The sequence below is a fragment of the Tiliqua scincoides genome, chromosome 2 (assembly GCF_035046505.1).
Source record: "Tiliqua scincoides isolate rTilSci1 chromosome 2, rTilSci1.hap2, whole genome shotgun sequence".
NCBI classification, from domain to species: domain Eukaryota; kingdom Metazoa; phylum Chordata; class Lepidosauria; order Squamata; family Scincidae; genus Tiliqua; species Tiliqua scincoides.
In genome coordinates this window covers 257,508,643-257,723,001 of record NC_089822.1, presented here as the reverse complement: position 1 = coordinate 257,723,001, position 214,359 = coordinate 257,508,643, and the positions used below count along the sequence as shown (strand labels likewise).

Genomic DNA, 214,359 nt, shown 5'->3' with positions numbered 1-214,359 from the left:
TGACTAATTTAGGTGACATTGTTTTAAAAAGTCTGCAAAGTGGGGGGGGGGGGGATCCTTACCAGAATGACAGCATTAAACCAAGGCAGTTCTGACCTTAAAAACATAGTGGCATACCAATCATTTCTGTGCCTAGGACAGACTTTGAATTTTTTTTTTTTTTTTTTTGCTCCTTCCCCCTCCCCGGAACTGGCCCCAGCAAGGTAATAGCCCATTGAGGACCTTTCAGTGAATTACTGCAGCTGTCATTCTCCGTCTCTTAAGGCTCCAGCTCGGAAGCAACAAAAATTCCATCTTGCCGAAACATTTTCCGTGCGGTCCTGTCTGTAAAGGAACACTTGCCCCTCCATCAAGGCCTCTACCATGTATTGCAGAGGATTCTAGGTTATGATCGGTACAGTGCTACTATTCGTTACGGGCTCTCAGCCTAACCTACCTCAGTGGCGTCACTAGGGTTAGTGACACCCAGTGCGGGAAGCCAGTGCGTCACTCCTACAATGGACCTCCTCCCATGCAACGCCCTGAATAGTTGGTGTGGTTGGCAACCTTCAGTCTTGAAAGACTATGGTATAAGCCTACAGCACCCAGTGTTCCTAGACGGTCTCCCATCCAAGTACTAACCAGGCCTGACCCTGCTTAGCTTCCAAGATCAGATGAGATCAGGCATGTGCAGGGTAACAGTTGATGCACCATTGCCCTGCCCTGATGGTTTTTTGGCCATAACTTTTGATAGAATAGAGATATTTCATTGTGGTTTGTTTCATTGCATTTTGACTGAAATTACTCATCAGTTGATCTATAACATGATGATGTTATTTGAAAATACCAAGATCTTAATAATTGTGGCCAGTAGTGGTGTCGTCCCCTCCCCGCCTTGTCCGTCACCCCTAGTGATGCCAATGACCTACCTTACAGAGTTGCTTTGAAGCTAAAAAGGATAGGGGAGAGTACAATGCATACTGCCCAGAACACCTTGGAGGAAGGATGGAGATAAAGGTGATAAAAATATTTTGGGCTCTATACTGTGCTTGCAAGGAGCAATGGCTAGCCCTGTTGGACCTTTTTTGTCCCATTAGAACTGAAACTCTGCCCCAGAACACATACCCAGTGCTCTCCTACATTGCAGGGGAAGAACCCTGAGCAGTTATTTCTCTCTCTTACTCAAGAAGATTGCTGTGTAAAGAAAATGAGATAACCCTGGTGAGTGGACTACGGGCGCAATCCTAACCCCCGGGTTAGGCCAGCGCAAGTCACTTGCGCGGACTCAGGGGTGTTGTAAATGTGCTCTAAAGCACATTTTGCATTGACTTAAGAGTTGGGGAGGCCAGTGCAAGAATTTCACCGGATTTAGGCCCAGCAGTATAAGTTTGGGTGACGCAGGGGTCTGGGGGTGGCATGGGGGTGGCATGGGGGTGGCGGGGAGGAGGTGAGAGGGGCATGTTTTGGGGTGGGGAGGATGGGCGGCAGGCGTTCCCAGGGGCTGGCGGGCGGGGAGTGGGAGGCGAGACTAGGATCTGGTGGTTATGCCGGATACTAACCCCATTCCTGGGCAGTCCTGGGCTGCTTGGATTTGCGCTACCTCTTGAGGTAGCGCAAATCTGAGTAGCCCCTTTGGGGCTGCTGCAGCATTACCCGGGATAAGGGAAGTAATTCCCCTTGCCCTGGGCTGAGCTGCTTTCAGCCCCAATCCTGCCTTGGATGCAGATTAGGATTGGGCTGCACGTCCCATTACAGTCAATGGGGTTTACTCCCAGGTAAGTGTAGATAGAATTGCAACCTAAAAGTATAAGCCAGCCCAGCCCTCCCTTGATCCAAAATGCTGTCCTCATCAGTGAATCCTATCCTGGATATCTAGTACGGTAGGGTGACGATGATTTATTAATTAATCTCAAGGTGATGATGATTTATTAACTTAAAATTGTTATTAATTATTAAGTATGATGGCTGGATCCCAAAGGATCTATGGAGAACTCGTGCAAGGAAAGCGCCCTACAGGTAGACCACAGCTGCGCTACAAGGACATCTGCAAGAGGGATCTGAAGGCCTTAGGAGTGGACCTCAACAGGTGGGAAACCCTGGCCTCTGAGCGGCCCACTTGGAGGCAGGCTGTGCAGCATGGCCTTTCCTAGTTTGAAGAGACACTTTGCCAACAGTCTGAGGCTAAGAGGCAAAGAAGGAAGGCCCATAGCCAGGGAGACAGACCAGGGACAGACTGCACTTGCTCCCAGTGTGGAAGGGATTGTCACTCCCGAATTGGCCTTTTCAGCCACACTAGACGCTGTGCCAGAACCACCTTTCAGAGCGCGATACCATAGTCTTTCGAGACTGAAGGTTGCCAACACTCAATAATTAAGAACTATTTTAAATTAATAAATATCATCATGATTTATTATTAAGTTAATAATTATTATAAAAATTAAGTTAATAATTAAGGGCCCAATCCTATACAATATTCCAGCACTGATGCAGCTGCAATGCAGCCCCAAGGTAAGGGAACAAATGTTCCCATACCTTGAGGAGGCCTCTGACTGCATACCCCATTGGCACAGCAGCACCAGCACTGGAAAACTGGATAGGATTGGGCCCTAAGTTTTAAGCTATCAAAACTTATATTTAGTTACAAGTTAATGCATAATATTAAGTTTTTCTGTTTTTAATTAATATTATATTCTTATAATACTAAGTTTTAAAACTTATAATATTAAGTTTTAAGCTACTAAGACTACAAATAAGTAAGCTATTAAGTTAATAATTAGCATCATTTACTGCAGGATTATTATTATTATTATTATTATTATTATTATTATTATTATTATTATTATTAACAGTATTTATATACCACTTTTCAACAACTAAATGGCAAACAAACAACTAAAAGATGATGATGATTTATTAATTAATAATTAATATTATTGAGAATGATCATGAATTAGCCTTTACAATGCAATGGAGATCTGAGAGTTTTCTTCTCTTCAGGGTGCTGCACCAAAATTAGAGTTTGCGGCTGAAGGACCTACTGGGAGAATCTTGGCTCTTTCCGTCCCTAGAGACCTGGGTTCAAATCACAACCTGAAGAATTTGTATAGTGGCTAAGACAATGAATTGGAAAGTCCTCGAGTTCAAATATCACCTCTGCTGTGAGAGGTGGCCTTATACAAGCCACTGTCTCTCCGTCCCAGCCCCTCATTTACAGAGGGGGCTCATAATAGTACAGGAACAAAATACTGATCTGCATTATGAGGTTTTGTGGAGATTATTAACTTACAACACACTGTTGTTAAAGCCCTAGAACAGTGCAAACACTGCACTGCTGTTGCCAGGCCATTCTGAGTCACTACCAGAAATGCAAATTGGTGGCAGCAACATTGCTGATATCCTACGCTCCCTTCCCAACCTCGACATACCACCTTGGGGGTTCTCAGACTTGTGCTAGCCAAAGGGCTGGACTTCTGCACCTTTGAACATTAGCATGACAGGCCAGAAGTTGTCAGTGCAGTCTTTTTTTCCCCCTCTGGATGTGCAAATGGCAAAGCTCCACCTGTTGAATTTCTGCCTGTGGAGTTGCTCCTGAAAGTCCGGCACTGCTACCACACTAGAACCCACAATGGGCCTACTTGGATTGTGGGTTCTCGTTTAGTAGCAGTGCCGGACTTTCAGGAGCAACGCAACAGGCAGAAATTCAACAGGTGGAGCCTTACCCTCCCCACATCCAGAGGGAAAAAAAGACTGCACTGGTGACTTTTGGCCTGTCATGCTAATGTTCAAAGGTGCAGACGTCCTGGCACTTGGGGTGGGGGGGGCAGAGCAGGCAGCAATCAAACACCAACACAGTGTGCTTGCGAAATCCCCCCTCTGGCCCTCCCTCCCGCCCTCCCATTCATCTCTTTCTCCCAGCACTGCCCAGCCGCTTGGTGGGAGAGTTCCACTTCACAGCTGCTGCATCAAAAGGACCGGAGCCGGCAACATGCTGCCCCTTCTGCTGTTTGCCCTCATCCTCTTGCCAGGTAGCCAGCCAGCCAGCCAGTCCCTTGCTCCTGTGGGGAGGCGGGTGGGGCGTCTTTGGCAGTGGGGCACTGCTGCTCTGATTCAGACCCCATCTCCTTTCATTGTTGTCAGTCCATTCTTGAGTGTGGTTATAATACAAAATGTGTGTGTGTGTGTGTGTGTGTGTGTGTGTGTGTGTGTGTGTTTAAAGTTTTGATGTTCTTCCGTAGGCTCACTGCCTTTTATTTATTTATCTATTTTCCTCTTCTCCTTATTAATCTCTGATCACTTTTTAAAATCCTTTTTGTTCTTTGCTTCTTCCAGTTTTGCTTTCTATTCCTAACTGCCTTCTTCCCTTTGCAATAATTAACTTCAACCCCTGTCCGTTTTAGCTCTCTTTTCAAGCTTTCCACTTTCCCTTCTTTATTCTCATTCCCGTTGCCTCTTTTTAATTGCATCAGGCCCTTCATTTTTCTTTACCCAATTCCCTTCCACAAGTTATTCTTGTACCTGTATTTTTCTTGAAAGGCTCTCTCTCATTTTTCTTCTCATGTGGGTCTTTGGACTTCCTGGAGAGATGATGATGACGATGATGATGATGATGATGATGATGATGATGATGATGATGATGAACTAATAATAAGTTATTACAAATACTGTTACACTGCACATCCCTGATCTTGTCTGATCTTGGAAGCTAAGCAGGGTTAGGCCTGGTTAGTACTTGGATGGGAGACCTCTTGGGAATACCGGGTGCTGTAGGCTTATACCATAGTCTTTCGAGACTGAAGGTTGCCAACCGATGATGATGATGATGAAGATGAAGATGATGATAAAGTGTGAATCAGCCATAATACTTTTTGGCTAAAATATATTCCAGCCGAGGCACAGCCCAGTCCTGATCTCCTGGCGCCTGCTGGAGCAGTGAAGTTCAGGATCTGGCAGACCAAAGCTCCGTAGATCCCGCCTTCCTCCTGTCTTGGTTCCTACCCCCTCCCCACCCTCATTCCACCCTCCCTCCAGTGGCCACACCACAACCTGGCAGTGGAACCTACTTCCGGTGGCGGTGCATCCTGCCGGTGCTGGATCCTGACTGGTGTGGGCCCAGTACTGGCGCGCCTTGCTTGCTGGGTGCTGTAAACATGCTTTACGGCATATTTACAACTCCCAGTGCCAGTGCTAGGGTCGGTGCCAGTGGTGGCCAAGGTCAGGGTTGGGCCCTCAGTCAACCTCACCAATGGCCCAGCACTAAGGCCAGCTCTGTCATAAACTTCTGCTCAAATAGAATTTACTCTTTTACAGTTTTATATTTCATGCTTCCTCCAAATTGTCCAAGGTCATGTACATGTTTTCCACTCCCAATTTTATCCTCACAAAAACCCTGTGAGGTAGGCCAGGCTGAGATATGGTAACTGACCCAAGTTTCTAACTACTGTACTGTTACATGTTGGCCCAGCAACAGCTCTTCAGTCTTTTATTTTTCTTTTACAGAAATGAATGTCCTTCCTTTTTTAAAGAAGACGAAAATAGAAGGGCAGAGGTTAAGCTTTTAAAGTTACTATGTCATCTTCTTTTTTACAGGCAAATAGTTTCAGATCCGCATTTCTGGCTGCTGTGCAATTAGCAATATTAGCAATGAGCAATATAACTGTCTGGTTAGCAAATTAAAATATTTGGTGCTTTAAATAGTAAACCGTCGGAAACACAAACGTGAGATAGCTTAGTTTTTGAAGCTGTACTTGTGTTACTGTAAAATAAAAAGCTCCTTTCCTGGTGTTGACAACATCCAGAGAGATCTGGAAAGTGTGGTAAGTTACTATGTAGGAAGATAAGTGCCTATTAAAATCCCACTCCACTGTTGTAGAAAAAGGAAGCGCTTAGATTATGGGGGGAAAGGTAGAGGGGCTTTTAATGAAATTCCCAACTTCCACCTCAACTTCTTTCAAATTAATGTCCCCTATGCCCTTCTGAAAACAGTAGCTAAGGAATTGGTGCAAGAGGTAAGGAGTTTTGGCACTCTCTGGTCTTCTCCTGTAACTTAAGGTCTGGGAAAAGGCACTCTGCATATGTTCTTAGGTACTCTTACCTCCTATTACCACTTCATAGCCTGAAGTTCTGGGACGCTTCCAGGTGAAGTTTCCTCTGGGATTGTCACATTTTGTTCACCCCCTCCGGGGTTTGGATCCATATGACATATGGATGGCCCTATTAATAAATGATATTTAATTAATAAATTAATTCACCAAACTCCCATGGCACGCTTGTGGATCACTCGTGGCACACTGGTTGAAAATCCCTGCACTAAGGTAAGCACATGGTAAGCACTTAGGAAACCTAGACTTTCTTGAGAACAGCAGAACAGCAGTTCAGTGACTGCAGGTGTGGAGGGCCATTAGCTCTACTCTTCCATCTTTTTTGAGAGGCACTTGCCCAGATTAAAGAGATCATAAGGAAAATAGGAAGGGAGAGAGTGAACCCAAAACACGCTATAGATACTGCAGCGTGGAAGGTACAATGCCTGTGACTCTAGGCAGAAAAACAATGACTGGCTATTAGTGCATAAGGAGCCCGTCTAGAACCACAGCAATGTAAAAATCAGTAGCGATACCGAACCCAGGTTCCATCTGAATGCTGTGGAAAAGGCCTTCTTAACGAGAATTCTCATCCTAAGCTGGAGACACCTGCTTTGTTCCCCCTGCAGCTGTTGTCACACAGGAACCTGGGCTTGATGCAATCCCATCATGCCCCAAGGAGGTGTCCATCCAAGGTGGCGCTGTGTCCCTGTCTGATGGGTATCGCCCTGGAAGCATCCTGGCCTATTCCTGCCCAACGGGCTCCTATCCATTCCCAGCACGAAGTCGGATCTGCCAGTCAGATGGGAGGTGGACTCCCATGCGCTCTCGCACCGGACTCCGTATCAGCCAAGCACAATGCAGAGGTATGCCAGGGTTGCTAGCTACTCTGATGTTTGCTGGAAGGCTAATGGAGGAGTCAGATACAAGGTCTGTAGGAGGTTGGGAGAAGGCTGATGTTTGAAATAGGGGCTGTGTTTTACAGGCAGCTTCTCACAGTCACATGATTGATGTTCCCGCCTTTATGAAGCATAGAATATCTCTATTCTATCAAATGTTATAGCCAAAAAACCCGAGGGGGAGGGGCCGTAGTGCATCCCCACACCCACCGCCGGGATGTTGCCCCACCCACTGCATGGGAGGAGGTCCATCATGGGAGTGACATGCTGGCCTACTGTACAGGGCGGATGAACCCTAGTGACGCCACTGCATTTAGGCCAGTAGTGGACGTGCAGAAAAGCACGCCTGTACTGCACCAACATCCGGCATCTGAATGGTGAAGTCTAGCTAGCAAGCTGGCCGAATGGAATGTGAGGGTTCCCCCCTCTTTTAGTTTGCATATTGCTAATTTCAGACTATCCTTCCTTCTTCTTCGCAGATTCCTCTTCTAGAAGGCAGCAAGCATGTAGGACATCTCTCCCTCTCCCCTCCCCCCAGCCTAGTATAAAGTTCCCGGAAATAAAGTACTTCTTTTTGACCACATGCCTTGCAGTGATCCTCTTAACAGGAGACTCCCAAACCCTGCTGGTATAAACCAGCTATGCTAACACGGCCGTCCTTTTTGTCAAGCACGTCTCAGGTCCAGTAGGAGAGAGTACTGCTCCTATGTCAAACATCTGCATTTTGTCAACATACAACAAACCTTTATTAGGCATATAGTTTTACAACTAATATCTCCAAACAGTCATGTATGAAGGTATATATTAAAAGAGAGATAAGAAATAAGGGTTAAAACACAACAATTTGCTTACACAGTTACTCCAAGTTGCTTAGAACCAGCAGCTTAGCCCGCTTCGAGTTGCTCAAATGTAAAAAATTTAGCAACTGGAAGGGTCACGAATTCGAATTCACCCGCCAGCAAAAGTGGTAAAGAGGTGATCTCAGAGAGACTTTTTTTGTTTCCTGACAACGAGGGGAGATCTGCATTTTGTCTTTAGGACAGCAGTTCTCAAACATTAAGCACCAGGACCCACTTTTTAGGATGAGAATCTGTCCGGACCCACCAGAACTGATGTCATTAACCTGGGAGTGATGTCATGACCGGAAGTGACATCATCAAGCAGAAATTTTTTTAACAATCCTATGCTGCAATCCTGCCCACACTTTCCCAGGAGTAAGTCCCATTTTACTATCATTGTTAAAAGCACATACAGAGTAGCCTGTCAGATCTGTCACAGTTCCCCAGATGCAGTCACATACCATGGTAGCGTCAAGTCTAATATATTAAAAATAAAATAGGAATATATATATTAAAAATAAAAGGTTGAAATGAATGGGGGCCCACCTGAAATTGGCTCACGACCCACCAAGTGGGTCCTGACCCATAGTTTGAAAAACACTACTCTAGGCTTCTGAACCAGGCAGCTCTGCTGCATGGCACAGGCAGGCAGAGGTATGAGCCTGAATTGATAGGATATAGCCATGCCCACAGGCTCCCCACTTTCTGTCTGAGCATGCCAGAGATTCCTGCTTCCTGTGGCACTCGTGATACCTATTGCCAGTAGGTTAACCACACAACCTTGCGTTTGTTTCAAACCAAGGCTTAAACTTTGCCTGTTCTGGGCCTGTCTCTTCTCTTCTACAGACATACGCTGCCCTCCCCAGCTGGCGTTTGAAAATGGCTTTTTTACTCCCCGACGAAGCGGGCACCCTGTTGGTAGTATCCTGTCCTTTGAATGTTCTGATGGATACCAACTCCGTGGTTCAGCCCAGCGGTACTGCCAGCCTAATGGCCGCTGGAATGGAACCTCCCCAGTCTGTGATGATGGAGGTAAAACCCACCAGATCTTCATTACTCCCATTCCCAGTATCATTTTGCTGTCTTTGAAGAAAAAAAAAACTCATGCGTATGCTTTACTGAATTCTACATGAGCCAGATTCAGCTAAATCTGTGTAAATATTTCTCTTTGATCAATTTTTATATTTATATTTGCTTATTTTGCATAATTGGGCCAATCGAAGTAGGGCACTTGGTCTAAATCAGATGTTTGGGATTTTCTGCCTGTTTTTAATTTGTTACTTTGCTTGTAAGTTAAGACAAATGTGCAAAACTTGGTGTCCATGTTCATGACATAATTCTGTATTCCAAGTTTGAAATCTGGCCCAGTTCAATCGTACTTTGTAGAGGGAGGGCGATGATGGGGTGAGAGTGGATGGGCAATGATGGAGTGAGGGTGGGTAGATTTAGTCCCGGATCACAGACGAGTCACTGGCACACATTGAATCCTATCCCCCTTCCTGGGCCTGATCTGCCAACACAGATCGATGCAGACTTGCACCAGTTACAGCTGCTGGAGCTTACACTGTGGCAAGGGGACAAATGTCCCCTTGCTCTGAGGAGACCTCCAGCAACTGAAATTATTGTGGGATGCAGCGCAGTGATCTGGGAAGCTAAGCAGGGTCAGGCCTGGTTAGTACTTGGATGGGAGACCGCCTGGGAATACCGGGTGCTGTAGGCTTATACCATAGTCTTTCCAGACTGAAGGTTGCCAACCAGTTGTGACTAACTTTAGCTGAGGGGCCACAGAATCCGCCGGGGTTTAAAACTGGGAAGTGTCGCCCAGAAGCTTTGCCTTTTCATTGGATTTGAAGGGGTTTGTTGTCCCTCTTACCCCTGTGTTCTCTCCCAATTTGTGCACATGCTCTCTTGCTCTCTCTGCAGCGGGATACTGCCCAGCTCTTGCCATCCCGCCAGGGGCAATCGCTAGCGGGGGGCGAAACAATCTTGGTGATCGGGTCACATTCCGGTGTCAGAATGGTCTGGATTTGATTGGGTCATCTCAGCGTGTCTGCACTTCAGAGGGCGAATGGTCAGGGGCTGAGCCAAGTTGTAGGGGTAAGTATCCTGATGGCAAGTCTCTATCTTCCTTTAGCTGCCCTGCTCATTTTGTATTTACTATTCTTATACTGTACTTTTAAACCTCTGTTAATCTTCTACTTATGCTCTCTTCCCTAATTCTACTTTTATTCTTATTGCCATCATCACATTAGTTATAATAATCTTATCTCTTGTCTTTTCCTCTCTTTCCTGTACCCATCCCTTTTGTGGTACCATCTATAATGCCCTACCCCCCTCCCCAGATATTTACACTGCTTCACCTGCACTTGCATCTATCTGATGAAGGGGACTATTGTCCCTGAACACTTGGTTAATCTTTATGGTGCTACAATAGTTGCTTTCCAAAAACAATTAGGCTGCAATCCTATGTACACTTTCCTGAGAGTAAGCCCCACTGAAGTACATGGGAACATGGGACTTATTTCTGAGTAGACAAGCATAGGATTGTGCTCTTAAACTCACATTTCCTCATAAGAAGAGCCCTGCTGGATCAGATCATAGGCCCATTAGTTCAGCTTCCTGTATCTCATAGTGGCCCACCAAATGCCTCAGGGAGCACACAAGACAACCACAGACCTGCATCCTTGTGCTCTCCCTTGCATCTGACATAGCCCATTTCTAAAATCAGGAGGTTGCACATATCCATCATGGCTTGTAACCTGTGATGGACTTTTCCTCCAGAAATTTGTCCATTCCCCTTTTAAAGGCATCTAGGCCAGATGCCATCACCATATCCTGTGGCAAAGAGTTCCATAGACTAACTACAAGCTGGGTCAATAAATATCTTCTTTAGTCTGTCCTAACTCTCCCAACACTCAATTTTAATGGATGCCGCCTCCAATATTTCTTTTCAGTAATCTGTTCTCATTTCCTTCATCCAGCTTCATGCTTCATCTACTGTTTTCAATACATTTCCTCATGTGTCATGTCTATTTCAGGTTGTGCAAAATTTTGGGTAAAGACCATAATTGTCTGCTGTATGCATAGTCCCTAGCTACTGTGTGTTCTTGAGAAATCTTCTTAATTGTTATGCATCCAGACTTTTAATTAATGTACCCCTCTAAGCTTCCAGAAAACTCAGGAATCCTGGCTGCCACCCATTTTATGCACTCTGATATCAGCCCCTAGAGATTGAGGAGACCCTGACTTTTAAATTCTTAGTTCTCTAACTGATGAAGACCATCTCCTCCCTACTCTGTTCACCCAACTCTAACTCAGTAGACTCCATGTCCCTCTTGGAGAACCCCAGCCTTGATTCCTCTTCCATCTTGTTTTAAAACCTGCCCCCTCTCTCTCCCCCACACAGCCCCATACTCTTACGATCGGGCCGAAGATGTTGGAGCTGAATTCAGAGCCTCATTTACCAACGTGCTGAGTGAGGTGTCTTCTTCTCGACCTGACCCTTCTGAGACACTGCAAGGTCTGTTCCACCCATCTACCCATTCACTCTGTCCTGGGAATATAGTTACTGTACGTCATGGTGGGCTCCAGAACAGATGTTGGAACATAGTCTAATCAGAGGACTGTTTTATTGTCAGCCTGTGCTGGATCTGGAAGTTCACTAGATCTTTTTTTGCAGGCTTCAGGACTTAATTTGAGTTATGACGCCCGAGAGTTTAGCTACAGAATCTATTTCCAATGCTCAACTCAGCCTCGGATATGTGAAATAAAAACCATAAAGGGTATATCATTGACTACATGCAGAGCATCTTTCCTTCACTAGTAAACTATAACTAACTGCATACGTTTGGAATTGGGTTTAAAGCCCAACACCAGCATCTCCAGCACTGGAGATATATGATGCTTTGTGACATCTCTTTATTCACAAATGTGCAGGTTGAGCAAGTTTTCATTCCTTCTGTGCTGGTAGTTCAGTGGTTCCCAAACATTTTTGATTGGCAGCTCCCTTGAGCTGCTTGGGCCATTGAACACATCTCCCCATTAGGGCTACAATCCTATACATTGTATAGGGTGGCAGGTTTTTCAAGAGGATTCCATGGCTCCCCTAGCTGGTTTCTGTGGCTCCCCAGGGAGCCATGGCTGACAGTTTGGGAACCACTGTTGTAGTATAACATCTGCAGTGAGAGGAGACCAGCTAGGAGTTTTGAGATATTGGCTGATGGTCTTTTTCCCTCTCTGCATCAGGTCCGTCCTTGGGCCGAAGGCTTATACTTTCCAAAGACAGTTTTCTCTACATTTATTTGCTTGTGGATGCATCCCACAGCGTCACTGAAGCCAACTTCAATATCTTTAAAGAGTGTGTGGAGATCATCATTAACAGGGTAAGCTTGTCCAGACAGCAATTTGGTAAGAGAATCAATGGGTAAGTATGGACTGACAGATTTGCTAGGTAAAGTATTGGTGTCTAGTTACTTCCGGAGGTTTCCATGAAAAATTTATAGTCGTTTCAAACTGGCTTCTTGTAGTTCTCCTCAGAATCCACTGTTTGTCCATGGTAGGTCCTGGGCCTGTCACAACCAGGAAGCTGTGAGGCAATATGAGGCATGAACCAGAAGCTGCTTCCAGGTCTCGCCAGCCTGCCACCTGAGTCACTGGCTGTGTCACACTTCGTCACACCCCAGAATGCCTTGCAGGAAGCTTCTACAAGGCATTCTGGGGCATTGACGTGGCCAATGACATGGGTATTAGGCTGGCATGGTCCAGAAGTAGCTTCCTGATGTGGTGGGGCCCGTGATCCACCAAAAATTGGGTTGCAACCAACACTGAACTAGGGTGAGGAGAAGGGAACTCTGTCTGCTAACAAACAGTATGTGATCAACATTTTTGTTGACCTATACCAGTGATAGAGGAGCATTTGAAAAATAAACACACAAATGAGGTTGCCAACCGTCTCATTTCAGCAGGGCCCTTGTGCCCTGGCAGGTTGCACAGTAGACACTAAAGTAGTTGATGTCAGGGAGGTCTGGGTTCACCATTTATATCATTGCCTGCCTGTACAAGGCCCAGAACAGGTAGGTCAGCAACTCCATAAAGGAACACATGGAATTGCACTAGTCACTCCTGCCAAGAATGTTTTGGGCTTCTATAGCGGTCTGCATGGCTCACTATGTGGAAGAGTCTGTGTCCTGTTTCCCTGTTGGAAAGCTGCCTGCAAAGAGAAACAGAAAGAGCATGGCAAGAAATAACCAGCCCCATCAACCACACATGTTCTCTGGATCGAGATGCATATTCAGTGCTTGTGAGAGAGACAGTGGTGCTATTGAGCGCACGTGTGGTGATGCCTTCTTGGAGGTGAGAGCGCAATGCTTTCCCCTCCTCTCTTGGGGGTTGCACTGGAACTCTGTGAGAAACGATTGTTCTGCCTCCTTTGGTAATGCTGCACTCCTGGGGGAAAAATGGCTTTGGATGAGCATTTGGCCAGCAGTAGCAATGATTGGAGTCCTGGGCATTCACCAAGCGAGAACAACATTGACTGCTATTGCCTGTTGCAGAAGGAAGAGACACTTATACAATTCAGTGTTTGGCACAGAGGCTTTTGGCAATACTGGATGGGGTGGGGTGGGGTGGAGACACAGGTATGTAGCATCAGTCTGTGACAGCATGGAATTCCCTCTGCCCTTGCTTTCTTGCTTGAGGTGCATTGTCCTTGGTCCCTGCGTTGGTTACAGAGTGGACATTCCACTTGGGTGTTTTAACGTGGAGACCTCCTTTAGCCAAGTACTTGCTGAGAGGACAATTGTTGACAAAGCATCTTGCCATGAACATTGTGAGGACAGCAAGCTGTTCATGCAAAATATTCCCTTTGCTCGAAAGGTGGCCCTTCTCCATAATTCCCACAGTGCCCATGTATGCATGCTGAAAGTGTGCACCACCTGAGGCCAGAGTGGAATTACACACCCTGCCATTGGATGACTGGACTCCCTTGCAGGGGCTTGCTACTGAGGTTGGTGTGCAGTGATTGGTTGCAAAATGTAAGTGGGTGGAGCAAAGAAGGTAAAGGAGGCAGAAATTCTTAGGTGTTTTCCCCTCCCCTTTGTTGTGTGCCAGCTCTAGTGTTGACATTCCCCCAATGTTTGGGGTGTAATCTAGAGGGGATTTAGGATATGGCTGCCATCTCCCTCCACATCATGTCCCCATCCCTTCCATGTCCCACCCACTTCCGTTTGGGGGCTTACATTGGTTGGAGCTGAACCTATGGCAAGTGTACAGCAGCATAGCATTGCACCAGCATCTGGACACATCCACCATGCACCAGCAGGGCTTTATCACTGCTGGCACAACTGTAGTTGTGTCATAATCTAAGCTCCAAGGATATATGCCATATCCTACAGCACTCAAACTAGTGGTTCTGCAGTATAGGGTTGAACTGCCCATTCACTAATTTAAATACACGATCTCAGTCCACTTTCTTGATTTTCTTTTTCTTTCTCCCATTGCCCTTTTTCTTTCTTTTTTCTTTTTTTACTCCCAGATTGCAAGCTTTGATGTTCCTGTCAGGTTCTCCATCATCTCTTATGCCAGCCGACCCAAGACCATTGTTGACATTGACGAGGATATGGCTGAAGATGCAGATGTGGTTCTTGACAAAATGGAGAGCGAAATGAACTACAAAGGTGCAGTTCATCTTCTCTGATCAACTCATTGTTTTTCGTTAATATTAAATCTGGCATAAGCCATTGCTTAAATTCCTGCTTTGTGACCCAACTGTGGTTTGAATAAGCCATAGTTTCCTTACAGCACAATCCTATGCATGTTTACTCAGAAGTAAGTCCCAGTGTGTTTAATGATGCTTACCCTCAGGAAAGTGTGCGTAGGATTGCAGTCTTCATTTCCTTAATAGGAAACTGTGGTTTATTCAAAACTGAAGGTGGAAGCTCTCAGTTTCCTTTCCTCGTGCATAAAGAGAGACGAAGAGTGTGTGAGCCTAAGCCTTGTCAGAGCTCATTCACAATGAGTAGATAGTTTTCTGAATCTGGCCAGCCTTGGAGGCACTGTATAGTGCAAATGTCCTTGTAGTCAGCGGCATCACTAGAGGGGTGTAGGCCACTCCGGGTGATGCGCACTGGGGGGATGGCACCACAATTGGCCAAAAATTTTTAAATATTGATATTTTTGAATAATGCCATCATGTTATATATCATTCGATGTGTAACTTCATGCAGAATCAAATGAAACAAACCATGTTGAAATATCTCTATTCTATCGAAAGCTATAGCCCAAAAACCATCAGGGTTTTTTGCATCATTGCATCATTGCATCATTTCTGCATGAGTGGAGGTCCATCGCGGGGAGGGGGGATGAACTGGCCTCCCACACCTGGTGACACAAACCCTAGTGAAACCACTGCTTGTAGTTTCATCTTTTTTTTAAAATTCTGTTGGAATTTTATTTTATATGTTTATTCCCCACCCCCTGCCCCCGTCGATTTTGTAAACCACCCCAAGGTTTGGGAAAGGTGGGATCTAAATGCACAAAGCTCAGTGCCAGTTTGAACCTTCTTGCAGACCACGGCAATGCAACGGGGACCAACATTAAAGCAGCACTGAGTGCCGTGTACGAGATGATGGTCAACCACGAAGCGTTTACGAAGGATCGGTGGGACAAAATTCGCCACGCCATCATTCTGCTCACAGATGGTGAGGGGAAACGGGGAGATTGTAAATGTTTGGGAGAACATCGCGTACAAGTCAGAGAGCCCCCATATCCACCCCCCAGAGAGCCACCTACTGCTTCCTGAGTAGGTGATTAGGGCTGTTGTAGCTGACAGTACCAGCCAGCTGACTCCAAGATTTGGGGGTTCCCTGGAGAAGAGGCCATCAGTGAGCCCCTTTAGAAGAAATTTTCAGGTGCACAGAGTCCTTGTACCCAGATGATGTGAAGTCCAACAGTGAAGCCATTTTTTTAAAAGTTTCATTAAAAACACCATTTTGCAATGTATTGAAAGGCCGTTTCCACCATTCTCCACATCCACACCATCCAGGAGCAGTGTGTGCTCCTCCACACAATGTCCTGTGAAGGACTACCTACTCCTGTGGAGGAGTTTCAGCATCTGGAGTCCTCCTCGGGAGAAGGGAAGAATTCCATAGGGTAAGCCCCCCCACTGCCCCCATATCACTGGCACAAGTCTGTGTGGACCTTTGAAGGTGGATCAGGCCCAGGAAGGTGGTAAATGTTCAGAGGGTGCTGCTACCAAAGGCATAGCTAGAGGGGGTGCAAAGCACTAGAGGGGGTGCAAAGACTGCAAGGGCCCCCCCTTCACTTCCTTTTTGCTCCCTCCTCCTGGAATGGCTGCAAAGGGGAGTGGGAGGGTCCCCTTCACACTTAGTGCTTTGCACCCCCTCTAGCTACACCACTGTCAGCTGCCACCGGATCTGCCCCCTTCCATGACCTGGTCTGGCCTCCTCCCTGCCCCGTCATGTCCCCATTCCATCCACCCCCGCTCCGTTTCATCTCTTCCCTGCCACCTTCACACCCCCTATGTGGCCTTACTTGAGGCTTGAGCAAACATGTCCCCAGTCCATTGTTGCATAGAGGTAGCCACTCACTGCTTCCGGCAGTAGCCAGGCTGTGCTCTCTGGTTAGTACTTGGATGGGAGACCGCTTGGGAATACCGGGTGCTGTAGGCTTATACCATAGTCTTTCCAGACTGAAGGTTGCCAACCAACCAGCTTGGTAATTACCCTCCAGCTGGCTAAATGGTGTTGTTATTGTCCTAGGAAAGTCCAACATGGGAGGTTCTCCCAAAATTGCAGTGGGACGGATTGAAGAGTTCCTGAATGTGAGAGCAAACCGACAAGACTATCTAGGTGAGTTGAATTGAGCTGCAGGACCTTTTCAGTGGTTGCTCCCTGGCTCTGGAACTCCCGATTGTCTCCTCTCTGTTGGTCTTCAGCAGTCAGGCAAAGATAGTTCCTTGTGGAAAGGCTCTGCCTTGTTTGGAAAATGATTTTATTGGACTAGACTGTCCATCTGCCGTGCCAGGGGTGGTGTGACCGTGTCCACCACCCAACGTTACCTCTGTATCCACCATTGCCACCTCTCTGTGTCTCCCCTGCCATCTGCAGGTGATGCAAGCTGTATCCAGTCGCTTTGTGGCTGGCCCAGCCTGATGTGGTGTCTCACCTTACTTTTATTTTATTATCTTTATTATTCTGTTTTGTTGGAAGTCACCCCGAGCGTTGTTAATTAAATTGTTTTAATTTTGAAAGCAAAGACACAAATAATAAACCTTTCTGAGTGGTAGCTATGAGAGGGTCCAATTTACCTTAGAGATCGCTCTTCCTCATATGAGCCCGGGTGCCCATTTTGATTGGTAGGGTGAGGTCTTGTCTGGATACCAAACCCAATGGAAATCTTGTGGTTAGGAGCCAGGCTTTCCCTATAATTCTATGGCTTCCAAACCTTCTGCTTTGCAGCATCGCTTTCTACATTGGATTGTTTGTCAAGGAACCCCAGATCATCTGCTGTAGAAACCCCTTCCATTGAAGCGAATTAGGGGAATATTTTAGGCAGGGCCTGAAGGCCTTTTGTGAGTGTACCTAAAACACTCCCCCAATGCTGCACATTGCATGGGAAGCTCAATAGTGGTGAGCAAGCCAGGTCCAATGAAACTTCGGTTTCTATGGAACAGGAAGAGAACTTGAGAAGCACTGCAGAATGGACCCTATTCTACACAATTCCTCCCTCATGGAAATGAGATGCTTCTGCCCAAGTTTATTGGCATTTAGAAGCCAGCAGAAGCGTGTCTGTTTCAGAAGGCATTATCTCGTCTGATCTCGGAAGCTAAGCAGGGTCAGGCCTGGCTAGTACTTGGATGGGAGACCGCCTGGGAATACCGGGTGCTGTAGGCTTATACCATAGTCTTTCGAGACTGAAGGCTGCCAACCAACCATGCATTAGGTTGTATGCCTCATGGTGGGTTGTGACATTGCTTGGTGGCAGGGCATGCAGTAGATCTTCTCCTTGGCATCTTGATTTGAGGCTGGAAAAGACTGAAACCCTGGAGAGCTGCTTCTGCAGGAGGGGGATGTTCTTTTCCCTCTCACACAGCACCAGAATCAAGGGACATCCACTAAAATTGAGTGTTGGGAGAGTTAGGACAGACAAACAAAAATATTTCTTGACCCAGTGTGCAATTTGTCTGTGGAACTCCTTGCCACAGATTGTGGTGATGGCATCTGGACTAGATGCCTTGAAAAGGGGACTAGACAGATTTCTAGAGGAAAAGTCCATCACGGGTTACAAGCTATGATGGGTTTGTGCCACCTTTTGATTTTAGAAGTAGGCTCCCTCAGAAGGCCATATGCAAGGGAGGGCACCAGGATGTAGGTCTCTTGAGTACTCCCTGAGGCATCTGTTGGGCAACAATGAGATACAGGAAGTTGGACTTGATGGGCCTCCAGTGGGGCTCTTCTTATGCTATTAAGCATAGCCAATATCTGAGCTAGGTGGACCTGAGGTTTGGCTAGTATAAGGTTGCTTGATGTGTTCACATATGGATGGAGGCTATTGAGTCTTAACTCCAGATGATGGGGTTGTGGAGCACCCCAGGTTGATTTTTGAATCATCCAATGTGTCATTATTCATTTCACTTCATCTAGATATCTATGCCTTTGGCGTTGGAGGCCTGGAAGTGGACTGGAATGCAATGAATGAAATCGCATCCAAGAAACCAGACGAGAGGCACGTTTTCATCCTGGAAACACCTCAGGAACTCAAGCAAGCTTTTGAAGATGTTCTGGGTGTGTGTGAGCTCTCTTGTGCATGACAGAGATGGCAATACTGCAAGAGGAGGACAGAGGCAAGGCAGTGTGTGGAACATATAGGACCAAGGGCCCAATCCTATCCAGTTTTCCAGTGCTAGAGCAGCTGTGCCAATGGGGTATGCGCTGCATCTTGTGGTGGGGCAGCAGACATAGAGGCTCCCTTAAGGTATGGGAACATTTGTTCCCTTACATTGGGGCTGCATTGCGACTGTACCAGTGCTGGAAAATTGGATAGCATTGGGCCTTAAGTGTCTGTGGATCCAACTCCTTCATGCCATCAGGTACTGAACAGATGGGTGCTGCAGAAGACAGATTTGGGAGAGGGGGACCCAAATAACAGTCATGACTGAGCTGACAAAGTAGGCCTCACTGTCTCACCTCTCTCTCTCTTCTTCAGCCAGAAGGAATGACTGAGAATGAAGGCAGTTTTATTTATTTATTTTTCACACTTTTATGGTTGGCAACCTTCAGTCTCGAAAGACTATGGTATAAGCCTACAGCACCCGGTATTCCTAGGCAGTCTCCCATCCAAGTACTAACCAGACCTGACCCTGCTTAGCTTCCGAGATCAGACGAGATCGGGCATGTGCAGGGTAACATAAGACAAAAGACTGCTGGTTCCAACCAAGTTGGTAGAATGGGTCCTGCTGCCTCACATCTCTCTCATAATACATGTGAAGCATTTTATACTCTCAAAATGTGCTATGCAAACACCAGCAATAACTATTGGCTGTGCACTCCTTTAATTTCCCACATGCAAACAATAAACATAGTCCCACCTTCTCTCTCTCTCTCCCCCCCCCCCCAATTTTCTTTCCACCCCTGTCAGATCCTAGAGATCTGGACGATATATGTGGTTTGGGAAACAATTCTGATAGTGCAACTCCAGCTCAGAAGAACCCATGGCATGTGGCCCTCCAAGAAAATGTGAGTAGAGCCTGCTGGTGTCTGATCTGATTTCCCTCCCCCTCCTGGTTTTCCAAAAGCCTAGAACAGCGATTTTCAAGCACTGTGCTGCAAATGGTCCACAGGTCAGCCATGGGAGTTTGGAGAAGGGTCCTATATTAATAGGCCCATTGGGAGATGTGAGCCCTCTGCCAGCAGTTCAGTGTACCTTGTCCGAAAGGTGTACCTTGAGAATTTTAGCACCTTGTCACTGCACCGTGAGATGAAAGAGGTTGAAAATTGTTGACCTGGAGAGGCTGTACCGCACAATTCCCAGCAGACATCCCACTAATGTATTCTTTTTTGTCACAGTCACAGCGAGAATCTTCTTGTCGGGGTGCCTTGATTTCAAAGACCTGGGTTCTGACAGCCGCTCACTGCTTCAACAGCTTGAACAATACTTCTGGCTGGAAAGTTGTTCTGGGTAAGCTACAATAGGAGAATGGGGGATTCTGTTGCTGTGGTGTCTATGGGTCAAGCCAGAGATGCACCTCTTCCACCTTTGGTGGCTTTTTTTGCTAAAAGCAGCCATGGGGGAGGGGGGTGTTTGGATCAGGGCTGCAGAATGGGGGGGGGGCGAGGAGTTAGCAGCCCAATCCTAGGAGGCTGCATGGGGAATTATTTAATAAATGTTTCCCTTAAGAAGAATATAGGATGGTTAGTCCTGTCTCTTCCAAGGAAAAAGTAGCTAAGGCAAAATAAATCAGCTCCCTGATAAAGGATGCTGAATCCACCAACCAGCTGCTTGGTTTGGCTGCCTAAGTTGGCCTCATAGATGGGCCACCCCTGAGTCTTCCATAGGGGGCTGTGGGGAAGTATGAGTTGGGCTCCCAGAATCCTCTATCCTTCTGCCCTCTTGCAGGCTCTCATTAAACAGGAAGGTTAGTAGCCAAGATTTCTGGATTCCCCATGAGAACCATGGGACGTTGCGCAAGAAGATGTATTCTGAGGCGGTTTCCATCTCTTCTTAACAGGAGGAGGGAAGAGATTGCCAATAAAGAGACGGATTGACCACGAACTGTACAATGTTCGAGCGAAGGTGGCTCAGGGCATCCAGGAATTCTATGACTATGACATCTCCCTGATTGAGTTGGCAGAACCTGTGCAGTTTGGTGGGAGAGTCAGGTAATGTGCCCCATAGGTGGACACAGTGCTTTTTTTTGGTTAAAAAAAAAAAAAAGTGCAGGAACTCACAACTTGTTAATCTTTTATTTATTTATTTATTTATTTATTTATTTATTTATTTATTTATTTATTTATAAACGTAACTTTGAGGAGTTTTGCAGCCTCAACTGGCCCCCCCCTTTTGGCAACTGGCAACCAACCTTTATATTTTGCAGCCATGGAGCACCTCCCCTCCTAAAAAAAAAATTCTTCCTCATAGGGATTTGAACCCCTAGCCTCTGGCTCCACAGACCAGCACTTCAACAATTGAGCCATAGGAACTCTTAGACTCCAAGTGTTTGGAACTAATGCTTGAGGCGCTGATGACCACCAGCTGGGCTCAAGACCTTATATATTAGTTCTGAACACTTTAACAATAGGCTTTCCTATAGCCCAATGGAGAGAGTGCTGGGCTGTGGAGCACGAGATCAGAGGTTCAAATCCCTAACCCGCAATTTTAAAAAAAAGGTGGAGTACAAGGTCAGAGCCGGGGGTGCCCAAAAAAAAAAAAAAAGGTGGAGCACGAGGTCAGAGGTTCGAATCCCTCCCTCAGTGAAAGGGGAAAAAAAGGTGCCGGAACTCTACACACACAGTCGGGGAAAGGGACTCATTCTTTGTGTGGAAGTATGGGGGGATGTTATCTGCCATTGTGGGGGTGGAGCCCTCAGCCAGTACATCCTCCCTCTTTGATGGTGTGGAAGAAAGTGAGAGAGAATGTGTGAGAAAGGGAGGAAGGAAATACATTGACCATCATCATATGGTCCGTCATTAAGTGGACAGTTGTTAAGCAATGCATGCCTATAGTGTTAAGGACCACACCTCCCGCAAGGATCCCAGAGGGCAGGTAGATGGTCTCAGGTGACTGAGTATTACACCTCTAGAAGCCTGCAGGTGGTGTTACACCCAAATTCCAACAGAAGCTAGTGAAGAAGGGTCAAGGGGAAAGAAAGATCAAGGGACTAAGGCTGAGAGGGAAGATGAGGTTGGATCCAGTGGAAGAGAGTCAGCTCCTGCCAGGTTCCAGATGGTCCTTTGGCCAAGGCTATAAAATTGTGGCGATCCTGTTCCCTGAAGGAGAGCTTAGCTACTTTCAGGCTTTCACAGCCCTGAGACGAGTTTTGGAAGTGTCCCCAACTCTGGGTAGGGAGGTGCAGAAGGGCCCCAAGGCAAGCAGGGGCATGTGCACTGTCCCACTTTACATGGTCCACCTATTCGAAGTGCCACCAGAAGCAGCTAGCGATGACGTCGTCGCCAGTTACTTCTGGGTCGGGAGGCCAGATGTGATGTGACAAACACCAGTGAGAGGCTCAAGGTGAATGGGAGGGCTTTTTCGAGTATGGAAAAGCATATTTAGGAATTCTGCCCACTGAGCCTCCTACCGCTGTTTGTTGCAATGTGTTCCTGGTCTCGCTGCCTGGTGGCAGGCTGCAGAGGTCCTGCAAGTACCTACACAGGTACCTCAAGTACCAGTACCACTGGTTGAGAAACACACTGCTCTAGAGGGCAGTGCAGGGAACCAAGAGGAGGGGCAGGGTGGGGTCCAAAGAAGTATTCAAGAGCCCCAAAGTGACTGTAGAGGTGAAGAACATAGAATAAAGGCAACTGAAGGTACAAAAAGGTGTAAGTTTGCTGTTTGCTTCCCCCATCATGTCCTACCCAACCCTCTATGATGTCAACCTGCCCCCCTGAGAGGAGACAGAACAAGGGAGGTAGTCACATGATGCACCTGCCTGCTCCATGCCAGCAGCCCACAGTATTTCTTCCTTGCAGGCCAATCTGTCTTCCCTGCACTGAAGGTGCTAATAAAGCCCTGAAGAAACCAAGCACTGCAACATGCAAAGATCATGGTGAGTGCGCTCAGCAGCCAGGTAACTTGGTGCCGCTTGAAATGAGCTTCATTAGTGTGTGCTACATTCTCTTCCCATTTGGTGGGCCGCTGTGAGATACAGGAAGCTGGACTAGATGGGCCTATGGCCTGATCCAGTGGGGCTGTTCTTATGTTTGTTAAACCCAGAAGATTCTGCAAAATGGGTCCAGGAAGAAAAACGTTGCTTTTTACCTCCTATGTGTCCTGCCTTTCTCCAAAATAATCACGTTGGCAGGTTGCAGTGGGGGAGGGGAGAAGCTCTGCAGTTTGCCAGGTCCTGATTCTGAGATGAAAAACATCCTTCCAAATGAGAATTTCACCAGGTTCATTGTAATGATGCAAAGTCTCCTTGCAGTTAACGGTTGGAGAATCTTCATTGCTTGTGGCCAGAGGTTGGGAAGGGAGGCAGGACATTGGTTCACCTGGCTGACTTTACCTCTCCACGGTCTAAGGCTAAAGGATCTTTCCCAGCTCTGCTCAGTGTATTCCTTGTAATTCAAGGATTTGACTTGCCAACTTCAGTATGCAAAGCAAGCGACCTGTGAAGGAAGCAGCTACTTGAGGTTAATCAGTGTCGTTCACGTTGACTGCCAGGTCCTGGTGACCGTAATGCACAGACCAACCCAGTCTTTCTAAATTAGCGTACGTTACATCCACTTTTTTAAAGAATCAGGAACAAACTGCACCAGAGTTGCTTCTTCTTGAGAACCGCTTCCCTTTCATTCCCTTTCCTATGCTGCAACCACATCTCTTGTGCTTCTCCTTTTCTAGCCCAGCAGCTACAGAAACCCGCAGAAGCTGCAGAATCCCACAGTTCCTTGCCCTCTGTTTCTGCCCTGCCATGTTGCTCCCCGGGGGCCCAATCTTATCCAATGTTTTAGTGCTGATGCAGCCCCAAGATAAGGGAATAAATACTCCCTTATCTTAAAGAGGCCTCCATGACTGCCCCACCACCGCAGGACGCAGCGCACACCCGTTGGCATAGCTGCATCAGTGCTGGAAAGTTGGACAGGACTGGGCCTTGGGTCATTGTTCTCAGCCTAAACTACCTTCACAGAGTTGTTGTGAGAGTTAAATGTGGTGTTTCTGTATATGCTGCCCCCCTGAGCTCTTTGGCATGTTGAAGTAGGGAGGGATGCAACAATGGTAATCACCCACATTCCCGTGTTCAGTTTCGTTGGACTGTACTGGCCAGAATCGCAGGAAACATGCTCATAGTTCTATGAGTCAAACAGGAGGTGGTCCCGGTGCCAGATGGCAACGTTTTTTGAAACAGGAATAGTTTCAAAAGTAGTTGATGCTCTCCAGAGGAAAGCAAAACATTTCCAGGACTGGTAGAAGGCCCTTCTGTGTATTTAGATCCAAGCCCATGTTTTCAATGGCCAAGGAATGGAAATGGGCAGGACCAGGTGGGGGTATGACTTTTTGACCACTTCCCATGGTCAAAAACTTCTTGCAAACAGGAAACCAGCACACCAGGGAGAAAAGGTCAAGTCCTACCCCTTTGCCAGTTGCATTCAGGGAGTTCATCAAATATATAGAAGCACTGAAAGTGCTCTGAAGTGACTCAATCCACTCTACCACCTTTTTCAGCTACATACGAAAGCTAGGTGTGAGAAGAAAGGCAGTCAAGTTTCAACTGACCTCAAATTTTGGGCCATGCTAACTTTAATCACATCATTATTACTGGTGTATTTGCTTCTTCTTATATAAATAGCATGCGTGCTGGGTCCCGATCCAGATTAGGACCACAGAAGGGGGTAGCATGTCCTCCCATCATGATCTCAACCTCATGAGAGGGCCCCCAAGTTGACTGTTTGCCCCGGGAGAAGAAAAAAAAAAGTTCCCATTAACTTCATTGGAAGCTTTTTCCAGGGTAAATAGCAAGGGGAGAATCAGGATGGGGACCGCAATATGGGGAGGACAAGGTTTTCAAACCCCCCTACTCTTCCTGCGATCATCCCAATGTGGATCAGGCCCTTCATGTATGCATAAGGAAAAGCAAACACACCAAGGTCAGTCACGTGATTAAAGTTTTATCTAGTTTGACTCTTTGAAAACGAAGATGCTCCTTTGATCCTGGGAATCATCTTGACTATTACAGTCAACCCCCTCCTAAATAGTTTAGTTCCTTTATCATTTTCACCTACTGCTATCATGTAGGTCAGTGTTTTTCAAACTGATGGGTCGGTGGGTCCCCATTCATTGCAATATTTTATTTTTAATGTATTAGACTTGTTGCTCCCATGGTATGTGACTGCATTTGGGGAAATGTGACAGACCTGCATTTTTAACAGGCTACTATGTATAATCTTTGAACAATGATAGTCAATGGAACTTACTCCTGGGTAAGTGTGGGTAGGATTGCAGCTTAGGATAGTTAAAAAATTTTCCTGCTTGATGATGTCACTTCCTGTCATGACATCACTTCCGTTGGGTCATGACAGATTCTCATTACCCAGCACCCTCCAATAAAGACACAGGCAAGGGCATATGGTACAAAGGGCCACTTTATTAACTATTTAAATATACTTCAGATTGCAACAGGGCCTAACAAATAAGTCATGCGGGTTCTACATGGGGGAAACGGAGCTGCCCGTCTACTTTCCCCTATAGTGATTTGGGCGACCACACCAGACTCTGGGCAGCGTCAGTACAAGCCTGCTGCCCCCTTCATTGTCACCCCGAAGGGGCAGGGTGGCAGGCTAGCTCAGGCCACCCGAGCAAACCCGCAGTGTGCCTTTACCACCAGGCCGAGGTTCATCCAGCCTGCGTCAACCAGCCGGGAATGCTAGCATGATCAAGCGTGGAGTCCACCCTGCCCTTGCCACCCTGCGGTATACACCGATATGACCTTACCTACCCAAAAGCCACACGACACCTGCCTAAAGTGACCAACAAGACCTGTGGAAAACCCCCATTCTGCCCCTAACTCCACAGTCCGGGGTAGGCAAAAAACCACCAACCGATGCGCCAATTAGGCTGATGGCAAAAATTCCTACCCGGCCCCAGAAGGCGACCAGCTAGTCTCAGACTGCCAAAGAGTGGGCGGGTGGGTGACCACTGCCTGGTCCCGGCTGCGCGGGCTTCTCTGAGCAGTCTGCACGCGGCCCCAGACCAATTAGCCCCCAGCCAATCGGCCGCGAGGCTGGCCCCTCCTGTGCCTCGTGCGGGGGCAGGGTAAACGCCGGTGGCATGCTAATACACATGCCACCGGAATTCTACAAAGTGGGTCCTGGTGCTAAATGTGTAAGAACCACTGATAGATGTGGTTTGGTTCAACTCCCCCTTCAGAAGGCCTGAAATCCTGCTACTGCAGCACACCATCTCATGCCTTTTCGCCTTGCAGAGCTTGAGTTGCTGAGTTTCGAGAAGGTGCCGGCTGGGTTCATAGGCTTGGACAACGAGAGAAAGAAAGTACACATCAAGACCAAGAGTAGCGTGAGCATCTTATTTTCTGTTCATGGGATTCTGGGGAATCAGAAAAGATGTGAAGGTTGAGGTTGGGGAAATCCTAGGAAAAAGTGCTGCAGTTCTTTGGTTTGGGATTTTGTTTCTTCCCCAGGTCTGAAGTGGAAACATCTGAAGTTGTGGGGAATGAATGAAAAAAGAAATTCCTGCCAAAATGTTGACTGAGATGCTTTTTAAAGCAAGGTTTTAAAACGGTTGGCAACCTTCAGTCTCAAAAGACTATGGTATAAGCCTGCAGCACCCGGTATTCCCTGGCGGTCTCCCATCCAAGTACTAACCAGGCCTGACCCTGCTTAGCTTCCAAGTAGCTGCAGCAACTGTTACCCTGCACATGCCCATTCTCAAGGTTTTGAAATAATACTGTTAAAATTCAGCATGTTGGAAAGTAGGAATGATCAGTGGTGTAACTAGGGTGGAGCCTGACGGGCACCTGCCCCAGGCACTACACTTTGGGGAGCTGCAATGCACAAGGCAGTCACTTCTAGGTTCTCTTCGGAAGAGAAGGAGGCACTAGTGGCTTCATGCCCCCCCCATTCCTTCTCCTGTGAAGGCTCCCCAAGGGGAGAAGGAATAGGAAAGGAACGGGGGGGGGGCACAAAGCTATCAGCACCTCTACCTCTGGGAACAATCCAGAAGTGAACATCACGCTGTCATGTGACACCATGACGTCACTGCCCTGGGTGACGGGACTACTAGTCACGCTTCTGGGAAAGATGTTCATAGTTATAATATTGTCATTGCATCTTCCTGGCTTGCTAAAGAAGCAATGCTCTTGGGACTAGATGCTGGAAAAACACTTTAAGATATGATGAAATTGTTGTTGTTGTTGTTGTTGTTGTTAGATGTCTGTGTGGATGAGGATTTACCAGCTGATAAATGTTGTGTTTTTTGTGTGTATATGATCATTTGTGTGTATATTTGTGTGTATATGATCATTTGTGTGTATATGATCAAGAAATAGATGATGCACGCAAAACAGCTGTCATCGACATGGAGCTGAGCAGACTGCAGATGGACATCGTCGCCCTTCAAGAGACTAGGCTGCCAGATTCCGGATCTGTCAAGGAGAGAAATTTCTCATTTTTCTGGCAGGGAAAACCACCAAACGAAACCAGGGAACATGGCGTTGGCTTTGCGGTCAGAAATACCCTGCTGAAATCCATCATCCCACCTACTGTGGGAAGTGAAAGAATTTTGTCCCTGCAGCTCCAGTCATCAGCAGTACCTGTCACTCTCATCAGTGCTTATGCACCGACTCTGTCGTGTCCAGCAGAAGCCAAAGACAAATTCTATGATGACCTGGCCACCACTGTCAAGAAAATCCCTGTAAAAGAGCCATTGTTCATCCTCGGCGATTTCAATGCTAGAGTTGGTGCTGATAACAGTTCATGGCCCACTTGCTTAGGTCAGTTTGGCACTGGGAGGATGAACGAAAATGGCCAACGCCTGCTAGAGTTTTGCTGTCATCACGGACTCTGTGTCAGCAACACGTTCTTCAACACAAAGCCCCAACATAGAGTCTCGTGGAGACATCCAAGATCAAAGCACTGGCACCAGCTTGACCTGATTCTCACCAGACGCTCCAGCCTTCCCAGCATCAAGATCACACGCAGTTATCATGGTGCTGCCTGCGACACTGACCACTCCCTGGTGTGCAGCAGAGTGAAACTGCAAACAAAGCGACTGTATCACACGAAAAAGGAAGGAAGACCTCGCATTGATACCAGCAAGACCCGGGATCAGAGAAAAGTGGAGGAATTTGCACAAGCGCTTGAGGAATCTCTTCCAGGCCCGGCCGACACAAACGCATCCAACAGATGGGAACATTTCAAGAATACCGTTTACAACACCGCCTTGTCCATATTCGGCAAGAAGACCAACAAGGCGGCAGACTGGTTTGAAGCCCACTCTGAGGAGTTGACACCAGTCATTGAGGAAAAGAGGAGAGCTCAAGCAGCATACAAGGCCTGTCCCAGTGAGCGCAACCTGCAGGTCCTCCGAACTGCTCACAGCAAAGTCCAACAGACTGCCAGGAGATGTGCTAACGACTACTGGCTCCAGCTCTGTTCCGAGATACAGATAGCAGCTGACACGGGCAACATCAAGGGGATGTATGATGGTATCAAGCAGGCCCTAGGTCCAACACAGAGGAAAATTGCCCCTCTGAAGTCTGCCACAGGCGAGGTCATCCAGGATCGGGCGCAGCAGATGGAACGCTGGGTGCACCACTACTCTGAGCTATATTCCAGAGAAAATGTAGTCACCGAAGAAGCGCTGAACAACATTGAGTGCCTGCCTGTGCTGGAAGAGCTTGACAGTGAACCAACCCTAGAAGAACTTCACGTGGCCCTGGACTCCCTTGCCTTTGGCAAGGCACCTGGAAAAGACAGCATCCCTGCAGAAGTCCTAAAATGCTGCAAAGAGATCATCGTCACTGAGCTGCATGAAATCCTCTGTCTCTGCTGGAGAGAAGGTGGAGTACCTCAAGACATGAGGGATGCAAACATCATCACGCTATACAAGAACAAAGGTGACAGGGGTGACTGCAACAACTACCGTGGCATCTCTCTCCTTAGCGTTGTAGGAAAGCTGTTTGCCCGAGTTGTACTAAAGAGGCTCCAGGTACTTGCAGAGAGCGTTTAACCAGAATCACAGTGTGGATTCCGAGCCAACAGGTCCACCACTGATATGGTATTCTCCCTTAGACAACTGCAGGAGAAATGCAGGGAACAACGACAGCCACTCTTTATAGCCTTCATAGATCTCACAAAGGCTTTCGACCTGGTCAGCAGAGACGGCCTCTTCAAGATTCTCCCCAAGATCGGATGTCCACCCAGGCTCCTCAGCATCATCAGATCTTTCCACAAGGACATGAAGGGCACTGTTGTCTTCGATGGCTCCACATCAGACCCTTTTGACATCCGAAGCGGAGTGAAGCAGGGCTGTGTTCTTGCACCAACCTTGTTTGGGATTTTCTTCGCTGTCCTGCTGAAGCAGGCCTTTGGAACTGCAACAGAAGGCATCTATCTCCGGACCAGATCAGACGGAAAGCTCTTCAACCTCTCCAGACTGAGAGCAAAATCCAAAGTCCAGCTGAAATGTCTGCATGACTTCCTCTTTGCCGACGATGCAGCTGTCACTACCCACTCTGCCAAAGATCTCCAGCAGCTCATGGATCGTTTTAGCAAGGCCTGCCAAGATTTTGGACTGACAATCAGCCTGAAGAAAACACAGGTCATGGTTCAGGATGTGGACTCACCTCCCTGCATTACAATCTCTGAGCATGAACTGGAGGTTGTCCATGACTTTGTGTACCTTGGTTCAACGATCTCCGACACTCTTTCTCTCGATACCAAGCTAAACAAGCGCATCGGTAAAGCAGCTACCACGTTTTCCAGACTCACAAAGAGAGTCTGGTCCAACAAGAAGCTGACGGAACATACCAAGATCCAGGTCTACAGAGCTTGCGTCCTGAGTACACTTCTGTACTGCAGCGAGTCATGGACTCTTCACTCACAACAGGAGAGGAAACTGAGCGCTTTCCACATGCGCTGCCTCCGACGCATCCTCGGCATCACCTGGCAGGACAAAGTTCCAAACAACACAGTCCTGGAACATGCTGGAATCCCTAGCATGTATTCACTGCTGAAACAGAGACGCCTGCGTTGGCTTGGTCATGTCGTGAGAATGGATGATGGCCGGATCCCAAAGGATCTCCTCTATGGAGAACTCGTGCAAGGAAAGCGCCCTACAGGTAGACCACAGCTGCGATACAAGGACATCTGCAAGAGGGATCTGAAGGCCTTAGGGATGGACCTCAACAAGTGGGAAACCCTGGCCTCTGAGCGGCCCGCTTGGAGGCAGGCTGTGCAGCATGGCCTTTCCCAGTTTGAAGAGACACTTGGCCAACAGTCTGAGGCTAAGAGGCAAAGAAGGAAGGCCCATAGCCAGGGAGACAGACCAGGGACAGACTGCACTTGCTCCCGGTGTGGAAGGGATTGTCACTCCCGGATTGGCCTTTTCAGCCACACTAGACGCTGTGCCAGAACCACCTCTCAGAGCGCGTTACCAGAGTCTTTCGAGACTGAAGGTTGCCAGTACTGTATACTGTATGGTCATTATCAGCTGTGTTGTCATTTTGTTGTGAAGAAGAAGATGTGAAGATGATGATGATGATGATTTATATACCGCTTTTCAACAAAAAGTTCACAAAGCGGTTTACAGAGAAAAATCAAATAACTAATGGCTCCCTGTCCCCAAAGGGCTCCCAATCTAAAAGATGCAAAGTACCAACAGACAGTCACTTGAAAAGACACTCCTGGGGTGAGGAGGGCCAGTTACTCTCCCCCTGCTAAATACAAGAGGAGCACCCACTTGAAAAAGTGCCTCTTAACCTGTTGGCAGGGAAATGTAGCACATCTTGAAGTATTTGGTCAAGGAGTGCAGACTGGGCATCTGCCAAGCGTATTGTGCCTGCCGCATGGTGCCAGGGCCTTTGCACAACGGAACCTTTGTCTCCTCTTTTGCTCACTTGCGTCAGGACCAAACGACACATACCACTGAATTTTTCTTTAATTAAAGCAGTTGCACAGGGTTGGGGCCAGCCAGGACCACTGCATGGGGCCTTGACACTCTGCTTCCTGTTCTTTAAGTGGTTACGTCCCTAAAAGGACCTCTTGTTCCTGGAACAGCACGAGTAACGAGGGTAGGGAAAGTACCCAACAGATTTGCATCAGTTTTGGTTTTTTTTGCTACAAATATGATTCAGAGCCCAATCCTGTCCTTGGTGTCGTTCCTCCCCCCCCCCCCGGCAACTGATGTAGCTGCACAGAAAAAAAGAACACTGTATCCAGCAGAGGGGGGATTGGGGTGCTTCAATGGGGAAAAGAGACTTAAATCTCCTTACCCTTCTATGAGCCTCCAGCTCCTCGGAAAGATGACAGCTGTATAGTTGGTGCAAGTCTAAAGAGAGAAAGGTGACAGGGAAGCATAAAAAAGAGGGGATAGGATCCGGTGTGCACATTGCTGCCATATCCACCCCCTCTCTCAGCCTCCCTGCCCGCCAGTCCTTCCCTCTTCTCTCCCAGTTTTGCCCCCTTCCCACCCCTCCCCTCCTGGTTTTGCTCTCTCCCCACCACTGCCTTACCAGCTCTGGTGGCCCCAACAGGGTCCGGCGAGGTCCCACACTGCCACAAGAAGCAGCTGTGCTCCCCAAATGTCAGCAACTGTTACCCTACACATGCCTGATCTTGGAAGCTAAGCAGGGTCAGGCCTGGTTAGTACTTGGATGGGAGACTGCCTGGGAATACCAGGTGCTGTAGGCTTATACCATAGTCTTCAGGACCAAAGGTTGCCAACCAGCTCCCCAAATGGCTGCCAATGGAGCGCTCCACACTCTGTTGGCAGCCATTTTACAACAGCAGAAGACTCTTCCACTGTTGGAAATCCCTTCCCCCCCATAGCACCATGAAGACAAATTTGTCATTAAGGTGCTATAAGACTCTTCATTGGTGTTGCTGCACAAGACTAAGGCCCAAATCCTAACCCACTTTCCAGCACTGGCATAGCTGTGCCAGTGGGGCATGTCCTGTATCCTGCCGTTGGGTGGCTCTCACAGAGGCCTCCTCAAAGTAAGGGAACGTTTGTTCCCTTACCTCGAAGCTGCATTGCCCTTATGTCAGTGCTAGAAAGTGAGTTAGGATTGCTCCCTAACATGACTCCCCCTCTGGAAACTGTCATCTTGAAATGTAGGACCCCTGTGGTGGGTGTTAGAGGAAGAAAAGAGAAAGAGAGATGATGGGATCATATCCGAGTAATTCTTGTCCATGCATTTTCTGTGTGATGCTGCAGCAAACAAGGTTTATGCAATCCTTAAGTTTATAAGCAGGGAAGTGGTGTGAAGGGTTTTTTTTTTCTGTGCTCAGCAGATATTGCAGGAAAGCCACGTCCGGGTCAGAAGCTTGTACATTTACAAAGGAAGTTGAACAATTAAATAAGGACACAGGAACCACTTTGAGGAAGAGAAAGTATTGGCAGGCCTGACGGAATTTAAATGTGCTGTGTTGGACCGGAATGAAATCCCTAGCCTACAGCAGGGAAATACCAGGAGTTCTTTCATCTCCACAATCCAGATCCTAAAATGTATGGAATTATTTATGATCCAAACGAATGATGTTTATATCAATTTAATCTGGATACATTAATCCAGAGTACAGTGAGCCTTCCTTATCCACGGGCTTGACATCTACAAATTCCACCATCCTCAGATGCTTCCCCGCACCTCAGAAGTTCTCCAGGATCTGACCAGAAGCCACTTTACGCCCACAACTTCTGGTCATGTCCAGAAGGTGTTCTTGAGGCACAAGGAGGCCCGTGGCCCACTCCATTGGCCTTCCCCACCCTGAAAACAACTAGAAGTCATGGACATGAATTGGACTTGGCTTCCAGTCATGTCTGGGAGACCTTCTAAGGAGGTGGGGAGGCCCATGGAGTGCGCCATGGGCCTGTACAACCTCCAGAGGGCATGGCACAGGATCAAAGAAAGTGATTGCAGCACCAGGACCCTGCCTTATCCAGGATTCAAGCATTCACAGACTTTAGTACCTGCAGGTGTGTGTGTGTGGGGGGGGGGGGTGTCTTAGAATGAATTCCCTGTGGCTCACTCTACCTCTTGAGACAATTTATTGAATAGGACTGCCATTGGTAGGACAGGGGGAAATGATTCATGTCAATGCTTCATTTGATTGTATGCACGGTTTTGAAGCACTGAAGCTAAATTGCGGTATCCTGATCTGCCACCTGAGCTGTGAATCTGTTGCTTCCCATAGCGTCCCTCCTGTATTTCCGGAGCAGTCCAACCAAACATGCTGTATTCTGGAGTGTCGGATGTCTCTGAAGTAGTAACGGACAGATTCCTGTGCAGTGGGAAAGACAGTGCTGTAGAGGACGCCTCTTGCAAAGGTTGTTTGATCTACACAGGGTGGTTTAGCTTACCTCCAATGGGAGAGTGGGGAGAGAGAGTATTTAATCTTAGGGAATTTTCTTGCAGCAGGTTTGCTCCGTAACCAGCATCCTTCACGACTGCGAGATTTCCTTGCCAGCATAGACTTTAGTGTCTGACATTGTGACCGCTTTTACTGAATAAACCCTCACCATGTTTCTTGTCCTTGTTGCTCTGGGGGAAAAAATGCCAGGTAGTGCCTGTTAAATTTCAAAGAATCCAAACCCAGGCACAAGCATCATTTTTCTCCCCTGTGTCTCGGTTGACTACTGTAGTTGCCCACCTCATCAGACACATATCAGTTGCCAAAATTGTTATTTCAGATGCCAGCAAGGGTCAAACCAACCTGTAAAGAAACAGGCAGCTCCAGTTAAAATGAGAAATGGGCTGTGTCAGAAGGCCAGATGCAGGGGAGGATGCAAGTCTCTTGTTGTCTTGTGTGCTCCCTGGGGCATTTGATGGGCCACTGTGAGATACAGGAAGTTGGACTAGATGGGCCTGTGGCCTGATCCAGCAGGGCTGTTCTGATGTTCTTTTGTAAAATGGAACTTGGGGAGCAGGTAATGGGAAAGAGCAATTACCTGAGACATGAAGATCTGCTGTGTAAACAGTGCTGAGCTAGACAGACTAAGGGTCTGAGCTCTGTATACAGCAGCTTCATATGTTCTTGTTTATCTGAGCAGGGCACAGAAACAGTTTCCAAGTGACCCCTGCCATGTGCAACCCACATGAAACAGCCTTGATGGGGCAGCCATAGTCAGCCATACAAACTGACCTAGCTCTTGTGCCTTTCATCAGAACCTAAGAACAGCCCCACTGGATTAGGCCAAAGGCCCATCTAGTCCAGCTTCCTGTATCTCACAGCGGCCCACCAAATGCCCCAAGGAGCACACCAGATAACAGGAGACCTGCATCCTGGTGCCCTCCCTTGCATCTGACATAGCATAAGAACATAGAAGAGCTTTCAGAAGAGCCCGTGTGGTGTACTGGTTAGAATGTTGAGCTTGACTGGGGGAGATCTGGATTCAAATCCCGACTTATCCACAAAGCTTATTGGGTAACCTCATCACTCTCTGTCAAGCTAACTCTCCTTACTGGGTTGTTATGAAGATACATTATTTATGCAGCCCTGAACTGTTTGAAGGTGGGGGAGTGGGTTAAAAATTGAATAATAAATAAGGGCCTAATCCTATCCAATTTTCCAGTGCCAGCATACCCATGGGGCATGCACTGCATCCTGTGGTGGGGAGGCAGTCCTGTGGTGGGGAGGCCTTCTCAAGGTATGGGAACATTTGTTCCCTTACCTTGAGGCTGCATTGTGGCTGCACCTGGGCTGGAAAGTTGAATAGGATTGGGCCCTAAATCACCTGATGGGCATGTAATTCACAGGTGGCATTTTTCACTACCTGGGAATAAGGTGTGAAAGGTACATCCAGGTGCTGTGAAAGGCGTGGCACCTGTCTCAGAGCTGAAACAGGGGACCAGAAGTGATCTCAAGCTTGGTCAGGTGGAGCAGTAGCTGAGGGTCCAAGTCCATCAGAGCACCCAGCTGGCCAGGCTGACCATGAAACCCTCAGAGAACCTGAGAACAAAATGTGAGCGTTTTCCTCTCTGGGATGATGTGGAAGGGAGCAAGTGTGGAGGGGAAGGTAGTGGGGCTTGAGTTAGCCTCTCATTGTTTTTCTCCTCATAGGTGAATCTGGAGGGTCACTCTTTGTGGAGCAGCGGGAAAGATATGTTCAAGTAAGCAAGTCCTTTTGTTTTTTGTTTTCTGTTTTATTTTGGTTTTATAAGATACTTTTTTTTTTAGGATTTTATGTTTTTAATTGTATTTTAAAAGTTGTTCGGTTGTCTCCTGCTATGGAAATTCTATATAAATAGGAAAGTGGGCTACAAATGCCCAAAAATCAATCCATCAATCAAACAATGAATACAGTTAGCCAGCCACCTAAACTTCCCAGCACTATGCCAATATTACACAGATTTGGAGGCCTCAAAGTATCACAGTTAAAAGGCTAGAAGAACTCTTAATGGGAAAGAGAAAAACTCATAATGTACTGGACTTGGACCATTGTGTTCAAGGATATACAGCATTGGTTCCCAAACATTTTTGACTGGTGGCTCCCTTGACCCACTGGGCTATATATGACTCCGTATTAGGGCTACAATCCTATACATTGTGCTAGGACAGTGGGTTTTTCGCAAGTATTCCATGACTCCTCTGGCTGGTTTCTGCGGCTCCTGGGGCAGCTATGGCGCACAGTTTGAGAACCACTGATATACAGGCTTGGACTCCAAGATATCTTCAAATACATTTCTATGTTTAATAGCCGCTGAGAAAACCAGGTCTTGTCAGATAATTATTTTTCCCCCCTGCCCACACAGTAACTGTGCAGTCAGTGTGTCAGTGGTTGTAGGTTAGGTTGGCAACCTTCAGTCTCGAAAGACTATGGTATAAGCCTACAGCACCCGGTATTCCCAGGCGGTCTCCCATCCAAGTACTAACCAGGCCTGACCCTGCTTAGCTTCCGAGATCAGACAAGATCAGACATCTGCAGGGTAACGGTTGCTGCGGAATTCAGATCTATTTTCCCAAGATCAAAGTCTATCATCAAAGTCTATAGTCCCTCACTTTCTGTTAGGTGAGTTTCCCTCTGCGGTGCGTTTTTCCCCCCGATGCCAAGCAGTCTCCTAGGCAAAGAATTTTGTGCAAGATCTTGTTATGGTTACAGCCGTTACCTGTTTGACTTGTGGGTTGCCAGTTTAGCTCCTGATCCAACTTCTTGTCCTCTTTCTGCAGGTGGGTGTGATCAGCTGGGGCACATACGATCCTTGCCGACAAAAGAAGAAGCAAAAAAATTCTGAGGCAGGGGAAATAATACGAGAGCCCCCTCCTCGGGGTCATAAACCGCGAGATTTCTACATCAGCCTCTTTGGTGTGCAGGACTGGCTGCGTCGTCACCTGGCCGGCTCCCTGAGATTCATCCCCAAGCAATGAGCATAAATGAGCATAAATACATGCTCTCACCCAGTCTTCTCAGCAGTGTTTGCCACTAATGTGTCATTCCTCATTATGCTTAATTAAAAAAAACAATACTTTTGGTATAATATGGCTTTTCTCTGTTATATGTACTTCCAGTTGTAGACCCTTGATAATTCACATGCACTATGCAGTAGCGTAGTAATAGGGAGAGGCAGGAGGTGTGGTCTGCCTTGGGTACCAGCCAGGGTCCTAAAGGGGTGCCAGTGTTACTCCCTGACATGTTGCAGCCATTGTGGGCTTCTCCTTCCTCTGGCTGGGAGCGAACCTCAACATCCCAGAACACAGTGGGTGGTGCATATTGAAGGCACGTGTTGCTGGTGATGTCTTCAGGCCCCCATTCGGCCCTACTGGAATATGAGGGGGCCTAGGCACAAGGCTTTTAACTCAATCCCCCCCCCAGTAGTACCCCCAACCCTCCAAGAAAAAAATTGGTGGGATGCACCAACCTGCCTTCTCGTGCCATGTGGAGCCACAGGCAAACTTCTCATGGTGGGTCACATGGAATCAACCAGGAGCAGCCAGCCAGGTGTCATGTAAACAGGCTCCCACGCCAGCTGCGCCCAAAGGGAAAGAGGCAGGCATGCTCTCTTGCTCACCCTCCAGTGCTATGCATCTATGCAGGCCTGGCCACCCCCAAGCAGTGCAGCCTGATGCAAACAGAAGCATTCCCACCCCACCCGCCCCCGGGAGAAATAGCAACAATGAGGTGGTAAGGGTAGAGGGTGAACTGGATTGCCTCTACTGGCAGCTGCTGTTTACACTTGAAAAACACCAAACAGATGCATGAATCACACACTTCTTGTACTGTGTTGCTTGTCCTTGATGTGGATCATAAGAACATAAGAACAGCCCCACTGGATCAGGCCAAAGGCCCATCTAGTCCAGCTTCCTGTATCTCACAGCGGCCCACCAAATGCCCCAGGGAGCACACCAGATAACAAGAGACCTCATCCTGGTGCCCTCCCCTGCATCTGGCATTCTGACATAGCCCATTTCTAAAATCAGGAGGTTGCACCTACACATCATGGCTTGTAACCCATAATGGATTTTTCCTCCAGAAACTTGTCCAATCCCCTTTTAAAGGCGTCCAGGCCAGATGCCATCACTACTTCCTTTGGCAAGGAGTTCCACAGACCAATCACATGCTGAGTAAAGAAATATTTTCTTTTGTCTGTCCTAACTCTCCCAACACTCAATTTTAGTAGATGTCCCCTGGCATTTACTCCAGGTCTGAAATGTTTTACTTGCTGATTTCACCTGCTAATTTCTGCTTCTTCAACATCTGTTACAAGGCCTACAGCAGATCAAACTGGGTGTTTTTTTTTGTTTCCTGACCAGTTGCCAATCTTGATTGGGGCTGAGTAGTTATAAATTATCCTGATTCCTAAGAATTGAAAGTAAGTTGAATTGAAACCTCTTCCCCCACCGCATTCCTCTACCCTGACTTCTAATGTCTAGTGTTTATTGATCTTTGTAAAAAATTCCTTTGTGCCAAAAAATGAGGAAGTTCAGTTGTGTTAGCTGTGTCAATATCATCATGCCAATATCAATAGGCAAATACAGGGGGAGAAATCTGGTTGTGGTTGTGGGGAAAACCTTGGTGCTAGTGGCGCATATCCAATTCATTGCCTAGCAATGTGGAGGTCCTGCCCGACCCTCCGTAATCCAAAGAATTTCTGAAATATGAAACTCTCATATTGTCCGAAGTGGGAACTTCCCTGTTCCACTTTCTTCTCTTCCTGCCTTCAAGAAATCTGGGTTTCCCCCTAACTGCTCCTCCTGTCCACCTGCAGGCCACTCTATCCTTACTTTCACCGCACCCTCAAATTGCTTAATGGACTTTGCCATTTCCCAAAACTCAGCTGCTTTCTCTGGGTGGGGTTAGCCAACAACCAGCGTGTAGAGTGGAAGTCCAAAAATTTCACAAGCAGCTGAACTCATACAAAAACAGAAACAGGAGAGAGAGAGGGGGAAAGGCAACCCAAAGGAACATCAGAAATGCAGCTCCCGGAGCAGTTTTTCTACACCCTCCTGGTCCTGGGGGCATTTTGTGCAGGTAAGTGAACATACCATACAACCAGCTGCAGGGGAATCTGGGTGCCATGAGCTTCTCCACAACAGTGCCCTATCTCTGTGACGATGCCCTGAGGCCAAAATACCTTGAGCCTCATTCAGCTTTGGGACCATATCAGACAATTCATTCAGGATATTTGTTCTGATCAGGTACAGCTGCAAAGCATTTACTTTCAGAAATCCTTTCTGCTCTGGTGCTACTGTTGATATGGAATAATCTCCAGAGAGCTTCTGAAAAATTTTTTCTAAAAGGCTCTTATCCAGCCAATCTTGGGAAAATTCAAAGTGGACTACTGGTTTCCTCAGCATCTGCTTGGCATTTGGTACTTGTATTGAGATATTTGTTTTGGTTTTTGGCCATGTAAGATGTTTTATTTCACTTGGTATGTCTCATTAATTTGATATTTGACAGATGACATGCAATGGTATCTCAGGCCTGGAAGGATTTAATAGCTAACATAATGATAAGAACGTAAGAACAGCCCCACTGGATCAGGCCATAGGCCCATCTAGTCCAGCTTCTTGTATCTCACAGCGGCCCACCAAATGCCCCAGGGAGCACACCAGATAACAAGAAGACCTGCAAGGCCTCCTGGGAATTGTAGTTTAAGAACATAAGAACAGCCCCACTGGATCAGGCCATAGGCCCATCTAGTCCAGCTTCCTGTATCTCACAGCGGCCCACCAAATGATATGGAGAGGAGAGCGACGAGGATGATCGGGGGCTGGACGACAAGCCCTATGAGGAAACTTGGCATGTTCAGCCTGAATAAGAGAAGGCTGAGAGGGAATATGATAGCTCTCTTCAAATACCTAAAGGGCTGTCATATGGAAGAAGGGAATAATTTATTCTCAACTGCCTCTGAAAGCAGAACTAGAACAAATGGGTACAAACTGCAAGAGAGGAGATTTTGATTAGACATCAGGAAAAAATTCCTGATGGTCTGGGCAGTTCGGTAGTGGAACGGATTGCCGAGAGAGGTGGTGGACTCTCCTGCACTGGAGATATTCAAGCAGAGGCTCGACAAGCACCTGTTGGAGATGCTCTAAGAGGATTTCCTGCCTAAGGCAGGGGGTTGGACTAGATGATCTATTTGGCCCCTTTCAGCGCTATGATTCAGTGATTCAATTTGATAGATGATGATGATTAACAGTATTTATATGCTGCTTTTCAACAAAAAGTTCACAAAGCAGCTTACAGAGAAAATCCAATAACTAATGGCTCCCAGTCCCTAAAGGGCTCACAATCTAAAAAGATGCCAAAGAACACAAGCAGAGAGCCACTAGAAAAGACACTGATGGGGTGAGAAGGGCCAGTTATTCTCCCTCTGCTAAATAAATGAGGGACACCCTCTTGAAAAGTGCCTCTTACCCAGTTAGCAGGGATAGATGGTGAGCAATGGCATTTTTTTTGTCTTTGGCAGCACTTAAAAGCTGTCATGCAATGGGATCTAATAACTTATAACTTGGGGTCGCTGACCTGCAGTGGCAGCACTGCCTGGGATTTTGAATGGAATAAAATTTAATGTCCAAAAATAAATTTGAATTTTTAATTCCAAATGTCACACTTCAAATTTGAGTGGTGAAACTGGGAATCTAAACAATGTGCAAATGCTAATTTCAGCTCTGCTGCATCAGAGCACGTTAAATGTTATAACATTTCTATTTGAGCACTTATGTGTAGAAATTTAGCCAACTGGGACAACTATACACATGTGTTTATATGTGTACATGCGCTAGAGGGACTACACTTAATTGTGGTCTAATAAAGTTCCACTGTGTGGACATGCAACAGAACACATGTACAATTACCACTTACGCTTGGAGTCCCAGCAAATCCATGATTGTTCTAAAGCAAGACTGGACATTGAAATCTTCCTTCTTTCACACACAAAGAGGGGAGCATGTGAGCTCAAGTTTTGTGGTCATTAGTAGAAGCAAGCCATAATTAAACCATGTTTTTGCATCATGCGTGAGCCAAGCCATACTGAGTTGCAGGCTATTTCCTACATCACGGTGCCTGAAACTCTTCTAGCTGTTAACATTTTGTGATTCTAGGCATCAGAGGCCTAGTTCTCATTGAGATACTAAGGACGCAATCCTACCCAACTTTCAAGCACTGACATAGCTGTGCCAATGTGGTGTGCACTGCATCTTGCAGTGGGGAGGCAGTCAAGGGGGCCTCTCAAGGTAAGGGCATGTTTGTTACCTTACCTTGGGGGCTGCATTGTGGCTAAGTCAGTACTGGAAAGTTGTTTAGGATTGCACCCTAAATCTGCATCTCATCTCTCACTTCAGATTGCAAGGGCTTATGCATTTGAAAATGCTTCTGTACAAAATACTCCCTTTGAAAGTGGAATGTAAATGTCAAGGAGAAAGGCCATAACGTACCCATCTCCTTGACATGTTTATGGTTTTCCCATGCAACTAGAAAAGTAGCTCAGCACTGGATGTGATTTCAATTTGCGGGAATATGTGAGTGCAGGAAATTGTGCCATATAAACAGAAGGTGGATTAATCATTACACCCTAAGTGCATTGAACTACTAGGTCACTGACAATTGGAATCCATGCTCTAGTCTGGAAGTTTCCCAGTGTGAAGAATAAATCATATTGCGCCATGACTGTCAGAAGGGGGAGTGCAACAGAAAAAAGAGTGTGCAGTTCAGATTTGGGAGATACGAGTTCAAATCTCTCCTTAACTATGAGATTAGTTAGGTGGACTAGACAAAGTCCAGGGCTGGCTCTCATTCTATAGCTCCTCACACATAGGGATTCCAGGGCATGGTCTGGTAGCATATGGTACAGTTTCCCAGCTGATGCTAAGTGTGCACATAGGGCAGAAGCCTAACCAGGTCTACTCAGAAGTAAGTCCTATTTTGTTCAATATAAATATATAAATGTAATAATGTTACTCCTGCTAACTAGCTAAGAGGAATTTTTTCAAGTGGTACTTATCTGATACTCTGCAGGAGAGTAACTGACCCTCTTCAGCCCAGCACAGTGTCTCTTCTAGTGGCTGTTTGCCGGTGTTCTGTATCTTTTTAGAGTGTGAGCAGACAGGGAACCGTTTACTTAGTTGATTTTTCTCTGTAGACCACTTTGTGATGTTGAAAAGCGGTATATAAATATTTTTAAAAACAAAACACATGAATAAAAAGGGGCCGCCCAATCTCTGGGCATCCTGTCCGAGTCTGAAGGAAGTGTGGAATTGCAAAGGAGTAGAATTGTGGCCGTAAACATTTTAGCTCAGTGTTTCCCAAACTGTGGTGGGTCGTGACCCAATGTTCCCTGCCACACCACCAAGCATTCCTAGGAGCTGCTTCCAGGTTGCACCAGGTCTGTGACCCACTCCATTGGTGTCCACAGGCCTCAGAATGCCTTGAGAAATTGACTTCAGGTTTGTGTCTGCAACTTCTGGTTTACCTCCAGGTAAACCCAAGTAAACCCAGGTAAACTCTGGGCAGGCAGAGGCCAATTGAGTAGGTTACAGGCCTGGCACGACCTGGAAGCAGACTCTGGAGGCTACCAGGAACGCTTTGTGGTGTGGCAGGGGTCATCTTGTCACAACCCATCGTGGATGACGAGGTGGGTCGTAGCACTAAAAATTTTGGGAACTGCTGCTGTATAGCCCACCACACTACTCCTCCACACTTTCCCAACCTCTTGAAGTCCCACCCAGACCTAGCAACTCTAGCGCTTGAGGCAGCATAGCAAAGCACTGCCCTCATCCCTTGTGACTTGCAGAGCATACTGCATATTCCCCACCCACCCCCATGACATGTAAGGCCACGTTACAGTCTTTCAGAGCATTATGTACTACCTGGGCGGGAGCACCATAAAAAACTAGCTCTCAGTCTTTAATGGAGGCTGTCATGTCACCAGTTAAAATGCCAGTTTCCCCCCAAAATCCTAGATGGGGCAGAGCAACACTGCGGGTTGGGCAGTGCACTGACTGAGCCCGGTTCGGCTACACCCCCCTGTGGCAGACATTGAACACCCCCCTGTGGCAGACACTGAACAAGAGTAAAATCTGGCTACTCCTTCATGTATGTAAATCACAACCCAATCTTATCTGTACAATACGCTAGCAGATCTTGTGGTCCACTGTCATCTTCCATAGGAGCAGCTGCTCCAACTGTCTTTGAGCCACTTTCAATGGTGCAGCAGTGAGTAAACCCCATGCCATCAGCCATGGGCCACAGACTGGCCTTTGGTGCAGGTAGGTTGGTGGCGGGGGAGAACTGGGGTGGGGATCAGCCCAGACCAGGGGTGGGTTGGGGGCAGGTCGGTGGTGAATCTTAGCAGCAGTGACAACCACTGAAACCTATGACCCTGTTCTGGGTCTGACACATCCCTTTTGCCACACTGGCAAAATAGTAGGGGACCAGGGGAGTAGTGGAGGAGGAAAGTAAACATTTCTTTGACTTACCTCTCTGGTTGGCCTGGTACCCAGCCGGCCCACGGGTTGCGTCAACGTCCCTGCACTGTGCAGGCTGGCCCTGGATAGGACTGGGCCATAAGACTCCTCAAAGCAGTAACAAGAGTGCACACTCACTCTACCGCTTTAGAGAGCCACTTTAGATTGTGAGCTAGACGAATAAATTGTAGCCAGCCGTTTTCAGTCTGAACCTTTTTAAAAACTTCCCATGGTCCTCTTACTTACCACCCAGGTGTGACCGATGGAGCCTGCAACCCCCAAGATGCAGAGATTGTAGGGGGCAACTACACACTGCTGGAAAATGGTACTGCACTGAGATACGTGTGTCCAGAAGGGAAATATCCATATCCAACAGAGATGCGGAGTTGCCAATATGGCAGATTTTGGACCCCCATGCGGAATAAGCGTTCCAAGATCCTCAGCAAGGCAGAGTGCCGAGGTATGTGAACAGTCTTACGTCTCTCAAATCCCTCTTCAGAATCCACCCGAAATCTTTAGCCCGACCCCTGGGTATCCATACTATACTGTAACCAAGCTTAAATACGTATGCAGAAAATTGTTGTTCAGTCATCAAGTCGCGTCCAACTCTTTGTGACCCCCTGGACCACAGCACGCCAGGCCCCCCGTCTACCATGAACTTCTGGAGCATGTCCAAATTCGTGTTCGTTGCCTCCATGACACTATCTAACCATCTCATCCTCTGCCGTCCCCTTCTATTTTTGCCTTCAATTTTTATGCAGAAAATAATCTCCTAAAATTCCCACTTTATTCCTGCCTTTGCTCTTCCCCATCCTTTCCTCTGTTGTACCCCTTCCAGATTAAAATTGTGACCACAACAGAGAAAGCACCCTTCTTTTCCTCCTTTGTAAAGAGCTACGAGCATGGATGCACTATAAATAAATAATGTGTAAATATATTGATATATTCATCTCTAGGGTCATCACAGGGGCCTTTGAGGAAGCCAGGTAGTAGATGTGGAGGGTGGGAGAAGGCAGCCACAGCTTGAGGTGCATGGCTGAGTGACTCTGCTGCTGCCCAGTGGCATAGCTAGAGGGGGTGCAAAGCACTAAGTTTTGCGGAGAGTCTCACCATGGCATGCAAGTGGCCCCCCCTTCAGAGCCAAAACGAAGGCTCCGTTTTGCTCCCACCACCTGAAATGGCTCCAAAGGGGAGGGGCCGCTTGTACGTCCATCCACCCGCCATGTTAATTGGGTTCCCCTAGCACCAACCTCAGCTGCTCTCAGCTGCTGAGCTTTGAACTGGTGCCTCAGGAGAAGCAGAACTGCTGAAAGGACAGCACTGAGAGAACCCAATTTCCATGCAGGTTGCCCTTTCAGCAGCAGCATTTCTGCCGAGGCCTTGCAAGAGCACCTCTCAGCTGCTGAGCTGATATGACCAAGATTTACATATTTTCTCCTTTTGTCATTTGTAGCTATTGATTTCCTAGTGAGAAAAATCTGCTCACTCCTGGTCATCACCTTCTTAATGATGTCACTTTCTTCTTAATGACACCCCTTTTGACCCTCAGTAGGTGCCATGAGTCCTATTTAGCCTGCTGTATAAAATGAGTTTGACACCCCTGTTAGGAAAAGACACTCCCTACTTCCAGAATACTATCAGTTTGAATATAATGCCAAGAAGTCATTATTATTATACTTTATTTATCCCTTTATTTATCCCAGTGCCACTGAATTTTATCAGAATGTAGATATGATGCTACTTCAGTATTGTGATCAGTGTGATAATATTTGTTTCTGTATGTATGCTCTGGGTATTTTGTATGTTTATGTGTTTGTGATTAATATAAAAATGAATGTTAAAAAGAAAAAGATAAGAGTTGTTGCTGACAATATCTTGGGAACTTTTTGTTCCTGTTGGCAATTTTACCAAATCAAACTTTATCCACGGAATTCATATTGATATTTTGGACCTTTGGCAGCTCTTGGATCAGGGCAGAATTTACTGTGGCAGAATTTACTGTGAACGGCAATACTGGATGAGTGGATGTGGTGTGGGTTTGAAGGAACATGCAGACAATTTACTATGTCCTGTTGGATGACCTTTCCCATTCCTTTCAGATGTCCGCTGCTTTAGGCCTTTGGAGTTTGAAGGTGGCCAGTATGAGCCCCGGCAACCCTACTATAATGTCAGCCAGGAACTGAGATTTGAATGCTACGAGGGGTACAGGTTGGAAGGGTCCCAGAGCCGCACCTGCCTCCCCAATGGGAAATGGAGTGGAACCACCACTATATGTGAAGATGGAGGTGAGTTTGATGTTCAGAAACAGGCAAGTTCGGCCAACTTTCTTGTTTCTGAGGTAGGTTGTAAGGGCTGATCTCTTTCACCTTTTGAATATTGGTTGGTTGGCAACCTTCAGTCTCGAAAGACTATGGTATAAGCCTACAGCACCCAGTATTCCCAGGCAGTCTCCCATCCAAGTACTAACCAGGCCTGACCCTGCTTAGCTTTCAAGATCAGATGCGACTGGGCATGTGCAGGGTAACAGTTGCTGAATATTGTTTGCCATCTTTTATTTGGTCAGTCAACTAGGGCCATTGAGAGCTGGCATTAGGCCCGGGGCAAGATGCCTGATTGGGCCCACCCTTCTCCTAGCAGACTCATCCCCACCACCCTCTGACATCCTTTCATTGAGTAGTACTACTGTGTTTCTTTTCTTCTATCTCAGCAAAGTCCTCCTTATTTGCTTTTTCTTCTTCAAATAACGCAAGGGAATCCAAGTGCCTTTCACTCTCTTAATAATAATAATAATACAGGTATTTATATACCGCCTTTCTTGGTCTTTATTCAAGACTTTATTCAAGGCGGTTTACGTAGGCAGGCTGATTAAATCCCCGTAGGGATTTTTACAATGGAAAGAAGGTTCTATCTTTCAAGAACCACAACAGTCCAGGTGTTTCACTCTGATCTGGTTCCACATTCTGGCCTCCATCCTCCCACGCTCAGAGCAGATGGAATAGCTTGGCTTCAGCTTGTCAGCTGCTTCAAGGTCGCACGGTGCCGGTGGCCTCGAACTGGCAACCTTGTGGATGTTATCTTCAGGCAAATGGAGGCTCTACCCTCTAGACCAGACCTCCTGCCCATTACCATGTGATAATTTTGAAACAGAGTGCAGGTGAAATAAACTTGCCTCACCTTTTAAAACTTTTTTCCCTGTGTCCGGACTTATTTTTGTACGCCATACTGCTAATTTCACCTTCAAACATGCCAAAACGCATGTAGACTTGATCAAAGGGCATTGTTCTAGACAAGTGGTTCTCAAACTTTTTAGCACTGAGACCCACTTTTTGGAACGACAATCTGTCGGGACCCACCAGATGTGATGTCATTAACCTGGAAGTGATGTCATGGCTGGAAGTGACATCATCAAGCAAGAAAATTTTCAACAACCCCATGTGACAAAATTAAATAAATTAAGTAAATTATTACTTAATTATAATTAAGCATGCGGGAGTATGTGCTGTATCCTAACCGCCTTCCTGGGCCTGATCCCTTGACCCAGATCAACATGGACTTGTCCCAACAATTGAGCTGGCGCAGGTTGAAGTTGATCAGTTGTGGCAGCTGGGGCTTACCCCAGGGAAAAGGGACAAATGTCCCCTTACAACAAGGAGACCTCCAGAAGCCAAAATTCTCCCAAGGGATACAGTGTAGCTGCCACTGGTGCCACTGCATCTCCATATGGGAATTTAGTTAGGACTGGTCTGCCTGTTAGAATTGGGCTGTAACCTGCCTATCTGGGAGTTTTATTTTTAAAAAAAATTGGCACGTATTTCTTATTTATCCATACATCTCAGTTTTGCTGTTGTCAATCACAGTGTCAATCATTGCATCATCTCTTCTACCCAGGTGGCAACTGCCCCAACCCTGGTGTCCCAATTGGGGCCCGAAAAGATGGCACCCAGTATCGGATAGGAGACCGGATCGTCTACCGTTGTGACAACAGTCTCTCTCTCATGGGATCCAAAGAGCGAATTTGCCAAGAGTCTGGAGTTTGGAGTGGATCGGAACCAGAGTGTCGAAGTGAGCCAAAGGATAGGGTGGGTGGAGGGTGGGCACTTGGGTTAAAAGAAAGCTCCTGAATTGTTTATGGAAACAATGGATCACCTCTGCTCCAGAACTGGAAACTCAGAACTGTTGTTTCCAGTTCTGGTTGGGAGATCTATGGTTTGTGGTCAGTGGCATCACTATTGGGGTATAGGGGGTGTGGACTGCACCAGGTGACACTAGAAGAGGGCAGGTGGAAATTTCCTAGCCGGGCTGACCAAGAGACCAGGTCTGTCAGGCAGGTAGATCTGGGTGCTGCCTTGAGAAGTTGGTAGACCTGGAGTCAGGAGACTTTTCTGGCTGTTGCCGTCCTCCCCCTGCCCAGTTTTGCCCCCTGCCCACCCTATCACTGCCTTCCACCTGCCCCACACTGGGTAACACTACTCCTGGGTGATGCCACTGTTTATGGTAACTATGATTTGCCTGTTTGGGTAATCATGAAAGCTACAGGGTGGCCACAAAGTCCCTATGCATGAGATTGTGTGGATTAGGAATTGAAGCCATTTAAGACTGCGTAAGGATTTTGTGGTGTCCTGTACAGTTTGTTCAGATCAGGAAAAGAGAGAAGGCATTGGAACATGTGAGGAAGGCGAGAGAGGGAGGAGGGAACATGTGAACCAGGTGAAAGAGTCTATAGTCTCTGGCAAGATTAGAGGGTCTTGATCCACCTCTCTGTCATCCAAGGATCACATAAATTGTGGGATTATTACTTTGGATGAGTTGAGTTAACTCCATTGAGAAACAAGACCTGTGATTCACACAGCAAGTAAAGATACGTAGTTTGAAAAAACACAAACGCTGGAATCATTGGCCCATGAAAACAGGGGTTCTTATCTCAGGGTAGCAGTGAGGCAATATGACTGATTGTCATTCATATTGAAGCGCTGCAGAAATTTTTGAAGAATGCGGTAGAAAGGAGATGACAGCTCCTAGCACATTTACCTCAGTGGGCCCCACCTGAGGACATGTCATATTTTTTAAGATGACATTGTCAGTGGGGATAGGAAATGGGGAAAAAAAATGGTTGGCAACCTTCAGTCTCGAAAGACTATGGTATAAGCCTACAGCAGCCGGTATTCCCAAGCGGTCTCCCATCCAAGTACTTAACCAGGCCTGACCCTGCTTAGCTTCCAAGATCAGATAAGATCAGAGATGTGCAGGGTAGTCACATGTTTTTATTTTCTTGCTCAGTCTGCTCAGCTTCCATAGGAAAAGTTTATGCCAGTGGCACAGGTTATAAGGTATTGGAGTCTGATTTTTCAAGCTTCACTGGTGCCTTCCACAGTCAACCAGGGTTTGGATTTGGAGAGGGGATGATAGTTTCTCAAACTCTGGCTTCCCGCTTCTTCCCCAGATTCATATACCTACGACACCCCAGAAGAAGTTGCCACCAAGTTCATCTCATCCCTCACTGAAGTTGCAGAGTCTGCAGACCCCGACAAAGTTGTTGGTGAGTTTTCATGAACTGGGTGGGGCTGGATGAAGAAACTTCCACCTGGGAGCATTAGTGGGAGTGGTTAGATTGCTTCAGATCCTCCTCTCTTCTGAGCAGTGAGAAGATGTGACATTGGCCGTGTGGGATTTTTCCCCCCCTGTTAAACAGCAGTCGCTGGTAGGCAATCAGGATCAGGACCACAGTTGGGCATAGAGGGAGGCTCCGCCCCTCCGGTTGCAATCTGAATGAACAATGGTAGCTTCCGTTACGGGGCAAATAGCAGCTACAGGTGGGCTGGGGAAACAATCTGGTTTGGGACCACAGCAGAGGAAACAATGAACGCTTCCCTCCATGCCAGTCACATAGCAATGATGGGAAAACCCAGCTGAGATCAAGAGTGTGACTGGCACACTCTTGATCTCAACTGGGTTTTCCCATCAATGCTATTCAACAAAGAAAAATACATTTGGAGTCCTGCTCATTATAACAGAAAGATGGCTGGGAAGGAGAAGCTGTGGCTGCCTTGTGTCCTGCAGCACCAGGAAACTGAAATGGTTGGCAACCTTCAGTCTCGAAAGACTATGGTATAAGCCTACAGCACCTGGTATTCCCAGGTGGTCTCCCATCCAAGTACTAACCAGGCCTGACCCTGCTTAACTTTCAAGATCAGACGAGATCAGGCATGTGCAAGGTAACAGTTGTTGCATATATTGTCACAAATTTGGAATATAATGTTGTGAATGAGCCTTGCAGTAGGGTTTGACCTGAGACTCTGCTCAGCCAGTGTGTCTAGAATTGGACAAAAAAGGTAACAACAGGATGCATCATCCCTAATGGGGAAATCTCCCTGGAAGGGGAAAAATCATCTGGCTGGGGGAAAGCAGTCCTAATGCTCTCCTGGTTGTAACGCAAAATCCCTATTTATTTCATTTTGCATCATGACCCATCTCAGTTTTGCCCCTCAGAGCTGCTTCACTAGTACAAGGAAGGCATTTTCTGGTGTACTTGCAATGAGGCTGATTGTGGCTTCTTGAAAGAACAGAGAAAATTTTACCAGCTGAAATCTAGGTACAGCAGGCGCAAGGATGAATTCATGGAACAGTTATGGGGAGACGGTGGTGCCTCTGTAGGGATGGAGGGAGAAAGTCTAGAGGTTTAGAGGCATGGTAGGAAGGAGTCAAGACTTCCAGTTTCTTTAGGAATGAGGAGCTGGGCAGGGTGCAGAAGCTGGGTGGAGTTGGGAAATGCACCTCAGATCTTGGATTCTTTTTCCCCACAGCGGAAACAGAAAAGCGTAGGATCAAGATTGAAGTTGGTGGCAAAATGAACATCTACTTTGTCCTTGATGCCTCTCGAAGCATTGGTGGGGTGAATTTCAATGATGCCCAGAATGTCATCATCAACTTGATTGAGAAGGTACGTTATGTTCCTTGTGTGTCCCACCCCAGCCATGCCCCAGTAAGATTATGGAGCAGGATGGCCCATCCACTTCCAAGGCAATCCCCTGAGGGTTAATATTTTGGTACCTGGATGGAGACTTGCAGAGCCCTACAGGTAAACTCATAAACTCAGGCAGGCTGGTACTGCAGCCTCGATGATAACCTTGAATTACAATGCTTACAGCCTAAATCCTGTGTTGGACTGGGCTGTACTACAGAATGCTTTGGGACAGCAGAAGACACTTTTGCTGTTGCCAAATGGCTGCCTGATAGAGCTTGCAGTGCTCTGTTGGCAGCCACTTTGGAAGTGCTGCTGCAAGAGGCTGGACCTCATCACACCCACCATAGCAGGTCAGGCAGAGGAGGAAAAATAGGAGGCTGAAGGAGGTTGGATTCGGCAGAGATGCCATTCCCTGGATCCCATCCCCTCTGTCGGCATCCCCCTATCCCCTCTTTCTATCACTGGATTTGTGCCAGCTACAGATCTGGTGCAGATCCTAGAAGACCCATTGCCAAGTGGGAGGCTTATGGAGAGGTAAGGGGATTTATGGAGAGGTAAGGGGATTTAAATCTCCTTTCACCTCCAAAGCCTACTTATCCACCAGCATCACCCCTCCTGGATACTGCATGGTCCTTTTTGGCACAGCTGTACCAGCGGGAGGGGGGGATAGGATTGGGCGCCTTCCTTAGCGCCTAGGACTACAGTGGTGCCAGAATGGTGACCACTGTATCTTCGGGAGCCAGGGAAGCAGCACCTGGTCTCCTCCGGGTAAGGGAACCATTACCCTGTGTAACACCCAGGCGGCTCCAATGGGTCTCCTCGAATATGCACCTGCTATTGAGTGGGCACAGAAGCAAGGAGACCCATGTCGAGTTTCCCGGCCCAGGACAGGGGTTAGGATACGACGGCAGGCTCTTCGGCCATCTCCACTTCCCTCCCAGGCTTGCTGCTCCCCTCCCCCAACTTCCCCCCACCCAGTCCTGCCCCTTCTCATCCTGCCCTCCACCCTGTAAGGCACGTTGTTAGTGCCTTAAGGCTCATAGGAAGGGGCTCTTAGTCTGCCAGGCTTGTTGAGGTCACTGGTGGCACTGAGACACTGAGCCCCAGCTCAAGAACCCCAAGCTTTTACGGTCAGAGCTTAAGCTGGCCTAGTGTCAGAGCCCAGTAATTGGTGAGGAATTCAGATGTGGAAGACATATTGTGCTTAGGCAAGCTGTACAGCAACCAATGGTCAAAACCCCAAACTGAGGGGACCAATGGCAACCTGCGTGATCCCGTTCCTTCCCTCTCCTGATGCTCTGATCTCCCCTTTCAGATCTCCAGCTATGACATCTCCCCTAACTACGGCATCATCACCTTTGCCACTGAAGCCAAAGAGATTGTGAGTACAATCCACCCGCAGAGCAGCAATGCCGCCTGGGTAATTGACCGCCTGAGGAACATCACATATTCAGGTGAGGTGTGATCTTAGCTGGTGCCTCTAGGCATTTATTTAACACATTTTTATTACTGTGTCTTCAATGCATTCCTAGGGCCAGTGGCATAGCTGGAGGGGGGGCGTAGCTGGAGTGGCATAGAGTGGATGTAGCTCCAGTGGCATAGCTGGAGGGGGACTTGCTGGCAGCAAGGCGGGCAAGCGGCCCCTCCCTGTACTCATCTACAGCTCCTACCTAAAACCTTGGGGTTGAGGTCTTTCTTTACTAGCCTGGCTTCTGTGCTGGGTGAAGGCTTTTCCCATCTCTTTTCCTCCTCATGAAGAGAAGCTTTGTTTCCTTCAATTGCCCTCAGCAATGGCAAAGGACATTTTATTTCTGTGCAGCAGGCAGCCAACTGAAAGGGGCCCCTTTACGGAATAAGGAAATGAGGCCACAACTTAAGCGGACTGGTGCTTGTCAGGGTTAGAGGACTGGAGGCAAAAGAAGGGCAGAGCTCCACCTGTGCCTTAACAACAAGTTGCTCAGTGTGAGGAGGATCCTGGCTGCAATCAACAGCCAGGAAGGAATCTTAAAGGGCCCTTGAGTCTCTATTCAGCTGGCAGTTGCAGTACCGCTCTCTGACCATCCGCAGTGGCGGCGCTGAATTGCAGCAGAGATCAGGCAAACATATCCCCGCTCTGGCAAGCTACCATGGTGATGCAGAAGGAGAAACATCCTGATTCTTCTGCCTCCTGGTTCTGTGCCAACCCCACCAGGCTGTGGGTGAGGGTAGAGACACATGTATACATTTAGGTGTGGGGGTTTGGCGCACAGTGCAAACACTGCTTTGTCCCATCTGGCTCCTGTGCTGACTGAAGTGATTGCAAAGCGGACTGAAGTGATTGGAAGTTTGCTGGGGTTTTTTTTTGTTTGTTGGGATTTTTTTTAAGTGTTTTTCCCTCCCTATCTTGTGGTGGTGGTGGGGAGAAGTAGCATCTTCACTGGCAATAGGCCAGCCAGCTAACCCTGTGCTCAGCCCTGCCCTGAGAATAGGACAAGGAATGACACAAAGGACTCACAATATGGCTTGGTCACCCTTTTGCTTCCGTCTCCAGAACACAGGCATAAGCCTGGGACCAACATCTACAGAGGCATGAAAGCTGTCTATGACATGATGATAAATCAACAAGCAGACGAATTGAGGCAGAAATTGGAACCCCCTCCGATTGCCACCACCACACGCCATGTCATCATCCTCCTGTCCGATGGTAAGATCTTAAGGAAGGAAAGGCAGCATTTTTTTTTTCGTTTGTGGCCAAAACTTTCTGCAAACTTGTACCAATCAGTGTCATTTAACTGCAATTTGGCTGCCCAGAGCCATGGCTGCCTTTGGGCCTTGCTTGTCAATTTCCTAGAGGGCTTTCAGAAGCAGGATACATGACTCAGGTATTTGTTGAATCCAGCAGGGCTCTTCTTATGGAGGTCTTCTTCCTACCTACAAAGGCATGCTAGCTTCAGGTCCCCACCTCTTGTAACCAGTTTCCTCTCTTTCCAGGCAATCACAACATGGAAGGTACCCCAGTCCCTGTCATCAAGAGTATCAGGGATTTCCTCAATATCGGACGCAACCGCCTTGAACCTCGTGAAGACTATTTGGGTAAGATGTCATGAGTCATAATGTCATGATGTCATAAGATGTAAGATGTCATGACTGGAGTGGGGGGCGGGTAAATGGGAGAAAAATCCCAGCATTGATGGGAGCCAGCACCAGTCCCAGGTTCAGTGAGGCAGTTCCCACTGTGGCAGTTTGGAGCAGGGATTCCTAGTTCTTGAAACTATTTTTTTATTCATTTTATTTAATTTGGTGATAGTCTGATCCACTTCTGCTCATCTGAGAACCAGTCAATACACACTTAAGTAATGAAATAATTTACAGGACACTATAAAGCAGCCTGGAACAACAATTATGTGTTCCTGCCCAAGCCCTGAGGTCTTTCGGTGAGTGAGAGCAGTTACATGTGACAAGGCTTTTCAACAGTGCGGCCTCATTAACAAACCTTCCCACCTTGCAGGGGTGTAGTAATAAGTTTTAAAGTGCAGGAGCTTGTCATGACACCCCCATAGCCACGCTCCTTTAAGGCTATGACAACCAGAAATTTCTTCATTAGAGTGTTTGCTTCTCCTGACACGTATTTTTTTGAAACGTATTAAGGGCCTTCTAAGGGCCTCTAAACCATTTTGGGGCTGAAAATTGGAAGTGCTGTTTAAAGGCCCTCTGGAAGCCTCTAGAGGGGGAGGCTGCAGCCCAGAGTGGTGAAATGGGGTGGCATGGATGGCCACAGCACCCATGCAGGTGTGGCGCCCAGGGCATTTGCTGCCTTGCACCCCCCTAGGTACACCAGTGGTTCCTGGTGTTCCCGCAGTTCTTTGCTGTTGCAAAAGGAAGGGCTGGTGAGGCAACACAGGTTGCTGTTTTCAAATACCTAAAGGGCTGTCATACGGAAGAAGGGAATAATTTATTCTCAGCTGTCTCTGAAAGTAGAACTAGAACCAATGATACAAACTGCAAGAGAGGAGATTTCGATTAGGCATCAGGAAAAAATGCCTGACCGTCAGGGCGGTTCGGCAGTGGAACAGATTGCCAAGAGAGGTGGCGGACTCTTCCCTCACTAGAGATATTCAAGCAGAGGCTCGACAAGCTCCTGTTGGTGCTTGTCTAACTCTATGATTCTATGAATACAGTTAATAGCAGAGATGTATGTGACAATCCTGGATGGTCAGAACGGGGGGTAGAAGTATGAAAGGGAGATGCAACATCAATACATTGCAGCATGAGATTCCCTCCCCCCTTGGCTTACCTCTGTGGGGTACATTAACCTTCCCTGTTAGGGTGGTGAGATAGTGGTTCTAGTTAACAGAAAGATGTTAACATGTGTTGTCTCAGAGTTCTTGATGCAGGTACTCTGGCCCAGGAAGTCTCCACTCACAAACACTCATTTGTGAGTGGAGATCTCCTGGGGCAGAGTACCTGCATCAAGAATTCTGAGACAACATGTGTTATCATCTTTCTGGAGTACAGCATTCAAGATGTATTGGTGCTTTGTTTTCCACTTGGAACATTCTTGGTTCACGTGCCTTCCTCCACCTTTGCTCCTAGATATTTATGTCTTTGGTGTGGGGAGCGGAGTCAACACAGACAACATAAACGAACTGGCATCTAGAAAACACGGAGAGACACACAGCTTCAAACTCAAAAACAGCACTGAGTTGCAAGAGGCCTTTGAGAGCATGATTGGTAATATGATTGACATTTCAATGATTTCAGCACGTTGCACACTGCCAGTGAAATGCCACATTCTTTGTGTACCCTAAGTTTAGGAAATGACTTTTAAAACACAAAACATTTTGTTTTTCACCATGTTAATATTTCCGTATTGTTCGGTTCAAATACATTATGATGTATTTACATGACGTTGTAGCATGTCTTATATTTTTTGGTGAGACCTCCTGCTGTTTACATGTTTAGAGACAAATTCATGGGTCTTGTATTGGCCACCTTGGCTATATGGAACGTCCAGACTCAGAGGCAGGGTTCTCCAAATACCAGCAGCTGGGGAGCAATCGCAGGAGACAGTTATTACCTTCAGGCCCTCCTTGTGGGCTTCCCAGCATCATCTGGGTGGGCTGCCGGGTTGCTTGACTAGATGGATATTTGGCATGATCCAGCACAGTTATTGTCATATTTTCTTGCTACTCCACAACCAGTGTCCCAATTGGTTGGTTGGCAACCTTCAGTCTCGAAAGACTATGGTATAAGCCTACAGCACCCGGTATTCCCAGGTGGTCTCCCATCCAAGTACTAACCAGGCCTGACCCTGCTTAGCTTCCGAGATTATTCTCCCAGGAAAATACCCAAGGGTGGGGCTTTCAGGTGCCACTCATGTTCCTTCTCAGGAACCCAGGGGCTACGGCCCTTTGCCCCTTTTCCCCACTACGCCCTTTTCCAAGGGAATTCAGAATTTCAGAGACTCTGACACTAAGTCTTTCTATCTCCAGATGAGAGCGAAGTTCTGTCCATGTGTGGGTTGGCCAAGCACAGTTCCAAAGCAGAGGACCAAGAGAAGAATCCCTGGCATGCCAGCATCACCATCAGAGTAAGTTCAACAGTCGCTCTTACTCAGGCCTATTGAGTAGAATCAGGACTCGAAGAATATTGTACTTACTTTGGTAACAATTGTGAGGTGACCTGGGTTGGAGCCAGGGCTGCCTGGTTATTTGGACATATAGAAAGTGTTTGTGCCAGGCTGTAGGCTGGCTGGCAACCATGGCACCTAAGGCTGCAGCCACTGCGCTTATGGAAGTTGCCAAACTGGGAAAGGAGAAAGCATGTTGTGGTTGCCTAGTAACCGCAGGCCACTTTCTAGGACCCTAAGACCCTGGAAAGCACAGGTCCCTCAGATGCTATCTTCTTCTTGCTGATCACTGTTTGCAGTCCCTTTGGACCAAAAAAATTGATCTGGCTGGCTGAAGGACACCTGTCAGTCCTTCAATTTTTTGACACAGACAAGGGATCAGGGGAGGGTTACAAGTCTGAGCTGAGCCCAGGGAAATAGCACACAGGCACTGCTTCTCCTTTAACAATCCTCATTTTTCTCTCTCTTCCAAATCTAAGCGTGGTGGGAGTGGATTTGAGCACTGTAAAGGATCCCTTATTTCTGAATACTTTGTCTTGACGGCAGCCCACTGCTTCACCATAGATGATGCAGCTGAGCAGATATCTGTCAGGATAGGTAAGCCAAATTCTCTGAAGGTGGGAAGGGATAGAAGGAAGGAATACAATTACCCACTGGCCACAAAACACACACATACAGGGCCCAATCCTACCCAACTTTCCGGGGCCGATGCAGCTGCAATTCAGCCCTGAGAGTTGAAAACAAACATTCCCGAGAGTTGAAAACAAACTCACCTGGAGGAGACCCCAGTGACTGCCCCCCACCGCATGCCCTACTGGCTTGGCTGCATCAGCACTGGAAAGTTGGATAGGACTGGGCCCACAAGCTTGTATGTTCTTGTGCCTAACAGCAGTTGGACATGCAGAAATCAGCAGGTGATGTTGTCGTGACATGGAGACAAGCATCATTGCCTGCTAATATTTGCAGGTGTCTCCAGGAAGTCCACATTTTATCCTCATCTTCCCTAGGTAAGGAAAACTACAAAGTGGTTGCACTTCGATCCCACCCAGAGTACATCATTGGGAAGCTACGAGAAAAGGGAATCCCGGAATTCTATGATTATGATATTGCCCTGGTGAAACTTGACAAAAAAGTCACATTTTCTTCCTCTGCAAGGTAAGATAAAGGAGATGAAAAAGAAAAGGAAAAGAGGTTTGAATTTTGACTCCACCAAGAGTGGAGAATCTCACATGGGCTCCAGAGGGAAGGAGCATAAACATGTGATGTTACAGATAGCACAGGTGAGCTACTATAAGGTACAGTGAGGAGTGTTGTAGCTTAGTGGTAAGAACACCAGTTCTGCATCCAGAAGGCTGCAGGTTTGATCCCAGATTCCTCATGTTTTAAATTTTCTGGTCTTAATTATTTGTGAACTGCTTTGCAAGGCAGGATACAAACCAATAATGGAAATGAATGCCTAATATATTCAGACAGCTGCCAACTTAAATATTGTTGTTGTTGGCAACCTTCAGTCTCGAAAGACTATGGTATCGCGCTCTGAAAGGTGGTTCTGGCACAGCGTCTAGTGTGGCTGAAAAGGCCAATCCGGGAGTGACAATCCCTTCCACACCGGGAGCAAGTGCAGTCTGTCCCTGGTCTGTCTCCCTGGCTATGGGCCTTCCTTCTTTGCCTCTTAGCCTCAGACTGTTGGCCAAGTGTCTCTTCAAACTGAGATAGGCCATGCTGCACAGCCTGCCTCCAAGCGGGCCGCTCAGAGGCCAGGGTTTCCCACTTGTTGAGGTCCACGCGTAAGGCCTTCACATGCCCAATCTTGTCTGATCTTGGAAGCTAAGCAGGGTCAGTACTTGGTTAGTACTTGGATGGTTAGTACTTGGATGGGAGACCGCCTCAGAATATCAGGTGCTGTAGGCTTACACCATAGTCTTTCGAGACTGAAGGTTGCCAACCAACTTAAATATACAACTTGACAAAGCAGCTTGGAGGTTTGATTGCCAGTAATTCCTGTGCTGCTTTTATGGGCGCTCTTTGCAAAAATCAGCACAAGAAACTATCATAATGAGGTGGGGCGCAAGAAATGCAAGTGCTTCGCTTTTAAAAAAGAGATGGTGAGACTTAAGTTTGCCTGGCATGGAATCTTCCCTCCCATCCACAAATTCCTGGTATGTGGAGACGGTCTGTACATTGTTACTTCAAGGAAATGCTCTCTGCACCAGCTCAGGGCATTTTCATCCTTCTGAACATCTTGAGTTTCAGATCCCTTTTATTAGGCTAGGTATTTCATGCCAAGCTTGAGCTCTGGCACAGATTAGGCCTGGGATTTAAGGCTAGTGTTGTGGTCACATCCTGAGGTGGGAGGTGTGTATCAAGCATTTGGCTTCAAGGAAGTGAGAAGACGTTGGTTCTGACAGCGAATAGACAGATGGGAGATTGCTTTCACTTTGTTTGGGCAGCGTAACCATCATGATAAGGCAAGATGTGGGCCAGTTTGATGCCCTGCTCATTTCTCTTTGGTACTCCCTTTCCACAGACCAGTCTGCCTCCCATGCACAGCAGGAACCACCCGTGCTCTGAGGAAGCCCCATCCACAAACCACCTGTAGGGAGCACGGTAAGAGATAGTCTCCCTTGAGAGTGGTCCACTGGTCTTTGAGATGCTACAAGCAGCTCTGGTAGCAGATGTCCATGACTTGCTTAGAAAGTAGGAAGACCCATGTGCTTAGCTATGGTGCAAAATCAGGCCTACACACCTGCCTTCCTCCCCCACACTGCCTGACGTCTGAGGGCCCAATCCTATCCAACTTTCCAGCACCAGTGCAGCTGCAATACAGCCCAGAGGTAAGGGAACAAATGTTCCCTTACCTCTGAGCTGTATTGCAATGTTCCCTTACCTTGAGGTAAATGTTCCTTTACCTTGAGGAGGCCTCTGTGACTGCCACCCTACCACAGGGTGCAGTGCACACCCCATTGGCACAGCTGCACCTGCCCTGGAAAATTGGATAGGATTTGGCCCTGACTCAGTAGATTAGAAGCAAAACCATTCCAAGATCGCATCTTCACTAGCCCTTTCTCTGGAATTGGCAACCTTTTATGGAGGCCCACTTTAATGGAGGATCTAGATAATGGCACTGCCAAATTACTGTAGTCCAGCATTATGAGTTGCTTTCTTGTGTTTTTTCGTATTTGATTAGTTGTGGCTACCCCCCCCCCCAAAAAAAAGATGGCAGTACACGCCTGCAAACTGAAAATGGTGTTGTTGAGGCTTTTTAGGGGTTATTGTCCCTTTAAGCGCTTCATGGTTTGCAGTTTCTGCCCATTATATTGCTTCCCATTCAGCACAATTTGGGGTTTAGTGACAAGTTTCCTGTTAGTCAGCTCCTGATTCTGAAAAGGAAAGGACTGGTTGCTAGATTTGTTTCATTATTTTTTTTTCCTTTCTTTTATAGCAAAAATAGTGGTATTTTGCTATAAAAGAAAAAAAATAATGCAAAGAAATCAGTAATGAAAGCCTCTTTTCGGGGAATAGAAACTCAATCATTGGGGCAATTCAGGGACAATTCATCCCTGATTTTCTCACTGCTCTGGGAAAGGGGCAATAAAACAGTTAGAACCTGCAGGGATGAAACTTTTAATTAACATAAAGGGATCTTTACTGAATGAAGTTTGCTTGTGAGTAAACATTATTGCTTGATAACACAGGACTATATCGTTAGGTGGAATCACCTTTTTAATTCCACTTCCAACGAACGCAAAAAAGCAATGCTTGGGCAACACAGAAGGAGATAGGTGTGGAAGCATCCCAAGAGAGAGGAAACCATTTTATGTATCATAGATACTAGAGGAGTATTATCTCATACTCTGGACTGTACTTGTGCTACTCTTGTCAAAAGAGTTGACCACTTCTGTCCTCCTTGAATGACCCACCATGCTTTCTCTGCTCCTCCTGTCCTCTTATCAGTTACAGTACTCTTTATAGCCATGTGCGTGTGATGCACCCCAGGCACATCACATGTGGTGTTCTTTGCTTCCCTCAGAGCAAGAACTCCTGCCTCTCGGAAACATTCGTTCTTTCTTCGTCACCAGCTGTAAACATGAGGCTGCAGCAGAGTCTGGGCTGAGTCGGAGAACTGTGCGGATCAAGACAGGTGAAAAGGTGAGAGTGGCATCTAGGTACCATTTTGAACAAAGCAACTCGCTCAGCTTCAAAAAAATAAATAAGAGAGAGAAAAAATGAGAACTCCAAATAGCTCATGTTTATCCCCAAAAGGGCTCTGGAAGATTGTATAGTAAAATAATTAGGAGTGCCATCTGATTAAGAAATGTCAATGAATTAATCATATGAGAGTTGATCAACTGGATACATATGAGATACACCCTCTCAGACAGGCCTGGCACAACAGACTCAGGCAGATAGGCAGTTGCGCAGCTGGACAGCAGCTGGGCCCATAACCTGTTGCAGAGAGCTAGCAGCCCAACGCTCAGTGTGACTATCTCCCAAGGCCAGACCACAGCACTCCCGGGAATGAAAACGACACACGGCAGATGTCCTCCACCAAATGTCCTTTACTATGTACAGTATATACAGATCAAGGCAGACTTGATAAGCAAACAGTCCAGTAGCACACGAGTCACGAAACACACTGACGTAGCCTTCGGCACAAAATCCAGTCTGCATCTCCCACACAGGAGCTTGCCCTGGCTGGAGTATATACTCACTTCAGCCAATCAGAGTGAGCCATTTTCTGCTGATGTGCTGAGTCACTGTGGGGTGACATACCAGGTGACAGTCCCTGCTGCCTTGGTGTTGCATCAGCCACTCCCATGATGCTAGGCTCAGTCAGGCCAAGGCATCAGGGCCTGGTTCTATCCAGCCTGCAAATTACCAGCAGGCCTGGGGCTGATACCTTAACATGATCAGTTGATCAATTGGATACAGAAGTTCTAACAAACAAGGATGTTCTTGTTTTTTTAGACAATGTGTGGCAAAGGGTTTTAATTTGTTAATCTAACCCAGTGGTTTTCAAACTGTGTTTTGAGACTGGTGCAAATACCTCAGAAGCATGTCAGAAAGTCTGCAACACGGTCCGTAATGGTAGACAAGCTTCTCTAAAAGAGAGCTTACCCGACACTACCAATCTTCAACATGCAATGGGGAGGTGGTGTTTCAGGCACAGACTCCACTCGCCCAGAGTGACAGCAAGGCCTAACAGGTGAGTCTGCACTCTGTGAACTGACAGTCCACCCTAGAACATACCCAGATCCTCTGCAATGCTCAGTGCACTAGCACCAACTACTTTCCCAGTAGCCCAGGTGCCAAGTCCATATTTGACATTGAAACATAGGGTTGGAACCCTGCTGGGGAAAGACTGACTGAAGGTAGGTAAAATTCAAGCTGAAAGTACCCTTCTCTTGCCCACTGCTTATTCCTTGGCTAAGCCCTGCAGATGCCTAGGGTCGGAGCCTAGACCTCCTTTGAAGACTCCTGGAGGCAGGAGACAAGGGCTGTTCTTGTGGCAAACCCAGTGAAGTGAGGTGCCACACACACACAGATGCTACTGTTGTGGTTCCCTCAGCAACCAAGCATCTGGCCAACTCGAGGAGGTCAAGATAGTTTGGCCTTATTGTCACCTGCAGTCCAAAATATGAAACTCATTCTCTGAGAATGAGGCCCCAAAAAGAATGGATACTGGAACCTTAAAAAGTGTCAGTTGGGTACATCAGGATGCCTCAATAAACCTTCCTTTCCATCTCTCCCCTCAGAAATCGGCCTGTGAGGCACATGCCAAGAGAGCAAAACACTACGTAAATGTCACTGATGTCTCCCAAGTGGTGACTGAACGCTTCCTGTGCACGGGGGGTATTGATCCTGAAGTGGATCCCAACACTTGCAAAGGTGAGGAATAGCAGCTTCTTCATAAGGTAGCCTCTTCTTTGGGCACCCAGAAGTCAGTCACCCACTAGTCAGTCAAGCTAGGTGAGCTTTGTCCTCAGCACTAGGGCTGCATGCATAGGAAGACTGGCAGGGAAATAGTATTAAGTGCTTTTGGAGAGGTTGTTTAGGAAGTCATGCCTTATTCCTGTAGTTTTTCCTCACAATTTTTTTATAGCAGGCCTATAAAACGTTTGCTTCTCACAGAGGACCACATAACATTGAGAGCATATTCGATACTGGTGTGCTGGTTTCTTTTAAATCCATAGTAGCCATATTGGGCTCTCTGTGGATTGGGATAATGGGAACCCTCTAACCCAGTGGTTCCCAAACTGTGAGCCATAGCTCTCCAGGGAGCCATGGAAACCAGCCAAGGGAGCTGTGAAATCCTTGCAGAAAAAACCACCACCCTATTCAATGTATAGAAGCCCTAATGGGGAGCTGCGGCCAATGGCCCAGTAGATCAAGGGAGCCGCCTGTTGAAAAAGTTTGTGAACCATTGCTTTAACCCAGTGTTTCTCAAATTGTGGGTCGGGACCCACTTGAGCCAATTTCAGGTGGGTCCCCATTCATTTCAATATTACTTGATGCTCCCATGGTGTGTGACTGCATTTGGACAAATGTTACAGATCTGTACTTTGAACAGGCTACCTGTATATGCTTTTAACAATGATAGCCAATAGGACTTACTCCTGGGTAAGAATGGGTAGTATTGCAGCATAGGATTGTTAAAACTCTTCCTGCTTGAGATGTCACCTCCGGTCATGACATCACTTCCGGTGGCTCCTGACAGATTCTCATTCTAAAAAGTGGGTCCCAGTGCTAAACGTTTGAGGACCACTGATTTAACCCTTTGCCCCCTGATTCACATCTCCCCACTGCTAATGAAGGAGTCCTTCATTGCTCCTTTAGCCTATTCATGTCTGACCATCACTACACGATTGTAGTGATGATCTGCTCATCTTTTCATTCTGATGTGGGCCCAGTTGTTGCAGAAGTGGCATCTTGTCATGGAACCAACCAAGAGTCCTGACTCCCACCACCCTTCTCTATTCCAGACCCCCTCCCCTACCCGAGCACTAAAACTGATGCCATTTTTCCTTCTCCAGGTGATTCTGGCGGGCCCCTCATTATTGACAAAAGACTACGTTACGTCCAGGTGAGTGGGTACTTAGAGAAAAATGATGTGGGTTGCTTGCACACTAGGACAAGATAGAATCGCAGGTATGCAGCATTTGGCTGCATTGGTGTCTGGATTCTCTGTATGAAGTGAGTGACCAAAGGATAGCAAGTCCTCAAAGAACAGCTTGTGTGGAAGCAAGTTCATATTTCATGCTCTGACTATAATTGGCATTTCTATGTCTTATGCCTCTCATAACTGGAGCTGCATATCCCCTGATTCTATGACTGTGCCCTACAAGTGCAACTTTTTGCATATGGTGGAAAAATCCTCATGAAGAATCCCTCATTCAAAACCTGAATTTCAGTTTTTGTAAATGTTCAATTTGGTAGACAAAACTCTTGGTTCAATCCAAACTGCTTGATCTGCTTCACTGATGGTGCTAGACAGAGCCAACCTGCCTGTAGGGTGATCGCCTTAGGCAACGGATTGGCAGAGGCAGTGCTCCCAGTGTGCTTCCACCTCACCACATCATTGGCTAACCAGCTAGCTCCCATCCCACTTACTGGGCAGCACTATCATCATTATTGATGAGCATCTGTCTCTGCCTTTTCAATAGAGGGTGGGGAAAGAAGAGCAGAGTAGCATGGTGGTAGATTAGAGCAAAGACGCTCCAGGCCACCACTACTCTACTTCTCCACACTTTCATCTCTGCCCTCTACCTTTTAAAAAGTCTGAGCAGGAGGAGGAGAAATGGTACCACCCTCCTACCACCAGGTAAGGTGAGAGCAAGGCAGGGAGAAACATTGTGAGGATAGTACAGCTGGGAAGAAGTGGAAAGCAAAAGAAAAGATCTCAGGAAAATCAGGGATGGAGGAAGATCCACTGGACAGTAACACAGACGCATTATGCACTCTATATGTTAAGGTGGCACTGGGGGGATGTGAGCTAGGCCTGCTGGGGCTTTCTTCAGAGTGGGCCCTAGAAGGGACTTCTCATTTCTCATTCAACTCTTCTTATCCCTCTGCAGGTGGGTGTGATCAGCTGGGGAGTGGTTGATGTCTGTAAAAACAGGAAGATTCCTAAATGCAACAGAGACAAATATGTGGTGGACCGTGCCCCTGCGCATGCCCGGGATTTCCATATCAACCTCTTCAAAGTCTTGCCCTGGCTCAAGGTAGAGCTACAGGAGGAGGGGCTGGATTTCCTACCATGAGAGGAAAGAGGACTCCCTGCTCCACATTCTGCCAACTTGCACTTCTCTATCCTATGTGGGATGCGCTATATAAATAATTGTCTTCAAATCCTGTAAAGTGAATGAAATACTCACAATTGTGTATTAAATTGCATGATGTAGGAAAAACAGAGATGTGAGACCAACTTTCATTACTTCATTTCAGATTCAGTAATGGGGGGGGGATGTTCAGTGGCATAGGGATATTTTAATTAATAGAAGAGCAATATATATTTTGGGGGGGGGAATCAGCAGTGAGAGATGTGCATATTTCTCACAGCCACAAATGTGATATTTGGGACAGACTTTAAGGGAAGCATCCATGGGTCAGTGGCAGAGCTTTGCATCCATAAAGTCTTGGTGATTCATTGTCCCACGCTCAGGTCAAGCAACAACAAAAGGAATTAATGTAATATGCACACAGGAATTAATGTAATATGCACACAGATTTCACCAAACTGAAATAAGTTCTTTCCAATTTGGGCTACTATGATGTAAAAGCCTAGGGTTGCAGACCACAAACAGGGATTCTAGCAAAGAAGGCCACAGGTCAAAAGAATGGTCTGGGGGTGGAGTATCTGATGGTACAGAAAGGTTCTGAAGAGCACATAGTACTTAGGAATCAAGGGATAACCTTGATTACAATTGTGTGTTGGCAACCTTCAGTCTCGAAAGACTATGGTATCGCGCTCTGAATGGTGGTTCTGGCACAGCGTCTAGTGTGGCTGAAAAGGCCAATCCAGGAGTGACAATCCCTTCCACACCGGGAGCAAGTGCAGTCTGTCCCTGGTCTGTCTCCCTGGCTATGGGCCTTCCTTCTTTGCCTCTTTGCCTCAGTCTGTTGGCCAAGTGTCTCTTCAAACTGGGAAAGGCCATGCTGCACAGCCTGCCTCCAAGCGGGCCGCTCAGAGGCCAAGGTTTCCCACCTGTTGAGGTCCACTCCTAAGGCCTTCAGATCCCTCTTGCAGATGTCCTTGTATCACAGCTGTGGTCTACCTGTAGGGCGCTTTCCTTGCACGAGTTCTCCATAGAGGAGATCCTTTGGGATCCAGCCAATTTACAATTACATTACAATTATGTAAGTGAATAAACCTTTCTGAAGTGAAGAATGCTTTGGAGCATGTGCAAAGAACCCTTCCCTTGCTTCTAATTCTCGGTAAAGTTGAATTGAGGCAGGGATTGAAGGTCAGAGTACGACAATCAGCCAGATGAAATCTCCCTCCCTGCTCTGAATGTCTCATAATGTCTCACTAGTGAATGCAAGCCAGAATGTCAGAACACAGAGTACTACAAACCACAGGGTAGAACACATATTTTGAGACTGGAAAAGCCAGGCTGGCTGGTAGTGGCACAACCCAGGGCATGTGGCCCAAATTGGGCTACTTAGATCTGTGTCACCTGAAGAGATGCTGCAGATTCGAGCAGCCAGGCTGCCCAGGAGGGGGGTTTGAATCTGGCCTAAGTCCCAGATCCTGGCGCCACCCTCCTCCTGGGGCTGGTCTGCCTACATGCCAGAACACCCCTGCAACACCTCCTGCCCGCCCTCCCCAGACCACCATGCTGACAAATCTCTAGGCTGAAACCTGAGCAGACAGCCTTCAGGGTATTTTTTGTAGATTCTGTCAAGCCCGAGTTAGCACAACCCCAAAGATAAAACAAGCAAGATTTATTGATTAATAATTAAACAAAATCAGAGCTGGTCACATTCCATCCGTCAGACTGGGATTGCCACACAGGGCTCAGAACATATCCTCATTGTAGACCACCTGGGAACGCTTGTCTCGGTGAGAGCCTTTGACACTGTTCTTCACAGCTGAAAGGGGGAGCAGTAAGTCAGGAAGCAGTACATCAGCAAGAGAAAGATACTGCGCTCCCCCATTCACCTCCAGCTCTGTTCCCAAAGTCAATAAATACACAAACCCTGGGGGCTTTGGAGGTAGCCCACCAGATCCTTTTGCTTATTTATTTTAAAATATTTCTGGGTCGCTTTCAGTCAGGTTGACATGGGACAAGACCAAATCATAAGGATTGTGGTCCTAAACCCCATTAAGATAAAGAAATATTTTGGCATTTAAACTGTTTTTAATCCTTTTCATTCCAATAACTGGACCACATCACTGACTACATGAAACATAAGAACAGCCCCGCTGGATCAGGCCATAGGCCCATCTAGTCCAGCTTCCTGTATCTCACAGCGGCCCACCAAATGCCCCAGGGAGCACACCAGATAACAAGAGACCTCATCCTGGTGCCCTCCCTTGCATTGGCATTCTGACATAGCCCATTTCTAAAATCAGGAGATTGCACATACACATCATGGCTTAACTTGCCTTCTTGGCAGCCCATTTCTGTGTGATGTGAGGGACACCATTCAACACCAAGATATTGGGATGATATCTGATACACACACATGGTCAGGAACAAATTCTGTCCAGGTAGTCCCCTGCTTAAGGACATATGACTTACAGCTGTCCCACTGTAAGGACAGCTGCATCATGCTTCTACTCTGACTTTTTGCACAAGCACGATTGCTGGTTTGAAAGAGGTAGATGTGTTTTGGAGATGCAAAAATGGTAGGTAAAGGGAAACCAATACTGTACTTAATAAAATTATTCTTCTTAATTGAATTAGTTGAATTCAAGACTACCCCCCCCCCAAGACTTGATCTCCTCCATCCTTGTTTCAGCATCCCGGTTACTTACCCAAAGAACCCCAGACAGATTTGCCAGTGGCTGCATCCAACATGGGCTGCTTACGGGCAATGCTGACCTTCAACTGTACATCTTCCACAATAGCACCGTTGAGCTGGAGGGAGAGCAAGAAATCGCCATCAACATATATAGAAATTGCCAACCAGTTCATACAGAAATTTGTGCAGGTCCTGACAGTAATCACTAATTTATATTGTTGGCATCCTTCAGTCTCAGAAGACTATGGTGTCACGCTCTGAATGGTGGTTCTGGAACAGAGTGTCCTCTCCAGTGCGCGAAGCCTGGGTAAAGAAGGTATGGAGGATAGGCTGTTACCCATGCAGAAAATCCCTCCCCCACGTCGCTGAAATGGTCCAATGGAAAGGCAGAGGCCAATACGGTTGGTTCCAGCGGCGTCGCAGGAGTTGCCAGAACGTGACTGTGTTCAGCCATGAACTGCCTCAGGGACTCCGGCTCCAGATTTTGCCTCGAGGTTGATTCCTGAAGCCTTTTCCATAACTGGATGTAGCCACAAGGCAGTGGAGGTTTGGGATCAGAGTTTTCCTTCTCTCAGATGAGCTGCCTTCCCAGGCTGACGAGTCCCATCTACCTGGTGGCTGTTTAGTTGCCTCTTACGACAAGTACAGTCAAACCAAGGGCCTATTCTTACCCCCAGCGCCCAGGGGAATTTATATTCCCCAGGTAATTTATATTACCAATGGTATATATCAGGGGTGCCCAAATCCCAGCCCTAGGGCCACTTGCGGCCCTCAAAGACTCCCAATCAGGGAGCCCTCAGTCCTCAATGAGCCTCAGGCCCTCCGGAGACTTGCTGGAGCCTGCGCTGGCCTGATGCAACTGCTCTTGGCATGACGGCCAACTCTTCGACCTCTTGCATGAGCTGTGGGATGAGGGCTCCCTCCACTGCTTGCTGTTTCACATCTGTGATGCAGTAGCGGCAGCAAAGAAAAGGCCGGCCTTGCTTTGTGCAAGGCCTTTTATAGGCCTTGAGCGATTGCAAGACCTTCATTCATTCATATAAGTTCCATCTCTAATAAATTCATTTAAGTAAATTTATTCAAATTTGAAATTTAGATCATTTCTTTTTTTTCTGTTCCCAACACAGTGTCAGAGAGAGGATGTGGCCCTCCTGCCAAAAAGTTTGGACACCCCTGGTATATATCATAATATATTATATGAAAGCCAGGACATGTAGTGGTTCTGGAAATAGAGCTGGAAGATCCAGGTTCAATTTCCACTCAGAAATGAACCTGAGTGACCTTGGACCGGTCACTAAGCCTCACCTACCTCACAGGACTGTTGTGAGGAGAAAGGAGGGAAAGAACTATATAACCCATCCTGAGCTCCTTGGAGGAAAAGTGGTATAAAATGTGAAATAAAATATATTAAACGTCCAAATAATTACAACAGTGGCTGAAGGATCCCATCCCAGAGTGTGACCCCCGCCTTTTCTCAGACGTGCTACAAGCAGCAAGGACAGTACCTCAGCAATGGCTTGATCTGCTGACTCCATCTTCTCAAAAGTGACAAAAGCACAACTGTGGAGAGGAAAATAAATATTTATTTAAAGAATTTATACTCCCGCCGACAATCCAGGTGGCTTACAGAATTAAAAACAACAATGATAACACATTAAAAACAATTAAAACAATGAAGCAAGGCAAACCCCAACGGATCACATAAAACCGTGAAAATTATGTTTGATTAAAACGTCAGCCCATCTTGCCGGCTATCGAATGCAATCCTGAATAAAAAGGCCTTAAGGTTTCCAAGGAGGGAGCTATTCCTCATTCCCTCAGGAGGGAAATCCACAACTGGGGTGCCACCACTGAGAAGGCCCTGTTCCTTAGCCACTGGTGCCCCTGTTCCTCAGCACCTGCGGTCCCAGTCCTGCTTCTTGCCACTACTCACTTGCGGGGGTTGTCCATGGAAAGGTCAATGATGTTCCCGAAGGCAGAGAAAGCGGTGCGCAGCATGGTTTGGTTCATGTCTGCTCCGTACACGTACACGGTATTCCCTTTGCGTGGGGCTCGCCGGTCTGGGAAAGAATCTGACCCTGGGTTGGGAGAAGGATGGAAAGGCAGGTCAGAAACAGGCCTAGAAGCACAAAAACTGTCAAGAGTCTTGCAGAACCTTCAAGGCAAACTTATATTATGGAATATGGCCAATGGCCTCACACTCCTCTCATGCTGCCATCTCTCTGCCTTTGTATTACGATACATCCCTGCCTCTGATCTTTGCTCCTCTAGCCCCCCTACACCCACCTATCTAGTAGTCTCCTGCTTCTTTAAACAAATCCAACTGTCCTCCCTTACTCCCCAGCAGTAACAGCCTTAAAAGAGCAGGAGCCCTATCTCAAGGTTGCTTCCCTGCCTATTTCACTTCACGCCTTTCAAGCTAAGATGGCTCTTCTGTAGTCCTTTGGGGGCAAGTTGCGAGAGGAAGGGGCAGTGTGTCATCCCCAAGATGGACATCCTCCCATGCACTGGACGGGGCAACACCACAAATGATGGGAATGGTCATGCACCATCACCCCACACCCACTGGTTTGGGGGCTATAACATTTGACGGAATGTTTGACAGAATGAAAGAACATTTGACATTTCGCTGTGGTTTGTTTTATGGCATTACCCATGAAATCACACATCAAATGATATATAACGTGATGGTATTATTCAAAAATACCACAATTTTAAAAAATTTTGGCCAGTGGTGTCACCCTCCTGTGCACATCACCCGGTGAGGCCTGCACCCCCCCCTCCGCAACGCCACTGGGGAGAAGCCACTTAGCTGGGACATGCCTGATTGCACAGGGCAAATTAAAACTGCCTACAGGAAAACAAATGCCAGAGGAGAGAGAACAGCCATGTGGACATAGCAGTACTCTATGGGTGTTACTTAGAAAACATTAGGAGCTTTGGCACAGCCAGAAGATTTTTATATGGGATGTCATATGCATGGCTAAGGATGTCACCTGCGCAGCTAAAGCGAGGTCAGTTATTTTTGTTCCAGAGCCTTCCCAAACTTGTTGGACACCAAACCCTCTTGAGATCTTACCTACTCTCCCAGGCTCCCTGGTTCCCAACTGACCTCTGCTTGCTATCGGCTATAGGTGTGGCTTACCCAAAGAACCCTCCAACCTGATGCCAGGCTCTCTTCACAACATCATAATGCGCACCAAGAGGGCACTACACATGTACTCTAGCTCCAAGATGCCCCCTCTGGAAGACCCGAGAATTTCTTACGGCGAAAGCTGCCCTCTCTGTCGCGGTCACGCTCTCTGTCTCGGTCACGATCACGATCACGGTCTCTGTCGCGGTCCCTGTCTCGGTCTCGGTCTCTGTCTCGGTCCCTGCTGCGATCCCTGCTGCGATCCCGATCATAGTCCCACTCAAAGCCACGCAGGTTTTCACCCCGATCGGATTCCTTGTCCGTATCCCTGCTTGCTTCTGGATCTTTCTCTGGATCCCGCAGTCGATCGCTAGAACTCACAAAGCTGGAAAACAGCATGCAAGAAGGGGGCAAGATGGGCAGGTGTATCTTAATCATCATCATCATCATCATCCACCTTTATTGGCATATGAGGGCAGGCGTATCAACAACGTTACAACATTCGGAAAGGATGAGTTTTAAAACCCCTGTTCCCATCCTGTAGGTGGGTGGAACCTGGACAGCATGACAGTAGGAGACTGACGGCTCAGTCCTATGCAACTTTCCAGCACTGGTGCAGCCGCAATGCAGCCTTGAGGTAATGGAACAAATATTTCCATACCTTGAGGAGTCTTCTGTGACTGCCCCACCACCACAGGATGCAGTGCACGCCCCATTGGCATGGCTGCACCAGCACTGGAAAGTTGGATAGGACTGGGTCCTCGATGGGTTGCATGTAAAACACACCACCTGTAAGCCTTGTAGGACACAAGTGCTTGCAGCTCCATCACCAGGACTTCCCACCACTCTATGTTTCTCCGACATCTGACCAGATTATACCCCTCACAGAGGAGATTTTCTCACACCAAATTTCAAATGTGGCAATCGTCTTGATTTTATGACGCACTGAACTCGTATGAGCAGAACTAACCTTTCATAGAGAGACTTCCTCTGGGGGCGCCGTGACTAAAAGAAAACAAACAAAAAAAGTCAGGCATTTCACTGTAACAGAGTGTTGCAATCTGATGACTGGAACAACTTCATTTTCCTTCTAACCTTACCAAAGATCTGATGGACCCAGTTTTCTGCCTTCATTGTGTGTCTAAGAATATCATGTTGTAGATTCTAAGCACAGCAGCCAAACTCTGGCTCACAGGAAGTGTAAAAGCAATTTGTGGATAGCTCAAAACAGAGACATTGTTGCTCCTTAACATCTATTCCCTCGACTACTCCACACTGGAAGTTTGGTCTAAACTGCTTTCTTGGAGATCCATTGACTTCCTGCCGGAGTGGCATCCGGATGCACTTGGACCACAGTCAAACCACAAAGTTCTCCCTCTCTGTCTCCCACTACATAGGATGCAGCTTGCAACAACCCCAGGACCTTGGCAGCCTAACCCAAGATGCAACTGGGCTCACTCCACCATAGACAATTCTTAAAGACTTATTTCTGCACCTATGTCACAACACCTCTGGTTTGGAGAAACAGGAAAATCTCCATAAAAGAAACAAGATAGCCACCACAGCTGGGTACTGTGACCCAATGGCAAGGGAGAAGCAGAGCAGGATGGTCTCTCAAGCAAAGCAGGCCACACCGTTCTGCTCTAACCATTAGACTTCCCTCCCCTACCAGACAGGCCAAACTTCAGGTACCTCTTGGGAATCGTCATCCGCTGAGATACTGCGCTGAAACGGCTGGAAAGTCGGGGCTGGTCCTTTCTCTGGATCCTAAAAAACACACCAAGTTTAGGAGCATGTTGAACATGACCAGTTCCATCACACTGGTTCCATGACACCTCCTTGTTGATCCAGCTTACCTTTAGCTTTCCCTCCAGGGTGCGGGAACGCTTGAACCCAGAGTTCTTGTTCTCTGCTTTAATAGCGCTGATTGCCCCAGTCTTCACCAGCATCTTGGCCTGCTCTGTAGCAGTTGCTGTGTCCATTACTGGCTGGTCTGAGATGGCTGGGTGGGGGGGAGGAGAAAAAGAGAGAACCAGGGAATGCGTATTCTAGGTCCCAGCCGCCCCATTCCACCCCATCTCCTCCTCTCACAGAGGCCTGACTTACAGCGCTTAATTCCTCCCTGGCTGGCTTGACTGGTTGAACTCTGTTGCTTCTTCAAAGCCAGGAGAGCCTTTTTCTGGAGTGCAAAAAAAGTTGTTGAATAATAGGCATGTCCCATTCACTCTCCCTCCCTTTCTGTAAGGCATTACATGCATATGGGTGAAGTCAGGGTTCCCAGGCTTTGGTGACTGATCTTTGCCACAGGGGTGGTTTCTGCTGCAAGCCCAGCAAACCTTGCTCAGTGATTAGAGGATGTCATCTAGGCTGCAAGTGCAGCCTACCTGAGCACTCAGTCAGCTGATCTCCAGCAGCCAATCCCTAAACACCAAAGACTCAGATACGCTACCAAAACCGAGCAACTAGTTTGTGCGGCGATACAGCCTAAGTACATGCTCTGCTGGATCATGGGTTCCAGTGGATTTATGACTACAATCTGCTTCTGGCCTCTCTGATCCTTGTTAACTGCATTGAGACTAGGCCTGTTTGAGACCTATTTGAACTAACAGCCAGCTTCCCCAGGGTCTTGAATCCAATTTATGCAAGACAGACTCTTGCTAAGTCCAGCAATTTCCTGAAACTGTTAACAAAACTTTCTTATTCCCCTATCATGATGCATCCACTGAGCTGTAACTCATGGAAGGAGGCCTCAGGCCCCATCTCTGCTACTTCTAGCTCAGTGATGGTGAACCTACGACATGCATGTCAAAGGTGACATGCAACGTTGTGGCATGCAAAGACATGTTGTGGCATGTCACCTTTGACATGCATGTCACGCTGCCCAGGTTCCTAATTACACACACTCCATGTGCAGCCTCCCGTCCCCAGGCTTTTCTGCTGAAGTGAACAGAGCCGCACGTGCTTCTCAGTGCCCACAGCTCCTGTTTGTTTCAGAGAGAAGTAGTATAAAGAATTGCTTCTCTTTTGTTTGGGAGAGGAGGGTGACATACCAGCAAAGGCATTTTCCAAATTTATGACATGTCGAGCCCAAAATAATAATAATAATAATAATAATAATAATAATAATTTGTATTATATTTTTGTATTGGCAACCTTCAGTCTTGAAAGACTATGGTATTGCGCTCTGAAAGGTGGTTCTGGCACAGCGTCTAGTGTGGCTGAAAAGGCCAATCTGGGAGTGACAATCCCTTCCACACCGGGAAATAATAATAATAATAATAATAATAATAATAATAATAATAATAATAATAATAATAATAATAAACTTTATTCAAGGCGGTTTACATGGGCACGCTGTTCTAAATCCCCGTAGGGATTTTTACAATCGAAGAAAGGTTCTATCTTTCAAGAACCACAACATTTCAGGTGGATCTTTTATGATCTGGTATCACATTCTGGCCTCCGATTTCCTCCCACGCAAGCTGACAAGCAGCTCCTTCATCTCTCACATGGAGGGCAGCCAAGACGCGTCTTCGCTCAACCAAAGAGCAGGTGGAATAACTCGGCTCAGCTTGTCAGCTGCTTCAAGGTCTCACCATTCACAGTGCCGGTGGCCTCGAACTGGCGACCTGCGGATGTTATCTTCAGGCAAACGGAGGCTCTACCCTCTAGACCAGACCTCCTGCCCAAAATGTTCACCATCACTAGCTAACAATGATTTCATATAGCAGGGCTGGGGAGGACTGCTATATGTGAGAACTGCTTCCAAGCACAGCTGAGAACACTGGGCCAGGAAGACCAAGGGTCTGACTGAGGTTAACATAGGTTCATACGACTTCCCTACTGTTTTGCCTGGCCTGGCTTGCCTGAGATGGCACTTGCTCTCAGGGTTAACAAGAACTGACCTTCTTTTTCAGCTTGGCAAATTTTTTCTGCAGGGCTTCCTCTTCCTCTGTTAGCCCCGGTGGAAAGACAATCATGGTGTGGACTGGTGAGGACTGGTGAGGTCACTGCCTGGAATGGGAAGAAAATAAAACAGTCAAGTTAAGCACAGCTGTTGCTTTGGTGTGGCCAAACTGCAGTATGGCTGCTACGAAGGTGGAGAGAGCAGAGGCTTGGGACATAAGAACATAAGAATAGCCCCACTGGGTCAAGCCATAAGCCCATTTAGTCCAGCTTCCTGTATCTCACAGCGGCCCACCAAATGCCCCAGGGAGCACACCAGATAACAAGAGACCTGCATCATGGTGCCCTCCCTTGCATTGGAATTCTGACATAGCCCATTTCAAAAATCAGGAGGTTGCACATGTACATCATGGTTTGTAACCTGTAATGGATTTTTCTTCCAGAAACTTGTCCAATCCCCTTTTAAAGGCGTCCAGGCCAGATGCCATCACCACATCCTGCGGCAAGGAGTTCCACAGACCAACCACACGCTGAGTAAAGAAATATTTTCTCTTGTCTGTTCTAACTCTCCCAACACTCAATTTTAGTGGCTGTCCCCTGGTTCTGGTGTTATGTGAGAGTGTAAAGAGCATCTTTCTATCGACTCTGTCCATCCCCTGCATTATTTTGTATGTCTCAATCATGTCCCCCCTCAGGTGCCTCTTTTCTAGGCTGAAGAGGCCCAAACGTTGTAGCCTTTCCTCGTAAGGAAGGTGCCCCAGCCCCGTAATCATCTTAGTCGCTCTCTTTTGCACCTTTTCCATTTCCACTATGTCTTTTTTGAGATGCGGCAACCAGAACTGGACACAATACTCCTGGTGTGGCCTTACCATCGATTTGTACAACGGCATTATAATATTAGCCGTTTTGTTCTCAATACCTTTTCTAACGATCCCAAGCATAGAATTGGCCTTCTTCACTGCCGCCGCACACTGGGTCGACACTTTCATCAACCTGTCCACCACCACCCCAAGATCTCTCTCCTGATCTGTCACAGGCAGCTCAGAACCCATCAGCCTATATCTAAAGTTTTGATTTTTTGCCCCAATGTGCATGACTTTACACTTACTGACATTGAAGCGCATCTGCCATTTTGCTGCCCATTCTGCCAGTCTGGAGAGATCCTTCTGGACCTCCTCACAATCACTTCTGGTCTTCTCCACTCGGAAAAGTTTGGTGTCATCTGCAAACTTAGCCACCTCACTGCTCAACCCTGTCTCCAGGTCCTTTATGAAGAGGTTGAAAAGCACCGGTCCCAGGACAGATCCTTGAGGCACACCGCTTTTCACTTCTCTCCACTGTGAAAATTGCCCATTGACACCCACTCTCTGTTTCCTGGTCTTCAACCAGTTTTCAATCCAGGAGAGGACCCGTCCTCTAATTCCATGACTGTGGAGTTTTTTTAGTAGCCTTTGGTGAGGGACCATGTCAAATGCCTTCTGAAAGTCCAGATATATAATGTCTACAGGTTCTCCTGCATCCACTTTCAAAGAATTCTATAAGGTTCATGAGGCAAGACTTACCCTTACAGAAGCCATGCTGATTCTCCCTCAGCAAGGCCTGTTCATCTATGTGTTTTGAGATTCTATCTTTGATGAGGCATTCCACCATCTTACCCGGTATAGATGTTAGGCTGAACCGGCCTATAGTTTCCCGGGTCCCCCCTCTTTCCCATTTTAAAGATAGGCGTGACATTTGCTATCCTCCAATCTTCTGGCACCGTGGCCGTTTTGAGGGACAAGTTGCCTATTTTAGTCAAGAGATCTGCAACTTCATTCTTCAATTCCTTAATAATTCTTGGGTGGATGCCATCAGGGCCCGGTGACTTATTGATCTTTAATTTATCAATGAGGTCTGAAACATCTTCTCTTTTAACCTCTATCTGACTTAATTCCTTGGTCAGGAGGGGCTGTTCGGGCAGCGGTATCTGCCCGAGGTCTTCTGCCGTGAAGACAGATGCAAAGAACTCATTTAATTTCTCTGCCATCTCTAAGTCTCCTTTTATCTCCCCTTTCCCTCCCTCACCATCCAGAGGGCCAATCGCTTCTCTGGTGGGTTTCCTGCTTCTAACATATTTGAAGAAGCTTTCATTATTCCCCTTAATGTTGCTGGCCATGCGTTCCTCATAGTCTTGCTTGGCCTCCCGTATCACCTTCTTACATTTCTTTTGCCACAGTTTATGTTCCTTTTTATTCTCCTCATTAGGGCAAGACTTCTATTTATGGAAGGAAGCTTCCTTGCCCTTTACAGCCTCTCTAACTTGGCTTGTTAGCCATGCGGGCACCTCCTGGATTTGGTGGAACCCTTCTTTCTTTGTGGTATACACTTCCGCTGGGCCTCTGTTACTGTTGTTTTAAGCAGCCTCCATGCACTCTGGAGAGACTGGACTCTTTTTACCCTCCCTTTCAACCTCCTTCTAACCAGCCTTATCATTTGAGGGAAGTCCGCCCGTAGGAAGTCAAGGGTTTTTGTGAGAGACTTGCCCGGTATTCTTCCCCCAATGTGCATGTCGAAACAGATTGCAGCATGATCACTGTTCCCCAACGGCTCCGTAACATTGACATCTCTAACCAGGTCCTGAGTGCCGCACAATATTAAATCCAGAGTCACCTGTCCTCTAGTGAGCTCCATGACTAGCTACTCTGGCACAGTCATTTAGTATGTCAAGGAATCCAGTCTCCTTTTCGTGACCAGAACACAAATTGACCCAGACTATATGAGAATAATTGAAGAACCCCATGATTACAACCCTGTCCCTCCTTTCAGCTTTCTGTCCAGGTGCCTTAGGGATGACAAGAGACAGCAAGAGACCTGCATCCTGGTGCCACTCCCTTGCACCCGGCATTCTGAAAATCAGAATTCTAAAATCAGGAGGTTCTAAAATCAGGAGGTTGCATCTACTAAAATCAGGATGTTGCACTTCTGATTCTAAACTTCTGAAATCAGGAGGTTGCACCTACACATCATGACTTGTAATTTGCTATGGACTTTATCCTCCAGAAATCTGTCTAGTCCACCTTTGAAAGGCATCTAGGTCAGGTACCATCACCACATCCTGTGGCAAGGAGTTCCACAGACTAAGGGTGCCATCCTAACCCACTTTCCAGCAATGCAACTCTGAGGTAAGGGAACAAACACTGTCTAACCTTGAGGAGGCCTCCGTGACTGCCCCCCAACTGCAGGATGCAGCACATGCCCCCCTGGCACAGCTATGCCAGTGCTGGAAAGTGCGTTAGGATTGCGCTCTGAAAACATGCACGTATCCTGTGATGGACTTTTCCATCACAGAAATTTGCCCAATCCCCTTTTGAAGGCAAGCAGGCCAGATGACAACAGCACATCATGTGGCAAGGAGTTCCACAGGTTAACTGCACACTGGGGAAAGAACAATTTACCCAGCAAGTCCCATGTCCTCCAGAGTGCAGATCAACACAAGGGGTAGGTCTCCCAGACCCACAGTGCATCCAGTGTCAACACAGCCACCCCACGGATGAGACTCAGGCCAATCAACCCCCCCCCCACTCCACGGAGTTTGGTCAGCCAGTCCCATGATGCATCACTTCTGACGTCATCACTTATGCCCACTGTGCCTGCGCATCCCTCCACTCACCGCCTATTGCTTCTGTCTTCGGAGCTCGTGCCTCCTTTCTTCAGAGCCTTTCCTGGGCAACCATAGAGGAGGCGGGGCAAGCGACCCTAATTTGCATAACCTGCCCAGCAACGCGAAGCCTATTGGTTGATCAGAGGGAGACGGCTAGGGTTGATTTGCATAGCGGACGCTCATTGGTCGCATGGCATAACATGTCCCCGAGCATTCGAAGCACGTGACGTTCGGAGACCGGACACCTTCTCATTTGAATAGCAGGCTGTTCATTGGCTGGCGCGGAACGGATGAGCCAATCGTATTCCGCTTTACAGCGGCGAGCGAAGAGGTAGGAAAGCGCTAGAGTAACAGGTCAATATAGTACTTCCGCGGTCTCATTAGTGAACCTCCACCCAGGGGGGCAAGTGAGAGTGGCCCATAGAAATCAATGGAGAAACTCAAGATTTTAGCGTCGCAGTGACAGGACAAGCCAAAAAAATGTGATGATAAAGTACTATTTCTTTAAATGAAGAGGCAATAAAGGACATTACTTAATACAATAAAGGATTATTCTTTGATTAATGGCAGTGAATCCCCTCCTCCTTCCAGTTCAGGTCTGATTCACTGTGTTTAGAAGTGCTATTTTAATAGTAAAAAAAAAAAACTATAATTCTGCATTATTCCCGGAAGTTCCTGCTGAGCGTCACTCTAGATGTTTCCTAGATCTACGTTCACCCTGCCTGCGTTTGCTAGTGGCCCTCCTCGCCGGCCTTCTCTTTCTCCTCCGTCGACGTGGCTGAAGCTTCCGCCAGCAGCAGCATGTTGCCGCAGAGAGAGCGCTTCCGGGTGAAGGGGCGCCCTGCGGCTGCAGAGATGGAGCTGGAGAGGATGGGTGAGGCTGAGCCTGGTGGGGGCCGCAGCTGGAGGGCCTGCTCCTACTCCAGGAGGGGCCGGGGCCTGGCAGGGCAGCTGGCCCCTTTCTGCCCCTGCTGTGGCTGTCTCCTGTTGGGGCAGGCAGCCTCTCCTCTGCTGCAGCTGAGCTGCTCCAGTTGGCTTGCTGGGGGGGGGGGCTCTCTGGGTAGGCCCCCTGTACACACACACACACACACCCACCCCTGTGTCAACTTACTAACAACTTATGGCAGCAGTTCTCAAACTGTTAGCACTGGGACCCACTTTTCAGAATGACAATCTGTCCAGGACCCATTGGAAGTGATGCCATGGCCAGAAGTGACATCATCAAGCAAATTAAAATAAATAATTATAAATAATTGATTTAAAATAAAATAATTAAATAAGGGGGAGCCAGTCCTGCTCCACCAAGTGAATCTGCTCTGAAGTAAGTCCCATTGTGGTCAATGGGGCTTACTCTCAGGAAAGTGTGGGTAGGATTGCAGCCTGTGAGCAAAAGCCTATGCATGTCTACTCTGAAGTAAGTCCCATAGTGGTCAATGGAGCTTACTCTGTAGTCTACCTGCAATAACAACCCCCCAAAAAGAATCAGTGAGATTTCCAGCCCTCCCAGTGCCCAGTTTAAAGTTCTTCTATTTCAGGCATATCAAGATAAAGACCCTCCTGGCTTTGCAAGTGCAAAATAGAAAACTTTCCCCTTACCAGTTCAAGCCTCTTTTTTGTCCTTTTGGGGGGTGGGGGCTGCCTTCTGTTGCACTCCAGCTCCATCGGATCAGGACCCTTCTGGTGTCCTCACATTCCCCTTTGCCTGGCCTGATCACCAGCCAAGGCAGGTCTGCCTACTCACAAGTAAACATCACTGTGAGGCTGCTTTGCTTTCTATAGGGCTCCATAGACTGGGAGGGAGGCAGCTGGGAGGGAGGAACCTCCTTCTCCAGTGTTTTTGGGGGTTGCACTCATTGAATGAGGCCTATTCTGATGTCTTTGGAGCCTCTCAGTCTACCTCTCAGCCTGCTTTAACTAAGGCAAGTTTGCCTACTCACAAGTAAACGCAGCCACATGACTTCTTTTGGGCTCAGACTCGCAGCTGGGAGGGGGGAGCTTCTCGGGTGTTTTTGGGGGGCTGCATTCATTGGATCAGGACCATTGTGGTGTTGGATTCCTCTCAGCCTGCCCTTTCTGACGGACTATGGCAAGTACACCTACTTGCGAGTAAGCGCGCGATACAGCTCACTTTCCATAGGGCCCCATGCATTTTTTCCTTCCAATTTTTTGGCCATAACTTTTGAACGAAAGGAGCTATTTCAATTCTGTTCATTGCACTGCACATCGCTGGCCATTCCGCTTTCAAAAGTGTATGGCAAGACGGGGTAGCTCCTAACCCCGCGATGTTAGCGCAGCCTCCCCCCAGGGCGCGTCACCCCCCCGCTAGTTGCCTGATGTGGCCCGCCCGCACCCCCCTTAGCAATGCCAGTGATGTGAATATGTATATATATGCGTATGTATATTTATTTATGTATATTTATTTATATATGTATTATATATAAATAATAACATATAAATAATAACATATAAAGTGCATGTGTGTATGTAAAAGGGACCCACCCACAGAGTACCCACCCTATATAGAGAGAGAGTGGGGGGGCCTAAGCAAAGTGTAAAGGTGGGATATAAATTTATTTAAATATATACACAGGCACACATACATGCACACACAGATACTCACACACTGTTTGTGTGCATAAAATATAATAATAATAATATACCACCTGTCAACAAAAAGTTCCCAAAGTGGTTTACAGAAGAAAATCAGATAACTAATGGCTCCCAGTCCCAAAAGGGCTCACAGTCTAAAACAGTGATTTTCAACCTTTTTCATCTCACGGCACATTGACAAAGCACTAAAATGGTCAAGGCACACCACCAGGTTTTTGACAATTGTCAAGGCACACCATGCTGCCAGTGGGGGCTCACATCTCCCATTTGCCCTATTAATAAATGACCTTCCCCCAAATTCCTGTGGCACACCTGTGGACCACTAGTTGAAAATGGCTGATCCTAAAAGATGCAAAGCACCAGCAGACAGTCACTAGAAAAGACACTGCTGGGGGGGGGGGGAGAGCCAGTTACTCTCCCCCTGCTAAATAAAAGAGGAGCACCCACTTGAAAAAGAGCCTCTTACCCAGCTAACCAGGGTGGCAGGGGTAAATAGGCATTTATTGTGGCATCTTTTTGAGATAATTCTGATGAAGTGGACTTTGGTCAATGAAGAGTGTTCATAATCATAAAAATTTTATTTTATCTAGTTACTTAAAAGATTTATACCCTGCCTTTCCTCTGCCAGAGCAGATGCCCAAGGCAGCTTACAATCTTAGACTTCAACATAAAAAATAAAATAAACACCACAATATATACAACAATCGGTGGTGTCTCTAGGGTTTGTGAAACCCGGAGCAGGAGACAGTGCATCACCCCCATGCTGGACCTCCTCCCATCCAGTAGGTGGGGCAACACCCTGAGCTGTGGACATAATGATGTACCGTTACCCCACCCCTACTTGTCTTTTAGCTATAACTTTTGATAGAATAGAGATATTTAAAAGGGTTTGTTTCATTGCATTCTGCGTGAAATTATGCATCAAATGATATATAACATGATGGTATTATTGAAAAATACCAGGATTTAAAAAATTTTGGCCAGTAGTGGTGTCACCCCACCCCCACCCCCCACACATTACCTGGGGCAACCTGAACCCCCCATACTCCCCCAGTGACAACAATAAAAACAAAATAAGGACAGACAGATGACACTTCACACACTCACAGGACTAAACAAATGTTTTGAACCCTTGCCAAAAAGCCATGGGGGGTCATTTTTAGTTCCCCCAGTGGTTGGTTGGCAACCTTCAGTCTCGAAAGACTATGGTATAAGCCTACAGCACCAGGTATTCCCAAGCAATCTCCGATCCAAGTACTAACCAGGCCTGACCCTGCGTAGCTTCCAAGATCAGACAAGATCAGGCATGTGCAGGGAATTCCATAGTTGCAGTGCCACTTCAGACAAGGCACACCAGAATAATGTCGTTTTTATTTTCTGAACATCATGAGGATGTTAGAGGCAGTGGAGCCCTGCCAGAGGGTGTGGTTGTGTAGTTATTTCCACTATTAATAATGAAGTCTACTTGGACAAATGTGCGGTTGGTTGGAAACTGGCTGATCTAATATCTCGTTGTTGGAATTTGCAGTTTTCTTATTGCATGTTGTATTTTAAAAATTCTGGAATTGTGCAAGTGGGAGAGGCCATGTGCAAGTTTTGACCTTGGAACTGTGACTTAATGGACAAAATTTGTTTGAGGCAACATTTGTGATGAACTGAAAAATGAATGGGTCTAAGAGAATTCACATATACCCTCAGAGAGTCTTTCTTCTGTGTCACAATACCTTGGCAAGCTTGTATTTATGTGTTTCCTCTCTGTAAACCTTTTTTCAACAACAAAACCACTTTTTTGTTGTTGGAAGGCGGTATATAAATATTTCTAATAATGTTTTTCCCTGACTCCTTTTATCTTATGGTCCCCACAACTTGCTGTTAGTGCCACAGTCATGTTCTTTTTCTCAAAGCCCGCCTCTTGTTGAAAGGTGTGTTGGAGTAAAGAGATTGTGCATGTGTGTGAAGGAGGACTACAAGGGTGGTTATCTCTATTAAACAAAAAAGACATGTTTCTTTTCTGGGTTGCTGGTTACCTTCCTGCTAGAGACCTTCCATTAGCTGTATGATAGGGAGAAATTAAACAAATACATTTGTTACACAGCTGTTATGGGCATGGGAATCTCTGTTGGGAAAGGAGTTGATAAGTCTGCCATGTTTACTATGGAATGAAACTGAAGTCCAGTTGACTGTCCATTCCAATGGTAGGTTCCCCACCCTAAGGAACTTCCGGTTTTGTTTTGTTGTTGTTTTTTTTTGCATCAATCTTAGTAACAAAGTGGCAGTCAAAGTAAAAGCTGTGATTGACTTTCAGCTTGTCTTATTTTTTTCCCCCAAGTCTTGCCCCCCAGGGGGCCTCTGGAGCTACCTCTCTCGGTTCTGGAGGTTGGATGTGCTGGCCGTTTTGAGCTCATCACCCGAGAGGAAGGGCCCCATGGAGATGGATTTCCACTCACCACGGTAAGGGCCGTGGGTGCCCCCTTCCAACCTAGGAACAGCAAAGCAATGTATCACACAGTGCACAAAAAGGGTGATGCGCTTATAGAAAACAAATGAACTTCCTGGTGACCAGGAATTGTTTGAATTCTCAACTCCTGAAGTGAATCAGAGTTAAGTCTTACTTAAAAAATGTTTAAACACGTTTGCAAATTACTTTTTTATTTCATGTTATGTTCTAGTGTAATAGTCTAGTCTTTGAAAACCCAGGATCTATCTTTAACTCCCACATGTGACACAAGATCTCGTTCCCATTTTTGGATAAAAACGTACAAAACCTGATTGTTTCCCCTTGCCTTTCATCACCATCGCCTTATGAATTAAAACAGCAACCGCCACAAAACTAAACAACCTTCAAAACCAAAAAGGGTGTTGTTGCCACGAATACAGCCTACTTTAGATAAGGTGGCTTGTTTTTGCCCATAACTCTGTCACCTAGCTGCCTCAAACAATTTGATGATGGTGCCTAGAAATTAAAAATATTTTGCTCAGTCTTGTGCAGGACTGAGATACTTGAGAACCTGATGGTGGCTTGTGAAGAGGAAAAAATAGTCTCTGCTCTTAGGAACCGGAAATAGCTTTTTATGTGATTCATTATATACTAAATGATGCCTTCACTCCCACAGTTGCCCCATGGGTTGCCTCCTTATGCTGAGGATCTGGTGTCTGAATTAGAGCAGCGTTTTCTCAACACTCCTGATTGGCTTCCCATCCATCACTTTGAACGATCTCACAGGTGAGGTGTCTGCAGTTGCAGGCCGTGTGCAAGAAGGAAACATCAATTAGAGCTGTCTGTTGTATCCAGACAATCTCCTCTTGCAGGATGAGTCAAACCAGTCATGAATGCTAGTGATCTCTATGTTGTGGTGGGAGTTACATTGGCTTATTGTAGCTTTTAACTTCATTTACTTTCTGGAGGCAGGTTTTGGCCCCGCGAGAAAGACATCGAGTCACTTTTTGAGCTAGACGTAACCCCTGTGCATTCCACGCTTCAGGCTGAGCGCAACCCTACAACAGGAGAACTGCTGGGTTTCAAGGAGGTGAGAAATACTCTTTCCTTGTCTCTGAAGTAGCAGTTTGAGAAGCAGTTCATGGGGCTCACAGGTAGACCCACAGGTAGGCCAGTGTACATCAGAAGTTCAGGACTAGAGAATTATGCACGGAAAGAATAGAGTGGGCAGGAGGTCTGGTCTAGAGGGTAGAGCCTCCGTTAGCCCGAAGATAACATCAGAAGGTCGCCAGTTCGAGGACACCGGCAGCTCCCTGAATGGCTGAGAATGGCGAGACCTTGAAGCAGCTGACAAGCCGAGCTGAGTGATTCCACCTGCTCTTGGTGTGAGCAAGAAGCATCTTGGCTGCCCTCCATGTGAGAGATGGAGCTGCTTGCCAGCCTGCGTGGGAGAACTGGAGGCCAGAAGTGAGACCAAACCAGGAAGATCCATTCTGAAATGTTGGTTCTTGAAAAAGAGAACCTTTATGATTGTAAAAATCCCCTTGAGGGATTTAGAAATGCCTGCCTATGTAAACCGCCTTGAATAAAGTCAGAGGAGTAATCCGATGACCAGAAAGACGGTATATAAATACCTAGTTATTAGTTATAGAGAAATGCTCTTTTCCCTCTCACACAACACCAGAACCAGAGGACATCCACTAAAACTGAGTGTTGGGAGAGACAAAAGAAAATATTTCTTTACTCAGCATGTAGTTGGTCTGTGGAACTCTTTTCTACAGGATGTGGTGATAGCATCTGGCCTAGATGCCTTTAAAAGGGGATTGGACAAATTTCTGGAGGAAAATCCATCACAAGTTACAAGCCATGATGTGTATGTGCAACCTTCCTGATTTTAGAAATGGCCTCTGTCAGAGTGCCAGAAGCAAGGGAGGGCACCAGGATGCAGGTCTCTTGTTGTCTTGTGGGCTTCCTGAGACATCTGGTGGGTCACTGTGAGATACAGGAAGCTGGACTAGATGGGCCTATGGCCTGATCCAGCGGGACTCTTTCTAGATATCAGGTTGGGGGAAACTAAGGTCAAGTTGCTACTGTGTCCCTCAAGGAATTGGAGGGTTGGGGCAGAAGCAGGCAGGACCTTTTTTTATGGCAGATCCTACCTTCAGCCAGAACACAAAACACCTCTGGTTTACCAGGTTGCAGTGCAGATGCAGCTCTATTGCTTGATCTCAGAAAGAGTTGCACAGTTTTAGGGCTCTTCAGCAGTCTGCTCCTTTTTTTTTGCTAGATATGCTTTTGCCTAGAATATGAATGCAGTGTCTAAAAATTGGTAGGAGAGACTATCTGCCTGGCCAATGATAACTTGTGCCTGTGTCCTTATGCTTTTCCTGTCCTAACTTCCATCCCAGGCTCTAGTGGACAATACGGGCTTATCGGCCAAGAATTCACTGTCCTTCCAGAGAGCACCTGGTCCCCCAACTGAGGCTCTGAGAGGCAGTGCCACCAATTATCCCTTCTGGCCAGGTATGGGTCTTTTATTCACATCCCCTGGGCAGGAAGTCATCACTGTAGCTTTCCACACAGAGCCATGGGAAAGTATTTGACCACAGACTGGTTTGAAGACACTTCACGCCTCATTTGTGACAGAGGGGCCTGTTGAATTTGTACTGTGGGCTGCCTGTAACTTCTATATAAACACGTTTGCGCCCAATTGGTGCCCCTGGAGAAAATCCCTGCCGTTTTGCATAAGTTTTATGCAGGAACCGCCTCGTGGTTGCAGTTTAGATGTTCACAACCTGCTGTTTTGCCACATTCTCCCCAGGTGGGATGGATGAGCCGAGTTTGGAGCAGATCAAGACCCAAGATAACCTGGAAGAGGACATAGATTTTGAGAAAGGTGCTTGAATTTTTTTTGTGAGAATTCTGCTACTGTGTGAGAAAATCCTTGACTTCTGCACAGGCCACGGATCCTTCTTTCTTCAAATCAAGTCCTTCCTCCCATGCTTTTTCTTTCTCCCTCAGATTTGCTGACGGTGCCACCTGGCTGGAAGAAGGGGGTAGAATTCACCAGACAAGGTAACTCCCCCTTAGAGGCAGGGAGAAGATTAGGGGTGGGAGAAGACTGCACCTTTTTCTCAAGTATGTTTGTAAGATATTTGCCATGGCTCTTGTCATCACTTCATGCTTTCTGTGCCAGGCTTTGTGCTGCTCGTTCCTGAGCCTACCTGTGTGAACTAAAATGCAGGCTTGAGTCAGACTGATCTTCCCAAAACCTGCATGCTCCTCCCCTCCATCCCATAATCTTGCTTGTGTTCCTCTCTTCAGAGCTCAAGGCCTCCCCAGGCTTGCTGAACCTGACCAACCTCCTGGGGGCCCTAGACACTTTTGATCTGGGAGCCTTTAGTGATGAAGAAGGCAAGGAAAAGGCTGGGGAAGTGGAGAAAAGGAAGAAGAAAGGGAAGGGTAAAGGGGCAAAGGAAGAAGAGGTGCCCCCAGCAGCACCAGCGCCATTGCAGAGGGCAAACAGCCTGGAGGAGTTAGTGCTTAAGGTAGGAGTGTGTATGAGTGAGCGTGGGATGTGGTATGGAAGGGTCTTGCTTCATTTTCAGAAGAGCAAAGAGGGAGAGGCAGGAGCCAGCAAGACCTTTGGTTGTAGAGAAGACTACGAAGGCTGGAGCAGCTGCTGTGATTTGATGGAACTTGAAAATACAATGTTTCCTCAGAGCTGAAACTGTTGTGGCCAACTTAAGAACATAAGAACAGCCCCACTGGTTCAGGCCATAGGCCCATCTAGTCCAGCTTCCTGTATCTCACAGCGGCCCACCAAATGCCCCAGGGAGCACACAAGGCAGCAAGAGACCTGCATCCTGGTGCCTTCCCTTGCCTCTGGCATTCTGACATAGCCCATTTCCAAAATCAAGAGGTTGCACAAACTGTCACAGATATAGCAATTTTGCCAAATCTGTATCAGTTCAATGAGATGCAAATAGGGTTAGCTCCTTTCCTTGGCTCTGAAGTCTGGTTTCTGTGTTTTATTTAGAAAGTCCTTCTTGTTAAATGAGGAAAATGATGGGATACCTCTTGCCATTCTTGGCCTTTTTGACACTGTCTTTGTGCCTTGTTCTTAGGAGGTGACGCCTGCACCCAAATCAGCTCCCCAAGCTGCCCCAACTGCCCCTGCTGCTGAACCTCCTAGAGAGCAGTGGGCCATCCCAGTAGACATCACTTCTCCTGTGGACGACTTCTACAAGCGAATCCCTGACCCAGCTTTCAAGGTAAGAAGCTGGTTTCAAGAGAAAGAGAAGGTTTGAGGATTGGTGATGCGAAACTTTCTCTTCATGTGACTTTTAAATCTCCTCAGTGGCCTTTCGAGCCAGATGTCTTCCAAAAACAAGCAATTCTTCACTTGGAAAAGCACGATTCCGTATTTGTTGCTGCGCATACGTCGGCGGGCAAGACAGTGGTGGCTGAGTATGCCATTGCACTGTCCCAGAAGCACATGACACGGTAAGCAGTGTGTGTGTGTGTGTGTCCATCCCCTTTTCTTAGCCACCCTCTTGGTCTGAAGGTTTTCAAGGTGGTGTACAGTATTGAACTTGCTGTGTTGGCCTCCTGGGCCCTGGTCTGCAGTTGATGAAGAATTAAGAGAAGCAACTCTCTTGCCTCAAGCCGTAGGTCCATCAAGCCCAGTGTCCCATCTTCCCCATGGTCAAGCAGATGCCTTCAAAAAGTTCCTAACCAGGATATGTAGACAATAGCCCTCCCCTGCTATCTCCCCCTCCCGCAGTTCCATAACTAGTATTGAACAGCATATGGTCTCTAGGTTCCATATAGCAGTCATGGCTAGTTTTATTAGCCACGATTATCTCCCTTGAATCTGTCTAACCTCCTTTTCAAGCTGTCTAAACAGGTGATTGTGAGTTCTATCCATTAAATTTCCATTGTGTAAACAAGCATTTTCTGTCCTGAAACTGTCTCCAACCAGCTACACTGGACGCCCTTGAGTTCCAGCATAGGGGAAAGCGTCTCACTATCCACTTCTTCCAAACCATGCCTAATTTTATAAATCTCCATTTTTAAAATCTCATCTTAGTTGCTTTTTTACTTTTAAAAACTCCAGGTTTTCCTTGTAGAGAAAGTGTTACCCTCTGTTGGCGCCTTTCCCAATTCTGCATTATCTTTTTTGAGATTTGCTAACTCAGAAAAGTTGTGTTCCCCCTGAGTAATGGCTGCATCATAGGCTTAAACTGGAGTGGAGAATGAACCTTGAAAGGAAACTTCCTTCCACTTAATACTGCAGCAAAAGTCCCATACAGAGCCCTGCCCTCAGGAGCTGCATCTGTCTCAGTTTGTAGATGACACCAACCCTGTGTGGAAGAGCAGTTCAAAAACAGTGCCTCTCTCTTCTGTCCAGGCTAGCAAGCTGTCATCCAGTGGTCCTTACAGCATAGGAAAATGTCGTCTGTCTGGGCTTCTAACTTTTCCTGCCTCCTTTTCCAGCACCATTTATACCTCCCCAATCAAGGCTCTGTCCAACCAGAAATTCCGGGATTTCAAGAACACATTTGGGGATGTGGGGTTATTGACAGGAGACGTACAGCTGCATCCGGATGCCTCCTGCCTCATTATGACAACAGAGATCCTACGGTGAGGATGGGGTTATGCAGAAGGGCTGTAGCTCAGACAGGAAGGTCATTGACCAACCTGGGTTAATGGGTGTGAGTGAATGGCAAACCAGACTCTTGAGTGCTTCACAATTTATTGCCATTTCTGGCATCCTCTGCATGTTTCTAGGTCGAGTGCTCTGTGTGTATTCTACATATTTGATACTAGAGTAACAGAGCTCAGCATCCTGAACGTTTCGGCTAGCATCCTTCTGTGATTTTAAAAAAGTAACACGTTTCTGGTCCCTGTGGTTCGGGAGAAAGGCTTGAGAATATGCGGTCAGGGCTAAACCATCCATGAGCCTGACTGAGGTAGTCAACTCAGGCAGTGATTGGCAGTAATGCCCACCTCCATCTGCCTACTTACTGTTGCTACTGCAAGTCCTCCTCCCACACTCTGGACTGGAAAAGGAAAGAAGAAGGCAGAGTTGGTGGCCGCAGAGGGAGGAGCACTGGCCCATCGCTTCCTCTTCCTTTGCTAGTCCTCTTCATACAAACAAAATATGTTATGTAGAATCAGTAAATTGATAATAAAATAGCTGTATTAAAATAATCAGTGCACCTGGTGCTTCAGAGTTTCATAAGAGGCGGAGCTTGCTTTGTCTCTGAAACAAGACATGGGAAAGAGACATAAGAAGGGTACCAAGGAATGAAGGGGAGCGAATGCAATTAAATGCATTTAAAGCTCAGTTTGGCTGGAGTGGCAGTGGGCATCTAACACACCATTGTAAGCTACCTTCCAGCAAATGTTTTGTTAATTTGCTGCCCTTCAATGACACCCAAACCCTAACGGGGTTCCGCCATGGGTTAGAATAAGAGCTCTGCAATGTGTGTATCTTTCTCTTTTTTTCATTCCTTGTTTCGTTCATTCTATCAGGTCTATGCTATATAATGGATCAGATGTTCTCAGAGACTTGGAATGGGTGATCTTTGATGAGGTGCATTACATTAACGACTCAGAGGTGAGAAGAGAGCCGGAAAATAAGAATAGGGAAGGAGGTGCAGAAACCAGCGTAGTCTGGTCTGTGGGGTGTTTAAGCTTAGTTCTGGAGGTGGCCTTGAGCAAAGCCCACTCCTCTGGGTTTCCCATCTGTCAAATGAGAATATCAATAGCCCGGCCCGGCCCTATAATTCTGAAGGTGAGACCATTCAGAATGATACCATTCAGAATGATAATGTTTGAAGGAACATACCCAAGGTTCCTTCAAACCTTAACACCCCTCTCCCCCAAATGTGCTCATTTTCTACAGAGAGGACAATTATCAATGAATAGTAACTCCTAAGTTCTTCATAAATGTGCAGAGTGGGTTTGTATGAAGAACTTAGGAGTTACTATTCATTGATAATTGTCCTCTCTGTAGAAAATGAGCACATTTGGGGGAAGAGGGCTGTTAAGGTTTGAAGGAACCTGGGGTATGTCCCAGTGTAGAGCAGGGTGCACAAAAACCAACAGACACAGCAGAGTCTTAGAATTTGCTGTTGTATATTTGAGCAAGGAGTTGCACGCACAGAGTAGTCAAAAACAGTCCAGGTCATACACGTAGAGTACAGCAGTCCAGCATTACCTTATCCACGTCAGTATCCACAAAACACAGTCAGTCAGTCAGTCCAAGGTCATTTACAGCATATATACACACAGTTATCCAATCGTCAAAGTCTCCGGCAGGAGTATCACAGTTTACACCTACTGCCCTGGTGGAGCTGCAGACTGAGGTTTAAGTAGTCTGAGCACCCAATCAGAGTCTGCTCAGTTAACTAGGGTGTGCCAGGCACAAATGCAGTGCAATTCTGCTGACTCAGCTGCCTGCAACTTTCCTTGAACCAGCTTGTTAGCTTTGTCTCTGGCTTTGCCTGAGCAGAGAGCTAACAAGGGGGTTCTAACCTAGCTTTTTGTTGCTAGGGTGTTTTGATTAGAGGGGGTCCATCTTGCTTGCAATCTGAAGTGTTGTGCTCCAGAAAGGGCTATACCGTGTGATGTTTCTGAACAGAAATATACTGGCCCTCGAGGACCATTGCAGTGTCTCTGCAAAGCTCTTTCCAGTCCTGCAGCCTGACCCTTGAAGTGCAAATGTCAGGGGTTAAATTTATGAAATGACCTTTTCCTGAGTCAGACCTTTGGCCACCCTCCAGGGTTTCAGGCAGTGGTGCTTTCTAATCCGATCTGGAGATGCAGGGGAGTCACAGAATCATGGAGTTGGGAGGCAACTGCAAGGCCATCTAGTCCAGCCCTTTTCCTGTAGCAGGAAATCTTCCTAGAGCATCTTCAGCAGGTGCTTGTCAAGACTCTGCTTGAAGATTGAACCTGGGACCTTCTGCATGCCAAGGGTGCTTTTCCCCCAACCCTGGTTCCTCCCATTGAACCTGGGCCCTTATGCAAAGCTGCTGTACAGCAGTTCTTTCCCTGCGATTGGGTTCTTACACTGTCCATCTTTATCAGGTTTCATGCTATTCATTTTTGGGGCTCTTATGCCACCTTTGGGAGTCTTGGATACCTCGCATCCTAGAAGTAGAGAAGTCTAGTGTTCTGAGTTCAGATTTTGCATTTCTCTTGACTTAGAAGTACTTTTTTGTAGGATCTTGGAAACTGTGTTTTTTTTTCCTCCTCTTGCAGCGTGGTGTGGTGTGGGAGGAGGTCCTCATCATGCTTCCGGACCACGTGAATATCATTTTGTTAAGTGCCACCGTTCCCAACACCCTGGAGTTTGCTGACTGGATTGGGTGAGCAAAGGACGGCAGTGCACATGTGTGCAGGGCCAGAGGGAGTAGGGACAGGGAGGGTGGCAGAGCCTGGCAACATATTGCAACAAAATTCCTGTGAGCAGTGACACCCTGAATAGTGGTGTCTCCCAGCACCCTTGAAAGTCCCTGTTCAGATCTCATCTCAGCACTGAACTTACTGTCTCTGGGCTTCACGTTCCTTCCTCCCCATACCCAGCCTGTTCCCTGATGTGCTAGTTTTCTGATTTCAGGGATGGAATGAGATCACTCACTCACGCACTCACTCACACACACACACACACACACACACAGAGGCATCCCTCTTATCCACAGAGGTTCCATTCCACGCACCCCCACAGGTAGAGAAACTGTGGTTATAGGGGAAACCTATACCAAGCACAATACTCTATACCAGGGGTGTCCAAAGTTTTTGGCAGGAGGGCCACATCATCTCTCTGACACTGTGTTGGGGGGCCGGGGGAAAAAAGAATTAATTTACATTTAAAATTTGAATAAATTTACATAGGTTTACATAAAGGAATATATTAAAGATTATATTAATTATGTTTTAATCTGTTTTTAACTTGTTGTAAGCCGCCTTGGGTCCCTTTGGGGAGAAAGGCGGGGTATAAATAAAGTTGTTGTTGTTGTTGTTGTTGTTGTTGTTGTTATTAAAGATGAACTTATATGAATGAATGAAGGTCTTGCAATAGCTCAAGGCCTATAAAAGGTCTTGCACAAAGCAAGGCTGGCCTTTCCTGTGCTGCCTCTACTGCATCACAGATGTGAAACAGCAAGCAGTGGAGGGAGCCCTCGTCCCACAGCTCATGCGAGAGGTCAAACAGTTGCCTTCATGCTGAGAGCAGTCGCATCGGGCCAGATCACAAATCACCAGAGGACCAGAGTCTCATTGGAGACTGTGGGCTCCCTGAGGGCCACATTGAGAGGCCTCAAGGGCCACAAGTGGCCCCAGGGCTGGGGTTTGTGCACCCCTGCTCTATACCAATACACAATACACAAACCTATACCAATATACGATACTAGCAGTGGAAGCATATATTCTCTTGCTTAGCAGAGGAATACCACATGCAGGCAAGCAGCCTGCATGCTAAAGGGAGAAACCAAATTCCTGTTTCCTGTTAACAATCAGTCTCCTTCCTCTGGTGTGTAGGCTGCCTGCCTGCATGTTTCTCGGTTAAGCAAGAAACTCTTCCTCCATTGCTAATAAATGCATACTTCTCCTGCTAATAAAGAAAAATGAAGGTAATGGGTGTGGGGGAATCCACAGAAAACCACAGATAAGTGAAACTGTGGATACAGCAGCATGCCTGTACAAAGGGGGGCATTCAATAGTGATATCACCCCCTGACCTGCAGTCTCAAATGGTCCATCTTCTCCCTCATTCTGCTGCATGTGTAAACCAGGCCCAGATTTGGTATATAGGCATGCCAGAGGTGAGATTTGAGAAATGAAGAGGCTTGGTTCGAGGAGGAACGGCATAAAATATTTTATTTGCAGTATTTTTACCCCAACGTTTTCCTGAAAGGACCCAAAGTGGCTAAAAAATACTGTCTTTTCACCTTTTACAGGAGAATCAAGCGGAAGAAAATCTATGTGATCAGCACACTGAAGCGGCCTGTCCCCCTGGAACATTACCTCTACACTGGCAACAGCCAGAAAACCCAGAATGAGCTGTTTCTCCTGGTGGATGCCCGTGGGACTTTTCTTACCAAGGGGTAAGGGCAGAGGTGGCAAGACATTTTATTTATGTATACATACAAACATACCCCACCTTTCCCATGCCCAAGGCAGCTTACAAAGCTTTATAATCAAGTACAAGGTATCAGGTTGACGTCTGAGACAGGAAATCTAAAAGATGGCAGGCACGCACACATGCACACGCATCTCTTGTGCACAGATAGTGAAAACATTGGAGAGAAGGGCTCTAATTCTAGGTTGACCACTCTGAGGAGGACTAGGTTTGAGTTTTGAGAAAACAAGGCTGCCACCGCCATAGTGTTGGCTGCATTTCACATGCACACCGGAAAGGCAGTGAAAACAGAGTCTGTCTTGTCCTCCAGGTACTACAGTGCGGTAGAAGCCAAGAAGGACCGGGCCAGCAAACACTCTCAGACCTTTGGGGCCAAACAGCCCATGCACCCAGGAGCAGGACCAGGGCAGGTACGCTGTGGTGGGAGGGCTGGGCGTCTGTCAGAGTGCTGTCCAAAACAGATAATGTTGAAGAGATGCATTCCCTGAACTGAGAGAAGCGGCGGCACTTGGTGTGGCTGCCCATGGAACCAAAAGCGGGGAAGGAATTGGATTTTGGGCAGTCAGGGTGGGAGGAAATTGCGGGGGGGGGGCTCCATAGTGTTTAGGAGGGTTTTTTTTTCTCACCATCTTGTTTTCTTGGTCATTCTATGCTAATTGTTTTGGCAGAGTTTCACTGCCCACTTGTTGGCACATTCCACACGCGCACATGTTCTTCCTAAACTAGAGGTCATCAGCTGCAAGCCTGGGCCAAATCAGGCCCTCTTTCAAAGTGTCACTTTAGGCCCCTTCTGATGGCCGACCATTGCCGCATTTTCTTCATCGCTTTGTCTACAGCCCAAGCCTTTGCTTGCATCTCTTCAGCGTGCATAGGGGCGCACATTTTAATTGGCAATTGAAGTAATGAAAGCCTCGCTGGGTTAAGCCATTTCTGCCCAACGTTGCATACACGCAACAGGGATCAAATGTTTACAGCTATGAGCTGGACAAAAATGGGTTAACTGGGAGCAGCTTTTACATTGGTGAGGTTGCACAAATGGAGCATAGTACGGAAGCCATTTTTTCTTCTGGTGTGTGAATGGGAGTCATGAAAGCAATAGCTCCATGTCATCGTCACTGTCTCCTCTTCCCTCTGTAGAGTCCAGTACTGTGGCCATTCTTTGCATTTACTCTGCCCCGCTTCATTGGCTGCTACTTGTGGAAAGAATTCTCAGGGCAGTGATGTGCTTTGTAGTAAGGGCACTACAAGAGAGAGGAGAGGGGGAGGTCGTGCAAGACTACTTTGTTAGCAGCCATGTAGTTCCTGTGATATTCTAATAAGGAATAAAAAAGGAACTATTGGATGTGAACTCTCCCTCCTTGTTCCTATCCAGAGAATCTGGGCACTCCTCTCTCTCAATCCACCAGGAGGCAGATTATTTAAAAGAAAGCCAGGCACTGAACTAGCAAGCACCTCTACTTCCTTTGCCAAAGGAAAGAATAGATGACTGATTCAGCCAGGAACTTTCTTGTTGTGACCCTCTCCATGGCCATTGAGCTGCCCTCTTTGGAGGAGGATGGGGCAGTAACCAATTGGTTACAAACCTTGTTGCCAGTCACTATTTGTGAATCCAGCAGCCTTCTCTCAGTAAACATGCAGCGGTTTTGCTGAGCAAGAAAGTCGAAGCTGCCTTGGGGCTCCATTAAGGGACTAAAAGGCAGGGTATAAATGGCTGTCTCTGAGGACTCGGCTTGCTCCAGCAGCTGACATTTTGGAATGCTTAAGGGTAGGGATGGGAAGATTGGAACTTCCTTATTTGTTAGTAGGTGTAAAAGAGACTGTCCAGGCCAGAAGTTTCCAAGTTCTCCTGCAGAATTAGGACCTCTGTAAGTTGGTGTAGGGGTGTGGCAATGGTGACTGCACCTCCAGGATCATGCCACTGCTACAAAAAAAAGCATTTTTTAACGCACTGGGAGTAGCGCCGACCCTCCTGAGGGTGCGGGAGGGTCCTCAGCCCCCCCCTCTGTGGGCCTCCCCGTGCCTCAGAATGGCTCCATAACGCGATCGTGACTCACTTCCAGTTTTCATCTGGGTAGCATTAAGGAGATAGTGACCATTTCCCTTTGGGCTGGGGTGCTGTGATGTTCCAGTTTGGGAACTGCTGGTCTAGGTCTTGAGTAAGCTTTGACTTCTTGAACTCTCATCAGGATAAGAACATCTGGCTTTCCCTCATTGACATGCTGCGTAAGAAGGACCAGCTGCCAGTGGTGGCCTTCACATTCTCACGCAACCGCTGCGATGACAACGCCTCCATGCTGACCACCGTTGACCTGACTACGATGTCGGAGAAAAGCGAGATCCATGTCTTTTTTCAGAAATGCATCTCCCGCCTGAAGGGCACAGACCGCCAGTTGCCTCAGGTCAGAAGGACATGAACTTCAGTGACAGGAACACCAAGAGGCTGGTGGTAGTCATGTAACTGTGTGGCTACCACAGGAGTTGCTTGTTGGCATGATTGTATGTTTCAGGCTGATAGGATTGACCAGGGGAAGCTGAACCTTGGAACAATGTAGCTCCCTGCTATCCACTGTTAAAAAGCGGTGCCTCCACAATTTGAGGGGACATTACTTTTAACGTACCTGTAAACTGGAAGTAAGCAATGGGGTCTTTACGTTGGGAAAGTACAGCCAACCCTTGACATCTGTGGGGGTTCTATTCAGAGAACCCCCATGGATGCCAAAACATGCAGATAACTGAACCCACGAGTTGGGCCCCTCACCTGACCTCTGGAGGCGCCTTCTGGTTTGGAGGTGTTCTGAGGCCCCTGAAGGTGTCAGAAGGGCCAGTTTTTGGAAAACTTTTGGAAAAGTGCCTTTCCAGCATCTGTAGGAGGTGTTCGGAGGCCCAGAGAGGCTGCGACCAGAAGGCAGTTTCAATTGTGTCCAGGAGGTCAGGTGGGACCCTCGAGTGTGCGTTTGCAACCTGCATTCAGGTAAACACACAGGTTCCGAACCCATGGATAAAAAGAGCCCACTTGTAATTGAGTCTGTACAGTATGGCTACCAGTATGGCTACCTGCTATACTGTGCAGTAAGTGCAGTGAGCTGGAAGTTGAGACAGGAGACAGCCAGGTTATTCATGTCTAGGCTAAGAACGATGTAGTCTTGGCTTGATGTGTGAATGGGCTTCAACATAGCCCTGGATTAAGACTTCAAAATGGCTGGCACCCATGTGATGACTGTTGGGCATAAACAGCATAGCTGTCTGAGCTGTGTGGATAGCATGATCAAGGAGCTGAATGGCAGTTTCTCTCTCTGATTGAGCAGCTGAGAAAAGTCAATAGGCTCCTGCAAAACAACAGGCTGTTGGACCCTCTCTTTCTCTCTCTGGCTTTAACCACCTTGTGGGATGTGCTTTCAGGTTCTTCACACGGTGGATCTCTTGAAACGTGGCATTGGAGTGCATCACAGTGGTATCTTGCCTATTCTCAAGGAGGTGGTGGAAATGCTCTTCAGCAAAGGACTTGTCAAGGTGAGTCCTGTAGGCCTAATTGGGGGGGGGGAGAGTGCAACCCCAGATGGCAGAGCTTGCAAGAACTTACCATTTTCTTTATCGCTGTTTTGTAGATCCTCTTTGCAACTGAGACTTTTGCCATGGGAGTGAACATGCCAGCGAGGACTGTAGTCTTTGACTCCATCCGTAAACATGATGGGGCTAACTTCCGGGATCTGGTGCCAGGTAGGATTTGGGGGGAGGTAACACTTTTCAATACACATCTTCATGAAGCTTTGCAAATGGGGCGGCTGAGCATCTCCTCCCCTTGAACCATTGTCTTTTAACTTTTCCCATTCCCCCAGTTCACCAGCTTGCTTGTCCTGGGGTTATCTTTGCTGCCCGGATGTGGTGCAGCCCGGAACACCACCTGATGCTGCCTCGGATCAGCTGTTGCCCACTCTGCCCTGCAAAATGGAAAAAGCCTTTACAGTGCTCTTGTTTTTGCTTCTTCAAATGCAGAAAAGCAGGTTTTATTTAAAGGGATCGTGTGAATGAAGGAACTTCCTTGTTCATGTAGTTTCTGTAAGTGAAACTGGACATCTTGCACTTCCATGTTTGAAGAAGCTGTGCAAGGAGCAGGGTAAGGAGGTGAGCGATTCACTTTGAGCAGGCAGAAGGTGGATCACTTCAGCTCACATCTGCAGTGGAGCGAAGGGAGCCACAGCAGGCTTGGGGAGAAGGGCACCCTCAATCTGCTGCCCTCTTACCCCCTGCAATCTACTGTGCATGCAGCCTGAGCCACCTCTCCTCATGGATGGGCTTGCTGCTGCCTGTCGCAGTTCTTTAAAGCTGGGACAGGCAGCAGGGATAGGCCAACTGCGTTGCTGTTTCCCGAAGGAGAGGTCAGCACTATGGTGGCTGCTCATTCCCCTTTGACTGTTGGAGACCAGGAATGAGGAGCTGGAGGGCTGCTGTCAGAATGCAGCCTTGCTGTTCTCCTTCCTGCTGGAAATTGCAGCGTGACCAGGTGGTCTTGGCTTGCACCTTACAGCCAGCAGGAAGAGGAAGACGACCTCCAGGCATTATATCCCTTGTCCGCTTACTCACCTGGAGGAAACTGCTGTTCACTTCAGGTGACCAGGCAGGAGTGAAATTATTGTCCTAATGGGTTTCCATAGATTCCTAGTTTGCTGATGAGTGACTGTGACCTTGGCGTTGCAATGTTCTGTGTTTGTGTCGCTTCCCCCTTCACAGCTGAATACATTCAGATGGCCGGACGAGCTGGGCGCCGGGGCCTCGACACCACTGGGATGGTGATCATCCTGTGCAAAAACCAAGTGCCCGAGATGTCTGACCTTCATCGGATGATGTTGGTGGGTGAGATGCCGTGTGTGCACCTGCATTTCTGTTGGCTAAACTGCACTGGGGCAGTCTCAAAAGACTGGGGCTGAAATTCTATACTGTAAGAACTTGAGAGTTTTATTCTGGGGGGGCACCAAAAGTTTACTGGACTCTCATGTGAGGAGAGCATGAAGATGATGGCCTGCCCCTGTTTGTCACCAGCTTTTGCTATTCAGGATATTGACACAGAAGCTTTATTTAACTGCCTTGGCTAATAGCTGTCAATATACACAGGCCTGGTTCAAACTCCTACAGAGTACACCATAGTTAAAGCATAATATGCATCACTATCCATTGCTGCCATGCATCCTAGTGCTTTCTGAGAAAGGCTGCTCTGCCTTGTCCTCTCTTAACCTTGTCGTTTCTCCAGGGCAAACCAACCCAGCTGCAGTCTCAATTCCGCCTGACCTACACCATGATCCTCAACCTGCTAAGAGTAGAAGCCCTTCGGGTGGAGGACATGATGAAGAGGAGCTTCTCTGAGTTCCATACAAGGAAGGACAGCAAGGTAGGCAATTGGGGGAAAGGAGCAATGGAGGGTGACCTGGCCAGATCTGGTCCAAGGAAGATGAGCAGGGCAGTTGCCTGAAGTCCTCTCTCTGGTAGGGAACCCTTACTTTGTAAGGGAGTGACAGTAGAACAAAGGAGGAAACCGTGGAGTGTTAAGACCCAGTAGGCTACCTGAATTTCAGTACTGGAGCAAGAGGTGGAAGGAGCTACATTTGAGAGGGACTAAGCTGAAGGTGATGAAGGCAGGGGAAGAAAATATCCAGAAGAGCATGGGAAAGAAATTTGAAGGCTAGTGATCATAGAAGCCACCTCCTCCTATGCTCTGGTTTAGGAGAGGAGGCAGGAGGCTGGTACGTCACTACTTCTGATAACCAAATTCCACCCCGTCCTCAGGTGCATGAACACAGGATTGCCCAACTGAGCAGTATCTTGGCGAAGATGGAGGCAGTTGATACATCGGGAAAACTTGGGGACTTGCAGGAATATTACTCTGTGGTTCGAGAGCTCCAGGAGACCCGAGAACTCATACAGGTAGCAGACTAGCAAGGTCTGGGAGTGGGGTATGACTGTCGTGGAGCTGCTTTAGTCTAAATCTGGGACTCGCTGGGGTTCAAAATATACGTTTCCAGAAGGACATGCATCCTTAGTTCTGCCTTTTTTTCCTTTCAGTAAATGGTGGGAATCCCCGCTTGGGATGCGGAGATAACAAAAGGGGTTTTAACCCTGGCCATGGGGGGGAAGTCCTAATCAGAATTCTTCTCTTTCTCTCTCTCTCTCTCTCTCCCCCCCCCCCCTGCTGCTACTTGTCAAGGGGAATTTCATTGAAATTTTAATTTTCATGCAGGATAGGAAAGGCATTTGAGGATTGGAAAAGGTGGGGGTATAGTTTCTGTGCTGTTTTCCTTTCTGGCAGCATGTAGGGTTGATTCTAGGGGATCATTAGAGCCCCAATCCCTATAGAAATGAGGGACACTTAAGAGACATCTCTCCTGGTAATGTCTGCTGTTGCATATGCAAGACTTGCACCTCTCCAGTCATGAGGACCAGAAATTTAATGTTTTGAGACAGCAGCTGGTGGTCTCAGGATTCTAACCTGGACCATAATTGTCTGCCCCTGCAAGCAAAGGAAGGAGAAGCTTCGGGGAGATGGATCCAAGATCTTTCCTCATTTATGGAGGAAGCTGCGAGTACAGGACTGGCTAAATTAGTGAGATTTCAGGTAATAGGATATGGGGGTCTTTCCCCTTTAAGGATTCCATTACTGACAAAGGAGAGGAGTTAAAAGGGGAGTGTTTCTGGGGCTGTTGCATGTGGGCTCTTAGCTGTGTTTTCTCCCTTTCAGAGGCGAATAATGGAATCTGTGAATGGACTGAAGGCCCTTTCTGTGGGGCGAGTGATCGTAGTGAAAAATCAAGTGCACAAGAATGCCCTGGGAGTGATCCTGCAGGCAAGTGGGGCCCCATTGCAAGGAAATTCAAATTTGAGGTTTGGAATATATGTTTTACATTCTGGCATGGCTTTCCTTAATTTGGAGGGGGTGTGGCAGTCCAAAGGAAAGGATGTGAATATTGCTTGGGGTAGAGCAATAGGGTGAAGGCTGGATAACTCTTCAGGGAGGGAGATTGTAGCTCCCCCTGCAGTAGTGTTCCACTTGGAAGGTTCTTTCAGCTTGAAGGGAGGCTTCTTTCATAGGGGTGCTTCAACAACAAGACTTTTGTCCCCACACCTGCAGTCTGATGTGATACAGCCCTTTCTACTTCCTTGAGAGTCTTCATTCTGCTGTGTGTGCAGACAGTGCACAGACAGACAGGACTGTGCATGTGGCAATCGGAGCATCATATGTTGTGGTCTGGGGTATATGGTTTGAACTAATGAGATGGGGTGAGTGATCCTGCTTGTAGGCTTAAGATTGGGCTAGGCAGCTTTTGGGTCTCCTGTCTGAATTTATGCTTTGTTCAATTCAGGTTTCTTCTGATTCGGGCAACCGAGCCTTCAACACTTTAGTAATGTGTGAGAAGAGCCCCACAGAGGGGGATTCAGCTGCAGACAAGGAGGGTCTGCCTTCTGCTCCAGAAGTGCCTTTTCCTGATGACCTTCTGCGCACCAAGCTCTTCCTCCCAGAGGGTAAATTGGTGGATTTTTCTGAAATATGAAATAGGGATTTGCTGAGGGGGTGGGATGGGGGATATACAGGAAAGGCAAGGGAGCCAAGACGCTCTTAGGGTCCAGTCCTATCCATCATTCCAGAGCTGATGCCACTATACCAGTGAGGAGTGCTCTGCATCCTGCAGGGGGCGGGCGCGGGGCAGCCACAGTGGCCTCCTCAAAGTAAGGGAACATTTGTAACCTTACCTCGGGGCTGCATTGGTGCTGGAAAGTTGGATAGGATCGGGCCCTTATGCTCTTTTAGTATATGTGAACTAAGATCTGATAGCATTCTTCCTAAACTAAAATAATCTCTTCAAGAGAAGAGAACATAAGAACAGCCCCAGTGGATCAGGCCATAGGCCCATCCAGTCCAGCTTCCTGTATCCCACAGCGGCCCACCAAATGCCCAGGGAGCACACCATATAACAAGAGACCTGCATCCTGGTGCCCTCCCTTGCATCTGGCATTCTGACATAGCCCATTTCTAAAATCAGGAGGTTGCACATACACTTCATGGCTTGTACCCCGTAATGGATTTTTCCTCCAGAAACTTGTCCAATCCCCTTTTCAAGGCGTCCAGGCCAGAAGAGATTCTTTCCTTCCAAAACTAAAATAATCTCTTCAAGAGTTATTGTTCAAATCTATCTATAAGTTGAGGTCTCTGTGGGTGTGAACTTTGCATCTTAAATATTCAGAGTTTTGGAGAATTAGGAGTAACTCGGTAGCCAAGGAAAGCAAGAGGGGTTATGATGGGAAATGAACATTCTTCCCTGCTTTGATCTTATAGCCTTTTCCAAACTCTGGTGAATTGGAGTTGCTGACTGATGTTTGCTTGCATTTCTTTCCCATCCCACCCAGGTCCCTGTGGGCACACCATAAAGAAGCTGGGCCCAGCTGATATTTTGGGCATTAGTACCAAAACCCTGCGAGTCAATGCTGAACGCATCCTGGATGATTTCAACAAGCGACAGATGCCCAGGTTCAGGTGAGGTGGGAGGTGGTCTGTGCCCTGCAGTCTGTTCAGGGGCTGCTTGGTTGGCAACCTTCAGTCTCGAAAGACTATGGTGTAAGCCTACAGCTTCTGGTACTCCCAGGCGGTCTCCCATCCAAATACTAACCAGGCCTGACCCTGCTTAGCTTCCAAGATCAGACAAGATCAGGGATGTGCAGGGTAACAGAGCTACAGCTGTCACTTCTGCCCCACACAAAAAGGTTCAGTGACGCTATGTAGGATAAGTTGGATACTCTGCTTTTTGCAGATGAAGTAGCCCTTTGTATGATTGGCAGAGGCACCTGAAGTTCAGGAGCACCCAGGCCTCCTCACAGTTGAAAGCTGCAATTGAGATAGTTGCAACCATTGTGTTCCAAAGACCCCCCAGTTTATCAGAGGCTCTTTTCTCATTGGTGAATGAGCTTAAGACATCTTGTCCACTGCTATCTTTTCTTCTCCTGCAATGACAGCTGCACAAGTGGGAGTGTGTTCAGGATACACTGTCCGTTCACGGGGGTGATGGTGAATACCATTGGGTCACATTGGTCCCCCGTGTGTACTGTGCCCCAGGATTGTCCTTGAAATCATCAGCAGACAAGTCAGTATGGAAAGGGTCCCTCTTAAGTAAAAAATTATCCTGTGGACAGGGTTATCCTACTTAGCCTTATCTGTTGACAGGTCTGCCTTTTAGGGTGGCTGGGTCCTTGATCATAGCGGAGCTGTGCAAAGTACTTGGGAATGGGGGTGGGCAGAGTGCAAGGGCTTGGTGCAGCTCATTGACAGCTTTTTAGTGAGGTTTAGCATGTCTCCTTCTCTTGTCCCAGATCTGGCTGGTTCACTAGCAAGAGATGGAGTGTTGCTTAATGGCTCAGGCATTACCTTCTGTTTGTTTGAATCTGCTTGCCAAGTGTTCTTGCCTTTCTCTTGTCCCTGCTTGCTCTGCAAAGTCAAAGTCTCCCTTGCGCACAACAGTATTTGGGGCACATTTGCTGATTGCTTGGTGATGTGCTTCTAAGTGTTTGCGAGTCTTTGATTTGGGCCAAAGATCTGGAGCACCAGGAGTTAGGGCAGCAGCACAGAGGAGTTTGAGTGTTTTCCAAAAAGGCCCATGGCTGCCTTTCTATCCTTCTTGCTTCCTTCAGGAACGATCCACCCGGGCCATCAGCAACCACAGCCACTCAGGAGCTGCTCCGTTTGGCTGAGGGCTCTCCTGAGGGCCTCCCCTTTTTGGATCCAGTGAACGACCTTCAGCTGAAAGACCTGGAGGTTGTGGAGGGCATGGTGAGGGCTCGTCACCTGGAGGAGGCACTGCTGAGGTTCCAGTGTGTGCACAGCCCCCGCTTCAACATGGAGGTCAGTGCAGGACTGGGGGCAATATGTCAGGTGGGGTTGGAAGTGTGGGTCAAACTGTGGCACGTGCATAATGTATGGCAGTTGCAGAGCTTGGAGGTGGGGCAGAATCATGCTTTCCTCAACACAAAATTGCATGTCGGAGAATGCACAGAGCCGAGTGCAGAATCTGTCCTTTCCTGGGGAAGATGAGGCAGAAGAAGGTGTCTGGGCCTTTTCTTCACCCCTTTGATCTTCCTTTCTAGTTTGTTCGATTCAGGGAGCATCAGCAGGTGCTGGAGGAATTGGAGCAGCTGCGCTACCTGCTGTCTGACCAGTCCCTGTTGCTGCTGCCCGAGTATCACCAGCGTGTGGAGGTAAGAGACTCTCCAGAAGGTTGACTAAGACATTCAAAAACTGGAAACGGATCTTTTGTGTCCTGCATGTTGACGCTCCATGCATTTACATGGAGGAACCCCATCATTCCACCAAGGACTTTCAAATGCCTCCCCTCCCTATGTGAGAGAGCTGCACAGTGATACGTTACTCCTTGGAGTAGCCATTCCCTGAATGTGGGGTATAGGCTAATCTACTGGGAAATGCTGACTGGCAAGCATGCCCTTCCTAGATCACCTGAGTGTCACCTGCAACCCTTTGTCTTTCTTTTTCTGTTTGCTTGCAAGCGAGTCCTTAGATCAACAGTTGACACTTGGTTAGATATTGGTTTGATACCATGCAGTGTTGTCTGCATAAAAGTAAAACTGAAACTGTTTCACCTCAACTGTAGGGAGACAGAATTTGTCTTTTTTTTCATTCATCATTTATGAATAGCTAAAAAGGTCAGAAGCATCCCTGTTCAACATAACCCTGTGTTTGAAAGGTGACTTGCAGGGTAGATCTTTCTGGTAAAGCAGCAGTGGTTTTGTAGCGGCAATCTGTGATCAGGCCTCAGAGTTGTACGATTTTGCCCCTGCAAGTTCTCTCTCAGCTGTGCCAAAAGCAGCTGTTGGATCAAGGAATGCTGCACATGTAGCCGAGTTCACTGTGTGCACTCTTTTTACTAACAAGTTAAGGGAGAAGAAAACATTTGTGCCATGTGTTTGTGGAGGGAGAGGGCAAAAGGCTGCTGGCAAAGTGCTGGGGAGCCTCTGGTGTTTGTTGCCTTAATTCCCTTGTCTGAGACCTCCTTCAAGTGAACTTTGTTCAAGGGGGTGTGTGTGTTTGGCAGAGGAGGAGACAAGAGAGGATCAGCTTCAATCTTGCCTTCCCCATCTGCTGCTCTTCTTTCCAGCCAGCATTTCTGTATCTCCTGCTCCTCTCCTGCTTGGAACTCTTAGTCAAGGACTTCTGTTGCTTATGTTCTTCAGAACACAAGATTTGGGCATCTGGTGATGTGTCTAATGTGCTGTACCCCCCCCCCCAGTGGAAATAGGCTGTTTTAACTCCATTCCTGTGGGAGTGGTGTTCCATGTTGTGCAGAAATCTCTGTGGGTGGGTCTGCCAACCCCTGAGGTGCTTGTCTTAGGATCCTAGAATGGAAAGAACCTTGGAGATCATCTAGGTTAACCCCCATCTCCATACAAGCAACTGCTAAGTATCCCTGATGGCCATCTAGCCCAGGGGTGTCAAACTCATTTCATACATAGGGCCGAATAGCATTCATGATGTGTTCTGAGGACCAGAAGTGATGTCATTAGGCAGGAAGTGATGTCATTTAAAAGGTCATAACAAAAAATAAGCTCCTTTTCTCACTTAGAATTCATTAGCTTCAAATGACAGAAGAGGAAATATCAAATCTTGATTGTATTTCAAGATGTGGGAGAGCGCAATTTTCATGTGGGCTGCCCTTTCAGCGGTAACACCTCAGCACTGCTTAGCAGTTGAGAGCCTGAGGGCCAGATAAAAAGCTTCCGCGGACCGCATGTTTGACACCCCTGATCTAGCCTTTGCTTGACACAAGACAGACTGTTCAGTTCTGGACTGCTTTACTGTTAGGAAATTCTTCCTGGTGCGTAGTCTATTTCCCTATAGTTTCAGCTCCATTGGTTTGGTCCTGCCCTCAGCAGCCGCACAGACCAAGCCCTCCCTTTCTTCCATATGACACCCTTTCAGATACCTGAAGATGGCTGTCATGTCTCCTCTTAGTCTTTTCTTTCCTAGACCGGTCCAGAGCATTATTTCTCTGTGGCCAGATTCTGCCACTTCCTCACCGTAGGTCCTGCGTTCCCTGGGCTACATCAACGAAGGTGGGGCCGTGGAGCTGAAAGGCAGCGTGGCCCGTCAGATCAGCAATCACGAGTTGCTCCTGACCCAGCTGCTCCTCGACAACGCCCTGACGGACCTGCGGCCAGAGGAGATCGTGGCGCTGCTCAGTTGCACCGTCTGCCAGGTCCGCACTCAGGTGGAGCCGCAGCTGCCCTCCGTCCTGCAGAAGGTGAGTGGCCAATGATGGGGTGGAGAGGGAAGAACCAGAACTGAGGTGGGGAGCGTAGGAGCCAAAAGCCTGAGAGAGGGAGCGCGCTTCAGGCTTGCTTTCCTTGCATGTGGACTTGCAAGCTGTGTTACATCCTCTAGCTGTAGTAGGCAGAGCACCCCTTTCTTCCCCTTCAAACAGCACTTCTTGCTTTGCATAGCAAGATTTTCCTGGCGTGGATTGCTAGGAGAGCTCTCTGAGGCTCTTCTATTCCCCAACTGGAGCGTGGCTGTGCAGATGGAGTGTGAGTGTGTGTGTACTAATGCATGCTGGGAATCGAACCTTGGTGACTAGAAGTGCAAAAGTAAAGAAATTACTGACAATCTTGCCATGCTCTGCGTGTGCATTGCTAAGAACCTAAAATCCTAGATCCTTGGAACAAAAATTGATACTGTAGGGGCAGGATATCCCTCTGGATGAGACTCAATGGAGTCTTTGCAACCCAAGTTGAACACATCCCACCAGCCTTGTTATGTGGCTTGGTCCATGTGCCTGGCAGTTGGTACAAATAGGATGTGTTTGGAGCCTCTGATGGACCATCATACATAGCGGCTGGGCTGTTTCGCTTGGAGGCTCAGTCTGGTGAGGCCCAGAACTCCCTGTATGATCCCCCAGGATCCCTCCCAGCTTTTGACTGTATGTGTCTTCATCCTGCTGCATCCCTCAGGGCATAGAACACATCCGGTCAGTGGCTGAAGAGATTGCCCTGCTGCAGCGCAAGTGTGGCCTGCAGGAGTCGGTGGAGGACTTTGTGGAGCAGTACAAGTTTGGGCTGGTGGAGGTGGTCTATGAATGGGCTCGCGGCATGGTAAGGCTTTGAGCTCTGCTCCAACCCAACCCCCTTCTAGTTGGAGAGTTTCCCCACTTTTCTTGCACATTTGGGCAGGCATAAGCTTCCCTTTTGAGAAGTGCAGCAGCTTTGTGCTTGCTGTTAATCACTCACAAGAGGGTAGGAGTGTGATGCCAGAGGGTACTCTGCCAGCTGGTACTGACGGGGGGAGGCACGCCATGCACCCCTAGACAAAGGGTGAATTCCACTGTGAACCAAATTTGAGGGCACATCCCTTCTCTTTTCTTTGAAATGTTTGTATGAAGATAGTCTTGGAATGATTCCTCCTTCTATCCACAACCCAGGCATTGAAAATTGAGTTGCTTATTCCATCCCCTTCCTGCCTGCCTTGGCACAAGAGTAGGCACAACCCAACTCCCACTAACCTTGTTGCCTCCTTTCTGCTCCTTTCCTCAAGCCATTTGCTGAAATTGCCCGCCTGACAGATGTGCAGGAAGGGATAATAGTCCGCTGCATCCAGCGCTTGGACGAAACCTGTCGCGAGATGCGCAATGCGGCTCGTGTCACTGGAGAGCCAACTCTGCATGCCAAGATGGAGGCCGCCTCTAACATGATCAAGAGGGACATAGTCTTTGCTGCCAGCCTCTACACCCAGTGAAGGGAAGCAGCCTTTGTACATCTCGCCTCCTCGGAAGAGGAAAGGTCTCTCTAATTCCTGACCTCTGAGAGGTTGTAATGTAACTTACAGGTAGAGGCAATAAATGTTGCATTTCTTGTTGCCAGGAGAGAGTTGGTTATATTTCCTTGCAGAACACCTTGCAAAGGATGAGGCTACACTGGCTTAGTGCTCCCTCCAGAGGAAGGATACAGATCCCACTTTCAGACTTTTCTCCTCCTGTGCTAAATTGATCTGGTGCGAACAAGCAGACAAAAGCCAATCCCCTCTCCTTTCTCCCCAGCATACTGCCCTTGAACACTGAGATTCCTTTTCTTTCTTTGTCAGCTCTGGTGGAGAAAAGGTGCTTTTGTTCATGCATGAGTTTGTCTAGCCAGTCTTGAAAACTACCTGAGAAACTAGTACCTGTCACTGTACCTGTCACAGCTGCCTGGGTGCCCTTCGGGGAGAAAGGTGGAATACAAATTAAATAAATCTTATACCAGTAAATTTCCCCATTTGTTATACATTACCCCAGCAGTTCTTGCCCTGAATGTGGCCTGCCCTGAGGTTTGTGGATTGACAGATTAAGGAAGGATAGTATCTTGAGGAAGGAAGGGAGCTTGAATGCTGCCTGCTGATAGCACACTCTCATTGTAAAAAGGAAGTTCTTACCAGGTAAACATCTTCTCATAGGTAGCTTTTCCAAAACCTGCCTCAGGGCAAAGAGAGACTGGGGAGGGGAAGTGACTCAACTTTGCCTTTTTGGTCTCATATACGGATGTAGGATGGTTTAACCCCAGGCTCGATTAATGAGACCAATGATGATGGACAGGAGAGGCAATTCAGCCATAGCAAAGCAGTAGGCTTGGAGAAGGAAGGAGGAGGAGGTGGTGCTGAAATAAAAGTTTGAGCCTAAAGGAATGAAGGGAGCACCTGGGGTTAGAGGTGGAGAGCTTTGAAGGTAAAGACACAAGGTCTGTTCAATGTGACTGGGCTAAATTCAAGCAAGCCTGCAGTTCAGGCCTAGCCTGGGCACTGCTCCTCTACTACTGAAGTACTGACAACCTTGCACTTTTGCAAGGGGGTTTTGAATCCCAGCCTTCAAAGTATACAGCTTCTATGTGTCCAAGCTGTTTCAATTGCAGGGACATATATATTGCCTTGGTTGGATTTTGGCCTACTCCAGAATCTGACTGAAAGTGGCCAAGCAGCCGTTGCTGGCCCCTACACAAGCCAGGCAAATGATTCTCATTTTGTCTCAAGCCTCACCATTAAAGGATTTTCAGGTTGGCCTAACTCCTTTTGAAGCTATTGAGCCAAAAAATGAATCTGCTTCATAAGCACCACTAGGAAGCACTGTAGGTCTCAAAAGCACAGTTTATTGCCCTGTTCCTCCTCCTCTATGACCAAGGGAAGCAGAGGTCTACTCCCCCTCCCCCCTTTTCAAGCACCACCTATTCACCTCCTACTTCTCTCATAATCCATCCTAGTATTATCTGGCCCACCAGCTCTGAGTAAAACACCAACTTTTCCCCAACCCCAGCTCTTCAGTCTGGAATCCTTGGAGTAGGGGTTTTTTCCATGCTCAGAGCCTCCACATACCAGTCGGGGAGAAAGGTGTAGTTAGAGTTCTGATGTACTGTGAAGGAAATGGGGTGACCAGGCTCCCAGGAAAAGAGATGAACCAACCTGAAAGAAGGTAGCAGACATTTTCAGATTCTCAAGAAGTGATATCAGTATGCTGCCCTTAAACTGACAAAGGTGGGTTTTTTGCCCTACACTGCCAGATTAGAAATGAGACAAAAGGTGACTGTTAATTGCCGAAAACGCTGATTACAAAGCTCATAAGGGAGCTTTGCTAGTTCTCATTGTCCTTTTAAGCCCCAGGGTACCCTACTCCTACAGTTCTCTTCCACCATGAACTGTGGCTACTTCCTTCAAAAAAAAAAAAAATCAGAACTCTTTATAAGGCTGTTTTGTGTCATTGCCCTTCTGATTAAGGAACTAGCCCATCTATTCAAGTGCTGTCTAATGCTCCTGGTTGCAACTCAAGTGAATTACAATGCCTGAGATCTTTCCATCTCAAGATTCTGGGGAGTGGAGACCTTCTGCGCCAGCCATCAGCTCCAGCCCCTCACTCTAGCTTTCTGAACCTGGCCAGTTCATCCAGAAGGCAGCCGTGTGTGGGGGGGGGGGGAATCATCCACTTCTGCTTGCCACATTCATCTCCACATTCCCCAGACTGGAAAAGGAGAAGAGTGCTAGTATATCTGACTTCCCTCCATTGTTCCTCTTCCATTCCATCCCCTCTTCCTTTTCTATTCCAGGGAATGGGGAGGACAGAAGCTGGCACATCATTGGGTAGGGGGAATAATATCTGGCATACCACCTCAGATACCAGTCCTCGTCCACCTCTATTTCCAGGTATCTGTTTTTCTGCTTCTCTTCTACCCTGCCTCAGCCCCTCACTTTATATTTTCAGTTTTCCTTCACCCTCCCATGTTATACCCCCTTTTAGCTGAAGTGAAATAACTGTGGCTGGTTGCCCTCACAGACTATGCCTAAGCTGCTGTCAGCCTGCCACAGTGATTCCTACTTACTTTGGATTGTCCTCAGTCACCACTTGCTTCATGAAGGCAAGAAATGCTGCACAAAAATTCATACACACGGCTGGCTTCCAGCAACCTGGGTCTTCCTGACAGGGAGAAAAAGGGAACTTAATTTAGGAATACATCTAGAGTGGTGCTCTGCACTCACATTGTCAAGGATGCAGTAGTATAACGTGTATAATGGGACAGGATCAACGAGAGGTTGGTATTATCTGCAGGGGGAGTAGAGAAGAACCAATCCACAGTGGTGACAGTTTACCTAAGAAGGAGTAATGCAGGGAGTTCAGCACAGAGGTAAGTTTAACCACTCAGGGTTTGGTTTGCTGGATCACAGCTCAGTTTTATACAATCCTACATTTAATGTTCACTCAGAAATCTTACTTGTTTCAATAGGACTCTCCTTGTAGTAAGTGTGCTGAGGATTGCATCCTTAGCTACTATACTGCACTAGCTCATGAGTGCAGCTCTCTGCAACTGGTCTCTGTTGCTGCTGCCACCACCACTTCCCTTTGTCCTCAGTGGCCTCCTGCCTGCCAGATCAGCTGGAATGCATCCTTGTGCTCCATTTCTTTCCCCATCCCTGCAATGGCACTTGCAGCAACTCTCTCATCACCCTTTCCCTTGCAGTCAGGAGTTAAAGAGAAAAAGGGAAAGAAGCCAAGAATAGGGAAGAGCTTCAGATGAGACTCACCCTAATAAGCTGGAATATTTTCATGGTCTCAAAGGTTTCCAGTCCTACAACAGTGCCATCTGGTCCCCGGTATCCAGCCACAATCCTTGACACTCCCGGCAGAAAAGACTGAGCCCACCATTTGATGATCTTGTGCCTGAGAACAGATAAGCCATTGACAAAAACTGAATTTTCCCATCTGCCAAGTTTCCTTTTTCCACACAACCTCATCTTCCTTCCTGGAGGAGACCTGGCCTACACAGGCAGATGGGGGAAACGGAAGAGTCCAGACATAACAGAATGTCCTTTACCCCTTTCCACTTGCTAGAGAAATTAACTTGTTTTTGTTTAAAAGCCTCCCTGCAAGCAGAAAACTTAGCTTGGTAGAGGAAAAAGTCAGGCCCTTTCTCCCTGATGTTGAGAGAAAAGGGGATTGCAGGGAGAATTTTAGACTGGTCAGCTTCAATTCTGTCTCATGAAAATGGGTCAACAGCATTAAAACTGGTCTTCAAACTGATGACCTTCAGAGAATCCTTTCAATGCAATGTCGCTGAATGTTGCAAAGGATTCTGAGAACAGGCAAGTCCTCAAAACTTGGTCATAGACCAGGCCTGTTAAAACTTCACTGCCCTACCAGTGAACCAAGAGTGTTACCACACCCACCACTCACCTGGCTCCTGCCTATTGCAGAAGGTGGGTTGTGCAGGACAAGCTATCTTTCAGGAAAGCCTTGCCTGCTATTTTTGATCTGGTGGCGGAACCTTCTGATAAGAGTTCATCGACTACAGTGGCTTTATGAACAGTACTGAGAGTCACACTGCTGACTAAAATGTCAAAGCAGCTGAGTGGGAGAAAGCTCCATCTCTTTCTGCTTCAGATGCTTTAAAAGGAACATTCTGGCTCAGGTGGCAGTCCCAGTTCTGTGTCTCAGCCAGCTGCAGCCACTGGACTTCAAGTCTCACCCAAGGATTGCCTGGCAAGAAACCTCACCTTGCCCTACACCAGCAGCGGAACACAGAAAGGCCCTCTTATCCACTGGTCATCGACATCTACACCAGGGGTGTCAAACATAAGGCGCAGGGGCTGGCTGCAGCCCACAGAAGCTCTTTTTCTTTTCTTTTTCTGGCGCTTCCAGCATCACTACCAGCTGCTCTCATCTGTTGAGGCATATTGAAGTGTCACTGCTCAAAAGGTAGCCCGCATGACAAATGGGCTCTTGCACATCTTGGAAATATGGTCAAGATTTACATATTTTCCATTCTGTCATTTGCAACTGATGAGTTTCTAAGTGAGGGGGGAAAATGCTTTTTTCTGGTCATGACCAGCTTAGTGACATCACTTCCTGCTTAATTACATAATTTCTGGCCCTCCACAGGCATCAGGAATTCTATTTCAGCCCCCTGTACGAAATGAGTTCGACACCTCTGGTCGACACTAACTGGTGATGGTTCTTCTGAGTTTCAAACATGGTTCTTTCCCAGCCCTCCCTGGAGACATCAGGGATTGATCCTTCTCCGTACAAAGCATGTGCTCTGAAACTAAGCTATGGCCCCATCCCCTGAGTGCTAACCTAGCTAGAACCATTTTCAACATTTTTTTTCTGTCGCAGCACACTGACCTCCATCGACTTTATCTCCTGTGATATCACTTCCACCTTCTGTGGTTCTGTTTCTAGAGCAACTGTCTAGTAGCAAATGGTCTGTCCTCTTCCTTCCAACAGAAGAACAGAATTCGTTAGTACAAAGATTTGCCCTAGAAACAGTCACAGAACCCGGAAGAGAGTTTTTCAGTGATTTTTCAACAGGTATGCTTCAAACTCCCACAGCACATCTGTGGACCTTTTACAGCGCATCAGCTGGAAATTGCTGAGCTAGGTGTGGGACAGTGAGTCATTACTGCCTATAACCAAAAAGTGGGCAGGAGCACATGCACATGGGAGAATCACACCACCTTTGCTGTTCTCTCCCTCACCGATAAAAATTCTTCCTTTGTGCTGGGCTGTGCATTACTTTGCTGGTCTTCAACTCCACATAACAGGCTGGCGGGTTTGGGGAGAGGCTCCGGGGATCTGTGCAATCCACCTCTCCAGAGAACAGAAGCGAGTGGGTTCCCAGGCGGCTCCGAATCACTGTACAGAAGGCCTCATTTGTGTTCACCACTCCAGTTGGGTCTGGAGTCCCATCTGGACTATCTAAGGCACAAGGAGACATTTGGCAGGTGGATGCATAACAAGACTACCAGCTTAGTGGCTCCTCCCTCTTATTTGCTGCCCCCCTTTTGCTGTGATTCCCTTGTTCCCATTTCCTTTTTGAGAAGTTGTGGTTCTCCTGCAGCTGAGCACTGACAGCACAGCAGTCCTCTTTGAAGTGCTTTTGATCTTGCATAGGGAAGAAAATCAGAAGACTCTATAACAGACGCACAAGGGACCAATTTAAAAGATGTTCCTTAATGATCCACTTGAAGTGATCCTTGCATGTTGGCAACCTTCAGTCTCGAAAGACTCTGGTATCGCGCTCTGAGAAGTGGTTCTGGAACAGCGTCTAGTGTGGCTGAAAAGGCCAGTTCGGGAGTGACAATCCCTTCCACACTGGGAGCAAGTGCAGTCTGTCCCTGGTCTGTCTCCCTGGCTATGGGAGTGATCCTTACCCTCCACAGTATTCCACCTGGTCACTTATCTCCAAGTCTATTGTGCAACTATTATCTACACCAGGGGTGCTCAATAGGTGGGTCGCGATCTACCGGTAGATCGTGAGGCAAAATGAGTAGATCGTGGAGTGCCGACCCCCCCCCCTTCAGGTGCCTCTGGGAGGAAACGCCGGGAGTAAGGCCCATTGTACTCAATGAGGCTTACTCCCAGGTAAGTGTGGCTAGGATTGCAGCCTCACAGCCTAATCCTAGGCATGTCTACTCAGGAGTAAGTCCTGTTATACTCAGTGGGGCTCAAGGTACACCAACATACATTGTACACATAACTGTTATATGTTATGATGGGGCGAACATTGTAAAAAAAACTCTGGTAGATCTCCGGGCCTTGCTGGGTTTCAAAGTAGCTCTCGAGCCAAAAAAGTGTGAGCACCCCTGATCTACACCCTTCCTCCAGAAGCTCAGAGAGGCACACAGTTTTCTTCCCTTTGCTGTCCAGTATCCTTCAGGCAGCTTCCTAGCCAAGAGAAGATTTGAACCTGGACGAGCTGGGGCCCAAGGTGTCTCGTGGGGACCTTGAAACAAAAGCTCCTGAGGTCTCCTAGACGAGGGGTGTCCTGTCATTTCAGCAGTAACTCAAACTTGGCACTCCTGCAGCGTACCAGAATCCTTACCAGCACACATGTACTGCTCAAACTTGTAGCCCATGTACATGAGCTCCTTCAACATTTCAGGGCGCTGCTCCCGCTGCCTTCGAGCAGCCTCTGTCTCGACTTCACTGATGTAGAGGGTCCCACCGAAGAGGCTGACCGCCAGCAGCCACCCCTCCTGTGTCTCATAGGGGGTGGTCAGCACTTTGGTGAGATGCCCCCGCCACGTCACAAAGTCTGCATTCACTGGCCGCCTAAAGGGTAGGGAGAATGAGAGAAAAGTTAAACGTATCAAGCTGCTGTACCCCCCCTCGTCAGGCCAGTGGTCTATCTAGCCCGGTGTGGTCTACACTTTGGCTGGCAGTGACTCACCACGGTTTCAGGCAGGGGCCTTCCCAGCCATGCCTGGAGATGTCAGGGACTGAACATGGGACCTTCTGCATGCAAAGCATGTAAGCTATCTCTGAGCTATGGCCCCATCTGCAAAACTAAAAAACAAACAAAGCACAAGGCAGTGGGCGGTTGAGGCTATTCTTTCTATATAGGCTCCAACATCACCAGTTAGAGAATCCGAGAGAGATGAGCTCAGTACAAAGGGAGCAAGGGGAAAAAGAACAAGTCCCCGCCTTGCAGGGGTGGTTTGCACCTTCCTGGATTTTGGCAAATCTTGAAGACTTTGCAACTCCAACAGCAGTTCTTTTTTTTTTTTGTGATTATGGATTTAATTTTCTTTCTACCTTACTGCCTTTTTATTTGGCTCTCTATGCTTTTCCGATTATATCAGCAGCGGTTAGTTGATTTGTACTGCTGTTTTAAGCAGGAAGAGGAGGCTGGAGGAAAGCTTTTTAAAATGAATAAGAAATCTCTCACTTCACAGTGTGTAGGGAAGCAGCCCCACCGACCCAGTTCCATCCCTGCTTTCCTCACCCTTTGTCCTCAGACAGCAGCTGCTTCTGATTCTGAGCCACCCATCTGAGCAAGTGTTCCAGGCCCTCGTGGACACTCTCATCCCGCCGTACATAGCGGTCTCGGTAGCCATCACGCAGGTCAAATCCGGGAGAGGGGCCCTCAATAGGAGGAGGGGCATAATAGCGCAACTGGCGAGCATCCCCATGGTAACAGCGCTGGGCATCCAGGGAAAAGCGTCCCACTTCAGCTGGCCGCCGGTAAAAGGGGAAAGGAGCATCATACTTAGACGGTGTGACAGGCAGAGTCAGGGGAGCCTTGGTGTCGCTCTTCAGGTGCTTGGCACGGTTACCTTCAGCAACAACCTCGTCATCCTCTCGGTCATGCTTCTTGTGGCTGATGCTGGTCTTCATTAGGGACTGCAATCGACAAGGGAAAGGACAGTGAATTTGGACTTCCAGAAGTTCATGTCCCCTACAAATTTTAATTCTTTTTGAACATGCCCCTCTAGACTGGATGCACCCAAGACTACTTACAAAGTAACAAACCTAACAGCCAAGGAAAATATCTATCACTCTTCCCTAGTAAGAGAACATGCACGTGTGCACAAAACTGAAGGAGTTAAATATCTGATTAAGCATGCTTTGTTTCAATTAGTTTGCCACCTCTCAGGGGTGGCCAACTCATGGCACAGATGCCACTAGTGGAATGAATGTGGACACTTTCAAAATGGCACACACAGTAGAGCCAACCCCCCCCCCCCATCGACCTGGGTGAATCCTCCGCATCTGACTGTGCAGACTGGCTTTCTGCAGTAAAGGCTGCCACCAAGCTGGAGCTAATGCAGGCTGGCCAGCCACTGGTTGTCCATGTGTAAGGCATGCTGAGGCACTACTTCCTTGATCCAGCATTTGGCACAGAGGGGTAGGACAAAGCGCAATTGGTCCAGCCAACTGCTGGAGGCAAGCAGCACCAGGCTCCATCCCTCTCAATAGTGTACGGCATCCCAGCCCAGCTGCACCCAGGAGGGACACCACCGGAGGCACTGAAGTGGCACATTCAATATTCTGTACAGTAAAGATGGCACGTGGCACACGCTGGGTTAGCCACCCCATCCTACCTCTCGGCTCCTCTAGCCACTCTATTGTACTCATACATGGTGGATTTGGACATTCCCCCCCCCATCCTTTCCATGCACACATATAGATAAAATGGGAGTTCTGACACAAGGCACAATGGGAGTTCTGACACTTTGTGATTGTGACAAAGTAAACTTTTGAGACTATGAGCCTAGATAAACACTTTTTAGTTGGCAACCTTCAGTCTCAAAAGACTCTGGTATCGCACTCTGAAAGGTGGTTCTGGAACAGCGTCTAGTGTGGCTGAAAAGGCCAATTCGGGAGTGACAATCCCTTCCACACTGGGAGCAAGTGCAGTCTGTCCCTGGCCTGTCTCCCTGGCTATGGGCCTTCCTTCTTTGCCTCTTAGCCTCAGACTGTTGGCCAAGTGTCTCTTCAAACTGGGAAAGGCCATGCTGCACAGCCTGCCTCCAAGCGGGCCGCTCAGAGGCCAGGGTAAAACAATACTGTGCATTTATACAAGCACTGTATAAGCTAAGCCAGTGGCACACTGGTATCCAAACATATTAGCACTGGGACCCACTTTTTAAAACCCTATCAAGTTTTAAAACTCTATCAAGACCCACCTAGATTTACCAGACTTTTTTTTATAAGTAATAATACTTTATTTATAAGTAATAATAACCAGAAAAAACCCTCTCAAACATTTATCTCCCTAAATCTACACAAGTTGCAAACTGCAGGAGCAGAGCACTTTGCAGGACCGTTTGCAGTTAGCCTGCAAGCTGCAGGAGCCCAGCTCTTTGCAGGGCAACTCGCAGCTACGTATCTGATTTTTGAACAGCCTCAGAGCTTGAGGCAATCGCTTATCTGACCCTTTAGCAACCCACCGCAAACGACCCACCAATGGGTCCCGACCCATAGCCTGGGAACCACTGTGCTGAGCACTTCAAGATACATTTTGTCACAACAACCTCGCCAGGCAGGCCAGTACTCTTATCTCCACCCTGCAGGAGGAAAGGCTGGGAGGGGCAAGGGCTTGCCCAAGGCCACCCAGTGGCGTCATTTGCACCGGGGGCTTCCTGACTCCCAGCTCAAGGACCCACGCTTGCCTTCTGTGACGTCATCACCAGGGGACGCGACTTGGAGCTCAAATGCGCCGCAGGGACGCCCTCCGTGGCCCTCTGCCTCTCTGACGCCTTCCACACACTCAAGCGCCCGCCGCCGAGAGAGGCGATGCCCGTAGACGCGTTTGCCTCCGTTAGCTCTGCGACTGGGTGGTCTTGACGCCATCACCAGGCGCCGGTCGGTGAAGAAGCCGCGCCCTCTCCCTGGCCAGTTCCAAGAGTGGCCACTAGGTGGCGGTCGCGGCCTTCGGTCCTGGTGCTGCTGAGAGCCTGAAGCTGACCTGCTCCCTGCAAGATCCTGAAGACACTCAGCCTAGGCAGGCCTAGGATTGTGCCCTAAACATGTCTACTCAGGAGTAAGTCCCACTGAGTTCAGTGTGGCTGACTCCCAGGAAAGTGTGCATAGGATTGCAGCCTGAGCGAATGAATGACTGAACGCCCAATCCTAGGCATGTCTACTCAGAAGTAAGTCCCACTGAGTTCAGTGGGGCTGACTCCCAGGAAAGTGTGCCTAAGATTGCAGCCTGAGGTGTATGAATGAATGCCCAAGCCTATGCATGTCTACACAGACGCAAGTCCCATTATAGTAAATTGATCTTACTCCCAGGTAAGAATGAATAGGATTGCAGCCTGAATGAATGAATGATTTGTATAAGGCTGGCTCTGCCTCACCACCTCCCTCCCCACCCTCACCTCACCTGCCTCCCCTCCCACCACACATCTCTGGCTGACGGTGACCATCCACTGTTGAGTGGAAAAGCGCTTTGTACATGTTCAGAGGCAGTCATGTCTATGTAGGGTGACCAGATTCCAAGTGGGACAGAGTGCCTGCACTGTAACCACTGTACAGAAGTGGGAATTGGCACCTTTTTTAAACCCCTCCATGCTGAGCTGCCCCTGACCCAAGGCTGCAGCTAAGGCCTGCTGGGCCTCAAAATCCTCAGCCCAGCAATTATTTGGCACAACTTGTGCAACAGCCCTCTTTGCCCACACTCAAAATGGCCGCCAGGTCAGCTTCATCCCTTCCTCCCCTTTCCCACGCAACCTCGAGCCGTGAGTGGACACGCTGCCGTCAATCAAAGCCCGTTCCTCCAATAGGAATGAAGGGTTCCACAGGAACGGGGCGGGGCAAGAGCAGGGAGGGTGACGTTATTCTTCGCAGACGAGGAGTCAGGACTGGGCTTGTGGCGGACGCGGGTGAGAACTGACTGCCTATCCAAGGGGGGGGCAATGTGGTGCCGTGGTCGCCTGTGGTGGGTTGCTTGAGTGTCTGTTGAGCCCTGGGAGGACGAGGGGACCCGTTGGAGAACTGCAGTGGGTGAGTCAGGGAGAAAGGGGGATCCTTGTCTGTTGGGCTGGGGCTGTGGGGAGGAGGAGGCCTGACTGGTGCTGGACAAGGGAAGGCAAGGCCTGCCTATGTAAAGCGCCTTGGATTAAAGTCTGAGAAGAAATCTGATGACTAAGAAAGGCAGTATATAAATACCTGTATTAATAACTAATTAAAAATCTAACTAAAAACCAAGAGCAAAAGAACCAGCAAACGCTAAAAAGAACACGAGCCCATAAAACTGATTCCTAAAAACTTTAAATATCTGCATTCAAAAGTAAAAACCTCAGATGGCAAGAGTGAAAAGAAATGTCCCGGCAGACAGCCTCTAAGAAGGGAGCAGTTCATAGGCTATGAGGAAGGGAATTCCGTAGAGTTGGTGCCACTATGGAGAAGGCTCTACTCCTTGCCGCCGCCCCACCCACCTCCATAGGAGGCCCATAAAGGGCCTCTCCAATAACTGATGAGGGCTTTAGGGGTCTCAGGTCTGTTGCTAGATGTTGCTAGTCAGGGTGGATGGGAAAGCTGGACCACTGGGCATCACAAACCAAGGATCAGGTGGGTCCTAGAAAGATGGGTTCAAGTAGCTTGAGGAGCAATGATACCTGTGAGCTTGAGAGCTAGCTTTCACTGAGATGGTAAACTTGTGTCCTGTGAGAAAGGGTGACTACATTTGGGGCTGTTTAGTATAGGAAAAAGGTGACTCAAGGAAGACATGATTGGCACTTATGCCATTATGCTTGGTGTGTAGAAAGGGGTGGTTTGGAAAGGGCATCTTTGTTGGGAATTAACAGTGTAGAAGCGGGGAGAGGGAAGAAAGGAGAATTCAAAAAGGAGCTGTTTAGGGACAGTGCTGCCTAATAAGCTAATATTACCCAGTCTTCCATTTTCAGGCTGGCCTCATGAAGCGAAAGATTCAGCTCCTCTCAGATACATTCAAGGCCAAGAAACAACGGCTGGCTCTAGAATCAGAGTTTTCAGAACAGGGTGAGTGTGGCGGACATGGTGAGACACTGTCCTATTTTAATTCCAAGGCTCCTGAGTTCTTATTCTCTGTGTTCCCAGCAGGCCCTGAGGCAGTAGAATCAGCTCTCCAGTACCTGACATCTCTCTTCCCACGGAAACTGTTTGAGGATTCACTGCCATCCTTAGTTCTGAGACATCAGATCTACAGCCTTGTCAAAGACCGTACAACTGTGGACAGACGCCTGGTAAGAGTCACCCCCTCCCTTCTGGTATCCTAAATCCCACCCTGCTGTCAAGACTTACAGTCCAGTCTAGTTTGGTGCAACCCAGTGGAAGTCCCTAATCCTTTACATTTGGCATTGAGCTGATGGGAGATTGGACAGAGCGAGTTCTTGTGTAAGCAGCTCTGTGCTTTGTAATGCAAGAATGGATTGCAGCATAATACAATTATTGTGCCATCCATGTACATGGTGCTTTAACAGAGAGTGAAAAACCATTTTCCTATTCTGGAGGCACAAGGAAGACAAAAAGACAGAAGTGGCAAGTTTGTTATGTTGTTATGAGCTGCCTTGGTGATTCTTTTGATGGGACAAGAGGGTGATCTAAAAATCCTTGAAACAAAGGAATGCAGGAAAGATGGAGTAGAGAAGAAAATTAATTATTTATCATGTCCACTTCTTAATACTCAGTTATGGTGCAATGGGGATTAGGAGGTGGCATCATAGGGGTGTTATGGGAGCTGGTTTCAGGCATAAGGGGCAGCAAGGGAGAAAGTGGAAACCTTTGAAGACTCAAAGGACACCATCTCCTCCCAGTGATCCTACTCCCGACAAAGTGAGATATGTGGGGAAATTAAACTGTGAAGATGCCTCATTTCCCTTCCTGTCAACCTGGGGAGGTATATTCCCTGGCATCATAAGGAAAGTATATCTGAGCTGCCTTCTCACACTGTAATTCTGGGGTGCAACAGCAGATTGCTCCCCATGTTTTATTCAGCATTAAGTTGTGTGTTGATAATTGGTAAACTGCTCTCCAGCCCTTCAGCTCCCATTTCCCTTTCTTCAACTATCAAAGTCTGCTCATGGCTTTTGGCTTGTCATATATACAAAATGAGCCCTCTCTCTCCCCAGAACCAACTGAAAGATGAAGGCCGGATCCGGATGTTCCAGCACGGCTTTGACGCAGACAGCATTGCTGTGGCATTCACAGACAATTATAAGTCCAAGGTCTCTGCTTGTTGGGCAGATCGTGGGTTTAGCAGAGATGCAGATGCACTGGCAAGATTGTGATGGCTCTTTCCCCACATCCTCAGGTGCTGGAGTTTGTATCTGGGAAGGAGTTTGCCAGGACAGTGCAGAAGTTCTTGGACTCTGTTGTCTCCTCTTGTCCGGACATCAGTTTTGACAAAGGAAAGATGCTGAAAGACTTTGGCTTCAGGGACACAGAGATCACGTGAGCAAATGTGCTCCCAGTAGGGAGACAGAATGGCTGTATCAGCACATGAAGCTGCTTTGTCCTGCGTCAGATCATTGGGCCATCTAGTTTGAGTATTGTCCACTCTGGCTGGCAGCAGCTTTCCAGGGGGGAGGCAGTATTTTTTCTGAGGTGCACAGCTGTACCTCCCAGGCAAGCTCCACACAGCACGGAGCTCAGCAAGCAATGATGTCATCACTGAACACACACTGGTGTGGACCCCTTAGAGCAGTGTTCCTTCAACAAAGGAACAAAGGGTCACAAAGCCTCAGTTGTGGGTGTAGCAGCGCAAGATGCTGCTCTGGGGAGCACCCAAGGCTTTTGAGGACCTTGGTGCTTGGTGGGAGACACACAAAACTATATCTTGTGGCCTGATGGAGAGTTTTAAAAGTAGAAGCACTCTGAGGGTTTGAAAGTTAGATCTCGAGGCAGCAAAGCATTAGAACAATGAATACAACAGACAAGTATAGTAGCGAGATGCAGAAGGAAGGCCAGATGCAGAAGAAGTAGTTCTGGAATTCAGCCTTCTTTGCCTTTTATTCCTTCTCATACAATTCACAACAGGCTGGGATTTTCCATTATCTGATCTTGTTTACAATACTAAACCATGAGTCAATAGTTTGCGTAATAGGGAAATTTTCAAGAGGATGATGAGACTCACACTGGCTGTAACCAGTCGGCTTTCTAGTTAAACCACAAACACATTCCTAGATATGATTCTTTATAACATCACCTTGTTGACAGGCTACAAAGCTTCAGACCTAGCATGTCACCAAGGCTGCGCCGAGTTTGCTCTTGTGCATGTGCAAAGTGTGCTTTGCTTCATTGTCAACATACTAAGGCTAAGGCTAGCGCCTGTGTAGATAACCACTACATCGGGGTCGCAGCAACTTATGGGAATGAAATATGTTGAACACGATGGGACTAAAGCACCACCAGGTAAAGAGGAGGCATCAGCTGTACCCTTTCAGGTACCAGGAGGTTGTGTCCCAGTCCTGCTTGGGTTCTTAGCTTTCACTAGTGCCAGGCTTCATGGTAATTTTTTTGTTCTCTAATAAAAATATTTGGTTACAGTGAATAGTGTTGGGAAGGTTTAACAAGGACAGGGAGTGAGCCGCAACAGGGGCAGTGATGGGTGGATAGGGGAGCAGGTTGGATGGTGGGCTCTAGTCTCATACATTTATTTAGTCTTGGGATTGTGGCACAATAAAGGTTGAAGACCACTGACTTCAAGGGAACGCTGGCAGTGGCTTTTCTCTTCCTTACCTAGAGATGCTGGGAAAAGAACCTGACCATCTGCATGCAAAGCATATCTACGCCCCCTCCCCATTGCCAACCAGCATCGGTGCAACTTATATCCCATGTTTAGTTTGCCAGATCACAAGTGTATGACTTGTAGATCACAAATCACCTGTTGAGTGCTTTGCAGCATCCTTGTTTTTGCAGGATGCCAACAGCTCCTCTATCAACCTGGTGTGGTCTATTCCCCAGTGTCATGAGGAAAGGACATCTGAGCTGCCTACTCACACTGTAATTCTGGGGTGCGACAGCAATCTGCAATTACCAGACATACATGCTGAGCTTCTGGTGTCCCTCTGTCCTTGGCTGGTCACAAGTTGTGTGGGCCTGCATGGCTCCCTATAACAACATAACCCCCTAAGATAAAGAGAGCCTTTGCTTTCTTCAAAGCCTTCCCATCCTGTGTCTCAGCAGCAGGTGCCTTATGGTGTTAAAGGAACAAATTTTAATGCTGAGATGTTAATGTTTCGCTCCTGCCCCTGTGTTGTGTTTAGGGAGCTGGTCAATGCTGGAGTCCTGACAGTCCGGGATGCTGGGAGCTGGTGGCTGGCAGTGCCTGGAGCAGGCCGCTTTGTGAAGTGCTTCATCAAAGGTTGGTTAGCATCTCCTGCAATCCCCAGGACAAGAACTGTAGCACCGGGAAGAATTGAAGCACCACCTTGTTCAAGGCTAGGGTTATATATTTAAAATGCATGATCCACGGCCAGCACATGTTTGGTTGATGATGGCACTTTTAAACGGACAAAGGCTGCTAGCCAGAAGCTTTTTAGGAGCTTCTGGGGAGTTAGAATTTAAGGGGAAGTGCGATGAATGCTCTGTTTTACCGCTAGAGTTAGTCTTTTTGAACAATTCTAAGAGCCCTCACGGTTGAACTCCTGAGATTTTTTTCAGCCTTGATCTACCCTTGGCTGTGAAGTCAAAGAATTTATTTCCCGTTTTTGTTCAGTTTGCAGAGGTTGAGCTTATGCTCCAGGGTGAAGCTGTAATACTCCTGAATCAAGCCACCCACTGACTTGTCGTTCTCTCTTCTCAGGGAGAAAAGCTGTGTTGAATATGATTGAAAAAGCCAAATACAAGGAAGTTTTGCTGTCAGATCTGCAGAACCGTCGAGCACCAAGTGTAAAGCTAGGCCTCTCCTACCACATTCATGATATTATTGGAGCTCAGCTGGTTGACTGGTAATTAGTTTCTACTGTTGCCTTCATTTCCTTTTCTTACAGTAGCCTTTCCTCCCTCCCCATAAAGCCTAGTCTTGTGAGCCCAGCCTTGGTGTAACTGACTAAAACAGAAATCATTGCATGCTTACTTGGGAGAAAACCACACATTCCTGAGTTTCCTCCTGAGCTGATGAGTACTTGCTTGCTGTGCTTTCTCCCTTCCTAAAGCGACCCAAGAATATTAACTCCCAGTAGCCTCTGAGAGAAGCACAAAGGCCAAGGATGTGAGTTAGGAAGTTCTCATAGCCTAGAACTTGCTGGATGATGTTAGGCAAGCCTCTCTCTCTCTCTCTCTCAGCCTCAGCCCCACTCCACTTCCCCCCCCCCCATGTAATATAAGGATAACAATTCTGAATTACTTACAGGCTTATGTTAAGGATGGAATGGTTGCTTTACAGAAATGGACAAAAATCCATTGTCACCAGCACCAGATACTCAGAAATAGAATTTTAATTTCCAAAAGGAGTACCTTATTCCCTTCCCAGTGTTCTTAGGATCTCAGTTGTGACTCTTTTCTGCCTCTGACCTGTGATCTCTTGCTCTCTTTTTTCTTTCCTAGTGTACCAACTACCTCCGGCACTCTCCTCCGGCTGGCTGATGATTAAATGTATGCAATTTTTTCAATCCAGCAAAGATCTGTGCCTAAAATGGATGTTTACCCCCTCCCCTTGAAGCACTGAGAGTTTACCCTGGAGTTCAAGACTTTGTCTACTGAGCCACCAGCATTAGTGGGAATGAGAAGAACTTTTTTTCAGAAAAAATATTGTCTATTTATAAGATTTACATGTTGCACTTAATGTGGATTCACACAGAAAAAGCATCGTAACAGGCAGGACCTGTCATTGCCATGAAAGGACTGTGGTTTGGAGGCTGTAAAGGGATTTGGGACCTTTTGGGACTATCTGTGGGTATAACTTGTGGATACTAAAGCACCATGTGAGGTGTACTCATTTGGACTAAGAATAGCTCTGGCTAAATATGCTCCTGCAGCAATGCATCCATTGCCAGTGAGCAGGTGTATATGTATGTGTTTTGTTGTCTCGCCTTTTTCTTTCTGAACTTCTGTTCTCCAAAATGCCTTGACGCTTAATTAAAAGAAACATTTCACCTTTTTCCAGTTTGTTGGCTCCCTATAATGACCAGGAAATGTAAATTGAGTTTCTTTCTGCCTTACCAGTAGAAAGACGTTTGTTTATTCATTATTATTCTTCCTCTCCTTCTGGGAGGTTTGGGAAATGTACAGGGTCTTCTCACCCTGCCCATTTTATCGTCTTAACAACCCTATGAGAAACTTCAGGAAGTCACTCGATGTTCTTTACTCAGTAGCATTGAGTCCCAGGTCTTCCCAGTCCTTTTCCAATGCTGACTGGTCCACGTCATCATGAAAAGAATGTATTCATACACATTCATACACGTCATCATGAAAAGAATGTATTCATACACATTGCCGACGATGCAGCTGTCACTACCCACTCTGCCAAAGATCTCCAGCAGCTCATGGATCGTTTTAGCAAGGCCTGCCAAGATTTTGGACTGACAATCAGCCTGAAGAAAACACAGGTCATGGTTCAGGATGTGGACTCACCTCCCTGCATTACAATCTCTGAGCATGAACTGGAGGTTGTCCATGACTTTGTGTACCTTGGCTCAACGATCTCCGACACTCATTCTCTCGATGCCGAGCTAAACAGGCGCATCGGTAAAGCAGCTACCACGTTTTCCAGACTCACAAAGAGAGTCTGGTCCAACAAGAAGCTGACGGAACATACCAAGATCCAGGTCTACAGAGCTTGCGTCCTGAGTACACTTCTGTACTGCAGCGAGTCATGGACTCTTCGCCCACAACAGGAGAGGAAACTGAGCACTTTCCACATGCACTGCCTCCGACGCATCCTCGGCATCACCTGGCAGGACAAAGTTCCAAACAACACAGTCCTGGAACGTGCTGGAATCCCTAGCATGTATTCACTGCTGAAACAGAGACGCCTGCGTTGGCTTGGTCATGTCGTGAGAATGGATGATGGCCGGATCCCAAAGGATCTCCTCTATGGAGAACTCGTGCAAGGAAAGCGCCCTACAGGTAGACCACAGCTGCGATACAAGGACATCTGCAAGAGGGATCTGAAGGCCTTAGGGATGGACCTCAACAAGTGGGAAACCCTGGCCTCTGAGCGGCCCGCTTGGAGGCAGGCTGTGCAGCATGGCCTTTCCCAGTTTGAAGAGACACTTTGCCAACAGTCTGAGGCTAAGAGGCAAAGAAGGAAGGCCCATAGCCAGGGAGACAGACCAGGGACAGACTGCACTTGCTCCCGGTGTGGAAGGGATTGTCACTCCCGGATTGGCCTTTTCAGCCACACTAGACGCTGTGCCAGAACCACCTTTCAGAGCGCGATACCATAGTCTTTCGAGACTGAAGGTTGCCAATACAATACAATACATACACATTCTAAGTATACAGGAGTATCTTGCCGCAAGGCTGGGAGGTAGGATAGACTTTCTGTCTGGTTCCCTTTCTTCACTCGAGGTGGTGCCTGTGGCAGCTGGTTAGGAATGCTTTCCAACATACTGTCTGTGAAGCAAAAGGCATGAATTCTGTCCATAGCAATTAGTATGAGTGCAGCTAAGGGGTTCCAGGGAAGTTGTGTGAAAAGGAGACCTCATGAGGTTCATGCGCAGAGAAGAGAACTTTCCAGTGTATCCTTCAAAAGGAGAGGAACCGTGAGGAAAGTAGCAAAGCCTTGAACCTCTCCAGCCTGCAGTTCACAAGTTCATTCCCTAGGTAAGCCACATGAGATAGCAGCCTCTCATGTGTCTCCGCTTCTAAATCATATTAGAGCCTTGCTTCATCAGGCTGGGAAGCTTTCCAAGCAGGACCTGATGGCAGCTGTTACCCTCCCATGTGGTTTGTTCCCAGCATCTGCAGTTCAGAGGTAAACTGCCCTTGTACATGGAGGTTCTACATGCTGCTGTAGCTCAGTTGTTGCATGGGGGGTAGATCTGCTTGAGCCCCCAAGCCATAGGGGAGAATACAATTTGAAGATCCCACAGGAGTAGCTTCCTTTCTATTTAAGTCCTCATGGTGAGTGTGCAGTCGACTGTCCCTTTATGAAGTCACGGAGTGGTGGGAATCTAACCTAGAGTGTCAACATAACAGTTCGAATTTCCGGGAAAGTGGAAAGCATTCTCTGAGTGGTGCCGCTCTGGGCCGCGACATCTCTGTGGTGAAAGCCCTTTGCTTGCGGAAGTTAAGAGCCGTTTGAGGATTGGAAGTTCCTCTTCAGGAATAGGGTGATGTTGTGGCTGTACCTCTTTGGGATGGGGAAACACCTCCCCCTCTCAGCCAGCCAATCAGAGGCGTGCTACTGACCTGAGAGTTCCCGGGGCTTGCTGCCAGTTTAAAAGCAAGGCTGGTGCTTGAGGAGGCGCATTTAAAGGGACCGCGACACTCAAGGGAGCAGTGATGAGGACCAGAGGGGAGCCCTGGAGGGGACCCCACCTTTGGAAGAGCCCAGGCGGTGCCTGGAGGGGGCTCTGCCTCTGGACTCTGCTGCTCCTGGCCCTTGGCTGCTGGCAGGCGAGAGGGATGGCCACACCTGACCAGGTAGAGTGGAGCCAGCCAGGAGCCCCTCCTGGCTGTGAGGTCCCCAGAGGGGAGGCTGCCTGGACCCCTGGTCCAGACAGGTGTTGCCCCCCTTCCTCCACTCAGTGGTGGCACAAGGGGGGCATCTCATCTCTTGCAGGCTGAGCTGTGGGTGGCAGGGAGTGTGTGGCACAAGCTATTGTGAGCTTGGCCCAAGCTGTCAGTGGCAGGATGGGGTCACCCAAAGGCTGGGGTGAGGGAGAGAGGGGGGTTAATGTATATGTATGCATTGAATTCCTTTGTACTGTGCTTTTCATTTTTTAAAAAAAACCCAACAAACCCAGCAAACAAGAGAATAAATACTGGGTAGCACCATGTTTCTCTAACTGGATCGCGAACCCATTTCAGGTGGGTCCCCATTCATTTCAGTGTTTTATTTTTCATATACAGGCGTGCTCCACTTAACAACGGGGATACGTTCTCTTATCCTGTTGTTATGTGATTAGGTCATTAAGTGAACATTCAGTCCAATCTAGTGCCTTTGTTGTGTATGCAGACACTCCCTGCCCAACACTAGCTGGCTGCACAGGCTGCTGCAGACCAATTGCCTCTTCTTTGCGTTAAGAACCTCTCTGTTGTGTAAGCAGACACTCTGCTGCAGGCTCTGGGAGACATGATTGCCTCATTAAGAGCATCTTTACTGTGCTTTGACCACTGTCATATATGTGGTTTGTTGTTAAGTGAACAGTTGTTAAGCAGCTCATGCCTGTATTAGACTTGATGCTGCCATGGTGTGAGACTGCATTTGGAGAAATGTTACAGATCTGTACTTTTAACAGGCTACTCTGTATATGCTTTTAACAATGATAGTCAGTGGGGCTTCCTCCTGGAATTGCAGGCTAGGATTGTTAAGAATTTTTCTGCTTGAGGATGTCACTTCCAGTCATGACATCACTTTCAGTGGGTCCTGACAGAGACTCATTCTAAAAAGTGGGTCCCAGTGCTAAAAGTTTAAGAACCACTATAGCGATAGTCTGGTAAACAACTGAAGTTTAAAATGATTTCAGAAAGTGAAATTATTATTGTTGGCATCCTTCAGTCTTGGAAGACTATGGTGTCACGCTCTGAATGGTGGTTCTGGAACAGAGTGTCCTCTCCAGTGCGCGAAGCCTGGGTAAAGTAGGTATGGAGGATAGGCTGTTACCCATGCAGCAAATCCCCCCTCTCCACGTCGCTGAAATGGTCCAATGGAAAGGCAGAGGCCAATACGGTTGGTTCCAGCGGCGTCGCAGGAGTTGCCAGAACGTGACTGTGTTCAGCCATGAACTGCCTCAGGGACTCCGGCTCCGGATTTTGCCTCGAGGTTGACTCCTGAAGCCTTTTCCATAACTGGATGTAGCCACAAGGCAGTGGAGGTTTGGGATCAGAGTTTTCCTTCTCTCAGATGAGCTGCCTTCCCAGGCTGAATAACAATAGTATTTATATACCGCTTTTCAACAAAAAGTTCCCAGAGCAGTTTACAGAGAAAATAAAATAACGCAATAATTTTCAATCTTTTTTATCTCTGGGCACACTGACAAGGTGCTCAAATTGTCCAGGCATATCATTGGTTTTTTGACAATTGATAAGGCACACTGTGCTGCCAGTGGGGGGGGGGGAGCTAACATCCTCCAACGACCCTATTAATAAATGACCCTTTCCGAAATTCCCATGGCACACCTGGAGACATTTTGCGGCACGCCAATGGGCCGTGGCACAGTGGTTGAAAATGACTGAAATAACGAAGGTCTCCCTGTCCCCAAAGGGCAAACAATTTGTTCAGCTTCTCTACCATCTCTATATCCTCTTTCATGCTTCCCTTTAATTCTCTCATTATCTGGTTTAACCACCTCCTTGGTAGCTTTCTTGCTTTTGATGTATTTGAAGACATTCTTATTGTTAGCCCGGCTGTTTTTAGACATGTGCTCCTTTTTCACAACCCTTATTGCCAGCTTACATTTGTTTCTCTTATCTGAATATTTTGATTTTAATTTCTTTTAAGTTATAGCCAGTGGTCTCGCTAGGGAGGTACGGGGATGTGGGCCACACATGGGGGGGGGGTGACAACACAACACACCAAAATTTTTAAAGTCTTAGCATTTTTTAATAATACCATCATGCGTAATTTCCTATGGAATGCAATGACACAAGCCATGTTGAAATATCTCTATTCTATCAAATGTTATAGCCAAAACACCAGTGGGGGTGGGGCAATAGTACATCACCATGTCCACCCCGGGGTGTTGTCCCGACCACTGCATGGGAGGAGGTCCATCATAGGACCATATGTATTGCATTTGTGTTCCACCTCCTTCCATACAACACAATGTACTTGGGGTTATCCTGTTTTATCCTCTCAGTAACCTGGTAAGGTAGCCAAAGTGCCAGAATACTTTTTGTTAGAACCAGTTTTTTTAAACAGAGTAGTGAGCAAGTTTTTGTGTTCTCCAAAATTCTTCCTCAGGTTGAACGTGAAACAAAGCAAAGGGTGGACCGTGACACAAACTTGGGGACAGTGGCATAGCTATCAGGGGTGCAAAGCACTAAGTTTTGCAGGGAGCCTCACTGTAGTGTGCAAGCAGCCCCTCCCCCTCCCCCTCCCCTTTGGAGCCGTTCTGGGCATTCACCTCTGTTTTGCTTCCCCCACCCAGAATGACTCCAAAGGGGAGGGGGAGAGGCAGCTTGCACTCTGTGGTGAGGCTACCTGAAAAACCTAGTGCTTTGCACCCCCTCTAGATGCACCACTGGTCGGGGATGATTGAAAACCTGACTACAAAGTGACTTACCTCTGAGTGGACATGCATAGGATTGTATTGTAGAGAAACTGATAGTGACAGTACCAGAAATATCAAGCAAATGAGTATCCCCATATGCTTCTACTGTACTGCCTGTGAAGAGCTTGGGCCACCCCAGCTCCATTTGTGACTTGCCCGCGCAAGCCCCTGGGTTCTTCTGAGACATCCAATCCCCCCCTTGAACACACATTCACCAGAATCCAGGTGAAAAGTTCTTTATTGTAACTGAGGTTAGTAACCTAAGCAGCTGCCACCCAATACAGTGGGCTCCTCAAGGGCAGCTGGAGATGTCAGTACATACATAGCTACAGAGAAAATAATAAACCTCACTAGTTCTACTCTACACATATGCCTATATCCACTTACATCGTCTTTCCTTCTAGATCAGCCATTTTCAACCACTGTGCCGTGGCACACTGGTGTGCCGCAAGTGGTCCACAGGAGTGCCACAGGAATTTGGGGGAAGGTCATTTATTAATAGGTCATTTATCAATGGGAGATGTGAGCCCCCACTGGCAGTATGGTGTGCCTTGTCAATTGACAAAAACCTGGTGGTGTGCCTTGACCATTTTAGTGCCTTATCAGTGTGAGTGACACACACATCCCATTGGCACCGCTATGCCAGTGCTGGAAAGCACTGACATAAGGGATTAGGATTGCACCCTAAGTTTAATGGATCTGTGCTCACTCCTTAAACAGTCAGGGAAATGCACTTGGGAGGCCTGATTGACCAAGTCTTCCTGCCACGTGTGTGGAATCTGGCTGCCACCCAAAGTGTGAAAGGTTCTCAATATCCAGAACCCAGTTTTCCAGTCTTGGAGGCAGGTTAGTTAAGAAGTTTTAGAAACTGCAATGATTAACTATTGACTTGGTGGTTCAATGTACAATGCTGCCTTAAGCACCTTGTGACACATGTAATGGGAGTGTTTACAGTGTGACTAAACATCAGCTGTGCTTCTAACCTGAGAGTGGAAAAGGAAATGGCATATGTGTCTATATGAGTAAAAAACTGGGGTGACTGGGTGGTAATCATTCTAAGGGAATTAACGTGGTATACAGGTGTGATTTTTCTGTTCCCTCCTATATTGTGGATATGTGTGTGCACCCCAAGTGTCAACAAGGCCTAGATTCATGAGCTAGTTTCCCAGAGGAGAGAAAGAGTTAATGTTGTCTTTTCCTAACATCAGTGGGTAGAAGGCATTGTAACTTTACTCCTTTATTTCTTATTTTCATGCCTCCAGGTCTTTGGCAGCACCCTTCCCAACATGTGCTGTCTTGTTCCATTGATGTTCTTCCATTTGCCTTGGGGTGCTTTGAGATCTCTTTAAATTTAACCTCAGACATGACTTTACCAATGCTCTTGCTATCTTGTCTGTTTTATCGCTTTTATATACTACTCTTCCTCACAGTTGCTCAGGGTGGGATGCTCAGGAGGCAAATTTAGACTTGAACCCTACAGGAATAAAGCTGCTTTGCTCCACATCCCACAAGATACCCCAATTCATGAACAGGTACACCAACAGAGGCAGTGTGGTGTAACAGTTAGTGCAGTGGTTCCCAAAATTTTTGGCACCAGGTCCCACTTTTTAAAACACCACTCTATTGGGACCCACCTAGATTTACCAAACATTAAAAAAGGAGATATAGAAAGATATATAGGAGATATATCTAGAAAGATATATTTTATTTATTTATAAGTAATAATAACCAGAAAAAGAAGTTCAAACATTTGCCTCCCTATATTTACAGGAACTGCAAAACTCAGCTCCTTGCAAGGCAAGTAGTAGCTATCTTGCAAACTGCAAGACCTGAGCTCTTTGCAGGGTAATTACAGTACAGTATCTGATTTTTGAATAGCCTCAGGCCTTGAGGCAATTAGTTATCTGATCTTTCCATCACCCTTTGGTGACTCATCCAAAATCAGGTTGTGGCCCACCAGTGGGTCCCAACCCATAATTTGGGAACCGCTGAGTTCACAAAATGTCCCAAATTAGATGGTCAGATCAGGGAGACCTGGATGTAGATTCCCACTTGGCCGTGAAGCTCTCTGCATAACCCTGGGTCAATCATGCAATATCAGCCTAGCCTACCTCCTAGAATTGTGAGAAATATAATAATATATAATATAATATACAGTATTTATATACCGCCTTTCTTGGTCTTTATTCAAGACTTTATTCAAGGCGGTTTACACAGGCAGGCTTATTAAATCCACGCAGGGATTTTTACAAATTGAAAGAAGGTTCTCTCTTTCAAGAACCACCACATTCAAGATGTTACACTCCGATCTGGTTTAACATTCTGGCCTCCATCCTCCCACGCTCCAAGCAGATGGAACAGCTCAGCTGCAGCTTGCCAGCTGCTTCAAGGTCGCACGGTGCCGGTGGCCTCGAACTGCCGACCTTGTGGATGTTAATCTTCAGGCAAATGGAGGCTCTACCCTCTAGACCAGACCTCCTGCCCTTTCCCTCCTGAGAAAGAAATATGGAGGGGGGGAGGACCTTGTAGAGGTATGTCACCTTGAGCTCCTGGGAGGGAGGGAGGGTGAAACAGGAACGTAACTAATAATAACTCTTGAAATTATTTTAAAAAGCTGATACTTGCACAGAGTGGTCTCAAGGATCAAGCATGGGGATGGGGGCCAACCTGTTTTTTAATGGAGCTGGGGGGGGGTGGAACTCAACTGTTGCAAGTGAGGATTGTGGGGCAAAATCTCTCTGTTTGCCTGAGGTGTACCAGTTATTTAAAAAAAAAAAAGACTGAAATGTTGGGGAAATCCATTGAAGGGGTTTGGAAATGTCACAATCACTACTGCTTATGACAACTAACCTCAGAGTAAAAAAAAAAAAAAAAACTAATCAGGTCAGACTTTTGTCTGCTTTGTTGACAGTCCTGTTCACAAGGTGTCCTCTCAGTAGGATGCAGCATGCCCTGCCAATTTCTTGACACTTTTAGGCTTAGGTAGTGCTGGAAGGGATATTCAGCAGGAAGTAGCATTGAGGTATGATAGTGTTGTTTAGCTCTTTATCAGAACTCTTAACCTCTGCAAGGGTGGCAGACCTATCAGCTTTACTTGATGTCAAGGGCTTTATGGATCTAAATAGAGTCCCTGTGGTTCTGAGGTTGGCTGGCAGTTCTGTTGAGGTCCAACTGTGGCTCTGGTTTCTCTTTCCTCTGGGGTGAGGAAGTGGTCAGAACTGTTTGCACAATATTGGGAAACCACGGATCTACTGTCGATTGAAGAATGGTGGACAAAAGTTACGGACTTTGCAGAAATAGATAAACTTACGACTTTACTTAAAGAGAAATCAAACAAAAACCTTTATGAATAACTGGAAACCAATTACTGACTTTTTGCAAGAGAGACTTATGATTTAATGAGTTTAGGATTATGTATTTATTTTATTTATTAACAGTATTTATATACAGCTTTTCAACTAAAATTTCACAAAGCGGTTTACAGAGAAAAATCAAATAACTAATGGCTTGGATTAGTCACAGGAGGGACTGTTGGAGATGTAGCTTTTGTAAGAGTGGAAATTTAGATCATTAATATAAATGCAGGAAGTAATTAGAAATTTTTAGCTTTGCTCTTGCTGCACTGTTAGGTATATTCTGTGTAGTTTTTTCTTTGTATTAATATTGTTTTTCTTTTTAATATCATTATAAATAAAATAAATATATATAGGACTGTCAACACAGTTGCTGCTGAGCATCCTCTCCCCAGTCGCATAGCCAGGATGGCTTCTTGGTTACTTTGGAGCTGTAGGCAATGAAGTGCTGGGCAGGCAACTAGAATGATAGTGGAGGAAAGCTCATGCCAGGTTTGACCATTTTCAAGTCTATTCCATGGTTATTATGGCAGTGAAGAAAGCTTCCTTCCCTGTCACCAACACATCTGCAGAGAGATGTCCAGCAGAGGTGTTCCAGGTGACGCAGGGCCTGTTACGTCTTCTATTTAAGGCAGGGGCATAGTTCACCCCTGTGATATTTACAAGTTAAAAAATTTATTTAAAAGAAAGAAGCAGTTGCTGATTTGTGTAAAAAAAAAAAAAATCCCCAAACATTCCAAAGGTCAAGTCAAGTCAACCTTTATTAGGCATAAACATTTAGTAGGTGAAGACTCTGTACGGGAACCGCAGAGAGAATATAAACCTAAATAATACACAGATATATGTATATGTGCACACCTAACATTCCAAAGGTTGCAATCCTTTCCACACTTACTTGGGAGTAAGCCCCGTTGACTATCATAGTTCAAAGCATATACATTATGCTATTAAAAGTACACATCTGTAACATCTCTCCAAATACAGTCACATACCATAGTAGCAACAAGTCCAATGTATTCAAAATAAAATACACCTTGAAATGAATGGGGACCCACCTGAAATTGGATTGCAACCCACCTAGTGGGTCCCAACCCACAGCTTGAGCAACACTGCTATATTCCCATTAGGGAACATACATCACCGGTGTTGCGGAGACATGGTCTTAGCAGACTTTCTGATCAGGAAGTAATCAGCTTTCATTTGGGCTCTGTTTATGTTGCTGTGTTTGCTATGGGTTTATAATTGCATGAGCTTGCCTTAAGAACATAAGAGCCCTGCTGGATCAGGCCAAAGGCCCATCTCGTCCAGCTTCCTGTATCTCACAGTGGCTCACCAAATGCCCCAGGTTGCATACAAGACAACAGACACAATCTGCATCCCGGTGCCCTCCCCTGCCTCTGGCAATCAGAGGCAGCCTGCCTCTAAAACCAAGAGCTTGCACATACCTACTATGTCTTGCAACCCGTAATGAACTTTTCCTCCAGAAATTTGTCCAATCCCCACTTAAAGGCATTCAGGCAAGATGCCAATTTGTTTGTTTTTTTTCTTAAATATAATACAAACTGCTTTGGGAACATTTATGCAGAAAGGCAGTACAGGTGTCTTCTGTATCCACCATTTTCAAACACCGCAAGTCTTTATAATAAATTCTCAGCTGATTTCTATGTAGAAAAGTCACGTATGTGGTTGAAATCTGTGAGATATAAAATTGCTCAATTTTGAATGGATCAGCCTCACCAGGAACAAGTTTTTAGTTTGTGAAATTCATCCGTTTCGCTCCAGTTACTTTGGTCAATTATGTGAAGGAAGCCATTCAGCCCTGGCATGATGCAGTGTGCTGCTGAGTAATTGAATAGTGAGGCTAGAATAAACATCTTAAATGCTAGACTTCACTCTCAGCATCATAAGGCAATTCAAACATTCTCCATCGTGGGGATGGGGGGAGAGGTTATTGTTTGAAAAAGAAGACACTTCAGGGAAGAGAACAGTCACCTTTGAAGAAGTACAGAAGCCGTTCCTTCTGTTCTTGAATCATCGGAACCTTTCCGTAATGTCCAAGAAGATCTGGTCACAGGAAGCATTTTTAGGCTCCATTGACTTCCAAAACCCTCACTTAACTTGGTTGGGCTGAAATCAGTGGGTCTTTCATATGCTTCACTTTGGCTAGATTAGCAGGGGTGCTGCCATTTCAGAGTTCCATAAAGGAGGCAAAGACATTTCCAAGGCATAGGTGAGCATCTATGAGACAAAATTCTATAAAGTATTACGGCTTTTTTCTGTTGTTCAATGGACAAAACAGTTCTTGGAGCAGCTTAGATGAGTGAAGGAAGCTGCGTTTGTATTCCTTGTATTTCACAATTTGCATTTTACTTTTTATGACAACTTGCAGTTTGCATTTGTATTCATTGGAGAGGAGCATGAGTACAGTTTTATTAAGGATTGCACTCGCTCTCCTTTACCCACCACCTTTTGCGTCTCCAAAGCTCAGCATCTCTCTCTCCCTCTCAAAAACCAGTGTGTGTCTCTCTCTCTGTCTCCATAACCAACACTGTTGCATTTGCACAAAAACATTGGAGCAGTTGGACTGCATCTGCCTGAAAGCACAATGTGGCTATCTTTAAGTTGCAGTGTCTGTACATTGGATGTCCTTAAGTCAGGGACTACCTGTATATGTCTCTGCAGCCTTTTGTTGTTGTTATTTACTGTTTTAAGAACATTGATTGGGGATGCTGTTTTTGTTATGCCTCATGATAGCTACACCACAACTCACATCATTTTTCATCTGTTCTGGGTAAGCATACATAGTAGGCAGGAACTTAATGCAGACATTCCTATAATATGGATCCTGAATGAACATAGATCAGTGGAGAAACCTCTGCCCCTGCCTTCACCAGCTCTATACAGGTTCACTTAACCGCCTAAAAGAAGCCCTGTACAGCCAGAAATACAGGTCCTGCTGGTCAGAAACCTGACAATCCAACTTATGGCAAGAAGGATGCTGTTGTTCATAGCCTGAGATCTTCCACCGGCATGATGACTGCATGCAACCTCTTGGTTTTAGAAAGAGCCTCTCTCTGAATGCCAGATGCAAGGGAGTGGCAATAGGATAAACTTACCTTGTTGTTCTTGTGTACTCCGAGAGGCGTCTGGTGGACTACTGTGAGATACAATGTACTGGACTCAGTGGCACCACTAGGATTCGGGTCACCCAGTGTGGAAGACCTGTGCGTCACCCCATGTAGGTTCCATCGCCCCACCCCCACTGGTTTTTTGGCTGAACCTTTTGACAGAGCACAGATATGTCAATGTGGCTTGTTTCGTTGCATTCTGCATGAAATTACCCGTTGATTGATATATAACATGATGGGATTGTTCCTCCAAATTCTGATTTTAGTGATTTTGAAAACTTGTAGAGTCACACACACACACCCCTGTGTCAACTTACTAACACCTTATTGCAGCAGTTCTCAAACTTTTAGCACTGGGACCCACTTTTTAGAATGACAGTCTGTCCAGGACCCCTTGGAAGTGAGGTCATGGCCAGAAGTGACATCATCAATCAAATTAAAATAAATAATTATAAATAAATTAAAATAAAAGAAATAATTAAATAAGGGGGAGCCAGTCCTGTTCCACAAGTACTCACCAACATTTTTTAAATCTAGTCATTTTCAAATAACACCATTAAATACATCAACCTATCCAATTTTCCACTGCTGGTGCAGCCATGCCAATGGGGCATGCATTGCATCCTGTGGTGGGGAGGCAGTCCCAGAGGCCTCCTTAAGGTATGGGAACATTTGTTCCCTTACCTTGGGGTTGCATTGCGACTGCACTGGTTCTGGAAAATTGGATAGGATTGGGCTCTGAGGCAGTTAGTCAATTGTCTGCCTACAAGCAGCTAAGGAAAATCACTCCTGAGGTGCACCACAATGACCAGCCAATATCTCTGAAGGAAGCTGAAGGAAGCTGACAGATTCCAGGTGTTGCTGTAAATCAGCTCCATTTGCCTGAGTATGCTTATCCAGAACAGTGACATAGTGGTGTCACGAGGGTTTGTGTCAGCCGGTGCAGGAGGCCAGCATGTCACCCCTATGATGGATGTCCTCCCATGCAGTGGGTGGGGCAGTTCCCTGGGCAGTGGGCCTGGTAATGTACACTGCTTCGCCCCCACTGGTTTTTTGGCTATAACTTTTGACAGAATAGAAATATTTAAACGCGGCTTGTTTGCAGTTGGCATGAAATTACGCATCGATTGATGTATTTAATGGTGTTATTTGAAAATGACAAGATTTAAAAAATGTTGGTGAGTACTTGTGTCATACCCCCCCCACCGTGTGCATCACCCTGTGCAGCCCACACACCCCTAGCAATGCCACTGGCCTGACTGGTTTCCTTGTGTGCACTTTCTTTTCCCTCCCCTGCCATGTCACAACTTATTTGTATCCCCCTTTATTAGCATCTTCTTGAGCAAACACACCCTGTGTTGAACAAGCATCATTTTAGATTAAATCAGAGTTCCAAGGCTGAAACAAAGAGCCCAACAAACAATAGGCGTGATTTTATTTGACAGAAGATTTCAGCAAGACTCAAAACTACTAACCACAGATCAGACTGAGCAATCTTTAGCAAAATTGGTTAGGAAACTGCATGCCTTTTATGTTGGATATATTATATAATAAACAGATATAATCCAACTCAATGCACCTGGACTTCACTTCTCTAAATTTTGTTTGGTTTCTCTCTGTTGCTTACCAAAGAGAACTCCAAAAGTGAGAACTCCACAAATGGACAAGACAGCTCCTTGTGGGCTTGATTTACATGTCTCATGTCTTACAGTGATCTATGCAATGTTTCGTGTGATCTGTACAAATAGATCACACCACAGCAACTCCCTGGTATGGAGCTCAGTCTAGTTGTAAAGAAGAGTTCCATAGTTTGCATTGCTTTCTGCTCCTTTGTTAGGTATATGTGCCAGTTAAACAAAGTTGTTGTTTTTTCCCCACATGCTGTATTTCAGATTAAAGGTCAGTGTGACCATGGTTCTGTGACCTTCCCAGTAAAAGCCTGGTGATTTACAATGCTGCCCTTCCTCCAGAATGATTTTCCTACATGATGCTCTGATGGATTGTGCTGGATTCATGTGAATCCATGCTGAATCATGTGTATCCATGATTATGGATAAGTGAGCTGGATTCAAGTTTGCCATTTGTAGGGTTTTGGAGGTTGCACACTGCAGATAGATTTTGAACCTTTTTCATCTCAAGGCACACTGACAAGGTGCTAAAATTTTCAAAGCACACCATCAGTTTTTCTTACCATTGACAAGGCACACCATGGTGCTGGTAGGGGGCTCAAATCCCCCAATTGCCCTACTAATAAATGGCACTCCCCAAATTCCCATGGCACACCTCTGGCCCATCCAAGGCACACCAGTGTGCCACAACACAGTGGTTGAAAATTGCTGGACTAGGGCTTCTGCCATCAGAAGATTCCTCTGGAAATGGGAAAGGTCCGAGGACCGCTTGCCTGAGTAGAACTGTCTGTTCCTAGAGGGAGTTCCCAAAGGCAGAAGGGCTTATTGCAGTGCTACCCCAAAGCTTCTTCGGTTCCTAGACAGAGCTCTCAATAATGACAGTGCTAGTCTAGATGCTCCCAGGTGTGTGCAGATAATGTCAGCAGTACAGAGGCGTAGCTAGAGGAGGTGCAAAGCACTAAGTTTTGCAGGTGTCTGAATGCATCATGAAAGTGGCTCTTTCCTTCAGAGCCATTCCAGGCGGCAGAAGCAAAACATGCCCGAAATGGCTCCAAAGGGGAGGGACCGCTTGCTCACCATGGTGAGACTCTGTGCAAAACTCAGTGCTTTGCACCCCCTCTAGCTATGCTACTGCCCTCCATACCAAATAATAAAATCAACATGTCTGTGTTAAAGGCAAGCTTCAAATCCTTTAGCTCCCTAAGATTTAAGCCCTTGATTCGTTATCTTCCTTAGTTTCTTCCTCCGTTCTCCTTTATCTTTCTGTTTCTTGTTTAAAAGAATCGTTTTTTGTGCGGAGGCATTCGGTTCACACACTCACACACCCTCACAGTCTGATAGTACAGCCTTGACCGAGGTTTGTCACCACAATGGAAAACTAGCCTGCAGGATCTCGGGTAGTTTGATGTATGCCTTTTAACTAGTTTGCAGAATGATTCATCATCAGCACCTCTGATCACATGATTTGCAGAAATAGCAACTCTGCAATACCAGGGGAAATATACAAGATGTATGTAACAAACTGCATCGAGTTTCACCTTCTCTTTAGATGTTTCCTCAATTTGGATTAAAATCCTCAAGACAAAACCAGAGTGCTTCTGCCCTACATTCAAACATACAGTAATTAACTTTGGCTCAGATGTGCCCTTTTCTGTATCTGTGGTGTGGTTTAAGATGATTGCTGCAAGTTTGATGGTAACCAGACAATCAGATCATGGTTTGCTCATCATCCTAATTGGGTTCTCAGCATAACCTGCTTCACAGGGTTGTTGCAAGACTAAAAATCAACTTGTCTTCTTTGTAGGAAGTGAGTGGGTGGGAGAAATAAATACAGTATGTAACAATCATATGTGTAAATTGAACTGGTAAACACTGCACTCCGGGAGAGTTCCTCCCTGTGATTGCCACCCTGGGATGTTACAAATCAGAACAAAAGATCAACAGGATTGTTTGTCGAAAGGGTTCATTTCACAGACAGCTTGCAACACTCTTGTTCTAAGCCAAACATCCCTCCTTCCACTGTTATATATAGCTGAAGACCTTGCTTGACTCTTTACTCTGCAGTCGTCTGCCCTCCCCTTGTCTAAAACCCAGGAGCAATTAATATTTTGCTTAGAGAAATACAGATGGGCCCTTTATATCTGCAATTTCGGAACCCATGGATTTGACTCACTGTGGGTTCCGAATCCCCGGTGGAGGACTCACTTGACCTCCAGGATGTGAGTAGAAGTGATGTCTGGTCGTGTCGTCTGGAGGGGGGGCAGTGGGAAAAAATGGGTCTGAGATTAGGCCTCAGAGGAATGGCAGGGGTTGGGCAGCAGTGGCTGCCCAACCACAGCTGTGCAAAAACCCTGAATTTTTCCACTGTATTCTATGGGCAGCTCTCCCTTCTCAGGACAGAGAAAGAACATAATAACATGAGCCCCGCTGGATCAGGTCAAAGGTCCATCTAGTCCAGCTTCCTGTATCTCACAGTGGCCCATCAAATGCTTCAGGGAACACACTAGACAAGACACAACCTGCATCCTGGTGCCCTCCCCTGCATTTGGCATTCATAGGCAGCCTACCTCTACCTTGCACATACCTATCATGACTAGGTGCTTTGATGAACCTTTGATGAACTTTTCCTCCAGAAATTTGTCCAATCCCTTCTTAAAGGCATCTGGGCAAGATGCCATCACCACTTCCTGTGGTAAGAGTTCCACTGATTAATTACACGCTGGGTAAACAAATAATTCCTCTACCTAGCATGTAATTAGTCTGTGGAACCCCTTGCCACAGGAAGTAGTGATGGCATCTTGCCTAGCAATTTTTTCATAAAGCAATTGTTTCATAAAGGAACCAGGATGTGAACAGAAGTGCTTTCGGGTCACATCTGGAAGGCTTTCTGATATCTGGAGGGGGGAGGGTTGAAGTCTACCCTCAAACAATTGAACTCTCACTGTCATCTTTTCCTAGCTTTGTGCCTGTTCTCCTGATGGGCATTTTGCTACTTGGTGGGCCAGTCCTAACCAACTTCCAGCACCAATGCAGCCCAAGGTAAGGGAACAATTGTTCCTTTAGGACGCCTCTGAGCCAGCCCCCGTGACTGCCCCTCCCTACCACAGGATGCCTCACATACCCCATTGGCACAGCTGCATCAGTGCTGGAAAGTTTGATAAGGTTGGACTTCGTGTATGTAAAAGCCAATGGCCAACATTCCTTCCCTCCAAGAGACAGAAATAGCCTGTGTCTAGGACAGCGATTTTCAACCGTTTTCATCTCATGGCACACTGACAAGGCACTAAAATGGTCAAGGCACACTATCTGTTTCTTGACAATTGACAAAGCATGCTGGGCTGCCGGTTGGGGGCTCTCATCCCCCAATGGCCCTATTAATAAATGACCCTCCTCGAAACTCTTGCGGCACACCTTTGGACCATTCGCGGCACACCAGTGTGCTACAGCACAGTGGTTGAAAATTGCTGGTCTAGGGACTGGTTGTCTCCCCTTGTCGGCCTGTTTTCCTGAGATCCCACAAGAATGATGCCCTGTCTTCTGTGGTCTAACAGTCCTTCCTGGGTTTATCTCTGCAGGTGAAGCCCATCATCGCCATGGAGCAGTTGCTGTGGGTGAGCGGCAGCGTGATCGGGGAGGTGAACACGTATCGGATCCCTCTCATCACAGCAACACCCCGGGGCACCCTTTTGGCCTTTGCGGAAGCCAGAAAACATTCTGCCTCTGACATTGGAGCAAAATTCATTGCCCTCCGCAGGTCGCAGGACAAAGGTTTGCACTCCCGAGGGTTGGGAGAGTGAAACGGAGTAAGCAGTGGCATAGCTAGAGGGGGTGCAAAAACACTAGGTTTTGCAGGCACCTGTATGCGCTGTTCAAGCGGCTCCTCCCCCCCCCTTTGGAGCCATTCCAGGTGGTGGGAGCAAAATCAAGGCATTGCCTCCATTTTGCTCCCACCACCCGAATGGCTCCAAAGGGGAGGGGGAGGAGCTGCTTGCATGCTGTGGTGAGGCACTGTAAAAACTTAGTGCTTTGCACCCCCTCTAGCTACGCCACTGGGAGTGAGGCTGTGTGGTGGGAAAGGAGTGTTGTGGGTTGCAAGGGGAAGGCATGCACAAAACTTTTGCTTTGTTCTTCCCACCCAAGCCAAGCCCAAGTCAAATGGATTTCTGAAGCACTGCCAAAGTTTCTACCTTCCCTTTTTTTGACACACACTCCTTTCCACCTCCTCACCTCCTCCTCATTGAGAATAGAAGTGAGATAAAAGTTGATAAGTTAAAAGTTACTAAGATAAAAGTTGTAATCTCAGGCAGGGAGCTGAAGCCCGTACACCATTCCTGTGGCTGAAGGGTGCAATGTGATGAGACAAGCAGCAGTGAAGCAAAGCAAGGGAATCACCTCATGGCGTCCCTCAACAATGTGCTTCTCAACAGTTACTGACTGAGGGAGTGTACAATGGCTTAGGTGTAAATAGCAGGTATTGGCCTGGGATTGGCTCTCTCCAGTCCTGAAAGCTGTGGCATTGTGGCCCATTTTGTCAGCTTCCCAGGCACCTGAAACTTCCTTTTCTGAGCTTGGAAAAGCAGGAGGTAGGATCTGAGGTAAATTTTACTTCAGAATGTCAGGTGCAAGGGAGTGGCAACAGGAGATCTCTTGTTGTCTTGTGTGCCCCCTGGGGCATTTGGTGGGCCGCTGTGAGATACAGGAAGCTGGACTAGATGGGCCTATGGCCTGATCCAGTGGGGCTGTTCTTATGTCCTGTGATGGGTGCATGCAACCTCCTAGTTTTAGAAGTAGACTGCCTCAGAATGCTAGATGCAGAGGAGGGCACCAAGATGCAGGTCTCTTATTGTCTTATGTGCTCCCTGAGGCATCTGGTGGGCCGCTGTGAGATACAGGAAGCTACACTTGATGGGCCTTTGGCCTGATCCAGTGACGCTCTTCTTATGTTCTTATGTTTTTATCTTTTAAAAGAAATAAAGAATGGTCGGACATGTACTCTCCTGACCTCTATCCCTGATGAGTCAGGGAATAACAGAACAGTTAAAATCTCATAAACATAGGATGGAGTCCAGAGTTATGCAGAGCATTAAACTCCCTCTGAGAACAGAAGGAGCCTTTTTCGCATGCAAAGGGCCCCTAGGCCTGTTTATTACATTCTCCAAGGAAGTTCCAGTGAACAGAGTGCTTTGGAGAACTGATGAATGAATTGTGTTCTCTGCCAGCTGATGGGAAAGACTCTTTCCAGCTCACACCTTTGCCTTTAACGTCAGCTTGAACACCAGCAGAAATCAGCTGTAAAGTTGTTCGCAGTTTGGCGATACAAGCACAGTCACTTGCTGCTGTCTACCAGTAAAGCTGGTGTTAAAAGGACGGGGCACAAGGAGCTGGCAACACAGTCCAGATGAAGGTGGGAGGTTGTTTAGCAGCAGTCATGTATACACACTTGCTCCTTCCCAATGTCAAGAGATTCTTTGTTGACCACATGAACAGAGGTGCCTCGTTGATGAGGTTGCTTTCAGGCTAAGATTGTCACGTTTGGGGAGGAGTCTGGGAGGCCTTGCAAATGACTGTGGCCAGTCAGGGGCAGTGCCAAAGCCCCAGGCACCTGCCTGGATTACTTTGAGGCCTACCTTGGCCCAGACCTGCAAGTTGTCAAAAAAGGCCACTGCAACATGACGTTGTCTGCTTGCCTTTCTCAGGTGCTACTTGGAGTCCAACATCCTTTATTGTCGATGATGGTTCCCTGGTAGACGGGCTGAACCTTGGGGCGGTGGTGGTGGATTCAGAAAAGGACATTGTGTTCCTAGTGTATTCCCTCTGCGCCCACTACAAGCAGTGCTCAACTGCCAGCACCATGATCATTCGCAGCCGTGACGACGGGCTCACGTGGAGCGTCCCTCGGAACCTCTCTGAGGAGGTTGGCACAACCATGTTTGCCCCTGGACCAGGCTATGGCATCCAGGTGAGCTTGCCCATGCCAGATATAGGGATGGCATTTGCTTAGTTATTTGCCACTTTTCATAAAAACAGGGTTGTGTGTATTGTCTTGTAATCCTTACAACCCCATAATGTAAGTCAGTAATATTACCTCCATTTTTGAAATGGGGGGGGCTGATTCTGAGAGGGAGTGACTTGCTTATGGCCACCTAGTGTGTTCATGGCAGAGATGAGATTAGAACAGGCACTGCCTGATTTATGGCACTACCTTGGACTGCCCCAGGCTCAGGCAGTCCAAGCCAATAAAAGTTTACTTGAATGTAAGTCCAAAACTTACGGTCAAATATGTGTACCGAGGTTTTTCAGCCTTAGTCACTAGTACACTACACCAGCTCACCAAGTCAATTGCACATCTAAGGCCCCAATCCTAACAGTGCCTAGAGCCACTGGTAAGACCATTCTGGCAGCGCTAGGTGCTTTCCTGCTACTGCAAAAGGTGACATGCTGGAGCACACGGGATGGCCTCTGCTGCAAGCGTGAGTGGCTGGCTCCATGTGCCAGCTCACTGGCTAGGTAAGATCATTTATGGGGTGGGAAGGAGGTGAGGGGGTAGGTGGAACAAGACAGCGATAGAGGGGAGGAGGGCAGATCAGGACTGGGAAGGGGCCAGTTTCAGCCGCAGCAGTGTCTAATGGACCTCCTTCCTGGGCTCAGTAGTTGCCTTCAGGGGTTCATGTAGGTTTGCACCCGTGACATTGCTGGCACAGGTCCAAATAGACCCACAGGTCAGCAGGAGGCCAAAAACCCCCAGCAGGATGCAGCAGGCACCGCATTTGTACCATGCAACACAGGGAGTTATAGTAAATTGGGCTGGAAGTCACTCTGGTAATCAATTAAAAGCCTTCCCCAGAAGGAAGACCTTGATCTCATTTCTGAAATCTAACGGAGTTAGGCATCTTCAAGTTCCACTCAGAAGGGGATTTTGTAAAACTGGGGCTGCTGCTAAAAAGCCCATAGTTCCCAGATGCCACCTCACTCAGCAAACCGAATAGGAGCAAAAAAGTCCCTTTTTACAATGATGAGATAGTCTTATATTTGGAGAAGACATTCCCATGGGGATAGAGCAGCCATTTTCAACCACTGTTCTATGACACACTGGTGTGCTGTGAATGGTCTCCAGGTGTGCCACAGGAATTTGGGAGAGGGTCATTTATTAGTAGGGTCACCTGGGGAATGTGAGCCCCTTACCAGCAGTGTGGTCAAAAAACTTGTCAATTATCAAAAAATTGTTGGTGTGTCTTGGACCATTTTTGTGCCTTCCCAATATGCCATGAGATGAAAAAAAGGTTGAAAATCACTGGGATAGAGGTTAGAGGAGTGATGAGCATCAGCAGGAAAGAGGAACTAAACCAGCTTAATTTTTTTTTTTCCTGATTACTTCTGGGATGCAGAAACGTTATGAGCCCAAGAAGGGGCGTTTGATCGTTTGTGGTCATGGGACGATATCCCGGGATGGAATCTTGTGCCTCCTCAGTGACGACCATGGCTCGAACTGGCGATATGGGCGGCAGCCCCTGCATGGGATCCCTTATGGTGGGGTGAAGCTTCCCAGTGACTTCAACCCTGACGAATGCCAGGTGGGTGTGATCCTGAGCGTGGACACTTTGCTGTATTGCTGTTGGCAGCACAGAGGGGGGGAAAGAGCAGTTCCGTGTTATGTGGAAGCATTTCTTGCTATCAGAGCACATGAGTACTGCTGTGAGGTGGGAGTACGAAGCACAGGACACCTTGTATTAGAGATGCAACTTTTAAAATCAAGGGAGGGACTTTAATATCCTACAGACGCCCAGCCTCAGATTCTAGTGCCCTGCTTATGGATTCTCAACTTCTCGAATGCAAGATTTCAGATCAGTCTCATCTGACAGTGGCTTTTCTCTTCCTTTATCCTTTGGAAATCCTAAGTGGTGTGAGGAAGCAGTGGGGAGAGGAGTGGTGCACCCAACTCAGGCCAAGGAAACCTTTCTATTTCCCAGATCTGTCTATTCCATCCATTATTTTCTAGCCCTATGAGCTGCCAGATGGCTCCGTGGTGATCAACGCCAGGAACCAGAACTTCTACCACTGCAGTTGCCGCATTGTGGTGCGCAGCTCTGATGCGTGCGACACCCTCCCACTGGAGAACGTGACCTTTGACGAGACCTTGGTGGACCCAGCTGTGGCTGCAGGGGCCCTGGTCAAATCTGGCCTTGTCTTCTTCAGCAACCCAGCCCATGAGAAACAACGTGAGTGAGAAATCAGAGAGAGAGAGAGAGAGAGAGAGAGAGAATGGGCTGCATGTGGCTATGGATCAATCAAGGCCTCTGTGGGTCAGGGACATAACAGGCTGGGGAGGGGGTTGTCTCTCAACTTTTCAACTGTATAATAAGATTCAACTGGTTCAACCGTATAATAAGATTAAAATAAGCAAATGGAGAACTTTGTGCCTATAACAAAGTGTGCAAGAGTAAATCTGTGTAACTTTTTAGCTATCACAGTTAATATTTTGGAAGGGAGGGAACTGAAAAAGATTATGGGGTTATTTGGTAGCCCAGTCTTTTCCAAACCATGTGTCAGCGAATGCTTGCATACTACCAGAGATACAGCAATACCTTGCACTTTCATCTGGTTAGGAACCAGAGCGTGGACAAAAATAAAAAATGAGTGAATGTCAAAGCATAGCCTTATTTAGCTTGCAAATTTATTTTGGCCAGCAAAAAATGTAAATAACTATGTAACACATGCAAATACCCAAATAAACAGAAATAAAAGAAAAAATAAACATAAGAACATTGATGAACATTGTGGAAGGTTGGGTGAAACTGGATGAAAGAGGAAAGCACATGGATGAAATTTGAAATGTGGTTATAATTGAAAATGGCTGAAACAGCAAGGTCAAGTGGATGAAAGTCAAGGTATTGCTGTACATGTGTGCTGCAAGGAAGAAATTAAACAGATATTTAAAGCCTCTATTGTGCCCAGAGAATGAGTGGAAACCCATAAGGTCGGACATCAGTAAGGGTGCAACAAAGTTGCCTGAAGTTGTAGAACTTTGGACAGTGGGCATTCTGAAGCCTATATAAATCACGCAAATTAATCAAATGTGCATATTTTTGTTCACATGGTATATGTCATGGGAGGGCAAGCAGTCTGCTTTGGTTACAAAATCATTGCAGAAAATACGAAGGGTGCCACAAAGATGGTGACAAAATACCAAAACTTAAAAATAAATGAGGCCCTATACACTTCACCAGGATAACCCAATATGACTCTGGTCCCATTTTTTCTCCTTTCTCCAACCCAGGGGTCAACATGACTTTGCGCTGGAGTTTCACCAATGGCTCTTCATGGTGGAAAGAGCCCTTGCAGATCTGGGGCGGAGCCAGTGGCTACTCCTCCATGACAGCGTTGGATGGACCAGCTCCAGAGGACTCCCACAGCCTCTTTGTCATTTACGAGAAAGGGCGGGTTTTTTCCACGGAGAGCATCTCAGTGGCTAAGATTAGCATCAATGGACAGCTCTGACCACACTTATGTCATCAACCAGCTCCCTCCCTGTGTGCCTTTAACCACTTGAACCCTGTGACTGCAGGGCTAGGATAGAAAAGAACCTGCACTGAAGCTGGGGGGAAATCAGCAGAGCTGATGGGGAGAGGCTGAATGATGTGAATGGAAGGACACTGAGAGAGGTCATGCAATAGCAGGTGTGGACCTTGGGGGCTGTGAGCCTGTCCTCTAGTCATGCCCTTACTCCCAATATGGCTACTCAGCGTGCAATATGAGCCCAGCCCTTTCCCTCGCCATTTCCTCACAGTGATGCTGGGGCCGCCATTCTACCTCGGAAACACTCCTGACTTTTGATGCTGCTATTGAATTTCTAGGGGGATGAAGACTTCTGGAGGCCGGGTAGAAGGTGAGTTGGCGAGGGTGAAAGGAGAAAGTTGGGAGGCTGAGTTTGCTGACAAGAAGCAAATGCTTGTCCAGTTTGGTTGTCTTTCTTACCAGCAGGATCCAATGAAGAAAACTGTAAAGATTTGTAATAAATAAATAAATTAATGCACCTTTACATATTATCTCCATTTTTTAAAATGGGCCAAGAGTATGAAGAATTGCCCTGCTGGAACAGATCAAGGGTCCATCTAGCCAACTAGATGCCTCTACAACTGTACTTCCCAAACTTTTTAGCACTGGGACCCACTTTTAAAAATGACAATCTAAGAACATAAGAACAGCCCCGCTGGATCAGGCCATAGGCCCATCTAGTCCAGCTTCCTGTATCTATCATGTATCTTCCTGTATCTGTCATGACCTACTAGACAAACAGAGAGAGAGAGAATATTTCATTAATTAATAATAATAAAAATAAATTATTATTTGGGGATCTGTGCTCCTGAGTCTGCTAGAAACCTTACATATAGTATATATGTGTAGAAATTTGCTAGACTCTCTCTAGAAATGTTCAAGGACTGTTTCCCTCAAACCTTTACAGTCATTCCAGGGTACCCAGAAAGCTGAACTGGAGAGCAAGATGCATGGTTTGGGACTTCCAGGCCAGGCAGAAGGCTGAAACTGGGTTCACATGCATGGGATCTATGGCATGCTAATTACTAGAAGAAATGAAAAAAATATGACATTTTAATTTGGGATTATGAATTATACTACAGGTTAGTGTCCCAGCTCATGATTTTCTTCAGCAAACTGGGCAAAGGGTACTTACAAAGTGGTTTTTAAAAAAATATTTCAAAAACTTTTCGCAACCCACCAAAAATCAGCTCACGACCCACAGTTTGGGAAACACTGCTCTAGAAGCTCACAATGGACCTCGATGGAGTTAGCCATCCCTTCTTGTTTGTCTCCAGCTTATGGCCTTTGAATATAGAGGGTATATTATGGCCAATTGCTACCAATAAAATAATATTCTATTCATCTTTCTCATCCTTTTTACGAAGCCCGTGACCATCACCACACCTTGTGGGCATGATTTCTGTAAATTGAGTTCACTTCATAGCGTGACTTGTCATTGTTTTAAAATTGCAAGGGTGTCTAAGCTGCACCACCAGGCTGAAATGGACATCATATTTCAGGGTTTTTTAAAACTGACGATCACAGTGTTGTAGGGCCTCCGGTGCAGCTCTGTTGTTGCTCAGCAGCTTGACTCTCTTTGGAATTCCTGAAGTAGATATGTGTGTAATCTTGACAACGGAACAACCAATAGAAGCAGGACACACAGGTTAGTGTTGGGTGTTGCATCAAGCTCCAGACATCAGTTGTTTAACAACTTACATCACTGCAAGCAATTCTTGGAAGAAAAACAACTTGTGCCCAGGATGCAAAGTACACATTAGGTTGCACTGCTTTTATCAGTACCTCCAGTAAATATAACTTCAGCTGATTTATTGCTCAGAGCCTCGTTCAACAGTTTTTGGGAACCTGTTTTGATTCTAGTGTGCTTAGACAAGGGATAAAAACAAAATACTGTATTAATTATGGTCTTTTGGTCTTTTCTAATGTTTATTATATAGTAAGAGATTTCAGGGATAAGCCACACATTACATTAAACATACGCTATGCAGCTGTGAGTTTGTTTTTCCCTTATATGTATTATAGCACATGCTGGGATGGGAGGGGATATTGATCTGGTCTGCAGTCCATTATAGTTCCAATCTGAACTCCCCCCCCCCCCTTTGACTACTGGTAGCAAAGGGAGCTTTCCTCCATGGTCAAATAGCGTCATCTCATCTGAATCAGTGGCAAAGGGCTCCCCCTTTGTAAAAGCAGTTTTACAATCCTGCTTGCAGCTCCATAGCACATATTTAACATGGCATGTCATTTGGCCCTCTGGCTTTGTTCAGTATCTTCGGGCGCAATCCTAACCAACTTTCCAGCGCTGGCATAGCTGTACCAGTAGGGCATGTGCTGCATCCTGCAGTTGGGGGGCAGTCATGGTGGCTTCCTCAAGGTAAAGCAATGTTTGTTCCCTTACCTCAGAGTTGCATTGCCTTTATGTCAGTGCTGGAAAGTGGGTTAGGATTGCGCCCTTAGGTTGTTGTGGTTCTGTTGATATGCAACTTTCTTTAAATGTAATCATTTTAAAAGGCAAGTTAATAACTCACTAAAAATTATTTATTGATCGACAACCTCTAGAGTTCATATTCAGCAGCAGTAATAACCTCTAAGGTGTGTGTGTGAGAGAGCGAGAAAGAGAGAGACCACACACACATTTTCAATGATCAGTTGTGTGTGCCATCTGGAAAATCTAAGAGCTGCAGACCGTCCAGCTGCCCAGGTGAGGAGATGCTGAGCCTCACAAGTCCATAAACAAGTGATGCTACCTGAAGCTGGTTGTTAGATAGGTTGCTAGGTAACACACTGAGTGAGGACGATTCTCTCCATAATCAAGGAATATGTGAAGGACAGTGAAGCAGCAGCAGTAACATCTGAGGCCAAGATTTACATCATCATCTGCCCAAGCCATCATTGGTCATCTTTTAAAAAAAGACATTATTTATTAATTTTCTTTCATTGCCAACTGCCTTGAAAGTCTGTTGTCAGGCAAAAAGGGAGGGGTATGAATATGAAATAATAATTTTAAAAGGAAAAAAATTACTTATTTTTTCCCTTGAACCAAAGAGTTCAATGCGCTTCTAAGCTTGCAATCTGCATTTTACTAATTGGACTAACTGGTCCAAATGCTTGACATGCGTACAAGACTTTTGTGTCATCTTTTGTGTCCTCGAAAAAAACGTGGTGAATTAGGTCAATTTAATCTGCATTTTAAATTGCAGATTAAAGCAACTTTGCAAAGGTCAACTGACAGGTTCATAAGGTGACAATTTTAACAAGACTCCAGTTTAGTTTTTATCTACTAATCCACACTGGCTCTGGGATTTGAGTTCAGCCAGAGAGAGAAGCCCTGGGATGGAGGAAGGAGAAGTGGTAAAAGGGACTATGATTTAGGATGGGATGACCAGATGCAGGAGGGACTAAAGCCTGCTCCAGATCTTTACTAACAGAAGAGGGTGTTGTGGCAGGAACAACTTTTCTCATCCTTTCAGCCCTCTGACACAATCAGCTGGGCCTTCCCGATATACATTTTTCATCAGTAAACAGTACAGGAGAAGCCCTCTCCTATGTTGCCTCTGGGCACTCACAGCAGGGTGCGTGAATTACTCTCAAGCATTGATAGAAGAAGAGGAAGGAGGACCTTCCTCTTCTTTAATAAATAAGAACATAAGAACATAAGAACAGCCCCACTGGATCAGGCCATAGGCCCATCTAGTCCAGCTTCCTGTATCTCACAGCGGCCCACTAAATGCCCCAGGGAGCACACCAGATAACAAGAGACCTCATCCTGGTGCCCTCCCTTGCATTGGCATTCTGACATAACCCATTTCTAAAATCAGGAGGTTGCACATACACATCATGGCTTGTGCCCCGTAATGGATTTTTCCTCCAGAAACTTGTCTAATCCCCTTTTAAAGGTGTCTAGGCCAGACGCCAGCACCACATCCTGTGGCAAGGAGTTCCACAGACCGACCACACGCTGAGTAAAGAAATATTTTCTTTTGTCTGTCCTAACCCGCCCAACACTCAATTTTAGTGGATGTCCCCTGGTTCTGGTATTATGTAAGAGTGTAAAGAGCATCTCTCTCTCCACTCTGTCCATCCCCTGCATAATTTTGTATGTCTCAATCATGTCCCCCATCAGGCGTCTCTTTTCTAGGCTGAAGAGGCCCAAACACCGTAGCCTTTCCTCATAAGGAAGGTGCCCCAGCCCTGTAATCATCTTAGTCGCTCTCTTTTGCACCTTTTCCATTTCCACTATGTCTTTTTTGAGATGCGGCGACCAGAACTGGACACAATACTCCAGGTGTGGCCTTACCATCGATTTGTACAAAGGCATTATAATACTAGCCGTTTTGTTCTCAATACCCCTCCTAATGATTCCAAGCATAGAATTGGCCTTCTTCACTGCCGCCGCACATTGGGTCGACACTTTCATCGACCTGTCCACCACCACCCCAAGATCTCTCTCGTGATCTGTCACAGACAGCTCAGAAAAAAAAAAGAGTCCAATCTCTCCAGAGTGCATGGAGGCTGCTTAAAACAACAGTAATAGAGGCCCAGCAGAGGTGTATACCGCAAAGAAAGAAGGGTTCCACTAAATCCAGGAGGGTGCCCGCATGGCTAACCAGCCAAGTTAGAGCGGCTGTGAAGGGCAAGGAAGCTTCCTTCCGTAAATGGAAGTCTTGCCCTAATGAGGAGAATAAAAAGGAACATAAACTGTGGCAAAAGAAATGTAAAAAGGTGATACGGGAGGCCAAGCGAGACTATGAGGAACGCATGGCCAGCAACATTAAGGGGAATAATAAAAGCTTCTTCAAATATGTTAGAAGCAGGAAACCCGCCAGAGAAGCGGTTGGCCTTCTGGATGGTGAGGGAGAGAAAGGTGAGATAAAAGGAGACTTAGAGATGGCAGAGAAATTAAATGAGTTCTTTGCATCTGTCTTCACGGCAGAAGACCTTGGGCAGATACCGCTGCCCGAACGGCCCCTCCTGACCGAGGAGTTAAGTCAGATAGAGGTTAAAAGAGAAGATGTTTCAGACCTCATTGATAAATTAAAGATCAATAAGTCACCGGTCCCTGATGGCATTCACCCAAGAGTTATTAAGGAATTGAAGAATGAAGTTGCAGATCTCTTGACTAAGGTATGCAACTTGTCCCTCAAAACGGCCACGGTGCCAGAAGATTGGAGGATAGCAAATGTCACACCTATTTTTAAAAAGGGAAAGAGGGGGGACCCGGGAAACTATAGGCCGGTCAGCCTAACATCCATACCGGGTGAGATGGTGGAATGCCTCATCAAAGATAGGATCTCAAAACACATAGACGAACAGGCCTTGCTGAGGGAGAGTCAGCATGGCTTCTGTAAGGGTAAGTCTTGCCTCACAAACCTTATAGAATTCTTTGAAAAGGTCAACAGGCATGTGGATGTGGGAGAACCCGTGGACATTATATATCTGGACTTTCAGAAGGCGTTTGACACGGTCCCTCACCAAAGGCTACTAAAAAAACTCCACAATCAGGGAATTAGAGGACAGGTCCTCTCATGGATTGAGAACTGGTTGGAGGCCAGGAAGCAGAGAGTGGGTGTCAATGGGCAATTTTCACAATGGAGAGAAGTGAAAAGTGGTGTGCCCCAAGGATCTGTCCTGGGACAGGTGCTTTTCAACCTCTTCATAAATGACCTGGAGACAGGGTTGAGCAGTGAAGTGGCTAAGTTTGCAGACGACACCAAACTTTTCCGAGGGGTGAAGACCAGAAGTGATTGTGAGGAGCTCCAGAAGGATCTCTCCAGACTGGCAGAATGGGCAGCAAAATGGCAGATGCGCTTCAATGTCAGTAAGTGTAAAGTCATGCACATTGGGGCAAAAAATCAAAACTTTAGATATAGGCTGATGGGTTCTGAGCTGTCTGTGACAGATCAGGAGAGAGATCTTGGGGTGGTGGTGGACAGGTCGATGAAAGTGTCGACCCAATGTGCGGCAGCAGTGAAGAAGGCCAATTCTATGCTTGGGATCATTAGGAAGGGTATTGAGAACAAAACGGCTAGTATTATAATGCCGTTGTACAAATCGATGGTAAGGCCACACCTGGAGTATTGTGTCCAGTTCTGGTCGCCGCATCTCAAAAAAGACATAGTGGAAATGGAAAAGGTGCAAAAGAGAGCGACGAAGATGATTACGGGGCTGGGGCACCTTCCTGATGAGGAAAGGCTATGGTGTTTGGGCCTCTTCAGCCTAGAAAAGAGACGCCTGAGGGGGGACATGATTGAGACATACAAAATTATGCAGGGGATAGACAGAGTGGATAGGGAGATGCTCTTTACACTCTCACATAATACCAGAACCAGGGGACATCCACTAAAATTGAGTGTTGGGCAGGTTAGGACAGACAAAAGAAAATATTTCTTTACTCAGCGTGTGGTCGGTCTGTGGAACTCCTTGCCACAGGATGTGGTGCTGGCGTCTAGCCTAGATGCCTTTAAAAGGGGATTGGACAAGTTTCTGGAGGAAAAATCCATTATGGGCTACAAGCCATGATGTGTATGCGCAACCTCCTGATTTTAGAAATGGGTTATGTCAGAATGCCAGATGCAAGAGAGGGCAACAGGATGAGGTCTCTTGTTATCTGGTGTGCTCCCTGGGGCATTTGGTGGGCCGCTGTGAGATACAGGAAGCTGGACTAGATGGGCCTATGGCCTGATCCAGTGGGGCTGTTCTTATGTTCTTATGTTCTTATGACCTGCCTTTTGGAGGCAGAAAGATTACATCATTGCTATATGGTTCACATCATTGCTATACAGAAAATATATTGTATTTTTCTGTATTAAAAGTACCGGAAAACCATGTCCGCTGTTGCATCTAGTAACCCATGATAGGTTCTTGTATCAGAATACTGATAGAAACTAGGAAAGGAGGGGCACTAGGACCTGGAGTTGCTTTGCCAGGATGTGGTACCCACTCAGCGGATGCAGCAGGCTTAGCTGTTTTGAGCATCATTGCTAGAGAACCATGGCCAGCCAAACCCAAGGAATCCAGCAGTTGCTGCAGGCTGAGAAAAGGGCTGCAGAAAAGGTGGCGGAGGCCCGGAAACGTGAGCGAGACCTCCTATTATCTGGGGAAGGCTTTAGCAGACCAGAATGGAGCAGGGAGGGCTGCATGGGAAGATCATTCTGGTGTTGTTCAGGTTGCAACAGAGGGGAATGGGAGCTGGGGCTAGGACTGCTGGGGGGGCAAGAAGAAGGTACTGAGAAGGTTGTGTCTCCATTTGTCCTTCTATGTGTGTCTGTGTTGTCATCTCCTCATCCCAGGGAAAGCGCGGCGGCTGAAGCAGGCCAAGGAAGAAGCCCAGGCTGAAATTGAGCAATACCGCTTGGAGCGAGAGAGGGAGTTCCAGCAGAAGCAGCAGGCGGTGAGACGGAGGGCCCTGAGTGCCTTGCTGGGATTCCCTGCAAGTAGAGAAAGGATGCTGGGATGAAACAGGATGGGAGAGTAGAGGGGAGAGGCTTCAACAAGGTATTATTGGGGGCATTATGGGAATTTGAAGGCCATGAATGTCATAATTTTGAATGTCATGAAGAGGCATTAGGAGCAGAGAAGAAAAAGGGTGACTCATTGTAGGGCAGTGTTTGTGGGTCAGGACCCACTAAGAGGGTCGCGAGCCAATTTCAGGTGGGTCCCCATTCCTTCAATATTTTATTTAATATATTAGACTTGATACTACCATGGTATGTGACTGCATTTGGGGAAATGTTACAGACCTGCACTTTTAACAAGCTACTATTTGTATTCTTTTAACTATGGTAGTCAATGGAACTTACTTCTGGGTAAGTGTGGGTAGGATCGCAGCCTAGGGTTGTTAGAAATTTTCCTGCTTGATGATGTCACTTCTGGTCATGACAGCACTTCTGGTGGGTCTTGACAGATTCTCATTCTGAAAAGTGGGTGCTAAATTTGTGAGAACCACTGCTGTAGGGCAAACGTCATAGCTTTCTCTCCAGTTAGCAATGGGATTTGGGGGATCAGGCTGGCATTTGTGGTATGGGAAAGATTCTTCAGCGTGACTCCTTCCTGAGCAAGTGTTGTATTGATGTTTTGGATGTAGCAGGACAAAGTTCAGTTTGGCCACAAAACAAGCTCTCTGGGTCTTGGGAAAATCACTGTCTTTCTCAATTTTCAGGACTGTGGAGCAGATAAGGATTTACTGTAATCCATCCTGAGCCTTTGGAACATAGCAGGATATTTGGACAGGCAGGGTATACTGCTATAGTTTCAGGATAGACATGATTCCCCTCTGGGTGCTTTCAGGTGGGGAGGCCATTTCATAAGCACTAATAATTTTGTAATAATCATGCTCTTTTCTTCCCCAGGCCCTGGGTTCACAGGGGAACTTGTCTGCTGAAGTGGAGGCCCAAACACGCAAGAAACTTCAGGCAATGCAGGGAGGACAAGCTCGGGGCAAAGATCGGGTCCTGCGCCAACTTCTTACCATCATCTGGGATGTGCGTCCCCAACTCCACCCCAATTACCGCTTGACTGTGTAGGGTGCCCACTGTACCAACCCGCAGATTGCGTAGGGAACCTTACTGACCCACATCCTCCACCAATCTTCTCTGCCTAATACAAAGTTCCAGATCCCACAAGATCTAACTTTGTTGTGGTTCGCAACATCAGCTGCCAACCGCTGCCTAAACCTCCCCTAAATCCCACAAGTCTCTTCCTGTGCTACAAAATCCTTCCTACACCTGTTATTTTTCAAACTTCATCATATCAAGGCTGTGAACTGCACTTTATCGTATTAACACTTGATTCCACCCAAACTGGGGTAAAAATAATGGCTATGGATGAAGTTAGAAAAGTATGCTTCAATGTTAAATTTGAAATTTCTCCAAAATGTTTCTCCACCCCACCTCCATGCCTCTTCTTCCCTATCCTAGATGAGCCTTTATTTGAGGTGGAGGAGTGAGATCCAGCAAAATCAGTCTGTCCTCTCAAGCATAACCTTGCTGTATTCTTCTCTCTGTTTTGCTCTACCCCATGGCATGAAGGGGTGGGTCGGATAAATTGGGGGTAAGGGAAGTGCCCCCTAACTTTCTGGTGGTGGTGTGTGTGTGTGTGTGCTGAAATCGTGCTTTCCAATTGTTCTGCTGCCATTGTACCGCAATAGTTCCTGCTCAAACCTTCCACCTTTCCCTGTCCCCCAAATTTTATTTATCAACAACGCTCATTTCAATGGTCACTTCTGAACATGATGAATAAAAAGTTACATATGGTTAAAATGGAGTAAAAATGGGTTATTATACAGTTGTGGAGTAGGTCCACTGAGCTCTTTGGGTGATGAGTGGGATCCTGTAGATTAAGAGTGAGGTTGGCATTTAAGCACTCTTTCATAATGCTACACCCCACCTTTCCACTCTAAGGTCCTTAAAGCAAATTATGCTGGCGCAGCAACCACTGCACCGGTGTGGCAAACATGCCATAAATAATCCAGGATCAGTGCCCAACAAGTAGTGCAGAGGAGTAGTTGCTGGGTAGTGCAGAGGAGGGTGGAGGGCAGAGGGCAGAGGGGGTTAGTTCAGGCCCAGGAGGGGGGTGGGGTCGGCTGTCCTCTGCCAAATCCTATTCCCTCTCCTAGGCTTGAAAGTCTGAGTCAGTCTTCTTGGACTTGTGCCAGCAATTTTGCTGGTACCGATCTGCGTAGCCACATTGAGCAGGCTGGTGCTCTCTTTACACAGGGTAAGGGAACAAATGTCCCCTTACCCAAGGAGATCCAGCCTACTCGATCCCAGTGCTGGATACACCGCAGGCGATGTGGAGCTGCTGCCCCAGCGCTGCTTAAGATTAGGCTACTACACAGTTCAGCAGCGGACCTGCTGTTGTACAAAAGGGGCAAATGCCCTGGGCATGAAGCCTTATACACCCCTAGGACTGCACAGGAAGCCTCTTGAGGTTCCTGACACAGTTGGCAACTGTGCTTCCAGTTTTCAGGAAGCCCAGTGTGAGACCATGGGGAAGCCTCAGAATGCTTCCCCATTTGGTCTTTGAGTTGTGCGAGGCTCCATCACGTTCCAGGTGGGGAACGTAGGTGGGGGGGCGGCTTCGTGGGGGGGGCACTGTCATGGACCTTTCCCCCGGGGCACCATGGGGGCAGGTTTGCCACTGACACAGTTTAAATATGTATAAAATATCAAAGAGCAATGATTAAAAACTATTAAAATCAGTTGAATAAAGTAATGGGCTGTCGCAAACTTAGGGGGGTTTGGGGTGCTCAGAGTTCTTGGTTCTCAAACCCTAGGACCCTCAAGGCCCCCTGTTCAGTTGTACTGCCACCACCCTGTATGTGCCAGTGCCTCAGTCCAGGGACACTGAGAGCCTCTAGGCTTAATTCTATCCCTTGCAGGCACTGAGCGCTTTCTCCAATTAAAGCTTCAGTCCTCAAGTTACTAGACCTCAATGAGCACTTGGCAGCTTGCTGAACGGCTAGGCAGGATTCTGAACTTTTGTCCCCAACAGACAATGAAACAACTTAGTAAAAGAGATTTTAGTTTATTAAATACATAAGGTTACATAAGGCAGCAAATGCTAGAGGCATAAACATCTAGGAAACATATCAGCAATAAAATAACAAAGCTAGCTGGCTATCTCTATTAATCCTTATCTCTCACCTGGGTCAGCTTCTTGTAGATCTTTTAGCTCCAGGCTAAGGTGCTACATTCCAATGGGTTGTAATTCTTGTTGTCTGTCCTTTCTGGCCAGCAGAGGAGAGACAACAATCTTTGTGTTTGTTTACTCACATTCCTGCAGCTAGGGTTCAGGCTCCACATGCTAACCAAGGCCTTACATGTTCATATTCACGACAGGTCCTTGATTTGGGTTCAGCTTTGGTGGCTTCTCACGGGAGCAACTCAGGGAGATGCAAGGCCCAATAGCTGGCTATCTCTATTAATCCCTATCTCTCACCTGGGTCAGCTTCTTGTAGATCTTTTAGCTCCAGGCTACCTGTGAGGCCAGATGCCCATGTTGGACAATGGAGCTCACAGCTTGTAGGATGTTGCACCCAAAACCTCTGTCCAAGAAGGGCCGGACACACCCTTTGGGGCATTCATTATTATACTTCTTATGCTAATAGTACTGAGGTGACTTCATACTTATTTAGACTGACAATCAGAAACTTTTGAGGACAGAACCTTCTGGAAGTGGGCCTGGTTGCTAGCCCTCTTGGTTCTTACCCCTCCCAACTGGAGATCCACAGCTGCATTTCATCAGCTTGATAAGGCGCCATTCTGTCTGCAAAGGTACTACATTCCAATGGGTTGTAATTCTTGTTGTCTGACCTTTCTGGCCAGCAGAAGAGAGACAACAATCTTTGTGTAATGGCTGATGCATTTCAATGTAAGTGTAAAGTCATGCACATTGGGGCAAAAAATCAAAACTTCACATATAGGCTAATGGGTTCTGAGCTGTCTGTGACAGATCAGGAGAGAGATCTTGGGGTGGTGGTGGACAGATCGATGAAAGTGTCGACCCAATGTGCGGCGGCAGTGAAGAAGGCCAATTCTATGCTTGGGAGCATTAAAAAAGGTATTGAGAACAAAACGGCTAATATTATAATGCCGTTGTACAAATCGATGGTAAGGCCACACCTGGAGTATTGTGTCCAGTTCTGGTTGCCACATCTCAAAAAGGACATAGTGGAAATAGAAAGGGTGCAAAAGAGAGCGACTAAGATGATTACTGGGCTGGGGCACCTTCCTGATGAGGAAAGGCTACAGTGTTTGGGCCTCTTCAGCCTAGAAAAGAGACGCCTGATGGGGGACATGATTGAGACATACAAAATTATGCATGGGAAGGATAAAGTGGATAGAGAGATGCTCTTTACACTCACATAACACCAGAACCAGGGGACATCCACTAAAATTGAGTGTTGGGAGGGTTAGGACAGACAAAAGAAAATGTTTCTTTACTCAGCGTGTGGTCAGTTTGTGGAACTCCTTGCCGCAGGATGTAGTGATGGCATCTGGCCTGGATACCTTTAAAAGGGGATTGGACAAGTTTCTGGAGGAAAAATCCATTACGGGGTACAAGCCATGATGTGTATGCGCAACCTCCTGATTTTAGAAATGGGCTATGTCAGAATGCCAATGCAAGGAAGGGCACCAGGATGAGGTCTCTTGTTATCTGGTGTGCTCCCTGGGGCATTTGGTGGGCTGCTGTGAGATACAGGGAGCTGGACTAAGTGGGCCTATGCCTGATCCAGTGGGGCTGTTCTTATGTTCTTACTCACATTCTTACAGCTAGGAACTGCTAGCAACTTCTCCGTTACTGACTCATTTTGGTTCAGGCTCCACATGCTAACCAAGGCCTAACATGTACATATTCACGACATAGGCTCCTTGGAGAAAGGACAGAATCAGGCCCAGCAACAGCATGTGATATCCTCAGGCACCACTGGCCCTCAGGATCCCCATAGACGACTCTGGCTTGTCCCCATTTTGCTGGTACTGTGTATGTCAACAAAAAAGATCCCAGTCAATTCCTCTGTCAAAAAGGAAGCAATAGGCCAAAATAGCCTATTTCCTTGTCCCAGATGCTGTAGAATAATGACTGAGTACAAGTATATTTCGTTTGTCCATTTGAGCAGTTAACGGTGCACAGCCAGCCATTTCCCCCACTGAAACTGGTGAAGTCCACGTTTCACGAAACTGTAAAGTATAAACTGTTCACTTTGTTTAAGTAAAAACATTACCAGACATTTATGTTTTTTGAATGGTATCTTTAATCAAAAAGAACAAACACCCTCTTTGTAGTTAAATCATGTTATCTGGTCCAGGCCGGGGCTAAATTGGCTCTTGGATGTCAGAAGCAAAATGATGGCCCTGCTCCTTTCCTTCCAATCCATTCCCTCTCTCTCACTGCCTGTCCAGGTAATAAAATGTGGTTGGACGCAGTGGCACTGTTTTGCAGGGAGCCTCACCACAGCATGCAAGTGGCCCCTCTCTTTCCCCTTCAAGCCAGGCATTTTTCTCCCCCCCCTCCACTACTTCAAAGGGAGGGAGGGGCCACTGCTGTGAAGCTCCCTGCAAAACTTAGTGCTTTGCACCCCCTCTAGCTACACCAGTGGCTGGACACTCTGCTCCCCTTGCCTCTGGAGGGTCTTCTGAGCCTAAGAGGGTCCTCTGAGCAACCTCTGCCGGGCTCAGACTTAGCGCTAGAGGCTCAGTCTGCCGAAATTGCTCAGAGGTCCCCCAAGAGCTGAGGGGAGCAGAGCTCTCCTCACCTCTACAGGGGGTGCATACAGGGGGCTCCCACAGATCCAATCTGTGGATAACTGGATCCGCGGATATGGGAACCATGGATATGGGGACCCACTGTAATTAATCTCTTTTTTTGTAAATTCTATACATTTCTGAGACCCACCAAAAATTGGGTCATGACCCACAGTTTGGGAACAGCTAATGTGTGCCATGATAAATTTAAGTCAGGGAATATGATTGATACACAAATGCCAGGATGAGTAAACACAAACCAGGTGTGATTCTGGTTGCCAATTTTTTTTTGCAGACACTGAACCTGCTGAACTGCCTAGAAACTTAAAATCACAGATTCTCTTCCAGGGGAAAAACATGACAGTCCTACATGTGATTCCAGAATAAGCCCTAAGCTAGCAAGCACTTGGTAGGTAGAGTTGCCATCTTTGCTTTAAAAAAAGTCTGGCACTTAGGGCTGAATATCTGACCATGTGCAGAATTTTTTCCTATGCAACATAATTTTTTTTAAAGGATCTAACAGCAAAGTCCCCTGAAAATGTACAGTACACCTTTCCTTTGTGCCTGATACTTCCTTTTCTGGCTGGCAATATCAGGGTGAGTGTTAACCATTTGGCATCAGGTGTCTCCACATTCCTGTGTTGGGTAATAGTGGCCCATACATGTCTCACTGCCTGATAGGTAGCCTGGAGTTAGATAGGTCTGGAGTTAGATAGATAGGTATAGCCTGGTAGGTCACCTGCTTTAGGATAAAGAGCTCAGGCTCTACTCTGGGCTGACTGGTTTATCTGCATAGCAGTGATAAGACCAGTATAAATGCATAGGTAAATGGCCAAATTGCAGCCTGCAAAACAATGCCCAGTCACCTCTAATCAAAGTCCATGTGGAAGCACAGTTTGCATTTGTACACTATGCATAATCTAGCCTCCACCCTCCCTACGAAACATGTGCACTGTTAGTAGAGATGACTCAGTGGTCTTTTCCCCAACTTTGCATTTTCCACCACTAGTAAGTAGCCAGGAAAACCATTCTGGTCAAGATGTGTAACCACCCAATCAGGAAAGAGGCCACTAATAAGGGCCTGACTTTTTGGTTACTTTCAGGCCTCTGCCCCCTAAACTCAGTGCAAACCACAACTTACCTGGCTTAAGTACAGTACTCTGACTTGTACCCTGGCTTAAGTACAGTACTGAGATGCAGTCATTGCTGAGCATCTCATTTTATATTATTGTTTGCTTCTTATATTCCAAGCAACCTATCACTTTAAAAAGCCACATTCCTACACATTCCTAAGAAGAGCCCTGCTGCATCAGGCCAAAGGCCCATCTAGTCCAGCTTCCTGCATCTCCCAGTGACCCACCAGATGCCTCACGACCACACAAGACAACAGGATGCCTACATCCTGTTGCCACTCTCCTGCATCTGGCATTCTGAGGTAGCCTACTTCTAAACTCAGGAGGTTGCACATACCCATCATGGTTCATAACCTGTGATGGACTTTTCCTCCAGAAATCTGTCCAATCCCCTTTTAAAGGCAACCAGGCCAGATGCCATTACTACTTCCTGTGGCAGGGAGTTCCACAGATTAATTACATCCACATGCCCATCACAGCTTGTAACCTGTGATGAACTTTTTCTCCAGAAATATGTCTTGTCCCCTTTTAAAGGCAGCCAAACCAGATGCCATCACCACTTCCTGTGGCAGGGAGTTCCACAGACTAATTACATGCATGTACCCCTCTTGGCTTGTAACCTGTGATGGACATTTCCTCCAGTAATAAGTCTGGTCCCCTTTTAAAGGCATCCAAGCAAGACGCCATCAGCACATCTTGTGGCAGGGAGTTCCACAGATTAGTGACATGCTGGGTAAATGACACCGTTCAGTGCAGGGACTGTGTTTGTGTGGAACCATCTGCAAGGAGGTGTTGGTTGCCACTTGCTTTTTTGCCCAGGGCTCTTCTGCCTTTACTGGCAATGCAGCAGGCAGAAATTCCACAGGTGCAGTTCCCCCTCTGAGCATTCTGTGGGGGGCGGGGCTGCCCCTACAGACCAATCAGCTGTCAAGAGCTTGTTTCCCACCCCTGCAGAAAACAAGCGACGCCGTTAAACGTTCTACAACGCCCAACGGTCCTTTTTTCAAAGTGACCAATAACAAGCCTCACTTGAAACGCAAATTAAGCCCACTTGGTGGCCACCGCAAAAGCCTGATAAAAAAACAGTTACTGTCTGCAATGAAAGCCACGAACACTCTCTGAGTGCACATGCGAGGCAGCCATTTCCTTTAATTACATTTTTTTCGTCAGGCACTGAGTTAGACAAACGGAAGCAGGCGCCCTCGGGGTCCTCATTGCGGACGCCTCCTCGAGCATCCGCCCCGCCTCCTCTCTCCCGGAAGTGGCGGCGTTTCGACTGTGGTCGCTGCTCTGCGTTGCTGGTCAGCCCCTCCCCCTCGCAGGAGGTAAGAGCCTCTCCGACAATCGTGTTTCTATTCTCCTTCCGCTTAGCCATCCGCCCCGGAGTCGAGTGCATATCGATTATTCAGGCGATTCTCTATCTGATGGGCGCTTTTTGAGGGGTCATTTTTGCTTCAAGGTGGCCCAAAATGGAGTTCAAAGAGGTGGGGGGGGTCGGCCCGTTCGCTACTATTGTATTGAGTGGTAGAATGCAAGATGGCGCCTCTTTCTTCGCGCGCTGCTCGGCTCCCCTGAGCTGTTCGTAATCCAGAAACATCGGCTCCGTGGTGCTCCGGGGGCGCCCCGCACCTGGCCCCGCGGGGAGAGGAGGCGCATCTGTTTCCTTCTGGCGGATATTGAGGGGGGAACGAGGCACACCGAGTGTTAATTCTGGCATCTCTCTCGCCCCCCCCCATGTCTCAGCAGGGCCTCAACTCATGCATCGTGATAAAGATATCAGGGCTTTGCTCAGTGGTGCAAGTGCGTTTTTCAAATGGCCGGGCTTTGGGGTGCAGCTGCAGGATGCTGCTTCATGCATCATTAGGGCTACTTATTATCATTAGGCTAATAATTAGGGTTAATCCAAGCCACTTGCTGGAACCCCATCTATGTTTGAAGATGGGGCCTTTGAAGGCCTGCTGAATCCTCACTTGCTGTGTGGGGGTGTATTCTTAACATTTGTTTATTTGGGAATATTCATATACTTAAAAATATAAGTATATAAATAGTGTATACTTTATATATGTATATATAGTATATATTTACATATAATGTATACGCATACATATACATATGTATACATATATATTGCACCCCTAAATATATAGTGTGAACACACACACACATATGTACATACACATGCATGTGTGTATATATACACACATACACACACACCTATACATGTATATATGCACACATATATACACACATTTATGTGTGTATACACACATATACATACACATATATATACGCATACACACACCTATATATATGTGTACACACGTGTGTATATATACACACATATATATACACACACATATATACGCACACGCACATATGTATATGTGTAAATACGTATATGTGTGTTTGTGTATACGCGCACACTGTATATTTAGGGATGCAGTCCTAACCAACTTTCCAGCACTGGCATAACTGTCCCGGTGGGGCATGTGCTGCATTCTGCAGTTTGGGGGCAGTCAGGGTGGCCTCCTCAAGGTAAAGGAATGTTTGTTCCCTTACCTTGGAGTTGCATTGCCCTTACCTTGGTGCTGGAAAGTTGGGTAGGATTGCGCCCTAAGGAATATTTGTATAATCTTTGGATGTATGTGAAGGGGTTTGGGGAGTGATCGTATTGCTGAATCCACAGTATAGTGAATGGCAGGCCGTAAATCTCCCTGAATGTGCCACAAGCAGAGAGGGAGATGGGCTTGTGAGATATGAAGAATTCTCCATAATGGATGTGGAATGCAATTTCAAGGTCTCAGCCCTCTCTCTGTGGTTGGTGATGGCTGGCTGTTCAGATTCTAAAAGCTAAAAAAGCAGTTCTACTCCTTCATGGATTTAGAAGAGGGAGAATATTTGCAATCCCAATTTCTGCACACACCCTTTCAGTGTCCTTGCTTCTGTGATGTTTGCTTAGATTAGGGTGAGGGTGCACACCTAGAACTGCACATCTCATAGAGAATATGGTGCAATTCGGGGGTCAGTTGGGATCTGTTTGTATTTCTGTGCATATGTTGAAATTCTATTTCTTGGTGACTTTTTATCCCACATTTCCTTCAAGGGAAAGGTACGGTGTATGTTGAATGTCTCTTCTTCTCCCCCTTCCCCTCTTAACCTTGTAACAGCCCTCTGTGGAAGGCATAGGTAGAAATACACACCCAACAATTTTGTGACTGAACAGGGATTTAACCCTTAACTAAATCTCTCCGACGCTGAACTCAAGTGACTTTCAGAGGTCATTTGCTTGCCACCCTGGAAATTTTATTGCTGCATTTGTGGGCTATGGGGGGAGTTGGCATGGGAGGGATGGAGGAGAGTAATTTGCATCTAAATACTATGTTTAACATTTAGGGGTCCCTGCTGTACATCCTGTATGTACTCTAGATAGCAAACATGCAATTTTTCAGTATGTTGGTCTACCCTCTGACTGCACTGTATATTCTCATATGTTCCATGCTGTATGCATGCTGGTGGAAACGGATAGTAATGTATTTAAGTGCTATTCAGCAGGTTTTGCCTTCTTTTTCTATGGCTCATGTCTATGAGCAGTACATTCCTCACAAAGAGGAGGCTATCCAGTAGTATTATTCGGACTTATTCATTTTTTAGGATGCAAAGCATCCTGTTTGCGATGCATGGAAGCATCTTTGAAGAAATTGTCCTACTCTGGTAACATTGTGCTACTCTGGTAACATTCACATGGCAATTCAGAAGTAGGGAGATGGAAGACTAATCTGTTAGAAATGTGCACCAGTTAATTTTTCTGGGCCTCCTTGAACAGGGCAATGGTAGGGATTTTCCATTTTAGGGGGTTCTGGCTCCAGTTTCACCCCAGTCTTTGTCTTAGTTTCTAGAGAGAGGCATCGCCATGACCGAGAATGATGTTGACAATGAGTTGCTGGATTACGAAGATGATGAGGTGGAAAACCAGGCAGCTGGAGAAGGAGTGGACGTTCCGTCCAAAAAAGACGTTAAGGGGTCCTACGTCTCTATCCACAGTTCTGGCTTTCGGGATTTCTTGTTAAAACCAGAGCTTTTGCGTGCCATTGTTGACTGTGGCTTTGAGCACCCCTCAGAAGGTGAGCCCTGAGGTGTTGGGGAGATTTTAGGAAGTTAGCCAAGGGGATCTGAAAAGTGAGGGCTCCTAAGAACTCTTTACTGGCAAGAGATACTTACTGTGTTTTTGTTCTCAATATAGTGCAACATGAATGTATTCCGCAAGCCATTCTGGGCATGGATGTCCTGTGCCAGGCAAAATCTGGCATGGGCAAAACTGCGGTCTTTGTTCTTGCTACACTACAGCAGCTGGAACCAGTCACGGGACAGGTATGTGTGGAAAGGGAAAGTGGTTTTGTCAAGAGGGTGGCTGGGTAGGTGGTTATAGGGAAAGCATGGATGTCTTCGAAGTAAATTGATTTGGGTGAGGCTGGGTGGCAGGAGGAATAATCAATGGAGATATATTGAAAGCTCTTTCTACCCTCCTTGGCAGGTGTCTGTGCTGGTCATGTGTCACACCCGTGAGCTGGCCTTCCAGATCAGCAAGGAGTATGAGCGCTTCTCCAAATACATGCCTAGTGTCAAGGTAAGAGCCGGGGAGCTGAGGCTTTCATAGCAGTGAGCCCTGATGTCTGAGATAGGGATGCTTCTTAAGTGTGTGCAAAATTCTTGCCTGTGTGGGGACGAACACTAGGAAATACAGCTACTGCCCAGTCCGGTGTCGATGAGCCGTGCCAACAGGGCACATGCATTCTGTGGGAAGGGGTGATTGAGACCTTCTGAAAATAAGGGAACATTTGTTCCCTTAGCTTGGGGCAGCATTGCAGCTGCATCAGCACTGGGAAGTTGGTTGGGATTAGGCTGCTAGAAAATTGTACGGAAGGTTGGAAGATTTCTGGATTTGGTAATTCTGGAAGTTTGCTGGGGCTGAAACTAGCAGAGGTGGCCAAGTTAACATTTTCATTAGTAATCAAAGAATTCTCATCCTGCCTATATTCTGATTCAATTTGCAGCCTTCCGTAATAGCAGTTTTTCTATCCTTTTTCCTGGACTTTGTTGAATGGAACTAGTTGCTTTGGGTGATTATTTTCTACTTTGAAATCAGTTGCTGTCAAGCACCTCTTTCTCCCATCATTCCGTCACCTTTTAAATTGGTGCCATATATAAATTCCCCTCGAGCTAGTGAAGACTGGCCTTGTTTGGTGTTGGAATAAAAGGATCTTTTCAAGAACACTCATGTTTTTTACCTGGTTCGCAAATTTGGCTACCCATTCTTGCTCTCTCTTCCTAGGTGGCGGTGTTCTTTGGGGGCCTGTCCATCAAGAAAGATGAGGAGGTGCTGAAGAAGAACTGTCCCCACATTGTGGTGGGCACCCCGGGCCGCATCCTGGCTTTGGCCCGCAACAAGAGTCTCAACCTCAAACACATCAAGCACTTCATCCTGGACGAATGTGACAAGATGCTTGAGCAGCTTGGTGAGTGGCGTGTGTGTGGTGAGGCAGATAGATGTCATGTGGGGCAGCTTGGAGTTGAAACTTCTAAATAATTGGAAGCTGTGGTTGCATGAACAAAAGGAACTTTATTAAGTCCTTTTGCAGACTGTGTTCAGGAGGACATGCTTAATTGAGGCACGGCAGTTTGATTTTTTTTTCCCTTCTGTGTGTCACGTTAGTGGTCCCTGTGTTAGGTGTGTTCTGACTCTGTCCTTAAAAGGCAAACCTCTGGAAATGCTGGTAGTGTGCTGGACAACATAGCACCTTATCTTTCTCTTTAGGGTCAGTTATTTTCTGTTTTGGCAAGGAGAAGGAAGCACTCCTTTTTGTTTTGTTTTTTTAAGTTGACCTGACCAAAACATATAGAAGTGACTCACAATTAGAGGTTGTTTTCACTGCTGGAGTTAGAGCTTGTGTAACTGCTTGGAGTACCTTATACTCTTATTAAAAAGTACCTGCAGCAGGGGTGAGGTGATGGAAGGCTATCCTAGAATTTCCTTCTAATTACCTTTTTGAGAGGGGAAATAATTGCCCTCTTTCTAGTTGGGAAAGTCTTGCTGGAGAAGGAGTAGCCCCTCTTTTGGTAATGTTCCTGTAGATGACGAGAGTGGGTACATAGTTTTTCACGAGTTGCTTATAATTCTGTTCCTTCCCTTGAATTCTAACCCTCTTAACAGACAGGCATAGGAACTATTAAAGATTTGTTATATTGTTGTGACTTGTTCATGTGGATGTGCTTAGGGGGGAGAAACGAGAGGTGACCTGCTAGATTCTCAGGCTACTACAAATAGCTATTCTAACCTGGTCTTATCTAACTTGCAGATATGCGTCGGGATGTCCAGGAGATCTTCCGCATGACCCCACACGAAAAGCAGGTCATGATGTTCAGTGCCACTCTCAGCAAGGAAATCCGCCCTGTGTGCCGCAAATTCATGCAAGACGTAATTAAATCCCTTCTACCTTCTTTATCCATCTTGCCGACTGGCCAGCCTCCCTCCGTCCCCATCCAGGGAAGGAGCAGGGGTCCAGAGCTTAGAACGCCACCACTATCAACAGTACCCTGGGCTGCACCGCTGCTGCCCATCGTCTGCCCCCATTCCCCTAAGGCACTTGTAGGGCACACACTTTCCGGAAGATCATTCGGTTGACACTAGCTAGCACACATGAGCACACAACCAACAAGCCTCTCCCAGTAGGGCTAGAGAGCATTCACACCATGATCTCATTCTGTCCAGCTGGCACACCTGACTTGGAGATCATCAGTGGTGTTCGAGGGGATCCATTCGAGAAGGATCCTCTCTTCTGCTTCCACACCTGGTGGGGGCGCAGAATTCATGCCGCCTCCTCCTGCTGTCCTGTTTTCCGTGCACTCCTCCCTCAGCGTGGGATCCACCTACCTCTCAGCACCGTTTTGAGAAGATCCTGGTCCCCCACACACCCACGTTCAGAAGATCCTGGCCCACACACACCCAGGCAAGTGTAGCTTTTTTTTCTCACTGCCATGCATGTACCTGTTATCAGGTACACACACGCACTTGCAGCATGCATGTACATGTGCCACCCTCCTTGCCCTGTCCCACCCTGCCCACTCACCCTGCCTGGCACTCTGGAGAGCTGCGGCGAAGGACTCCCCGAGGGATCCAAGAGATCGGCAGCAGCCAGTGAAGCAGACGCCTGGCGACCCGGAGGAGAAGTTTTATCCTTTTTTGTTCTGAACTGGCAAAAATGCATCGTTTTGCTTTCTGTTACCCCTTTCTCCTTCTCCTGCTGCCTCATGTGGAACAAGGGTTGTTTTGACTTGAGGGGTCCCTTGAGTGAGCTGTGAGATGTTTTAGCAGGAAACGTATTGAAGTTGGTAGGTAGTGTCTGTGGGAATGTTAAATTAGTCCTTGGAAAAATAGGATTCAGCCAGTGGTCCTAATGAGGGGGATCGTGAGACTTCTTGATCAGGCAGAGAAATGAATTACTGGGAAGAAATAAGACTCATGTGCTTATGAGGGTAAAGAGATGCCGTTCTGGTTACTGCTGTTGGCTCATATAATTTGGCGCTTGATTCTGTGCACAAAAGTTAGGCAGCTGTGTAATGTGTCAATGTCTCTATAGTGAGTTGAAAAATGTGGAGTGATTCTGAGCAAGGTTTCCTGTGTGCTGGTAGGAGGAAACCTGTGAGAAACTGTTGAGACTTCTTACAGCTAAGGTGGTTGGAGCTCTTGAATACACAATAGAATTTCCTCTGCAAGTGCTCTTGCTTTGGTTCCAATGGGGGCAAGGGGGGAGAAGGAGTTTAGATTTTCCCATAGTTTTCCGAAGGACTTGTGATATCTTTCTGTTTTAAAATTCATGCCCTGTTAAGCATGAGTCCATGGAGCCTTCAGGATACTAAATTTGTACTGATGTGGAAAGGATTAGGCTCTTGAGAGGTTGTGGTCTTGGTCTCTTCCCCAGAGTACTCTACAGGAGTTCTCAGCTGAATGGGAAGAATGTTGCTTCCCAAGGTGAACTGTATTGGAGCTGCTTGACATAGAGGTGGCAGTGGGGGCCATCTCTCTTTCTGTCTTCTTTCCTGAGGGACTGAGGGTGGGGGGGAGATGCAGCAGGGGAAAGCATTATTGTGAGTGGGAGTTGCTCCTGTGCACGTATGTGCTTCTTTGTCCCCCTCCCTCCAAGCCCAGGTCAGCTTTGCCTTGGTCTAATCGACCCTGGGTTTGCTTCTCAGCCCATGGAGATCTTCGTGGATGACGAGACCAAGCTGACGCTGCACGGTCTGCAGCAGTACTATGTCAAACTGAAAGACAACGAGAAGAACCGCAAGCTCTTTGACCTACTTGATGTGCTGGAGTTCAACCAGGTGCCTTCTGGGAGTGGGTTCTGCCTCGGGATGGGGACTGTCAATGAGGGAGGGACCAGATCTTGGTAAATCCAGTCTATCCTATCTCCTCCCCCTATCTTAAGGCAAGAGGGGTTACCTAGTAGAAAGTGAGGAGCAAGCGGGAGGATGGTTTTGGCTATTTAGTCATTTTTGAGCAAACCTGACAAATGCATGGTTAATGTGTGCTGAGTACTGTATATAGTTCTGGCCCCTTTTCGATGATGGAGTGAATCTGGGAATAGTACATAAAAGCAAACCAGGTGTGGGCTTGGGAAATGAACTGTGCAAAAATTCAAACACTCCACATTTTGCAAAACTTTGCATTGCTGAAGGGGGAAGGGTATGTCTGTGTATCACAAGTGGTAGGAGAAGAAACAAATGGAGAACAGCTGTTCAGAGGAAACAGTATGTTTTTCTGCCATTCCTGGCTGAGCTGTACAGTTTGTGATGGGGTACATGTGAAACAGCAGTGATAGGGGGGTTAGAAGGGTCTTTGCCACCTTGCTCCTGTCATAGTTCATAACCTGATTACTCCTCCCATAGCTGCTAATGCTTTTTTTAAAAGGCTGCTATTTAAAATTAATGTTAAGTTTTTATTATTATTATAAGTAGTTTGGTGGGGCAGGATTACCATGATTGGAATAGGAACCATGACAGAAGCCAAGTAAGTGCTAAAGCCAAACTGCCCCATCCCCATTTGCTAGTTTTGGGCTGTTTTGCAGGCATTTGTATGGCCCTTCTGCCCTGTAGATTGTGAATAGCTTTTAAAGGAGGACTGGATGTTAGTGAACACTTAGGAGTGAATTGTTTGTGTACTGTGCACAGTTGAGTGCAAGGTGCTGTCACTGGTGCTGTCCTGGATCGATTATTGGTCTGACTCCAGTCTGCCTACTTTGACCAGTTTTGAGAAGGGCAGCCTTGTGCTAGACTATAACAAAACAAGACCACTTGCACTCCCGAACTCAATGGGTGTGGCTGTCCTAACTCTTTCCTTCTCCATCTAGGTGGTGATCTTTGTGAAGTCTGTGCAGCGCTGCATCGCGTTGGCTCAGCTGCTGGTGGAACAGAACTTCCCAGCCATTGCCATACACAGAGGCATGCCCCAGGAAGAGAGGTGAGGAGCAGACTTGGCATTGGTGGTGTGTTGTCTGAAGGGGGTTCATTTGCTGTGATGACTTTGCTCAGACTAGAGTCTCTGACTCCTGTGATGCTTCTTAAGCCCTGAGCAATGGCCCCATCAGAAACCATATTGATGTGACATAAGCTGTACATTTATATCAGTTGACAGATGAAGGTGTATTCCCAGTCTTGGATGGAGAGATCTTGATGGGGAGATGAAGTCTGGTTAATGGTCAGAGTGAGCCCAAAAGGGCAAGAGCATCTAATGAGTTAGAGCAGACAGTGATAGTCATTGGGGGGACAGTGTAAGGATTGGGGTTTCTAGAGGGGAAGGGATATCACTGTTAACTTTTTGAGTCTTGTAGGTCTTGCAGGTTGAGTCAGTGTTTCTGATGAGTATTACAGCCTAACTTTTACTGAACAGTAAGCTCAGAAGGCTTATTTCAGAGTAAAATAAATAACTGTTTTCAAACACCTCTACTTATAGGTTGTCACGGTACCAGCAGTTCAAGGATTTTCAGCGCCGTATCTTGGTGGCCACCAATCTTTTTGGTCGTGGCATGGACATTGAGCGAGTCAACATTGCCTTTAACTATGACATGCCAGAGGATTCAGACACCTACCTGCATCGGGTGAGTGAAACAGTATCCTACAAGGCCCAAGGTGGTTTGTATGGGTGTGTGTAAAGTCCAGGTTGTACCTGTTGCACTGATGAGTTTGTTCAGACTAGAGTCTCTGACTTGTCCTGATGTCTCTTCATACCTGAGCAATTGACCTGGCCTGGGTGGGTTGAATGTGTCCTAGTGTGTTTTTGTTTTGTCCTCTTCTGAGTTTGGAGTCTCCCTTCTCTTTGTTGGGAGGCACTGCCTTTTCTGGACTTTTGGCTTCATCTTCTCCTTTGCGGACTTTGCAGGTGGCTCGTGCTGGGCGTTTTGGCACAAAAGGCCTGGCCATCACTTTTGTGTCTGATGAGAATGATGCGAAGATTCTGAATGAAGTGCAGGACCGCTTTGAAGTGAACATCAGTGAGCTACCTGATGAGATTGACATCTCTTCCTACAGTGAGTGTGGCAGGAAACCCTTGATTGCAATTGCAGATTAGGTGGGGGGGGGGGTGACCTAGGAGTCATCTGAAAGTGCTTGCTTGAGGTTGAAAGCAGATTGGGTACTCAGGCCTGTCCTACAGGTAGCTGGTGAATTGGAATGGTACTATGCTCTGGATGAGCAGTGTGAGAGATGACCAGTACTGCTGGCAGGGGGAATTAGAGTAAAGGGGGGAGGGTTAGCACAGGGCTAAATGGATTGCTGGCCCCATGGGAGATGCTATTTCCCACATGCTATTGGAAGAAGAGCATTTGGTTAGGTAAGGGTGGACACTCTTTGGCACAAGTCTGAAGGTTTTTCATAAACAATAGAAACCCCAAGGTAGGCTAGACAAACTTTTTGGCTAACACTTTGTATCTCTTGCAGTTGAACAGACCCGGTAAAGAGAACCTTGCCTCTCTTCGTCAACCCTGGTTTTAATTCCTGACCTCCACTTCCCTGAAACGTTTATTTTCACTTGTTGGAGAATGAGGTGACTGAAAATCTGCAACACTCACTTATTCACCCCACTCCCGTGGCAGGGATGGAAGAGCTGCTATCACTTGGCTGTGTAATGGAAGAGGGGCTGACATCTACAGACCCCTGCACTCCCCAGAGGCCTAAGAGCCTTCAGGGTGAGAGTCCCATTGTTCAGCTGACACTAAGAAGAGGAGGAGGTCCCACTACTGGTGTCTGCAATTTCCACTGCCTGCCAGCAAGATTTTGGGACTCTGTTGCATTTCCCCACTTTATCCTTATGTCAGTGCTTCCCAGTGATCTGCCTTTATGTTGGGAAGCACAAAAAGGGGGAGGGTGTTTTGGCAGGGGTACTTTGTGAATCCCTGGCGTTTCAAATTACGTTTTGTTTTATAGAAAAAAATCCTCCTGGGAGGGAAAAATGAAAAATATGAACATTCTTTTGTATGCCCATTCATGCTGTTTTTAAGATTGATGCTTGTTTTTCTTGTATGTGTGTATTCCCCCTTCATTTTTAATTTTTGTCCGCATGTTAAAATATCCCCTGTCCCTGGAGATATCTCTTGGCAGGTAAACTAGTAATGAAAGACTGGTAACGTTACAGCTGTGGCTTGTTCTCTACCCCACCCTGATTCTCCCTTTTATTTTTTGGTATTAAAGGAGCCCAGCTCTTATGTGTATCTAATTAAACTAGTCTTGTGAGTAACCTTGTAGATGCCTGGTGGCTTGCTTCTTTGGGGTAGGTAGAGTTCATCTCCAGGTGTTGAGTGCTTGGGGTGTGTTGATGTACTTGTAGGTTGATACCTCCACATTTTGATGAAATGATCATCAAATTGGCTTATACATATGCAGTAATTTACAAAAGCCCATGCATAAACCCAGCCTCCCCTCTAGACGAGGGACCTCCTAGGCCATGGTAACTCCTGCTCATGGTTAGTCAGTACCAAAGGTGGCTCCCCTTCAGGTCAGCAGGAAACTGGCAGCTGGAGCAAAGTCCAATAGTTTGTGGCAAAGAAGAAGAAAGTGAGCTCCCTGCACCTCTTTTTTTGCCTGGCAAATGGCTAGGGTCAGACTTGTTTCCACCTTACTGTCATGCTCTTGCTAGAAAGATAAGAACCTGAAATCTGATGTGTATAAGGAAGGGAATAGGCCCCAAGATCATAATGCCTTCCTGTCATTACTCCAACCTTGGTAGGACTCGACTTTCATTAGTCATCCATCTCTAGCTTACTAATCACGGTTGCTTGCTTGAACAAGTGGAGACTGAGGGCTGCACTGGATAAAAATGAGTGTTTATCTTCAGCTGATTTCATAATTTGGGGGTGAAGGAGGAGGCGGCAAGAATGAAAAACTGCATGAATCAGACTTTCAGATCCCAGTTGCATGTCTACAGTCTTGTCATTGAACACCACTATGGTGTCAAAACCCGTCTTTAAGATCAGAAGGCTACTTGATTTGAGAGACTAGGTGAGTGATTTTACTGATGCACATCACTTGATAGAAACAGATTTATGAAGTAAGGTTTTGGAAGTAGCTTCAGCACTGAAATTAGGTCGAAAGCCAGGAACCCCTCAAAATGGCATTTATCTGCCTTTACAAGAGTGACCGCTGCATTAATCTCTACTGAAGTTTTGCAAAATTCAGATATATTGTTTTAACTGATACTAGAGTAAACACTGGCTGTTAGATAGTGGATGGGATGACCAGAGTTTACTAGGAGCCTATACTAATATTCGAGCTGTAGGCCCCATAGGGTGTTATGAGGCCTACAGTCCACTGGAGAGGTCAGTATACGGGGGGGGGGGGGGTAGGTTTTAAGGGCAGGGAACCTTTGGCATATGAACCAGAGGCCATGTCTGTGGGCGTATGGTGGGCAACTGCATTGCAATGCCACTTCTGGACAGCTGTGCCTTGATATGACCTGTCTGCCCCCCCATGGTCAATGTTTGTGTCCAGTGTGTTAGTTTTCCAAGAGGGGAGCTGGAAGGAGAGAGCCCCAAGGGAAACAGCTGAGGAGAAGGAGGTGAGGACTGTGGGGCGAGAGCGTGGCTGGGAGGGAGTCTGCCTGAACCAGGGTTTCTCCTGCAGCAGACCGGGAGGGAGGGACGCCCCTGCAGTGCAGTCTTTGCAAGTCCAGGGCCATCAGTCATTCAGTGGCAGCTTTGAGTGGTCAGGACACCGCTGGGAGGGGAAAGAACAAAGTGCTGGGAAGAGGCAGCAGTGGCTGTTCAGGAGCTTAGGCTGCAATCCAATGTATGCTTACCTGGAAGCAAGTCCCATTGACTATAATGAGGCTTACTTCTGAATAGACACGTATAGGATTGGGCTGCGAGGCTGCAATCCTATCCACACTTTCCATGGCATGACCATAGTGGGACTTCTGAGTAGACATGCATAAGATGGGGTTTTGGGCTGCAATCCTATCCACACTTTCCTGGGAGTAAGACCCATTGAATCTGATGGAACTTCTGAGTAGACACACCTAGTACTCCAGCCTGACCTCTCAGTCCCTCTTGGCTGCTCCTCCTGACCCAGGCAGCGCTCAGGAGGGGGAGGCAGCGGTCGCAGGAGCAGCAAGGAGATGACTAGTACTTTATCCGGGCCAATTCCAGTCTCCAGTCGCCGAAGCCATCCGTTCCACAGGCGAATCCTTTGCCTGCAAGGACTTCTGTGTGTGCAAAGCCTCCCCTGCTGCAGAGGCTGCTCGGAAGCCGTCCAGGGTGTCTGTGCGTGTCCCGGGCTGGAGGCTCAGCCTACCTGGACACCCACCTGGGGGATGCCCAGCCAAGGCTGGCAGGCGGTGGGGGGGGCGTGTGCCAAGCAGGCCAGGGAGGCAAAACGGGGGGCGGGGCCTCCACTCGCGGGTCCTGCTGGTCTGGCGCTGCCTCGGCGGCCACCAGGGGTCACGCTCCTTGCCCTTTACCTGCCCAAGTGGCGAACCGCTGAGCTCAGGAGCTGAACCGCCCCCGCTGTGCGCCACTTGCTCGCCTTGCTCCAGCATGTTCAGAACACCCCTTTACCTGTCGCGAGGGCGGGGCCTCCCTCCTCCAATGGGCACTGCGCATGCAAATGAGGACACTGCCTGCTGGAAAGGAGCGAAGGTGGACCAGGTTGGGGCTTCGCATGGCACCCTTGAAGCTTAACCCCTTCGTTGCCACGAGAAGGGAGGGGACGCGGGGCAGGGGACTGGACTCTGGTCCGCTTGCATGTTCTGGAGCCTTAGAACCCAATCCGATGCATGTCTACTCAGAAGATAAGCCCGTTACAGTCAATGGTGCTTACTCCCTGGTAAGTGTGGACAGGATTGTAGATTTACAGCCCAATCCTATGCATGTCTACTCAGAAGCAAGTCCCACTATAGTCAATGGGGGTTACTCCCAGGTAAGTGTGGATAGGATTAGGCTGTCCGGCTGCAATCCTAGCCTCACTTACCTGGGAGTAAGCCCCATTGACTATAACGGGACTTGCTTCTGATAGAGAGATTTCTGGGATTCTGTCTCTGAGTCAATGCTTAGCAGACACAGACTCCTTTAAAAGTGTATAGAAAGTTTATTTACATGCTATTTACAGATTAGGAATAGATTAGGATAGATACAGGTTTGAAGTTACCCCATGGTGGATCATTGATTTCTCAGAGAACCACACCCAAAACTTCTTACTTGTACTCTGTCACAAACAACTGACCCATGTGATATTGCATGTCACTTCCACTTCCTTATTGGGCATACTGGTGCATGGTTCCAGCCCTGACTGGGAAGTCTGTTAGCCATGTATGGAGAAGTTTCTGGCCTGCAACTTTGATTACATAAGACCCTGGAATTTTCCTTTTGGAAAAGCTATGACACACCTGTTTTTCGCTACAGGTCATCTTGACATAATGACCTTTTCTATCCTGTTTTTAACAGAAAAACTAGTCACTACTTTGGCTCTTAATTTCAGGTGTTTTTCTTATCTGAGAGAAGTTAGGTTAACCCTTAAAATATCCATCACTTCTGAGTAGCCATGCGTAGGATGGGGCTCTTAATCAACTGACTTGAAGGTGAGCCTTGTCACTCCAATAACAGTGGAACCCAAGTTGCCTCCAAGCTGCCCCATCAGCCCCGGATAAGCACCAGCAGCTCAGGGGGTGCAACTGGGCCAGAATCTCTTGCATAATGGGAAGGTTTAGGTTGCATTATGGGTCCACCTGCACCAAGGAGACTGTGGGGGGGGTGACCCCAAATGCAGCCTGACAAGCTGGATCTGGTCCAGGCTTCATACAGGCACACACAGTATTGGCATTTTTAAAACTCTTGCCCACCTGCCAGCCCCTCTCTGCAACCTTCCCTCGTCTTAGTTCAGGGATTGGGGCAAAAGAGCAGGATTTCCTCTGCACCCCCTTGCCCTCCATTGGTTCCCTTATTTTCTTTTGCTGCACCCAACACATTTTCACCCCCACAATCATTCACTGTTAGGAACATTGTTTGGTTAAATTATCGCAGTTATTAAAATCTCTTTTCATAATTAACAAGTCTCTTTTCAGTTACTTTCTTTCAGTCTTTTAAATGGTTGGTTTTTTTGCTAATGCTGGTTTGCACCTTATCTGATCTTGTTCAGATCACCAGATTTCTATCTAAGGCAGAGATTCTCACACATTCAGCACGGGACCCACTTTTTTAGAATGAGAATCTGTCAGGACCCGCAGGAAGTGATGTCATGAGCGGAAGTGACATCATCAAAAGGGAAATTTTTTAACAATCCTACCCATACTTACCCAGGAGTAAGTCCCGCTGGCTATCATTGTTAAAAGATTATACATAGTAGCTTGTTAAAAGTACAAGTCTGTACATGTTCCCAAATGCAGTCACATACCATGGTAGCATCAAGTCTAATATATTAAAAATAAAATATTGAAATGAATGGGGACCCACCAGAAATTGGCTTGCGACCCACTTAGCGGGTCCTGACCCACAGTTTCCCTGAGTTGCTCCCGTGAGAAGCCACCAAAGCTGAACCCAAATCAAGGACCTGTCATGAATATGTACTCGTACATGTGAGGCCTTGGTTAGCATGTGGAGCCTGAACCCTAGCTGCAAGAATGTGAGTAAACAAACACAAAGATTGTTGTCTCTCCTCTGCTGGCCAGAAAGGACAGACAACAAGAATTACAACCCATTGGAATGTAGCACCTTAGCCTGGAGCTAAAAGATCTATAAGAAGCTGACCCAAGTGAGAGATAGGGATTAACAGAGATAACCAGCTAGCTTTGTTATTTTATTGCTCATGTTTCCTAGATGTTTATGCATCTAGCATTTACTGCCTTATGTAACCTTATGTATTTAATAAACTAAAACTGCTTTTACTAAGTTGTTTCATTGTCTGTTGGGGACAAAAGTTCAGAATCCTGCCTAGCCGTTCAGCAAGCTACCAAGTGCTCATTGAGGTCTAGTAACTTGAGGACTGAAGCTTTAATTGGAGAAAGCGCTCAGTGCCTGCAAGGGATAGAATTAAGCCTAGAGGGTCTCAGTGTCCCTGGACTGAGACACTGGCACGTACAGGGTGGTGGCAGTACTACTGGACAGGAGGGCTTTAGGGTTCGAGAACCAAGAACTCTGAGCACCCCAAACCCTCCTAAATTTGTGACAGGACCTTGGCTGCTGCACCTGCTCAATGTTATGAGAATTGAGTGATAAGATGAATGTCCACCTCAGAACACCAGGCGATGTTTATTTTTCTCAAGCCAGGGAGTGGGAGGAAGCACAATGGAAGTGAGCGGGTGGTTGGATGGACCCCTACGACTCTGCTGCCCACGGCAACTATCTCAGTTGGTCTCATAGATGGGCCAGTGCCTCTTAAGCCCAAATCCTAACCCACTTTTCAGCACTGGCATAGCTGTGCCAATGGGATGTGTGCTGCATCCTGCAGTGGGGGGCACTCACAGAGGCCTCCTCAAAGTAAGGGAATGTTTGTCCCCTTACCTTGGAGCTGCATTGCCCTTATGTTGATGCTGGAAAGTGGGTTAGGATTGCGCCCTTACTCTGCTATTTGTAATGCAGCTTTCCAAGGCACAGGATTTCCATCTTCAATACAGCCACATCAGTGAATTGCTGGCCAACAGAATGCTGAGCTGCCCATAGAGTTGAACACAGAAGACCACCTGAGTCAGACCCTTGGTTTATCTAGCATAGAAACTGACTGCATTGCCTCTCCAGAGTTTCTGAGGGTTGTTTTCTAAGCCCACTTGGAGATGCTGCCAGAGATCAATCCTGGGACCTTCTGCCCAGAAAGCTGCTGCTCTCCCAGAGAGCCATGGCCCCTTTTCTTGAGCTTTTTCATTTTGGAAACTTCCCATCTGTCAAAAGGAATTTTATATGTTATCAATGATATTACATAGACTCGGGTCTAGTATGTGACAGGGAGCAAAGCAGGCATTTGCTACCCATTTCTGTGAGGAATCATTATTACAGTAATAAATGCTAACAGCAATTCATACCTTTTAGCGTTTATGGGGGAAAAGGCAAAGGGACCCTCCTTCCCTCTCCCTCCCCGAGAAACGTCATGTTCCTTGTTCTCCAGCATAACTTCTGCATGCAGTCCCTTTTGGCTTGGATCAGGTCAAGCCCATCCTTTATTAGTGGTGATGAATGGGGAGCAACTCTGCTGCAGTGGGCAGGCTTGTGGGAGAGCAAGGAGTCAGTCTCAAAAAGAGATGGAAGCTCTCATCTGCCATCAGTCTCAAAAAGAGATGGAAACTTGCATCTGCTAAAACACACTATTGTCCCTGTTTTGCCCACCAGCCAAGAGACTGCAGAAAGATGGCATAAGAACATAAGAAGAGTCTTTCTGGATCAGGTCAAAGGCCCATATAGTCCAGCTTCCTGTATCTCACAGTAGCCCACTAGGTGCCTCAGGGAGCTCACAAGACAAGAGACCTGCATCCCGGTGCCCTCCCTTGCATCTGGCATTCTGAGGTAGCCTACTTCTAAAAGCCAGGAAATTGCACCCGCCCATCATGGCTTGTAACCTGTGATGGACTTTTCCTCCAGAAATTGATCCAATTCCCTTTTAAAGGCATCAAGGTCAAATGACATCCACACAGCCTGTGGCAAGGAGTTTCACAGACTGACTATACAGAGTAAAGAAATATTTTCTTTTGTCTGTCCTAACTCTCGCAACACTCAGTTTTAGTGAATGTCCCCTGGTTCTGGTGTTGTGTGAGAGCAAAAAGAGCATCACTCTATCCATCCCCTGCATCATTTTGTATGTCTCAATCATGTCCCCCCAGGCACCTTTTTTCTAGAGATCAATGGTTTTCAAACTATGTTCCAGAGAACTTTGGAGTTCCTTTAAAAGTTATTAAGGGTTTTACAAAGATAGAACTAGTAATGGCAGCCAAGCTTCTCTGAAAAACATCATGCTTATCACTGTTGATCTCCTGAAATGTACAAGTGCAGGAGAATGTGTGTGTGTTTAGGGGGGGCACTTTGCACATGACCAGTGGTTTCTCTGCACAGGCAGCAGTAAGCAACTTTAGCAGTGAAGTGGAATCTTCTAAGCCAATGTTTCTCAAACAGTGATTTGGGACCCAATAGGTGGGTCGCAAGCCAATTTCAGGTGGGTCCCCATTCATTTCAATATTTTATTTTTAATATATTAGACTGGTATGTAACTGCATTTGGGGAAATGTGATATATCTGTACTTTTAGCAGGCTACTCTGTGTATCAGTGGTTCTCACACATTTAGCACCAGGACCCTCTTTTTAGAGTGAGAATGTGTCAGGACCCACTGGAAGTGATGTCATGACCGGAAGTGACATCATCAAGCAGGAAGACTTTTAGCAATCCTAGGCTGCAATCCTACCCACACTTACCCAGGCGTAAGTCCTATCTACTACCATTGTGAAAAGAATATACATAGCAGCTTGTTAAAAGTACAGGTCTGTAACATTTCCCCAAATGCAGTCACATACCATGGTAGCATCAAGTCTAATATATTAAAAATAAAATATTGAAATGAATGAAATTGGCTTGCGACCCACCTAGTGGGTCCCAACCCACAGTTTCAGAAAAACATATGCTTTGAACAGTAATAGTCAATGGGGCTTACTCCTGAGTAAGTGTGGGTAGGATTGCAGCCTAGGATTGTCAAAAATGTTCCTGCTTGATGACATCACTTCTAGGTTAATGACAACACTTTTGGTGGGTCCTGACAGATTCTTATTCTAAAAAGTGGGTCCTGGTGCTAAATGTTTGAGAACCACTGTTCTGAGGACACTAAAATAAAGCAGGCACAGCAATGCCCCCTTGCCCCATTTCACATATTGGGAAGGCAAGAAAATAACAGCCACAGGAAAACAGATGCAGGTCCAGTGACGTCAGAGAAGCAGAGCGCGCGAGGGCCACCAGAATGACCCCGCCCCTTCGCTTCAGGGGGAGGGGCGGTTTTGAAAGGGGGGGGACTCAGTTGCTAGGAGACAGGGCGGGAGGGGAACGGGGAGAGGGCAAGCGAGAAGCCGGAAGTTAGGCGTGGGAAGTATAGAGATAGAAATGACCAGAGTGACACCTCGTGGGGAAACTCAAGTCAAAAAGAGCTCTGCTTCTGGATCCACCATTGGGGGTGCGAGTTGGCACCCCCTCAGTGTATTCCCTTCCTTAGCAAAATCCAGCACACAGGTCCTGAAACAGAGACGCCTGCGTTGGCTTGGTCATGTCGTGAGAATGGATGATGGCCGGATCCCAAAGGATCTCCTCTATGGAGAACTTGTGCAAGGAAAGCGCCCTACAGGTAGACCACAGCTGCGATACAAGGACATCTGCAAGAGGGATCTGAAGGCCTTAGGGATGGACCTCAACAAGTGGGAAACCCTGGCCTCTGAGCGGCCCGCTTGGAGGCAGGCTGTGCAGCATGGCCTTTCCCAGTTTGAAGAGACACTTTGCCAACAGTCTGAGGCTAAGAGGCAAAGAAGGAAGGCCCATAGCCAGGGAGACAGACCAGGGACAGACTGCACTTGCTCCCGGTGTGGAAGGGATTGTCACTCCCGGATTGGCCTTTTCAGCCACACTAGACGCTGTGCCAGAACCACCTTTCAGAGCGCGATACCATAGTCTTTCGAGACTGAAGGTTGCCAATACATGATGGTCCTGGTTGGTTCCTACAGTGCTGCTCTTCTTAACCAGCTGCCTACCCAGAGCACCCAGGCTCCTGACAGTCCTCCCAGCCCTTTCACAGAGAACCCAGGAGTCCTGGAGCCCAAGCCTATGCATGTCTACTCAGAAGTAAGTCCCATTAGAGACAATGGGGCTTATGCTCAGGAAAGTGTGCATAGGCTTGCAGCCTTTGAGCCCACTCCTACACATGCCTACTTAGAAGCAAGTCCCATCAGAGTGAATGGGTCCCACTCTCATTTCAGTGTGGCTGAGACTGCAGGCTTAAAGCCCACTCCTACTCAGAAGCAAGTCCCATTGAAGTGACTGGGTCCCACTCCCCTGTCAGTGTGGACAGGATTGCAGGCTTAAAGCCCACTCCTACACATGCCTACTTAGAAGCAAGTCCCATCAGAGTGAATGGGTCCCACTCTCATTTCAGTGTGGCTGAGACTGCAGGCTTAAAGCCCACTCCTACTCAGAAGCAAGTCCCATTGAAGTGACTGGGTCCCACTCCCCTGTCAGCGTGGACAGGATTGCAGGCTTAAAACCCACTCCTACTCAGAAGCAAGTCCCATTAAAGTGAATGGGTCCCACTCCCCTGTCAGTGTGGCTGGGACTGCAGCCTCTGTCCTGCCAGGGGAGGCACAGCCCTGAGAGCAGCACTGCAAGGCAGATGCCAGCCAGCCAGCCAGCCAGCCTCCTCCTCCCCTGGCCCAGATTTCCTTCCCTGGAGACTCCACCCGGCTCTGGGGAGGCGCTTCTTCCAAGCCAGCCCTGCCAGAGAAGCCCAGGGAAGGAGGGAAGGAAGGAAGGAAGTTCAGCGCCTCCCCCTCCCCACTAGGGCTGGGCTGGGCGAGCCCCCTTCCCTTCCCTTCCCTTCTCCCTGCTCTGCTTGGCGCTCCAAGGAGCCCAGGAAGCCCCTGCCCCCCTCCAGCTGAAGGAAGGAGGGAGACGTTGCCCTGGGCGACTGCAGCTCCTGGTAGGTGCCCAGCCAAAGCCCTGGGGGTCGTCCCAGCTGGGGCAGGGGGGCTGCTGCTGCCTGCACTGCGGTGCCTGCAAGAGCCTGGCAGCTGCTGCTGCTGCTGAGGGAGATGGGGGGGGGATCTTGAGGGGCAGCCTGCTGAGCTGGAGGGAGGGTGAGGGGGTGATCCATTGGTTACAGCTTTGGGGGGGGAATAGTCGAAGGAGGAGGCAGGAATGGGGTTTGGGACAATGTGGGACACCCCCCCCCCCAGAGATGAGTGCGGGGGGGGGAGGAGAGAGATTGAGAGGAACCCCCTCCCCCACTGAGCCTGCCCCCTATTAGTTACAGGGAAAGCCTGTGAGGGGAATTCCAGCCCCGCCTCCACAGGGAGCCTCAGGAACCTGCAAGCCTGTGAGGGGATCAGATTTTGTTGCCCCCCCAATGTGTGGGTGAGTAGTTCAAGTGCTTTAAATGTGGTATATAAATTATCGTAAGTGTTGTAAAACAGCACCACCGTTTTACAATACTTATAGTGTGCGTACACACACACACACACACACACACGTTAATAATTTATAAAATCTATAACTATAAATTAGAATGAGTTCCCTCTTTGAGTACTTCAAATGCTTGAAACGTGTTACAGTATATATATTTAATTATGTCTTGTAAAACAGCACCACCGCTTTATAATATTTACAAATATATTTATAATTAAATATACATTATATTTATAATTTAGAAATAGAATCTATAACTGTAAATTAGAATTAGTTCCCTTCTTGAGTAGTTTGAACACTTGAAATGTGGTACCATATATTAAATTATGTCTTGTAAAACAGCACCACCGCTTTATAATACTTACAAATATATTGATAATTAAATATACATTATATTTATAATTTAGAAATAGAATCTATAACTGTAAATTAGAATTAGTTCCCTTCTTGAGTAGTTTGAACACTTGAAATGTAGTACCATATATTAAATTATAAGTCTTGTAAAACAGCACCACCGCTTTATAATACTTATAATGTATATTTAATTATCAATATATTTGTATTTATAATTTAGAAATAGAACTATAAATTAGAATTAGTTAAGAACATAAGAACAGCCCCACTGGATCAGGCCATAGGCCCATCTAGTCCAGCTTCCTGTATCTCACAGAGACCCACCAAATGCCCCAGGGAGCACACCAGATAACAAGAGACCTCATCCTGGTGCCCTCCCTTGCATCTGGCATTCTGACATAACCCATTTCTAAAATCAGGAAGTTGCGCGTACACATCATGGCTTGTACCTCGTAATGGATTTTTCCTCTAGAAACTTGTCCAATCCCCTTTTAAAGGCGTCCAGGCTAGATGCCATCACCACATCCTGTGGCAGTTCCCTTCTTGAATAGGAGAAGTTCAAGAAGAAGTTCCCTTCTTGAATAGTTTGAACACTTGAAATGTGGTACCATATATTAAATAATAAATCTTGTAAAATGGCATCACTATTTTATAATACTTAAAATGCATATAGAATTATAAATATACTTGTATGTAAAATTTAAAATTGTATTTAAAATTTATGAATAGAATTTCTAACTAATTATAAATTAGTATTAGTTCCTTTCTTGAGTTGTTCAAATGCTTGAAAAGTGGTATATGGTATATTAAATTATAAGTGTTGTAAAAAAGTACTTATACATACTTAGTATGTATAAAGAATTATAAGTATAAATATACTTGTATTTATAAATAGAATTTGTAACTAAACAAATTAGAAGTTCCCTTCTTGAGCATTTCAAATGCTTGAAATGTGTTGCAGTATATAAAATCAGGGGTCTCCAAACTTTTCAGTATGAGGTCCACATCAGACCTTCCGTACGAGGTCCACATCACTGTATATTTTGCATATTTTCGCAGGCTGAAAAAATTCAATTTTATAAATGTACTGTAATTTAAATGAATGAATAAGCTTCATTTGGATTTTTTTTGGAATCAGCATGATATGATTCAGAACAAAAGAGAAATGTGACAATTACAAAGAAAGAATGTCGTGCCTTAAACTTAGAAATGATATATAATTAATAAAAATGTTAAACACGAACAAATGCTCTGACAAAAAAGACAAGTTGCTGAGGCCCAATGGGTCAGATATGGCCCCTGGGCTGCTGTTTGGGAACTCCTGAAATTATGTTGTAAAACGACATCACCGTTTTACAGTGCTTAGAATGTATATACAATCACAAATATAAATTATAAATATAATTGTACTTATACAATTGTACTTACAGTATTTATAATTTATATATTTATGATTGATAAATTATAGCTAGTTTCCTGCTTGCAGGGGTTACCTGCCAGTTGTGATTACGTAGTGCTGAGGTGGAAGGCCCCACACCTGCCAGCTTTGTAGAATGTGAGACAATCCAGGTGGTATTGTACTCTGTGTGTGTGTTTGGGCCTTCTGTAGTCTCAATATAATTTAGGTGAAGATTTGCAGACCTTCCCCACTCCTCCCAAGAAAACCATGAATGCACACTCCATAGCCATAGACAGCAAACAGCAGACAATATCCTAAATATTCTTTTACCAGAGTCCCGCCTGCAAGTTTGCAATGATTCATGGAATGGATGCCCTGCCCCAAGCATTCATAGAGCAACATAAATATGCATAGACCAGTAGTTCAGTCTGAAAGTCTCACCAAGAAGGATCCTGCAGTATTCTTGAGAAGCATCCCCCCTGCAGACACAGAACATGCTCAAAAGGCACAATTGTTCCCTTTGATTATTATTTTTAAATGCAGCCTTTGAGATGGGCCCTTTACAAAGGAAGATTTGACTAGTCAGCCTTTAAATCCTCTTAAGGCTTGCACAGACAATTGGGGTCCATTGATGTGGATAGCTAGATATGAAGCCATGCAACATCGGATTTGAATCGGTATTGAATGTCGAAGATGAGATGACTTGTGAGTCAGACTGGGTGCTTTGTTCCCTACTTCCAGAGGTATGTGCTAGTTGTGGTAACATAGTGCCGGGGTGAAAAGAACTCTAAATGTTCTCAGAGGCATTCTCTTCATTATTTTTACTTCACACCAGGGCAGAGGTGTTTTGAGGATAGATCATGGACAGCCTGGGTTCTAAATAAACATGTTCCTAACTAATTTTGAGTGTTTTAGATGTTCTTTTCACCTGCCAGTCAACAATTAATTTCATGTATTTTAGCCATTCAGACCTGTTTTTCAAGAGTTTAATACCTTTTCAAAGCTGAGTTTTTGAGGGCTGAGATAATTTGGGCAGCATAATTTCCATGTAGCAGCAGAGTGAGGTAGAAGATAAAACAGGCAGGTTTTGACTTGATGTGGCAAAATACATTACACATACATTATGCCATGGGAATGTCTTTTGGGAGGCAGAGGCCAATCAATTGATAACCATCTTGTTAGTTGGCAACCTTCAGTTTCGAAAGACTATGGTATCGCACTCTGAATGGTGGTTCTGGAACAGCATCTAATTATGTATTTTGGATTTATGCCATCCAAAAGGGATAATCAGAAAAGGAAAATATCTGGAATTAGGTATCCTTCATGGGTAAGAAGACTCTGGACAGATTTATTTATTATTGTTAACTACATTTACATATTGCCTTTCAGTCAAATGCACTAAACTGTGGTGGTTCTCAAACTTTTAGCATCGGGACCCACTTTTTAGAATAAGAATCTGTCAGGACCCACTAGAAGTGATGTCATGACCAGAAGTGACATCATCAAGCAGGAAGATTTATAATAATCTGAGGGCCCAATCCTATCCAAATTTCTAGCACCGGTGCAGCCGCAATGCAGCCCTGAGGTAAAGGACCAAATGCTCCCATACCTTGAGGAGGCCTCAGTGACTGCCTCCCCACCAAAGGATGTAGCACATGCCCCATTGGCATCACTACACTGGGCCTGGAAAACTGGATAGGACTGGGCCCTGAGGCTGCAATTCTACCCACACTTACCCAGGAGTAAGCCCCATTGACTACCTTTGTTAAAAGCATTTACTTAGTAGCCTGTTAAAAGTACAGATGTTTCACATTTCTCTAAATGCAGTCACGTACCAAGGTAGCATCTAATATATTAAAAATAAAATGTTGAAATGAATGAGGACCCACCTGAAATTGGCTTGCAACCCACCTAGTGGATTGGCTTGCAAACCCACAGTTTGAGAAACACACTGCAATAAAGTGCAGTGTACATTTTTGATGAAAACAATAAAAAGTATGAAACCCCTTGCAGAATTTTGGTTTGGAATTTCAGCTCAATCAAGTGTCTGTTTGATGCATTCTCTTTTGAACAGACAATGCTAGGAGAAGCTCATGAGAGGGAGGAAAAATAGAGCAAAGACCTGTTTATAAATGTATAGCTTAGCTTTCTATTTCAGACTGCAGGTGAAGGAATGAAGTGTAGTCTTCCCCATTCCCTCCTGCAGTACATTTCTTGATTGAAAATTGCTTGCTTCATTTCAGGGGGAGGCCGTTTTGGAGCAAACGTTTCCATCTTTGATGGGGACAATGTCACATCTTGAAACCTTTGAATGAATGAGAAGCAAGACACATGCAGGAAAGAGAGGTCTCCTTGAAAAACGGATTCTCAACAGCCAAGAGTTAGAATAGCTCCAAGCTTAGATGAGCCCTGATTCGTGGAACAGCCATAATTTTGGTTTACTAGGTGACCAAGCCAGCCACCTCAGGAACTGAAGGCATGAAGCACCACAAACCAAGTTAATGTTGGTGGGACTCAGACATGCAAAGCTTTGTCCATTTTATGTTTCCAGTGAGGAGCTGATCTTGGAAAAACTCCACATCTCGAGGTGTCTTTCTTGGGTAGTGAGGCTGAATTGTCAATCTAGAAGTACCCACTTATACTTTTAAATTATTTTTTTCTCTGGCTGGAAGCCCTTGCTGAAAAGAGCCAGAATTCCCCCCTCCTTGCACCATGTTCTTGAGCAGAGTCAAGTCATGGCTCCCTAGACTACCTTGGCAGAGAGGAAAGACAACGGACTTGAAAAAGCAGGCAGAGGAATTGAAAGGAGATCTTGACAAACCAGAAGAATGCCAGGCACCTCCCAAAGCAAGGTGGTGGAGTGGCCGCCAGCTCTTGGAAGCCATTGGATGGGGCCAAAGGTCCACTGCAGGCCAGCACTCTCTGTTGGCTGGGATCCCACAGCATCTTGCTCCCCACAAGCCGTCCGTGGAATCGCCAGAACACTTCCAAATCTGCTTCAACTTCACTCGCCACCTCTTTGATTTGTGCGTGGTGACGTTGCTGTGTGCCTCCTCTCCAGCTTTCCGGCTGGCCTTGGATATCCTAGGGTTCGGGGGTCCCCTTAAAGTCTGGCTGCACGGCTTTGCCTGTTTCTTAGTCACCGCCTATGGGATGTACTTGGTCCTCTGGTTGGTCCAGGAGTATCTTGTGCAGTTTGCTTGCCTCTATGGCTTCTTACAGACTCTGGTTTTGTGTGTCAGCATCCAGGCTGCAGCAGCTGAGCCGCAACAGGAGGAACAGAGTATTGGCCCTGAGGCAGCCAAGGAAGATGAACAGTCGGCAGCTGACCTGTGCAGACAAGAGTCACCACTATGAAAAGGAAAACCCTGTCGATCCATCTCCCACAGCTGTTGAGGAACAAGTGGGGAATGGAAGCCAAAGAGATAAACCAAGGTGGTCCCCTTTGGGGACAGGAAGTTGAAGTTTGTATCTTATATTTAGATGGTTGGACTGACAAAAAAGAGCGGGTTTTGCTGTGTTTGGATGTTTGCAAAAATGAGTAAATGGTAATGGCCTAGGGAGTGAGATATGGAGTCTTCCCCTATTGGTGGTTCCCAGTTTAATTTGTGAATCGCTATGAAAATGACATTCCATTACATGAGGAAGGCAATCCATTGGGACCTATTACAATCTAATGAGATTGCAAGCAGGAGAGAAGGAGATTGAACCCATCTACACTACAAATTTAAACCAACTTGAAACTGGGCTTCCTGTCATGGCTGCTCCTGGGAAGCATAGTTTTGAACAGGAAGGAGCACTCAGAATTTTAATATGAACTCTTGGTCCTTTTTTGTATTCCTTGATGGGTAACAGTTTGAAACTAGTTTATAGAACATGTTTGGCTGGCAGTTTTGAAGGAAAGCAGATGTGCGACCAGCACATTCCCTGCTCCTGCAGTCCATGCACACCTGTGATTTCATCCTGCTCTGGGCCCTTTACCCTACAGTTCTACACTTTAAGAGGGGCTGCCTGTGGGCCCAGTGTGATAGAGAGAAGTAGCTATGCATTGAGAACAAGCTATATCAGAACAAGCATAGCTTTTTGCACTTCTGGGCTAGTAGGTGAGGGCTGGTATCTGCCATTTGGATATGGCCCAGAGTTGGATGAGAGAAAAACGGGACCTGTTAGGAACCTTGAGAATGCTAGTAGATTGCACGTCAGGCGGGCAAGATGCAATTATTCAGGTCAGGAAGGTGAATCCATTTCTGGCATGGAAAAGTGAAGTAGAGAAAATCTTACTTAATTGGGACCAAAGAATGAATTTATCTTTATCTGAGCCACAGTAGATTGGTGAGGTGGTTTTGAGAATTTAGGTTAGAATCCAGTAGATTATAGTGGAGATTGTTTTGGAAGAAACACACAGGGATATGATCCATGTTCGTGTGTGCTTGACAGAAATCTACTGGATCCAAATACACAGGGTGAGATGAGCCAATGGGAGAAAGATGAGGTGGGGGTCTTCTGACTGACATGAATCCTAATTTAAGGTGACAGGAGGGTGGCTTAGTGAAGTTGGGAGGAAGTGGGCTAGAAGATCCCAGAGGAGTCCAGTCTGGAGCCAGAGAAAACATGGAAGAGATTGCATTGGGTCTAGCACAACTTAAGGAATGCCAGCAGAAAGAACGTAACTACTGACCTTTGCCATTCCCTGTCAAGGGTGGACTGGCTTTCAACAACTGGTTCTATTTGAGTTATTGATGGGTGGAGATGGATGCCTTGGAAGCCAATTGTGCTCCACCCAGACCTCAGGGATGAGCAGTACTGAGCCTATAATTTCAGCTAGATCCCACCCGCTTCTTTTCACCAGCATCTAGAATCTTCTCCAGCTCTGGGAAAGAACTAGCTCCTCACTTTGATTTTTGGTTTTCCCCTTTGGCAATGTTAAAATTAACCCATGGGATCTGGGTCCATAACTCTCAGTGTGGGAGATGATCTGAGGTACGTGCCACCCTTTCTGACTCATTTTGTGTGATCCATAATGAAGGCAGTTTGACCATGCACCTGCATTTGATACTGTGGTTAAATCCACTCTGTCACTTGGCAAGATAAGCTACCCCAAGGTGAGAGAATTTACCTCTGAGCAGTTTGGCCATGATTGCAGTGCATATTATTTTGTTGGCAGTCACAGGCAAAATCCATCCCCTTCAAGGCCTGTTTATCATGTTTATCATCAGGAAGGAGAAATGTAGGACATCTCACCACCACCACTGGAATCAAAAGCCACTGCAGCAGATGTGGTGTTATTTTTGGGAAGAGTAAAATATTTCTTTTAATTAGGGAGGCTAATGAATTCCTGACTGAGAACATCTGTCTAATGTTGGTCAGCTTACTTTGCCTGTCATTTCCTTTCTGATCTAGATGAAAAGCCACTCAGTAGTTTAGAATAAGCAGTCCCTAGCATGATGCACCTTGGTTAGGTCCCCAGCAAGCCCCTTCACAATTAAATTGTTTTGATGCATCTCTCTCCCTCCTCTCCCAAAGATGCACAGATGCTACGGACTAAAACAAATTACTCAGAACATTCATGCACAGTTTTTAATAAGCAATCACCACCTTCCTCTGATGCACACATTCTCGCACCCACCCACCCCTCACCTCTGAATGCTGAAACTGCTATTTCAGGCACAAACAATGATTTCTAAAACAGAATTAAATTTGGTTTCTCTGGAATTCGGGATACATGCTCAGTTTCTTATTAATTCCTGGTGTCCATATTCATCTAGATCTAGCTCTTGGAGATCTAGGAGATCCACTTTAGCTGTGCCCCCTTTATCTTCATGGAGTCAGAAATGAAGAGGGTGACACCACCAATCCACTGCAGCAAGAACCCCAAAAACGTATTCAGATGGATACAATTAATAATGATTGTGATCACGTTCGTAACCAGTCGCAACTGATTTGGAGCTGAAATTTTCCTCTCTGGGGACCATTCTCAAAACCTCTCCCAAAAGTATTATCCAATTCCCTTTCCTTCAATAGCGTAGTCAGTGTAATTTACCAGAATCTTGCCTAGCCCTGCATGAAAATGCTCATTTGATATCATCTGATTAAAGTACTGCCTAAGTTTAAAGATTCTATCTACATAGTTCCTGAATTTTCTTTGCATCTGCCTTGGACAAGATTCCAAATTCAAACCTCCTGGTTCTTGTCCAGAACACCTCCTTTCTTTCCTTACACAATTCATGGCTGCCACCAAAGTGTGTGTTGTATCGCTATGGTGACAATCTTGTTATGATCTGCTCTGAAATACTGTATATGCTCCTGGATGTAAATCTCAAGTAGTTTTCCAGGATTTCAAGTAGTTTTGGGAAGTGAGAAAAAGTCTTGGTTAGAGTCCAGGGTCTTTGATTCTCTAGAAAAGAGTTGAAGTGCCCGGTACTCATACCCTTCTATTCCCCAGCCTAATCCAAAAAGTTGGCCAAATTTTCTCAGTAGCATAATCCTATTTTAGTCTCCCTATTTGCTGTTTGGGTAAAGCAACTGAGAGGAAGTATGTTAGAACTGTGCCATCAGAATCTGTTTGGTTCCTTCTGTTAGACTGTTAAGAGTTAGAGTTAACAGTTAGAGGTAACTCTAGAGCTAGAGTTAACTCTAACTGTTAAGAGTGTACCACTATTGCGTTTTCTCGTTTGTAAGTGGGACAATTTTATTCTCATATTCTTGAAAAGGGAATGTTAGAAATAACGTCAGCCAGTCTGGAAGTGTCCCAGTCTCACAGCTCTGGCGCCGGACGAAGCCAGGCGACTGCTGATGTAAATAGTGTCACTGATGCCATGCCCACAGAAGTCCCTCCTGTGATGTGCAGACACAGTACATGGAAGGCTTCTGTATTCTTGACGGTACGTGCCAGGAACAGCATATCAGCCATGCAGTGGTAGAATTGCATGCATGCACCAGCAAAGCCCCTCTGCACAATTCTCTGTGGTCTCAAATTGATTGAGACTGACTATAGCACCATTAGCTTGTGTTGGGTGGTTGTTAGGACCATAACATTCATCATGAATAGTCTAGAATGGTGCTCTCTGGTATAGAACAAAACCACCAGCATTCCTTAGCACAAAGAGAATTTCCCCCATCTCGCCTCAAACCCTTTAGCTGCGCCTTCTAGAGCAGAGCCACCCTCCCACCCATGGAATGGTCTTCCAACACTAGCGATACTATTCCTTGAAGAGAGGGCAATCTAGAAAATGGGGCCAGGAAGGCTCTAAAAAGTCTTCAAACCTCAGAAGCAGACAGAACAAGGTTTCATGGGCTTGTACAGATCATTGTTTTTTCAGAGCAATGGAAGCAAGCCCTTCTCTCCCCCAGGGGAAAATGTATCTGCAACAAACAGGAAAGAGGCTTAAAGCAGCTGTAATTCACATAGAAACACAAAAGCAGGATAGCTGCTGGGACAGCAATTCCTTTTTATTTGTTCCCAACATATTGGGAATGTTTTAAAGGGAATACTTAGCTTCTTCACAGATCAGTTAAGGGCTGTGGCCCAGCTTTGTTGGTGCTCTGATGGGTATGGGTCCTTGGCCAGCACCCAACCTGACTTGGGCTCTGATGCCACCCTGGGTGAGGTAATGCAAATTGGGGCAATGGAAGCATTTGCACAGGAGAACAGACAGCGGTGTGTGTGTTTGTGTGTGTGTTGTGTTCTAACCATGCCTATGTGTGCTGATTTTCTCTTGCAAATGTTCTCCCCCAGTAAAATGTCGCTTACTTCCCATTTTTGAGATTGATTGGGGGGAGGGGGGAGGAATGAGATGAGGAAAGATGGCTTGGAAAGGTTTTTGCTTGAATACCTGGCAGGCAAGAGAAGGATTCAGCATCTCTTCCTGCCTGCTAATTCTTCTTACCTGCATTTACCACATTTGATAAATATGAGAAAGTTGGGAACCCTGAGTTTGCTTCCTAACACCCAGTTCCATCTAAGCTCCACTGTGACAGAACTGGCTCCATTGGTTTCCATAGGACTTGGTCATGGCTAGTTTTAGCTTGACACCTCCCTATTTAAGAGCTACCCAAGCGCTTATGTGGAAAAGCTAAGCAAGTGCTCACACTGTATTGAACAAATGTTTTGAAAGCAGGCTCAAAAGGCATTGACAGGTAAATGCTATGTCATCATCTGTGACTAGTCAATAGGTGCTGGTGACTTTCATGCAGAAATATATTTCAGGAGATCTCTCTTAATGAAAATCTTGAGAAAAGTGGCTTGCAGTATTGCAGTAGTGTGGGGGGGGGGAGTGTCTATTTTGCCTAGCAGGATGACAAGAGCACTTCCATGTCTCTAAAACTGTGCTGTCTGTACAAACCCAAAGAGCCTAGATATACCTCTTGCCTGCCCTGATCTGTCTTGCACCACCCCAGGAGCCTAGATATTCTCTAGTACCTTTTCTAGAGAGTATATTGCTGTATGTGGGTTTGGATCCATGGTGGGCAAATTCCTTCTTCAGGAGAACTGCATTACCTTTACTTGTTTTTATTGGGGGGTGCATGGGATGTGAATTGGGTGGGCGTGGGTGGGAAAAGTATGCAAACTCACTGGTGTATCTATATTCTGAATGCTGTTTAACAACAAAACACTATTATTCTGAATCTGTTTATTTTTCCAACTTGTGTGAAAATATATATTTAAATAAACAGGGAACTGACAAATAAGAGTACGCACTCTGCAATACTTGATTACCGAGGGATCGATGAATATGCATTTTGCCCGTCTTCATGGCAGTTGTACACGGCCTGGGAATGGAGGCAGCTTCTGCTGACCTCTGATAAATGAAATGCTGGATTGCTGTGCTTGGGGTATTTATTTACACAGTTTAGGAACTACATGTTATCTCCATAAATGTGACTGTGTGTTCCCCAACTTTTGTTTGCCAAAATAATGTAAATGGGCCGGATGACATGGGGACAACTGCAGGAACTTGTTGGGAGAAAGAGAGAGGTACACAACCCTTTGGGCACCTCCCAAATGTCTCTTGCAATAAGTGCTCTCTGCCCCAGGTCATTTCCTCACCCTGCTCCCTGCCATCACAGCTGGGCTTTCTGTTTTAGAGTCTGGCTGGGCAAAAAATGATTGAAAATGGCTGCAGTTTGGATGGGGTATCAGAAAGAGGACTCTTTTCCCCACCCTGCACTAAGGAAAAAATTGAATGATTGAGAAGGGAGCATGGACAAAACATACACAAATCTGAAGTTAATATGTATGTTAAACGAATACAGAACCAGAACCAGGGGACATCCACTAAAATTGAGTGTTGGGAGAGTTAGGACAGACAAAAGAAAATATTTCTTTACTCAGCGTGTGGTTGGTCTGTGGAACTCCTTGCCATAGGATGTGGTTGTGGCATCTGGCCTGGACGCCTTTAAAAGGGGATTGGACAAGTTTCTGGAGGAAAAATCCATTACGGGGTACAAGCCATGATGTGTACGTGAAACCTCCTGATTTTAGAAATGGGCTATGTCAGAATGCCAGGTGCAGGGGAGGGCACCAGAATGAGGTCTCTTGTTATCTGGTGTGCTCCCTGGGGCATTTGGTGGGCCGCTGTGGGATACAGGAAGCTGGACTAGATGGGCCTATGGCCTGATCCAGTTGGGCTGTCCTTATGTTCTTATGTTCTTATGAATGTACGTTGTTAAGCCAAATTAGATTATTTATTCTAAGAACAGTATTTGGGAAATTCAGAGATCCTGGATGATAATCATTGGAAAATTTCCAGAAAGTAACTGAATAGATCCTCAAGTCCATAATTCCTCAGTCCCATCTTTTATCCACTGTCAGTACATGATAACAAATAGCAATCACTTTTACCCAATGATCTAAGAAGTAATTTGGCCCTACAGAGAATTTTCTATACATTAGTGTGTATCTTTTATTTGACAGCAAGATACATATCACACAGTGATTCCAAGACAAACAAACTTCAGTGGAAGATGAATTCCTATCACAGTGGGTATGAAGCTGAGGAGAGAACAAGAAAGAATGAATGAGGAAATGAAGAGAGTGTGATGTGAAAGGATTTGATGTTTTGTATTTCATGAATGGTGTGATCAACCAAAGGAACTGGATCAGGTCAGGATCATAAGACATGGGCCTGGTGCAGACAACATTTTTATTCTCCCATGGTTAGAAGACTGGGAGTTGCGTGCAGCCCGTGTGTTCCTTCCCTCTTCCTTCCCCTTGCATGAAAATTTCCCCCTCCTTTCCCTTTTTCCAGCAGTATTTCTTGCATTCATTAATTTATATCCTGCCTTTCCTCCAAGGAACTCGGAAGGTGTAGGTTCTCCTTCTCCCTTTAAATCTCACAGTGACCCTACAATGTAGAAAGGCTGAGACAGAGTGACTGGCCCAGGATCTCCCAGCCATGACGGAATGGAGAGCTGTGCTGATGTAAACATAAACCATGGTTAACTTTAAACCAGTTTACAACCATGGTTAGAAATGGGTTTGCAAATTGTGTTCTGAGTGAACCATGATTAACATTAATGGTGATGCAACTGAAGTACTAGTCCATGGCTAGGTTGGAAAAAAGGACTGGGATGGATTTTTGAATCCATGGTTTAAAACCCCTTCCTGATCTAACTGTGGTTAGAGGAAATGGCTCACATATTTGCCAGGCCCAAGCAGAGGGACTGCTGTGTGAAAACTGTGAGAACTGCCTTGGTGGCATGAGTCAATCCAGACTTACTGATGCAGTAGGATCTTGATGCTCCTATGCTACTCACGGTGACAATTTCTGTTCAAAAAGGCTTTTAGGGTCAGAGATGGGAATAGGGGAGCTGGAAAAGAATAGGAGACATGCCAGCTGGCTATGTGGAGACATCCCTAAGTGTTTGATAGGGTGTCTGAAAGGGTACAACTATCAGACACAAGTTCAGGAACAACTTGCAGAATTCTGTGTACTTTGGAGCAAACAGAAAAATCACTAACAAGAGAACCCAAGTTCTGCATTAAAGAATGCCTAAGTGTGTAATCAGCATACATTATACTTATTTACATAAGGAATTGCATGTGCTTGCTTATTTTGCATAGGAAGTTCTGTTTATGCAAAGAGCTGTGAAGGACATGGAATTTCCACCCACTGATCACAGCCAATCATGCTGAAGCAGAACCCTCCTCCCTCTTTGGGTCTTGAGATTTCACCAATCATTGCTCACACATTTCCAAGCCTACATTTGCAGCATCCTAGAGGCCAAGTAATTGGAGTTTTTACATTAATACAGCTGTGGATGTCAGTCGCTGAATTCTGCTCCCCTTAGCAAATGTTTGTACAGTGTGATCACATAATAGGAAGCAGAGCAGAATGGATTTCGCCTCACCTAGGATGTCTCTGTACAATGTCTGTCTGTCTGTCTGTCTGTCTGTCTGTCTCAGTGTTTTGTCAAAGTTCCCGGGAACTCTTTCCATGTTGATCTGTCTGCCCAAAAACCTTGGTACAACTGTCATAGACATCTAGTACACTGCAGAAGATTCTGAGAAATGTTCTCTGGTGGTGCACACTCAGCTCATGTGAGGCCTGTCAGGCTTCATTGTTACCCTCTCTTGAACTGACAGTGTGAATCTGGGCCAAACCACACATTATGCTAATGACACATTTAATGGCAGTCTCCTGTTTCCGTATGCAGCAGTCTGACTATGCTTGCTCATGTTTCTTGTTTAGCAGTGTTTGTCTTCCTCTGTGTTTTGCTTACTGTGTGACTGGAATTGTGTGATTCGTGATATTGCTGTGCCATTATCCCCAAATCCACATCTTGATCCTGCCATTTGTGTCTTCTCTCTCATCACTGTACCTGCATCTGTTGTTTTCCTGTGGCTACTGTCTTGCCCTCCCAATATGTTTTTCTCAGTGAAATGGGGTGAGGGGACACTCTGCTATGTTGTTGTATTTTAAGTGTCCTTAAAAGATTCCCCTTCATTGTTAAAGTTGCTTTCACTGCTTCCTGTGCGGTCATGTGCAAAGTGCCTTCTGAACACACTCACATTCTCCTGCAGTTCTGCACTCCAGGAGAAGATCAACAGTGATAAGCACAATGTCTTTCAGAGAAGCTTGCCTGTCATTATTAGTCTTATCTTTGTGAAACCCCTGATAACTTTTCAAGGAACTCCAAGGTTCTCTGGAACATAGATTGAAAACCACTGATCTAGAGAATCAACACCAAATTCATCTGTATGTGGCACCCAAAGGGAATATGTTTTGACACTTTAAAACAGGAAGGCTGTGATTCTTGGCCTGAGGATGGCAGGGAAAGTGTGTGTATACGTATGTGCAGAGGGTAAGACAGGATGGTTTATCTTACCCAAGAGTCTGAAGATCAAGTTTCTTGGAATTCACAGGTATCTGAGAGACAGAAGATAAATAGTCATTAGAACAGGAATGTTTGCAACTTCAACTGGGACCCTGGAATCTAGGAGTGTCTCTGAGTCTACAGTGAGACTAGCAAAACAAGAGAGCAATAATACCTTGAAGTTGTTTTCATATCCAGGCTTGTTAGCGGCAAGGAATTTCATCAGCCCAGGAAATCCTAGCTGAGCTATGTCACCTCCAAGTTATTCTTGTGCTCTAGGTGGGTGGGGTGTAGCAAGAATTTGGAGCATCTCAAAGCAATGTGGAAAGAGAGAAAGGCATAGCAACCAGGAGGGGATTCAGAGGATCCTCTGAACATAAGAATGGCCCTGCAGGCTCACTTGACACTGAAGGTCTTGCTAATGGAGCATTCTGTTCCCCACAAGAGTCAAAAGCAGTTTTAGAAAGTTCAGAGCATGACAGAGAGAAAGCCACCTCCCGGGATCTTCTCCCAGCATGTTTCAATCAGTCTGTTACAGGAGTGGCCAATGTAGTTTAAGTGGGTCCTTTTGAGCAGTTTCAAAAAGAAAATAAATATAATTAAGCACAGAAGCCCATTGTGTGTGTATCACAAAAGTTAGGGAGCTGATATGTATAAGAGACAGAAGGGTGAAAGAGATACATATCTCAGGTTGACAGTACAGACCAGGCTAGCATGAATGTTACTCAGCATGCTTATGGCCAAATATAGGTGTACTCGGGGCCGATCTTGGGAGAGATAGCAACAGACCTGTGGGTCAAGACTGTGTTACTACTAAAGTCTTACAAAGTGGAGTGAGGATGAGGAAGAGAGCTTTAAAACACAGCATAGCACAGATGAGTGGGAAGGGGAAGCTGAAGCCTCAGCCTGCCCGCCCACACACTATATTTTTTGAGTCATTTTTCTCCCTGTGGGGCCTTATGACTGAAGTAACCCTTATAGGAGAAACATTTTTGTTGGGGGGAGGCATAGGAAAGCACATTGGGCAGCAAAACACATGCAAGTAAAGATTTCAGCTCCCCCTCCCATCCACAAATGCTGTGCTGTCCATCTTGCTCCTTGCTATGTAAGGTCTACCCTTGCTTTGTAAGGTCTCAGCACCAACAGTGCTGGTCATACGTCTGGTTTCAGCCATGCAGCACAAGCCTAAATGTGTCTTCTGAGAAGTTAGTCCAACAGAGACTCTCTCCCTGAGAACACTACTGGATCAGAGCAAAGATTCTCTTGTTTCCTACAGTGGCCAACCAGATGTTTCTGGAATGCCACAAAAGCACAGTGAATGGAAGCAACAACGCTTCCCTGCTGTTTTTTCTTAGGCAACGATTATTTGGTGGAATCAGCACTGATGCCAAACTGGGATCCTGAGGGAAAGGCCTGCATTAGGTGACTTCCACTTGCCTCCTGATGGTATGGCTAAGCCATCAGGGCCAAGGAACAGCCTGGCCGAGTGTGCCCTCTGATTGGTGTGTGCCCTGGCCAGCCAACTTCTGACACTGCCCCTGAGTGGTATATCCTGTCTCTGAATGAGGAAGTTCCAAACAGTCGTCATGACTAACAGCCATTGAGACAATAGCTCTATTTTCCATGAATCTGTCCAATTCCCCATTTCAAGCCATCATGGAGCCCAATCCTACCTAACGTCCTGCATGGTGATGCAGTGGAGTCAATGCGGTGTCCACTATATGCCACACAGGAACTTTGGCATGTTGAAACCTCCTTAGGGTAAGCCTCAGCAGCAGCCATAGGTCAACTTGGAGCTGAACCACTGATATAATTGATCTGTGAAGGTGGATTGGGCCTGGGAAGGGGGTTAGCATTTGGCGGGCTGCTGCCGCCAAACCCACTCCCTTCTTGGGCCCAATCTGCTCTCATCCCTGCCCCAATTCATCTCCATGCTTAGGTCTGTTACATTCAGTGCAAGCCTATGCATATCTACCCAAAAGTAAGTCCCACTGAGTTCAAGGGGACTTCCTCCTAGGAAAGAGTGTACAGCAGGGGTCAGCAACCTATAAGCTGTGGGCGTGATCCAACCCACCACCCAAGGTCATCCAGCCCACTCAGCTTGGCTTGAGAGGCTTTGCCTCCTGCTGAATTTGTTGCACACCGCACAGGGGACAGCAAAACTGCCTGTCAGGCTCACAAAGTCCCTTTGCTGCTTCAGCTGTTGGGTTGGCAAGAGGGGGTGAGGAAGATAAGACATCTTTTAGGTGGTCTGCTTGGACTAAGAACTGCAGGGACCAGGAGCATTTTACTGGGAAGGCAAAAAGGCTACAGAATTCATGGCATGTCATCTGAAAGTCCTAACCTTTCTACCAGGGGGCAGTGCTGGGCCCAACAGCGGAAAAAGCCACCAGTTTACACCTACTTTGGGTTCTGGGAATAAGCAGGAATTCATTCATGTCAAGGCAAAAAGCTGTATCCTTGAAATCAGCAACACAATTCTCAGCAGGATGAAGGACACGGGCTGAGGAGAGAAGGGAGGTACAGCTCAGGTTCAAGGAGAGAACCTCAGATCCTTGACTCTTAAATCTCTTACCCTAGTTTAGGATACCCCCTCCTTATACACAGGACTCCAGAGTCTGAGGAAAAGACTCACAGTATAGGAGAATCCTCTGATAATCTTGGTCTGTTTCCTGGACAACGATAGAGTCATGGCACTTGGCAGAGAACAGCTCTGTTCTCATGTGGGGCCGGCCTGTAGTGGAGAAACAAGAGAAAAACATGCTGCAGATGATGTCCAGCAGGGAAGAGATTAACAGGGGGCCCTGCAGACCAAAAGCTGATATACATATTCAGAAGAAACACATGGTTAAGCCTTCCTATACTGTACCACTTTTGTATGCCAGCGAAAGAACTGCATGTTTGTATACTGCCCATGTCAAAAAGTCTCTCCCTACAGCATCCCTATTTAATTCCCTGGTTGGCAACCTTCAGTCTCGAAAGACTATGGTATAAGCCTACAGTACCCAGTATTCCCAGGCAGTCTCCCATCCAAGTACTAACCAGGCCTGACCCTGCTTAGCTTCCAAAATCAGGCGAGATCGGGCACGTGCAGGGTAACAGTTGCTACTTAGGGCCCAATCCTTTCCAATTTTCAGGGGCTGGTACAGCAGTGCCAATGGGGCATGCTCTGCATTTGTGGTGGGGCAGCAGTCACAGAGGCCTCCTTAAAGTATGGGAACATTTGTTTCCTTTCCCTGGTGCTGCATTGTGGCTGCACTATTGTATTGGCAACCTTCAGTCTCGAAAGACTATGGTATCGCGCTCTGAAAGGTGGTTCTGGCACAGCGTCTAGTGTGGCTGAAAAGGCCAATCCGGGAGTGACAATCCCTTCCACACCGGGAGCAAGTGCAGTCTGTCCCTGGTCTGTCTCCCTGGCTATGGGCCTTCCTTCTTTGCCTCTTAGCCTCAGACTGTTGGCAAAGTGTCTCTTCAAACTGGGAAAGGCCATGCTGCACAGCCTGCCTCCAAGCGGGCCGCTCAGAGGCCAGGGTTTCCCACTTGTTGAGGTCCATCCCTAAGGCCTTCAGATCCCTCTTGCAGATGTCCTTGTATCGCAGCTGTGGTCTACCTGTAGGGCGCTTTCCTTGCACGAGTTCTCCATAGAGGAGATCCTTTGGGATCCGGCCATCATCCATTCTCACGACATGACCAAGCCAACGCAGGCGTCTCTGTTTCAGCAGTGAATACATGCTAGGGATTCCAGCACGTTCCAGGACTGTGTTGTTTGGAACTTTGTCCTGCCAGGTGATGCCGAGGATGCGTCGGAGGCAGCGCATGTGGAAAGCGCTCAGTTTCCTCTCCTGTTGTGGGCGAAGAGTCCATGACTCGCTGCAGTACAGAAGTGTACTCAGGACGCAAGCTCTGTAGACCTGGATCTTGGTATGTTCCGTCAGCTTCTTGTTGGACCAGACTCTCTTTGTGAGTCTGGAAAACGTGGTAGCTGCTTTACCGATGCGCCTGTTTAGCTCGGCATCGAGAGAATGAGTGTCGGAGATCGTTGAGCCAAGGTACACAAAGTCATGGACAACCTCCAGTTCATGCTCAGAGATTGTAATGCAGGGAGGTGAGTCCACATCCTGAACCATGACCTGTGTTTTCTTCAGGCTGATTGTCAGTCCAAAATCTTGGCAGGCCTTGCTAAAACGATCCATGAGCTGCTGGAGATCTTTGGCAGAGTGGGTAGTGACAGCTGCATCGTCGGCAAAGAGGAAGTCACGCAGACATTTCAGCTGGACTTTGGATTTTGCTCTCAGTCTGGAGAGGTTGAAGAGCTTTCCGTCTGATCTGGTCCGGAGATAGATGCCTTCTGTTGCAGTTCCAAAGGCCTGCTTCAGCAGGACAGCGAAGAAAATCCCAAACAAGGTTGGTGCAAGAACACAGCCCTGCTTCACTCCGCTTCGGATGTCAAAAGGGTCTGATGTGGAGCCATCGAAGACAACAGTGCCCTTCATGTCCTTGTGGAAGGATCTGATGATGCTGAGGAGCCTGGGTGGACATCCAATCTTGGGGAGAATCTTGAAGAGGCCGTCTCTGCTGACCAGGTCGAAAGCCTTTGTGAGATCTATGAAGGCTATAAAGAGTGGCTGTCGTTGTTCCCTGCATTTCTCCTGCAGTTGTCTAAGGGAGTTGTCCCTTAGACAACTGCAGGAGAAATGCAGTGGCTGCACTAGGACTGGAAAATTGGATAGGATTGGGGCCTTAAGTTCCTACAGTGAAGGGTTCTAGTCTAAGGCTACAATCCTATGCACACTTTCCTGGGAATAAGTCTCAATAAACTCAATGAGACTTTCTTTTGAGTAGACATGATTAGCCCTGCTGGATCAGGCCATAGGCCCATCTAGTCCAGCTTTCTGGGTCTCATAGCAACCCGCTAAATGCCCCAGGGAGCACATCACATAACAAGGAATGTTAAAGAAGTCAATAAGATATATACAAATTATAAATTCATAATACAGTATAAAATGATTTCTCAAGAACAAATACACTTTCATGATGTGCTAAAAATCCATACCAAACATTTAAAGAAGAAAATAAATTACACTATACCGTAACTCCAATCATTACAGAAAACTATCAGTCCAACAGGTAAAGCAACATAACAGTCTCAGAAACTGGTATTGCTTTACCTGTTGGATTGATGCCTTTACAGCAGGCTTCTGACATTTGATTCAGGTTGCTTTACCCCTTGAACTAGTACCTAATTATGCAAAATAATTTTTAACGTACTTTGTTTACTCTGAGCTAACTATCTGCAACTGTGCCTTAAATTATTCTTGCTTAACATAAGAACAGCCCCACTGGATCAGGCCATAGGCCCATCTAGTCCAGCTTCCTGTATCTCACAGCGGCCCACCAAATGCCCCAGGGAGCACACCAGATAACATTAGAGGTGTTAGCATAGGATTAATTAGAGGTGTGGCATAGGATTTCTGGATATTAATTATTGTAATTAATTCTGCACACAGTAATTGGTTACACCTTCTGCTTCACAGTTCTAATGGGTCTATACCATATGGTTCCTCTGAGCTTGGCTCTGAGAGTAAGGTTTATTAGGAGAGAAGGCTGTGCCTTACCTTCTGTAGCCAGATCAGCACTCCTCTCTTTCAGCAAATAAATCCATGATCTGGGAATACATTGGCCTGTCTTCCTGAGAAAAAGAGAGACGTAGGAAGCTGAACAGACAGATAAAGGGATAAGTGCAGGGGATGCTTTGCTGTGTTAGTGAAGAGAATTACAGAGGACCAGAGGCAAGACTACACTTCAGTGGAAGGTGCCTACTCACATGCAGATTCAATCCCTGGTGTCCATAGGCAGGGCTGGGAAAACCGCCCTGCCTGAAACCAGTGCTGAGAAGGTTGCCTCTCATAAGTATTAGAAAGAGTTTAGGCTGCAATCCTGTATATACCTCCCTGGGAGTGGTTGGCATCCTTCAGTCTCGGAAGACTAGGGTGTCACGCTCTGAATGGTGGTTCCGGAACAGTGTCCTCTCCAGTGCGCGAAGCCTGGGTAAAGTAGGTATGGAGGATAGGCTGTTACCCAGGCAGCAAATCCCCCCTCTCCACGTTGCTGAAATGGTCCAATGGAAAGGCAGAGGCCAATACGGTTGGTTCCAGCGGCGTCGCAGGAGTTGCCAGAACGTGACTGTGTTCAGCCATGAACTGCCTCAGGGACTCCGGCTCCGGATTTTGCCTCGAGGTTGACTCCTGAAGCCTTTTCCATAACTGGATGTAGCCACAAGGTAGTGGAGGTTTGGGATCAGAATTTTCCTTCTCTCAGATGAGCTGCCTTCCCAGGCTGACAAGTCCCATCTACTCGGTGGCTGTTTAGCTCTTACGACAAGTACAGCCAAACCGAGGGCCTATTCTTATCCCCAGCCCCCAGGGAGTATGCCCCATTGAATACAATGGGATTTACTTCTGAGGAGGACTGCATTGTTGATCTTTTTTTAAATGCCTCCTGATTTTTCAGACTCATGCCAGATGGCTTACAACAAATTCAAACAGGTAATTAAAAATCCCAGGAGTAATTAAAAGTAGATCCTATACTGCATTTTAATCTGTGGCTTAAAGACTTGAGCAACATATTAAATTAGGTTTTTAATTAAAACATTCTTGCAGTCATCTGCCCAGCTTTTCCTTGAAATGATTGAAGAGAGATCTGGAAAGGCAGCTGTATAGATTGATGGAGGAACGTGTGACAGCTGGGAATGGATAGAAGTTTGAGCATCTTGTCTAAGCAGACAGGTGTGGTGATTATTGGAGAATGGATGTGGCAGTTATAATGTGAGGGGTGCCAGGACTCTGCCTGGAAATCATGACCAGGAAGACTTTCCCCGAGCCATGACTGATACTGTTGTGGTTTTCTAAATAGCACCTGAAGGGGGGTGGCAGCTGTCAGGATCAGGACCACAGTCTTTTGCCCTGGGCCCCAAACCAGATAATCCTTCCTTATGATGTTTGATTCTCAGTAGTAAGGAAATGACATTCAGCCAGAACTCCCCTACCTTTACTTGGTGTGAAGCAGAAGCCTCAGATCAGGCATGATATTTTGGATGTCATTAAAAGGTGGGGGGTTTGCTATTAATTTATGATCACAACTGGAATGCACAACTGTGTATTCAAGAAGGGCAAGATTGCACATTGGTGGTGACAGGTGCTGGTCATGTGCCCCTCAGAGGGCTCCCTTGGGCAGGCTGACCTCTAAACACTCTGTGCAAGTGGTGGAGTAGCATTCAATTCACTGTCAGGGGGTGGACAAGGGGTCCCCAGGGGGACCCCGTGCAAAGCTTTCCCCCAAGGTCCCCTGCAAACTGGCAGTAGTGTACTAAGGGTGGGGGGCTGGTCCACCCCAGGTGCACACCATAAGGGGGTGCCAGTCCCTTTGAATACCCTGGAGGATCTCAAGGTGGGGGCTAGATCTAACCATACCTTTGAGCAGCCAAGGGGGTGGAAGCATTATGCCCTGGGCATCAATGGAGCTAGGTATACCACTGCAACTTGGCATCAGCATGGAACCACCTTCAGAGGGAACCACAGCCAAGCTTCCTCCTCCCAAGCATCCTTTGATTTGCAAAAGGGCAGTGCCTCTTGCAGCTTAAAGGAAATGAATGGGGGAAATCCCCCACCTCTACCTTTAGACTCCAGACTGAATAGAAGCAGGTAATAGCCTGTTTGTTTCTCTTCCACCTACCTCCTTCCAGCCCCACTGGCTGAGGGCTTGTGACTGCAGACTACTTTCTGCTGATAGGATTCCCTGGAGGGCAGCGTTTTGGGGCCTCCATTTGTATGTGTGTTTTTGCAAGGCTAGGGGCCTCTTCCAAGGCAAAGCCTTTTTCCTCTCTTGTTCGTTCCCCCCATTTAGGCTTTCAGGGTGTCTATGTGGGGAGGGCCCTCTGCCTTAGTTGCCAAAATACCTAGGGTCCAGCACTCTACTCATGCTCAGAAGGCACTTTTATTATTATCACAGACATTTAAAAGTTTAGCTCTTGAGATCTTTTGTTCAGAGAGGGGGGGAGGGCGGGAGGGAAGCAGCTGAAGAGGAGATGAGAAGGTGTCCAGAATGCACATGAAGAACTCACAGCTGGATGGCAGCTTGTAACTTCAAACGTTCTGGGTTGCTGCTTTGAGTCATGCTGAACACAGTGTTGTCAGTGGTGGTGAACGTCTCCAGTGAAGAAGTGGATGAGGACGCGGCACCTATGAAGAACCACCTACCAAGATACTGTAAAGGCAAGTAGGTGAGAGTCAAGTCATTCTTTGGGCCAAACTACACGTTTAGGTGCAGATATATCTATGAAACCACCACACCTGCTTTTTCTAGGGAAAGGAGAGAATTTTGGCCCAGAAACTAGGTGTTATAGGTGGCATGCTTATATCCTTGCTCTCTTTTGCTGCTGCATCTGAAATCTTGCAAGGAATATAAGAACATAAGAACAGCCCCACTGGATCAGGCCATAGTCCCATCTAGTCCAGCTTCCTGTATCTCACAGTGGCCCACCAAATGCTCCAGGGAGCACACAAGACAACAGAGAAAAAAGCAGTGGGGTAAGATTCCAGCAGATTCCATTTGGATTTTGGTTGTAGGTACCAAAATGTCTTAGGCAGGCCTTGCTGGGATTCAAACTATCCAATCTTGCATTTTCTATCCTTTTAAGGGTTCTTTTAAGGTCATTTAAAGCATGTCAACAAAATGTAGGGGGCAAAAACCCTTGTGATCAAAAATATAAAGGTACCACTAATTAAGAAACACTGTGCTAGATTCCAAAGCCTTCCCCCCCCCCATAAAGATATGGAAATTTGCTCAGTGTATAAAAAAGGGCTCTCTAGTTTGTAGAAAAGCATATTTTAAAGTATTTCAAAACATCCTTGGCAAGGCATTTGACCAGACCTCATGAAAGTGTCATATGGCTTGAACATTGCTCTGTGTGCTATAAGAAGAGCCTTGCTGGATCAGGCCAAAGGCCCATCTAGTCCAGCTAGGAAGAGATTTCTTCTGCCTCTCAGGAGCACACAAGACAACAAGATACCTGTATCCTGTAACCATTTCCTTGCACCTGGCATTCAAGATAGGATACCTCTAAAACCCAACAACTGCATAGAGTCATCATGGCTTGTCACCTGTGAAGCATTTTTCCTCCATCAATCTGTCCAATTTTCTTTTAAAGATATCTAGGACCTTCAGGTGCCATCACAACATCCTGTGGCAAGGAGTTCCACAGATTAATTACGCATAGGGTAAAGAAATATTTAATTTTGTCTGTTCTAACTTTCCCACCAGCCAATGTCCCCCTGGTTCTGGTGTTGTGTGAGAGGGAAAAGAACTTTCCTTTTTATCCATCCCATGCATAGTTGTACATGTCTCAATCATGTCCCCCCTCAGGCGTCTTCTAGACTGACCAGCCCAAAATGTTGTAACCTTTCCTTGTAAGGGAAGGAACATTTTGTTGACATGCTTTAAATGACCTTAAAAGAACCCTTAAAAGGATAGAAAATGCAAGATTGGGTAGTTTGAATCCCAGCAAGGCCTGCCTAAGACATTTTGGCACCTACAACCAAAGCCCTACCCACCAATCATTTTGGTCACTCTTTTCTGCATCTTTTCCAGTTCTGTTAAACAAGTACTGTATATTTTTTTTGGTGGATGGAGTGCAAGACAGAAAGCTTCCCATGCTATAGCATGACCTAGTCCTAGACAGAGGAAGCAGGTATTAGGATTAATTCAAGGCATTTTGTATCATATGGTCTAAAAATGTGAACAAACAGCTGTTATGCAGGACCTTGAGTTATCAGAGTCTTCTAACTGCAGCAGAAATTATGCATTTGTTTGGAAAAACCTCCTAGTAGTTCAGAATAGTTTCTCAAAGTGTCAGCTATCATGGACCGGCAATTTTTCCCCCCAATGTGCTGTGGACTGGCACTATATAGACAGAGGTGTTTGTTTCTGGTGAGTAAAATAGGATTATAGCCTAAGGGTTCAATCCTATCCAATTTTCCAGCTGCAGTGCAGCCCTGAGGTAAGGGAGCAAATGTTCCTTACCTTGAGGAGGCCTCCATGATTGCCCCTCCCACCGCAGGATGTAGCACCTAAGTTTTACTGAACCTAAGTTTTACTAAACACAGCTGGCATAGCAGCCAATGGTTCACGGACCGACAGCTGGTCCATGGACCACACTTTGAGTAGCACTGGTTTAAAAGGCTGATCACAACACTTTTGAATGGCTATGCAGGACCCAAAAAAGTACTTTCAGAAAACCCAAGAGGGTAGAATAACAGTATCAGAAAGACAGATAATGTCTGTGATGGATTATGGATGGCAAATTTTGAGATAATGGATTTCACTGCCACTGAGCATGCTGACGGCTACTTATGGATATAAATGCCACAAAATGTGGGAAAGCCTGCTAACCACAGGCTTGCAAAGGGATTAAACAAATTTGTGGAGGAGAGCTGTAAGCATCCTGGCTACATGGGACTGCTGTGTACAGAAGCATCACACTTCTAAGTACCAGCTGCGGGTACTTAGCATCTTAGGCCATTCTGGGTCCTAATCCATGCCTTGTTTTTGAGTTTCTGAACTGTCTAGAAACAAGCTCCTTCGTTCTCTTCTAGCAGGACTTTTATTAAGTTCTGCATGTCCAGCCTTATACCTTTTTAGGAAAGTATGCTAATAACCTCTGCCAAAGAGTGAATGGATGCCTTTTCTGTCTCCAAGAGTTATTGCCTGCCACTGACTGGAGACAGCAGAGCCTGGGAAGAAATTGAATGAAATCCTCTCCATTCACCTGCAATTATTCCCAGCATCCCTTCCCAGTTTCAGCTACCTGGTCTCGGTTGAGCTCGGTGGCATTCAGCTTCACAGGAGCCTCGCACAGGGAGAGGGCATCTACAAGGAGCCCGTAGAAGTAGAGGAGATAGGACCACAGGGCCTCCATTGTGAAGCTGCTGGAGTTTTGATCTGAAAAATCAGCCTTTGCACGAACATCTTGCCAGGCTCACCTTTGCCCCCTAGTTGTTAAATGTTTAGCCCTCTGGGGTCTAGAGTCCACTCTGAGCTGGGATGTTTAGCAAAAACTAAAATGTATGAAGACCCTACCAAACATGACCAGAGACCTGAGGGTAAAGTACTGTTTGCAACAATGGAAATGACAAGTAGAGAGGATATTTTGAGTTGGGAAGGAATTTTTCCTTTAGTTTGGCCAGTGAATCTTCATTATTCACTGTCTTGTTTGGGTTTCTCCTACACTGTGTGATAATCCACAGCTTTGGCTGCTTAGTTTGAATGGTTATTATGTACACTTTGGCAATATCAAAGCCACCGCAACCAGCTTTCTGACTTCCTTGTCATCCCCTCTCTGCTGAGTATCCTCACCCACAGCCCCACAAACACTCTCGTCTATATTTTCATCCTATAGAATGCAGTTCCTCCTGTTTCAAAGCCTGTGTGAAGTTTCCTTCCAGCCACTGCCCTTCCACTTTCTTACAGAAGCTGCGCTGTTGACTGATATTCTATTACTGATTGCTTCCCCATAAGCATGTTACAGCCCAATCCTGAGCTGCCTGGAGCTGCGGGACCTGGCAACTCCACAAAGGTCTCCCACCGGATCCAGAGCCTCCCGTGCTATCGTGGGAGACTCCTTGGGAGAAGGGGACTTTTGTCCCCTTCCCCTGAGTAAGGGAAGCGGTGACTGTTTGGGCGCTGCTAAAGTGAAGGCGCTCGTGTAGGGGGGGAGTATCCCTGCCCGAGCACCCTGGATCCTGCGGAGCTCGGCTCCTTAGATCCGCCTCTCCTCCGCCTCCGGGAATGCCCCCCATGCCCTCGACCACGCCTCCCCCCTTCCCAGAATGCCTCTCCCACACCCCTGACCACGCCCCCATTTCCTATTCCGCAGCCCAGCGGTCACAGAGACTGCCGAGCCGTGGAACGTGGGTGCCCGCCGTGTGCTGGCTCAGTGACAGCCGGAGATGAGCCAGCTCTGGTGGGAGCCCGACGGTAAGCCCCGCAAATGTGCCATAAGGCTCTTAAAACCCAATCCTGAGCTCGACAGGCTGGCTTCCATAAAGCACGTTTGTGAGGGTTAGCACCAGCCAAGAGCTGGAGCTGGCCCAGCGTGAGCCTGCGCTGGGCCAGCACTGGTGGGAGGCCAGTGGTCTGCTGCCTGGCACTTGCCCAGACTGCCAGATGGGGGAGAGGTGAGTGGAGGAGTGTGGGGGGGGGGGGAAGCAGGAAGGAGATGTTCCAGGGGGAGGTGGGGGGAAGACTGGGAGAGGACAGGGAGGAGGCGTGGTGAGGTAGGGAGTGGGGTGGGAGGGACTGGCAGAGCTCAGCTCCACTGGATCCTAAGCCCTGAGGTTGGGCCTCCCCACACAGGACTCTGATTCTGCGTCAGCTCAAGAGCTGATGCAGAATCGAGTAGCCCCATTGCAGGGCTACTTTCCTTCTCCCAAGGAACCGGTGGTGGTTGCCTGAGGTGCTCTGGATACTGCGGCAGCCATTTTTGGTGTCGCGGCAGCCCCATGATCCAGGCAGCTCAGGTTTGGGCTGTTAGTGAACTAATCCATAAACGTGAAGGAGGACCATGCCACTGAAACATAATGCAAAGGCAACTATAAAGATGTGTAGGAAATATATGGATCTGTTTAATAATAAAAAGTCTCAAAGCCCAAAGCATTTCAGGCAGTAGAGACTTTTTCAGTGCAATATGTGATACCAAATGTTCTCATGTACAAGAAGGAGCAAACAGTTCAAAGACCAGTTGAGAAAGTATTCACGCCTTGACATCTGAGTTTGTTAACTTCACGCAGGCACTCTATGACCACCCACGATTGTATATTCTACAGGGAACAGAAAAATAAATGCAAGTGTGTTGAAAACAAGGATAATGCTGTTGAAAAGAAAAATCCAGAGCATGCAAATATAGATTTAGTTAATGCCACATCTAGTTTGACCCTGAAAGTTCATATTGACTCAACATATCTATGACATGAGAGCAGGTCAGCCAATGGTAAGGGTGTGTGTGTGGGAGATTTAAGAGATAATAAATAGGCTGGCAACTTAAGAGTGATTCTTCTCCTCTTCTCACAGTTTAGCCTGTGTTCCCTGCTTTGAGGCACACTGGATTGGACTGTGTAGTAGGTGAAACTGTGGTGATGGCTTGTGAAAGAACATAAGAACTGAAGAAGAGCCCGCTGGAACAGGCCAAAGGCCCATCTAGTCAGCTACTTGTATCTCCCAGTGGCCCACCAGATGCCTCAGGGAGCACATAAGACAAGAGGAGACCTGCATCCCGGTACCCTCCCTCGCATCTGGCATTCAGAAACAGTCTACTTCTAAAATCAGGAGGTTGCATGGCTTTTCGTTCAGAAATTTGTCCAACCCCCCTTTCAAAGGCATTCAGGCCAGGTTGCCATCTCCACTTCCTGTGGCAAGGAGTTTCACAGGCTAACTACATGCTGGGTAAAGAAATATTTTCTTTTATCTGTTCAAACATTCAATTTTAGTGGATGTCCCCTGGTTCTAGTGTTGTGTGAGAGGGAGAAGAATGTCCCTCTAGCCACTTTATCCATCCCCTGCATAATTTTGTATGTTTCAAAGGGCGGCTCTGCTTTATTTGCACCTGCTAATTAGTTCATCTTTGAGGCCAAACTTTATTTTTTTTTTTAAAAAGCCACCTGACATTATTTTTTAAAGGGCATGCCATGCTCAAAATGCAACACTCTGTCCATGTGTTTCATCCTTTGTCTTCACCCTGTTGGAGAAGAGCAGAAAAGAGGATAAGACTACAACCTTAATACATAACTAAGAACTTGAATAGTACTTTTTTACAGTGTGCCTCTTGTACATTCTCTCTTTTGTAATCCTTACAACGACTCTATAATGTGGGAGGAGGGGAGGCTCAATATAATAATAGTTGGCAACCTTCAGTCTCTAAAGACTATGGTATCGCGCTCTGAAAGGTGGTTCTGGAACAGCGTCTAGTGTTCCAATATAGAACAATATAATATAATAATAATAATAATAATATATAATTATTATAATTATATAATATAATTATATATTATTAATATAATATTATGGGAGGCCAAGAGAGACTATGAGGAACACATGGCCAGCAACATTAAGGGGAATAATAAAAGTTTCTTCAAATATGTTAGAAGCAGGAAACCCATCAGAGAAGCAGTTGGCCCTCTGGATGGTGAGGGAGGGAAAGGGAAGATAAAAGGAGACTTAGAGATGGCAATGAGTTCTTTGCATCTGTCTTCATGGCAGAAGACTTTGGGCAGATACCACTGCTTGAATGGCCCCTCCTAAAAAGGTTGAAAGAGCAGATATTTCAGACCTAATTGACAAATTAAATAAGTCATCGGGCCCTGATGGCATCAAGGCATTAAGGAACTGAAGAATGAAGTTGCTGAGCTCTTGACTAAAATGTGCAACTTATCCCTTGAAACGGCCATGGTGCCAGAAGATTGGAGGATAGCAAATGTCACGCCAATCTTTAAAAAGGGAAGGAGAGGGGACCCGGGAAATTATAGGCCAGTCAGCCTGACGTCAGCCTGACGTCTGTAACAGGTAAGATGGTGGAATGCCTCATCAAAGATAGAATCTCAAAACACATAGACGAACAAGCCTTGCTGAGGGAGAACCAGCATGGCTTCTGTAAGGGTAAGTCTTGCCTCACAAACTTTTTAGAATTTTTTGAAAAGGTCAACAGGCATGTGGATGCGGGACAACCCGTGGACATTATATATCTGGACTTTCAGAAGGCATTTGACATGGTCCCTCACCAATTGTTGGCAACCTTCAGTCTCGAGAGACTATGGTATCGCACTCTGAAAGGTGGTTTTGGAACATCGTCTAGTGTGGCTGAAAAGGCCAATTCGGGAGTGACAATCCCTTCCACAATGGGAGCAAGTGCAGCCTGACCCTGGTCTGTCTCCCTGGCTATGGGCCTTCCTTCTTAGCCTCAGACTGTTGGCCAAGTGTCTCTTCAAACTGGGAAAGGCCATGCTACACAGCCTGCCTCCAAGCGGGCCACTCAGAGGCCAGGGTTTCCCACTTGTTGAGGTCCACTCCTAAGGCCTTCAGATCCCTCTTGCAGATGTCCTTGTATCGCAGCTGTGGTCTACCTGTAGGGCGCTTTCCTTGCATGAGTTCTCCATAGAGGAGATCCTTTGGGATCCGGCCATCATCCATTCTCACGACATGACCGAGCCAACGCAGGCGTCTCTGTTTCAGTAGTGCATACATGCTAGGGATTCCAGCACATTCCAGGACTGTGTTGTTTGGAACTTTGTCCTGCCAGGTGATGCCGAGAATGCGTCGGAGGCAGCGCATGTGGAAAGCGTTCAATTTCCTCTCCTGTTGTGAGCGAAGAGTCCATGACTCGCTGCAGTACAGAAGTGTACTCAGGATGCAAGCTCTGTAGACCTGGATCTTGGTATGTTCCGTCAGCTTCTTGTTGGACCAGACTCTCTTTGTGAACAGAGAAGGCATCTATCTCCGGACCAGATCAGACGGAAAGCTCTTCAACCTCTCCAGACTGAGAGCAAAGTCCAAAGTCCAGCTGAAATGTCTGCGTGACTTCCTCTTTGCCGACGATGCAGCTGTCACTACCCACTCTGCCAAAGATCTCCAGCAGCTCATAGATCATTTTAGCAAGGCCTGCCAAGATTTTGGACTGACGATCAGTCTGAAGAAAACACAGGTCATGGTTCAGGATGTGGACTCACTTCCCTGCATTACAATCTCTGCGCATGAACTGGAGGTTGTCCATGACTTTGTGTACCTTGGCTCAACGATCTCTGACACTCTTTCTCTCGATACTGAACTAAACAAACGCATCGGTAAAGCAGCTACCACGTTTTCCCTCACCAAAGGCTGCTGAAAAAACTTCACAGTCAGGGAATTAGAAGGCAGGTCCTCTCCTGGATTAGGAACTGGTTGAGGTCCAGGAAGCAGAGAGTGGGTGTCAATGGGCAATTTTCACAGTGGAGAGAGATGAAAAGCGGTGTGCCCCAAGGATCTGTCCTGGGATCGGTGCTTTTCAACCTCTTTGTAAATGACCTGGAGACAGGGTTGAGCAGTGAGGTGGCTAAGTTTGCAGACAACATCAAACTTTTCCGAGTGGTGAAGACCAGAAGCAATTGTGAGGAGCTGCAGAAGGACCTCTCCAAACTGGCAGAATGGGCAGCAAAATGGCAGATGTGTTTCAGTGTAAGTAAGTGTAAAGTCATGCACATTGGGGCAAAAAATCAAAACTTCACATATAGGCTGATGGGTTCTGAGCTGTCTGTGACAGATCAGGAGAGAGATCTTGGGGTGGTGGTGGACAGGTCGATGAAAGTGTTGACCCAATGTGCGGCAGCAGTGAAGAGGGCTAATTCCATTCTTGGAATCATTAGGAAAGGCATAGAGAATAAGACAGCTACTATTGTCATGCCATTGTACAAATCGATGGTAAGGCCACACCCTGAGTATTGTGTCCAGTTCTGGTCGCTACATCTCAAGAAGGATATAGTGGAGATAGAAAAGGTGCAAAAGAGAGCAACCAAAATGATTACTGGCCTGGGGCACCTTCCCTATGAGGAAAGGCTGCAGCGTTTGGGCCTCTTCAGCCTAGAAAAGAGGTGCCTGAGGGGGGACATGATTGAGACATACAAAATTATGCAAGGGATGGACAGAGTGGACAGAGAGACGCTCTTTTCCCTCTCACATAACACCAGAACTAGGGGACATCCACAAAAGTTGGGAGAGTTAGGACAGACAGAAGAAAATATTTCTTTACCCAGCGTGTAATCAGTTTGTGAAACTCTTTGCCACAGGAAGTAGTGACGGCATCTTGCCTGGATGCCTTTAAGAGGGGATTGGACAAATTTCTGGAGGAAAAGTTCATTATGGGTTACAAGTCATAGTAGGTATGTGCAAACTCTTGGTTTTATAGGCAGGCTCCCTCTGATTGCCAGATGCAGGGGAGGGCACCGGGATGCAGGTTGTGTCTGTTGTCTTGTGTGCTCCCTGGGGCATTTGGTGGGCCACTGTGAGATACTGGAAGCTGGACTAGATGGGCCTTTGGCCTGATCCAACGGGGCTCTTCTTATGTTCTTATGGTCTCCATATTGCAGAGGGAGAGTAGGGATTGTCCATCCATTAAACTAATTGAGGTAGAAGACTGGGTGGGGGCACCCATCCACTTCCAGAGCGGCTTCTTCCCACTCCCTGGATTGGAAAAGGAGTAGAAGGTGGAAGACACTCTAGCCCACTACTCCTCTCCACCACACTTTCTCCTTTACTTTTCCAATCCAAGCAAGAAGGAAAGGCTAGCATATCACCACATTAAGGCAGGAGGAGAAACAGCATTTGGCACTTTCAGGAGTCAGGAGGCCTTGGGCTAGTGAGGAAGACTGATCCTGAGAGAGAATGTCTAGTCAAAGGCCACCTAACCTATGTGAGGTCATGGTAGAGGAGAGATTTGAACCAAGGATTATGGGACTTTGTATAGTTCAGTCATTTAACCACTCACTACACCAGTGTTTCCTCAAATTAGGGGTCAGGACCCACTAGTTGAGTTGCGAGCCAATTTCAGGTGGGTCATGTAACACCTAGCTCAGCTGCCGTTGAAAGTACAGGATACAGAGCTGCTAGGCAGGGTAGGCTGCCGGTGGGAGAGAGGCATGCTGCTTTGCCCTGAATAGGTGGGAAGATGCTGGACGTTGGAAAGGGGGAGGGTTGTGTGGTTGGAGAAGGATCCAACTCTGCATTCTGTTTTGACTTCTGAGCTGGAATGTTTGAATTCCAAGCTATGCAAATAATAGCAGGAGTGTGCTGTGTAATGGGACTTTTGGCTGATTGTGGCTTAGGTTTGAGGCCTAAATTGACAATGTCAATATCACTTCCAGTGGGTCCCAACAAATTATCATTCTAGAAAATGAGACCTGGTGCTAAAATGTTTGCAAACCACTGCACTGCACAATACCTGACCTCAACAACAAGGCTCCCATTCAGCATAATGGTCAGAAAGAGGGGTGCAGCTGGGATCAAATATGTATACCTGTGGGCTCAAACCCACCTGTGGGCTGGGCAGAAATGGGTTAATAACATGATGATGTAGTGATGCAAAGACAGGTACCTTGCTTGTCACTAAGCTGCAGGAGTCCGAGTGAGTGAGTGAGTGAGTGAGGGCGCAATCCGAACCCACATTCCATCACTGGCATAGCTGTGCCAGTGGGGCACATGTTGCATCCTGCAGTTGGGAGGGCAGTCACAGAGGCCTCAACATAAGGCAATGTTTGTCTCCTTACCTCAGAGTTGCATTGCCCTTGACTTGGTGCTTTAAAATTGGTTAGGATTGTGCCCCAAATGAGTGAGTGAGTAGCAACCTCATTTTTACATTA

At 46.8% G+C, this 214,359-nt stretch overlaps 9 protein-coding genes, 1 non-coding gene and 2 pseudogenes across 18 annotated transcripts; 7 read left to right on the top strand and 5 right to left on the bottom strand.

The window, feature by feature from the left end:
- Nucleotides 1-3,920: 3,920 nt before the first annotated feature.
- CFB (complement factor B) lies at nucleotides 3,921-63,581 on the top strand. Its single transcript, XM_066613114.1, has 36 exons — nucleotides 3,921-4,004; nucleotides 6,686-6,922; nucleotides 8,641-8,826; nucleotides 9,718-9,891; nucleotides 11,201-11,314; nucleotides 12,040-12,176; nucleotides 14,327-14,468; nucleotides 15,360-15,491; nucleotides 16,572-16,661; nucleotides 18,456-18,596; nucleotides 19,450-19,547; nucleotides 19,878-19,989; nucleotides 20,540-20,690; nucleotides 22,500-22,576; nucleotides 25,946-26,037; nucleotides 32,895-33,027; nucleotides 34,761-34,810; nucleotides 35,868-36,058; nucleotides 38,057-38,166; nucleotides 42,856-43,062; nucleotides 44,702-44,887; nucleotides 46,491-46,664; nucleotides 48,043-48,138; nucleotides 49,403-49,539; nucleotides 50,879-51,017; nucleotides 52,094-52,246; nucleotides 52,534-52,635; nucleotides 54,136-54,273; nucleotides 55,035-55,132; nucleotides 55,651-55,768; nucleotides 56,179-56,326; nucleotides 57,699-57,778; nucleotides 59,202-59,320; nucleotides 60,928-61,060; nucleotides 62,206-62,255; nucleotides 63,247-63,581. Exons 1-36 carry the CDS (start codon nucleotides 3,965-3,967, stop codon nucleotides 63,430-63,432), a joined length of 4,671 nt encoding a protein of 1,556 aa, XP_066469211.1. The 5' UTR covers nucleotides 3,921-3,964; the 3' UTR covers nucleotides 63,433-63,581.
- LOC136642386 (5S ribosomal RNA) lies at nucleotides 19,112-19,232 on the bottom strand (annotated as a pseudogene).
- On the bottom strand, nucleotides 48,713-48,829 carry LOC136642709 (5S ribosomal RNA; annotated as a pseudogene).
- A 1,520-nt stretch (nucleotides 63,582-65,101) lies between the features above and the next one.
- Nucleotides 65,102-76,926, bottom strand: NELFE (negative elongation factor complex member E). Of its 2 annotated transcripts, none has more exons than XM_066615974.1 (11): nucleotides 76,828-76,926; nucleotides 73,178-73,286; nucleotides 71,379-71,451; nucleotides 71,129-71,274; nucleotides 70,965-71,039; nucleotides 70,243-70,277; nucleotides 69,407-69,657; nucleotides 68,073-68,217; nucleotides 67,645-67,699; nucleotides 66,153-66,255; nucleotides 65,102-65,263 (listed from the first exon to the last, which is right to left on the bottom strand). In XM_066615974.1, the coding sequence occupies exons 2-11, from the start codon at nucleotides 73,250-73,252 to the stop codon at nucleotides 65,190-65,192; spliced, it is 1,032 nt and encodes a 343-aa protein (XP_066472071.1). In that variant the 5' UTR covers nucleotides 73,253-73,286; nucleotides 76,828-76,926; the 3' UTR covers nucleotides 65,102-65,189. The 2 variants fall into 2 exon arrangements, with proteins under 2 accessions (XP_066472071.1, XP_066472072.1); XM_066615975.1 differs by lacking the exon at nucleotides 76,828-76,926 and adding an exon at nucleotides 76,613-76,710.
- Nucleotides 76,927-77,597: 671 nt separating this feature from the next.
- Nucleotides 77,598-105,915, top strand: SKIC2 (SKI2 subunit of superkiller complex). The gene is made up of 29 exons (XM_066613953.1): nucleotides 77,598-77,692; nucleotides 81,758-81,879; nucleotides 82,542-82,651; nucleotides 82,838-82,955; nucleotides 84,274-84,388; nucleotides 84,687-84,761; nucleotides 84,887-84,940; nucleotides 85,190-85,413; nucleotides 85,993-86,139; nucleotides 86,226-86,371; nucleotides 87,365-87,511; nucleotides 88,406-88,490; nucleotides 90,140-90,246; nucleotides 91,836-91,982; nucleotides 92,328-92,427; nucleotides 94,204-94,416; nucleotides 95,417-95,527; nucleotides 95,623-95,734; nucleotides 96,746-96,864; nucleotides 97,263-97,400; nucleotides 97,796-97,933; nucleotides 98,745-98,849; nucleotides 99,367-99,526; nucleotides 100,409-100,535; nucleotides 101,684-101,894; nucleotides 102,137-102,247; nucleotides 104,086-104,304; nucleotides 105,011-105,151; nucleotides 105,591-105,915. Exons 1-29 carry the CDS (start codon nucleotides 77,620-77,622, stop codon nucleotides 105,789-105,791), a joined length of 3,876 nt encoding a protein of 1,291 aa, XP_066470050.1. The 5' UTR covers nucleotides 77,598-77,619; the 3' UTR covers nucleotides 105,792-105,915.
- A 1,233-nt stretch (nucleotides 105,916-107,148) lies between these two features.
- DXO (decapping exoribonuclease) lies at nucleotides 107,149-115,631 on the bottom strand. Of its 3 annotated transcripts, none has more exons than XM_066616523.1 (7): nucleotides 115,461-115,631; nucleotides 113,291-113,688; nucleotides 112,388-112,617; nucleotides 111,042-111,261; nucleotides 109,092-109,227; nucleotides 108,392-108,486; nucleotides 107,149-107,480 (listed from the first exon to the last, which is right to left on the bottom strand). In XM_066616523.1, exons 1-7 carry the CDS (start codon nucleotides 115,473-115,475, stop codon nucleotides 107,339-107,341), a joined length of 1,236 nt encoding a protein of 411 aa, XP_066472620.1. In that variant the 5' UTR covers nucleotides 115,476-115,631; the 3' UTR covers nucleotides 107,149-107,338. The 3 variants fall into 3 exon arrangements, with proteins under 3 accessions (XP_066472620.1, XP_066472621.1, XP_066472622.1); XM_066616524.1 differs by lacking the exon at nucleotides 115,461-115,631 and adding an exon at nucleotides 115,323-115,442; XM_066616525.1 differs by lacking the exons at nucleotides 113,291-113,688; nucleotides 115,461-115,631 and adding an exon at nucleotides 112,736-112,844.
- A 981-nt stretch (nucleotides 115,632-116,612) lies between these two features.
- On the top strand, nucleotides 116,613-122,870 carry STK19 (serine/threonine kinase 19). 5 transcript variants are annotated; one of them, XM_066616529.1, is made up of 8 exons: nucleotides 116,613-116,672; nucleotides 117,696-117,789; nucleotides 117,871-118,013; nucleotides 118,899-118,994; nucleotides 119,081-119,220; nucleotides 121,035-121,132; nucleotides 121,574-121,718; nucleotides 122,317-122,870. In XM_066616529.1, exons 2-8 carry the CDS (start codon nucleotides 117,705-117,707, stop codon nucleotides 122,360-122,362), a joined length of 753 nt encoding a protein of 250 aa, XP_066472626.1. In that variant the 5' UTR covers nucleotides 116,613-116,672; nucleotides 117,696-117,704; the 3' UTR covers nucleotides 122,363-122,870. The 5 variants fall into 5 exon arrangements, with proteins under 5 accessions (XP_066472626.1, XP_066472623.1, XP_066472627.1 ...); XM_066616526.1 differs by having other exon boundaries at nucleotides 117,868-118,013; XM_066616527.1 differs by lacking the exon at nucleotides 116,613-116,672 and adding an exon at nucleotides 116,679-116,793 and having other exon boundaries at nucleotides 117,868-118,013.
- Nucleotides 122,871-125,161: 2,291 nt separating this feature from the next.
- On the top strand, nucleotides 125,162-146,554 carry NEU1 (neuraminidase 1). Of its 2 annotated transcripts, none has more exons than XM_066616286.1 (6): nucleotides 125,162-125,358; nucleotides 139,835-140,027; nucleotides 141,956-142,218; nucleotides 143,645-143,830; nucleotides 144,256-144,475; nucleotides 145,534-146,554. In XM_066616286.1, the coding sequence occupies exons 1-6, from the start codon at nucleotides 125,218-125,220 to the stop codon at nucleotides 145,752-145,754; spliced, it is 1,224 nt and encodes a 407-aa protein (XP_066472383.1). In that variant the 5' UTR covers nucleotides 125,162-125,217; the 3' UTR covers nucleotides 145,755-146,554. The 2 variants fall into 2 exon arrangements, with proteins under 2 accessions (XP_066472383.1, XP_066472384.1); XM_066616287.1 differs by lacking the exon at nucleotides 125,162-125,358 and adding an exon at nucleotides 138,399-138,478.
- A 6,250-nt stretch (nucleotides 146,555-152,804) lies between these two features.
- On the top strand, nucleotides 152,805-154,336 carry ATP6V1G2 (ATPase H+ transporting V1 subunit G2). The gene is made up of 3 exons (XM_066617252.1): nucleotides 152,805-152,886; nucleotides 153,104-153,204; nucleotides 154,163-154,336. Exons 1-3 carry the CDS (start codon nucleotides 152,805-152,807, stop codon nucleotides 154,334-154,336), a joined length of 357 nt encoding a protein of 118 aa, XP_066473349.1.
- Nucleotides 154,337-161,423: 7,087 nt separating this feature from the next.
- DDX39B (DExD-box helicase 39B) lies at nucleotides 161,424-171,981 on the top strand. The gene is made up of 11 exons (XM_066616188.1): nucleotides 161,424-161,516; nucleotides 164,081-164,312; nucleotides 164,432-164,559; nucleotides 164,723-164,815; nucleotides 165,521-165,704; nucleotides 166,545-166,663; nucleotides 168,439-168,570; nucleotides 169,596-169,705; nucleotides 170,198-170,342; nucleotides 170,624-170,771; nucleotides 171,181-171,981. Exons 2-11 carry the CDS (start codon nucleotides 164,102-164,104, stop codon nucleotides 171,195-171,197), a joined length of 1,287 nt encoding a protein of 428 aa, XP_066472285.1. The 5' UTR covers nucleotides 161,424-161,516; nucleotides 164,081-164,101; the 3' UTR covers nucleotides 171,198-171,981.
- On the top strand, nucleotides 170,415-170,479 carry LOC136643404 (small nucleolar RNA SNORD52). The gene has a single exon (XR_010794007.1). It is a non-coding gene; the product is annotated as a small nucleolar RNA SNORD52 (small nucleolar RNA).
- A 23,974-nt stretch (nucleotides 171,982-195,955) lies between the features above and the next one.
- On the bottom strand, nucleotides 195,956-206,900 carry APOM (apolipoprotein M). The gene is made up of 6 exons (XM_066613113.1): nucleotides 206,790-206,900; nucleotides 204,048-204,190; nucleotides 201,544-201,617; nucleotides 198,564-198,662; nucleotides 198,333-198,431; nucleotides 195,956-195,981 (listed from the first exon to the last, which is right to left on the bottom strand). Exons 1-6 carry the CDS (start codon nucleotides 206,898-206,900, stop codon nucleotides 195,956-195,958), a joined length of 552 nt encoding a protein of 183 aa, XP_066469210.1.
- Between the last annotated feature and the right edge of the window lie 7,459 nt (nucleotides 206,901-214,359).

Bases quoted from the DNA above. Each gene is read 5' to 3' on its own strand.
- NEU1 (XM_066616286.1), top strand. From the start codon at position 125,218: ATGAGGACCAGAGGGGAGCCCTGGAGGGGACCCCACCTTTGGAAGAGC. The intron at 142,219-143,644 runs GTGAGCTTGCCC...TCTGGGATGCAG, and splicing joins GACCAGGCTATGGCATCCAG to AAACGTTATGAGCCCAAGAA. The intron at 143,831-144,255 runs GTGGGTGTGATC...ATTATTTTCTAG, and splicing joins TCAACCCTGACGAATGCCAG to CCCTATGAGCTGCCAGATGG.
- CFB (XM_066613114.1), top strand. From the start codon at position 3,965: ATGCTGCCCCTTCTGCTGTTTGCCCTCATCCTCTTGCCAG. The intron at 9,892-11,200 runs GTAAGTATCCTG...TCCCCCACACAG, and splicing joins GGCTGAGCCAAGTTGTAGGG to CCCCATACTCTTACGATCGG. The intron at 55,133-55,650 runs GTAAGTTCAACA...TCCAAATCTAAG, and splicing joins ATGCCAGCATCACCATCAGA to CGTGGTGGGAGTGGATTTGA.
- NELFE (XM_066615974.1), bottom strand. From the start codon at position 73,252: ATGATTGTCTTTCCACCGGGGCTAACAGAGGAAGAGGAAGCCCTGCAG. The intron at 71,275-71,378 runs GTAAGTCAGGCC...CCCCCCACCCAG, and splicing joins CCAGGGAGGAATTAAGCGCT to CCATCTCAGACCAGCCAGTA. The intron at 70,278-70,964 runs GTACCTGAAGTT...GTTTTCTTTTAG, and splicing joins CGGATGACGATTCCCAAGAG to TCACGGCGCCCCCAGAGGAA.
- STK19 (XM_066616526.1), top strand. From the start codon at position 117,705: ATGAAGCGAAAGATTCAGCTCCTCTCAGATACATTCAAGGCCAAGAAA. The intron at 117,790-117,867 runs GTGAGTGTGGCG...CTGTGTTCCCAG, and splicing joins ATCAGAGTTTTCAGAACAGG to CAGGCCCTGAGGCAGTAGAA. The intron at 121,133-121,573 runs GTTGGTTAGCAT...CTCTCTTCTCAG, and splicing joins TGTGAAGTGCTTCATCAAAG to GGAGAAAAGCTGTGTTGAAT.
- APOM (XM_066613113.1), bottom strand. From the start codon at position 206,900: ATGGAGGCCCTGTGGTCCTATCTCCTCTACTTCTACGGGCTCCTTGTA. The intron at 201,618-204,047 runs GTGAGTTCTTCA...TCTTTTTCTCAG, and splicing joins TTACAAGCTGCCATCCAGCT to GAAGACAGGCCAATGTATTC. The intron at 195,982-198,332 runs GTAGGTGTAAAC...TCTGTCTCTCAG, and splicing joins GCTTATTCCCAGAACCCAAA to ATACCTGTGAATTCCAAGAA.
- DXO (XM_066616523.1), bottom strand. The intron at 111,262-112,387 runs GTAAGGATTCTG...CTTGTGCCTTAG, and splicing joins TGAGCAGTACATGTGTGCTG to ATAGTCCAGATGGGACTCCA. The intron at 107,481-108,391 runs GTAAGTAGGAAT...ACCTTCTTTCAG, and splicing joins GTGACTGAGGACAATCCAAA to GTTGGTTCATCTCTTTTCCT.
- SKIC2 (XM_066613953.1), top strand. From the start codon at position 77,620: ATGTTGCCGCAGAGAGAGCGCTTCCGGGTGAAGGGGCGCCCTGCGGCT. The intron at 97,401-97,795 runs GTAGGCAATTGG...CCCCGTCCTCAG, and splicing joins ATACAAGGAAGGACAGCAAG to GTGCATGAACACAGGATTGC. The intron at 99,527-100,408 runs GTAAATTGGTGG...CATCCCACCCAG, and splicing joins CAAGCTCTTCCTCCCAGAGG to GTCCCTGTGGGCACACCATA.
- DDX39B (XM_066616188.1), top strand. From the start codon at position 164,102: ATGACCGAGAATGATGTTGACAATGAGTTGCTGGATTACGAAGATGAT. The intron at 165,705-166,544 runs GTGAGTGGCGTG...TCTAACTTGCAG, and splicing joins CAAGATGCTTGAGCAGCTTG to ATATGCGTCGGGATGTCCAG. The intron at 170,343-170,623 runs GTGAGTGAAACA...CGGACTTTGCAG, and splicing joins CAGACACCTACCTGCATCGG to GTGGCTCGTGCTGGGCGTTT.
- ATP6V1G2 (XM_066617252.1), top strand. From the start codon at position 152,805: ATGGCCAGCCAAACCCAAGGAATCCAGCAGTTGCTGCAGGCTGAGAAA. The intron at 152,887-153,103 runs GTGAGCGAGACC...TCCTCATCCCAG, and splicing joins GGTGGCGGAGGCCCGGAAAC to GGAAAGCGCGGCGGCTGAAG. The intron at 153,205-154,162 runs GTGAGACGGAGG...TTTCTTCCCCAG, and splicing joins TCCAGCAGAAGCAGCAGGCG to GCCCTGGGTTCACAGGGGAA.